This window comes from Mesocricetus auratus, unplaced genomic scaffold (genome assembly GCF_017639785.1).
Source record: "Mesocricetus auratus isolate SY011 unplaced genomic scaffold, BCM_Maur_2.0 Super-Scaffold_100019, whole genome shotgun sequence".
Taxonomy (NCBI): Eukaryota; Metazoa; Chordata; class Mammalia; order Rodentia; family Cricetidae; genus Mesocricetus; species Mesocricetus auratus.
The window spans coordinates 31,779,637-32,067,994 of NW_024429200.1; the positions used below are offsets into that span (position 1 = coordinate 31,779,637).

The following is a 288,358-nucleotide window of genomic DNA, read 5'->3' on the forward strand; positions in this document are numbered from 1 at the left end:
AGGCATAATAAACAGTGTATGTTAGCTATTGCTGTTAATTTGCCTTTAATTTACTTGGATTCAGCTTTAGTACCATTTCTAGGACATAGACAGCACCAATAATGCCCCTTCCCCCAAAATCTTTCAAAGTATGTTTAAGACTTGAAGCAAAGTTAGTGATTTTAATCCAAAAGTCTCTTTTTCAGATGAGAAAATTGAGGGCAGAGAGATAAACTGATAATCCCAGGCCAGAAGAGAAGGGCAGGGTGGGTGTCTTGATACCCATGTAAATGCACTTTCTCTGGTCTATGACCCTCTAATCTCTCTCCCAGACATCCTTAGCTCTATCCCTCTCTTTGCTTACTCCTTCTCAGCCTTAACATTCCCTTAACAGTTTTCCACAACATCATTTTACAAGTCATACATGGGGAAGGGAATCACCTGGAAGTCAAAGTGTTCTAAATATACAACAGGATTTTACGTGTCCCTAATTCTATTGAAAGTTATAATAACTAAAGAATGATATCATTTTAGCAAAGATCAGAACCCTCCCAAGGATAAGTTCTAAGTTCAGTCATAGTCATATATAGCAAAATTACAGGCAAAAAGGAATGTAAATAGACACAATATTGATCAAATGACTACTCTGTTCCTTAGTTTTTTTTTAAAAGAGCTATTGTTTTATAAAAACCATGCATGCACATCAAACAGATTCAAAACATGTAAACTAATTCAGATAAAAATGCAGATAAATTGTGAAAAATCTTATAGCCTAGAGATAGTAATGTTTAAAATTCTGTCTGATATTCTTTTTGATATTTCTTTAAAACTAAAAAGAAAAGAAAAACCCACAAAAGCACATACTAGCTCAGAAATTGCATCTGGGACACATAATTCTTTTCTCACACAATGTTATATCCGAAGTCCTTGCTGTTCTAAACAACTTTTGATGAATTTCCCTTTGTACAACCATGCAGTTATCTCCTTAGAAGTATCCCTAGAAATAACACTCACAGCAGCAGCTAATTTTTCAGTATTATTCACTAGAAAAGATGACTACTCTTGAAAATATACTTCATATCTGAATCTCAAAACTGACTGGACTCCCTCATTTAAAACATAGTTAAATCCCAGCCAGTATTGTTGTCTGTCTGGTATTTAATGTCTCACAAAAGTATATCAAAGCTCTTGTGAGCAGACTCTTGCATCAAAGCTCCTTGGAATAAGAAGACAGATATTATCTAAACAATATCCTTTTTACCTTTCTCGCAGAGGCATGATTGTTTGCAGGGTGCCAATGTATCCAGCTGAATTTGTTTACTTCCGCAGATGCTTATAAATTATGGCTGGCAATGTGTTCATCAGTGAAAGCCACTGTCTCTAGAGCATCAGAAAAGTTTCATGGAAGCAATGTCCTTTCGACAATCTGTCCTACACTTTCTCACAACAGGGATGTTGTGATGGTAATTTTGATGATTAACATGATTGGATTAAGGAACACCTAGGAGATTACTGGAGCACACTCCCGGGTGCATATTTGAAGTAATTTCCTCAGGCAATTAGATACTGATGTTTCTGATTCCTTAGTGAATTCATAATATTAGGGCATCGCAGTGTGGAAGTGAAAAGTAGGCAGTAGAATCTTTGGAGGAAATAGGGCACGGGGTGTCTTTGGATGATGTGACTCTCCCTGACCCTTCCCTCTGCTCTTTATTTTTCATAGTCCAAAAATGAAGACTGTTCACTAATGTACTCTCCTGCTGTAAAGCACATGGGCCAGGCAGGCATGGACGGAACTCTCTAAAGTCATAAAGCAAAGTGGTATTTCCTTCTTCATGTTATTCACATCATGTGTTATGTTACGGTAACAAGAAAAGTAAGTCAACCATCTTTCCACTGTAATTAATAAAAGCTACATGCACTATGATGAATGTGCGGAATGGAAGAAGGCAGGAGGTTCATGCTTGCTTTGGGGAGCCACCTTTCCAGGTCTGATCTGCGTCCTTGTGGACTGTTTTTACACAAAGAAAAACAAGTCTCTCCTATTATAGGTTTTTAAAATTGCATTTGTGTTATAAACATTGAATGCAATTCCTAATTGATCTAATAAGATAGGTTGTCATTCATTCGTCACTATACAGAAACGTTAGCACAGAATTGTGAGATAAAAATAGAGACATACAATGTAGGCAAACAACAGTAAGACTTTCTCTTCTCTACACCTTTACTTTTATTCTACCCCAATATTAAATATTCTAACCTGGCCTGATATGAGGGCACACTCAGGAGGCAAAGGCAGGTGGGTCTCTAAAAAGTCAAAACATACACACACACAAACCAAATAAATAGATTAACACATTTTTCATAGTATGTACGTTAACATTTTAAGTTACTTATAGCCACTGAAAGGGCAATTGTAAAATATAGCCTCAAATTCTATAATGCTCCTTTCACAGTCGTACTTAGTGCCTGAAGAGACTACTCTGAGGAGTTTATGCCAGATATTCCAGCTTTCTTCTTCTTCCCTTTCTTGAATCACTTGCTAGGGAAAGAAACTGTCGCATCATAGTTACAAAACTTCTGTGGCAACTTTACTCAGTAAATAATTAAGGCTTCCAGTCAACAAGCATGCAGATAATCTCAAAAGCAGATCTGCTGGCCCCAGTTAATCCTCAGATGACTGGACTCATTCCTAGCCTGCATCTTAACTGCAGCCATCAGAGGGACTTTGAGCAAAAATCACTCAACTAAATTGCTACCAAATTCCTGCCCCACTGAAAAAAGGATAATCTGTGTTTGAATCAGTGCCTATATCACTAAATCGGGATGACTTGTTACACAACAATAGGCACATAAGATCTGGGTATAGTAGAGTCTAGTACAATCCTGGCATATAAGGAAGTGTTTATTCATTTGTTGTTTGAAGGACTAAAGCATTGGATGATATGGTGTATAGCTACCAGACTGTAATGGGTCGCATACAATACTGATCCCTGACGTCTACGTTATATAACATTTTAAAAATAGACTCATAGAAATCAGTTGTGAATTCCAGTGAGATCTGATATTGACAGTCTTGACTATAGCATGACAAATAGAATATAGTTGAAACTTAAAGTCTACGCCTGATTACCTGAGTAATCTAACCCTTCTAAATCTCAATACCCCTAGCTTTTAACTGGGGACAATAATCTCAGTCATTCTCAAGAGACAGCTAATGAAATTGTATGTGACTGGAAAGTATTAGCATCCTTTTAATCCCGTTAGATAGATGAGGGACTGAAGAGATGGCTCAGCACGTAAGAGCAGGTACTCACACAGTGCTCTTCCAGAGGATCTGAGTCGCATTGCCAGCATCCACATCTGGCAGTTCACAGCTGTAAGTAGCTCATCCTTCCTGCCTCCTCAGGCACCAAGTGTCTATGCTACACATGCAGGCAGGCAAACAATTACACACAATAAATAAATAATAAGTCTTTTTAAAAAGTTAGATGGATGAAGTTTACCTTTTAAAAAGAATAAGTAATCATTAAATATTATGTGTGTGAATACCATGGAAATTTTTCCCTAAAGAGGAAACATCTTGCTTACTGATTCATATGCATTTGTAAAATATCAGCATTATTCGTAGCAAGCACATCGAATTTAATTGTGTGGCAGGATGGTAGCTTATTATGTGGCAGACCTCGTTTTATTAGCCTTTGAAAATTTTATTGGGCTTTTAAGAGAATACATAATTATGACTGGCTGCTTTTTCTTTTCAAGAATGCATTTGTAACTGGTCTGTGTGTCTGCCCCCCTTTGCAGCACAGTGCTGCTTAAATATCCCTCGTCATAAGCAAACATTTAACCAACAGTGGTCTGTGGTTGCAGCTTACAACAAGAAAATAAGTAGCAGGATTTGTGGCGCACAGAGGTAGAGTTCATGACATTATTGATAGTCATGGGTTCTGTGATGTTGTAACAACACATACCAGGGACCTGAAAACAACAGATCCCAAATAGTTCAAAGTTCCCCTGGGATCCCATGCTGGGAGAGGTAAAAACTAATGCCCTGGTGACAGAGGGAGAATGTCCCACCAGAAAGGTTTCGCTCAGCTCTGACAGCATGGGTCACATGAATCAGTAGATGCCAGTCAGCCTCCCTGACTTCTGTTTCACGTTTCTGTGCAATTGTAACTCAATCCATTTTCCTTCTCAAGGTTTTGTTTCCTATTTTCTTTGGAGATATGAAAAAGTTAAGGGGGTGGGGTGGGGTTTCAGACCTTAGTGCCTGATATCAGCATGAGCGAGAAGTAGCTGTATCGGAATACGTAAATTAGACATTAATATACAGTATGAGTACTGCTCTTTTTTTTTGTTTTGTTTTGGTTTTTGTTTTTACGAGACAGGGGTTCTCTGTATTGTTTTGAAGGCTATCGGTCCAGCCTGGCCTCGAACTCACAGAGATCCGCCTGCCTCTGCCTCCCGAGTGCTGGGATTAAAGGCGTGTACCACCACCGCCCGGCTGAGTACTGCTCTTGCAAGTCTCCAGTCCCCCTGGCTTGGTCTGAACAGTTGTCTCTCCTTATCCACAGGGAATAGGTTTCGAACCTTCAGTGCTTAACAGAAGTGGCACGCAGTACCTCTACATAGTATGTTTCTTCCCCACTCAAATAGCTATGATAAATTTTAATTTATAAAGCAGGCACTGTAAAAGATGAATAATAGCTAGTAAAAATAGAATAATTATAATAACATGCTATTAAAAGTTGGTCTCCGTTCCACCATCGTATGGTACCTTAGAAACCGCAGCATATAATTCTCTTTTCTTATAAGTAAGGGCTTTCACCTTTCATTTAAAGGGAGTACATTCTGGCGTCTCTTTGCAGCAGCCATAGTGTTAGCATCATTATACTTGCACTTTGAGGCCACTATTGAATTAAAAAAGAGGCTTCCTGCAGCATGAGCACTGTGTATGAGGATGAGCTGCCAGAAGAGTTAATGTAAAGTGTACAGAGAGTGAATGCTATGCACAGTGCTGATGTGCTAGACAAGAGGATTATCCCTTGCCCAAATGAAGAGGGATGGCATAAGAATTCAGCATGCTAATCAGAACTATGCACACGTAGGACATTTTAAAAACTTATTTCTGGGACTTTGCATTAGTAATTTTGGACCACAATTAAGAAGAGGTAAAGAGGGTCCCCCCCCCAAAAAAATGAAACCGAGTGAAAGAAGGCTATTTTGTTTTTTTCTTTCTTGCTTTCTGCCTTTTAGCCATTGCCACCAGCTCTGTTTAAATGATTGTCTTAACTAAACTTTGGATTGCTTGTGGTTGGAGGTGATCTCTGAGTAGGAAGAAGCATTTTAAGAAACAGAACCTCATATACTCCTTTGCAATATCAAATTCAGCAATGAAAGATGAACTTGGGGGAAACAAAGAGGCAGTGACACAATCCTTCCAACAGAGCATCTTTTCCCCTCTGGCAAATTCTAAATGGTCTTTATTCTTAATAGGCATGCCTTCAGAAGACCTATTAAGATATCAGGAAAGGAAGATTAGTGCACTTTCTGAATTGACTGACTAAGGAAGGGCTAACGTGGAGAACAGGGCAGGGCAGGAGATAGAGTAGGGAAGTCTAGGAAATACTTTGACCCTCAAGGGAAGAGGACTCAGCAGGACTCACATGTTAGCTTGAAAGCAAAGGCTGCCACGCATGTACCAGGAACTGGTGTTATCTCAGGAATGTCTGCTGCTCATCTGTTCAAGTTCCCTGACATTGCTCTTGTATCCTCTAACTTCCTGGTGTAGGAATCACACTATTCCTCTGATGGCTCACCTAAAACAGTGAACATTTTCTGCAAATGGAATAGTTGGAGCTTGCTTTGGTTTGAAACTCTGAAGGAGTTAGTTGTTTATAAATGTTCATACTGTTTGTTATCGAAACATAGTCTCAGAAATTGTAATGCAGAGCATTAGAAAACTTTTTTGTGTTTTTAGGTATAAAGAGGGACTGTAGTAGACAACTTTACTATCTTAATTGCATAAATTTGTGTGGATATCAGTGTGGTGGCACACATGTGTCACGTTATATATGTGGGGGTCAGAGGACAACTTGCAAGAGTTGTTTCTCTCCTTTCACCGTGTATCCTGCTTGTTAGGAAGCACCTTTACCTGGAGAGCCATTTAGCCAGCCCTGTAGTAGGCATCTTTAGGGTTTCTCCACCTCCAATGAAGAGAACCCCATGCCTCGGCTCTTTTTCTCTAAGTCTTACGTGTAAGTTGGGTCCCATGGTCGTGTCTGTGGAAAAGACGTTCTTCCTACTTGTATTTCCCGAGCAGGCATATGTTTCAAACTTTGTTTGTTCTTGTTAACTTAATTTGAGTAGATAATTTTTCCACTCTTCCACATGTATTTTTACCAGGTACAGTGATTCACACCTGTATGCACAGCAGCTTGAAGGCTAAAGCAGGGAGACTGAGAGAGTTGGAAGCCAGCCTGGATTATGAATGAAGACCCTAGCTCAAAAAAATATAAATCAGTAAAAAAGCTACACACATTTTTTATAAGGATGAAAATATATCGAATCACTTGACTTAGGAGAAGTGTAAGTAGTTGTTTTTATGAGAGACAAGAAGTGGAAAGCGTTGGTCTAAGGAACAAGCTTAGGAAGAGCCTGGAAACTTAAAGGCAGCTAAACAGCACAGGAGGGAGCTCCAGGTCCTTGTTCTACTGTAGAAATGTCAGAAAATAGGACTGTAAAGCCAACTTTGTGAGGCCCTGGAAAGCCATCCAGACTGAAAGCAGCCTCAGTTTATTCATAAACCATCTTATGTATTCAACCAACAATGAGGACAAATGGCAGAAGACTTCTTTTATCATGTATAAGGGGCAAAGAGTCATTACTTCCCTTAATCCTTCAGGTACTCTGTAGTCACAAGCACCACCCAGGCTTCAGGGTGAGAGTAAACTCACCTGTCCTCAGACTATTGTTATTTAGATAGGAGACATTCACCACCTGGGCTATCCTGCAGCTGTTAAGCTAATGTCTTAAGGACAATAGGAGTGATTTGAACTCTGAGCTCAGGGCTGGATGGAATGTACTCCCATTTATGGGTTCCCGTCAGAAGGGAAAAGTCCTCAACAAAGCACTGATAAACTGAACCCAACAATTAAAATATGAACAGCCTGAACAAGCAGTGGACAAGGACTAGAACAGACTGTTCTCCAGAGAAGAAAGACATCTGGTAAGTGTTGTTAAATATGGAATAAGGACTGGCGTAATGGATGGAGCACAAGCCATGGAGAGCATATTAACCATAGTTTATTATAGGGTGACCAAAGGGGGGTTAGACAGCCATGACAGAGAGAGAGGATGAGATAGAGAGAAAGATGAGAATCAGAGAGAGAGAGATGAGAATAAGAGAGGATGAGATGATGAAAGTAAGAGAGCATAAAAGAGGAAGAGAGAGCATAAGCAGGCAGGGGTCAGTCCTTTGCACCTGAGTGTAGACTGATTCTCACAGAACTCTGGGCTGGCCAGAGTGCTGCCTGAGTGTATCCTGCCAGGTAACAGGGCTGCCTCAAATGTGGCAACACTCCAGCTTTCTCAAGTCCCCCAAAGATGGTCGATGCTCCCAGATCAGCAGGAAGCCGTCTTAAGAACTCAACGTCCTTATTCCCTAACCTGCCACGTCTAATACCCCAACCATTTTTTAATCATAAATAAAGGTGGGAATGAAAGGTTCAGGCATTACGCTGGCCTGCCCTGTTACCTGGCAGGATGCACTCAGGCAACACTCTGGCCAGCCCAGAGTTCTGTGAGAACCAGTCTACATGCAGGTGCAAAGGACCCCTTTAAAGGACTGACCCCTGCCTGCTTACTCTCTCTCTCTCTTTTACTCTTGTCTTACTCTCATCATCTCATCCTATTTTATTCTCGTCTCTCTCTCTTACTCTAGTCTTTCCTCTATCTCATCCTCTCTCCCTGTCATGTCTATCCCCCACTTTTGGTCTCGCTATAATAAACTATGGTTAATATGCTCCCCATGGCTTGTGCTCCATCCGTCTCCTCAGTCCTTACTCCATATTTAACAACAGTAAGCACAGGAAAGATGTGTGATATCCTTAGTCATCAATCTAGTTAAGTCAAAGACAAAAAGGAGGTACTATTTCCCACTCACCAAGTAGTTATAAGGGAAAAAGTACAGAAAATATCAAGTTTGAACAAGGATGTAGAGAAGTTGGAATACTTGTATGTCACTAGTGGGTACATAAAGTGGTCTAGACAATGTGGAAATACATTCTTTAAAAGCTAAGCACAGGATGTATGGAATATGTTAGTTACTTTGCGTTTTCTGTGGCAGATTACCTGAAATAACACGTTAAAGAAGGAAACAGTTATTTTGGCTCATTGTTTCGGAGGATTCATTCCATTACAGTAGGGAGTGCCTGGTGAAGTGGTCATATCATGGTGCACAAGGCATAGAGACAAGAAGGGGACTAGTAGCTAGTACCACCTTCAATGCTGTCCCTGGTGATTTACACTTCCAGTTAGGCTCAACCTTTCAAAGAGTCAGAGGTTGGGGAGGAGTGCTACAAATGCTGTCTTCTAGACATGATGTGGCTGTGGTACCCAGGAACTTAGCAGTGTGATTACTTGATCAATCATCAGCCTACTGTAGACAGGCAAGGAATTCCTAAGACTCCAGCCCACTATAATGAGCCATAGGCAGTAAATGGTTGCTAGGGGAGGAGGAGTCATATTCCTTAGTGGTGTAGCTGCTGATAAGTTGTCCTATTCAAATGAATGACTCCACCACTCAAGCTTATGTAGGCAATACTAGTTAAATGAGGTAATAGCCACACACCACACACTGGGCACAGACATTAAAGTAGAAGAGTTTCATGAGAAAAAGGGGTTGTTGGGAATGGAAGGGAGATAAGAGATGATATGTGTGTATATGTATGTGTGCATGTGTGTGTGTGTACATATGTATGTATGTATATGTGAAATTGTGAGATCTTTTTAATTAAAAAAAACTCCCCAGTGATCTATTCCTTTAGCTAGGCCTCACCTTCTAAAGTAATGTTTCTCAACCTTCCTAATGCTGTGACCCTTTAATACAGTTCCTCATGTTGTGCAGACCTTTTAAATTAGTACCGACAGACCCCAGTCTGACAACTGGGTAACCAGCAAAGGACTGGACCTGGCCTCCTGAATGTGGGTGTCAGTTAGGAGGCCTGGGCAGTCTCTGGGGCCTCTGGTAGTAGAACAGTATTTATCCCTAGTATACAAATGGACTTTGGGAGCCCATTCTGCATGGAGGGATACTCTCTTAGCCTATATACATGGGGGAGTGCCTAGGCCCTACCCAAATGATGTGACAGATTTTGATGATCCCCCATGGAAGGCCTCACCCTTGCTGGGGAGTGAGTGGGGGATGGGATGGGGGATTGACGTGGAGCATGGAAGGATGAGGGAGAGGGAGCTGGAATTAATATGTAAAATAAGATTGTCTCTAATTTAAATAAAAATTTATATAAAAAGAGTTAAAAATAAAATAAGATAAAAAAATAAAGTAAACTAGCACTGCCAGCCAAGAACCAAGTTCTAGAGAAATGTATCCATGAAGACAAGAAATGCTAATGATGTTGATGTTTCAAAAATACTTCTTGCTTTGATCCTGTCAGTGATTCTCCTTGAAGGATGACTGCAAACCTGCATAATTCTATGAGTGACATCTTGACTGAATATGATGTGAGAGCTCATCAGCATTCTTTAAGGAATAAGCATATAAGACGCTATTAATTTTTATAATCTTAATCTTAAAATTTTATCTTTAATTTAACATTAAGTGTATGTTTAACTTGCAGTAAAATATGTTTGTCTTGCTGTTATTGATGTTGAGACAGGGTATGACTGTGTAGCTAGTAATACAATACCAAGCTGCAATATAACATTCTTAACAGCTAATTTATTGACTAAATCAAATGCTACATACATAGAGGGCAGTTAATCTAAAAAATGTCACTCTTCTTAATGTCAAAATATGGGATCGGCTATGTGGAAGTCTCTTAGAAACAGAACAGTCTCAGCTGCACCTGGCATCATTGTTCAGGTGTACCCCTCACAGAAAGTCTGTTCTGATGACTGGTCAACACAGAGCTATAAAAACCAGCTCCCGCCCAGCTTTGGAGCTCCTGTTAAGACTATATCACAGCCCAACTTCCCCTCCCACTTCCCTTATACAGCTATTGACTGACCTCAAAAGTACTATCTAATAAACAGTCAGCATGTTAGTCTCCGTTTCAGAATCTGTGAAACCCATGTATGTCAAAACCTGATGAAGACCTGCTTCTCAAACTTCTTGAAATCCGAACCTGTAAGTATCTAAAGTCATTAGTTAACAGCTTTGAGTAACTTCTACTTACCAGCATGGACTCTTGGGAAATAATAGGTCCATTAATATCAATGCCCAATACAAGGTGGAAGTTATTAAAACAGTTACCATTCTAATCAGTAATTTGGGCAACTGTGAAAACTTTTAAACTTTTCATATTGAATCTTAGAATTTCAAATTACCCCAATTATGTTAGCCTTCTTTGTGACCTGTTTATATCTATTTTTAACAATATAATCTGCACGTGGATCCACCTTTTCAGATTGAAATAGGACATACCATATAGTATGGGAAGTCCTCATGTTTTCTGAAGTGGTTTTTAAAATTCCACCATGGCTCACTCAACCTGATGTATAATGGTGTGAGAGAAGATGTGTTTCATTGCTGGCTCTGCTACTCCACTTTCTGAGTCTCACCGTCTTAACTACTGAAGGGCTAAGCAGAAGTATATTTGCAAAGAGTGTAACACGTTCCTGTAAACAGTAGTTTTATCAACAACTATAATGATGACGAAGGGACTGGCTGATGATTCTGAGGCAATACTTTTTCATTAGACATGTCGATTTTCTGCTGCATTTTGGTCCCTTTGCATAAAGTACTGAGTAGCAAATATAGAGATGCTCTCTATAAAGATACATATATGGAAATAGTGTGATTTTTAATCCAAGGGACAATTGGCAAATGAGCTAGACAAAGTGATTTCTAACCTCATTTTTAGCTGTTACAACCTCCACAGTCTACAGAATAGAGTGGCTCTCCGAAAATAGTAGAAGTGAAAGATTTATATCATCTGAAGAGAAGCCAGAGTGTAGCTCTTCCCCTAAATTGAAGCAATTGTTTCTGAGAATTTGCTTTGAATTTGAGTCTGAACAGTTATTGATATGAGTGTATGCATGTATACGTATATGAGTCCTACATGATGCATCTGTAATGTGTACAAAATGCACTCGTGAGTGTGTGATGTGTGTTTGCCTGACTGTGTGTGTACGTGAGTGCGTGTGCATGCTTAAGTATGCTTGTGTATGTGTGTGTGTGTGTGTGTGTGCATGCCCCAGTATACATAAGAATTGGTTACAAGACCCACATATATCAAAATCTGTGTACACTTGAACTTCTGACCTGTGCACATCATTTAATGTATTTTAAATCTCTAGCTTACTTCTAATACCAGATACAATCTAAAAGTATGTAAAGAGTTGTTATTATTTAGTGGATAATGATAAGCAAAAATCTGCAAATATTCAGCACCCATTTGAATTTTAAAAATATTTTGAAGGTTGAAAAGATATATCACTAGATAAGGGCACTACTTGTGTAAACCTTCCAACTTGAGTTCAATTCCTAGGATCGACGATGGAATGAGATAACTAACTACCCAAAGTTGTCCTCCAACCTCCACACATCTGCTGAGCTGTCCACTCACACACATATTATACATACATACATACATACATACATACAAAATAGTAAATAAAATCTTAGAAAAACTATTTTTGACCCATGGTCAGTTGAACCCATGAATATAGAACCCACAGTTAAAGAAGAATCACTATATACAAATATATACATATGCATATACACTTATATGTGTGTATGACATGAGATATATATACTATATATACCACAGCTATGTAATACAGGAATTATTGCACTCAAATATGGACATTGAGAAACAGACAGATTGAATAGCTGACTTGGTCCACCTGATCCTGATATAACAATAGAGTTAAAAGGCTAGAGAGATACCTCAGTAGTAACGGTCTACCTTTGCTCTTCTAGAAGACCTGACTTTGGTTCCCAACATCCTCATCAGGCTTCTCACAATTGATTGTAACTGTTGTTCCAGGGAACCTGACACCCTCTCTAGTCTCCATAGACACATGCACACATGTGACAAATATTGGCTCAGGCATACCAACACACACACACACACACACACACACACACTTTTCAAATTACAAAGATTTTTTAAGCTCAGAGCTATGTCCAATGCACCTTAGAGGACGATTTCTTATTTACCGTCAGGCAACACAAAATGTAGCACACACTCATGGAGTTTGGGATTCTGACAGTTAAACTAATCGGAGTCAAGTACAGTCTGCAGTGAATCACTTCAGGTCAGAGACTCCTCTCCTAACCCCACCCCAACTTCCCATTTAAATTTTTTGTCATTAGAGAAAAGATCTCATTCTAGCATTCTAAGGAGTAGGTAAAACTTTACCAATTTTCAGAGAAATATAGTAATTTCACTTTATTCTTCAGCTCTAGCAGGGAGAGAGTAAATGGTTTGAATATTCCAATTTTCATCTAAAAGGAATGTGCGATAAAATTAATTCAGTAGTAACACATGGAAACCATTTTCAATTTAGCAAGTCCTCTGAACATTAAAGGAGGCATTGTGCCTGGGGGTCCTAAAGAACAGTATGAATCATGTCTATGAGGCGCACTTTGAGAGCTAAGGCAATCCTCAAATGAAGCCTTTTAAAGGACGAAGAATATCATTGATTGAAGAAATTGCTCGAAATGTACGTATCCATATTTTAACTAAGAGTAGCTAATGAAGGGAGACAAAATTTGAAGAAGGTTGCCGAAGAAAATGAGAGCAATATTAGAGTATGGGCAACTCCAAGAAAGAGACTTATTATACTTAAAAAAAAAACCGTTTAGATTATTGAAGCCAATAAACACCTAGCTAACAGAACTGGAAACTGTATTACAAGTGAGCACAACCTCAGGAGCCCGTCAGAGTTACAAAGTGGTGCAGAATCAACACCATTGCTAGGCTCATGACTTAAAAATAAGCCTGTCTTTAGGTCAGGACAAAACTAGGAATTGCCCCAAATATGCTCCTAAAAATATACTGAATAATGAGAAAGCAAAAACCATAATCACCACATTCTCCAGAAAACGAACTGAAAAAGCATCCCAGTGAGTGTGAGAAGGCAAGAGGATTGTGCCCCACCCAAACCACAGGCAACAGTGGAGTCTCTCCAGGGTGTGCAGTGGGGTTAGCAGCTGGACAGAGGCAGTAGAGGGAAAGAGCAGTCTGATGGTTCTATGGACACTGCACTCCAGAAATCGCCAAGGACAATAGACAGGACCTCACTCGGAGCTTCTCAGCAATTATTGTGAGAATATTCCCTGGAAAGAAGATGGCACCAAGCCTCGATTTGCAGGCAAATGAAATAGTCAGTTTCTCAACCAAATGCCAAGGAACTGAAGAGTGACCAGTAAGTAGTGAAATGGTTTAAATACTCAAAAAAAAAAAACCCAAAAAAACAAAACAAAACAAAAAACAGAAATACCTAACTAAACCTCGTTATTGTGGAAAAGACTACTTTCATTCTCTGTTGTGGAAAATGCCCCACGAAGAAAACTCAAAGTGAGGGTAGAAGTGTAAGGGAAGGAAAAGGGTTGTTTAAAACAGGGGCGGGTGTAGGGCAGAGGTAGGTAGAGTCCAGAGGAGGCAGATCTCTGAGAGTGGCTATCACTACACAAAAGCCTGTCTACATCTGTTGATCATTCTACCTACCTACTTTGTGTTAGTAATAGGTGGGAAATTTCAAGTAATGAAAAACCTCCCCATACCTCCGAGTCCCAAAAAAGGAAACCACATCCTAAATGTGCAACACACCTGATTTTGTTTATGCACAGTAGAAAAGATTTTTATGATTGCTAACCTTAATTGCTAATGACAGTTAAAATCACCATGGACACACACTGAATGTATCTGTAATGGTGTTTCTATAAATGTTTCAGTGGGAAGGGAAGACCTACTCTGAATGTGGGCGGTGTCATCCTATAGGCTGGGGGTCTCAGGCTGAATAAACAGGAGAAAGCAAGCTGAATGCTAGCGTTTATGTTTTTCTGCTTCCTTAATGTGGACGTAATATGACCATCAGCATCACGCTCCAGCGGCCACATCTTTATGTGTCACTGGGGATGGCACCTTCAAACTATAAAGCCAAATAAACCATTCCTAAGCTGATTTTGTCTGGTATGTGATCCCAGCAACAAGAAACAAAACATAACTAATATAAATTTAGAATAGGAAAGACATAATAAGCTCACACAAACAATGAAACTACAGATAATAAAAGTATGCCACACTCTGGGATATCCTGGCCTCGGGACTGCAGGCAGGTCGATTAGCCCCTGGTGGACCAAGAAACCTCGAGTCTGCTGATAGCAATGTGCTAGTCCCGCTCCCACCCACCAGGAGAGGGAGTACCTCAGACCCTCCTGCACCCACTGTGAAACCCATCAGAGTATTGGACCTGCTTGCACCAACCAGAAGAGAACCTTGGACCCATACCAACCAGGAGAGAAAGAGATCCCACCTGTACCCACTGGAAGAAGGGATGGGAAGACAACTATATAAGAGCACATTCAACAAGAGAAAAACCAATGTGATGCCACCAGAGTCTGGGGACTGTACACCAGCAAGACCTGAACATCCCAACACAGATGAAGCAGAAGAGAATCATCTTTTTTTTTTTTTTGGTTTTTTTTGAGACAGGGCTTCTCTGTGGCTTTGGAGGCTGTCCTGGAACTCGCTTGGTAGTCCAGGCCGGTCTCGAACTTACAGAGATCCACCTGCCTCTGCCTCCCGAGTGCTGGGATTAAAGGTGTGCGCCACCAACGCCTGGCTGAGAATCATCTTAAAAACAACTTCATGAAGATGATAGAGATCCTAAGAGAGGAAATGAGAAAATCCTTTTAAGAAATGGAAGAAAAGACAAATCAAAAATTGCAAGAAACAATTAAAACAGTGCAAGGTTTGAAAGCTGAAATAGAGACAAAAAAACAAAAAACAAAACAAAACAAACAAAAAAACAACACAGACTTTGAGGGAATGCTGGAATTAGAAAAGATGAGCAAACAATCAGAAACCACAGAGAGAATCTCAGGCATTGAAGATACACTATGAGAAATGGATTCATCGACCAAAGAAAATCCTAAGTCCAGCAAATCGCTAACACAAAATATCCAGGAAATATTAGACACTGTGAAAAGGCCAAACCTAAGAATAATAGGTATAGAAGAAGGTGAAGAAACCCATTTCAAAGGTGCAGAAAACATATTCAACAAAATCATAGAAGAAAACTTTCCCACCCTAAAGGAAGGCATACCAATGAAGGTACAAGAAGCTTACAGAACACCAAATAGAGTGGATCACAACAAAAGTCCCTCTGGCACATAATAATCAAAGCACCAAACATACAGAATAAAGAAAGAATATTAAGAGCAGCTAAGGAAAAAGATCAAGTAACATATAAAGGCAAACCTATCAGAATTATGCCTGACTTCTCCATGGAAACTCTGAAAGCCAGAAGGTCCTAGATAGATATTCTGCAAACACTAAGAGACCATGGATGCCAGCGCAAACTAATATACCCAGCAAAGCTTTCAATCAGTATAGATGGAGAAAACAGGATATTCCACAACAAAACAAGATTTGCACAATACATATCTACTAGTCCAGTCCTATAGAAAGTACTGGAAAGAAAACTCCAACCTAAGGAAGTTAACTACACTCACAAAAACATAGGCAATAGATAATCCCACTTTACCAAAAGCCAAAAGAAAAAGTGGGGTAAATCCACACACAATACCAACAACAAATCTATAACAAACAAGAATTAACAATTAATTGTCATTAATATCCCTGAATATTAATGGTCTTAACTTACCTATAAAAAGACACAGGCTAACAGAATGGATGCAAAGACAGAATCCATCCTTCTGCTGCATACAATAAACACACCTCAACTTCAAAGATAGATAGAGTAAAGGGTTGGGATAAGACTTACCAATCAAATGGACCCAAGAAACAAGCTGGTGTAGCTTCCCTAATATCTAACAAATTAGACTTCAAACTAAAATCAATCAAAAGAGATGAAGAAGGTCATTTCATATTCATCACAGGAAAAATTCATCAGGAAAAAGTCTCAGTTCTGAATATCTATGCCCCAAAGGCACCCATGTTCTTAAAAGAAATATTACTAAAGCTCAAATCACACATAAGACCTCACACAGTTACAGTGGAAGACTTCAATACCCCACTCTCACCATTAGACAGGACCTCCAGACAGAAACTGAACAAAGAAACAAAGGGACTAACAGAAGTCATGACCCAAGTGGGTTTAGCAAACATCTATAGAACATTCAATCCAAACACAAAAGAATATACCTTCTTCTCGGCACCACATGGAACCTTCTCTAAAATCGACCACATACTTGGCAACATAGCAAACCTAAATAGGTACAAAAAAATTGGAATAATTACCTGTATCTTATCAGACCACCATGCTTTAAAGTTAGAATTCAACAACAACACAAATTGCAGAAACTCTACAAACTCATGGAAATTGAACAATGCTCAATTGTATCATTCCTGGGTCAAGGAAGAAATAAAGAAAGAAATTAAAGATTTCCTAGAATTCAAAGAAAATGAATATGGGTGTCAGTGAGGAGGCCTCAGCAATCTATGGTGCCTCTGGTAGTAGATCAGTATTTACCTTTAGAATATGAATGGACTTTGGGAGCCCACTCCACACAGAAGGATACTCTCTCAGCCAAGACACATGGAGGAGGGCGTAGGCCCTGCTCTAAATGATATGACAGACTTTGAAGATCCCCCATGGCAGGCCTCACCCTCCCTGGGGAGCAGAATGGGCTATGGCATTAGTGGGGGCCAGGGGAGGGGAGAGGGAGAGGGAACTGGGATTGATGTGTAAAACACGCTTATTTTTTTATTTAAATTTTAAAAAATAGAAAAAAATAAGAGTATGTCAGAAAATAATTAACTAAAAATTTGGGTGAAAACTAATATAACAATGTAATCTTAAAAATGAAGAAAGAGGGCTGGAGAGATGGCTCAAACATTAAAGGCTAGGCTCACAACCAAAAATGAAGAAAGCAGTAGAGACTATCAAAGAACAATATATATGGTGGGTAAACATCAATTGTGGATTGTCATAATCAGAGCTGAACTGAGTTGCTGTGCTCTGTGGATTTACAGTTTACCCAATGCAAACACTATTTCCCTTTTGTTCCCAATTGGAACTCCAGAGTGTTTTAAGGGTCCCCTCCCATGCTGGGTAGAGTTGAACTTGAATTTCTAATTGGCTTCTTGAATCCATCAAAAGTGCTTTTCAATTTCACATCCTTTCATTTATTGTTTTCAAATGGGCAAATGCTGCCATAGTAAAAGCGATGAACTCTGGGTTCCTTTTTCTTCTGAATCCTGGCCCCATAAATCCACACCATGTGGTTTTTCAACACTTTCAATTTGTTCTTAAGCAACCTACTCCACAATCACCAGAGGTAAAGCTCGGAATACATTTTAAAGAGAAGAATAAATGAATAAATCTCAAGAGGAACTGTGACATAGGAGACAGGAAAAGAAAGCTTCGCCTGTGTGTAAGTTACAGTGGGTGGATCAAAATGAAAGGCATGAACAAAATAAATACAAACTTCACAATGCCTGGAAAGCCTCATGAAATAAAAAAGAATACCTGTATTGAAAGATCACTATTTATCTTGGAACAATGAATAGAGAACACTCAGTGCTGAACCATATGTAAACAAAACGGAACAATTAAAAGGAAACCCTCTATGTATTTAGGCATTAAAGACTGTCACTATAAAAATAAATAAATCATACTTACTTCTGACTTCATTTTCTCATAAAAGGGCCGAACAGCATACTTACAATGCTAAAGAAAATATGAAGCCATGATTCTTATACATAAACAACTTTGAAGTATAAGTTACTCAAAAATCAAAGTAGTTATGAACATACACGTATACATAGCCTATAATTCCCTGAGAAAACTACGAAGGAATGAAGCTTCCTTGAGCAAACTACAGGAGAGGCTCCAACCAAACTGCAGACACATAAGAACCTACTAATAAACTACATCTGAACAAATGATAGATGAATTAATTTATAAATGGGAGAGGGTTAATTCATTTCAAGATTCAGATAGAAAGGAAAAGGAATGGGGTATATTGCCACTGGCCCGAAAGTTACTTTTAGAGAAAAATAAACTTAGAACCAATAATTTAACACCCTTATTTCTTAAATAAGTAAAAACACTGTGTTGAGTGTTATGGCTAAGATACACAGATGGTCTACGACTAAGCCAGGAAATTGATCCAGATTTTTGTGGTGCTTTTGTGAAGTTAGATTTAAGAGCTTATTCAATGATATTAAATACCATTACTCATCCCCCCAAATAAACAAAAAATCCTGTTCCTTGTAACTAATACAAAGATAAAAGCAGTCATTTGCTTAAAGTTTGCTGCAGCTTATCTCTATTATAGAAACAATAGAAATAAAACCTATTAAATATTTCATTGATCTAGAAGAAAATTATTAGTTATAAGCACGTTGTTTTGGAACTTTTCAATCTTTGAACATCAGTATACTCATGTTTAGAAGAAAATTAGGAGTATAGGACATATAGGTTGACAGACAACATATATCATGATCATTTTTTCATTATCAGTAAATACTGTACTAAATCACAGACTTCAAAAACAGATTTTGTATCAAAAGAAATGGAAATCATATGTCGCCTTGTGTTTTATTTTTCTGAGGCTTCCGTGACTTCAGTTCAACCAATGTATTTTTAACTAACCCTTTCTTGCCTGTCTCTAATTGATCTTTGGATTTGTGACATATTGGCGTAAGTTTTAGGCTTGCCAAGATGATCACTTGCAGTCTTTCCAAGCTTCATAGACCAGAGGTAGGTTTTTTTCCTTGAGTGGAAAAGGAGAGGAGAGCAAGAGTGATAATGAGAAAGGTCAGATGCTAAGAAGAAAGTAGCAATGAGCAGATGAGCTAGACGTGAGTTTATTTGTATACACAGTGTTCTCTTGCAGGCCAGGCCTCTTACAGAGATGCTATAATGGGTCTGCCTCTGGAGCTGACTAGGGTTGGAGAGGACTAGGGCAGCCCCGAGGAGCTATGGAACTGAATTGGTAGAGCCTTCCTTTCCCTGATTCACATCATATCAAGTATATTAAAGGGTGATGGGGGAAGTCCTGTGTATATGTCAATAAAGCACTGTTGGCCAATAGGGAAGCAAGATAGGTGGGACTAGGAGTCCAGGAGGACTCTGGGTAGGAGAAACACAGGGAGTCATCATGTAGCTGCCACAGGGGAAGAAGACCCTTTTCTCTGGTAAGAGAAATACTAATATTAACAATTAAGAGAAATACTTAGATTAACAATTATGGAGTAACTACTTAAGTCAGAGTTAGCCAGTAAGAAACAAGCAAGGCCAACAGCTTCATAATTAATATAGCCTCCTTCCTGTGTGTTCATTTGGGACTGATACAGCTCTGGAACCAGGCTGGCGGGAAGACTTCTCTCTACAAATGGTGTCGTCAGACCGTATGGTCTTCATTCTCCCTATGTCAGAGAGCTCATTACCTCATGGGCCACTGCAAGTAGAGTAACCCCAAGAGACTGGGCCCAATTGGCCTCGGCAGTGCTCGAAAATTCATGCCAAATTCAATGGAGAGCTCTATGGAGGCAAGAGGCGAAAGCCCTAGAAATTCAGGGATTAAAGAATGGTTATGAAGCTCCCCAAGACAAGATTCTTGGTGAGGGTACTTACGCTGACCTGCAGGTTCAGTCTGCATATGACGAACACATGTTGTCTTTATGCCATACAGCCACTTTGAATGCTTTGGATAAGGTTTGTGAAACAGGAGAGATAATGCAACCCTATACCAAAGTGGTACAGGGTCCAAGGGAAAGGTTCACTGAATTTTTAGAAAGATTGTCTAGAGCAATAGAAGTACAAGTAACAAATCCAGAATCTAGGTCATTCCTTATAGAATCTTCGGCATATGAGAATGCAAATCCACAATGTAAGCAGGTACTTTGACCATTAAAATAAGATCAGAGCCATTGGAGGAATGGGTGCTATATACAGATAACCTTGAATGTAAAAGTCAGGATACAGAAGCTTTAGTAGGTGAAGTGATTTCTACAGGATTGAGGAGGCACCAGCATGCCAAATACCCTACCCGTGATGATATAGAAGCCTGGGTAGGGGAGGCGATCTCCAAAAATTTCAACAGATATAAAGATGCCATGCACTTTAACTGTGGTAAAATAGGACATCTGAGTAGGAACTGTAGATGAAGCATTCCTAGAAATAATACTTCTACCAGGAATGCCTCAGCCTTCTGGTCTCTGCTGGAGATGTGGAAAGGGCAAACATAGGACCAAGGAATGCTGGTCGACTAGAGACAGACAAGGTAGACCATTACAGCCAGGAAGCTGGTTCAGGGGCCTCACAAAGGCCCCAAAACCCAAGGTAGTCTGGTCATTCCCAGTGACAGTGGAGGACAGCCTCTCCCAGGATAATTAGAAGATCCACTGCGCATTGTAAATAATACGGCACTGGATAATACATAAAACAACAGGTTTTAGCAAGGGTTAGCTGTCATGCCATCACTGCTGTTGAGATCGTTTTGCTATTACTGTGATTCTATGAGGAAGATGTAGAGGTCACAGTTACTCACAACTCTGCCTTCTTATGGGTGATTGTAAATGGGTCTCACCAGTGTCACTCAGACATGTGATGGTGTTCTTTTCCTTTTCTTCTACTTTATTCCCTGGGTGGAAAAGATCTCATTATTTTTCCAGGAATCTTTTTGAATAGGAGAGTGCCCAGCTAGTACTCTCTCTCCTCTTGGGACACTGGTCAGCATCATTTTGATAGATTCTTGGACTGCCTCTTGGCACTTGGATCTGGCTTGGTGTCTGGTATGTGATAATCTTCATTGTTGCTGTTATTACTTGATACTATTGTTGTAATGTTAACTAAGACCTCACTGCTATTCACATCCAGGACCTCAGAACCATGCTCAATTAAATTTTGGTTATAGAAAAAGATCACCAAGTAGAATAAACAAAGTTTAGGATTTAGGCCAATTTGAGTTCAAATCTTAGTATTAGTGGCTTGTTTTAAGGCTAAGATCTCTTGCATGAACTCTCTGTGAGGAACTCTTATTAGTAGTTAAATGGACAAGACAATGCCATCTCAGGAGAGTCTGAGAAAGGTGAAAGAGGGCAGTTGATATACTTGGATTAAAGTGAATTTCTCAAATTGCTCGTTTTCACTTATACTTTATATATTTAAATATGCATCAGTCTTAATTTATACCTTTACTTCTCTTTCTTTTACTATTCTAGCTTCAAGTTTGCATTAAGATGTACAGAACAGCAGAGAGGTGGTGGCGCATGCCTTTAATCCCAGCACTCAGGAGTCAGAGGCAGGTGGATCTCTGTGAGTTTGAGGCCAGCCTGGTATACAGAATGAGTTCCAGAACAGTCTTGAAACTACACAGAGAAACTCTGCTTCAAAAACAAACAAACAACCAAACAAAACTTTTTTCTGAGAGCAACAATGAATAAATGGGACCTCCTGAAACTGAGAAGCTTCTGTAAATCAAAGGTCAACAAGAAAAAATGACAGCCTACAGAATGGGAAAAGATCCTCACCAACCTCACATCTGAAAGAGGATTCATCTCCAAAATTTACAAAGAACTCAAGAAACTAAACATCAAAAGACCAAATAATCCAATAAAAGAAATGGGATACAGATCTAAAAAGAGAACTCTCAACAAAGTAATCTCAAATGGCCGAAAGACACTTAAGAAAATGCTCAACATTCTTAGTCATCAGGGAAATGCAAATCAAAACCATTCTGAGATTCCATCTTACACCTGTCAGAAGGGCCAAGATCAGAACACTGATAGCAGCTTATGTTGGAGAGGATGTGGAGGCAGGGGAACACTCCTCCATTGCTGGTGGAGTGCAAACTTGTACAGGTACCTTGGAAATCAGTGGGGCAGTTTCCCAGAAAATTGGGAATCAGTCTACCTCAATACCCATCAATACCACTTTTAGGCATATATCCAAAGCATGCACATTCATACAACAAGGACATCTGTTCAACTATATTCATAGCAGCATTATTCATGATAGCCAGAACCTGGAATCAACCTAGATGCCCCTCAACTGAAGAATGGATAAGGAAAATGTGGTACATTTACACAATGGAGTACTAAGCAGTAAAAAACAAAGACGTCTTGAAATTTGCAGGCAAATGAATGAAACTAGAAAAAGGCATCCTGAGTGAGGTAATCGAGACCCAGAAAACCAAACATAATGTGTACTCACTCGTAAGTGAATATTAGATATAAAGCAAAGGACAGCCAGCCTACAGGCCACAACCCCAGAGAACGTAGGTTACAAAGAAGACCCTAAGAAGGGGAAAAAAAGACAAGATCTCCTGAGTAAATTGGGAGTGTGGGGGGGGGCAAGGTGGAGGGAGGAAGGGGAGGGGAGAGGAAGAAAAGGGAGTGGAGAAAAATGTATAACTCAATAAAAATGGCAAAGAAAAGAAAAGAAAAGAAATTTCAAATTTATTTTCCAGGCACCTTTGAATGAAGAGGCATCTTTCTGGTTTATGTAGGTAACACTCTTATACCTCATTTTTTTTTTTTTTTACTATTCCTTAGGCAATTTCTTTCCTTGGAATAATTTGTTTCTATGTATTTGACCTTGTCTTATGTTCTGACTTTATTACTTAACATAATCATTAGCTTGTTTGATTGCCTTTAATTAAGTTGAATTGGCACCTGAACATGGAAATACCCTTGTTTCCTGGTAGGCCAAGTTTTTCCTTTGCTGCTTGTGACAATTGAGTGTGCTAATTTTGCCTTTTACAAATAAATGTGGTATTTCTGCTCCAGTAGCCATCTTAGAAGAAGTGCCAATTATAAAATTTTTCATTGCAATGACCATTACAATCATATATGTATATTATACAAATATATATATGTATATATCCACATATATACATATATCTTTAAAATGGAAAATATCTTTTTCAGTTAATAAGGAGCTCACTCACCCTGTAGTTGTCAGAAACTATCATGTTTCACTTGTCACTACAAGCCCCCATCTGCTCTATGGACTCCTAGGACAGAGCTGTATAGGTTACAATTAATTAAACCCCTTAGGCTCTTGGCCAAATGCCAAATCTCTCATTATGCTTCATATGTGCTTTATCTGGTTCACATCTCTCATATGGTTTATATTTTCAAATGTGCTCTACTATACATGTCACTTTGACTTCTAAAAATCTTTCAGTCTCCCCCCAGTATTCAAACAACAATATAAGATTAGTAAAGTCGTTGCCTATTGAAGAAAAGATGGGCAGATGACTCTAGGAGAGGAATTGTATGGAAGGCATACACTTGAGTGTGATCATTCTCTTTCTGTCTCCGCAGCTCTCGTGTACACACACACACACACACACACACACACACACACACACACATGCACGCATGCACGCACGAAGCACGCGAGCACACACTCGTACTGAGAAAGAGTAAAAGGAGGTCTTTGTCCTTTCTAAATTCTGGGCCCTTTCATCCTCCGGGGAGTACAAACTAGCTTTTCTAAATTCTGGGCCCTTTTTCAAAGGTATTGAATTCTGTTTTCAGAGAAACAGAAAGCTTCTTGTGTCTAAGGCCGAAAGGAGATAGGAATGAGGGCTTAGTGTGGGACCAGAAGTGTCGGGCACAGTGCGGAACTAAGAGAACTCCTTTGACTATTGCTTCAACTCCCATGCGGTGGTTGAGGGGGAGGTCCATCCAGGCCTGGACTCCTGGGACCATGGTGGGAGTGTCAGGGTGTCCTACGAGGCAGGCCCCTTTGCACTGCATGAGGGAACCTTGAGAAGTCTTAAACTGCCCGTGTGTTTTCCTTGGAATCCATGGTCTCCAGAATGGTGACCACCTTCGTGTGCTCAATAGAAAACACCCCCTGGAGATTCATGTTCGCCCGGAACCACGGATTACTTTGCAGTCACACAGCCCAGGTTTATTGGATAATCACCATATGCCAAGTTCTTGGTTTGTAATTAGACTTTTGAAAAAATCCTTTTCTTTCTGAAACTCCTGTCTCCATCTTGAAGTCAGAGACAGCAATGTTGGTTACTGTTTGAATGTAGTATATATAAGCAGAGGGCGTTAAAGGTGATGCCAAGGTTTTTCACCTAAGCGACTGGAAAGGTGAGGTTTTATTTATAAGCAGATTGTGGAACTAAGGAAAAAACATGCCTTGGGTAATATCACACATTGCATTTTTTAATGGTATGTTAAGTTGAGGTGTCTATTAGATATGTATATTGGTAGGTATGTTGCTGGAGTTGTAAATTAGAGGTTTCAAGTGGAAGCCTGTGTCATTAAGCGTAGAAACTTACTAAAGAGTGAGTAGATGACATTTACAGTCATTCTGGTGGACAAAGTTCTTACCCTCAGGACCCTGACATTCGACCCCTGCTCTGGCATAGAACCATGTACATGTTACAGGCCAGATCAGGACTATGAGTGTAAGACACCCATCTGATATCAGTATTGCTTCAATTTAAATACATAATGAAATCTGACCGCTTCACATAAGAAACACTCAGTGAGAATTGTACTGGCATGTAAGTGTTTGTCACAGAAAATCCAAATGCTCAAGGAGCCAAGCAAAACCAGTGGTGAATATGATTAGAAGAGAGGAGAAAAGTTTTGCAGTTTTAACTGAGCAAATGGTATGCCATCCCAGCTCAGCTGTGGTAGAGATTCTATGAGCCCCATGTGAACTAAAATGGGTATGTGAACCGCTGCCCAGAATAACAGAAGCTGGGACAAGGGACCAGGGAGAAGCAGTTCTGAGAGCACTTGCTCAAACAGCCAATCTCTAGGCCCAGAGAAATGGGGACATGGTAGTTTATGATGCTGATCTAGACTCTTGCCACTGTGCCCTTCAATGAACCTTCTGAAACCTAGAGTATGACTGATTGCTTCTTTAATGCCACTGTAAATTTAAGAAGAATGCTCACAGTTGGATAGCATCATGGAGTTGAATGTGTGGTTAACATTTTTGTTGGTCTTAGACCCCGCTTTCTCCACTTCCAATGCACTAAGATTATAGGTACATGTACATGTACTACCTTTTATGTGGGTACTGGGGATAAAGCCCTGCTTCTTATGCTTTCACAGCAAGAACTTACTGAAGGGACCATTTCCCAAGCCCCTATTCCTTTCAAAAATGCTAATAAAAATGGTAACAAACTGACTCACATCATGCTGGCATTAATCTGTCAAGAGGTGGTTTTCCTATGACCTGAGTACCTCCCATTAGGCCTTACCTCTCAACAGCACTGCACTGGTGGTCATTTGCAACACATGGACTTTGAGGGAATGTATTCAAACCATCACAACAGTGGAATTAGAAACTTAAGTAAAAGAAAAGACTTTCTGATAAAGAAAGATCAGAATGGGCATGGTTTGTAATGGGTTGGCAGGCTGGTACTATCATGCCTACCATGTTAGGCACTTAAAACATCATCAGGGGGATGTCTTCATGACTGCAAACCTCAGTAGAACACAATTAGCCTGTGCTGCATGTTAGAGACAGTTGGGAACTGGCCACCAGCACCCTAGACATCTGTGGCTCTCAGCAGACATTTTGAAATCAAAGGACAGTTTTAAAAATGGACCTTTTTGATTGGGGTGGCATGTCTTTGGTTCAGGTACATGAGTGATTATTTCCTAAAACTGAAGAATTCTGTTGGCGTAGGCTTCAAGCATTTTATTCCAAATGTGGTATTGTACTCATAACTTTATGATTCATAATGGAAGACAAGGAATTCATGGACCTGAAATAAGTGACCTGTTTATCAGGCAATTTATGAGTATCTTGCCAAGCACCAGGATAAACTCTGAAATGGTGAAATTGTAAGTTAGCAGTGTTATTGAGTGTCCACTCTTCCGTCTACCTCAAACTGAGTCTCCTGTGCACCTTACATGATCACTCATTTCCATCCACTACGTCTTCTTCATTCGCTACAACAGCCGGATAGATCTCTACCTCATGTCGGGGCTGGTGTCACCCCTCATGGGGCATAATGCGAAGCGAAAGTATGGGGCCACCAGATAGAATGACTCAGAAGTTCAGAGTGGCTGTTGAGCATGAGGTCTGAGCGGGGTGCAGGTCACATGCTATACCTCATGCCTTCAGGCTTGTCATATCTTTTCTTAGACACTCTCTCACCAGACCCCCTCATTTTCTTCAGGACTCTGTTCATCAGGAGACTGTCCTGGAATGCCTTCCCCAGAGACCTGTAAGTTCTCACCTCTGAATGATCTTTGTCATTGGACCCAATTGCTTTTTATGTCTTGTTTATTGCCTGTTTTCCTCCACTGGAATAGAAAACCCAAGAGAACAGGAACTCTGTCTTGTTTATTGTTATCACCCCAGGCTCTGGAATAGTGCCTGGCAATTATTATGCCTTTGACAAATATTTGCTGAATGGATGACTAAATGAATATCATTGCTTTACCTGATAAAACTTAAGCAATCTTGTATTTTCTGCCCTTCGTAAAATGCTTCTGACGTTAGAAAAAAGAGGTGCCTCTTCTACTTCTCTAAAGACAGTGTCTACAGTGCTGTGTCATTTGTAGTCTACAAAGTTGCATCATGAACAGGAAAAGTGAAAAAGAGCTCTGCAGACCCTGTGGAGCCTCCCAAAGCTTTGTACAACAATTCTTTTAAAATGGCTTCATTTCAAATGTATGTGTGCGTGTGTGTGCCTGTGTGTGTACGTGCATTTCTGTGTGTGCATGTACCTTTGTGTGCATGTGTGTATGTGTGTGTCTGCATTTATGTGTGTGCATATGCATATGTGTGTGTGTGTGTGTGTGTGTGTAGTTTATTTCAATTTGCATTTATCATTTGAAGCTAAAACGTGCAGTTTCCTCCTGGGAAACAGCCCTTTTGGGTGTGTTATATATAGGGCAGCAGTGGCCTTAGGAGCTTATATATTCCTCTTCTCCATGCCACTGCTGCTCTTAAGTTAGGGAAGATGGGGAAAACAGAGGAGAAGGGCAAGGCGCAATAGAGCAGGAAAGATGAAAGAAATTTAATTTAAGATGCATCTCTGTCTCCAGAAGTTATTTGCTAATTTTCTAATAAAGGCTCCTCTGTGTGCCCCAAATGTAATTATTTAAACAACCCCGGTGACCATGTCTGGGAGTCTTCTTTCATCAGATATCAACTATAGCTCATTCAGCCTACCCTGCACCATCTCCTTTTAATAAACCGTGGCAATAGGTGTCTCACCTTTCAGCACCAGTCCTTGCCTATTGATTTCTAAACAATGTTCTTGACCCTGTGAAAATTAGCAAAAGTTTTTGAATGACCTGGAGGCTTCTTTCTTTCCTTCTTCCTTCCTTCCTTCCTTCCTTCCTTCCTTCCTTCCTTCCTTTCTTACCTTCTTTCTTTTTTCTTCTTCCTTCCTTCCTTCTTTCTTCTTTTCTTCATTTTTCTTAAATATTTAAGTCATTCCCTGCTTTCCTCATTTGGAAGTTCTGTTAACTATTGAGATTTTCCAATCTTACTTAGCCTTTTCCCATTGCCTGATGCAATCCTTTAACCCCTTTTGAACATACTTGACCCCTCTCTTCACAATGGTTAACACAGCACCCTTTATGCAAGAGGAAGTAGCAAAACTAAAACGTTTCCTGTTCAAACTTCCTTTGACTCTGAAACTTGGATTGTTTTTTTCTTTATAAATTTAGTTTTCTTTGTATTTGATTTTTTTAAAGGCAGACTTTCTTTTGTAGTCTCAGTGTAGACCATCTACTTCTGACCGCAGTGCGGTCTTTTCAGCATTACTTTGTTACGTTTCCCCGGGTTTCTGTGTGACTCCTGGTGAAGGTGTGCTGCGTGTTCATTGTTCAGGCAGGGCTAAGCTTATCACTTACTGCACTTGCTGTGTCCTCTTGGAGCCTCAGCCATATGTGAGAGTCACTATTCTGAAACTTCTCTTTTGGATAAGAAATCAGATTCAGAGAACATCCACCCGAGGTAACACAATAATACTTGGCAGAGCTGAAATTCAAGGGGGTGCTTCTGTCTCCAGGGTTGGTGTTCTTAACCTGTATAATACAATGGCTCTTTTTAAGTCCTCCTTGGACAATGCTCCTGTCTTCGCTGCTCAACCCTGTCTTTGCTACAGTTGGGTATAGTCTTGCGAAGGCAGCAAAGCCTGACAGCACAGGCTCTGAACCAAATGGGGTAGATCCAAAGCCATAGCCACTATATATGAGATAAAACAACTTGACTAATGATGAGCGCTTTGTGTCTCCAGGTCTTAACGTGAAAGTGAGGCTAATGGTACCTACTCATAGGGTTGGAATACTTACATTAGGTCAGTATATACAAGGCATGTCAAACAGTCTCTGGCATAAGAGAAGCATTTAACAAACAGCAAATCCTCCTATGCATTTATTGATTTGGTACACACAGCTAATTAATGTAGTTCTCAGTTACTAAGTGTCAGGCATTGTTCTGAATTCTGAACATAAAATAGCCTTAAGACCGTCTTTTCCTTAGAGTGCCCAAGCCTAGTTAGAGTCATAAGATAGTGCTCACAAGGGGCGATGGCCACGCTTAGGTGGTGAACAGCAAACCTAAGTCCAGTGAAAGACAACACCCTTCATGAGTGGTGAAGCAAAATTCCAAGGCCAGCATGCAGATCTTTCAAACCCATGCTATCCCACGATGCCAGGTCATTGCTAAGATTACCTCCATAAGTCCCTTTCCTTTGTCCTTTTGGAACATTGCTTTCCAGCCCTCTCACCAAGGCTGGGTATCTACTTCCTGTCCTTTGAATTCTAGTTAACACCTGACTTGTTTTAATCAGCAGAAGGTGCTAAACGCTACACAGCATGACTTGCAGGCTTAGACCTTAAAAGGCCTCACAGATTCCTTTTTGACTTGTAGCATCAGCCTTCATGAACAAAGCAATACTTGCATTGTTGCCTGATGAGAAATGGGGGTAGGGAGGGATACTTGGATAATCCCCAGCCATGTCAGCCACACTGGCTGAAGTTTTGGGCATGTGAATGAGACCTCGCACCTGAATCTGGCAGCTTTAGCCAAATGCTCCCATCAGCACTGAGTGGGCAGAGGCAACTTACTAATTCCCACTCAAACTGTAAAACCATGACCAATGGGTCACATATGATCACACACTTCATAGTAACATTTATGCTGATGATGAACGCATGTATGATGCTGTTATCATGAGGTAATGAAGTAAAAAATGTCCCAAGTCCTGGGTGACATTTGTAATGTCACAGTGTGGTGCATTGCCCAAGTGTTTGTGATGATGCTGATACAAACAGATCTACTAGCTTCCCCTAATCTAAAAGTATAGCACATGCAATTGACTACCATACACAGTACTTGGTATTGATAATACAAGATTGTTACTTGTATAGTGTATGCATTTACTACACTGTATTGTTTTAGTTTGCTTCATAATTTAAAAAAAAGAGAATCTAGGTGTGCAAGCCACCTTTCCTAGGTAAGTATAGCTACTACCCCTCATCAAAGAAGTCTCTCTTTGCTGCAAATGATAGTTTAAATTTTAGACTATCATGGAAAACCAAAACTGGTCGCAATGCAGAGAGTGACAGATCCTGCAAAGCCCAAAACCCAATTCGTGCATCTGTATCACAGCTGCTGCATCTATGGCTCAGAGAACAGTGCAGAAGAGAGGGCAGAAAGATCGTAAGAGCCAGAGTCCCAAGAAGTCTGCTGCAAATCAGTCTCCCCTGGAAATGGCTGCATAGACAAGACTAGAATCAAAGGACACGTTAATGTATAAGGGGGAAATTTTCGCAGGGCCTTCCTTAGACAAAGAGCTTATAACTACCTGGGAAGGAGAATTAGAATTTCCTAGAGATGAGCCCGTTGTTGAGTGAAGAATGTGCAGCCCTAAAGCCATATACACATAAACAACAAAAAGAGATTGTATCTCTATAGATTTGTGAACACACACACACACACACACACACACGCACGCACACACACACACACACACGTACATAACAATAATAAAGAAAAAGAGGTATTCAATTTGAGGGGCCTTGGGAGAAGTGGTTCAAGAGAGTGTAACTGGGAGGAACTGGAGGACAGGAAGGGGAAGTGATGTAGCTCTGTTTCAATCACAGACATTAAAAAAAGAAAATTTCTATAGAATAGTATGCTGTACCCCCTGTCAGCCGCCTCCTGTGTGTCATGCTCACCTCATCTTTTGATGGCATTGTGAATGCAAGCGGCCACACCTTCCTTTTGATGTGCAAGGCTGATGTTTTTAAAAAGTGCCTTGGTTTACGATTTTCTTTGTTCCGTTACTATTAAAGCTGCATGAAGCTGTTACCATGTGATAACATAAAATTTGGGGTAACCTGAATCCTAGGCCACGGTCACTCATATTTTACTCCAGCATAAACTGTCTGTTACCCCTTTTGAGATGAGTTGTATTCTTTACGCCCATGGTACTAAGGAGCCACAATGAATGATCGCCCTGTGCCTGTTAGAGACCTGCTTTGGCAGGGGTGGAGGGGATGGAGGGGATGGGGATTCGGGGGTTGGGGATGAGGGTGAGGTGTTTAAGTCCAAAGAGGATGTATGGAGTGGGGGGGGAGGATGGACATGATCTGAGAGTGAATTGGGATGGCTTCCAGCAGTATGTAATTGAAAAGGACTTTGCCTTTTTGTTTGGGGGCAGGGTTGTTTTGTTTTGTTTTGTTTCCAGACAGGGTTTCTCTGTGAAACAATCCCAGCTGTTCTGGAGCTCACTTTGCAGACCAGGCTGTCCTTGAACTCAGAGAGATCTGCCTGCCTCCTCTGCCTTGAAAGTGCTGGGATTAAAGTCATGCACCACCACTGCCCATAGAGACTACTCCTTTTATACTCTGTAGTTGCATATAAGATTGAAAAGGGGGCATGTGAATTGGGGTGTGGCTTGAGACCAGGGACTTTGGAGAAAGGACTTCTGGGTAGCAGACACTATGCTACAGTTTCTTAGTCTTATTGTATGGGCCTGTTCCCCTCATACACTCCCAAAAGAGAAGGTCCTGATATCTTACTCTCTTTACATTGTACCGTACCTTTCTGATTTCTCTGTGTTTATTAACTGAACTCTTGGCCTTAATGGCCTCAGGCTCTGTATCTAAATTCTAGGTGTTCATCCTTGGGATCAGGTGTGTCTAGTAAATCTCTAACTTTCCAATTCTCGGTGTAACTAGGAGGGTGCATTGAAATTCATTGTTCCACAGTGGTGGGGATTTTTTTTCCCCAAAGAATTGTTTTGTTTAGAGAAACTACCATTGTACACAGTTTTGTTCTTTACCAAAACCCATACCAAATTTCCCAAAAGGAAAGACATTAATACTGAGAATCATTAAAAATGAAAGTAGTGGAGACGTGTGGTCTGCTATGTCGAAATGCTGGGACTTGGTCAAGCAGCAGTGGTTGTCATGTGGTCCTCACCATGTGTTCTTGGGCTTGTGTACATACTCCATGATGTTCACATGGTGGTAATATTGTTAAACATGGGACATAGTCCTAGATAGGTAAATTATAACAGTCAGACTAATAAACACACACACACACACACACACACACACACACACACACACGCACGCACGCACGCACGCACGCACACAGGAGAATTACTCCTTTACTCCACACTCCACGTGTCCACATTGGGATGAGGACAAAGAGATCCAATAATTACTTTTTAGTCCATCCTTGGAGTCCTGAAGTTTAAGTTTTAACTAGAAGGTCATGGATATTCACATCTCAGCAGTCCCAGTCAAAGTGTGTGGTCTCAGCCAATATAGATTCACTGTTGTCTCTGTAAAGTTGTAAATCTCTTCCCCAAGGAGAAGAGTTCCTGGGTACTGTCTGCCCTGGCTGGCCCAGGCTTTTCTTCTCCTACAATGAAATTCCTGGGTTTAGAAAGCCTCCCCCTTAATAGTCTGAGAGCTAGTATGTCTCTTTAGAATGTACTTATTTTTACCAAGTGGGTTACAATGAAATCTCCTAGAGAAGCTGTTCTCAGAACCTTCCCCTCTCAATAAATGATGTGTGGTTGTAAATGGCTAAATTGTCTAAGGGTAGCTTATTTCACAGCAGGCAATACCAAGAACAGCCTTGCATCCTCCCCATCGCTCTCTTCAAAGTCAGCCACCATGTACAAAGCTTGAGCTAGATTGTGGAATGATGACAACTCCTGGTGGGAGAGAGAAGCTCTACCTTCCAGCCATCTTTAATCAAAGCTCCGGATGTATGTGTTAAAGCACTGTTTAGAATCCCTAGCATGGTCCAGCTGAATGCAGCTCCATGAAGAAGCCTCAACAAGAACAACCAAGAAGTTACCCAGACAGCCTGCAGAATCAAGATTGGCTTTTAAAAACACATTCCCCCTGTGTGTGTGTGTGTGTGTGTGTGTGTGTGTGTGTGTGTGTGCAGGTGCAGGTTGCAGAGCAATTTGTGCAGTTGGTTCTCTCTTTTCACCACATGAGTTCTGGGGGATCGGACTCAGACTTGGCAGCAAGTGTCTTTATCTACTGAGTCATCGCCCTGACCCTCATGATTGTTTTTAAGCCATTTTGAGGCATTTTGCTATATGGAAATAGATAGCAGATACCCTCAGCACAGCAGCCCTTCTCAGAAGGGCAGATAGCAAGGCTGTTTCACAGTGTGTTTGAAGCATAGAATTGTTTAATCCCTAATGGTGCACTTTCGATGTGCCTGGTATTCTACCCATGTTGTTTTTTAGTTCTTGTGCTGACACTGTGATGCAGATAATTGGGCAGCTCAGAGAGCTACATTTGAGGGGTGTGTGTAATTTACCTAAGACTTCTCAGGTAGCGCAAGCACATGTCATGAAAAGCCAAGTGCTGTACAGGAGTCCTCTAATTGTTGTCTCTATGGCTGCTGGGTAACTAACTAGTTTCTCACTTCTGCTAGTCTTGTGTTGTTCCAGCAGATCCAAATCCATCCTCACTAAAGCTAGAGGTATCAAATTGCATCTGGTCTGGAATGCTCTGACTCCCCCCTCTACTGCTAACCTTTATTTATAGTGTGGGTAAAGCACTGGAAAGAACGTGTCTATGGGATAAAGCCTATAACATACAAGGCCCCTCTTACTTCTGCAATTCCCTCCCCTTCCTGTCCCTTCCATCCTACATTATTTTGATTCCCCAGATGCAGCTGACCGACACACACTCGAAAACCCCTCAAAGCTCTACTTTCTGAGTATAGCCTTGGCAACACATAGTATTTGAAGTTGCTCTCTATCACCCGGTATGAGAGCACCTTAACTTATGTCCTCTCAACACCTAGTCTACCTGGTCTCTATAAAAAGAAGTGGTGCAGACAGGACAGAAAAGCAACCCCGAAAGGGTCAGCCATGTTTCCAAGAGCCTGAACTATACCTAGATGAGACTCTGGTATAGTTCACGTATCTGCCACCTGATATCCCCAAGTCCTCCATCAATCTGGAACCACCCTTTCAGCTAATATTCCAACTTTTAATGTCTCTAGCTCCAGCCCAGTATCATTACCTTCCTTTCCTAGCCTTCCTACTCCCATATGTATCTTCAGGGCTTTAATATAGAAGGATGTACGGGGTCTGGGTACCCAGTTGCCCAGATTGCCTCTTGTTCTCGCATCCCACACATCCTAGCATGGTCATTCCACTTATGCCTGTCTTTTTTTCTCTATTCATTCTGTGTGTATTCTGGCCTGTTTTTCAGTCTCCTAAAACAGCTCAGAAACAACCTATGATCACTGAGAGGTTTTCCTTTTTCACAGGATTTCAAAGTGTTGAGTAGATAGCACATTCCTATAGTTCATGGTTTATAACAAATGCAAGAGACCATGGTAGAAAATTCTCTATCCTAGCTCATCTGCCCCATTATTTTTTCCTTTCCTGGCTCTAAGTAGTTACTTAATTAGCTTCTTTGATGCCCCTCCAGGTTTACTTGCACAAATATAACACAATTTCAATATATAGAAACGTGTCTTCTCTGTTGAATGTTGTTGGCAAAAGGTAGGAAAATATGCTGCCTGGACCTACTTTCAAATCTGTGCTGTCATCTGCTTCGATGGGCTCCCCCTGATGCACAGAGAAGTCCTTTTCATTTTCCCACAGAGATGATTTCCATGGTGACAATTTTTTAAAAAATGGGACACAAGGTCTGAGGGGCAAATCATTTTAGAATACAGTATCAAATAGTGGCCTTTCCCTGGGAAGTGTGGGCCAAGTATCTTTGGGACTATTCCAGCTTTCCCTAGACTGGACTAGATTTTTTTTTCTCTGTGATATCAGGCTTTTTGGCATTGTTTAAACTCAAGGGCAGTATTACAGGTAATAAAGGAAAGGCTGACATGACTCAGCCTGGACTATTAGCTATTCCCTGCGCCACTGGCCACTGCTCTCCCTCTGGGCTTGTTGCCACCTGACTGACTGAGCCTCCCTTTGGATTCCTGGTAACTTTTCTTTCAAGCCCTCTTACTGTTACTTCTCCCTTCCCAGGATGCCTTAACACCTCCAAGTCCTTTGTTTATTCTTGATGCAATTCAGTTTTGAAGGGTAACAATGTGAGGCACTCCTTTGGGAATGCCTGGGATAAATGAGAGAAGGGTCTTGAAAAACCATCTAATGTATGCTATCAAGCTATGCTGTGAGAACCTGCCTATAGCTGGGAAAGCAGCAGGCTGACACACCCCACGTAAAGCTGGAGTTTCCACTCGGAGTAATCATCTAACAAACGCCTCAGCAAGGGTTAATGTGTTTTATACTCTGATTCCCTTTATTGGCCATAGCAAAGGCAATTAGAATTCCTCAGATATCCCAGGTGTTCTCCTATGTTACCCAGATTCACTTGCAGAATGAGTAGAATATACACCATGTCACTCCAGATGGAGGTAATTAGAAATCAATGTGTTTTTCTCTATGTCCCCCCCATCACTACAGTGGATACCAATCTTTCCAAGTGGCATAGTTAGAAGTGTCACATATTCGACTATGATGCGAGTGAAAAAAATACATTTATTGTAATCAGCCATCGGTATTTTAGGTATTTACATTAATATTTAATTGTGTCTGTACTACTTAAACCAGCATTCTTAAAAACAGACTAAAGGCTCAGATATCAAGAGTAATATGTATTTTAGGCTATGCAAATGTGTCCCTATAAGCTGTATGAATTATACTTTGAAAATCTTTGTGACTGTTTACCCACTTTAAGATCCCATGGGTGTATGCGAGAATTCCATGAAGTGTATCCTACTTCTTATCACTCTATTCTCAAAGTGAGTGAGAACATTAAATATTAAATGCAGCTCTTCACTCTGTGTTCAGTTGGAACATCCAGCTCATTCCTGCATAATTTGGAAAGCCTCATTCCTCTCCCCTCCACTCCCTCTCCCTCTCCCTCTCTCCCCTTTCAAACCTTCCATACTCAGAGAGTCTCCAAAGGAAAGGCAGCGAAAAGCCCAGTTTTGCATTCGTAGTGACTACTGCAACTTCTTCCCCTGAAGGTGCCTCCACCCAAGTCCCCGCCGAAAGTGCTCAGTTTTGACTATACTTGGGCACAACCCTAAATTGTAGTGGACACATCGTCACCCCATCACTCCTCACCTACCAACCTATAAAGACTCCCTGAGATTTAGTTAGGGGGCGATGCTGGCTTCTCCAACCTCCACCTCTGGGACTGCAGAAGTTGCCTGGGAGTTGTTTGTTCAAAGAAACAAAAAACTTTTTCAGTTCAGCTTGATCTGGCTTACTGCGTTAGTGGAAAAACCTATTATGGGGTGGGATGGAGGTGCAGAAAACCCATTACTCTGTAGTCATTTCTTTTACTTCTAAATTCTCAACATTCAGATACAGGTATACTGTAGTGTTTGGCTCCAGAGAAAGAAATCATTTCAGCAATTAAAGTAGGAAAAGATTTTCAAATAGATAGATTCATGGAAAATCTAGAAGGCCAGTCCTTAAACCAAGCCTTCAGCAATGTTCTCAGGAGACAATCTTCAAACTCATTTGTCCCAGATTGACTCTAGAGACATAGTTTCAGTCAAATACATGCAATAAGAAGTCTACAATAAAAATGTTTGAGCACACAGTTGCAGTTTGAGAATGGGAAAGCCACTGTCATCTTCGGAGACACTTACACCGTAATCTCTTATGACGCTGGACAGAATATGCTGAAATGCTCTTGCAGGGGAACCCAACACCTACCTGGTCCTACCTGTCAGCAGTGACAAGTGTCGCACCTGCTGAGCAGCCTGCATCCGAGAATGTAGCGAGGTGGTGGGGACAGATGACACAGAGACCGGTCGGTTGCTTTAAGAAAACTTTATGCTCCCCAAATCGGCTTAGGAGAACTCCCCAAGAAAAAATGCTTCCCTTTTTAAGGACTTCTGCCATCCATCTACATACAATTCTCCAACAACTCTCCCAGACTTCTCACCCTCCTGGCTGGTGGTTTAATCTCCGGCCCCAGAATGGGGGGGGAACAGCAGGGAACAGCAGGGAGCAGGAAGAAGCATCTAGCCTTAGGGGGGATCAAAGTCATGGTGTTTCAGTGAGCGAGCCCTTATCTGAGCCCTATCAAGAGCTTTATAGCACTGAATTGTTTTTAGTAAACAATTCAGTGCTATAAAGTGGGTCTCTATTCAAGGTCTGGTGTCCCCACAGACAAGCATCCCAGCAGGCCCTGATTACTTCTGCCTTTCCAGTCAGTATCAGAATATTAGCTGGGGAAGAGCCTGAGAAATCTAAGGGCCATAGTTAGCATTCCTATTGTTATGATGAAACACCATGACCATAAACAGCTCAAGGAGCAAAGGATATATTCCAGCTAACAAATGTCAGGTCATCCACCACCAGTAAGATAAACCAGAGCAAGAACTAAAGACAGGAAGTTGGAGGCAGGACTGGAGCTGAAGCCATGGAGGGGTGCCGCTTATTGACTTGCTCTTCCTGGCTTGTTCAGTTTGTTTCCTCATACAATTTGGGACAAAAACCAAAAACAAATAACCAAGATTGGCAATGCCCACAGCAAGCTGGATCTTCCCAAGTAAACTATTAGTCAAGAAAAATGCTCCACAGCCTTTTCCATGGATCAACCTGATAGGGACATTTTCATGATTGAATTTTATTCTTCTCAGATGACTCTAGCTTGTGTCAAGTTGGAACAAAATTAGGCAGAACAATAACTTTGAGCTTTTCAATTTCTTTAGTAAGGAAAGACACCACAAAATGTGATTGGATAGATGCTAAGATCCAGCATTTCCCACCTCCCATGCGGATTCTATGTGCATTCAAGCTTGTAGCTGCCTTTACACTGAATACTGGGTTCATTTTGGCTTTTAAAAACATCATCTTAGTCAAGGCATAGTTTTCACATAATAAAATGTACCAATTTTCAGTGTATAGTCCAAGGGATTTTTGACAAATGATGTGTATATAATCACCGTCATACAAGATATAAAAAATGCTAAGGAGTCAAGAGTTCAAGGCCAGCTATGTCTCAGAAGGAAAAACAAACGAACAAATAAACAAGCTAGACAGCTAGATAGCTATTTAACTAGCTAGATAGCTAACTAACTAACTAACTAACTAACTAACTAACTAACTAGAATCTTTCTGTCATTCCAAACAGTTCCCTGGAGCCTAGTGTCCTTCCTGTTCAGGCAATCCCATTTCTCTCTGATTCACTTTCTGTCACCATCAATTCATTTCTCCTACTCTAGATTTCAAATAAACCAAGCCACGCAGTGAGATAGAGCTGTTTTTAGTACCTGCTTATCACTTCTTCCCTCCCTCCCTCCATCCCTCCTTTTCCTCCCTTTATTCATTTCTTCATTTGCTTGCCAAGAATACAACACAACACAGAACAGGTCCTTTATGTAGACGAAGTAAATCTAAGCTTTGCCTCCTACTAATTTTCACCTTGTAAAAGTTAGATATGCTGAACTGAAATTTCTTATCCATAATGACAATTTGACAAAACATCAGAGGAGAAGGCTATGATGCACCTATGAAAGCACATACTTGATACCGGACGTGCGATGACTGCATTATTCTTGTTGATGGCTCGTCCTTTTCTCCTTTAGCTGTTTCTGGCCAGGTTCGTCTACACCAGAGTGCTTTCTGAGGGAGAACTCTATGCTGCCTTTCAGATACAATTGTCATAAAAGTGGCTAGAAGGTAGTCCCTGAAGTATCAGATTGTCTTCCGGGTTCCTGCTCATACAAATTCTGTGTCTTTCTATGTCTCCAATTTTCCCTGTATAAAGTGTGAATACCGCCTAGGATGTCTGTGGGAATCAACTGAGATAATACTCTTTAGCTAGTGCTCACTAAGGAGTGGCCATTATTAAAGTCATTGTTGTTTCATACTGACGCTTCCTGAGGATCTCTTAAAGTGGATAAAAAAATCTATATTTTTAAATTCTGTCTGCACTAGAGAATGTGCTTTTCTTTTTATAGTCAACTCATTTTCCTATTTTACCCACTAGGCACTTTTCCCTCCAACAAAATGCATTTGTACCCTCTCATTTGGCATTCGCCACATGCTTTAGATTAGCACTGAATCACAGATTGTATGCAACAGAAAAAAAAACAATGGTGCATTAAATGGTTCACTTTACAGCAGGTGCGATAGGGGCTCACAAGGGATAGATTGGTTTCTAAAGAGCACATTCTTATCAGATAGACTAGGGTAGAACGTGGTCTCCTCTTGACCAGTCCTGCATCTAGGACATCACTGAAGTGCCAGCACAGGCCCACAGCAGTTTCACTGGCTTGAGAGTTTGTGAAGTACACAGTGACCTCTTGATTTTGAGGGAAACCTAAGACCTTGCTCACTGCTGTAAGACCCATACTCCTTACTCTCCAAGGTTAAGGAAATAATAGTTAATGCTGTGAAAACATAGTTCCACAGTTTATCAAGAAGGTCATCTGAAAGTACGTCACCCAGTGTGAGGAGGATATGCTCCAAAGCAGGCAACGCCGCACTCGAGGCAGGAAATCCTGCACAGTTTCATGGGATGCTGATAAATCACTGCTGACGTGGCATTGGGGTTTAGTGGTTGGCCATATATTTTAAAAGGCCTCCATGTACTCACAAAGCAAATGCTTTTCCTCACCAGATAAGTCTTCGAGTAAATAATTTATAGGGAAACTTCAGTGATCCATTTAGTTCAACAAGATACCACTAAGAGCCTCACACCTTGTGTTTACAGGGGAAACACAACTGGATTAAATGTAAAATGCAGACAAAGCAGGGCTGTATTTATAGGCAGTACAGAAGTTTTACAGCTTCTCTAGGACTGAGAAGCTGAAGGTGTCACTCCAGACAGCTTTGCCCATGTCCATACACAGGCTTGGACTTTGGCAGGGAATGAATAAGGAAAGCCGGGGTGGATAGGACCTAGGAAAGAAGAGACGGCAGTGCACAAAGCTAGGCTACTTCCTTTGTGAATGTAGAAGAGAAATCTCTCACAGTTCTTAAGATGGCAGATCTTGCCACTTCTTTAGATGGAAGAGTTTATAGAACTCAGCATGTATGCGAACGGAGGTTGACATTTGGGGCCAGAAAAAAAATGCAAAGCCAAACCAGGGAAAGAAATACGCGCATGGATAGAGGCAGAAGGAGACTGGATCTAGGGTTCCTAGTGTCCTGACACTGGAGTGCCTCAGCTCCTTCACCAACAAGACTTACTGCCCACGGGTTCTAAGCAGGGATTGGTCAGTAGAAACCCTCTGCCTGGCATATGCTGAAATTCCAGGATCCCAGAAATATAGCAGAGGTTCAGCACAAACAGGGTGAACCACAGTGCAGCCACAGTGAGCCACTGCTGTTATTAGGCCAAGTTTCCTGTCCTGAATTTCCAGAAGCAGCTCAGGTTAGCCTGATACTTCTCCTGTGCTCTTTTGTGGTAATTAGTAATATAGTTTTCATTTTGGGACAGGGTCTCACTATGCAGCCCAGGTTAGCCTGGAATTTGTTACAGCAACCAAATTGGACAGATAACTACCTGCCTCTACTTCCCAGTGTGAGGGTTAGGATTAAAGGCATGCACCACCATGTCAATCACAGTAGCCAGGAATTTTATTTACCCTTAAAAGAAAAGACTGTTTCTGAAACTGGGAATATTCAGAGTACACTGTTGATCTAGAAAGAATGACAGGAACAGAGTCACCACATAAACTTTTCCACTAGCACATTGGTGCTATGCCTGGAGTGGTAAGTTAATTTAACTTCTCATCTTCAAACAACGGCTTGAGTGTATACTTCTGTTCCAGTACTATTTTATTATTGACGGGAACTTGGTAACATGGCCATACCCTTCTTTTAGTGAGGCTGGAAATTGAAGTCTTTATTCTAGGAAGTCATGCCCCTGATATGATTGTATTATTACCAAGGAAAAGGAGATAAACAGATGCGTTATAACCTTTGGAATGGTTCCAATGCAGAGAAGGAACTCAACCTAGTTGCTCAATACTTTCACTTGTACTGCAGCAAATAAGTTCTCCTCCACCCTGAGACTGGGAAGCCTTCCAGGGATGAGAAGTAGTCTCAAGTTTTCCCAGAAATGGGTTGTGGCCAATGGGTTTAACGGTAGGTAGATACAGGAAAGCAAAAATTTCCTTCCATCAATTTTTCCATGTTTTTGGTCATGTAAGGATCTTGCCACTAATGCATGCTCATGGCCTGGCAGCTTCTGTGTAATCTGGGAGCTTGTTAAAATACCAACTGTGCATTTAAACAAGCTTGTGAGATGGAACTCATGTGCAGTGAAGTCTGAGAAGCATTGTTTTGTCCCCTCTTCCCTCAAAACACATGTACCAGAAATTCTGTAATTGAGGCCAAATGGTTTCTCCTAGCAAAGAAATCTGAGAGAAGTCATTAACAAGTGGCATATTGTAGCTGGAATAAGTTAACCAGAATTTTCTGTAGATTGGCTTTTTATCTTACATGAAAAGTAGTTATACCCTTCAGTTTCTTACTATAAGACTATGTTAAAGTGAATCTACCAAGAAATCTAATATTTGAGAAGCTAATTAAAACTAGAATAAAAAAGTTTGCATGGAACCACCTCATATGGATGGCTATATCCACCAAGCCACAAGTTATTAAAGGAAAATTCCAAGGCCAGGAGTGGACTACCTTCATTAGATTTGTTGTCAGGAAGTTCCTCAAGGCCCCCAACACAACAGGTACTTCCCACTGTGGTTGATTGCCCACAAGTAAGATCCTGTTGGAGATGGCAAACGCCTTGGACACAGGACAGAGAGAAATCACGCTGGAACCGGATTGGAAGCTTTCTTCCTGATTGCTAGCCCTCACACTGCTGGAGGACAACTGTCATCGATAGTCTTGCTCAGCTGTGGACACTGTGTCCAGCAATACCAACTGGCCAGGCAAAGTGTGCCCGCTGGTGCAGTGGCAGCAAGTTTGTTATGGGGGTGACTAACCACTTTCTGATTAGATGCAATGGCTGTTGCATAGGAGGGAATTCATGTCTGCTGCTATTAACCTGGTCAAAAGTCTATGCTCAGAGATGTCAAGGCCCTAGGGGAACGCTACTGATGTCTTGCTAAATGGAGGTGATGTACCTGTCAAATCGCTTCCTAAGTAGCTATATTTATACTCATAAAATAGTGCCACTAACCCATCCTTAGTCTAAGTATTGAGAATAAATGACTTTAATGCTCAGCCACAAGTAGGACATCTATATGACCCCTTTGAAAAGGCTCAAAGAACACCACAGAAGGAAGGGTGACAAGAATGTAAGAGCTGGAGGATGGGGGAGAAACAGTGGATTCTGGCAATGACACAGCGTTTGCATCATTAAAGTCACAGCAGCTGTGATAACATATTCACATGCTCTGTACAAGACTGGGTCATCAGTATTCTGTCATGTAATTGGGAGGGGTCTCCTGGGCCCTACTCTGCACTGAGGATTTAAACACAGTTCATATTTGATGGCAAACAAGAGCTGAACAATGACAACACCAGTGGACATGCTAACGTGGAAGAGGGAAGATGTGTGGGGCCTCCACCACAGGGAGACCTATGGCGAAGTAGGCAATGCTAAGAGAAAAATGGCCTTCCACAGAGAAGCGCTGGCCCATTGGTTATCCAATGTCAGTGGTCAACCCTGAGGTCATATACATAAAGTTAACATATACGTATACATATATATCATATTTATCAACAATTAAAGAAAAAGAGATCATAAGTTTGAGAAATGGCAAGGGGAAGTCAATATAGGTGTTAGACAGAAATAAGAGAAGGGAAGAAATGAAATATTATAATTTCAAGTTTTTAAATTGTAAGCAAAAAAATTATGGGAGAGAGATGTTTTCTTCTGTGGTGTAATCACTGGTGAGGTTTCCATTATCCTGTAAGCAGACATTCACCTCTGCTTCTATAAAAACAACAAACCAAAGTCGGGTGGTGGTGGTGCATGCCTCTCATCCCAGCACTCAGTGGGTAGAGGCAGGTGGATCTATGTGAGTTTGAAGCCAGCCTGGTCTACAAAGCTACACAGAGAAACCCTGTCTCAAAAAACAAACAAACAAACAAACACTCAATCTAATTGGTCACAAAGAAAGAAAATCATAAGGCATGAAAGTACAAGGGAGCTTCTTAGATGAGAAAGGGGGTGGGGGCTGGCAGGAAAGACTGAGCAGAGGAGCGTGAATAGGCTGGAAATACACTGTGTACATACCTGAAAGTATCACAATAAGGCCTATTATTATGTATAAGTAAGATATGCTGATGAAAATATCTTAAAAAGGGGGAAAAGTGGGCCTAGGACAAAGGGTGATGACTAGGGCTACAATACACAGGAGCAGGAGTCCTTGCACAATTGGGCTGCGGAAGCCAGCAGTTGCTGCCCATTTCAAAATGCCAGCAGAAAAGAAAGGTTCTGAGTTTTTATCACAAAGAAGTGAAAAATGTTTGGGGCTACAACCCCGTTTGACCTGATTTAAACACTGTTTGGTGTACCTGTGTCAAACATCACACAATACTCTATTAACATGTACAGCTTTCGTGTCTTTGTGTACAAGGTAAAGCCTCAATGATAAAACATAATAAGCACCAAAAATCAAACTAGTAAGATCTTGTTGATGCACAGTGGGAAGATTTCCCCCAACTTTGCCGTACTTTCCTAAGTATTCCTGTATGCATACAAGCCGTCTTATAGTGTGAAGATCTATTTGTTTTGGCTCTCTCTTTTTCTTTTCTTTTTTTAAGAATCAGTTAAATATTTGAGTAAAGTCAAATTCCTCCCCGCTCTGGGAAGGACCCTGGAAGGTTCAAAGGTCCAGCATCATTATGAAGGCACCGGAGTGAAGCTTCTGCAGTGGTCACTGTAAACGGCTCACTCCTAGGAGATGGCCATGCCTGTTTGAAAGTATTAGTTTTACTTACTTTTGTAACTCAAAACATGTAATGAAACTTACAAACTTGGTTTTAAAAGTATTTTCCTATTGAAACTTGGCATGGAATTTTAATAAAGTTTTCATAGGGCAATTGAAATCATTTCATTCTACCACACTTACTAGCCAACTGAAGGCTCTATCTCTGAATCTATTGAGTTCACTTTAGAGACAGCATACATAAGCACCAGGATATGGTGCCTAGATTTGGGGGCCTATTTGGAGGATGACTGTAAAATTATATTATGGCTCTCTGCTGGAGCACGAATATGATATTTCTGTTATAGGCTGCAGCTCAGTTCCAGGAGCTCGAATCTCCTATTGTGTTTTAGATGACAACTGGTTACCTCCAGATGGCCTGGCCACAGTGGAGAATGGGTTCTAGTTTGTGTAACATTGACCTGGGCTCTGGGTGGACCCACACCCACCCTGAGGTCTATCTAGAAAGACGTGCCTTGGGATGAGTGGGCCATGCCAGAAGGCTAGTGAGGACATGCAGTTTTAAGGGTGTCTCGAGAATTAAAGGAAATATCTGATATCAGCTCTATACATGATAATAGATGTCTTCTGCCAGTACTCCCCCGCCCCCGCTCTTGGAAAGCTATATAAGAGGATGTATGGACTGAGAGCCCTCCTGAAAAGACAAGATGTCTCTGTCTCCTTCTTAACACTGTTGGGAAACTAGGACTTCCCTGATCTACAGTTCCCACTCAGGGTCATACCAGGGGCTGTTCTGCTGGTTCCGAACACAGTCCAGAATAGATGGTCCCTGCATCATATGACTGATACAGGCTGGGCCCCAGCAGCTCTCCTTCAAATTAGGATTTGTTTACATAATTTTATTTTGGGTATATATTTTTAATAATTCTAGGCATTCTTTCCTAAACCCATGTTATATCTGATGTATTCGGTTTAGAATTGAGAAGAAATTCTAGCTTCAAAGGTCAAGGTGCACATCCAGATGTAGTTTCTATTGCAGTTTCAGAAAGGCATTCTAGACACTGTGCTTCTTCCAGCTGTTGGAAAAAGATGGAGAGGAACAAATGCTGGGAACAGGGAGGGTGTTAGGTTTCTCTGGTTGGTGGCTGACAGGACCTCTTCCAGGAACTCTTGCAACAGAAGACTCATGCCTGATCAGTGAGTGACTCTTCAAACAGATTGCTGGGAAAACATTGTTGTTTATTTTTTATATTTTCCTTTAGCAGGAAAAATGATTAATCTCACTAAAACCAGACAAGGACTGGTGAGAAATAAATAGTCCATATTCTACCTGAAGAAATGAAAATAACTTCTAAATCTCTGATATTTTAATGCATGCTTCGGTTGACACTGACATTATCTTTAATGCATAGTTTACTAAAGACTCGATAGGTGACATGCATGCCTTGTAACCATGCAGATGCCATTTCATTCTACAGAACCCATTTGGGGATGGTGGCTTGCTTGTAATCTTTCTGGAAGCACACAGATCCCTGCAGTGACACCAACCTAGACTATTTGACTAATTCCAGGTCAGTTAGAGACCTTATCTTAAAAGCGGGGGACATAGATGGCATCTGAGGAATGACAATGCTTCATGTACACATGCACACATACTCTTACCATATACATGGACAGACAGACACGCACATGTGCGCGGGTACACACACACACACACACACACAAGAGTGCTTCCTTTTGAAAAATAAAAACTGGAGCTAGAGAGATGGCTCAGCAACTCAGAGCACTCACTGTTTTTTCAGAAGACCCAAGTTTGATTCCCAGAACCCATGTGTGGTTCACAATGTTATGTAACTTCAGCAACAGAAGATCCAATACCCTTTTCTGGCACATACATCCAGGCAAAATACTCATAACCATAAAATAACTAATCTTTAAAAATAAAACAAGAACCAGGAAGCTAAAATGATAAAGTTAAGGATCCCTCCACCTTTGGATGCAAGGACTAGAAACTCACCCAGTCAAAATAGCTACATCAGAAAAAGCATTTTGTTGGACAGTGGGTGGTGCATGCTTTTAATGTAGTCAGACACATCTCTGTGAGTTTGTAGCCAGTCTGGTCTACAGTATGAGTTCCAGTGCAGTCAGCATTACATGGAAAAACCCTGTCTCAGGGAAGAAAAAAAATAAGGAAAGACACTTACTTCCGTGTTAGGAAGAAATCACATGATTGGGCAATGGGACCTTGCCTAAACTGGAAAGACATTCAGAAGGGAGACGAATCCTCACTCCATTTTGGCTTCTTTCCCTTGTGCATGCCATTTGCTTCTCTCTGAAGATTCATTTGCTTAGTCCTCCTCTTGTAAACAGCTTTCTCATCCACTAAGCTGACAACTTTACCATCCTGGGTCCATCCGTGACTACTGACAAGCTTCAGTTAATGGTGGAGGGAATCTATCAGTGGGAGAGTCTGTTTTGGTTAAGTCACAAGGGGAAAGGCTCTGATCAGCCAGTGGCTAGGATTCTCCCAACCTTCAGTCATGTGGGGACACCAGACCTTGAGCAGAAACCCACTTACCCTTCGGCCTGGGAGCAGGCATCTATGTATTGTTTACTGAAAACAATTCAGTGCTTTAAAGCTTGATAGGGCTCAGATAAGGGCTGGCTCACTGAAATACCATGCCTTCCACACCTCCTATGGCTAGATGCCTCTTCCTGCCCCCTGTGGTGTCTCCCCGATTCTGGGGCCGGAGATTAAACCACCAGCCAGGAGGGTGAGAAGTGGAAAGAATGGTATGTAAATGGATGGCAAAAGTCCTTAAAAAGGGAAGCCCTTTTTCTTGGGGAGACTTCTCCAGAGATTTCGCCAGAGACTTCTCCTGAGATTTCGCCTGAGAGCTCTCCTAAGCGGACTGGGGTCAACTCCTAAGCTGACTTGGGAAATATAAAGTTTTCTTAAAGCAACCGACCGGTCTCTGTGTCATCTATCCCGACCACCTCGCTACATTCTTGGATGCAGGCCGCACAGCAGGTGCAACACAGTCAAGCAGTGTAGACTGCCCACATGATCCAATCAGCTATGCCTGGGCTGAGAAAGAAGACAGTTCTAGAATGAATGCCTCTGAATTCTGGCATTCCAGAGTCCTCAAAGTTGTAGTTGGATCAGCCTGGACATGCTCTCCTACAGCCTGCCACTAACCAGTCTTTACATCACAATACCCTTTTAGCATGGTTGGAGGGTTATGAAAAGCTTGGAAGGAAAGTATAAAGAAGTGTGAACATTTTAGCACTTTATCCTCCACTCTCCTTTCTCTTTTTCCCCACAGACGGATACAGAATCAGCAACTTACACACAGATAGAGAGAGGAAAGCATATTCACACATATTTTACTTTTCTGGAATCTTGGAGAGCAAATTGCTGACATGATGTCCTTTGAACCTAGGTATTGACATGAATTTCTTGAAAGCATTCTCTCACGGAACTGCGGGGAAAATATCAGAACCAGGAAGCTAACACTGATATAACCCTTCTAATTATAAACTATGTTAAGATTTGGCAACTATAAAAGCAAAAGTTTCTCTTAGCCCAAGATATTTCCAGAGCTGGGTGACAATGTAGTTTAGTGATGCAGCAATTACCTTGCTTGTGTGAATCCATGTATTCAACACACACACACACACACACACACACACACACACACACACACACACACACACACACACACACAGAGACAGACACAGAGACAGAGACAGGAGAGAGAGAGAGACAGAGACAGAGAAGAAAACGGAAAGAAATTTTCAGATGATATTGCATCTGACTATCTTTAGTTTCCTTTAATGCGACTAATTCTCTACTCTGTGTTTTGTAATAGTGACATTTGTGATCTCCGATAAATTATTTTGTAAAATGTCCATCAGTTTGTGGTTTCAGTTTGTCTAATGTTTCCTCAAGATTACCTTTGCAAGAATATCACAGAGATGGGTGGTTTTGTCAGTATCTTATCAACAGGCATGCAACATCAATTAGTTCCATTATTTTTTTCATTTTTTAATACGTGACAATGAAGGATGACTAGATATCAGGTGCAAATCTCAAACACAAACAGGAGAACCCAAGATAAACAAACGAGTACAAAATGTCATCAACAGAAACACAAAAATCAGAGAGCAGTAGTATACTTCATATAGGAGAGACTTTCCAGTTGGTGACTTCTGGGACATAAAACAATAAGATTTTCTCTTAAAAAATAAAACAGCTATAGACCCTAGGGTGGCAGCACTAAACAACTCCTGTTGTTTAGTTAAATGGGCATGTCGGCAAACAGCCTTTTATCCATGCTTAGACTGATGCTGTTCTAAACCTTGGCTAGAGAAACCTCTTTCTGTGGTGGGCAGCAATTAATGTGGAGACTCATAACTGGTCAAATTGTTGAGAATAATTGACTGCCGAGGTCTCACATACAAATAAAAGTTCTATACTGACCTGAATGGGACTCGGGGAGCATTTTGGAAGAAGGAGAAAGAATAGAGGAGCTCAAGGATGGAGAAGAGTGCTGTGAAGTGTCGCCTCGAGACACAATGTGATTGCTGTACTCCGGAACCCTCGGCAGCTGTGGTTGCACAAGGCCTGCCCCAGATTGGTCACTATTCTAGCAAGGGCACTAATGGAACTCGGTGGGGTTGTGTAAAAGTATCAAAAGAAGAGGACATGAAGATGGGCCGGAGAGTCTGGAGATAGATGTGATCAAGATACATTATATACACAATAACATTGTCAAAGAAGAAAGAAAAGATAGTTCTTAATGGAAAATTGCAATTGTGATGGATGATAAAAAGAAATACAAATACAAGGATGAGCAAGAAAGTCACCTAGAAAATAGAGTGGTAAGAGGGAAGGACAAGAGGTAAAAGCAGGAAGACATTAGTGTTAGATCAGACTGTGCCCTGCAGAATATCATTAAACTAGCCAGCCCTATGATTAACACAAGCTTCTCGTTCGTGGGAAGGAAGAAGGAAGTTCAAGCGTAGTTTGCAGACTTCAGCTGAGTCACCAGGAACATCAGGCCACCTTCCTTCTTCTACTATTTACCCAATGGCTTCTCTGTATTCAAAATCCAAGACACTGCTGAAGCTGCAACCATTACTTCTAAATCAAGCCCACAGAACAAAATGGGGAGTCACCTCTTCAAAGCTATGGCCCCTAATCTGAAGCAATTTTTGAATGTCTTGCTAACGTACACCTCACTAGCCCTTCTAGAAACGCAGTCCTTTTTTTTCTGGGCAGCAATGTGACCAGATTAAAACATCAGGATATTTTTTACTAAGGAAGGCCTTATTAGTATTCAGTCAGACCTCTGGTAAATATTGCCACATGGCTTAATATGCAGCATAATTATCAAAGCAGAAAGGAAATATAAACCACTAAATTAAAAAAAGTCTAACAAATATCTAACATGTTACATTAAATATGCAATCATAACTCTGAAACTTTGACAATCCAGATCTAAGACTTGCAGTGCAATTCCAAACAAATCAACAAGTTCAACAAAGACATAAAAGATGCTAAAAAATGAAAAGGCTGCCAATGTAAACAAAAGTAAAATATGTTTTAAGATTAGGTTTTGAGTAAAAGTTTTTCTGTTAACTGTTGCTATAAAAAATAAGCTCAACGTTTGAGGGATGACATTTTGGCAACAATTATCTAAATATGAATATATTAGTGTCTGTTGCAGCTGTAATAAATTAACACAAACAGTAGGTTAAAACCTACATATGCCTTGTATGTATGTGTGTGTGTTTGCATATGTACATGTGTGCATATGCATGTGGGGAGCAGATTTATTACAGCCTCCATTCTCCTACAGTTGTGAATATTCTTTCTTGCTCTTGCAGTGATTTTTTTTGACAATGTCTATCTGTGTAGCCAAGTCTGGTTTGAACTTATGACCCTTCTGCCTCCATTTCCCAACTGCTGGGTTATAGATGTGTCACTAGGTTTAGCTATGGATAATTCTTAGATTTATCTCCACTGGGAAGGTGGAGAAAATCTCCATTACTGTGTCCCTTGTTAGACTAATGACACCTGTAGATAGTGGCAAAGAAGTCATGTTCAAAACTACAGTCTTTGGGAAAACACTGTGGCCATGTATTATTTATGATTTATTAAAGCTTTCCTGAGAATTCAGAAAGCAAAGTCAGCCACAAGCCATAGAATCCAGGCACACACCTTTAATCCCAGCAGCCAGAAGCTGGGAGGTGGTGGTTTACATCTTTAATACTAGGACTCAGAATTAAGAGATAGAGAGATCTCTGTGAGTCCAAGGCCACCCAGATCTATACAAGATTGATCCAGTCCTAAAGATAAACAGCTCACACAAAGATGATCTCAGCAACAGGGATCACACGCCTTTAATTCCAGCATTTGGGAGCAAGGTATCAGTATCAGGCATTCATTCTCCAGCCACATTGAGGATAAGAAGACATTCGGTCTCAGGATTCTCCAGCCATGCTGAGAAGAGGTTACAGTCTGAGGCTTGGTGGAGCTGGGATTGCCTTTCAGTCTGAGTTAGAGTAAGAGCTAGTGACCAGCTGCTTTGCTTTTCTGATCTTCAACTTGAAGTTTAAACCCCAATATCAGTCTCTGGGTCTTTTATTTTTCATGTTACAATACTCCTTGGCCTGCTGGACTCCAAAGTGAGTGGCTTCCTTCCCATCCCAGAAACACCCTGCTCTGGTGTCCATGGCCCCACCTGCTCCACAACTGGTTCCCATCTTTCCTGTTCCTTAGGGCTACTTCCTGGCACAGGAACCACAATACAAACATTTGTTCATATCCTTTGACACTTCCTGTGTGCCACCTTGGCTAATATTTACATTTACAGAAGACTGCATTTAACAGTGTTTAATGATGGGCTTTGTTTATAAGGTGTGAAGGGTTGTAGATTGAGTTTTCATCTTTCCCTCTGCATCCTGGAAAACATTTGAAGAATTCTGTCCTTTCATCCCTCCCCCCCAGCCCCAGAACTGAGCAACAAGAGTATTTAGAATAACTCATCAAATGATCAATACCCAATTTGTAGTTTCTGGCCAATAAATCAGTAGCTTGTTGGCAGCACTGATTTTTTTTCCCAATTAACTATATCAGATGTATAGGAAGTTAACAGACACACAATTCCTAAAAACTCATGTTATTGATTGGGAAGTGAGTTTCAGGGAAGGAACTAGCTCCTGACCCTCCAAAATCTTCTACCATGGAGTTACCACTCCAGACAATGTACAGAGATCTAGGGCAATGTGAGGAGAGGCCTCCCCTCAACCTGTCCATCTCATGCTTTCCTGTTTGTTTACTAGCTGGTCTTGTTTAATTTGGTTTATTTAACAAACTTTTTGAGAACTATAACACTTTCTCAATTCTAAGAAATAAAGGAGCACCACCAGTCTTCTTAAATGGTGGAATTCTTTTTTTCTCCCCCTCCTCATTGCCATACCAGACTGAGCACTGGCAGGCTTTGGACATAATGGGAAACTGTTCCACCGCCAAGCTCCATTCTCAAGTCCTCAATATCGATATGAGTATGTTGACATAGTTGTATATACATGAGCAACATGCAGAAACAAACAAACAAACACCAAACCAAACAAACAAAGCTGGAATCCCTGATGGCTACTGAAAACAGTCTTTTTGTTTGTTTTTGTTTTTCGAGACAGGGTTTCTCTGAGTAGCTCTGGCTGTCCTGGAACTTACTCTGTAGACCAGGCTGGCCTATAATGCTCAGAGATCTGCCTGCTTCTGCCTCCTACGTGCTGGGATTAAAGGCTTGTGCCACCACTGCCTGCTAGTAACAATCAGTTTTTAAGGGAATCTTATATGAAATCTTTCACGCAAACCTTCGGGAAGCAGGTTAATGAACTGAATACAGTCCTGTTTATGGTTTTCAGAGATGCAACAAGGAGCCTGTGGATTTCCTGATAGGGGAAAAGCCTTCTGGGGTGCAGAAGCCAATGCACGGTTCTTCCCATGGGAAGGATCTGAATGAAATGGTGACACTGATGCTTGGAAGCATAGAATTTAGGTCAGTGCGGTTAAAAATTGGTGTAGCGTAGGCCGTGTCTGTGATCTGGGCCTCCGCTGGAGGCCATGTTGGTGTTCAAGAGCCACACTGTCACCAGGGACATACTGATCTGAGTGACCCCAGTCTGCCACCTAGGACAATGGTGATATTCCAGCCCTAGTTGCTGCCAAAGGCCATGACTGGATCTGTGGTGCTACCGCAGTTGGAGTTTGTATTGATGCCCTGGCCCTTGTTACTGATGGAGGGCATAAGAGAACTGGCCCTATCCTCAATGGCCCTGACCCTTGATGGCCCTGGGAAGATTGCCCCCACACCCTTACTAGCCGATGCAACAGGACAGCTGGCCCCAGATATCACTGTCTGCATGGGAGAACTGTCCCGGATAAAGAGGGGAGGTAGGGCTTGCTCTGATCCTTCCCTGAGGGATTCTTTCCCAGGGCAGACCGGCAGAGACAAGCTCAGCTACCACCCAGGCCCACATCCAGGGATTTGAGTTGGCCTGCCTTAGCATCTACCCCGTCTATGACCTGCTGGAGTGCGTGAAGTGACTGGTCCTTTGTAACCATAGCTGTAGGATCTCCATGACCAGAAGGATATCCAACAGGAGTTTTGGTGAGGGTCCAGTATTGATGGTATGTCATAAGCCAGAGGTCCTGAACCAGACCAACAACTCATTGCAAATAAAGCTGTTTGGGCAAAATGGTATGCTGTATGACACACCACAGCTCCCAAGGCCACCATGACAAATGAATAAATAAATGTGTGGTGGAAAGGCAGGAAAGACAGAGAAGTATTTATTTATTTATTTATTTACATTTTCTTTGTGTGGAGGACAGACATGGAAAGACTGGGAAATGAGTCGGGATAGGGTACATGATGTGAAATTTCCAAATAATCAAAAAATTATGTTTAAAAAAATCACAAAATAAATGTTTAAGCGAACTAGGAAAGAAAAAACTTGGTCTAGAGTTATTTAAAATGACTCTGGCTAGGAGTGGTGGCATGTCTGTAATTCTAGCACTCAGGAGACAGAAGCAGGATTGTGAATTAGGGGCCACCATGACCTACACAGTGAGCTTCCAGCCAATTTGGACTCTATAGAAGACCCTGTCTCAAAGGTAAAGCACAGGTGTAATTGTTATTTGTCCCAAAACAATACTGCCACCTGTTGGTAGAAAAGGAGAACTTTATTTCTATTTTAGTTGTTTAGTTGGTAGAAAAGAACTTTATTTCAATTTTAGTTGTTTAGTTTTTTGTTTGTTTTTTATTTTTTGTTTTGACACATGGGTATCCTATGCTGCCCAGGCTGGATTCAAACTCTTTGTCCAGCCAGATATAGTAGTACACACTTTTCCAGCACTTGGAGTTAGGAGGACCATCCTGGACTACTGGAAACCCCCATCTCAAATCAAAACAAATGAACTCCTGGCCTCAAGTGTTGTTCCTACTAGCCTGAAATACAACACCATTACTTCCAACTTCCATTACCAGATTATCAGTGTTTTATCTATAAGTCTTAATAGTGGAGTGATTATCACAAAATCACACACACACACACACACACACACACAGAGAGAGAGAGAGAGAGAGAGAGAGAGAGAGAGAGAGAGAGAGAGAGAGAGAGACTGGTATCAGCTCACATTCAAATCCTGCATAATGCTGGCAAACTTCCCCCTAAGATACAGCTCACAAGACACTTTTCGTTCCACAAAATAAAAAGCTGTAATCAACAGACTACTTTTTCAAATTGTCCCAGTTAACTTCATTTTTAATAGAAGGTGTGTGTATCCACCATGTGTTTATTTGGTAAGTCCTTGACTTTTGTTATCCAATTTTGCTAATTTTTATTGCTGAATGTAATAAACTTTTGCTATTGCATTATAGAAAATGCTTTCTGAAAATAACTGTTGTATGAGCATAAGTTGCTTTTTCCATTGCTCTGAGAGAATTCTGGCAGAAACAGCTTTTAGGGAGGGTGATTTTGGTTCACGACTCAGGGGATGCAGGTTATCATGGTGGGGTGGAATGACAGTGGAGTCACTTGTGGCTGTGGCATAGGAGCCTGAGTCAGGTGACACATGAAGGCCATAGCCAGGAAACAGAGGGTTGGGTTAAAGAGAGGGGGGCGGGCTCAGGCGTAACACTCAAGGCCCACTTTGATGCACCTACTTCAGCTAGGCTCCACATCCTAAAGGCCCTCCAGCTTCATAAAACAGCACTCCCAGTGGAGGCGCACTGTTCACGCACAGGAGTCTATGGGAAAACTGTTCAAATGCAGACCACAATAAGCTAATTCTTGATACAATATTAAAATGCTACATTAACATAATTATGAAACAAACTTAAAATAATGTTAGCAAAGGTGTCCTGTAGGTACAACATAGAAAATGGGACAATTTGTTTTCCATGCTTTTTTTCATATTCATTTGTTGATTCACCAAGAATGTGATAGAAAAATGTTCTATGTTAGAAGCTGGATATGCAAAGGCTAGTGAGATATGGCTTCTGGCCCTGAGGTTCAGTCACTCATTAGAGAGGAAACACATACCCATTGATAATACTGTAGGAAGTATGCTCTCAGAACATTCTGAGGACACAGGGAGAGGCCTCCCTCCCAATCCTGATGAGAACACAGAGAAGAGCTCAGCTTGACTGGGACAAGCTCATTCTGGTGTGACACACAGGGGTTGGTGGTTCTTTGGGTGGTGGGAGGGCAGGAGGGCAGGCATGATCTTTATACTATCTGTGAGTTATTTGGGAACTGTAGATGGGAGTCGGAGGAGGGACACAGCATGAAGAAGGAGATATTGCTTTAGAATGTTGCCCAGAGAGACCATGTTGTAAGAAGACACCTCTGGGTGACAGACAGACACCGGAGGAGGCAGAGGGATGTTGGCTTATTAACAAACCTCCAGTAGCAAAAGCAAGAGATTCTCAAAGACCACCAGAAATATTAAGTCATGGAATACAGGGAGACTAATTCACAGTCTTTGGCTCAAATTGAACCAAAGTTTCCTGCATTCATAGTATGTGGAAGAGAGAGGGGGGATGTGGGGAAGTGTGTGTGTCTCAGAAGAGGTCAGTATTGTATCTTCCCCACTCACTCTCCACCATCTGGGTTAGCAGAGTCTCTCACCGAATCAGGAGCTCACCAAATGTTTAGAATGGAAAGGATCTTACTCACGAATAGCTTGTCAGCGAGTGATAAGCATTGAAGAGGAGAGAAAGGCTTAATAGTAGAAATTTGTAAGCATTCATAAATGGGGGCAGGAGCAGGAGCCCCCATTCTGGACCTGAAGATGTCTGTCTGAAAGCCACAGTGATTCAGCCTATGTAACCAAGGAAACCCATTCATCCCTATCTCTACAGGCCAGGCAGGCCAGGGCCTGTTGCTGGAGATAGGGAGCTGTCTGCTGTCATTGTTAACTTTCCCTTTCCCTTTTGTTCTTACAGTGTGCTTTCCCGTGACACAGTCCTGTCACCAGAGAATATCCAAACATTCTTTGCTTTCTCTATGGCTTCTTTTGGTTTACTCAAGTTGTAGTTTCAGTCAATAACAAAGTGTGCCAAACCAATTCTCTTTGGGTAGTAAGGTAATCACGATGCTTGTCCAAATGTGTCCACATAGCAAAACCAGGTATCCACACACCAAACCAGGTATCCACACACCAAACCAGGTATCCACACACCAAACCAGGTGTGCCATACCCTGCAAGAGTGTCTTCTCCCAGCTCTGTTTTAAGATGGGCCTGGGATCAAGACTATTCAAGACAAAGAGACCATGAGAGGCAGCTTAACTTAAGAAATAAAATGCACCATGTACAGTTATTTAATTCATACCTAGCATCATTTAAAGATATCCTTTATCATCTCATTCAATATAACCACCCTTCCTATTTTCCCAGACACTGAAGCTTCACATTTGGTACCAAGTATGGGTTGACATAGAGAAAGACATGTACAAACAGCACAGATGTTTAGATTTGAAGATGTCAGCATGCAGGGCTGTGATATGCCCTCATTTTCTAAGCCTTAGAGACAAGTTGAGGCAGTACTGTTTTCTCAGAATCTGGAAAGGAGGCAACCCTGTCAGCCTTAAAGGAGAATATTCAGGAAGGAAACATATTCCATGGCTTCCTTCCGAGTGGTTCAGGCATGAGTCTGACCCCAAGGCCAACATTGTTCCCTGCCAGTAGATGGTAATCCCTATAATACGTCTGATATAGTAGCATGACAATGAAATGTTATCCACCAGTTTGGGTTGTTGAGGGCCTGGTGACTAGTGTCTATAACGTTAGTCCCAGGCTCCACAGTGTGGGAGAAAGACTCACAGTGATTCAATCCAGCACATCACTTCAGCACACCACCTCCCCCAGCATCCAGCATCTCTATGGTGCTATTTTTCCCCCCAAAATTAAGTTCTAGTTTTAAGCTCTATTATTTTCCCACTCAGATTCAGTTGTGGTTCAGGAGCAGCCCACCACAGAATGAGGTTGAGTCTGCAAGACCAATATATTTACCCAGAATCAATATTTGGCCTCAACGAAGAAAGACAGAGTATTTGTCTGTCTTGACTGCAGGCTTAAGAAAATAAATAAGCATCAGGAGGTGAGCAATGAGATCTGATTCAAGGACATGTATAAGTGAGGCTGAGACTTGAGGGGAGGCTTTAGTAATTTAGCAGGTAGGATCTCAGTCAGTTCCATTAGCATATTAAAGGGACTGTGGCAAGAGCAGAGAGATGGTCCCTGGGAGAAAACCCACACATGGCCAAAAGAAAAAAGAAAAAGTCAGGGACTGGTGTATGCCAATGGAAGAACAGTTTCCCAGCAAATGTAAGGCTCTAGGTTCTGTCTCCAACACTGAAAATAAAGACAACAAAAACAAACAAACCCTAAGCATACTCCTAGAATTGTTTCTCTTCAGTAATCTGTCTACACAGTTGGACTGTATGTTGGTCTGTTTGTATATTATTTCAGCTTCACCATGGTAAAGATGTCTGTTTATACAGTACTGGACTTTAGACAAGTAAGCTTCTCTCTCTACTCTGTGAGGATCGTGAGGATCATGCCATGTGGTCACAGCCTCTGAGATGGTCCCTAGTGATCCCTGCCTCCTGGTGGTTACACTTTTGTGTCCATGCCTCACCTCCAGGGCGACTTATTTCTAATGGATAATAGTTCATAGACACACACACACATGCAGAAATACAAACACATTCACACATAGTCACACACACACACAAGCACACACCCATACATGCAGACACACACACACACAGATACATACACACTCACAGACAAACGGACAGACACACACACACACACACACACACAGAGTTCCTGGTTACTTTCAAAAGTTCAAGTTCAAAATCCAACAGCGTCTGGATGGAGGTGTTATGAGAGTTGGGGGGTGCACAGAAGTCAGGTGTGGGATATCTTAGCAGGGACTGCCCAGCAGTTGGGGTTCTGAATGGGAGATAAGAGGGTGTCTCACCCAGCATCTGTTGTGTGTCAGCACATTAGGGTTAAGTCTTTACACAAGCTAATGTGGGATGGATTGATCTTATGCAAAGGTGTTTTATTAAAATGTTTTCCAAGGTTTCAGAGATCCTGCCTGCTTCTACTAGAACTGGGCAGAAACATTAGCTCTGCCAACATTCCTTACCAATTACTTTTTAACCTTTCATCTTGTCATATTTCTTCTCTGTTAAATAACGATCTCTACCCTTTTAAATGCTGCAGCCTCTCCCTGTAGTAATTCACACGCAGGCTCCTTGTGAATTTGTCCTCTTCCGTTTGTCTTATTTGCTGGCACCTCGCTGTCTACTTCCTCATGACCTCTTTGCTGGCTTACTGCACAGCTTCTCTGCAGGACTTCCTCGGCAGCTGCCAGCAAGGGCTCTGAGCTGCACTCTACCAGTGCTTATTATAACAGCACTTCATTCAAGAAATTGTAGCTGTTATTTTTATAAGCACACAGCAAGACTGAAGGAGAGAGATAAAGCATGTCTGACACAGCAGATTAGGAGAAATAAGCTAGGTAGAAGAAACAGGCAGCTACTAAAAGATAAAGGGATATAGACGCCTGAAACGGTGGAACCAACAAAATAACCTGGTAGGTCAGTGGCATTTAGAAGAGGTGGTGGGTTTGGTGAGCAATTACACTGAGGCCGAACAGGTTCAAGGAGCCAGAAGGCTGAATTAGATTGTCAAGCACAAGACACACAGTTGGCTGAGCTGCTGGCACAAAACATTTGTGTTGGAATAAATAAGCTATGATAGTTATTTCTCCCAGCTTCCAGCCTAGGGGCAGTGTCTAGATGGAATGAATGTGACAGTTCAACTATAAACATTCTGGTTGATGTGACTTAAAGACAGAGAGAAAAGGTTGATTTATTCTGGGGGTGTACTGGCTGCTGACATCAGAGCCATTTCTTGTCTGGAGCTAAAAGGGTAGCATTGGGTCAGCCACAGGCTGCAATTAAATCTCAGCTGAAATGAAAGAGAAACAGCCATCATCTGGATCCTCCCAATCCTTTGAGAATCCCCTAGGAGTGTCCAGAAAGCAGTAGTTTCTGCTTCTTGTCCCTGTCCTTCTACCCCATACCCTGAAACCACCCCACCACAACACACAGCCATCTTCAGAAAGCTCGGGTCACAGCACAAACCCCTTCCAGAAAATTCCAGCCACAGCACAAACCCTTTCTAGAAAACTCCAGCCACAGCACAAGCCCATTCAGAAAGCTCCCACCAGGGTACGCAGCTCTGCCTTCTTTTGGCTCCTCTGAACCTAGGCTAGAATTCATAGTCCCTTTGTTACCTTCATCAGATCTGGTTCTGTAGCTAAGAATATAGTCCTGAGACCCTTTTTCCTACATTAAAGTCACTTAAGCCCAGGAGAAAACCAGAGACACTGTGTTTTCCCTAACTATTGTCACACCTCTATCCAACTACCTAGGTGTGGATGGGATCCATGAAGAAGGAAAGCCAGGGGAGACGATGCCTTCTGTCAGTTCTCCTCCACCTCATTTACTAGGGTATCTTTCTACAGGATAGGTATCATTGAGAAAGAAAAGCATCAAGCAAATTTTCATATATACATTCACATACACATAAATTAATATACATCATGTTAATAAAACAAGATGAAACCTTGCCCAAGTCACCCACCACCAATGAATCAACTGCTGTAGTGTTCCATTTTGCATTCCAACCCTGTCTAGGTTCAATTTGCAATGAGATTAGTAATCATAGAACAAATACAATCCGTCATTCCTAGGTCCCGAGTGCTTTCAATACTAATTCTCCAATCTAGATAAAGTTGATATCATCCTTAACTCTGGAAGAGATGAGACCTAAATCCCAGAAATGTCTAAAAGTTATGTTCATTGTCACCATTTTTGGTTCAATAAGGAATCCTAGGAGAACTTGGTTGTAAGTGGGCAGAGGTGAAGAAAAGTGTGTGATTCCCTCTACATCCTATCATGGGCCTTGGGAAGCTAACCTGCTTCAGAGTGTGCAGCCAGCAGGAAGGGAAAACACCATCAGTAGCCATAGTCACGGCTATTATCCAATGAACGAGGGTGGCCCTGCTTATGCGCAGGTGTTGCTTCAGTCCCTTCTTGTCTCTTAAGGAAGAAGAACAAGTCTACAGTATGTCCTTAGTCAAGAATCCTTTATTGAGAAAAACACACACCATCTTTCTAGTCCGCATCCCAAAGATTCTGAACTCTGGCTTTTGCTGCCAACACAAAGGAGCAGAAGCCACTCATGGCCACCTGATAACAGAGTTGTCTTCACTGTCACCCTCTGGGTTGTCTGCTTACGCTGTTTTAGCCTCCTTCTGAGATTAGGATGGGGTGAGTATTCCTCTCAGCTGACATGTGCTCTAACCTCCCCCTTCCTACTAGGACTCATTTGTGCCAAGGCACTGAGAAGCTGAGACCATGAAGATGTGAAGGTCAGTCTCTAGAGTCCCAGGGGACCCTGCTGAGAGCATTCCAGAGATAACCTGGTAGCACAGGGATGTTTTTTCTTCATTTTTAAATTTAAATTAGAAACAAGCTTGTTTTACATGTCAATACCAGTTCCCTCTCCCTCTCTTCCTCCCCTGCCTCCCACCAACCCCTTATCTCATCCCCTTTCTGCCCCCAGGGAGGGTGAGGCCTTCCATGGGGGATCATCAAAGTCTGTCATATCATTTGGAGGAGGACATAGACCCTCCCTCATGTGGCTAGGCTGAAAGAGTGGAGTGGACTCCCAAAGTCCATTTGTACACTAGGGATAAATACTGATCCACTACTAGAGACCCTTAGATTAACCAGACCTCCAAACTGACATCCATATTCAGGGGGTCTGGGACAGTCCTATGCTGGTTTCCCAGCTATGAGTCTAGGGTCCATGAGCTTCCCCTTGTTCAGGTCAGCTGTTTCTGTAGGTTTCTCCAGCCTGGTTTTGACCCTTTGCTCATCAATCCTCCCTATCTGCAACTGGATTCCAGATTTCAGCTCAGTGTTTAGCTGTGGGTGTCTGCTTCTGCTTCCATCAGCCACTAGATGAAGACTCTAGGATGGCATATAAGGTAGTCATCAATCTCATTACCGGGGAAGGGCATTTAAGGTAGCCTCTACACTATTGCTTAGATTGTAGATCTCTGAACATTTCTCTACTACCAGATTTCTCTTTAAACTTGTAGTGGCTCCCTCTATTATGGTATTTCTTTTCTTGCTCTCCTCTACTCTTCTCCTGATCTGATCTTCTTGTTCTCTCATGTCCTCCTATCGCCTCTTTTTCTCCTCTTTCTCCTAACTCCCTCTCCCTTCCCCCCGTGATCCTAATTAGCTCAGGAGATCTTGTCCCTTTCCCCTTCTCCAGGGGCCATGTATGTCTCTATTAGGGTCCTCCTTGTTTCCTAGCATTTTTGGCTGGTAATCCTTTACTCTATGTCTAGAGTTTTCATATGTTGAACCATCCCAGCCTCCCTGAGATGAAGCCTACTTGATCATGGTGGATGAGTTTTCTGATGTGTTCTTAGATTCTATTTGCCAATATTTTATTGAGTATTTTTGCATCAATGTTCACAAAGGATATTCGTCTGTAGTTCTCTTTCTTTGCTGTGTCTTCGTGTGGCTTGGGTACCAAGATTATTAATGCATCATAAAAAGAGTTTGGCAATGACCCTACTGCTTCTATTGTGTGAAATACTTTGAAGATAATTGGTGTTAGCTCTTTGAATTTCTGGTAAAATTCTGCACTGAAGCCATCTGGCCATGGGCTGTTTTTGGTTGGGAGTCTTTTGATGACTGCTTCTATTTCATTACTGTTATAGGTTTATTTAAATTGCTTATCTGTTCTTGATTTAATTTTGGTAAGTGATATCTATCCAGGAAATTGTCCATTCCCTTTAGATTTTCAAATTTTGTGGAGTACAGATTTTCAAAGTATGACCTGATGATTCTCTGGATTTCCATAGTGTCCGTTGTTATATCCCCCTTTTCATTTCTGATTCTGTTAATTTGCATGTTGACTCACTGCCATTTGGTAAGTTTCAGTAAACGTTTGTCTATCTTGATTTTCTCAAAGAACCAACTTTTTGTTACATTGATTCTTTGTATTATTTTGCTAGTTCCTGCTTTATTGTTTTCAGCCCTCAACTTGATTATTTCCTGGTGTCTACTACTCTGAGGTGAGTTTGCTTCTTTTTGTTCTAGAGTTTTCAGTTGTGCTGTTAATTCTCTAGTGTGACTATTCTCCAGTTTTTTCATGCAAGCACAGAGTGCTATGAACTTTCCTCTTAGCACTGCTTTCAAGGTGTCCCATAAGTTTGGGTATGATGTGTCTTCATTCTCATTGAATTCTAGGAAGTCTTTAATTGCTTTTTTATTTCTTCCTTGACCCAGGAATGGTAAATTGTGCATTGTTCAATTTCCATGAGTTTTTAGGTTTTCTGTAATTTGTGTTGTTGTTGAATTCTAACTTTAAAGCATGATGGTCTGATAAGATTCCATTTTTTTGTACCTGTTGAGGTTTGCTATGTTGCCAAGCATGTGGTTGATTTTAGAGAAGGTTCCATGCAGTGCTGAAAAGAACATATATTCTTTTCTGTTTGGATCCAATGTTCTATAGATGTCTGTTAAACCCATTGGGTCATAACTTCTATTAGTTCTTTTGTTTCTTTGTTAAGTCTCTGTCTGGTAGTCCTGTCTAGTGGTAACAGTGGAGTGTTGAAGTCTCCCACTACAAGTGTGTGAGGTTTTATGTGTGATTTGATTTTCAGTAATGTTTCTTTTATGAATGTGGATGCTTTTATATTTGGGGCATAGATCTTCAGAATTGAGACTTCATCTTGATGTGTTTCTCCTGTGATGAATATGAAATGACCTCCTTTATCTCTTTTGATTGATTTTAGTTTAAGGTCTAATTTGTTAGATATTAGGATTGCTACCCCTGCTTGTTTCTTGGGTCCATTTGATTAGAAAAATCTTTTCCCAACCCTTAACTATGCAATAATGTCTGTCTTTGAAGCTGAGGATTTTCCTCCTGAAATCTCCATCACTTGTTTTTGTATGTGTTCTGAGGCCTGTTGCTTCTGTGCAGAAGATTTAATGGATGAACATTTACACACGTCATTAATCTCTCTTTGTTTTGTTTTGTTTTGTTTTTAATGCCTAGGTTGCAGCATTAGAAATCAGGTCACAAGCAAAGGTTTACTACACTTTTCTGTAATGTGCATCTCTCTCGAAAGCAGGGAGGGAGGATGGCTAAGAGATGTGGCCCTGGGTTCAAACCCCAGTTCCTTCATTTATTAGCCTTTCAGTTTGGCTGCCTGCTACCTTTGTACCATCTCAGGGATTATACAGATTAGAGGTGACTAGCATATCTGGAGCTTCTCTCTTTTTTTTTTTTTTTTTTTTTTTTTTATTAATATTTTTTTATTTTCCATTTTAAATTTAGATAAGAAACAAGGTTGCTTCACAAGTCAGTACGAGGTCCCTCTCCCTTTCCCTCCCCTCCTCCCGTGCCCTCCCCCCATCCCCCCCCCCGTTATCCCCTCATTCCCCCAGGGAGGGTGAGGCCCTCCATGGGGGTGTCCATAGTCTGTCATTTCATATAGGGCAGGGCCTAGACCCTTCCCCAAGAGTTCAGGGTGAGAGTGCACCTCACATTGTTCTATGGGAGTCCAGAGACCGTGTGTATACTTGGGATGGGTACTGATCTGCTGTCCAAGGCTCAATAGATTACCTAGGCCTCCTCACTGACACCCAGATTCAGGGTGGAGCTTCTCTCTTACTGGACAGAAATCGCATCGCAGACTATGCTACAAACCTCGCATGTCTTCTGGGTTCTGAGTGGTGCTCAGTGATCCCTTTAGCTGCACATGATTAAATCCCTTTCAGTAGTTCCTCTCCTGGTTTTCCCAGACTCTCAAATCACTTTGCACTCAGCAGGCACACATTCAGCAGGCAATCTGTCCTCTTTATTTTATAACGGAAACAGAAATGTTCAGGTAAAATCTCTCTGCATCCTTTCTCCATCGAAGAAGAATGCCTTCCATGCCCCACATTCCCAGAGTAGTGCTTTGAGTTGCCTAGTAGACAATGCACAGCTTTAAAAATGGGCACACAGACTATAAGTCCTAGGCTTATTTCTGTAAACTGCCCCCTTCCCTGTGTAAACACATGCAAACTGAAATAACTGTATTCCTGAGAGGCCACTGGCAGACAGTAGGATCTAACAGTAAAGAGTTAAAAGTCAGCGAGAAGTATTAATAATTTCCCAGTCATAGTTCTGAACAGCCTGATGTAATTTGGTCCTCTCCTGTACCCTGCAGTTTTATACAGAGCTGGAAAGCTTTCTCCCTGTGGAACCATCTGTTCCCCAGACACCATCACCAGGCAACCAGTTCTCTGGGTTAGTCTCTCACCAGGGAGGTTCTGCAGGAGCCAGGTACCCTGAAACCGTCTAATTACCTAATTGTTCTAACCCTTATAATGGGCCCAGGAGATAGTTCTTTTGCTGCCATTTTAAGGGTAAGGGTAAGTTAAGAGAGGAAGGTCACCCGTAGGGAGAGCACAACTTTAAGATGTTTCTAACAATTTCAGCAGAGGAATAGACAACAAAGAGCTAACTTAGAGGGTTTATGTGCTGGGCACCAGATTTAGCCAAGTGAGTCCAAGAAGAGTGAAGATCTGGGTGTTGGTGGGAGGGGAAATTGGTACCATGAAGGGGCTGCTTTGATTGAGAGGCATCTATTGGGGTTTTTGAGTGTGAAACTTGGGCAATTGATTCTATCTGGTCATAGTTGGGCACTAGACAGAAGAGTTGCACGTTCTAATTTGCTTCTTTGTTACTTGTTAACACACTGACCAAAAGCAACTTGTGTGCATGTGTGTAGAGGGGGGCTGTTATTCAGTTTACAGATTACGGTCTATCGCAGAATGATGCCAAGGCAGGAACTCAAGGCAGGAACCTGAAGTCAAAAACTCAAGTGGAGACTATGGAGAAATACTGCTTACAGATTTGTTCTGTATGGCTTGCTCAGGCTGCTTTCCTACACAACCCGGGATCGTTTGCCCAGAAGTGGCAGTCCCCACTGCCCACCTCCCACATTAGTAATCAAGAAAATTCTCCACAGGCATGCCCATAGCCCAATCTGATGGAGGCAATTCCCCAACTGAAGTTCCCCATTCCAAGGTACTTCGGCTTTGTGTTAAGTTGACAAAACCAAACAGCACAACTGACTCCTTGTCACCTGGGCACACAAACACATCACAGTTAAAACAGTGTTAAGAATAACTGTTTAAAGTTGTTAAAATAAATTTCCATTGATTGTTTATTTCTAAGCTCTCATGTCACTATCATAGTATAAAGGATACTGCACGTTTAAGAGTTCCACAGTCTTCAAATTTTTCAACACTTTAAAAGCCAAAATTCTTTTTAAAAATCTAGTATCTTAATTGTGTTCTCCTGTAAAGTCCAAAACAATTTACATACGTTCTTATTCCAAGAGGACAGAACCAGGGCACAATTATAATGAACTCAAGGCAGGCCACAGTATAACAATGTGAAAAGTTCAACTTCCAAAGTCCGGGCTCATTTCTAGTCTTCTTGACACCCAAGGGGGTTTGGCAGTCCCGATTCTCCAGCTTTGCCATCCATAGCACAAGCAGCTTTTTCAGTAAACTCAAGTTGACTCCACTGTGTACCTGTGGCTGTCCTTGGTGGTCAGCTCATGATCTTGGCATCTCCAATATGCTGGAATCGCTATAGCAACCCATTGGTTGCACCTTCACCAATAGCATTTCCTAGACTCTCACAATGCCAAGCCTCAGGTGATCTCCATGACCTTCAAATAGTACTACCTGGGATTCTTACACAGTATTTGCCAAGTTCTGCTGCCAGCTTAGTGTGTAGCCTTGTCCTGCAATGCTGTACAGCTTCTGTGTATTGACCCAGAAGAAATACTGTTCTGGAGATTTTGCCTTAATGATACTGCTCGCTTATTAACCACAGATGATTCTCCAGCCCCAGAGGAGCAGTACCTATTATCGTAGTAAAGCACAAGTTTATCTTCCAAAGATTTTTAATTCAAATATGACAGGAATGATGCGGATGGAGTCTTTGCTTCCCTCTGAGAGTTCACAACCCAGGACGTAGTTGCTAACATTTCTCTCAATATTCTTATCTTCCAAGCTCCTACAACAAAGGCTCATTTAGTTCTGAACATTTCCATCCCAAGTTTCCAAATTCTTCCAAAATCCTCCCCAAAACAATATGGTCAGATCTATCACAGAAATACCACATATTCCGAATACCAATTTCTTTCCTTTGCTTCTCTGCTGCCGTGATAAAACACTAACCAAAAGTAATTTGGGGACTTGAAGGTGAAAAGGTTGATTTGGCTTCCATGTCCCAGGCCATCACTGGCAGAAGTTGGGGCAGGAACGCAAACAGGAACCTGGAGACAGAAACTGAAGCAGAGACCACTGAAGAACACTGCTTAGTGGTTTGTTCCCTGTGGCTTTGCTCAGGTTGCTTTCTAATAGAACCAGGATCACTTGCCCAGAAGTGGAACCACCCATGCAGGGCTGGGCCCTCCGGCATCAATCATTAATTAAGAAAATACCCCACAGACACACATACAGGCTAATATGATAGAAAAATTCTTCAGTTGAGGTTCCCTTTTCTTAAGTTTGTGTTGTTGACAAATACTAATTAGCACAAGTCATCTTATATAGCCTCCATACAAGTTTCCAGTGTAACTATTAATTCCAACTGGAGGTGCCTTGCTTGGTTGGATCCCCAGCACCAACAGAGACAAAGGGTGGTTTGGGGGCCAGGAATAGGGAAAGGCAGAGGGAGAGAGAATAAATCATTTAATTTCTTTTTTACAGTTGAAATTTACAGCAAGAGCAATAAAGGTACTTAATGTCTAGTGATTTATAAATGATTGAAAACTGATTGGTTTGATTCTGAAGACAGCTTGTTTTGGGCACATGGAAAATGTGTTCAAGCATGTGATCCAGGCCAGGAATCCAAGCAGTTTGGATGAGCAAATGGATATTGATCCTGCATTCCTGGAGAAAGTGATATTGCCCACACAGGACTTGCTAGCAATTCGTAGAGTTACAGTGGTTTGTTGGCCTAACAGGGGCAGGATGATATAAATATATACATTATTTATGTGGTATTAACATTTCATGGTTAGTATGGTTAGGGTTATAAAATCCTTAGGGGGTTGATAATGAAAAGTCTGGCATGGTTGTTCTAGAGGGACATCAGAGAGAGGAGTGTGCTGGGTCATTAGCACAGGCTTTAGCGTGTCATGTTGAAGACCAAGTCTCCAAAAGGGAATAGCAGGAGTGAATCTTACTGCATTTTACTTGAAAGAAAGCCTACTCTCTGTTAGGATAAATGGTGTTTCTCTTTAGGATAACCCAGACTTGTTCACAGTAGGAGCCACACTAATGCCGTTCTTTTTTTTTTTTTTAAGTTTAAATTTAGATTAGAAGCAAGGTTGCTTCACAAGTCAGTTCCAGGTCCCTCTCCCTTTCCCTCCCCTCCTTCCGTGCCCTCCCCCCAACCCCCCCATTATCCCCTCATTTGCCCAGGGAGGGTGAGGCCCTCCATGGGGGTGTCCATAGTCTGTCATTTCATCCAGGGCAGGGCCTAGACCTTCCCCCAAGAGTTCAGGGTGAGAGTGCATCTGACATTGTTGGATGGGAGTCTAAAGTCTGTTTAGAATTTCACCCCTTTGTTATTTTGGCTGTTGGTAGAGAGGGATTCTCTAATATCTATGTTTTTCTGGTTGTAGTTAACTTCCTTGGGTTGGAGTTTTCCTTCCAAAACTTTCTGTAGGGCTGGGTTACTGGATACGTATTGCTTGAATCTAGTTTTGTCATGGAATATCTTGTTTTCTCCATCTATAGTGATTGAGAGCTTTGCTGGGTATAGTAGTCTGGGCTGGCATCCATGGTCTCTTAGTGTTGGTAGAATATCTATCCAGGACCTTTTGGCTTTCAGAGTTTCCATGGAGAAGTCAGGTGTAATTCTGATAGGTTTGCCTTTATATGTAACTTGGCCTTTTTCCTTAGCTGCTCTTAATATTCTTTCTTTATTCTGTATATTTGGGGTCTTGATTATTATGTGGCGAGGGGACTTTTTATTTTTTTGGTCCACTCTATTTGGTGTTCTGTAAGCTTCTTGTACCTTCATTGGCATGTCTTTCTTTAGGTTGGGAAAGTTTTCTTCTATGATTTTGTTGAATATGTTTTCTGCCCCTTTGAGGTGGTTTTCTTCTCCTTCTTCTATACCTATTTTTCTTAGGTTTGGTCTTTTCATGGTGTCCCATATTTCCTGGATGTTTTGTGTTAAGGATTTGTTGGATTTAAGGTTTTCTTTTGTTGATGAGTCTATTTCTCCTAGTGTATCTTCAACACTTGAGATTCTCTCTTCCATCTCTTCTATTCTGTTGGTAATGCTTATATCGGTAGTACCTGACCATTTGCCCAGCTTTTCCATTTCCTGCCTTTCTTTAGATTATGTTTTTTTATTGTCTCTATTTCAGTTTTCAGCTCTTGCAGTGTTTGCATTGTTTCTTGCAATTTTCGGTTTATATTTGTTGCCTCTTATGAATTTTTTGGTTTGTTCTTTCTTCCATTTCTTGCATTTATTGGTTTGCTTTTTCTTCCATTTCTTGCATTTTTTGCTTTGTTTCTTCTTCCATTTCCTGCCTTTTTTGGTTTGTTTCTTCTTCCATTTCTTTCATTTTTTGCTTTGTTTTTTTCTTCCATTTCTTGCATTTTTTGCTTCCTTTCTTCTTCCATTTTCTGTCTTTTTTGGTTTGTTTTTTTTCCATTTCTTGCATTTTTTTGGTTTGTTTTTTCTTCCATTTCTTGCATTTTTTGGTTTGTTTTTTCTTCCATTTCTTTGAGGGATTTTCCTATATCCTCTTTTAGGGCCTCTATCATTTTCATGAAAGTGGTTTTAAGGTCATTCTCTTCTGCTTCGTTTGCATTGGAATGTTGGAGTCTTGCTGGTATGGAGTCTCTAGAATCTGGTGGTGTCATATTTGTTTTTCTGTTGCTGAGTGTGTGGTTTTTTTTTTCTTGGTTTTTCGAGACAGGGTTTCTCTGTAGCTTTGGAGGCTGTCCTGGAACTCACTCTGTAGGCCAGGCTGGCCTCGAACTCACAGAGATCTGCCTGCCTCTGCCTCCCGAGTGCTGGGATTAAAGGCATGCGCCACCAACGCCTGGCTTGCTGAGTGTGTTTTTGTATTGTCTCTTTCCCATCTCTTCTTCTAGTGTGTGCAGAAAGAGCCCCTTACTGGTCTGGTGGTTAGGGGACCAGAGTTCCCTTTTTGGTGGGTGCTAGCAAGTCCAATAATCTGGAGGTTCTTCTATTCCTTGTCCTCGTTCTGGTCCCGTGGGTGGAGAAGAAGAACAGGAATCTGGGGGTGCTTAGCCTGCCACCTGGTCCCCTGGACCCTTTTCTGGATCCTGTTGTACCTGATCCCGAGGCAGGAACAGCTGCTCCCCTGGTCTTCCTGCCTCCTCTGGTTTCCTGGTCTCGTTGGTGGAGAGAAGTCCTGGAGTCTGGGGTGTTTGGCTCCTGCCGGGATTGGAAGCTCTGTGCAGTTCCCAGGCGATCCCCAGGCACTGGAGCACAGGCCCAGAAGCAGGGCTTGTTGTACCTCTATTGCCGTTCTTTTAGCCACAAGTCTGTCCTCGTGGTTTTGTTGGGCAGTCCTGAACTGGGTGGCCACAGTTACTGAATTCCAACCATGTATTACACAGGGTGAAATACACTTGCAAGAAATTACAAGTCTGTTTCTCAAGGTAAGGGGGAGTTAGCCGGCAGAGAGTAAACAGGATAGAAAAGCAAACCACAGCTCCAAGTGCAGTAAGAAATTTTAATCCATTTTAATCCCCCTTAACCATATGGTGACCTTAATGGACAGCACCAGCAGCACCTTGGAGGACATGCAACTTTTCTGGAGCTCACCTACAGGGTGAGAAAGTAGATTATGAGAGTATTGTGTGTGTGTGTGTGTGCGTGTGTGTGCGTGCATGTGTGATGTTTTAAACATGAGACTCATAGCTCTAGATCTAGCATGTTCAGTCTTGGATGTCTTAGTATCAGTCAGGGAAATTTGAAACTAAGAATCCTAAGTTCTATTCGAGGAGCAGGGACCCAGCACTTGCTTGCAAAAGCCTTGTGAATGTGGATGTAGATGTGTGGCGAGATTTCCTGCAGGGATAGCTCACCCTGCTGTTTATGGAGTCTGCTCTCAGAGCAGAAAGGGAGGAAACCTCCAATAAGTGTCCCACCAAATAGAGCAGAATAGACCTTGTACTCCTGAGCTTTCCTTCCAGTTAGGGAAGAAATTACAACGGCCTCACAAACTTCCCTTTGCTCATCAGCACTCTGGAATGCTCAAGGCTGTCATGAGCAGCAGCATTTTAAGAAAAACCACTTTGCAGGAGAAGAATAGTAAAGGTAGCTATCTTATAGCTAGGCAGTGATTCATGCTTGCAGTGTCAGCAGCTGGTAGACAGAGGTGGGAGAAGGGACACAAGTTTAGGCCAGCCTGATCTATGTGGCCAGTCCCATACTAATAGAATGAGACTCTCAAAAATGAAGGAAGGAAAATAGAGGCTATTATATTGTCTCTCAGGGTACCACAATTCTTTGTCTTTTGTGATCAATCACAGCAGTTGGTTTCTGCCATCTGAGATAGTGGTGGTTTCAATTAGAGGAATCAGCCAAAGAGAATTAGGAACCCAGAGAAGGGATTTGGGTTGGGACTGGTTTTAGACAACAAATGCTGATGAAGTAAATGTGGTAAATAAAGTTCCTTGATGGTATAGTAGCTGTGGTTTGTTAAATGATGAATTACTTGACAGTTCTAGCTTAAATAAAATTTGGTTTCTTATATGGTCAATGGTACTATTTGATTTAAAGCTCAGATTATTTTTCTTTCTTACTATTATATAATGTTTTGGTGGGATTTTTTGTCTTTTGTTTGTTTGTTTGTTTGTTTAGTTGGTTGGTTAGTTGGCTTTTGGTTTATCAAGACAAGGTTTCTCTGTGTAGCCCTGGTTGTCCTGTCCTGGAACTCCATCTGTAGATCAAGCTGGCCTGGAACTCAGAGATCTACCTGCTTCTGCCTCTCAAGTGCTGGGATTAAAAGCGAGCGCCACCACTGCCTGGTCTGAAGTTATATAATGTTTATTTTTGTAACTAAGTTTTTCAAAATTCTGTGACTGTGGGTTAATTGTCATGTCACTACGGTGACTATCTCATTGAGGAATCTGAATTTAATGTATCATCTTGGTCCCGAATCACCAAAGACAGGATGCTTATTTCCTAGTGGCTGAAAATCAGGGGTCACAGATGTCTTGGAAAAGCATGGATTCTTAGTCATCCATAGTGCTTTTGACTTCTGTGTTGCAGTGGGGGCTGTTCACCACGGAATGTTTAGTTGCATCCCACCCCTGTGCTCAAGATGCCAGCATCACAATCACAGTTCTGAGAAGCAAAAGTGTCTTCAGACATTGGCAGCTATTCCCTGAGAGGCAGCAGAGTGGTCCTGGGCTGAGAAATGCCCAACTAAGGCTTTAAGGAATTGAATTTTTTTTGGTCTAGTAAGAGAACCCTTAGAGGAGTCCCTGCCTTTCTTTCAAGTGGCTTTGGTATTAAGAATGGGAGTCAGTTGACAGTCAACTGCTCTTCATTGTGTGACATATGACTCGTGTTCATTAGACTGTTTGCATGAATTAAGTAATGTGTTAAAGAGTGCAAAGCACAGGAGGTCTACATCCCACCACCTCCATTCATAAGCTGAAATCATAACTCCCAAGGTGATGCTTGTAGGAGGCAGTGAAGTCAGAAACCCGTTATATAGCACTATTTTCTTTTTTTCACTTTTAGCCCTTAGAAGATATCTTAAGGCTCTTGTGGGTACTGAATTTCATTTTCCAATGTTTCTCAGTGCCACAGTAGAATATGTTCCCTTCTCTGGACTTTCTGGAGGACTTAGAGGTTACCTAAACAGATATTACATAATAGACCTACTGTAACATTCCAGTCTTTATAAGCTTTTGGTAACTGTATGAGCATGTCAAGGTTATTAAAGACTGATCAGATTTAATGTGAAGTTACTTTAACTCAGTAACAAGCAGCTTCTTTTGGAGTCTTTCTCAATTCCCTTGAGCTTATACACTGACTCCATATCTCTGCTTGGTATACCTGAATCAATTCCAATGGGCTCAACACTGTGTTTCTTCTTCATTGTTTCAACATCTTAGGATCCATTCTCCTACATGTCACTGAGGTTCTGTCCATGTAGACTGAAAACAAGTATGATTCTTTTTGTGTATATTAGCCTTCTTATGAGTTACACTTAATAGTTTACTTCCTGTGGCATGATAGGGATTGAAATTAGGTCTAAAAGTGTCACATAACTGTTGAAGATGGTCAGATACCCCTACTAAAATAACTATTGAGGGGGATGATTTCTGTGTCTCCAGACTTGAGAAGACCCAGCTCCTTAAGCAGGAATAAAGGGCTTCTTCTGTTGGTATGTTCAATGGAACAAGGCTCCACCTTCAATTGGAAACTGCGTCCATATTTCCTTTTCAGTTTTTAGGCCCTAATATTCCCCAGTCTATGTCTTATTCTTAACATAAATGATTCTGTGGAGTTGGATGCTCAATTCACATTGTCATTCAGCCACCCACAGGATTAAATTTTACATCTGATTTTCAAATATCTTAGCCTTATAATATAGTTATAAAATATCCTTAACTTGTAGGGTAGCCACTAATTCTTAAACTCAACATATTTTTCCCTTACATTCTTAAGTGTGCTTGGAGACAAACTTTTAACTTTATACTACTTTATTATGACTGAAATCTTCATTGGTAGAAATTAGTTTATTCAAGTGTTCACCTTCCATAGATACTTGGTTGCAAAATATGTATAGATAATCAATTCAATCTGTGAACTACCAGTGTCTCTTGCTCTTGATTCTCTGATTATATAAGGAAATATAAGCCAAATCTGGAGAACTACTTTTTAAAGTCCTGTTCCCTTGGAGCTACTTTGGTATCAATTTCTGTATTGTTTAGCATTCTACTGAGTAAACAATCACTATTAGTTATATGAAACATGGGATTTGTGATAGGATTTAGACCTTACTCATGAGCAGAAAATGAGGAAGTCTGTGGAAAACTGTTGACAGTATATCTAATGCTAGACCTAAGATTACTGAACTCAATAGGTCCAGGAACTAGGGTAGAGAATTAAATGTGAAGCATTGGTAAGTGCAGATTAGTTGGATCAAGACCTTTCTTCCAAGCCTGAATGGTACAGGTTATACAACACTGCTCTAAGACATAGAGATACTGAAGAGAAGGTCTGAGGAGGGGTGATGGAGGAGTCTCAGCCTAGCAGCTGCTCCACTCCAACAAGTGACCCAACGGGGAGCTACAGCAGGCACGTTGCACTGCCTTGTAGAGCTGAATTGATAAAGCTTCACTTCTAAGACTAGAATCTCCTATAAATGTCACTGAAGTCCAACCTAACCCACAGTTGCCCAGAGAATAGAATCATGAGAAAGCAATGCCCCTTCAACTCAGTTAATTCACTAGGAAGCTACCACAGATGAGGCTGGGTGATGGGCTGTGTATATGTCAATAAAGCACTGTTGGCCAATAGGGAAGCAAGATAGGTGGGACTAGGAGTCAAGGAGAACTCTGGGAAGGAGAAACACAGGGGTCACGATGTAGCCTGCCAGAGAAGTAAGATGTCTGGACCCCTTTCTTCGGTAAGAGAAATACTTAGATGGGTTAAATACTTAAGTCAAAGATAGCCAGTAAGAAACAAGCAAACGGCCAACAGCTTCATAATTAATACAGCGTCTTGTGTGTTATTTGGGGACTACAACATGGAAGAGCCCAGGCAACTGGTGGGGAAAAACCAAAGCAGCTGGCCAGGAAAAGGCTTCACTCAACAGCTGGGTTTGCAGTTGACATTAGAAATGAAGATGACAGCATCTGTGGAAAAACTGGATCCAGTAAAAAGGGAAAGGTTGCTTATACACTCTCTTTGAAGTATTTTTTAATAAATTTAAGCTTTGAATTAATTTTTTGGAGTAAAGAAGATTACTGTTAACAATATTATTTGTGAGTTACAAAAATTACTCCCTCTTTCTAGTTTTGCAGCTCTTCTCTTTCTCCCACTCAGTCTTGACTACCACAATCAGACATGAGGACGCCTTGTTTTTGCATCAGTATTGAATATCATGAATCGTTGGCAGCAGACTTTAACTGCCTCAGGCTTGTCAAATAGATGCATCACTACTTTCTTCTTAGCTGTGTCAATACCATTAATCATATTCTAAGTTGCTTCTTCTCTCTTGCTATTCTAAAGTAATTTAGGTCATTAACTGTCTTTTCTCTGGAAGGCTTGCGCACTAGACCAGTATTTTTCCAGTGTCCTCAAATCACTTTATGGAGCACTTAACTCCCTCATTAACTCAAGATTAATACTTAGTCTCTACCATAGGAAATGAATTTGTCTCCTGTCTACTGAAAAATTTCTTTCAATAACTTCCAGGTTCCTATCTTTCCCTGATCCCCATCCATCCACCCATCCATCCATCCATCCATCCATCCATCCATCCATCCATCCATCCATCCACCAACCCATCCATCCCTCCCTCCTCCCTCCGTCTCTCTGTCCCTCCCTCCCTCCTTCCTCCCTCCCTTCCTTCCTTCTTTCCTTCCTTCCTTTTTTCTTCCTTCCTTCCTTCCTTCCTTCCTTTTTCCCTTCCTTCCTTCCCTTTCTTCCTTCCTTCTCAGCCTCTTTTGCCTTTTTTGAGCATGACATTCCATGACTATTCTTTTTGTCTCTTGATTCATGTTGGTCATAACTTAAATTATTTCAATGAAAGAAGATATCAACACTCTAGTGACTTGTGATTCACAGAGTAACACTCCCCATAACTTACTGATCCACTACCACATGTTATGTATATTATTAACAAGTAGTCTTTAAAATTTTTAAATGCTTTGAAATAAACTACTTATTCAGTATTAATTAACAATCCAAATTTTCAGACAAGGAAACTAAGTTTCTGCCTGCAAAGCTCAAATTTTTTTCTTTCACAAGTTATTAAGTGGATTTGAGCTGGGGAATGCCTGAATTAGAAGCTATTGTCATAATAATTACAGTGTACTTCTGACTAACAACTAGCTTATCTCCCCCTTATCAGACTTGCATACACACTGGCACATTCAAGGACATCCCTGCATGTTCCACTATCATTTCCAACTTAACTCATATAAACCCACATGGGCCACATCAGTCTTACCAACAATTTACCTCCAAATCCCACCTGCTATTTACTTTATTCTTATATTTTATTCTTCAGAAGTTTCCAAGTCTAGAAATACCTGTGGACGCCATGTCCTGTGCTGCCCGTGTCTATCTTCTCATCCTCTGGTCCACAAGTGTGACTAGAGGTGACTCGCATCACTGAGGTTCCTGGCATCATTTCCCACCTTCTTCTGACCTCCTGCTACTTTTCTTTCCAAAGTACATTTGGCTTTCCACACTGCTGTTATTTATCATATTTATGTGTCACATATATATTCCTGTGTGCTTGCTTTAGAATCTTCCTTAGCTCCACTTTTGAAACACAGAATAAATTTAATTTCTGTGATATGCCAATCAAGGCTTCCAACAATTGACCCAGCCTGTTTTGCAGTCAGCTCTGATGCCTAATCCTCTGGAAGGTAGGGTAGAGTGGGGAAGGGCTGGTCCAGTCAGGTCTCTTCCCGAGGCTGAGCAGGAAGGTAAGTGTGGACAACTCAGACCCTCCCCCTTACTAGTTACCAGGTGGTGAGGGGTGGGGGGATACACACTGAGCTGGGAGACTGTGGAAGCAGAATCTCAATTTATTTTAACAGGTATGAACTTATATAGGGCTGGGGTAGGGGATGGGAATCATAGCATGGGGTAAGGTGACGTGAGAAGAGGAGTAAGGGCCAATAATATTCCACAAGCTGGCAGGTTGCTAGGGGGGGAGGTAATCTTACACCAGGTCTGGCTGAGTCACCACCACATGGAGGTTACAGGTCAGAGACAAGTTGCCAAGCTCTAGCCAGGCTCAGGAGGTTACACTGGGCCTTACATCCGAGCCTTTTTTAGGCCCAACAGCAGTCAGCTATTTTTCATACATATGCTTGTTGATTATATATTTCAGATGGATATAGATGCTGTTGAGATTCAGGAAACAGAAACTTATTTCCAACGTTGGTAGCAATCACTTTGACTTCTTTGTCACATACATTTTCAGTTTGTCTTAGTTTGGTTTTCTATTGCTGTAACAAGACACCATGATCATGGCAACACATAAAGAAAGACATTTACTTGGGGCTGGCTTACAGTTTCAGAGGTTTAGTGCATCATCAGCATGGCAGTGGGAGCTGAAAGTTCTACATCTTGATCCATAGGTAGCAAGAAAATAATTGGCTTGAGCTTCTAAGATCTAAGCCTGCTTCCCCAGAAAGGTACCACTCCCTGTGGGGCAAGCATTCAAACACATGAGTCTATGGGGACCACTTCTATTCAAACCACCATATTCCATTCCCTGGCCCCCATAGGTTTGTAGTCATAATGAATGAAAAAAATGTATTTAGACCAACTTCATAAGTCCTCATGGCCTAGTCTCAAACTTATTTAAAATCTAAAGTTAAAAGTCTCCTATGAGATGCATGGCAATCTCTCAACTGTAATCCCCTGTAAAGGCAAAATAACAATTCAGATCACATACTTCCAACATATAATGGCACAGGGCATGCATTACCATTCCAAAAGGGAGCATAATGAGAAAATGCTGGACCAAAGCAAGACCAAAATCCAGCTATACAAATTCCAGACTCTGCATCTCCATTTCTGATATCAAAGTACTCTTCAGATTGCCAACTCCTTTCAGCTTTGTTGAGTGTAACACACGTCTCTCTGGTGGGCTGGTTCTACTAACTGTTAGCAGCTCTCCTCAACGGTACCCCATGGCCCTGGCATCTCCAACATCTTGGCGTCTCTAAGGAAATTCAGGCTTCAACTCCACAGATTCACGGAATGGACTGTTCAGGAACACCTTTGCCACTCAAGTTTGGCCTCAATAGCTTTCCTTAGTTGTGGAGGGAGATTCCATAACCTCTTTCTTCTAATCTTGACTCTAAAGTCAGAATCAAGTGGCTGAAACTGCCAAGGTCTGCTGCTTGCTGGGGCTGGAATATGGTCTCTTTGTTCAATTACATTTTCACCAGCTTTCTGTTTTTGATCGTTTCCTTTATTGCTTAAGCTTGGCTGTACTAGAACTCATTCTGTAGACCAGGGTGGCCTTGAACTTAGAGATCCATTTGCCTCTGTCTTCTGAAAGCTGGTATTAAATGTATGTGCCACCATGCCTGGACCTAAGCTGTTCTTTAATTCCTTTTCACAAGCTGAAAGCTTAGCTGGGGGGTGGGGGTCTTGCCCTGAAGTCACAACCCCTTTATTCCATTAATAACAGGCTTTTCTTTAATTTGTTTTTCTTCCTGAACACAGGACTTAGCTCTGTTCCACTTCTTTGTGCCCCCTTTCTCCTTAAACTGTACATTCTGCATTTTTCTTTGATTAGCTTGCTCCTTTTCATTATAGAACTGCATACCAATAACCACTAATAGCCACACAACAGGGTCAATACTAGGCTGTTTTGAGATGCTTCTGCTAAGGCAATTAATTCAAAACTCTTCACTTTAGCCTTAGGCAGACTTTTCAGATAACACAAAAAGCAGCCACATTCTTCATCAAAATATTTTAAGAATGACCTCTAGGCTCCATATTAATATTCTTCTGCTCTGAAACCTCTTGAGCCTGCCCCCACAGTTCAAATCACCCTCATCAGCACTGTCTTCTATTCTCCTACTAGTATGGCCTATTCAGGCCCACTTAAAATGTCCAACTGCTTTTCTAATCCAAGTCCCAAAGTCCACATACCTGAAAACAAAAACATGGTTAGGCCTATCACAGAAACAACCCAGTCCCTGGTACCAACTTTGTCTTAGATTAGATTTCTATTGCTGTGAAGAGACACCACAGCTGTGGCAACTCTGATGAGAAAAACATTTAATTGGGGTAGTTTACAATTTCAGAGGTTTAGCCTGTTATTGTCGTGGCAGCAGGCAGGCAGATGTGACACTGGAGAAAGACTTTAGAGTCCTACAGTTTGATTCACAGGCTGCAGGAAGTGAACTGCTTGAATTTCTGAAACCTCAAAGCCTGACCACACAATGACACATTTCCTCCAAAAAGGCCACACCTTCTGCTAGTGCTACTCCCTATGGACCACAAATTCAAACACATGACTCTGTGAGGGTCATTCCTGTTCAAACCACCACACAGTCCATGGTGATTTTGCCAGCCAAACTTTTCCTCACTGTGACAAATACATAAGAAAATAACTTCAAGGGAAGAATTTGTTTTCCTTCTCTTTTTCAGAGGTCCTAGCTCATGGTTGAGTCAAAGCATCATTTTTGAGATGTTGGGAGACAAAGCATCATGGTAGGACAGTGTGGTGGACCAGAGTTATCCTGGGGAAAGAGCCAGGGACAGATACATCATTCTAGGGCATGTCGTCAGTCATCTACTTCTTCCATTTAGGCCCACCTTCTACACTAACCCACCACGATGCCATTTGCATTACAAATCTACCAAAGGAATAATAAGCACATTGTTGAGGTCAGAGCCCTGAGAATCTGGATACATTCCCAAAGTCCATCATTAGTCAGAAACTAAAACCTCAATCTATCACCCTGTAGGGAGACATTTCAGATTCAAATCATGACAGTTACTTTAAAAGTATACAATATTAATTCAGGGTTACAATATTTGGAAGGAAAGATATTCTAATGATATGAATATGACCAAGTAAATTAGATTTTCATTAAGTATTTCTCCTAGGTTTCCATATTTAATGATTTACAGTCACTATTTTAGCCAAAGCTGTTAGAAGCTATTGATTCTAGCCATGTACAATGGTTGATAAACTTGATTAAATTTGGTATTCAGGAGAGGAAGGATGGAGGATTGCATGAGAGGAAGTTACTAGTTCCAAAGTCTGTATAGAGTAAGGAAATCTTTTATTCATTATTCTCAATAATTCAAATGAATTATTTTTTGACACTCTGGCTTTTATAACAGACTATAATAAGAGGATTATGAAAAGGAAATGCTGTAAAAACTGGATTTTTTGTCACCTGGAAGAGAAAAGAGATGAAACTATTTTTCTATTTAGTGAAGCACCAACCTAACTCTCCAGGCAATACCATAAGGACAGCTTCCTCTGGTCCAAGGGGTATAGTGAGAAGAAACTAGGGAAGGTAGGCTGTGGATTCAGGCAGATGTGGGCTCCAGTCTCAGGCATATTCTTGGTAATCATCTGAGATTAAATCAATCAAAACTTAATGCTTATTCATTTATTTACTTCCAAAGTTGTAGTGAAATATGTAAGAAGTCAGGGAATTTCCAAGGAACTTGTACAGTCAACTTGCTTTACTCAAGGTCATGTTTCTAAATTCCTTCTCTCTGTGTAGTACTTCAATATCTAGGATACATATGTACAGTTGATTTAGGGTGCTCAGTTGATAAATATGGAAACTCAGAGGCATCATAGTTTATTTGCAGTTACATCATTAATCCCAAAGGTGCAAGGAGAAAGGCCATCAATCCAAATCAAATGCAAGCAATTAATTAAAGCAAGTTTTTTTAATTGGTGTACATGGACTGTGTCCCCCTTTAGGAAGGATTTAAGAGATCACCAATGGACATGGGGAGATAAGGGAATTCACTGCTCATGGGGCAAGGGTTTCCAAATGGGGGATTTGGCAGGTAAAATAGGCCAGGTTACAGAAGCAGAATATAACGGGTGGTCATAAAAAAGCTGGTCATAACAACTCTTTGAAGCAAGGGAGGAGCTACAAGAAGGTCATTACAACTTTTTAAAACAAAGACATAGTTGCTCTTTCTTGTAACAGGCGGTAATAGACCCACTTGCAGTTAAGGTTACAGATGGGACAAAGCACAGTCCTTGAGAAAAAGATTTAATCATAAACAGGAATAGACCTAGCTTGTCTTTACCATGAGATGGCTTTTAAGCCTAAGATCGGGGCAGATTGGTTCATCATTCTCTGCTTGTCTTATGTGTTCCTGTAGGGTATCATCAGCATTCTACTCTTTATCTGGGGAAAACAAAATTTGTAATGCATCAAAAGATGCTTGGCCAGTTTATAAAGTATACCTGTTTGGTTAGCATAGAAAGAACAAAATTTTAAGACCATATAATCTTGGTATGCCATTAGATATTATAGGAAGCCATTTTGTCTAGTTTCCTTTTGATCTAATATTCCAACCTTCTGTTGAGGATAAGGGGTGATGCATTCTCTCAACTACTTCCTGCTGAAATTATGGGGCCATTGTTAGGGCCCAGAAAGATTGGGATGCTTGTTAAAGACAAGAAGGAGTTTAGGGCAATGGGGCATTTATCAGAAGCATCTGGCTTCTGACCTACCGGAGGTGACAGGGAGCAATCCCATAGGCTGCACTGGTTTACATAATCTTTCAGCAAGTCCAGGGCTGTATGTTTTTGTAGGACTACCAAGGTTGGTATGCTGTGAATCACCTTTAGAGCAGTTAGTACCCTTCAGCTGATTTCTGGGTGATGAAACACTTCCAAAACAGATATAGACTAGGACAGAAGTTAAAGAACTTTAAGGAAGCTTCCCCCTCAGGATAGGCAGTAGGCAGGGAAGCTTGAGCTATTGATTGACCAAGTCCATTTGAGAGATGAGTTTAAGTTTTATGACTTCCTTGACTCCCTGGAATTTATATTGCCATTGTCGGAATAGGTATTGAAATCTGTATTGTAGAATAAGCAGCCAACAGGTGTCTGTAAAGCAACTGGAGTAAACTCATGCCTTTCAGTCATTGCAGAAGCTATGGCATGGACATTTATTTTGTCCAGAAGGCTAGCTACATATTGGACAGAGATTATTTTAGCATGAAAAGAAGCATCTTTAAGTCTATACTTAGAAGACAATTGGGGAAAATTCAAAATCTTGAGTTTGTGACTGATAGTAGTCAGTGCTTTACTGACTTATCAAAACTTCATTGATTAATGATAAAACTTTGAACTTGTGAAATCTTAGTATAACAATAGCATAGAGTATGATACATATGTATATATGTGAATATATCTTAAATCACTTTCTTAGACCTTCATAATTTATATAAACCTTAGGTATTTCCTATCCAATTATTCAGCACTAGACATACGTAAGTGGTTTATTACTAAGAGCAGTCTTTGCAAAGTAAGTTCCTTTTGTTTTTCTCCTTTTTAAAATTAAAGTTAGAAACAAGTTTGTTTCACATGTCAATCCCAGTTCCCTCTCCCACTCCTCCTCCCCAGCCCTTCCCACCAGGCTCCCAAGGCCCCCACCCAATCTCCACTCTGACCCTCAGGTAGAGTGAGGCCCTCCATGGTGGATCTCCAGAGTCTGTCATGTCATCCAGGGTAGCGTCTAGGCCCTCCCCCAAGAGTCCAGGCTGAGAAAGCATCCCTCATTGTGGGATGGGCACTCAAAGTCTATTTGTACGCCAGGGATAAATAATACCCACATCCCCATAGATTACCTAGGCCTCCTCACTGGCACCCACATTCTGGATCAGTGCCATGTTTTCCACACTGCCATCAATCTGGGGTCCAAGAGCTGCCCCTTGTTCAGGTCAGCTGTTTCTGTGGGTTAAACCAGCCCAGTCTTAACTCCTTTGCCCATCAGTTCTCCCTTTCTAACACTGGATTCCAGGAGTTCAGTAAGTTTCTTTAAGTAGTAAAAGTTACATCTGAAACCTGTTGATCTTTTAATATGAAGCCTGGTAGTGAGTTTGTGTCTGTGAGTTTGTCTTTTTTTTATCAGATAACATAATAGCTCTAGGAAAGTAAGCCCTGGTTTTTATATATGAAATGCATTGACAAGGTAGCTAATGCTAAATTGATAAAGCTACAGTTAGCTGTCATCACCATCAGAGATCTGAGAGGAATAAATTATAACAGAAAGTATAATCCAAATGACCTATGTACCTATTAAAATGACAGAGACTCATCTCTACCTGGGTGGTTGGTTATCCTAGGTTCTTATAGTCTCAGTGGCTTTGTATGGGGCAGAAATCTTTGACTGTCATATAGGACAGCAATACGTCTTCAGCTATTGCACAGGACAGCATAGGCCTTTGGCTGTCAGAACCAGGAGGTCCAAGAGAGGATGGAATTGGAAAAATTGACCCACTGTGATGAGACAGAGCAGAGCAGTCAACCCAACAGTGTCCACAGTTTGTGAAGAGCCCAAGGCAGGGGCTTTTCCTGGAGGTTAACATTACCATAACTCAGACGGAGTTGTCCTGGGATTCAAGGTGTGCACAACCACTGCCCAGCAAGAGATATATTCTTAAGTCAGTCTCTGTTAGCCTGAACAGACCTTAGGTCAGGTCACTGTCTTGCTGACTTATAAGATAGGTTATTCCAGTTGATGGTGTTTAGTAGTTGCGGCCCCAACTTTAAATGGCCAGTCACTACACTGGGTGTTTGGTTGTCTTTTTCAGGGTGAACCCTTAAACATTTAAACCATGTTAACAAGAGCAGTTAGCCAGAAGTGGAACGGCAGAAGTCATATAAAGCAAAGTTAGTATATTTGGGGGGTCTTTGTTTTATGATTACATATGCAGCTTTCTAATTATTAACCCCATATTATAAGTTTTAAGTCACCTTTTGTTATAGATTCTACTCATTTTAACCGTATCCAATGAATGCACAGAAGTACAGAAAATTCATAAAATAGTCTTGCAAATCTTGAGATAAAGTTTATATCTTAGTAAAAATTTTAGACAGTTAGATGAAATCAGTATTCTAATTTTTTTAGCCTCTCCGCCTTGCTCTTTTTATTTTTCTCCCACAAAGTCAAGTGGATTGCCTGACATAAGACAGCAACTTTGCAACTCCAGTCAGCCTCTCAATGCAGCAGAATGGCATAAAGCACCACTCTAACATCACACATATACAAAAGACATTGGAATCCCTGCTAAATTGAATCCAGTCACCAGAAAGCCCAGAGACAGGAATTCTGAGCCTTTTCTGTCAAAGTAGCCATAGCAAGTGACAGCAGCAGATTTGAACCTCGATGGCGGTAGGAAGACATAAAGCTGCCCAGGTGGCATGCTGGGAAGGGGGTACCCTCACTGTCGCAGCCCAGCTGCATGGGAGTGGCAGCAGCCAGAGCTTTGTCTAATCTAATTCCCAAGTTCACCTGCAACTGGAGATTAATGGGGGCAGAGAAATACAAACAAGAGATGGAGACAGCAAAAATGAAATGGAACCACAGAACACTGAATGTACAAGAGATGGAGATAGCAAAAACAAAACCAGTGCAATAACGGGGACAATGACAATGTTGGGGTCATTCAGAGATTCACCAGATGAACCAAAGATTTTGTTTGTTTGTTTTTGCTTTGTTTTATTTTTCACACAAACTGTCTCCCTGTACAACCCAGGTGCCAGGAACACATCAGAGGTTTCCTAAGTGTCAGGTTTTCCTGGTTCAGCAGGACAGACTTCTCCAATTTCCATCTAGGCTTACAGTGATGCATGATGTCCCATGGTGGGCCTGTCAAACCTTGCCGAATGTCCTCAGGCTTCCTTGGCTCTTTCCTTCAGCCTAGTCATTGAAACCATGTCAGTGGGTACTCAGATATTATACCTCTCTGATTTCTCAGATCCCAGTCTCACCACCGTGTCTCCAGGGTTCCAAGGTGAGTCAGAAAAAGAACTGGCCAAACTCCCAAGTAACAGGATAGCACGTGATGTCTTGCTTATTGCCATGGATGGAGGAATGTTGGGTCTCATTAGCATGTCCCACATCCTCAAATGAGGATCCCACAGAACCAGAATGGAACCAGATATCACAGAAAAAAAAGTTTCTATGACTTGCTAGAGGAGGTGTTTCCTGTTTTCTTTTTTGACACAGCCATTTGCTCATGTAGTCTGCTGAACCGAAGGTGTGCCTCAGGGCCTTGGAATGTCTCCAATGTGGGCAGTCCCCAGGGAGCAGATCTTTAGTGGGGGCGGGGGGGGGGGTAAAAGGGAAGGATCCAGCTTCTGAATTTCTGAATTTGGGTTAAGGCCTTGATCTCGTTGGGGCCTCCCAAAGATGCAAGGAGAAAGACCACCAATCATGGGCAAATTAATTAAAGTAAACAATTAATTAAAGCAAGATTTTTCTAATTTATGTTCATGGGCTGACTCTCCCACAGCATTGTTCAAGAGATTATCACTGGAAATGGGGAAGATAACTGCTTTTATAGCTCAGAGATAGACAGTTTCCAAATGGGGGGATTTGGAGGGCAAAATAGGCAGGGTTACAGAAGCAGAACATAACAAGCTAGTCATAACAACATTTTTGAAAGAAAGGTAGGGTTGCAAGATGGTCATTACAACCTTTTGGAACAACAACATGATTGCAAGACGGTTGTAGAGTGGCCAGAATAACATGTGATGAGATAATTTTTTGAAACAACAGCATAGTTGTCATTTCCTGTAGCGGGCAGTACAGAGTTATTTGTGGTTAAGGTCACAGGTGGGGCATAGCTCAATCCCTGAGGAACAAGTTTAATCATAAACAGGAATGAATCTAGTTTGTCTTTACTATAAGAGGGCTTTTAAGCCCAAGATGGAGGCAGACTAGCTCATCAATATTAAAAAGGCTCTAAGGCTAGTACCCCACTTAATACTTTTTTCCCTTCTAGAATGGATTTCATTTTTCTATCACTGAAGAAATCAGACACCAACCAGTAATATGGGGATAAAATGTTCATTTAGATGTAATAAATATTTAGAAGCCTACTTAATGCCAGTGGTGTTCCGGGAGTTTCAGATAAAATAAGTTCTTTACTTGAAGTGCTTCTGCCTGATGGGAGACATAGATTTAGCCCAAGGTCTATGGGCAGGTTAGTCAAAAAGAGTGGAAAAAGAGTTCTAAGTACTTCAGACCGGAGGATAATTGGAGAGATACATCCTATCCAGGAATGGAATAGAAGGACTTCAAAAGTCTGTACTGCGGTCTGTCAAGGGTTGTCTGTCTCAACTGGAGAATTCAATACTAATCCATTAAAACAGCAGGTCTGGATCCGGTGCCGCATCCTCCTGTCCCTGAGAGCAGGAGAAAGAATAGCAAGGAAATGTGCAGACATAGACAGAGGATCACACACAGGAAATTAAAGCAATTCTAGGCAGTCATTTTCTCTATAGGCTATACAAACAGAAGCAGAAACAGTATCATTTGTGCTGCTGTGAACAGGAGGCCTCTACACAGCTGGCAGGGTCTCATTGTTCTCTCTAAATCCCCTGATAGTTGTTCACACTGCTTTCTGGCAGCTACACACACACACACACACACACACACACACACACACACACACACACACATGCAGATGGCTTGGTTCACACCCTCTCTCTACTTCTCTGTCCTTAATCTCCTTCTCCCTCTCCTCATTATCTTCCCCACTCCCTGTATGGCCTAGAAGGGTCTCAGGGCCTTTGAAGTGGTGCCAAGTTCCCTTAGAATGAGGAAGCTGCCCTGGGCTACAACTACCCAGACAAGCAGACCACGGGAGGTTGTGGGAGACTGAGAACAGATTCAGAACACCTGAGAGAGGCGGCTGGTCCCCTAGTGCAAGTTGTGACTATTTCTTATCACCTCCCCTCTACAACCTGGAGGTGTCTGTCTCAGGCATCGGGTCAGAGAGCTCAGCTGCTGTTGACCATCAGAATCTTCAAGGGAGCTTATAAATGTGCCATCCGCTAGATATGGAACCCTTGATTAGAGGCCAAGTCTGGCAGGGTTTTATAATGCCGCAAGTTTGTTTCTCTGGCATGCAGACAGAGCTGACAACCACAGGAGTGAATTCAAGTTTGCTGAGCTTTTGTTACAGAATTAATTTTGTGAGCCACTGTCACAGAACCTGGCAAGCTCACTTCTTTTACATTACCAAAGAGTTAAGCTTCAAGGGAATTGGCCACACATACAACATCAAGAAACAAATATTTTCAAATACTTTTTTTTACTTCTCTCCATCATGTTTGTTGGAAATTTATAAAAAAAATATTAAGTATTGTACAGGTTTCCAGGTCCAGAGGGACAGGACAGGTTATCCTATGGGATATCTGTATGTAAGATATGGTGGGGTCTGGAAGTTAACATTGTAGTTAAAGTTCAGTAGTAGGAGTGCCTATTCAATGTGGAAGTGGCATATTAAAACTCTTGCTACATGCCAGAGGCTTCTAGCAACCAGTTTTAGGACCATTCAATGAGGGTACTTTAGCAGATCTGGCCAGGGTGTGTTGCTAAGATATCACACCATGAAACAGATCTAATGCAAGAGGTTTATTGGGGGCGGGGGTGGAAGTCCATCTTGGAGTGGGGACATGAGAGAGCAATGGAGACAGAGAGACTGGAGACACTGAGAATGAATGAGAGTCTGAGAGAGTCATGAGGGACAGAAAAAGAGAGGAGGGGTGTAGGAGAGCAATCTGGAATGAGAAGGCCTTTTAAAGGGTAAGCTTGTCGCGGCGTAGGGAAAATACACAACTCCTAGAGACAGCAGGAATGTGCTGCAGCTTGCCTTGGTTGGTGATGACATAAGCTGCTGATGCTGAATTACTGAAGACAGCTGCAGGAGCACCTGATTTATAGCACCCGCTAGTCTTGTGATTGGCTTAGAACCCTACAACAGTCCTAGAAGGTTGCCACATGGCTTCCATTTGGCAAGTAGAAGGACTAACAATGTCACCTAGCTTTTAAGTGATGAACCCAGGATTTGAAAATGTTTTTCTTTGGTGCCAAAGTCCAAATTCTCATCCAGAGAGTTTATTACCTTTCAATTTTAAACTTAAAGCATAAAAATATTGTGAATAAAAGCATCACACATTGAAATTAACTAGATCCAAAGATTATGCAACTCAGTGAACTTCCATATGATTAGAACACCCATACAAATCAGAAGTTGTGAAGCTTCTTCACATTGAATTTTATACTTTTACTAAGAAATACATCTTTAACTTATCTACTACAAAAATGAAAATTATGACAGTTAGAACTAGAAAGGAATTAGCATTATATCTTTTTTATATAACTCATGCTCCTTCAGTTACCTGCATTCAGTCCTTCCTCATCCCCAAATATTTAACTTTTCTTATTGTCTTTTCTACAAGTTCTACTGTATTCACATGCATTTTTTCTCTGAGATTGTGACCATGCTAAGTTCTAAGTTCATCAATTTTCCTGAAAATTATGTGATTGAATTTTTCTTTAGAGTTGAATAGTTTTAATACACACACACACACACACACACACACACACACACACACACACACACACACACACACATATATATATATGCAGGTATATACATATATACCAAATTTTTATTATCCATTTGTCTGTTGATGAACAGGTAGGCTGATTTCAGTTCTATAGTGAATAAAGAAAGCGACAAAAAACATGGTAAGTATGGGCAACCTGAGAATTTGTGACATCATGAAACAGGACAGAGACAGATATCCCAATGAACTTAAAGCTAGGATGTTTGGGCATATGGATCAAAGAAGTGGGTAACACTGACTAGGCTAGACCAGGGGAAAGGAGATTACGTGGTAGTTACTGAGACAGGGTGCAGCTATGTGTGACCATTCAACTGCTCACATTGGAGACCCCTCTGTCATGGCAGACAATGTTTATAGATGAACCTGGTCTATGTTCCAAGGAAGTGTTCTTATCTGAAGACAGGTGGGAGCTGACTCCAAGTTAATCCTTAGCAGAAAGCCTATTCCACCAAGGTGCATCTGGTCTACCATTTGTGGAAGAAAGTAGGTTTTCCTCTTTCCCTTGGTTCACCAGAAGACTTACCACAATTATTTTTGGCTCTCTTGACCTTGATAAAGGACTAACTTTTCTTCATTGTATTTTTTTCCTGAGAGACTCCATCTGCTAAGAAGTTTCCTGAGCCTTGGGCTATAGCAGTAGGTCCAATAAGAATAAGGTCTAGAGACATCATAAAGAGAGAAAGTATAGTTTGGGAAGAAGAGAGGAAGCTGTCAATTGGCTCCAGGAATCTTCTGCTGGGAGTGGACAAGCAGTCAAGGCTTACAGTCACTACCTTTCTAGAAAATATGGAAGGATACCTGGTTGTATCTGGGAACTGGGCAGATGGATAACTCCAGTTTTTCATGGCAACTTGGAGTGGGTGGTTAAGAAATAGGTCTGGGTGAATTCAAGTAGGTGAAATGTGGCATATGACTTGGCTACAACAAAGGCTTGGTTATATTTTCCAGGATGCTTTTTCCTTCTTTAGCCCCTTTTTACTCTTTAGGGACTTAGATGGCTGGGTGAGATTTATGCACATCAAAGACAATCTGCTTTACTTAAAGCCAATTGGTTGTCATTGCCAACTACATCTAAAAACTACCTCACAGTAAGATCTAGTGGCACCGTATCCCAGCCCCACTAAAGTAAAATGTGAATATAGCAAAGCTCTTATTACCTGGAAACACAGGTCAAAGGGTGCTGCAGACATGGAACGCGTCACAGACAGGGCATCTCTGCACAACTCTGTAGGCTGCATTTGGTCGCATGCATGAACACCAGTGGGGTATCACAGTAGTGAATAGGCATCTAGTGGCTGATGTTTGCTTGCCAGCTCTGTACAGTTTTCCCTAGAGAACACCTCTAGGCTCTCTTCATGGCTAGGACTATCCACAGATACCCAAGGTCTCCAACAGGATTGCAAAGGCAGGTGTTCTTTGCTGTCTGAGTTGGCTCTTTTTCCTGTCAAATCTTTCAAGTGAAAGATTTTTCTGGTCTAAGCAATTTCCTAGTAGGATTTCTACTAAAGCCTGTTTGGATGCTGTGAAGAGAGCTAATGGTAGCACCAAATGGCTTAAATCAGTACTGAGGATTAAACTGATCCGAGGAGCTTTAGCCATGTGTATTCTTCTAGCCACTGGTGAGTTTCTCTTTTAATTGCCTGAGGGGAGGGCACTGCCTTAAGTTTTTATAAGTTTTTCAATTTGACCTGGGTCAAGCAGTTGCCTATTGCTGATAAAGTATAGGATCAAAAGGAAAGAAACTGTAGCAGAGATAACAGTGTGGAGGACTGTCGGCCTTGGCTGGACTCACAGGACATTCTGAGGCATAATTAAACCCATATTTGTCCAGCCTTTAAGGAACAACGTAGAGATCATGGAGTAGAACACTCCTACTTCAACATCAATTGGTTATTAGGAGAAATGGAAGCTTCCTTCCACCTCCAGGACTCCCCAGTGCCCAAGGCTAATGAACTGAGGAAGCTCACAGGTTGAAGAGTGATCTGCGAGCTCTCAGAACCTGGAGGATTAATGCCACAGCTGCTGGAAGTTATCCCAGGGGGATTTTAATGGAGCACTAAGTGTTTCCATATAACACATAGGTGGTTATTATTGCTATTTCTAGGTCCGTCTTAGTTGGTACAGCTCTGAGTGAAGTCATTAGGGAAACCCATTATACAAAGTATGGGCTTTGAGGTTATAAAAAGCAATCTTTATTGCTAATCACACTTTCCAAATGTCAGATCAGGAACTCTGAAGGGTCTGAGATCCTCCTCCTACTTGTTAACTAACAAGTTAGCTTGACAGTTTTATGGATGTTGGCAGAAGCCATGAGATCCTCAGTTAGAGACAGAGAGTTTAATTACAGTAATAGCAGTAGCCACGGTATGTTTCTGCGATGATTTTGAGACCTTAATTTCAGATGGCAATTGAAAAGTTCTAGACAACGTGCACTCATGCCAAAAACAGATAAGGCTAGAGAGGAGAACCTTGGGCCTAAAGAACCTGCACGTACTGTAATGATCAGTGAGTGAAGCCTTACTTTGGTATAGGGAAAAACTCTCGTCTAAGACTATTCCCATAAAACCACTGTTGAAAGATAGTTTGGTATAGTCAATGCTTCTGCCCATAAGACATGCAGAATAAACAGAATAATTGGATTGTTGTCTCCTAAAAGCAGGGAGGGAAAAGAAAAAGGACTTCTTCGGTAGCTAACATTTCTTTGGTAAACAGATATGCAACGGTACTGGTAGCCTTTGGTGTAAGGGTGGGCTGAATCAAGGTTCGTGGGACTTGGGAAAGAGACTAGGGATGGTAGATATTGTGAGACTACCAGATGACACCCTCTTCAGTTGTCATTTGGTATTAGAAACACTGAGTTGAAAAAAAAAAGAAATGGGTGAATTTATCATCTTCAGAAAGCCTGAGGGGCCATCTGTGTCTACGCATTCTAGGGCTTTTCAGTTTGAGGCAGTGAGTTTTGGCTAACATCTATGAACTTCTTAACTCCTGACTTCTCAGAGAGGTAGACACAAAGGGTCAGGGCAAGAACTCAAGGCAGGATCCTAGAAGCAGGAACTGGTGCAGAGGCCATGGAAGTACACTGTTTATTGGCTCATTCTTTTCTCATACAGCCCAGTACCACCTCCCCAGGGGTGGCAACACCCACAGTGGGCTGACCCTCCACATCAATCATTAGTCAAGAAAATGAATGCCCTATATACCTGCATACAAGCCAATCTGATGGAGGCATTTTCTCAATTGATGTTCCCTCTTCCCAGTTGACCTTGGCTTGTGTCAAGTTGACAAAAAATAATACTTATCAGCACAGGCTCAATTTCAATAACCCCCCCCCCTTCAAAAATCTTTTCTTTTTCTTGCTCTCTCATTTCTACATATATGGGCAATAATTTCTAGCTTTAGATTCATTCTTCTTTCTTCATTTCTGATTCTGTTGAGTGTTTTTATAGAAAACTTTTTTCCTTAAGGTACATGCATTGGTATGGCTTTGCTAATTTTCTGTCTTCTTTGCTGATTTTGATCATTCTCAATAATCAACTCTTTTTCCATTTGCAATTATTTCATGGATTAGCATTTCATCGTGTGACAGGGGACCTGAATGATTGTTATGGTTCTCATAAATAGGTAAAGTTTCATACAAAGGTAATAGGTTCTCCATGAATAGTTAAAGTTGTCTAGGAGACTTAAAGGTCCCTTCTGGACAGAGTTTTAGGCCTTAAGTGTGTAAGAAATATCTGCTACTTCCAACAATAGTGATAACAGTAACAAAGCGGTGATACTCAAAGAACAACTTATTTTTAGTTAAAGGTACCATGTTGCAAATTAGTCTATTATTCAGGTTATAAAGAAACCAAGCCTCAGAGAAATGACTTGGTCAGTGTCACAGTTACCCAGAGTATTCTAAGAATTGAGCTCAATCTAGCCCACTCTCTCCAGTCATCACATTCTGATCCTTAGAGTGTGAAACTGTCCAGTTCAAGATGAAATCCTCTGATGTTTCCAGAAAGAACAGCAGCTACACAAGTGTTGACAGTGTTCTCTGTCCTTGATCAATGTTGTAAGATGTAGTGAAGGTCTAAACTATACACTGTGAATTTTATTGTATTACAGCTGGTATGACTTCAGTTCCCTACTAAAGCCCATCAAAGAAACAAGAGTCGTGCTTCTTGAATTATTGAGGAACAAATACTGCACAGTTACACTCACCTGGTATCTCTAGGATACAGAAACTCAGACAAGCAAAGGACAAATGATGCAGATGATGGTTGCTAGGGGTTTGACGACAAGGGACAATGAAAGACAGTAAGTCAGTGGATACAAAATTCCAGTTACACAACATGCATAAATTCTAGAGCCTTGCTAGCCAGTGCTGGTCCTGTTGATAACAATACTGTATTGTAAATTTAAAGCCTGCTATGAAGGTAAATCTCATTAGGTATTTTTATCACAATAAAAATATAATGTCACATTTTAAAACATGAGAATATTTTTTGACACCAAGAAGTTTCAGTCCACATGATACTAGCTATGCTTTTATGTGTATTGCAATGATTGGAAAATATTTCAATCAAGTCAGTATGAATGTAGTAAAGCTTTGAAATGAGCTTATGTTTTCTTTATCACAACAGATGGATATGTGTCTGAAAAATGTTCTCTCATGTGTGAGAAATAGCTAACTACAAAGGAGGCAAGCACAATAGTTACAAACATAAGAGTTCAATACCAAGAAGACTGAGATTTGTTCTACAGGCAAGTGAAGAGGTTTCACAGCAAAGAAACAAAATTCAATTGAATTTCCTGGAAGATGACTTTGGCACCAGGGTGGAGAGCCGAGTGGTGCAGGGAAAGTTCAGTAGCAGAGGGTTGGATAGGAGGCAAATGATGCTGTCCGGAGCCACACCCCTGCTAGATGGGGAAGAATGCCAGAGACAGCATAGCCATGGGCTTTCCCATACTTGGAAGATGTGTTAGACATTGAGACAAAATAAGGAATATCAGAGGATACAGCTGCTTTGTGACTAATTGTTTTGTGGGGGAGGGACTAGGAATAGGGAAGGACACAGATAACAGTGATTGGGATTGTATACATACATACATGCTTAATATGTAGAAATCTGCCCAATGATATGTTCAGAGTGTATATAAACATTAAGACTAAGACGTGACATGCATGTAAACAAAACCCAATAAGTTTCTGTATTAGTGGCTCTAAATCTGATACAATAGAGTGAGAACTTCAGTTAGAAGGAAATTATTACCCTAAGGAAACAGATTATAAGACATTTAGTTTGAATCCTATTATAGGCATTTCTCCCTGACCTCTCTTTGGCAGTCTAGAAAAATCTAGAAGTGTTCATCTAGATGCTTGCTGAGAAAGTTGACATTTCTGGAGATTCTGTACGTTATTATAAATGCATTTCATACTAGATGATTAAACTCTCTTTGGCAGTCTAGAAAAATCTAGAAGTGTTCATCTAGATGCTTGCTGAGAAAGTTGACATTTCTGGAGATTCTGTACGTTATTATAAATGCATTTCATACTAGATGATTAAACTCAAATGTCTACAGGGACTGTGATTTTTGCTTCTGTGTTTTAGTTTAGATTCTCTCACAAACAGACCAAGACATAGATTCTTTTTTTTTTTTTTTTTTTTGGTTTTTACGAGACAGGGTTTCTCTGTATTGTTTTAGAGGCTATCGGTCCAGCCTGGCCTCGAACTCACAGAGATCCACCTGCCTCTGCCTCCCAAGTGCTGGGATTAAAGGCATGCGCCACCACCGCCCGGCTCCGAGACATAGATTCTGCAAAAACCTATCTGAGGATGTTAAGAAAGCCTGGCTTGCAGCAGAGAATCACAGCAGAGAAGAAATGACAAACAATGGGTTGTGGTAAGCAGACAGCCTTATTGAGAGGTTAGGCTTTAAGGTCAATTCTAGTTGACAACTCACGTTCCAAGAGTGACGGCTCTGGGTCAGGCCTAGATATACCCAAAGGTCTAAAGGACATGAAAGGGATGAATGAATTATGTCTGCTACCTCCGTATTAAGAAAAAAGTTATAGCTGGATGTAGTGGCACGTACCTTTGATCACAGCACTTGGGAGGCAGAGGCAGGAGGATCTCTGTGAGTCAGAGTTTCATAGTGAGACCCTATCCTGAAAACAACAACAGAAAGAGGACAAGGAAAAGGAAGAAGAGGAAAAAGAGAAGGAGGAGGAGAAGAAGAGAAAAAGATAGGATGAGCAGCAGGACGGGCACCCACCCAGGCCTATGTGCTTATTGAAATCAGTAAGAAACCCAAAAACAATATGATCTTAATTGAGCAGGGAGAGAAATGTTGCCATGTGCAAATGATTAGACTTATGCCTTCAACGGAAATAAGAAGATTCAAATACACTGGGCTGCACTCGTCTTTATCCTAAGTATTTTTTAAAATAGTCTTTTAGAAAATTGTTGCACAGGGTAACATAAGCCATATTTATACACAAGCATATAATACACTTTGAACATGTCCCTCCCACACCTGTGACTCTGTTTCATGCCCCCCACCAAAAGTCTCCTTTGATCCCCTATCCCCTAGAATCTAGTGCCTAGTTGCTCATTTGTGTTCATGTCATCTGTACATTAATTATTTTATGTATCTATCAGTTCCAGAGTCCACAAGTCTGAGTGTTCTTATTATACTTATGTGTGTTAACCAGCTCTGTACAACTGTAACGTATGCTAGAGACAACTTTAAAGGATGAAAGGGTTTTCTGTTTGTTTGCTTGCTTGCTTGCTTGCTTGATTTTTGACTCTTGATCTTAGGATTTCAGTCCATATTGGGTTGTCATGTTTGCTTTGAGTCTCTGGTAAATCACATCATACCAAAGCCTGTCCTTTACATTATGCCATAGAAACGAGAGTGGGGAGAAGAAGGGATGGGTGGCACAGGGTGCCATGACCACATTTGATGGAATGACTTCATTTACTTAAAACTTCCTATGAAGTATACGGCATAAAGTTTCCATCACCTTCCAATAGTGCCCTGCTGGGATCTTTAACTTGTGGCCACTAGCAGGACACAGAGGATACAAACACTTGGGAGGACACAGAAGATACAAACTGTGACATTCTACCTTTAGCTCCCAAAGGCTCCTGCCCATCTCACACTGCAACATGCTTTCAATCCATCCCAAGAGTCCCCACATCTTCTCAACTGTTCAGCATCACTCAGCAGCTGAACTCCAAACTCTCCTCTGCTTCAGGAAAACTCAGCTTTGAGCCCTCATGAAAAAAGTGTAAGTTACATGCTCCCGAGATACAGTGGCTCAGGTTATACATTCTTATTCTAGAAGGAAGGAATAAGGAAGTACCAAGGGAAGGTGGCCGCAAAGCGGAACCAAAACCCAGCAGGGCAAGCATTAAATCCTGTCTCTGTGTGTTTGTCATCAGGAGCAGGCTTAGGCAGTCCTGTTCCTGTAACTTTGCTAGCTGCAGGGCACAACACCGCTCTTGGACAGGGTTTGCACGCCGCCTGCTTCCCTGCCTGGCAGGTTTTACTCATTCTTGGCATCTCTCCCTTCCTTTGGCTTCCTCCCCCCAGCTCCTCCCCCCAAGCATTGTCTTGTCAGAGGTTATTTGCGGAGATGCCACAATGCCTAGCCTCTTAGACTTTCCTTTGAAGTCTTTCTGGAAGCCTCCGTAACTTCATAAGTCTTACAGCTTAGATACTCGGAGAGCACCATTTATTGCAATAACTGTATGATGTGGACCACGCAATCATGACTGAAACCATTCACCTGTGGTGACTAATCTTAGTTGTTAACTTGACACGCTGGAAAGAGGGAACCTCAGTTGAGGAACTGGCCCCATCAGACTGGCTTGTGAGCAAGTCCGTGGGACATTTTCTCGATTCTAATTGATGTGTGAGGGCTCAGTCCACAGTGGGCAATGCTACTCCTATGCCTGGGATGTATAAGGGAGGAAACTGAGCAAAACATGGCAAACACGGCGGTAAGTAGCCTTCTTCCATGGTGTCTGCCTTAAGTTCCCGCCCCAGCTTCCCTCACCATGGGAGAATGATACTATCTTGGCATTTCACCACGGCAACAGAAAAACTGCCTTTGTCACATAAGACGGGAATTTCTATGTTCCAACAAAACTTTATTTGTAAATGACAAGCATCAACTTTCGTACATTCTCTTGCCACTCTCGACCCTTCAAATACAAAAGCAATTCTTAATTTCTAGGTAGTTGTGTGATTGGACTCATGCATCACCTGTTACTGAGCCCTGCTTGGAAGCCTACCTCCTTTTGTAATATTTGCAGCCTTTGATCATTATGTGTCTGCGTCATGTGGTGGCCTTACCAGTGTTTAATACAGTATTCCTCACACATTGACTGCTACTGATTCACAGGCACACTGACCGAAATTTTCTTAGTCTTAACGATTTTACCAGTGGCATTATGGCTATTTTGTTAACTTCCATGTTTATTATGACATACTTTAATTAATAGTCATATTTGGTGCTTAAATCATACCGTGTAGTAATGTTTAGTATCTTCTCAAAGCTGTGCCATCACTGACAACTAACTTTGGTACATTTTTCATCACCCCAAGAAAAAAGCCCCTTCCTAGCTTTAGTCCACTTTTCTGTCTCCTGTGTTAGTTTTCCTACGGAGTCCATATAAATAGAGTAACACAACCCGAGTGTCCTGCATCTGGCTTCTCCTACTTAGTACAATGCTTTCATTGTTTGTGTATGCTGCAGCATGAATCTTTGCTTTGCTCATTTTGCGGCTAAGTCATCCCCCTTCGTATGAACGAACCATGTTTGTTCAGTGCCTTGTCAATGTCTGACATGAGGCTCTTTTCACTTTTTCGACTACCATTAATAGTATAGCCACAAGCATTCACGTACAAGTTTTTGTATAGACGTGTGTTTTTGGTTCTACTGGATATAAACTAAAGATAGAATTGCTGGGTCAGAAGGCAACAAACTGTGAGCAGGCTCCAGTCTTTGCCATACAATGTACCATGACTGCCACCTGGTGGACAGAGATTTTATCGCACAGTCGCTTGTAGGGCATTCTGACTTGAGGGAGGTAAAATTTGATGGGAAACTTAAGGGCTTATATAAATCAATATAAGGACTCAGCTTTTGCCGATTTTATAATTTCTAGTTTGGTGGAAATATAATCTCAACCAAAGGCAGTTCCAGAGGTCTGGAAAGAGATCACCAACAATCTGCCTGAGGGAGTGACTCCGAATGGCCTGGACTCCGTGGGTCCATGCAGATAGCTGGCTTCCATTTGGGTAATTCCTCAAGTGAAAAGTGGATCATTCTCAGGACCTAAGACCACAATTTTCCTTTTAAAGGATACAAAGAGAGTTTACTCTAGAGCCATTTTTAGTGTCCATGGACTAGGAACACAGATTTAGGTCACCCCAAATCCCTTGTTTCCATGTAGAAGTAGTTTCATGAAAACTTATAATTTTACAGAACAAAGTAAGTCATAAATCAGGGAGAGTTTGAAATACACGAGGGGGGGGGATGAGAGAGGCGGTTACAACAAGACTGGGGTCATCATTTTTTGTTATCAGATGCCATCTGGTGACTTCCTTAGCCTTGAGTTGGTGAAAGCTAGGAGCCTTCTAAGTTAATAGATTTCAAAGGTGGCTAAGATTAGCCTAAGACAAAGCAAGCAGCCATTGAGCCAGTGACATTGTGGTCTTCCCACGGGACTGCAGTTCTAATGAGTCAGTCTCTGCAGACACGGCTTCTGATTTCTCATTCACGGTAGAAAAACAGGATGACGGAGAGTATGCTGGGCTTCTGAAGAAGACAGTGTGTGGAAAGGTTACATAATGAGGAAACCTCAAGTCAAGGGCTTAGGTTATGTCAGCAGGAATATAGAGTCACATGGCCTGAAGAGTTCCCCTAGCCTTTAAGGGGCCTTTACCCAAGGCAAACAAGAGTTCATGGCTTCAACAGTGGACATAATTTTAGGAGTAGCTGGTACAGAGAAGCAGAGGTGGACATTTTAATAAAGATATTTTAATATAGGACTAAGAACGTTTGGGAGAAAGAAAGACAGTAAGAAGCAAGACACATCACCAAGTGTGAGTATCAGTTTCTCAGAGTCACAAAAAGGAAGACATAGCCCTGTGTGTGTGTGTGCTCCTCAAGGAAGACTAAGAGTTCACTGTCTTAGCGTTGGCCATATGCATCAATTTGGAGGCTCCCCAGTTACATCTCAAAAAGCTGCTATGAAACCTGCCCTCTCTCCTGTCTTTGTGTGAGGGAGAAGCCTGAGGTGGCTGACGGCTCTGGAGATGATTCAGAAGGAATTGCAATCTGATAAAGAAAGCCAGAAGCACACAGTTGCTTGAGGGGTGTGGCCCTTTGTGTGAATGGGGATCGGAATGAGCTTCCTCCCAACTGTAGGTTGACAGCTGTGAAAGGAGAAAGGCCTTAGGCCATTCTCTGCTGTCCTGGAATTCTCCTTCTGTGGGGGAAAGGCCTCAGTCAGATCCCAGGTGCAGGGCTCATTTTCTTTCTCAATTTCCCCAGATTTCCCCTTCCTTTTCTTCTGCCTCAGTTTATCCTCCATGGCTCCTGTTCTATCTTTGATGGTAGCATCACATCCCTTTCCTGGTATAAGAAGTGTGTGTGTGCACATGGGACACCTTGAAAAGAGAAATTTAAAATCCATGGGCAGGCAGAGAAGGGGAGGGCAGAGAGCTCTCCTGTCCCCTTTAGTCTGGCCTTCAGCTCAAACTAAACCTCATGCAAAAGTGTCATGTTTGAGTGTCATGTTTGAGCACATAACACTGTACTCCTCCACATGGTGGGCACAGTGGCTTTTATGGCTGAAGGAACCTTGTTAGATGTCATTAAGTTAAGGACCTCGAAATGGAGAGACTAGCTGGGATTCTGTGTGGGGGGCCCCAGGCAATCCTTAGGATAGACGCAAGGGAGAGCAGGAGCCCTTGAGGAGTTGGGAAGAGATAGGAATTCTAGGAAGTGGCTGCAAACCTGGGGTACAGACCATCTCTAGAAGCTCAGCAAAGCCAAGAAATGGCATTTCCCCCAGGGCTGTCAAAGCAATGGAATTCTACTGATTCGTTGCGATTAGGAACTGTGATCTAATACGTTTTGTTGTTTTGTTTTCTTTTTGCATTTAAGTCATGGTTTGTCGTGTGCTGTCACATCAATAGAAAAGCAGCACAGGTTCATCAACTCTGGGGGGGGCATCAAAAGAAGGCTTGCATCTTAAGATCTTCACTGTGGTGTTTCCACCAGTCCTGGACCTACCTCTGGATCCTTGGCCATAATTAACCCCTTCCTTTCTGCTTTAAGGAACCTGCCTTAAACCACACTTGGACATCTTGGCAAACCCTGACCTCACCATCCAATCCTCTTTTGTTCCCTCCAGAAATTACCTAAGCTCTAACTGTGTGCAGAGGTTACCTAAGCTCTAACTGTGTGACCATTTACTTAACCACAGCAAGCAATAAGCTTAGTTTTGGCTAACCAACAGGCTGTCTTTGCTTTGGTTTGAGTACTGGTTCTGTAACGATCCACTGTAATCAAAGACTTTGTCCTCAGGTGATGCTTTGGGTGAAATATTTGGTCCTCAGGTCCTGTCTTAGTTTGGGTTACCATTGCTATAGTGAGACGCCATAGCCAAGCATAAGTTGGGGAGGGAAGGGTTTGTTTGGCTTATACATCAGCATTGTTATTCATCACCGGAGGAAGTCAGAGCAGAAGCTCAAACAGGGTAGGATCCCAGAGTCAGAAGTTCATGCTGAGGCCATGGAAGGGTGCTGCTTACTGGTGAGTTCCTCATAGCTTGCTCAGCCTGCTTTCTTATAAAACCACTAGCCCAAGGCTGGCACCACCCACAACAGGCTGAGCCCTCCTCTGTCCGACAAACCTCAAGTAAGAAAATGTTGGACAATGGTGACTTGTGCCTTTAATCCCAGCACTCCGGAGGCAGAGGCAGATGAATCTTTGTGAGTTTGAGGCACAGTCTGGTCTACAGAGTAAGTTCCAGGGCAGCCAAGAATGGCACATGGAGAAATCATGTCTTGAAAAACCAAAAACAGCAAGAAAAAAAAAAAAGAAAATGCGCTGAAGGCTCATCTGTTTTAGAGCCTGATTTTATAGAGATGTTTTCTCAATTGAGATCCTCTTCTCCCAGGTGCTATTAGAGATAGTGCAATATTTAATAGGCAAAGTCTAGGGATGTCTGTAGGTCCCTGGGACATACCTAGGGAAAGACTTCGTCATCAGTTTCTCTTTCTCTGACCTTTGTTTAACAATTTAACCTCTCTCTCTCTCTCTCTCTCCCACTCACTCATTTTGTCTCTCTCTGACTTCTTGTTTAACAATTTAAGCTCTTACACACACACACACACACACACACGCACACACACACGCACACACACACGCACACACACACGCACACACACACGCACACACACGCGCACACACACACACGCACACACACGTGCACACACACACGCGCACACAAGCACACACACACGCACACGCACACACACACGCGCGCACACACACACACACACACACGCACACACACGTGCACACACACGCACACACGCACACACACGCGCGCGCACACACACACGCGCGCACACACACACACGCACACACGCACACACGCGCGCACACACACACGCACACACACACACGCACACACACACACACACACACGCACACGCACACACACCTACACTATAATGAATTACAGTCAGGAAGGCTTTGGCCACCACCAAGCAATGACGGGTAACAGTTCCCTGAACCTCCAAAACTGTGAGCTAAATAAACCTTTCTTTCTTTCATATGAAATTGATGCTTCAGGCATTTTGCTGCAGTAAGCAAAGCTGACATTTGAACTAGTGTCTGATATCTGCCTCAGTAAAGCCAACAATACTTGCTAGATTTCTGATATGGCTTCTAGAGCTCAATAGCAACTTTAGCTAACAATGATTCTAGCTTCCTGGATAGTAGGTGAAGTGTCAGAGATCAGATAAGATGCTTCTTACTGAAAGATCCAAACCCTGCTGGGTGTGTTGTAAGTGTATGAGCCTCTCTTTATTTGGAGGGCAGATGTGGACACATGCATGGGCTCCAGTGGGGCTGAGTTTAGGATGAAGATTATTATAAAAAACAAAGTTTAGATGGGCAACATTCAGCAAGCCTCAAGAATGTCTGCATGCCAGGGACATTTGATATAGGACAACTGAGACCTGTGAACTTCCTGGTCTAGAACTGTCTGGACAGAGTGGCTTGAAGTACCATCCCATTACACAGGAGTCCAATATGGCAAAAAAAAAAAAAAAAACTGAGTCACAGAGATTCAACTCTAGTATGTGCTTTGTGAATACCCTCAATATTATCAGTGACATTTCTACCATTGTCTTTTGCTCCAATATTTTCTATTAAAAACATATCTCCCTTACTAATCCATATTTTCTTATTCTGTCAAAACATTGGTTCACATGCCTCCCCAGTACTGAGCCTGAGTTGCAGTGTGTAAACAATTCTTCCATAGAATCTATTTTCTCACCTTTTGTACTTTCCCATTGTCCCAGTCTATAACAAATACATCTGCACTAATAAGCTGTGCGTGGTCTTAGCTCTGGTCATGGCTGCCAAGATTTTGTCTCTTTGTTGATTATACTATTAGAAGTGAAACATTTCCAGTCTCTGTGAGACCTCAGGAATTGTTTGTCCTCCTTTCTGTTTGTCCCAAGTCAGCTCCTTTCCCACATGTCCACTCACACCTTCCTTCCCTGTCTCTTCCATTTGACACTCTCAGGGGAATCAAAGTCTTCCAACTTTTTTCATTTTCTCTAGACTCTCCTGAATGCACCCCATTCTACTCCAAAATCAGCTCCTTCTAGTTCAAATGTCAGCTTCTTAAGGGGTAATATGGGAAGACATAATGAAAGACCCCTACCCAGGGCCCCCTAGGAAAAGAAAAACAAGGCCAGGATGTTGCCTAATAAAAAACCCAGACCAGGTGCCTCGCCCAGCTGGCAGGATGTCAAACAGGATCTGTAGTCACCAGAGCAGTCATGGGACCCGGATAATAATTGCTAAAGCGTGCCAGGGTCTTTTATGTGACAATACCAGGACACCTAGTCCTTGGCAACTACCCCTGCTCCCAGTTGTGTCTATGATCACCATAGTAGTCATGGGACCCGGATAATAATTGCTGAAGTGGGCCGGGGTCTTTCATGAGGTAATACCAGGAAACTTAGTCCGTGGAAACTACCCCTGCCCCCAAGATGAGCCAATGAAATGCCTGTTGCTATGCTGATACTCATGTAACCATTAAAACTCTATAAATATTGTGCTCCCTGCAAGCCCCGGATGCTCTGCACCCGTGTTGCAGTAGCATCCGCAGACACCTGTGTACTCAATAAATCACCTCTTACATTTGCATCCAGTGGTCTGGCCCCGGTTCTTGGGCAGAGGGTTCGGTTCAGTGCCCGGCGCTTTGATGCGGAGGTCTTTCAATAAGAAGTAGGAGAGTTGCCCGGCATTGGTGGTGCACGCCTTTAATCCCAGCACTCAGGAGGCAGAGAAAGGCAGATCTCTGTGAGTTCAAGGCCAGCCTGGTCTACAGAGTGAGTTCCAGGACAACCTCCAAAATAATACAGAGAAACCCTGTCTCGAAAGACAACAACAACAAAAAAAAAAAAAAAAAAGAAAGAAAAGAAAAGAAAAAAACAACAACAAAAAAGAAGTAGTAGGAGGGCTAACTAGACAGTTTCTGTTTATAACTCTTCTTTCTCTGGACAGAGACCACCTGGGGGAATCAAGCATATTTATAGTAGTTGTAAAATGTTATGTTCCCTGAGGAGCAAAGATGAGTTTGAAGATGATCCTAAATCTAGCTTCTAGAGTCCTCCAGAGTCCACATCGTCCCTGTCCAGTAATTCACACAGTTATTCTCAAGGTCTTGTTCCACAACCAAACCACTGTGTAAAGCAATATTCAGAGTCAGAATTTTTAAAGGGACTTTGTTGCTTATAAAACTGTGCCATAGATAAGGATGGGGAATAATCACCATTCAAGGGTTGAGGATCTCCTTGAATATGTGTCCTTGGCTAGTTCTTTTAAATTTACTTATCTTTTATGTGTAGAAGTATTTTTGTCTGTGTACTATGTGTGAGCAGGGCCCACAGAGGCCAGAAGAGAGTGTTAGATCCCTTGGAACTGCAAGCATAGACAGTTGTGAGCTGACATGTTGGTGATAAAATCAAACCTGGATCCTGTGGATTTGCTCTTAAACACTGAGACATCTCTCTACCCCCTCTTGGTTAATTCTTAATAGAAAATCATGTTTGAAGAAAAGTCCTGAGTCAGATATTCTACTGAAAACTGTCCTTAGACCACATTCTGCCATGTGCCAATGAAGTCCCAAAAAAGTGTTTTCAACCATGTATTTTTATTCACCTGATAGAGCCCAAGCTCCCCGTTCCTTTAGTCATTCTGACAACATGTGAAAGGTTCACTGGAGACATATACAAACAAAAGACAAGGATATGGTAGCCCTTATACAACATATCAATCAGAGACTAAAATCAATGGCAGGTCACAGCATGACTCATGATCAAGCTTAGATGTTATCCATGGAGCTCTAAGCTAGACATGGAATAGTTCTCTACAAATTGTTCTGTCCGCAATGAGTTCCCCACTTTCCAGTCCAATAATAACAGTTCCATATTCTCTACTGATGGTATTGACCCACTCTGTGCTATTAAACCACTTGGTTCATTGTTTCCAGCTCACTAGTTCCCGACAGCTTTCCCTTTCATGGTCTACTTGGTTGATGACCATTTTATTCTTTACTCTGAGTATTAGCATTCTGAACCTGCCTTAATTCCTTCCTAACTCTCAACTTTCATGATTGTTTGCACTCTCTAAACATGTTGAGGAGCATCAAAATATACCACTTTTTGATCGACTGTTTTTTTTTCTTTGTTGCTTTTTTTGTTTGTTTGTTTGTTTTCCGAGACAGGGTTTCTCTGTATTGCTTTAGAGGCTGTCCTGGAACTAGCTTTGTAGACCAGGCTGGCCTTGAACTCACAGAGATCCACCTACCTCTGCTTCCCGAGTGCTGGGATTAAAGGCATGCACCACCAATGCCCGGCTGATCCACTGTTTTATGTCAGGGACGATGTATCTTAACTTAATTCTTCCAGCAATCTTGGAAGGTCATTATTACCATCCACTTCACACAAGGCTCAAAGTCTCATGCTTTCCTCAAGTCACAGCTCGGAAGAACGAGGATCCCATCTTTAGCTTACCCTGTTCTATGGAACATATCTCTGCCTCAGGTTAAACATAAGTCAGGGTCCTCAGGGGACAGTTTAGACAGATCAATAGAAACCCTTTAAGCATTTACATTCTCCTTAGATCATTGATGTATAGTTTTCTTCCTCTTACTGAGAGAGGAACGTATTTCAAGGTATATGTAGATGCTGAAGGGGTTTCAAGTCTTTAAATTTTAAGCACATTTATCAAATTAAAAAATGAATGTCTTATTTTTCTCAAATCACAAGCAATAAACAACAATTATTGTCATGTGAGTCTGTTCAGTTTGTCATAGCTATATATCAACTAGACTATGTTTACGTAAAAGTTCTCTTTTTGACTAATATTTTCAGACAGACCCTTCTTTGGCTGTGGACCTTAGGCTAGAGTGTGTTGATTTTATAGAATAAACTATGTAATGTGTAGGAGTGAACCCCACAAAGCTATCCGCCCATGAGGGCGGGGACATGTAAACTGACACAGGTAGATATAAAAGGAAGTGAAAGGAAAAAGAACTTCCCTTTTTTCTCTTGGAAGCCAGCCAGGCTTCTAACTCCTGGTTTGTGCGACTCTCTCTCTCTCTCTCTCTCTCTCTCTCTCTCTCTCTCTCTCTCTCTCTGGTAAATAAATATATTGTTTTCCATATAGCATCGAATATCATTGATATCTGGTTGCAGCGGTGGGACAAAGTACAAGAATGTAAAAGAAGTACAAAGTAAAAGAATGACAAAGTACAGGGAGAAAAAAGTCACAATGCAGACACCAAGACCTCAACACAAGAACACAACCAATTCTTTCTTAATAGCTCAATTGAAATAAGAAAAGATTGCTTGTGATCTTTTGTTAGCTTCCAAGAGGAATTTAAATGAAGCCTGGGAAAGGATTCCTCTTAAGAAGGTATTAAACCTCACTAATCTAGTCTCCCAACCTCTGATATTGCTAACATGCCACTTGTACCACTATTATAAGGTTGGGGCATCGAATGCATGAAAGTATTTATTTTTTCTGGGAACTATGAAAAACTTCATCAGATGACTTACTCTGTTCACTTATTCCATAATTCAACACAAAGTAATTCAGCAAAGATTCATATGAAATAAGTCTGCTTAGTAGGGTTTGGACTGCTCTAAAAAGTTGGGTTTACTGATAAAGGTGAGGGAGAAATGAAACGGAGGGGAAGGCAATAGCCTAAAGGAATTGCTGGCCTCATTTCTTGCTGATTGCCGGCTGATTGATTGCCTGCGGTGCTGGGGATGAACCGAGGGCCTTGTGCACGCCAAGAAAGTGTTCTGCCACTGAGTTATAGCCACAGCTCATATTTTAATAGCAAGCCAGGCAACCTCCTAATATCCAGATATGAAATCATCTCTGCTCTCTTTTGTCTCTCAGCACCAACCCATTCAAAATGGACGTTTCCACCCCAGACAAGTAGATGAGGAGGAGAACAGTGGGCTTTGCAGAAGGATGTCAGCAGGAAAGCTGAGGACAGCCTTGGACAGCTGCAAGCCTCTGTACTTCCCGTCCCTTCTCTGCTCACCTCACAGCACTCTAGCAAACGGAAGAACTTGTGGCCCTGAACGCTTACATCTCCACTCTCCATCAGGACATGACAGGATGCTGCACCAGGCTTGGTGCTCTTGAAGCAACCAGATGAAGTGAATCTGTAGGGTGTTTGGGGGATCATGTTGGGATGTTTCCTTACTTGTGACCTCCAAGCTCTCCTCCTTCTGCTCATTTTCAGACTTAGCTCAACAGTTGAGCAAACACTTTGTATTCACAAGGCTCTGAACTATTCAACTTTCCCCACATTTGCTTACATACATATTTATACGTATTTGCATATGTGTTATACATAGTTACATACTTATTTGTATCCATGTTCACGTGTGGGCATGGATTTATAAGTATGTGTTTATATGAACATTTTATAGTTCACAGTTGGGTGTTTACTACCTCACGGTGATACACAACTGATGTGCTTTTGTAAAGCATTTATAATTGTGTCTCCTAATAACGTGTAAAACTAAAAACTTCTCTTGCCAGAGATCAAACCGGACGCTGAGAAAGTCACGTTTTCAAACTAGCGAGTATTGTCTTATGATTTCTATCATGTCTATTCTTCGTGCATTGAGACAGAAATGCAGACGCCTGGGAATCATTGAGGATGTACTTTCTGTACACCTCCCCAGGTCTGGAAGGGTGAATGAGGCTGCCTCAGGTTCCAGAAGACCTCCCTCCTACAGTATGACACTCCCACCTCAAGGCAAATGTCAAGGCAGTCGTCAGAGCAGGGAGCACATCTTAAACCTTTTTGTGTGTTCCAGCTTCTCCTCTATGTTGTTAACATTCTCTTTCCTTCTGAACCTTTCAGGGAATCTGCTTATTTTCAGTGTTGCTTGTCAGTGCTGGGACTGAGTTTTATGATAAAGTGCGAGGGGACCTTTGGCAGAGTCCATATTGGGTGAGGATGACTAAGTGGGGACAAACATACCAGGCAGACAGAGAGCTTAGTGAGAAGTTTTATTAGAAAGGGAGGGAGGGCTTTCTTAAGTGTCTCTTGGCCATTTTAGCCTCCTCTGTTGAGAATGCTCTATTTAGATCTGTACCCCACCTTTTAATTGGATCCTTTGGTGTTTTGGAGACTTGTTTCTTGAGTTCTTTGTAAATTTTGGAGATTAGCCCTCTGTCAGATGTGGGACTTAAGAAAGTGCTCAACATCCTTAGCCATCAGGGAAATGCAAATCAAAACAACTCTGAGATACCATCTTACTCCTGTCAGAATGGCTAAAATCAAAAACACTGAAGACAATTTATGCTGGAGAGGATGTGGAGAGAGGGGAACTCTACTCCACTGCTGGTGGGAGTGCCAACTCGTACAGCCTCTTTGGAAATCAGTGTGGAGATTCCTCAGGAAAATGGGAATTAATCTACCACAAGACCCAGCAATTGCACTCTTGGGCATTTATCCAAATGAGGCAAGTTCATACAACAAGGGCATCTGCTCCACTATGTTTATAGCAGCATTATTTGTAATAGCCAGAACCTGGAAGCAACCTAGATGCCCCTCAACTGAAGAGTGGGTGGCGAAAATGTGGTACATTTACACAATGGAGTATTACTCAGCAGGAAAAAACAATGGAATCTTGAAATTCTCAGGTAAATGGATGGCACTGGAGGAAGCCATCCTGAGTGAGGTAACCCAGTCACAAAAAGACAAACATGGTATGTACTCACTCATACATGGTTTCTAGTCATGGATCAGAATAGTGCCAGTCTGCACTTCCACTGATAGAGAGTCTGGGAAACAGGAAAGAACCTAAAAGATATGCATATATGCATAGTACCCAAGAGAAGAGGATTGAGACAAAATCCTTTGAATGGATGGGGAACACGGTGAGGGGTGAGGGGGAGTGGGAGCTGGGAAGAAGAGAGGGGGAGAAGAGAAAGAGAGAGTAGGTCATGGGGGAACAGAAAGTTGAGTGGGTGGGGGTAGAATAGGGGGAAGAGGGAATCATAGGTTAGAAGACAGATCAGGCGCCAGAGTTACCTCTAGTGATCTAAAGGGATAACACCAATTGGCAAGCTAAGTAATAGTTGAGAGACCACCTCGAATGTCCATTCCTGATAATGAACTTGATGTCTATAACCATCTGGGAGCCTTCATCCAGTGACTGATGGAAGCAGAGGCAAACACACAATTAAACACTCAACTGAACCCAAGGAACCCAGTGGCAGAGAGAGAGGAGTGATGAGCAAATTGGCAAAGAATGGGCTGGCAAAACCAGCAGAGACAGCTGATCTGAACAGGGGAGAGCTCTTGGACCCCAGACTGACAGAGGGGAGGCTAACATGGGACTGATCTGGGCCCCCCAAATGTGAGTGTCAGTGAGAAGGCCTGGGCAACCTATGGGGCCTTGAGCAGTGGATCAGTGTCTATCCCTGGAATACAAACAGTCATCGTGTGCCCATAGCACAAAGAGGGATGCTCTCTCAGCCTGGACTCTTAGGGGAATGCCTGGACCCTACCCAGAGTGAAATGACAGACTCTAGATATCCCCTATGTGGAAGGAATTGGCAATAGGGTGGGAGGCTGGGGGGGAAGGGGAGTGCGGGAGGAGGGGAGGGAGAGGGAACTGGGATTGACATGTAAAACAAGCTATTTAAAATTAAAATAAAAATGATATAAAAAAAGGAGGGAGGGGAAAGAGAAAAGAGGTAAAGAGACACAGCAGAGAGGACAGAAGAGGAGGAGACAGGAAAACATCTGTCTGTCCCAGGGGAACTGCGGGATTGGGAGGGGAATGGAAAGTCTTTCTTTTAAAGTGGTCCTTTACACCCACAGGAAAACTATGCAACCACGGAACCCTAGGCTGACCAGGGTACTGCCTGAGGGCATTCTGCCAGGCGACAGGGGCAGGCCAGGATAATGCCTGAATCCTTAAGCGGAGAGTCTGAGGGGACTTGCTTAAGATCACACAGCTTCAAGGTCACTTAGTCTGGATTATCTGATCCAACTGGGGCCATGCCAAGAGTTTTTCTCTCAGAAATGCTTATAGTCATAACACTTCTGAAGTTAAACATGATTTTTATTTTTTGTTTTGTTTTTTCCACAAACCAATTCTCCGACTATTTGGTCATGACTGGCATCCTATAATTTAATTCAATTTAATACTGTTTTTGTTTGTTTTTTAAAACCTGGAGCTGGCATCAGACCCCACAGGTTAAAGGTTCACTCCCAGAATACTACATTCTCAATTCGGATTCTAAGTTCAAGTTTACTTCTCTTTATAGAGAGAAGAGTCTCTCCTCTCTTGAGTAACCTTCTAGAATAGCCCCCAGATCTCAGGAAGATACTTTAGTTAGGATCGCCTCTTTATTATAAAGAATCCAACTCAGGAAGTACCAAATGGAAAAACTGCTTAGGTCTGTGTGGGGAAGCGTGGCAATTTCTTGTCCTCTGGGTGTGTCATCCACCAGGTCCTTGGTGTGATCAGGAGTACACACCTTTGGAAACCATTTGTCGATTTTATGGCAGTTTCATTGCATAGGCATGATACATTAAATTGCTGTCATTGTTGATTAATTAAATCAATAGTGCTTGTTCCTCTCAGGAAGTTGGGCATCCACTATCCTGTGGCAGCCAGCACCAACAATCCCAGTCACTTCATAAACATAAACTCAGATACAAAGGCAAAGGACTTGAAGGACAAAGACACTCCCCTCAGTCAGCCAGGAAGTTCCCAGTGTTTTAGAAACTAGGCCAGTGCAGAAGACAAAGACGCAGTTTGTGTTTCTTAGCTTCCTTCCAAAAGACTGTGTGAGACCTTGTGGGGTTAACACTCCATAATAGCTGAAAGTTCTGTCTGGACCCGAGATACAGAACCAGGCAGGATGGGCAATCAGAGGCAGAGGGCAGAATGCTAGCCAGAAGACAGGTTCTATGCTCAACACTTAATTCATGCCTTGAATTTGACCTCTCTTTCCTGGGCAGCAAAGATTTATTGAAAGCTGTAGCATTCCTATGTATCCATGGTGGAGGTCAGTAATGGCCTGCTGTAATACACTCTACATTGTGTGAAATAGTAGCCTTAGGGTGTCTTGCTCTAAGCGACTCCATTTTACAAGAGAGCAATGGTCTTCATTTTTGAGTGCAAATTTTGAGGTAGAATAAATCTGTCTCTTAAATTTATTTTTTCATATAAGATACTTCGATCTTATTCTTTTCCCTCCCCCAATGCCTCCTAGATCCTCCCTACCTCCCTACCAATTCAAACTCCTTTCTCTCAAAAAAGGAAAACCAAAACAGGAATGAAAATTAATGAGACAAAAACATACCAAGACAGAAACGTTTGCACACGAACACAAAATAGGAGTATGTTGGATGTTGGATTATCACTTCTGGATGTAGAACCTGCCCTGGAGTGTGGTTGATATGCCTAGTGCCAGTCTTTTGAGAAAAATTGATGTTCCCTTTCCCAGCAGGCATCAATTGCAATTAACTTCTTGGTGCCGGGTGGGTGGGACTTGGTGTCCACTTCTCCTTCTCAGAACTGGGCTTTTGTCGGCTTTGAACCTGGGCAGGTCTTGCGTACGCTGTCAGTCTCTCCCAGTTCACATGTGTATCAGCTCGGTTGTGTCTGCAAGACACTGTTTTCTTGGAGCCATCCAAGACCTCTGCCTCTTACAGTGATCCTACCTTCTCCTCCACGCAGATCTCTGAGCCTTGAGGGAAAGGGTTTGAAAAAGGCATCCCTTATTTAGGGCTGACTGCTCCAAAGTCACTTTCTGCACATTGTCCAGTTGAGGTGAGTCTCTTTGTTAATTACCATCTGCTACAATGTCTCTCAACCATCCTCATGCTTTGATCCTTTAATATAATTCCTCTGTTGTGGTGACCCTCAGCCATAAAGTTATTTCATCGCTACTTCATAACTGCAATTTTGCTACTGATATGAATTGTAATGTAAATATCTTAAATGCAGGATATATGATATGCAACTCCTATGAGAGGGTTGTTTGAGCCTTCCAAGGGGTCATGGTCCAAAGGTTCAAACCACTGACCTACAGCAATAGGAAGCTTCTCTAACGAGGTTTAAGGATGGTCTGATCTGTGTCTAGCCTAGTGTGGCAGCTGTGGTACCCAGTAGAGAGAGGCTCTGTGGTTGGTGGGGTCACAAAAGACTGGAGATAGGCTGACTCCCGGTCTAGTGTGACAGTTGTTGGTCCCTGGTAGAGAGTAAATCTATGTCCTATTTGTGTAAGTAAACACCATCTGTCCAGCATGAATGATGATGTAGACTGAAGTATGTTTATTATATTATATATAATCTTACCACTTACAAACTTAAAATTCAGTGAGGAACACATGAACCTGTGGGCATGTCAAACCTCATCAGAGAAGGTAAGTCCACACACTGCATCAATGACAGACAGACTCAACTGCCTGAATCACAGAGAGGAGGGCATCTGTCACCAGGGTGTATGGAACCCACCAGACCTGTCATGAAACTATGTGGTGCATGCACTTTGGGTTCCACAGATGACAAACAGGGAACTGTGTCTAGCATTTCAGCGTAGCATCTGTTGCCTCTGCTGACATACGTAGTTCACCAAGCAGCTCTGGGCCTTGCTGTCTCTGGTCTCATGTTCACACAGAGGAGTTTAGAAACTGCCTCCCCCAGTGCTTCATGGTAGAATTCATTCCTGTATTATCTAACCACCCACATTGACTCTTTTCATTTATCAAGGCCTCCTTTAATTTCGAAAGTTGTCTTATCTCACCTGTGCCCAGGACCCCATGAGGAGCACCTGTTCAGTGTGATGGGTTTTTTTTTTTGGAGGGCAAGGCTCTTCTTGTCTTTCCTGTAAGTTCAGCTCCCAAGCAGGTTTTAGATATTTAGCAGTAGGTAGGAATAATGTGCTTGGTAAAGTGACCGAAATGCTCTGGGTAGTCTGAGTGTGACCTTCACAAGTTGCCAGTCTCTTGAGGGCCCTCCTAGGCTGAACAGGCAGTCTCCGTAAGTAATGCTGCTTACTCTTGGATTTCTGGGGTAAGGAACTGCAGCGAGTGTCATCTGTACTAGTTTCTACCCAGAATACCTGTCTCCACATGGTGTTAAAAATCTTACTTTGACTGGCACACACCTTTAATCCTTGTCTTGGAAGGCAGAGCTAGGTAGATCTCTGTGAATTCAAGGCCAATCTGGTCTACAGAGTGAGTTCCAGAACAGCCAGGATTGCTACACAGATAAATCATGTCTCAAAAAACAAAACAAACCAAAATCTTACTTTGAAGTACTAGCTGGCTCCTGCTATGGTGGCCAAAATGGGGTAAGGGTGAAATGATTCTTTAACTGGTGTGAGGTTGTACTGAGGTCTGGAATCCAACAAACCATTATTCAGAGTAGTGCTGGCTGAGATGCCACAGTTTGGGTGTCCATAACTGCCAACCTTAGGGACTACTGGTAGGGTGTTTTCTGAGCCTGTGATATTCCAACAATACAGACACTGGCTTACTATCCTAGAGTGATACTCTTAGCATTTTGCCAAATGTTGAAATCCAACTAGCTTTTTCATGGGATGATATTTTTATGACAGAATGTCATTATTGTGTTCTTTCTTTTGCACCATTTTCTCTATAGCAGTTATTTACTCTTATCTGTATGTTATACTCTGGTTCCTGTTTCCTTGCATCATGAAATCTGACATCCTAGCACACTGGATGCACACAAGGATTGGATAGGTCAATGAAGAAACTGATCCCTCATTTTCAGTTCTGACAACAGGAATTATACTTCTACAAGACAAAGGGGGAGTTGGTGGTCTGCTCTCTAGCCACAAATGAACTTCCAGCATATGAAACTCCTGTTCACCCTTCTTGTGTCTGAGAATAGCGACAGGTCTGGTGTGTCTGCGGTGAGGAGACCAGGGAGAGATGAAGGTGGACACGGTCAGGCTGCAGGGTTTACCATATGACCTTGACTTTCTGGGACATTTTATTTCAGGCTGCCAACTCCTGGTGCAGTATCTATAAACATCTTGACCATACAGGGTACAGTTTGGGAATGTTCAGGGGGCTTTGCTTTGAGAAGATCTGTTTTACTATTGTGTCCAAGGACCTGGGCTAAGGAATCATCCATAACTTGTTTATGTGATGCTGTAAAATTGCATCGTCATCTATCACGGAAACACCCATGCCTATTTGCTCCTATTTCCATGCTTCCATAGCTTAGCTTCCAGACTTGTTTCCCCAGTCTCTATTATGTTCTCTCTCCTGGCTTTCCTTCTTCCCTTCCTAATAGTTGTATTAAGCCTCTAGTATTTAGCTTAGGCTAATTTACAGGGCAGTCATAAAAACTCCCAAATCTCAGGTGCTTAGAGTGGGAAAGGCTTCATGCTTGGTGAGAGGCAAACTGTGACCTCTTTCCACATTATTGTCATCCTGGGCCCTGGCTTAATGGAGTTTCTCCTGCTTGAAACACTGGCAGAAGAAAAAGGAGAAGACAATGAGCCATGGGGCTGTTCATAATGACACCTGTCACTTCTGTGCATATGGCCTTGGCAATAGCAAATGGTATGCCAACAGACTAGAAATAGTATAACCCCTCCTTTGGGAGGGACCTTGAAATTTTTGAGCAAACACAGATTCCAACGAATGTTCTCCTGTTGCTGAAGCACACTTGCATGCTTCCTGTATCAACTGTCTTTCTTCCAACATACCTGACCAAACCCGGATATATTCATCTCTGTGGCCTGACTCCCGGTCAGCCTACTGCCTAAGATAGGACTGTGCATATCTTTCCTAATTGTTCCAGAACACACGTCCTACCTTTCTTCACTGGGCCACCATCGTTTTTCTCTCATTCAATTCTCTTTGGCATTTGTCTGTTTTTGTTTGGTTTGGTCCCTCCCCTTCAGAGTCCCTCCCTCTTTTCTTTCTTGCCCCTCCCCTTTCTTCCTGGGTCTCATGCTCCCCTCAGACTGAGTGTGTAGATGCATATATATAGTTGGAGATGACCTTGAACTGAGCCTCCTGACTCTGCCTTCCAAGTGCTGGTATTGTGACCACATCTGGCTTGTCTATTATTTCAAAGGCTTTTATTTTATTGTCTTGTTGTCCTCTTTGTTGGCATCTTACATTTTCTATAAGCACAAAGTCTCTTCAAAATTCTAGTAAGCCTATCCTTCTTTCCTTTTGCCCACTGTTCCTCTCTATCATTTAGCATCACTGTTGAAACAGTAACCACGTGTAGATCTTTCTGCTTCTCTTGCTCCTACCTCCAGGTTTACCTGCACCACCATTTCAGAGAAATGGTTTTCTCTTTCCCTTCTCAAATGCTTTTGCATGTTTCCCCTTTCCAGCAGCTCCCCTCTGAGCTCTGCTCCATTTGTTTCTTTGTTTTCTCTTCTAAGAGGGCATCTCCTCCATTTCAGTAGCTTTCCCCACCTGGTCTACGGACTGGCTCCAGTTGCCCTCAGGGACACCCTTTCAGTTCCCGTGCGTGCCAGTTTCTCGGAAGCGTCTTTATACTAGGAGCACTCTCGTCAACACACTGGAACCGGAACACTTGGCCAGCTGCTCAGTGTGGTGTGGTAATCTTTCTTCTTTAGCCATCCACTGTGTCTTTAACTGTCAAAAAGGGAAGAATAACTCATTGATATAACCTAGACAGGATGTACAACAGATAGGAGGTTCTCACTCAAAGGCAGGAAATATCACGCAAATTTCTGTCCACAGGTCACCGGCTCTCTGAGCTCTACTCCGGGCCACGCCCTGGGGTTCTCTGTCCACAGCACTGTCTTTAACTCCTTAAATCACCAACTATTCTGATTCTAATTATTGGCTTCCCTATAGTTGGCAGCCTTTACATCAGCACTCCACTCCAGACCCCACCCCCCAGTGTCCTTGTTCCTCAGTCCTCTCCAACAGACTAAGGCACTTGGCTTCTTTTATTTTGGACTAAAATTAAAAAAAAAGTTTGTGATAATATACAGTTCCTACTTCCATGAAATCAGAGTCCCACAAAATGATTATCGTCACGGTCTAGGTTAATATTTCCACTTTTGTTTTATAAAGGCCAAACAACAAATTCTAGAGCGAGAAAGCAAGTAGTATCGGAGTAGAGTTGTCTTGCTTGAATATGGAACTTTATGAATTATCCACCGGGAGATATGAAATTGGAAGAGAAGCAGGAAAGACACACGGGAAGGCCAGAAGTCCCATTTCAAGCTACATGTCAGTGTCAAGTAAAAGGGCCGCAAATATCTGACCAAATCACAGAGGAGACGGAAGCAATGCTCCATTTAATCTTGGACTAAAACATCTTGTTCTGTGGGATGCCTGTGCTATTCTTCAACACATGCTAACCTTAAAAATGTAACTGGATAAAAGCAAAACAATGCACCTTTGTTTCAAGACGTTATTAATCTCAAAGAAGCCCTTTGTTAAGAGTAGAGTTAACCTTAACAATGGATAGCTATCGCTGAGATTGTATTGTATTCTTGGTTACTATGCACTGGAGTCAGAAAAAGGGCCACCTTCAACAGATTCAATTTGTATTTAAAGGGATGTAAAAGAGGTTCTTTAAAAACTGATACTCTCAATGCTGAACAAGTGTAATATTCCTTGTTGGAAAAACAAACCCAGAGGCTTTTCTGGCTAAAATCGGAGCTTAGTAAGTTTCACAGCACAATTTTATTATTACTCCATTTAGTGCTGATGTGTTTAGTAAACTGCAAATTCATTTAAGGGTGTTGTAATGTCGAGGTATTGATTTTAAATTGTGGTGTATTTTCTCTATCAAGGGGAATAATAATAGCATATTACCATGTTTGTACTCTCTCATATATGGATTTTAGACATAGATCTGGGGAGTGCCAGCCTACAATCCCATTGCCAGAGAGTCTGGGAGACAGAACCTTCATCCAGCGACTGATGAAAGCAGAGGCAGACACCCACAGTTAAACACTGAACTGAACTCCTGGAATCCAGTGTCAGAAAGGGAGAACTGATGGGCAAAGGAGTTCATACTGGGCTGGTTTAACCCACAGAAACAGCTGACCTGAACAAGGCGGAGCTCTTGGACTCCAGATTGATGGCTGTGTGGAAAGCATCCAGATCCCCTGAATGTGGGTATCAGTGAGGAGGCCTAGGTAATCTATGAGGCCTTGGGTAGTATTTATCCCTGGGGTACAAATAGACTTTGAGTGCCACAATATGGGAGGCTCTCTCAGCTGGGACTCTTGGGGGAGGGCCTAGGCCCGGCCCTGGATAAAATGACAGTCACTGGAGATCGATCATGGGGGGGCCTCACCCTCCCTGGGGTCAGAGTGGAGATTGGGTCAGGGACTGGGGGACCTGGTTGGGAGGGCGGGGGAGGAAGGGAAGGAGAGAGATCTGGGATTGACATGTGAAACAAGCTTGTTTCTAACCTAAATAAAAGAATAATGATAATGATAATAATAATAATAAAAAGTGTGTGTGTGTGTGTGGTGTGTGTGGTGAGTGGTGTGTGTGTGGTGTGTGTGTGCGGTGTGTGAGTGTGTGTGAGTGTGTGTGTGAGTGTGTGTGTGAGTGTGTGTGTGGTGTGTGTGTGGTGTGTGTGTGGTGTGTGTGTGGTGTGTGTGTGAGTGTGTGTGTGGTGTGTGTGTGGTGTGTGTGTGTGGTGTGTGTGTGGTGTGTGTGTGGTGTGTGTGTGGTGTGTGTGTGTGGTGTGTGTGTGGTGTGTATGTGTGGTGTGTGTGTGGTGTGTGTGTGTGGTGTGTGTGTGTGGTGTGTGTGTGTGGTGTGTGTGTGGTATGTGTGGTGTGTGTGTGTGTGTGTGGTGTGCCACAGCTCTTGTGTAGAAGTTAGAAGAATCCCCTCTTCCACCATCTGAGTGCCATGGGACTCAAGTTATCAGACACTCATGGCTTGGCAGCAGACACCTTTGTATCCTGAGCCATCTTCTCAGCCCTCAAATGCTTTTAAATGATAAATTAAATCCTAAATTCCCTGTGAGGATTATAAATAAGAGAAATATTTAATTGTAGGGCAACATTGAAATCTTTAAACAAAGTCTGGAAAGGAAAACTTTCAACTCTAAGAGGAAACTTCGTGTCTTGTGGAAAATCACAGGGGTTATGCAGCCTCTTGCCCTTTTATTAGTGTCCCTAAGATGCTCCAGCTATTTGGGGTCATGTACATCTCTAGGTCCTGGCGTAATGAGCATGTGGGGATGGGGATGCTTCCTTCCAATGGTCCCCAATCAAACATCCCCACAGTGCAGCTATTTTGACCCTAAGGATGAAAACACGAATTTCTCTCCCTGGATACCAAAGCTCTCTCAATACTTTAGGATGTAGACTTTCAGGTCAGGAAAGACACATTCAGTTTCTATATTCTTTATTTTAAAGAGGAGAACCTAGGGATGGGAGTGTAGCAGTGGCAAACGGCTTCTGTAACAATGCAAGACCCCAGGTTTCATACCTAGAACATACATACATACATACATAGGCACACACGCAAACATACATACATAATGGTCCAATAAACTCCACAAGACAAAGAAAAACTACAACCAGCCCCCCCCCGTGAATAACAGTCAGTTGTAAGGTGCATCAATACTATCCTAAGTCATAGTAAAATTCAAATACAAATTCAAGTGCTTTCCTAAAAGTGATAAATCAAAAATTAAATACAGCAATGACTCAATTGAATTATATATGTTTAGAACCCCGTCAGTGGTATTCACTCAGCTGGGGAATCAAAGAGGGAAGTCATAAATAAATACAAGCAAGGTCAAAACCTGGCTACACCCGAACACAACCACATTTCATGTTTGTCAGCCCTGTATATCCAGAGGAAGATTTCTACCCTGCCTGTAAGTAGAGCATAAGGAATCAGCGTGTGTGTGTGTGTGTGTGTGTGTGTGTGTGTGTGTGTGTCCTTCCAGCTATTCCTATCTGCATTACAGTCTCATTATTTCATCAAGTATTTATGCCTCCACATCTATATAATAGACACTATGTCAGGGAGTATTGAAGACTACGATTAAGGAGGGGGAGATGTACTGTTGATAAGTTGATAGGAGGATGGGACACTGTACTCAACTGATGATGAATTCCCTAAAGCATCCCAAGTACGGAGACTTCTCATTGGCCAGCTAGGTAACCTGGGGTAACCAGTGAGGCCCTGGGCCCGACCTCTGAGCACCTAAAAGAACAGAAGCGCACACCTAGCTCTGGGCTCCGGGGTGCCTCTTTGCGATCGCCTCAGCCCCGCCTGGCGTCGTACGTCAGCACTGCGGGCCACACCCCTGCGCAGGGGTTGGGTCCCAGCGACATGATGAAACTTCCCGCACGCGTTACAGTAGCCCGGCTGCTATAAGGTAAGAAGCAGTCCTCCGCCCCTTCTGTAATCGCTGTGCCGCCTCAGCTTCCCCCTCCTCTGGCCCTAACCACTCGCTGCGCAGGTAAGCGGGACCCTGATGATCGGTGCAGTGCGCTGTGCAAGCCCGGGAAGCCGGAGGATGCTCGGTCCGCGCGGGCACACAGGTCCGGGGCACGCGGGGACCAAACACACCGGCCGGCGCGGGACAGATGCTGCGGTGCATCGGGTGCCAGGGCGGGGCGGGCGCGGGGCGATTGTTGCGCACCTGGGACGGAGAAGGCCAAGAAAGCTCTCACAAGAGCGAAGTGCTTCGTGGAGGCTGGGCCGCTCCAGACCGGAGACAACGGTGGCTTTAATAAGGACACCATAAATGCTATTATTATTATTATTTTTAACTGTCTGACGTCCAAGCCTGGGAAAGTTCGGCAATCCCAGGGCCTTGCATGGGACCAGCTGGGAGCCTGCACAGGACCCGCCGCAGTTGGACGCCCCAGGCTAGTTCTCGGGCCTGGTTGTCTCGAAGGACCGAGGCTCTCCCTAGCTCTAGAGCGAGGCTCTCTGGGGGTGAACTGTCTGGATCTCGCTTTTCGAGCCCCCACTCACCTTGCTGCCCGGCCCCCTCCCCCACTCCAGCTCCGTACTTTCAAGACGCAGCCTCGCTGAGGAACGATCTGTTTAAGGAGACAGGCGGCCAAGTACAGAAAAAGGCAAAGGCATGCTTTTTCTTAATAATGGGCAGCTGTTCACAGGCCTGGTTTCAGATTAATGTAACTTTTAAATACAAGGACAGGCTTTATTTTTCTTGACCCGTCGCCCACAGCCCTTAACAGTTAACTCTTTCCGTTGATTAGCCCAGTTTTGGTGTGATATTAATTAGAAGTAAGACTTGCACAAGTCCACAGGTTAATTATTGAGATTTTAAAATAAGGAGATCCGGTGAAGTTTAGGTAGATCGCCAGTAGAATAGAATTTCTGTTCAGTGCGCTGAAGTGGCGCTGTCCAGCCCGGGAGCCACAAGACCCATGCACTTGCATGCACTGACCTCTAGAAACACTGGCTAGTCTGAACTGAGCTGCGTTACTAAGTGTAATTTGGATGGTTTTGAAAACCGAAATTCTATCGATTTGGTTGTGACCCTTAGACTTTAACGTCTGAACTATTCCTCCAGTCCGGTTTTAATGATTTAGGTGTAAAATAAAATTAATTTTGATTATATTGTATTATTTTGTTTTGAGTGTGCCGCGTTAAGGCACATTTAAAATTTATTTCAGTACTTTCTTTTGCCTTTTTAACGGAGTTTATTAGTATATTAAAACCACACATATGGTTCACATTCCCTCTGGACAACACTGCTATAGAAGTTAACCATGAAATGTGGAAAACCACAGCGACAGATAACAGTGAGGAAAATGAGGTACAAGGAGGGCCTCTCCCTGCAGAGAAGACTGATTCCAATTACAAAAAGAGTTTAAATTTCCTTATTCCCAGTAAAGGAAAGTATTTGAACTTTTATTTCCACGTATAAGTGGCCAGCATATGTTTTGTATAACAGACAGTTCATTGAAGAGCCATAAGACCTAGGTAAATGGTTTTCTGATGATCACAACTGATTTTCGAAGTGCGCGTTACCAACCCACTTTTCTTTCTTTCCCCCTTTATTAAACATAGATTCTTTCCTCATACAATGTAACTGGAGTGCAGTCTCCCTTCCTTCTCCTCCTTCTGGTTCCTCCACACCTCCTCTCCCATCCGGATCCACTCCCTTCCTATCTCTCATTAGAAAAGAGCTGGCTTCTAAGAGATAACGAAACATAATAAAATATATTAAGGTAAAATGAAAACCATCATACTGAGGTTGGACAACACGAGCCAACAGAAAATTAAAGCAGCCCCAAGGAAAAGGCGTAATAATCGAGGTCCACTCGTGTACACATTCAAGAGTTCTGTAAAAGTACTAAACCGAAAGCTACAGAACACATGCAGAGGACATGGTGTAGACCTGCGTAAGCACTGTGCATGCTGCTTCAGTCTCTGTTGAGTTTATGTGAGCATTGCTCAATTGTTTTAGAGGACCTTTTCTCCATCCCCATCCCCTTTGTCTCCCATATTCCTTCTGCCTCCTCTCTCGGGGTTCCCTGAGCTCCAATGGGAGGGATTTGATGGAGACATCGTGGTTAACGCTATGTGGCTGAGTCACTTTCCATTGGCATTGGGTCAAACACTGCTTATTAACAGCCACCCTTCCAAACTCTCTGCATTCTCCCACTGAATGTTCAAACCAGACCCACGGTAGACCATTTGGATAGCACTGCGGAAGGAACTGCATGCCACTTACACTGTTTCAAGTTGCTTTGCTTGATACCAGTTTTTTTAAATCATTGGATGTGGTTTTGCTCAGTGTGCATCAAACCTTCCATACAGATGGAATAATTCGAAGGACTGTTCAGAGTGGCTGATGTGAGCCTGTGTGTTTTTAGGGTGTTTGTTCTAGACTATATTGCCATTTCTTTCAGATGTGCATTTTAAGCAGATACAGTATTATTTGCTAGTTGGAGATTCTTTATTAAACAATTTTGAGCTAGGGATATTCAAATGACATTTGTAGGAATTACTTGCTTACTGGCCTATAAGGATCTATTTTACTCACTAGCCATTGCGGCTTTCAGGTCAGTGTCTGAGGATATTTTTGACATCAAGGACATTTTGATACTGAACTTTTCTGTTGTTGAGACAAGATCTCATGTAGCACAGGATGGCCTTGAATCCTGATCCACACTGCTTCTACTCCCACCCCCCCCATGATGATGCACCAGAGTACCTAGCCATAGCAAATATTTTATATCCTCAGTCAGCTCAAAATGCTTGTTAGGGTATCTGTTATCAGATTATTGTTTTCTTATTCTTCATCACATTTAGATAAATCCTTTAGATGTTAAGCTAAAAGTCATGACATGCTTAATGAGATATATCCATACTACATAATAGTGCTTATAAGCGGCTATTTATTCCCTTTATATTTGACCTGCACAAAGTACAGGTAAGGCAAGGGTATTTAATTGTAGAGGCTCAGGAAGAGGCTGTACTAACACAGAGAGCCTCCCACATCTTTGTTTTTTTTTTTTTTTTTGAGATTCTCAACTGGAGAATGCTGATATTGGGATCCCTTCCTAGCTTGGAGCCAGCCAAGCCAGTCATCGACCTTGGGAGCAATCCTGAGCTGCAGGACACAATGTGATCTGGCTGTTGTTGAGTCTAGCTCCCACAAAATCCTAAGGTGGGAGAGATGTGGGCTTCGGCTGGATACTAAGCTTATGTCTGGTTGAAGATATAGCTCACCTGTATTTTTAATATTTGTAAGCAAATTAAGTCATTCTCATTTGCCTGCCAACCCAGTGGAGAACTGCTGTAGATAGAGGCGTTTGTGTCCAACTTTTGGGGAGGCTTGTGTACGTTTCCGGGATAAAGGGCTGGTTACTGAATGCGCTGTGCTTTTCTCCACAGAGTGCCTGAAGCTCTCCTGCAGCATGTGTGGCATTTGGGCCCTCTTCGGCAGCGATGACTGCCTTTCCGTGCAGTGCCTGAGTGCTATGAAGATTGCACACAGAGGGCCAGATGCATTTCGCTTTGAGAATGTCAATGGATACACCAACTGCTGCTTTGGATTTCACCGCTTGGCCGTGGTTGACCCCCTCTTTGGAATGCAGCCAATAAGAGTGAAGAAATACCCTTATCTGTGGCTCTGTTACAACGGGGAAATCTACAACCACAAGGCGGTAAGCAGAATGAGGCTGGAGATGGCTGTCCATAACTACCTCAGAGGTAGTGGTTATGATGTTCACATTCTGCGTCATGCTCCTTGCTTTGCTAACCTTTTTCTGTGTTTTTACCTCGTTTGCTCTGGTCATGTAGCTATATAGAACATTGACACGGAAAGGTAAAATGACCTAGATTTTAAAAACATGATTAAAAGGAGATGCTGATTCATTTTTTTCCCATTACAAATTTTAATGTTTATTAGGGCTGTGTCACGATCTGTGTCAGGTGACCAGGTATCACAGTGAAAACGATGGTTAGCTCTATGCTGCAATGAATCTTGTTCTGTTAGGAGACAGAGTCACTGTATAATGATCCCAAAGAGCAAATGCAGTGGTGATGCATAAGGGAGATCTGTGTGCAGGAAACTTAAATAGGACAGCCACCTGAGGAAGTGAGACTTGCACTGAGACCTAATGACAGAGAGCACTAGGCACGGCTGGGGAGAGCGTTTCTCATGGAGAGGGGTAGCTTGTGTACACCCCTGGAATGGGAAGCACTCAGGGATAATAGAATGAGTGGGGAGGGGGAAGGTGGAGCCGGGAAGACACAGCAGTCAGTTTTGCTAGAATCTGGTGTCTCATTCCCAGGGCAGCAGCCGCTGAGGATTTAAAGGACGGATAGAACTGAAAACTTGGAAGGTGATGATCTTTGTAGCATTATATAATGTGGCCACTGAGAAGTTTATTGCAGTTCCACACTTAGTAGGAGCCAAATGGTGGAAAGGTGGCTGGAGGCAGTAGTGTGTTAAGTAAGACTTGGCAGTGTTAAAGTTGGAACAACTTTCTTCTCTGGTGCCTTAGAACAGGAGTGAGTGAGGGGATAGAATTGTTGATCCCGGAAGCCAGACACCATCAGAACCTCCCAATCTGGGATTATTTGACTAGTTTTTCATAAGGAAAAAATTAAATCCGCAATTTACGAGCGTTCACAAATATAACTCCTTACTATATTTGCAAGCTTGTTAACCCCTTCAACCTTTAATTGCTCCAGAGAAATGTGCATGAAAATTGATAATTATTAATATCTGCCTGTATTTATTTTATCTCTCTTAAGGTCTGCACATTCTGATACCTTTCCTCTAAACTATGAAACCATTTTTCTCTCAAGAATTAAGACATTCTCTTAGCTAACATTAATAGTAAACATAAGACAACATAACATCTAATATCCAATTCATGTTTAATTTTCCACAAGTGTCCCCTAGCAATATTTATTTTTGTTTTGCTTTCTTTTTTTTTTTTTTTTTTTTTTTTTTTGATGTGTGTGTGCTTACCGGCACACATTTTTTTTTTTTAAGGGAAGATTTCCGTCAAGTTTTAGTCATTTGGTTATAATGCTTCTTGGTAAAGTTGGAAATTTCTGTGCTTCTCCTTCACTGGAAGGCTTTCTATCCTGGCTATCTGTTGGCTAATCTCATTCCTGAACAAAAGTTTTTATTTGCCGTTTTGCTTTGCTTGTAGGAACACTTTCAAAGCAGGGGTTGACCAGTTAGCAAATACACCTTTATTAAAGGCCTGCTGTATACCCAGCTAAGTACTTGGAGATGAAATGGTGAAGAAGGAAGTTAGGAGTGGAGGAAGGGAGTGAGGTGGGATGGATTTGGTCACATTAAGTCAGGTCACCAAGTTGTACTCTGCCAGAATTGCCGTGTGTCTCCCGGAAGTGGGGCAGGAACTATCTTGATTTGTTTGAAGTTAGGAAATACCTGGTTTATTTTGACAGCATTGCTGCTCATTAATTTTGTTACGATGTTAAAAGTTAGTACCTTAAAAGGTATATGCTATATTTCCAAAAACTTTCTGCTGTTTCTATCAAACATCTAAACCTGTGCCAACGAGACAGCTAGAAACTTGTCTAAGAGTAGAATGAGCAAGTTTAATCTTGCCTATTTTCAGAAATATAGCATCAAAGTTCTGACTCCACCCCAAGTTTTGATAATAATACAAAGTAGCATTTGCTGGTCCAGGAGACTACAAAGATAGACCAGGGGCCCTACAACAAGTCACATGTCAATGTGACTCTAGGAAGGTGGCAGGATATTGGTGTAAGGAGCACCATTCCAGGAGTTAGAGTTAGTACTTGGGAATTGCTAGTTAATGAACATCTCCTTTCTGAATAAATTACCTTTGGAAACGAGAATGGAGGAGATGCTAATTATTTGTGAACGCTGTAGGGCGTTTCCAGCCAGGGGATAGGATTTCAAACCCCTCCTCATTGAGTTAGGATTACCCTGGTAGTCCCTTCGTTAAGAAGAGTGGCCAGATGGTAGTATTGTAAAGGCACCCAAAGCCCATGTCTTGATAATTCTGTGCATGCTTTACCCAATGGACCACATGTTTGGGATGGAGAGACCTGAGGCATATTTACAGGTCATACATATGAATTGAAAACACAGTACAAGTCTGAAGTGGGGACATGGGGCTTTGTTGTAGTGTTGGTGGGGTGCTAGCATAGTAGAAAGTCTTAGAATCTGGGTACAACTCAAACCTCTTCACTTTGCTGGAGGTGACAGTGAAAGGCTCATTGCTCTTCTCGTAGGACATATGAACTGATGATAAAGTGCATAGTCATTTTGTCTGTCCCTCAGAAGTCACTTTAATGTCACCACTGCTCAGGAAGGTCTGGATGTTGCCCATCCCTGGGGACTAGCAGTGTGGGTTTGGACTGTGTTGCTGGTAATGGACTCATTTACTTGGCAGAAGGAGTGGTGACTAGTTTTTTTTTTTTCCTTTTCCGCTACATTTTCAAGGGAGGTCTTTGAGGATGAGCTAGAAAAACCTCAGCTAATTCTGTGTCCCAAACCAAAAGTTAACAGTTGCTGAAGACACATTTTTAATGACATGATAACTGTTCTCTTAGTTTGTTAGACTGTCCTTATCCATATTCTTGTATTCTACCTTCAAAGATTGGAACACAGATTCGTAGAAAATGTTTGGGAGAAAATTGTGTCTATACTAAACATGTCCACATTTTTACATCTTGCATAATATTGCATAACAATTATATTCTAAAGCATGTTGTATTAAGTATTCTACATCTAGAAATGATGTAAGTATATAGGAGGATGTGTGTAGATTATATGTAAATAGCATTCCATTTTATAAAAGGCACTGAAACACCTGTAGATTATTATTTTGGGACTGGATCCTGGAAGCAAAGGATGACTACGTAGGTAAATGTACATTGTGGTACACCAAGTAACCACATAGTGTGAACCATGGTGTGTAATACACTTGGATCCTTTCATGTATCACTCCTCTGATGTATCCTGTTTATCAAAATGTAATCTTTACTGTTATGTGTTCAGCCTTTTGGTGGAGAATTTATAGAAGTATGAATTGAGACAAGGTAGATTTTGATAATGCCACATTTTAAAAAAAAATCAAAGCACATGGACTGATTATAGCATGTAAAAATACTGAGTCAGGATTACTGGTGGATGCATAGGATACTAACATTTCGTTTGCTATGCTTCCTTAAGCTACAACAACGCTTTGAGTTCGAGTATCAGACCAATGTGGATGGTGAGATTATACTGCATCTCTATGACAAAGGAGGTATCGAGCAAACCATTTGTATGTTGGATGGGGTGTTTGCATTCATCTTGCTGGACACTGCCAACAAGAAAGTGTTTCTGGGCAGAGATACCTATGGAGTCAGGCCCTTGTTTAAAGCCATGACAGAAGATGGATTTCTGGCTGTATGTTCAGAAGCTAAAGGTAATAATGGTGTTTTACTATTCTGTGTTTCTGTTTCTTCCTGGATCATACCGAAAATCCTATAGGTGTCAATCAAAAAGTTTACAAATGGCTAGTAGATGGAATACTCAGTGTGAAGAGGATTTGAAATCTTGGTCACCCCTCCTACTTTTCCGTGTGTGTGTGTGTGTGTGTGTGTGTGTGTGTGTGTGTGTGTGTGTTTGTACGTGCATGCTCACGCACACTCCTGAATGCATGTGCACATGTAGAAGCCAGAGACTGACATTATATGTCTTCTTCTATTACTCTTCACCTTTTTTTTTTTTTTGGTATCACTATTTAACCCTGACTGTGCTGGAACTCACTGTGTAGATCAGGATGGCCTTGAACTCACAGAGATCCACCTGCCTTTGTCCCCTGAGTACTGGGAGTAAAGGTGTGCACCACTATGCCTGGTCCCATCTTAATTTTTGAGGCAACTAGTGGCAAGTTTTCTATAATGTATCTTTGCCATTTCTTGTATCCTTTGCCACTCAATTTTCAGATTTAATGTTGCTTGAAACAAGGATCCTGATCTGTTAAAGAATTCTTAGCACACTAACTATACTTTGGGTATTAAAGATGCTTTGCTTGGTCTATCAACAAGCATTATGCATCACTTACCTGAAGTCCTGTTAGGGAAACTGTCCTGCTTCTGATGGCTGTCCTTTGGACCCTTAGACCTAATGGTTCCTTGATAGGGAACTGTAATCTCACCAGTAGTTTGTTCTCTGGAGTTGGATTGTTTCCTGCATCCTTAATTCTCTGTCCTTTTCCTGACTGTCTTAATTGCCTTTCTGTTACTGTGATAAGGTGCCATGACCAGTGCAAGAGTTCATTTGGGGCTCACAGATTCAGAGGGCTCGAGTCTATGACATCATCATGGGGACCATGGTGGCAGGCAGGCAGGCTGTGGGTGAGGGCTCACATCTTTATCCATAAACATGAGGTAGAGAGAGCTAACTGGGAATGATGTGGGCTTTTGAAACCTAAAAGGGCACCTCTAGTGATGTACCTTAGCAAGGCTACACCTCCTAATCCTTTTCAAACAGTTCTATCCACTGGGGACCAAGTATTGAAACATGAGCCTATAGGGGCCATTCTCTTTTGAACCACCACACAGACCGAATGATGTCACTTGTAGGGCTGCATTCCTTCATCGGTCTTTTAAAACACCTCAGCACAGTTCTCTGCTTAACCTATCAGTGGCCCACATCTTCTACTGGAGAGGGCAGCATTTGAGTTCTGTCAGCTAATGAGAACGCTGGCTTCCTTTGGCCTCTATGTTCTGTGTATACAGACTGGGTTAAGAAACCCATAGTAAATTATAGCAAGTATCTGTGTGGATAGGGTGTTGACTACTTACAGTGAAACATTGGCTTTTGAGTCTGATCATGGTGTCAAGGTAGCTAATGCCTATATGTAAGAACTGCTTGAAGAAACTTAAGTTATAGTTTTCTCACACATATTATATGGCAGCTACTAAGGGAGAGGTACCGGCTTCTGAGTGCCTGGCAGTGGGTCATTTTGCTTGGTAATGGTGTGGGAACCATGGGTCTTTTCTTAAAAAATGCCTCAACGATGATAGAAATGCTTGGCAAAATATCATGATGCTAATGAAGGCGAGGATGTAATTATATCACTAGACCCAAGATAAAGGATGAATGGGTGTTTATTGTGCAACAATTACACAGAAAAATACAAAGAACCACTGGAGCGTTTCCCTGCTCTCCCTACTGGATCTGGTGACCTGCCAGAAGGAGTGCCCAAAGGAAAGCCAAGCCTCAGGTTCCTCTCTTTCAGCTTCCTAGGCCTGAAACCACACCCAAAGGGGTGTGGCCACTGTTACATGACCACAGACCAGATGCCCACTTGTTAACATTTTGATTTCTCTATTTTCTCAGACTTAAATATCTTGTTTGTTTTCTACCTAGAAAATCGACTTTCCCTTTACAAAGTTTTATTCTTCAGAAATGTTATAGGCATCTAAAAAAATAAGTTTTCTTGATTTGAAATTTCCACTAGGGGAAGGAGGTAGATGCTGGAGATTTAAATAGAGGTAGCAGGGCCATTCAGTGTGGGAGAGCATCTTCTGAGAAAATGTAACAATTGGACAAACACGGGTTAAAAGGTGAAGTCTGGAATCTTTATCTCACGCTATATTCAGAAATGATCTTGAAGCGGAATCAAGAGTCATTTTCCTATTGCATCAAATAACTCAAGTCCATGCAGTTTGTGCTCTGTCTCCGTGCTACTCTGACCTCTTCAGGAAACAGATGTAGGGTTTTGGGTAATTACTTCCTCTCCCACTGTTTGTTTGTGTAGTGGACATATACTTGTATTTAAAGGGAGAAGCAGCACTTAGAGGATTTAGCCAACTGGAAAGTCTGTAGAGAAGCACTCAGTTGTATGCATTATTGTTTTCCATCTGCAGGGCTCGTTTCCTTGAAGCACTCCACAACTCCCTTCTTAAAAGTGGAGCCCTTCCTTCCTGGACACTATGAAGTTTTGGATTTAAAACCAAACGGCAAAGTTGCATCTGTGGAAATGGTGAAGTACCATCATTGTCGGGATGAACCCCTGCATGCCCTCTACGACAGCGTGGAGAAACTCTTCCCAGGTGACTGCTGCCCACGCCTATCCCCGGAAGCACAAGAGCCATTCACACTTCTGAATTGTTGATTCTAAGATCTGTTTGCTGTTTGATTTGGAGGTGGTGGGATCTCCTCAGGTGACGGCCGGCCATCACGGTGGTACTGGGGACTGCATGCCTTACCTCAGCTAGCTCAGTTTCTCTGGGGCTGCTTCATTTTCCTTCTGTGTTGATAGGCTTCGAGTTAGAAACGGTGAAGAGCAACCTTCGTATCCTGTTTGACAATGCTGTCAGGAAACGCTTGATGACGGACAGGAGGATCGGCTGCCTTTTATCAGGTGATGTCAATTTAAAGAAACATGCCATCTGGCTGGGATTTAATCAAATACCAGCTGGCCCTGGCCTTTATTATAGATGTGCTTATAGGCTATATTTGTTAGTGTAATAGCTGGCTGGTACACATTCCCTATAATCCTGTGTACTGATTTTTTTAAACCACTTTAGATATAGTTACCATTGTAGGGGCCAGTAAAATTTATGCATTGTATTCTTTATTTACTAAACTTGATTTCAGTTTATAAAACTTGGAGATCTTAAAAGTCAAACTTCAATCCAGATGTTTAGAGGGTGTGCAATCGCCTTTGCCCTGTCTAGTGAAGGCATATAACCATCGGGCTTGTTCTCGCGCTGCAGGGGGCCTGGACTCGAGCTTGGTTGCCTCCTCCTTGCTGAAGCAACTCAAGGAGGCTCAAGTACAGTATCCACTCCAGACATTTGCGATTGGCATGGAAGACAGCCCCGATCTACTGGCTGCTAGAAAGGTACATTGCAACCTGTCCACTGCATATTTAGAACTTAGTCTCCTTATTCGACTCAAAATCAAGTTTGGCCATGAGGAAAGGGCTTATTTGGTTTACAGACTCCTTGTCACAGTCCACTGAGGGAATCCAAGGTGGGGGTGTGAGGCCGAAACCAGCAGTAGAAACTGAAACAGAGACCGTGGAAGAGCACTGCTTACTCCTCTTGGCTCCAGATTCTTAGCTTTAGTTCCCGAACCTTGAGTTCTTGCCTTGCTAATGGACTGATTCAGAATATGTAAACCAAATAAACTCTTCCCTCCCCAAGTTGATTTTGGTCACGGTCTTCATCACAGCCACAGAGAACAATCCGGGGTAGAAATTGGTACCGGGATTGTGGTCTATTGCTGTGACTGATGGAGCCAAGTGTTTTCTGGGAAGATGGTGGAAAGACTTTAGAGCTTTGGGTTGGAGTGTTCAGAGTTCACTGAGTTAATGTGGAAACTTGGGAGAAAACGCTGAGAGCTGTGCATGTGGTGGGGCCTGGCATGTGAAGTTTTAGAGGGAGTTTTTATGCTGCTTTGAAATGAGGGTCTGTGGTTCTGGTGAAGCTGAGGCTGAAGTGTCAGTTGTGGTAAGACCAACAGCACTTAAACAAAACAGTAGTGTTGAAGACAGTGTTGCTTCTGTTTCTGCTGCTGACCCTGGTAATTATCTACAATAGAACAGAAGTGCTAGACTTTTATCTACTGGGTACTTGATTTTTTTAAGACTGGGTTTCTCTGGCTATACTGGAACTTGTTTTGTAGACCAGGCTAGCTTTAAGTCAAAGATCCACCTACCTCTGCCTTCTGAATGCTAGGATTAAAGGTGTGAGTCACCACCGCCCAACTCACTGGGTACTCTTATCCACAGTGTCCCAAACAGTCTTGACAAAGACTCAGTGATTATAGTTTTCTTCTGAGAGTGGTGTGGTCAGTTTTAACACTGCAGGCTTTGAAGTCTGCTTAACGCTTTCAAGTCCTAATTCTACTGTGCAAGGCTTCACTGTTATACAACAGTATTTACAGTAGTTTGATGAGATTGTGTGTGTGTGTGTGTGTGTGTGTGTGTGTGTGTGTGTATTTGAGTTTGAGGCAGGGTCTTATATTGAGTTTAGTCTGGGCTGGAACTCACTGTATGATCCAGGCTGGCCATAAGCTCATAGCAACCACTGGGCTTCAACCTCCCAAGTGGGATTTCCCCATCTTGTGGGATCACAGGCATGAGCCTCCACATACAGCTTACAGTGGATTAGTTTTTAAGTTAAAATATGTATTCATATGGAGTGTGTGATGTAGAACCTGGTGTGTAGTAATCACTTTAGTGAAAGTGAGCTGTAATTTTACTTTTTATGAAGCATCATGGTATTAAGAATCGCAGGCAGAACAGACCTTGTACACACACCTCTCTGTTCTAAAAAGACCTAGAGTGGCTGAGAAAGGTCCAGGGAAGAATCCCAACACATAGGCATGTTCTGGAAGACAGACAAGGGAAGCAGAAGGCTGTTTGTGTAGGACCAACATGCTGGATATAAAATCAGGCATTTCATCCCAGCAAACACTGCTTAAAAGAGAACCATGTTGGGCCACAGAGAAATGGGGTAGGCTAGGTAAAGTAGGAGAGAGTGGTGCACTGATTGGAACTTGCACCGTCAGGCTCTAGCTTTGATTTGGAAAGAGCTGGTAGATTTACTCCCTGTGGCTGAATGGGGATGAGGGCCAGGCAGAGGCACCCAGCAAGCTTTAGCTAGCTTGTGGTTGCCTGCCCTGCCTCCTGCCATAGTGTTGTGGAGAGACCCTGAGTCTTTAGCTTTGCTAATTCAGGATGCCTTGAGGGGAGCTGGCCTGATTCGCTTTCAAAAGTAGCTCTTTAACTAACATTATGGAGTTTTCTTCACAATCAGGTGGCAAATTATATTGGAAGCGAGCATCATGAAGTCCTTTTTAATTCTGAAGAAGGCATTCAGGCCCTGGATGAAGTCATATTTTCCTTGGAAACTTATGACATTACGACAGTTCGAGCATCTGTAGGTAAGGGATTTTGTTGTTGTGAAGAGTTTTAATATTGAACAGTGAGAAGGTTTAAGGTGATTTCAGTTTAAGAATGATTGTCTAAATATGAATACAAGCAAAATTTCTATATAGATATTAATATGATATTTTTAAGACTGTTTAAGAGTGTCCTGAATTTCTTTTCAACTGGAGGAAGTGCTTTTAATGAGTATCACCATATCTTCTGAACATGGAATTTACAAGGTCAGCTCGTCCTACAGTCTTAAAGATTGCTTCATAAAAATAAGTAACAACTCTCGTTTACTAAGCACATAGTACATGCTGGGTTCTGTTTGCTCCACTTGACATGAACTACTTATGGTTACCTCAAAGCCCCCCCATTCTAGCCAGTGTTGTGACTCACACCTGGTGGGTGGTTCAGCTCCCAAGAGACTGAGCAGGTGGACTGCTGCACATCTGGCATTTATGGCGTCACTATAGAATGGATATATATTTTGGCTCCCTTTCCATTTTCTCTGTGTAAAGCATCTTGGATGATATAGTTGAGCCACAATACTAAGTACCTTGATTTAGGAACATCTTACTGCCATTGATGTTCTAAGCTGTGGGAAAATGATACAGTCTATTTTTTTGCAAGATTGACAGTCTTTTAATTTATAAGAAATGAACTTCCTCTGAGCACTTGGGGTAGCTTACATTTTCAGGGGTTCAGTCCATTATCATCATGGTGGGACATGGTAGATTGCAGGCAGACATGGTCGGAGTCACACTGAGTAAAGAAGCTTAAGCAAGAGACCTCAGAGCCCACCTCCACAGTGACACACTTCCTCCAATAAGCCTACACTTATTTCAACAAGGCCACACCTCCTAATAGTGCCACTACCTATGTGCTTATGGGAACCAATTACAATCAAAAGCCAAACAGAGTAAAATAGGATATGCCCGTATATGTGTATAGGTTATGTGCAAATGCTATCATATATTAAGAAGTTGAGGTATCTGAAGATTTGGGTAGCTGAAGGGAGGTCTCAGAATCCATCCCAAATGAATATTGAAGGAGAACTGTTCTTTTTTTGTTTGTTTTGATTTTTTTCAAGAAAGTTTCTCTGTGTAGCCTTGACTGTCCTAGAACTCACTCTGTAGGCCAAGCTAACCACAAACTCACCAAAACTCACCTGCCTCTGCCTCCCAAGTACTGGGATTAAAAGTGTGTACCACCACTGTCCATCTGGGAACAGTGTTCTTTATAAAATGGGGAAATAGATCTAATACTATAATACATTTTCCTTAAGGAGTTCTTATGTAGATATATTGTAATACTCCATCACACAGCTTACCCATTCCTAGTTATTATTTACATTATTACTTAGAGCAAGTCATGCAGTCAATACTAGTTATAGCTGGTGAACACATTCTGAGATTAGAAGTGAACCACAAGTCAGATAGACCCAAGGTTGTTGAGCCCTTAAAATGCTAATAGCTGAGTAGCTTTCTTTTAAAACTCACTTTGGAGTACAATCAAAAACCTTGAGTATTAACAATGATTTGGCCTTCTGAACCATAGTTAAGTAAGCACATTTATAACATGGCTGTGACTGAATTTTCATGCGGCAGAAGCAGAGTTAGGAAGAAAAAAGTCTCTCTAAAGAAGGATAAGAATGGGATTGGGGGAGATGGAAGTGTAGAGAGATGTAGAACGGGTGTCAAGACAGCATGCTGTTTCAATACCATGCAGAACCTCAAAATCAGTTGTGGAGTTTGGAAGTGAGGAGTCATAATGGAAAAGATTAAAACTAAGTTGTTCTGTTAGTTCATTTTCCTGTTACTGTAATGGACATCCCCAGGTGACTAACTTTTTAACAATGAGTTTTTTGTTGTTGTTTTTTTTTTAACTCAGAATTTTGTGGGCTGAAAGTCCAACAGCATGGCACTTGGGGGTGACATCAAAGATCTACACATGAGAGAGAGATTTTGTAGTGAGACCAGAGGCCAAGAATAGAGAAGGGCTCTGTTTTAAACAAGTGACTCAGGAGAACTAATTTGGTTTCCTCTGAGAATTGCTTTAATGCCTTCTAAGGAAAGATTCTTGAGCACCCAAGTAACCCCAAGCAGACCTTACCCATCACTTCTCCCCCGACTGTGGACCACACTTCCCACACTTCCAACATGAGTTCTTGGGAGAACAAATTGCATCCAAAATCTTGCACTATCCAAGCTGTTACTCTTCTGTAGTAATTAGTATGAAACCATGGTATTTAGGTAGTAGAGTGGTTCAGTTTGGCACAATTTTGAGGTAGAAAGTCTTGCTTCAGGAACATAAGTTTGGAATGTATTTATAAGACACTACAGTGGTTTCTATGCTATTTTCTTGCCTACGTAGGGTTGCCTACATGTAGATAGCTTCTAAGTATATCTGTGATCTTTTTGCAAGCTGCTTATATTAACTCAAAGTAGACATTCCAGCCTGTAGTTGTTTCTGAAAGCCCAGTTAAAGGCTTTTTAGAAGACACACTGACATCAATGTTAATTTCTCTTTCATTAAGGTATGTATCTAATTTCCAAGTATATTCGGAAGAACACAGACAGCGTGGTGATCTTCTCAGGAGAAGGGTCAGATGAACTTACACAGGGCTACATATATTTCCACAAGGTGAGCACTCTGGAGTGAAACGATTTCCAGCTCAGTTAAGAAAAGTTGGAATCACTTGACTGTTTTCTCTGTCTTTGTGTGTGTGTCTGTGTCTGTCTGTCTGTCTGAACTGATGGTGTCTAATTTTCAATAGTATCAGATACTTTTCATTCTTAAAATTAAACACAAGAATTGCTTTTATTTTTATTTATTGTATTTTTGCAGGATTGACAGTCTTTTAATTTTTAAGAAATGAACTTTCTTTGGACACTTGGGGTGGCTTACGTTTTCAGGGGGTTCAGTCCATTATCATCATGATGCAGGTGCTGACTGCATAGCTCTGGCTATCCTAAAACTCAGTATGATGGTAGTTCTAGGACTGTGTAGCTAGGGCTACTCAGAGAAACCCTGTCTCGAAAAACAAAACAAAACAAGAAACTCAATATGTAGACCACGCTAGCCTCAAACTCACTGAGATCCACTTGCCTGTGCTTCTCAAGCTCTGGGATTAAAGGCATGCACCACCAGGCCCAGCTGTTTTTGTTTTTTTAATGCCCCTGGCATCCATCTTACTTATTTCCACACTAAGCACTTTGGAGGGTGGATGGGTCTGTCTTCTAAAACGTTGCTGGCTTCTGAAGTCATTTACTCCTACCCTTTACTTTGACATTTTCTGTCTTCCTCATCTCTCGTTTTAAATGTAAAAGGGAAAGAAAGGCTGCCTGTGTGCCAAAGCAAAGCCACTCACCTCTTGGTCTACTAAATAGGCCCCTTCTCCCGAGAAGGCAGAGGAGGAGAGTGAGAGGCTGCTGAAGGAACTCTACCTGTTTGATGTTCTCCGCGCCGACCGCACTACTGCTGCCCACGGGTAACTTTACACTCAGTTGGAAAAGAAAGAGGGGAGAGGGGAAAAACTCAATGGGATCAGCTGCTTACTGTTTTGTTTCTTTGCAGTTGACTGTAAAGATTGACTTCTAGCTAAACCTATCCCCAAAGAGCCGGGCTATGGGCCTGGATACTATCACTGGGGTGGGGAGAGATGATCTTATCACTGAGAGGGGAGAGAGCATCTTCTGAGCTATGTCAGGCAGGTTTTGTGTCATTAAATCATAACAGTATTGTGCCATATGTGATCTAGAGGGAAGGCAGCAGCTGCTATTTCTAAACATTTTAGAATGTTCTGAGGCGACAGGGAATGAAGATGCATGAGATTGTTTACTAAAAATGTTTCTTTGGTGCCATTTCTTCTTGGCTAGAGTTTTCTCATTTAACCGGGCTTGCTGAAGAATAGGAGACCCTTATTGTGCACGATACACACCTGAATTGTATTTAGTTGAATGGGTTGCAACCATAGGTTTTACCTGTCTGCACAGCCTGACCAGAGTCACTAGGACTCTCTACACAAGATGTGGCATTCGCCCCTCACGATTCCTGACTCTTCTGCTCTTAGAGAAGCAGTTAATTTTTCATAGGCACAGAAGGAAAGAGATAGTTTCAGACAGGAAGCTTCCCTCCCTAGATGCTGGTTTTATTTTGAGTACAAACTTTAGTATGTATCCAGGCGTGCAGATGGGCTATTAGGAGGCTGAAACATGGCTCTACAATCTGCATGGCCCAGTCTGGTGCAGCTGCCAGGACACATGGCAGCTGCTGGCCAGCCTTCTGGTTGAGATTGTCTTCTGTTTTCTCCAAGTCTTGAGCTGAGAGTCCCGTTTCTGGATCATCGGTTTTCCTCCTATTATTTGTCCCTGCCACCAGAAATGAGAGTTCCAAAAGTAGGTAAATTGACCCTGGATAAGAACCCCAAATGCCATTGACTCTGCTGATGACTTCACTGACGCTCCTTTCGTGTTCATGTCAGAATGGGATAGAAAAACATCTCCTGCGAGAGACGTTTGAGGACTCCAACCTGCTCCCCAAAGAGATCCTCTGGAGACCAAAAGAAGCCTTCAGTGATGGGATCACCTCAGTTAAGAACTCCTGGTTCAAGATTCTACAGGATTATGTTGAACACCAGGTGTGTCTTTAAAGAGATTTTCTAGAACAATGTAGTGTAGCAGAGACCTGGGATCTCTGTTTTGTATTTAGTTTAAATAGTGTCTAATTTATTTATTTATTTATAAGTTTAAATTTAGATTAGAAACAAGGTTGCTTCACAGTCAGTTCCAGGTTCCTCTCCCTTCCCCTCCCCCCCACCCCACCCCTCCCATTATCCCCTCATTTCCCCAGGGAGGGTGAGGCCCTCCATGGGGGTGTCCATAGTCTGTCATTTCATCCAAGGCAGGGCCTAGACCCTCCCCCAGGAGTTCAGGGTGAGAGTGCATCTCACATTGTTGGATGGGAGTCCAAATTCCATGCGTATACTTGGGATGAATACTGATCTACTGCCCAAGGCTCAATAGATTACCTAGGCCTCCTCACTGACACCCACATTCAGGGGGTCTTGATCAGTCCCATGCTGGATTCCCAGGCATCAGCCTGGGATTCAAGAGTTAACCCTTGTCAGGTCAGCTGTTTCTGGGGTTAAACCAGCCCAGTCTTAATCCCTTTGGTCCCTCTCTGTTTCTGGCTTTCTTGAGTTCAGCTCAGTGCTTAGCCGTGGGAGTCTGCCTCTGCTTCCATCAGCCACTGAATGAAGGTTCTGTTTCCCAGACTCTCTGGCCATAGGATTGTAGGCTGGCACTCCCCAGATCTATGTCTAAAATCCATATATGAGAGAGTACATGCCATGTTTCTCTTTTTGTGACTGTGTTACCTCGCTCAGGATGGTTTTTTCTAGTGTCATCCATTTGCCTGCAAATCTCAGGATTCCATTGTTTTTTTCTGCTGAATAGTACTCCATTGTGTAAATGTACCACATTTTCTCTATCCACTCTTTGGTTGAGGAGCATCTTGCTTCCAAGTTCTGGCTATTATAAATAATGCTGCTATGAACATAGTGGAACAGACATCCTTGTTGTATGAATGGGCATCTTTTGGATATATGCCTGAGAGTGGAGTTGCTGGGTTTTATTCCCATTTTTCTGAGGAATCTCCATACTGATTTCCAAAATGGTTGAACCAGTTGGCACTCCCACCAGCAATGGAGGAGTGTTCCCCTTTCACCACATCCTCTCCAGCATAAATTGTCGTTCGTGTTTTTTATTTTAGCCATTCTGACAGGAGTGAGATGGTATCTCAGAGTTGTTTTGATTTGCATTTCCCAGATGGCTAAGGATGTTGAGCACTTTCTCAAGTGCCTCTCAACCATTTTAGACTCCTCTATTGAAAATTCTCTATTTAGTTCTGCAGCCCACTTTTTAATTGGATCCTTTGGTGTTTTGGAGACTTGCTTCTTGAGTTCTTTGTAAATTTTGGAGATCAGCCCTCTGTCAGATGTGGGGTTAGTGAATATTTTTTCCCATTCTGTGGGCTGCCTTTTTGTCTTGCTGACTGTGTCCTTTGCCTTACAGAAGCTTCTCAGTTTCAGGAGCTCCCATTTATTAATTGTTGATCTGACTGTCTGTGCTAGTGGTGTTATGTTCAGGAAGCTGTCTCCTGTACCAATTCCTTCAAGGGTACCACCCACTTTCTCTTCTAAGAGGTTCAGTGTGGCTGGATTTATGTTGAGGTCTTTGATCCATTTGGACTTAAGTTTTGTGCCTGGCGATAAACGTGGTTCTATCCGCATTCTTCTACATGCCAGCCTCCAGTTATGACAGCACCATTTGTTGAAGATGCTTTCTTTATTCCATTGTATATTTTTAGCTTCTTTGTCAAAGATCAGGGTTAATATCAGGGTTTTCAATTCTATTCCATTGGTCTACCTGTCTATTTTTGTGCCAATACCATAAATAGTGTCTATAGGAGATTTACAGCTCCTACAAAGAGCACTTCTTTTATAAGTATTATATAACAATTACAGAAAATGAAGCAGTATTGGTGCTCAAAAGTAAAGGGGACATTAGTAATCATCACTGACCCTTTTCCATATGTCTGAGTACCCTGGGTACAAATAAATCATACGTTGAACACCCAAATATGGAATAAGCATGAGGATTTATAAGATACTACTACATCTGTTTACTATAGCTTATTTCAGAATTTTTGTAAATAATTAGAAACTTAAAGTGTCTTGTTAATTTATAGTATGTCTTAACTTTAGTTTGGTCTGTATTAGAGCAAATCCAAATAAAAATGTGATGTTCTGAATCTATCTTATAGGTTGACGACGCAATGATGGCAACGGCAGCCCAGAAGTTTCCCTTCAATACTCCCAAAACTAAAGAAGGCTATTTCTACCGCCAGATCTTTGAACACCATTACCCAGGCCGGGCTGATTGGCTGACCCATTATTGGATGCCCAAGTGGATCAACGCCACCGACCCTTCTGCCCGTACTCTCACCCATTATAAGTCAGCTGCCAAAGCTTAGATGCTCTCTAAACTCTAGTGTAAAAGTTAAGTGTTTCTTCTCACTCTGAAGGAGTAGACATCGAGACAAACACAGAAGTAATGCAAATCAACCATCAACCACTCAGGCTAACATAGGCATGGAAAGAAATAAAAATATTACATCTAAAATGACTTCTGGTGGTGGATGCAGCCTTGTTAGAGGCAACCAGAGACAGAGCGGCATTTGCTGTTACCACCATGTGGATGACAATGAGCTAAGCTGCAAGGGAGAGCATGTGATCTTCACATCTCAGTTCTGACTATGTTCCTAACAGCTGGCTAGGCAGCCAGGGATGGGTGTCCTTTGTGGGAATCCATGATAGTTCTGCGTTGTAGGACAGGAATTCAGGTTTTGCTTTCTTATATTGTGTTAATATCCCCTGTGAAGACTTATGGAATTGGGAATAAACTTTTCAAATATAGAGTCAGATGCAAAGTTAGACTTTCGTGGGTCTCTATGGAACTGTTAACTCTTGACACATAACACTGGGTGTTTTGAAACAACTTCACACAGCTTTTTCCTCTTAAAGCTTCATTTATAAGAACAGATGGTGGGCCAGGTATGGACCCTGGGCCATTGTTTATTGATGCTTATTCAAGAGGAATTGTCCAAGCTACACATTTCTCACAAGTGTGATTGGTGACATACGAAATACCACTTAGAAACAGAAGCTACTCATTTGCACACTCCTTGAGTGCCTCAGGATAGCCTGGTGAGATACATAAGGCAGATGAATTTAGCTGTTCAAAACGTTTGAAAAGGGATGTTTGTGAAAGAATTCCTGATAGTATCAGATATTTTGGTACATGATTCTCTGAGCACTGGGGAGACTGCAGCAGGATTAGGAGTTCAAGGCCAGCCTGTGCTACATGGTGAGGAAGTCTCAAACAAAGGACTGCTTGATGGGAAAAGTTAGTGAGGCCAGCTGTAGGCCCTGACTTACCATGTATAAATGTGTTTATGAAACTGAAGATGAAGCCTTACTGTAGGGTAACCTATTAAGCATTAGGTTATCTTGTATTTATAGATATTTATGTATTTAAACTTAGCTTGATTTGGCACTGTACCTGTTTCCTGCTAAAGTTTGCCCATCCCAGCTACATGGCATTGCAAATACTTTGGATTGGGATCTGTGACCTGGGTTGTCACAGTTGACATGGCAATATTAAAGAGTGTCATAAAGCTCGTTGCCAGTTTTGAGGGTGTGGGATAAGCTTCAGATTTTAACTTTAGTGACTAGGATATGTTGCACTCGGATCCCAGGAAGAACTCTGACACTCATGGAGAGAGTTAAGCCAACCTCATAGCATCAAACTTGTGCTAGAGAGAGTGAGCCTTTTGGCCCTCTGCCAAATGCCCAAGAAAGGTGTACTTTGGTTCATAGTTTGAGAGCTTATTTATGGCTCATGGTTGATTTGCTATGGTTGTTTGCTACAGCATTTCTCTGCCAGCATTGAGGCAGAAGATCAGGGCAGAAGAACCCACAGGAACTCAGCTGTTCACCTCATGGCAGTGGGAAAGCGAGAGGAAGGGGTTTAAAGACAGCCCCTGAGGACATCTCCAGTGACCCACCAGGCCTTACCTTCAAAAGTTCTTATCATCACAGTAATTGCCATTCCAGTCAATGAATCCATGAATGGATGTATTCGTTGATTAGTCACAACCTTCCTGATCTAGTCACTTGACAGTGATTGCATGCACTAACTGGAGACTAAGCCTTTGACCCATGAGCCCATGGGGCAGACTTCATACCCAAACCATAACAAGCAAGGTTGCCCATAATGGCTACAGATAATTTTCAAATTATACATGTTCATGTAGTTAACAACTTCAAAGGAAGTTGAAGAAAGTTCCACTAGGTTTGGTAGCATGTATGTGACCCACCAGCTTACACACTAAGCACAGTTTTCTAGACCATCCCGATGGATCCTGTTCACACAGGTCTGCTAACAGGCAGTCAGTCCTTTCAGGCACCTTTATAACTAAGCATTGCCAATTGACACCTTCCTCTTTGGTCTCATGGACACCTCTCTACAACTTGCTCGGCAGAGCTTTGCTTTACTTTGACTTAGCCTTTCTCTCTTAGCCTTTAAACAATGGCCTGCATGTTCTTGCATATCTTTCACTGGAAAGGTACCATTGTACGCGTGGAGGTAGAGTTCCCAAGCTCCTAGTACATGGGTAATATAAAGAGCTAACCCTGAACTTGATAGGCTAGCCAACCCACTTTTTAAAGAAGTTTGTGTGACATTCTGGCTGTGACCACAGTGTCAGCTTGCTATTTAATACCTTTTTGTTTGTTTTAGCTTGGTCTGGAGCCTTGGAGGGGGCCTATATGGTTCAGAATCTGTCTGGGAGGTGACATCGATGCCAACCTTGGGGAGTTTGTCCACACACAGGTGGAAAGCAATGCTACCCAGTGACACTCTGCCCCTGTCCTAAGTACCTTGTTGCAACTGCGAGCTTGGCAGGTTTTACATTCTAAAAGTGGCTGTAGCAGTGTTCCTGGTCTACCTCCGCCCTGCCATACCCAAATCTTGCTACTCTGTGAAATGTCCTCACCCTTGAGCCAGGTAGGAGTTTATACTCATGCTGGCTAACGGAACGTAGTGGAAGTAAAGTGATGCTGGGAGACTTTAGTGATTTGGTGTCACCCGTTTTTAATGTGGAAGGAAGCCCCATACATAGAGACAGGTCATTTGTGAGAGTTGACCTCTCCAGTACCACTCATTCAACAATGAACAACTATGACCATGCTTGTGAGTGATTGAGTGAGTGAGTGGGTGGGTGAGTGGGTGGGTGAGTGGGTTAGTGGGTGGGTGAGTGGGTGAGTGGGTTAGTGGGTGGGTGAGTGGGTGAGTGAGTGGGTTAGTGGGTGGGTGAGTGGGTGAGTGGGTGGGTGGGTGGGTGGGTGAGTGGGTGAGTGGGTGGGTGGGTGGGTGGGTGAGTGGGTGAGTGAGTGGGTGAGTGGGTGGGTGAGTGGGTGAGTGAGTGGGTTAGTGGGTGGGTGAGTGGGTGGGTGGGTGGGTGGGTGAGTGGATGGGTGTGAGCCACTGGGAGATTCCAGCTACTAGTCTGATATTTCCGTCTGTGTCCTTGGTGTGATGCCAGAGATGAGCCAGTCTTGGACTCTGGCCATGTTCCTCATTCATAAACCCCAGAGCACAATGGGTTATCAGAAGTGTTAAGGTGGGGAGCCAGTAGTTCTGACATAGCACAGTAACTGGAGACGCTAAATACTGCCTTTGCCTCCTAACTAGTAAGGGGTTTACCTTGGGTTAGCCAGGCTGTTGCTCCTAGTTCTTGGTGGCAGTCCTCCCTCTCTATTGTATTGTCACCATTGGGGAGCTAAAGGAAAAGGTTCCTCTGGGCTACTGTAGGGGCAAGAACGGGGAAACAGGGTATGTCCCCAGGTTCCAATGACAGCTGGGAAAATTGCAGTGTATCGCACTAGAGTTAGTTTTCATTAAAATTGGGTGCCCATCATGGCTAGTGTAGGGTCTTGTTCACTGTTGAGGGTTTTATAACCACTCGGGACCAGGAAAACATTCTACCTTCAATTAGGGTGAATCATGGACTGAAACACAATGCTTACACACATCAATCACTTTTGTTCACTTTCCAAACCAGCCATGTGGCAGCACTTAAGTCCTCTGTGTGTGTGTGTGTGTGTGTGTTTAATACCATGTTGTTGGTATTAAAAAGAAAATAAAGTATTTTGGAACCCCCCCCCCCCAAATCCATTAACCTACCCTCTGGTCACCAAATAGTTCTCTCCTTTGTATAACCTACACTCACCTTCAGGAGTGAGATAGCGAGGATTCTATACTGCTGTGGCTTGAAACCTTGGGGTTTCTGGGTGAGGCCAGGCTGAGAAGCAGGTGGACTAATACCCTTTTCCTCACCTGTCTGCTTTATAATAAAAAATAGTGCAATTGCAGCAGCAACAACAAAACATAAACCACAATGTTGTGGGATGTTTGTACACTGTGAGATACACTGCTGTGACTGGTTTAATAAAGAGCTGAATGACCAATAGCTAGGCAGGAGGTATGGGTGGGACTTCTGGGCAGAGAGAGGAAGTAGGAGGAGCTAATTGAGATGCCATGGAGATATGGAATGAGTCGGGTACACAAAATGGGAGAGGTTGGAGGCACATGATAGGACATAGATTAATAAAAATATTGGTTAAATTAAGTTGTAAGAGATTGTGGGTCAAGCCTAAGCTAAGGCCGAGCTTCATAAATAATAAGTCTCTGTCTCATTATTTGTGAGCTGGTGGTCCAATGTAAAGTCTGATTACACCACAATGAATGAGCAACCAGTAAGCTTACGGTGAACTGCAACAACATTGGTGGCCTCCCTGCTGCTCTCCTGTTTGAAGAACCCCATCTCTAGCAAAGAATGGCCCTTCGTGGCTGCTAGGAGCAAGGCATGCTGGTAGAAGGAAGTAGCATGGAAGCTGGGGTAGCAGCAGGGCTCACAGGTGAGATCCATGACAGTTTCAGACAGAAAAGCCTATTGGGCTCACGAGTTATAATGTTGGTTCCCTAGAATAAGATTTCGGAGTTACAGATCCGCCTGTGTGTTGAGTACTGTCCTGGAAACTGTAGTCTTATCATCAATGTACCTGTGTTCTGTCAAGTTCATTGACATCTTATGGATTAGGAAAGTGATGTACAATGGGGATTATGCGGCGTGGCCAGTGTCACAGAGCTGATAGCAAATGAGGGGAATGGGTGATTGCAGGCTGCAGGAGTTTAGAAACTTCCTGCACCATGTGACATCAGATTAGAAATGTAAACACAGAAAAATACTATTCCAATTGGGAATATGTATTTTTATATTATGAATAGTAAGTTACTTAGCAAGTGTGCTGATTTAAACCTAAGGTTATTTTAGTTTTCCAATGGATAATGAACACACACACATTTTCATGTATATATTGTGGGAGATAGGTACTCTGTGTTCTGGCTTGATTGCAAGCTGTGCCTCGCTGATAAAAGCACTAGGGAATAACAAATGCCCTAGGGAATTTGAAATAATTCAAAGAAAAGCTGTGGGAAGAAAAGCCATATCTGCACATTGTCAGAATATTTAAAAAGTAACATAAAAAAGCGTTTGGTTTCTGAGGACGAATGACATAACACACAGAGCCACAAGGTGGCAGCTCCAATGCATTTCTCTTTTCAGGCAAATGTTTTGAACTTCTCAAAGGCACTGGGGATACCAGCCGGCATAAGGAAACTTGTAAGTTGCTTTGAAGACACAGCATGTTCATTTCATAGAATAAATCACAACACAGAAGGTGTATGGTGTGCTGTAAGAAATTATGGAGCAATTCTAATTTGAAAAAAGCATGTAACTGTTGTACAGGCTGGAGTGAGCTTATATATGAATTTCTCATGATCACTCTTAATCCACCATCCTAACACAACCTGTACAAAGTGAGTCCACATAAAAGTCTGAATCCCTCACTGGGGAAAGGGGAACTAAACTCGGTGGTGGTGTGGTCACTGTTAAGTTATCCTTGCTCAAGTAAATAACTATCCCATTCATGCTCATGCAAGTCACACTAACTAAATACATCTCCATGCTCATAAGTGCATGTATGTGGACACACACACCCAAGACTTGGCAGTCAGAAGTAGCCGGGTAGGGAAGAAGGTGTTTGGTGGATGTGGCAGATAGAGATGATAATGAGGGTATAATTCTATTACCTTACATAAAGTTTTTAAAAGGGTGGCACCTCCAGTCTCTGGAGAGCAAAGGATGTGGACAATCCACCCTGCCTTTTATTTGGTTTTCTTTTGTTTTGTGGACATAGTCTTGCTGTGCAACTGACATTGGCCCTAAATTTGTGATCCTCCTGCCTCAGCCTCATTTCTAGCTTATTTGTCTGTGAAATGAAATAAAAGATCTACATGAATTCCATTTCCATAATCTCACACTCTTAACTTCAACTCTTCTTAGTTTATGCAAATGCATCTAGAAAGCAAAACCTACATAATTCCCTTTACATATAGTGGCAACTAACATGTACTATAGTCTAATGATGATCAAAGACATTGGTCTGTGCAACATCCTGAAAGAAAGTTGAAGAAATAACTGAAACACAGACACAGAAGATGGTCAACTGTGACCCATGGAGTCTTCTGCCTGATGTAATGGATACCACAGAAACTATTTCTATATTAGCAAGGCAATTTTCACATGTGGTTAGATGGTCCATAGAAACATGGTGAGTTCTTATCAAAGTGACCATTGTCTTCTGCTGTTTTTAGTTCTTTATGAAAAAGAAAGAAAAAGCCCAACATCAACCCTCTACTTATGAGTTTGAGCTCATAGGCTTCAGTATTAATGGAAACAGAGATATGGAGCAGGAGATTAGAAGTACAGAGTGTGGGAGAACCCTGAGTACACAGACATGCTGGTCTGCATCAGAAGTGAGAAGAAAACACAGCTGCAAAGAGCAGCTGGCTAGTGAATATGATGGCAGAGCATGTAGGGCTATGCATCCATTGACCAGATCAAGCCGTAGCTCAGAAAAGCAGGCTGAATTCAGCATTATCTTGATTATGTTGTATTAGCATTTGGTCCTTCACATTATGCTGTCATTAGCACTCAGATTATCTAGGCTGCGTGGCTCTCAAATAACCCTAGTGGGATACGACGATACTCAACCAAGTATGCTTCACTATCTCTTGGATTGAAAGTTTCCTGTCGTTCTTAATATGTGAACTGGGTATGTATGTGTGCATCTGTAGTGAAGCACTTTTCTTGGTTATAGATTGAAAGTTCCAACCTCAGGCAATGACCATGTAAACACCTTTGTCACACTGTCTTGTGTTATGCCAGGGACTTGGGTAGTGCTTCAGGCCATTTGTTTTCAATCAGTGTGACACAGGACTGTGCCCCTTTCCAATTTTGTTATTAAGTTGGATTTAATGGTGTGAGAAAATGAACAACTCGGGCATTGAAGAGAAAGTGAGGTGGGGAGCCACGAGTTCTGAACTGGGCAACAACATTTCTGATGACAGTGGGGGATTTATGAAGCATATCACCTGTCAGTGCCACAATGTCATCATCGCCTGGCCAGAAATTATGTGCTCAGTTGCCAAGACGAACCATGCATACATACATGACTACACCTGCCTAGAGTGGAGAGCTGCAGCCAATGATGGAGGCCACTCAGCCTGTCCTCCGATCCAGTTCTTCCGGGCCATGTGGCAATACCTGTGTTATGCATTGCAAGAAAATACAGAAATACAGATTTATGTAAAAGTTTTTTTTCAATTCTAAAGAACTGATTACAATGTTAAAGAATGCTCAGGCCAAACAAAACATCCTGTGTGTTAACAATAATTTACATAATCTAATCAGTGTTTGATTCTGGAGGCCTGTTAAATAACGCAAAACCTGGGAACCGATGGAGGAAGGCCATTGGAGAAGCATACAGCTGTGAGTGATGTCGACCCTGTTCACTCTTGGGGCATCTGCACTACTGGGAAATCTGATATACTAAACTAGGAAAAAGATAGAGTGGACAAAGCATCAATGACATCCCTGAATTTTTCAACATTAATGTCTATAAATCTATAATGACCTTGATATAAATAGCTGTGAAAACAGTTTTTCTCCAGTACTCTAATAGACCTGGTGTTGTGTGTGTGTTTCCCCTTTAACACTGGTGTAATTTTCACTAACTAGTCCTAAAATATTTCTTTAGTGTCCCAAATATTTTGTTTACTCTCTAAGTTATCCTTGGCACTCAGACCATTCATTCATCCATTCATTTATTCATTTATTCATTTTTATATTTAAATACTCCCTCATGTGAATCCTCCCTCAGTCTTTCAAAATGTGAGCTATGACACTTCCTTAATATACATCCACTGTCATTATCCTACAGCAATGCTGAGAATGACCTTGCTATGTGTTTGATGTCTTTAGGACAGCAGAAGCCATTCCACATTTTCTGGGATGGTGGGCTTGCTGTAAGTCATTAGCAGTTTGTTGACTGTTGGAAGTTCTGAAGGAACAATGAAGTTTAGGATATCCAGGGGTAGAAAGCTGACACAAAGACCTCAACCTGAAGCAACAGAGTGACTCTCTGAAAGACACTTCCTAGAGGTACAGCTTCTTTCTCCTCCTGCCTCTTCTACATTGTGATGACCTCAATGGGCAACTCCACACTTCAGGAAGGGGATCTTGGACGGGGCACCTAGAGGAGGTGGTGGCTTGGCCTCATTACAACAATCTTACACAGTATCTCATGCTATGTCAAAATGACAAAATTTGAAAAAAGTCAGTGAACTGACATAATATTATTGGCCATTCCAGAATCAGCTTTTATCTAAAAAAAAAATGTTGGGTTTTTATAACATAGTTTGAGTGGAACAAGGAGGCAGTGCTGTGGTGATATATTATTTATGATTTATTAAAGTTTACCTGAAGATCAGAGAAGCAAAGCAGCAAGCCACTAGCTCTTACATGTACCTCAGACTGAAAGTTGATCCTGGCTCCACCAAACCTCAGACTGCAATCCCAAACTGTGATGCCCTCTTCGACATGGCTGGAGAATCCTGTGACTGACAACTGAAGACCCTGGTCCTATCTTTTGTAGCTCTCTAGTGCTGGAATTAAAGGCGTGAGCTCTATTACTGTTTTAGACTCATGCAGCCCTGGGTGGCATTGAATTCAGGGATCCATCTGCCTTTGTCTCCCGAGTCCTGGGATTAAAGGTGTGTGCCACCGCTGCCTGAATTCTATAGCTTGAAGTTGACAAGCTTTAATAAATCGTAAATAATATATCAACACACAGTGCAACTCAGAACACAGGTCTGTCAACACCTAGTTATTTCCAGTTACTTCCCCTTGAGAGTTAGGTGCAGTGTACTGCTGTGATTAAACACCGTGACCAGAAGGAACTTATGGAATAAGAATTTATTTTATTTTAGCCTATGGTTCCGGAAGGGGAGTTCCTAATTGGGAGGGAGGCATGGCAATGGTGGGGGGTGGCCAGTAAGCTGAGAGATCGTATCTTTAACTGCAAACAGGAAGCAGAAACAAGAAACGAAGTGGGGAGAGGCTATGAACTCTCAAAGCCCATTCCTGGTGACGTACTTCCTCCAGCAAGGCTGGTGACGTACTTCCTCCAGCAAGGCTGAACCTACTCAAGGGTCCACAGTCTCCCAGACAGAGCTTCCAACTGGGGACCAAGTGTTCAAATACAAGAACCTACCGGGGCTGTTTCTCATTTAAACCACCGTAGTGCTTATCAAGTAGTCTACTACTAGTGCTTTCTGGACTGGGAGTATCATCGGACCCTCTCCTAATTTCCCAGAAGTTCAGATAAACACTTTAGTCATGTGCAACTTTAGCACGAGTGACTTCAGTTATTCTTTTGGCGTCTACTTCAGAACCTCGGTCCAATTGGCCTCCTTTAAATTTTATTAAGTGTAGTTCACCAGGTCTCAACAACAAATCTTATTAATAGGATTTTTATGTTCTCGGTGTCCAAGTTCATGGAAAAAACAAATGTCCACGAAATGACCAAGTCAATGAGGAGGGTACCAGATGAATCTGACCGCACTATAGACAACACTTGGAGAGACCATTTGCCAGTCTGCCGAACAGCAGTCTAGCAAACAGTTTATGTTTGATAATTTATGCCAGAGGTAATGGCAACTCACAGTGACATATTTTCCAAGACGACAAGAGATATCATATTTCTGAAATTTTAAATCCTAGGTTGGGCACACGATGACTGTTTGTATTCCAGGGATAGACACTGATCCACTGCTCAGGACCCCATAGGTTGCCCAGGCCTTCTCACTGACACTCACATTTGGGGGGGTCCAGATTAGTCCCATGATGGCCTCCCCATTGTCGGTCTGGGGTCCAAGAGCTCTCCCCTGTTCAGATCAGCTGTCTCTGCTGGTTTTGCCAGCCCATTCTTTGCCAATTTGCTCATCGCTCCTCTCTCTCTGTCACTGGATTCCTTGGGTTCAGTTCAGTGCTTAATTGTGGGTGTTTGCCTCTGCTTCCATCAGTCACTGGATGAAGGCTCCCGGATGGTTATAGACATCAAGTTCGTTATCAGGAATGGGCATTCGAGGTGGTCTCTCCACTATTGCTTAGCTTGCCAATTGGTGTCATCCTTTTAGATCACTAGAGATCACACTGGTGCCTGATCTGTCTTCTAACCTATGATTTCCTCTTCCCCCTATTCTACCCCCCCTCACTCAACATTCCTGTTCCCCCATGACCTACTCTCCTCTTCTCCCCCTCTCTTCTTCCCAGCTCCAGAGGGATGCTCTCAGCCTGGACTCTTAGGGGAGTGCCTGGACCCTATCCTGAGTGAAATGACAGACTCTAGATATCCTCTATGTGGAAGGAATTGGCAATAGGGTGGGAGGCTGGGGGGAATGGGGGAGTGCGGGAGGAGGGGAGGGAGAGGGAACTGGGATTGACATGTAAAACAAGCTATTTAAAATAAAAAAATTAAAAAAAAATCCTAGGTTGGAGGGAAGCTTTGAAAACCAGGGCACTGTGGCCTCTGAGGCTCCTTCAGGTGGAGAACCAATTCCTATACCTAGTTCCTAAGCGATACAGTGCTCAGTATCCTGGTGCATATCAGGATATGGCCACTAGGTGGTGCTCATGCTTCCTGTCTTTTCTAGACAAGGCGACTGAGGCTAATGAAGCCAGAAATGCTCCAATTAGAAGACAACTGAACCCTCCTTCAAATAGTAGCCACAGTATTGACATCCGTTAACAGTCAGTTCAAACAATACCCCGGGTAAGAAAAAATAAAAGAAAAATTGCCTAACACCCTTGCTATGGTGCTTTCGCGATCTGAATTTTAGAACAGCTGGCACTCATCACTGTGTGTTGGTGCGGTGTGTGTGTGTGTGGGGGGGGTGTTACCCCCACTTACTGATTCACGCATAGTATGTGGTTCCTAAGCTCTTGTCTTACTTTTTTTGTTTGCTGGTTGTTTTTCTTCGTTTGTTTTTCTCTCTCTCTCTCTCTTTCTTTCTTTCTTTCTTTCTTTCTTTCTTTCTTTCTTTTGTTTTTTTTTCAAGACAGGATGTCTCTGTGTAGTCTGGCTGTCCTGGAACTCGCTCTGTAGACCAGGCTATCCTAACTCAGAGATCTGGCTCTCCCGACTCCCAGTGCTGAGATTAATGGTGTGCACCACCACTGCCTGGCTTACTTTTGAAGAGTCCCTTCCTTACTCCAGCAGATTATGACTAACAGCTGAGCATGACAAACAGGAAAAACAGCTAAGCATGACTAAAATTTTTCCCTTTAAGATCCATAAATTTCTTTTTAACCGAGTTAAAGCTTTGCCTGTGACGTCTTATATTTTTTATATCACAAAAGTCATACATTCTCATTGTATAAAACCCAGAAACAATAAAGAAGAAAAGAAGCCACAATTAATCTTGGCCCCAATAAGTTTCATAGTCCCTTGTTAGTCATTTATATATTCATGTTATGATAGTTAGCTTTAATTGTCAACTTGACACAACCTAGAATCACTTGGGAAGAGAATGCCAATGACGAACTACACAAGGTTGGCCTGTGGGCATGTCTCTGAGGGGCGGGCTTAAGAGTCAGGTCATTGATGTGGGCAGGACCCAGCTTGCTGTGGGCAGCATCATCCCGTAGGCAGGGGTCTTGAACAATTCGAGGATGGAGAAATAGAACTAGGTTCACGTAAGCAAACAAGTGACCATGCAACGTAGTTGTTTCTCTCTGCTCTCGACCGTGAATGTGTCTTCATCAGCGGCCTACCTTGACTGTCCCACGATGGTGGCTTGTGACCTAGCATTGCAAACCAACCCTTTCTCCCTAACTTGTTTCTTGACAGGCTATTTTATCACAGGAGCAGAAACAAAAATAAGAACACATGATTATCCTGGTAGACTTTTAATGCACTTGCGGTATGGCAGGTAGCATGTTAGGTTTTTCAGTTCACAAACACTGATGCCTCCTATCTGGACAACATTGTTTGTTGGTTATACACTGTTTCACACACACACACACACACACACACACACACACACACACACACACACACACGTATAGAGGTCAGAAGAGAGCATTGGATGCCCTGGAAATGGATGACTGTTAACCACCATCTGGGTACTAGATCCGAACCTGGGTTCTCTGCAAGAGCAGCAAGTACTCTTAACTACTGAGCCATTTCTCCAGCTCAGCTCCTTGGTCTATATATTTTAAAAACATTATCATATTTTCCACACAATGTTTTGTGTCTTTCTTTGTATTTTGTGTTTTCCTAAATTATATAGTCTTTTTTTGTTTGTTTTTTATTTTTTGAGACAGGGTTTCTCTGTGGCTTTGGAGGCTGTCCTGGACCTAGCTCTTGTAGACCAGGCTGGTCTGGAACTCATAGAGATCTACCTGCCTCTGCCTCCCACATACTGGGATTAAAGGTGTGTGCCACCTGAATGATATAGTCAATGTTTTTTACATTTTTCACTTCTCCAAAAGCATATTTTAAAGTTTATATTTTATTGTCTGGATATATAGAAATTCATCTAATTTTTTCAATTCTTAAACTGTAGAATATATATTATACCTTTTGTAATAAAAATAATAATCTAACTCATAACGTTTCAGTTTCATCTTTGCTCATATCTACAGTGGCAAAGCTAAATTCTCTAAGGTGGGTTTTGTGGGCTAAGTGATTTATAGCCTGCTAAGGGTTTGACATTTCTTCTTACACTTTCAGCGCAAGACCTGTATGGATTTGTCTCTATTATCACACTTCGAATCCTCACCATCAATGAGCATTTTCATCTAAATATAGTTTCTAGTCATAAAGGTAAAATAGTATTTGAAAATGTATTTATTGTTACTGTGTGTATAGTTTATATGGGATATTCGGTGTGTGTGTGTGTGTGTGTGTGTGTATGTGTGTGTGTGTGTGTGTCACAGCACATGTTTGGAGGTCAGAGGAAAACTTTCAGGAGTTGGTTCTCTCACCAAGTTTTAGGACTTGAACTTTGTCATCAGGTTTGTGCAGCAGGCATTTTTACCAGCTGGGCCCCATTTATATTCCTTTGACTACTAACAAGATTGAACATGTTTTCTTGTTAATTGTTCTTAGTAGTTTTTTGCACTGCTTTGCTGACTTTCTTGGTTGTATTTTTTATTAGCATAAGCTTTATTCTTATTGTTATGAAGTGACTAAAATATATGAGTTATTAACACGGTGGTCATATTTCTTATGTTTCTGTTGTGTTTCTGTCATGCAGAATTTAATATCTTATGGATTAAATAGTTTTTGCTAAGGCTTCTAAGGTTGGATTCACCATTATGCATCACTTAGAAATCAGGGGAAGCAAGAGAGAACATTTTATGATCCACAGAGTTAGCTTCTATTTGTGTTCTTAGACTATCATTTCTCTAATGAATCTTTGGCTAAACACTAAAGAAATAACTGGAAATTGTTCAACTCCTACTGGGAAAACTTATAAATTTGAAAAGAGGATAATACTATTTCCCTAGCGGACATTTGGAAATATATGTTTTTTTTTGCTTTTTATTGTTGTTAGATTGAATCTACTAGTACTTCCATCAAGGTTCCAGTAATACTAAGCAATTTAGAGAATTTAGAACAAGGAATTGCACATCAGCAGTGCTTACAGCAGTGCCTACCAAGAAGCACTGAGTTAGACCATCATCTAAGACATCTTGAAAACATACATTTGTTTGTTACTGTGATTGTTTGAGATAGAATCTTACTGTGCAGACTAGCTCGAACTTAACCTTGTGATCCTCCTACCTCAGCCCCCAGAGTGCTGGGAGCACAGGTTGTAGTACCTAGCTTGGTTTAAAAACGAATTCCTTTCCTTAAGACATTTGAAAGCCACAGTCCAGCTTCTATATCAGTGGTTTTCAACCTATGGGTCTTGACCCTTTGGGGAATTGACTACTTTTTTACAGGGGTCGCCTAAAATCATTGGAAAAAATAGATATTTACATTATATTCATAACAGTAGCAGAATTACAGTTATGAATTAGCAATGAAAATAATTTTCTGCTTGGGGGTCACCTCAACATGAAGAACTGTATCAAGCAAAAGGTTGCAACATCAGAAAGGTTGAGAACCACTTTTCTATGTGGTCATGGGAGAAAAGACACCTGTGTTTTAAAAGTGAAGCAGCTTGAGTTAAGTGTTAGAGCTGAACTGACCTTCAGAATGCAAGTGGTCATCAATTTGACTTAGCAAGGTAGTTTAATTATCATTTGCTCAGAAAGTATTGAAGAGGGAATTGAAAATAAATTGCTAACTTGGTAGTTACAGTCTTAATGATGCCCCGCACTCCAGCAAAATTACCTTTTGGGGATATATCTGCTTTCCATTCTTCTAATGTTTTCAGTCCATATTATCTACGAAAAATGGCAGCTTCAGTCTTACCAAGGCAACTGTCTTGACTCATGTTGTCCTGTTTCCTCTAGGTACTGTTTGTTTCAGTGAAATGTGGAGGGCAGGATACAACCAGGGTTATTTTTATCTATGAGCACATTGCTCTTGGAAATATAATTATTTTGTACACTTGAAATTGCCTTTGATCAAACAACAAAGAAGTATAAGCCAGAGAGTTTTTTTTGTTGCCTGCAGATGGCAGCAGTTATTAACTTGTCATTTTAAATACAAGGTGTTGGTTTTCTCTAGTTCAAAAGTGCTATATTAATGCAGTGTTGATTGTGTTCTAATAAAAAAATGAAAGATGCACACATCACACTTGGAGAAGAAAATTGAATGTACACACTTGATATAATGTCATTTAAAATATTAATAATCAGAACTTGAAAACAAAAGGTTTATTAAATTAATCAACATGGGGGAACCACTTGGCAACATATTGAAAAGTGACACAAAACTTTAAGGATGGAATTAGCCAGTGGTTAAACTCGATTAATGTATGTTGGAAAATTGTATTTCAGAATATGATTAAAATATGATAAACTTTATAATCTTTAATTTCAGTTGATATTGATTGTTCTTTGAGAGATACCAATGAGATGTGTTCTGGAATGCAGACACTAAATAATACTTTCAACTAATCATGCCATCCAAATAATAGACTACAGTAAGGTAATGAAAATCAAGTTGCTGCACCAATGCCATGCTCCTTTTATGTTATGCAATCACATAGATATAACGTGCAATTCTGATGCTGTGAGGAATATAGAGAGGAACTGCAGAGGTCTGGGACCAGTCCACTGAAATGGACGAAGGAAACTGAAAGGAATTGCACGAAGATGCACTGAAGAGGTAAATCTTCCCAAAGTGATAAAGGGCATGGCAATGCAGTTGGAACCACTCCCACCCCACCTGTTTGTGGCAAAGTAGTTTCCTCTGAGAATGGAGCATTACATCCTACCGGATTCTCATTAAGACTGAGAGTATAAACAATTCCAAATAGCTTCAGGAAGTTCCTGAAACTGAACAGATTCACTAAGCCCCTCCTCTCCTAAGCTTATGTAAATAGTAAAGAGTATTGTTGTCACTCTCTAAAGCCCAACAGCCTTAAAGAGAGACCAGCTGAACTGCCCAGAGGAAACTAAGACCAGGCAGATTGCCAGGAAGGGGCTCAGGCCAACTGAGTCACCAGGAAAGGATATTCTGGAACCTGTTTAGCTGCCTGTGGGCTCTATAGCGTGTTCCAGGTTTTCCAGTTTCATGAGCTGCCATCCACGCTAGGATACACTTTGGTTATCCAGTGGTCTTAGAGTCATTTCCATTCCCATAAGTAACCCTTTAACTGTATTCTATTAAGTAACCACAATAAACTCATTGGGGTGATATCTGTACTTTGGTCTTGTGTATTTGGGGTGATATGTGTTGTGTCTGCCTAGAATAAGTCTGTCATACAACATCATTAGGTACTTCTTTACCTCTGACAGTGGTTAACATAGAATTCTGTGCTTTCACAGTATTTCATATCAAGAGTATGGAGAACATAAAAGCAAAAACATGTTGAAGATCATGTGCCCAGATACAAGGTTTTCTAAGAGTCTCAAACTAGAGAAAATAGAAACTTTTAGACTATACTTGGTTCCAGGCAGAAGTGATGGACTGGCTATGGAGCTAGACTACTTGAACTGGAGGCATATGTCAAACTCCATGATGATACTTATGTTCCTATCATCATAATAACAAATTATTATGTAAAGCTCAGTCTAAATCATTTTATTGGCATGAGTCTAGACATCTCTCAGATGTGCTGGGTACTCTTACTAGAAGTATTCAGAGGAGGCTAGATAAAACCTCAATGGACGTGCAAGAGGAAATGTATGCATTAGAATAGACAGATTAGATGTGTATTCTATAACTACTTGTTTAAAAGGACTGTTAAGAGAGGAAAATGAGGGCCAAGTATGTGAGGGGGATGAACATGAATACACAATGCTGGCAGCTCTCTTCACTTCTCTCCCTCCAAGTTGAAATTTCATTTATTTAGTCAGTGGATGTTTACCAAGCTCTTTCCCCAAGCTGTATTAGAAGACAACAGTCAAACCTTTATCTGATTGGTAAATTATGATAATTAGAAGTATAACAAAGAAAAATAAAAATTAAACCATAGTTTCTCTCCTATGTGGGTTAAGGAAAATCTTGAGAAAGGGAGAAACAGAGCAGAAGAACTTGGATATAGATGCTAAAGAAATAAGCACGTACATGGTGCTGTCAAGCGTTTTGCCCCAGTGGGCTATAGAACCCTCCTGTACGTATTGAAATGTGGTGTTTTCATTTTTGCTTCTTCCAAAGACTTTCTAATTTTCACTAATTGACTCGTGGGTTTTTTATAAGTGTTTTATTTGTTTTTCCACTATTCAGGCAAAATTTTCCAGATCATTTTCTGTAGATTTATTAATTTACTTCCACTGTTCTTATATGCCACACTATAAATTCTTTAGAATTTACTGAACTTTTAAAAATAATATGATTATTGTGTAATGTATGCTTATATGAAAATATTTGCAAAGAAAATTTAAAAAGAAGAAATAGTAATTATTCAGAATGCAACTTCTTGGACTTGAGTAATCACTAAGCATATTATCTGGTTAAGTAAAACTAATTACATAGCTTAATATATGAAATGATTTCATTATAGCCAAGAGTGTTTGATGGCAAACTTTCCTGTGATAATACAGACAGTTAGACTCCATCACTCTTCAGGATCCCTTGGACCTTCTGTACTGTAACCTTTGTATTCAGCTTCCCGAAGGAACATAGGTGGGCCACACAGAACACTCGGGATGCTGAATTTGGAAGTGCTTTACATCTGATCTACTTTTTTTAATTATCTGGGCCAAATTACACCGTATAACCTAATAATAAGGACAGAAAATGTTGTTTAGGGTTGATCAAAGGAAAAGGAGACAGAAAGACCAATGGAGAATCTGGAACCATCGCCATCAATAGAGAAGAAGGATCTGGGACCGTTGACAAAGGTAGGTATTTCTTAAACTTTCTGAAGTTACTGGTTTCTTTCATCTTTAAACCAAACCTCAAGTTTTCTTCCTGTGAGATGGCAGAATAATGCACAGATTCTGTAGGGAAATTCTGTAGGATTGCTGCTTGTCGCCTGTCACCTACCTATTAGGATGGTCTTAGCTTTTGATATTTCCTGTCTGCTGCTCCAGCCTGTCCAGGTCACTATAAGCACAAACATGGAACCATTTCCCTGTCCTCTTGGACAACACTGAAGCACAACAGTTAGTGGTAGTATAACTAGCAAACTTCATTGCAAACTAAATGATCAATCAAGTAGGAATTCCAATTTAGAGAGCAAAGATGACTGACTTTGCTATTTCAAAGTTTCAGCAGTGAACCCCTGATGTAGAACCCTGCAACTGGACATTTCCTTTCAAGTCTTAGGGAATGGCATATTGACAAGAACTTAGAAGTCTTCAGTTTCTTCCTTTCTGCAGAAGACACTCCCTAAGCAAGCAAACCAAACAAAAAACAAAACAAAACAACCCAAAATTATCTGGCAGCTGAAGAAATGGAATTTTGTTTTTAACCTGAGTGCAATGGATAATTTTAACCCCTTAAGAGTCAATGTTTCTCATAGATTTTTTCCTATTATATTTTTGCCTTTGCTTTGTGCCTCTATAAAAAGCCTTAATAATTTCCCCCAAATAGCAATTTTCTCTTTAAAATGCATATCTGTTTCCCAGAATGGCAATAATTGTTTTGTCCTTGTTCATTTATTTGCCTGATTCCCTTTGCCATTTCCCCACACCTCCCTATGCCAGCACTATTTTCTAATAGCGCTCCCAAAACTTTGGGAGATTGTTCAAAAAGTAGATGGGAATCTGAGCTATTAATTAACCCTTGGGAGAGTGCAGCAGACACTCCACCTTGTCTGCACATCAGCAGCCCCAGAGGCTCCCAACCTTCTTGCTTCTCAGACCACACCCTAGGTCAATTATATTGGAATGGTGCAGAGGCAGCTAGACCTCAGTTTGCTTTTGAAAGTGCTTTCCATGACTCCAGTGTGCATCCGGGATTGAAAGCTACTAGTTTAAAGAGAGATCCATCTTCAACTTCAAAGAGTTAACTTTTTAGATGATGGCCAAATTGAGGCAAGACATGTGTGTTTTCAAAAGGGAAGGACTAAGTGTACCTTTAGAGCCGCTTCTCCTGGGAAAGAGCCTACAATTTCTTTGGGCTGTCACTGTTTGAAGATTTGACACTAGAGTATGATGTATTGACTTCCAGATGGAATTATATTGCCTTCCCCCTGCACATAATCATCAGCCATAGCAATATCTTGGCTGTCAAACTTGTATATTTCAAAGCTAAGAATAATTCCCATTATCAGTAGAATTTTATCTAGGGGTAATTAAAACATTTCATCATAAATATCATTTAAAATAGAATAAATTTTATTAAGCTTTATTATGTTTCTCATGATTAAGATTATTAGACAGCTGGAAAAGCTTTTAGAACCAGTCACGTGAGGAAAATGCAAGAATGATTAAATGGTTTTGCAGAGCTCCTACAGGCTCATCCCACCCAGTGTATTAATACATTATTAACTTTGCTGATAGCTTTCTGAATAACAACTTCTCTGTCCCTTAATGGTGGAAACCATCTGAATCCCATAATTCCATCTATGTTAGGCTGGAGAACACACACACACACACACACACACACACACACAATTTCATTCAAAGTGTCTTTCTAAATAGACCTCCACTGCCTACTAATTAAAGAAAGATTGATGGCCACCTTCTGTTTGCTGGGGTTCCCGTTCTCTTTCCTCAAAAGTGCTAATTCCTCTTAGTCTTCTCCATCAGCAAACCTTGTTATCTTTCACTCTTTATCCTTCACCATCTCTGCACTCAAGGGCTACTGAACAAAGATCTTTCTCACTTTGGAACATCTTCTAGATGCTTAACATCCTCTAAATTTCAGCCACTTTTTTTTTTGGAGGGTCAGCCAGTTGCTTATTGTTGAACTTCTTAGCTGTGTCTCACTTTTAACGTTCCCCGCCTTTTAAAATTAAACCTATTTTTCTGTGGATTTTATCTTCTTGACTTTTATTTTCACCAAAGCCATGAGCTATAAAAATCTTTAGTCTAGTTGTTTAGGACTATTCTCTGACTGTCCCCTGCACTTCTTATAGCCCAATACCTGTTGGTGCCACGAGTGTACAGTTCCTACTGGAAAGGGTTAAAGGAAATGAAGAAAAGGGGAAGTGGATCCGGTAGGGAGTTATTAGGTATTTTGAAAATTGCTTTCAATGCAACATATTTCCCCAAGGATGTAATTTAGTTGATTTACACAAATGCAATTCATTTATTCCCCTAGAACCAATTGCTGTGTGCCTTGGGGAAATCACTTTGGCACTTGTCTGGTTGCAAAGGGATCATAGCAACTTCTGACCCTCTTCCAGTCCTTGTGAGAGTGGACTGTCAGAGAAGATAATTGACAAATTAGCATCTAGGAGGAGTTCATAAGCACAAAAGATGTTGTTTTTGGAATTGTGCAAAATTCATCCATTAACAGTCCATCTCTCCTGCATTAGCAGATGGCTCTAAGGATGCTCATGTGTAGACATAGCTACCTTCAACCCTTCTCCTTCAGGACAGTGGCCAGCCTTCATCCTTGCAGAGGGGGTGGACTTATGTCAGGTACCCGGACTTTTCTCTTTATAACTGCCTGTTTCTGCCATTTTGACTCGGTGGCTTAGTCTGTTACTGCTCTAACACAACACCAAAGATGAGCTAGCTTCTGGTCAACAGAAGGCTCTGTTCCAGAGACCAGAAGGCCAAACCCATGCTCCTGCTGACTCTGTGTTTGGTAAGGACCTGTTGTTCATAGATCTTCAGCTATGTCACATGGTAGTGGGAGAAGGAATTCTCGCCTTTGTAATGACATTAATCTACCTCTTGGGGTCTCTACTGTGCATGAAAACTGAGAAGAAGCTGTTTCGGCAAAAACTAATAGACAGATTGGAATTACAGTACTGTGGGGAGCTTGCAATGCTGGAGGTCCAGAGGCTATAGCCTTGTCTTAGGGTAGTTCTGGCTATTAGGAACAGCCATTCCTTGCCCACCTGTGCCTGAACTAACATCTGTGACTAATGGAAACCTTTTGGAATTCATTAACTAAACAGACCACTAGTTTCCAGCAACTCTGAAAGTAAGAATGCTATCAAATAGCATCTTGGGCCTATAGAAAAGCTTCCCCCACCCACCCAATCTATGGTATACCCACAAATGTATTTAAAATTGCACTGATTTATGAACTTCTTTTTTTCTGTAAAACTATAAAACCTCATGGAACTGCTTCCACGTTGGGAAATGGAATTTGGAGTGACCCAAATCTGAGCTCCCAGGCCACAATCACTCAGAATGTCTCCACAATAAACCTTCTCTTGTTCTCTTTAAGACAGGAAGTTTGGTTTTCATGCCAGCACTGCCTTTGGTGATGAGTCATGATGGCAGTCTATTGATCTGTACTGAGGCCAAGCAGTGTATAGACAGAGAAGGAGGAGATAAGAGAGGGCAGAAAAATTAAATTCCCCTTGGAGGGGATTTCTATAAGCCGCAAGAGGGGAGCTGAGAGAAAGAGAGAGAGAGAGAGAGAGAGAGAGAGAGAGAGAGAGAGAGAGAGAGAGAGAGAGAGAGAGAGAGAGAGAGAGAGAGGCTTAGAGAAGCTGCAGGACTTCTAGGAGGGAACTGAGAAACAGAAACCATGGTTGCAGGTGGTTGCTGCTGGGACCCTAGGTGGGACTTTGGCTCCCAACGGGAGGTGAGAGAAAGAGCTGGGCTGAAATGGATAGAGCAGCGTGATAACAAGAATTTCCATCTGGGGCTGTCCCCAAGTGGAATGGGAAACTTGTCCAAGAGAAATGTTCCAAATCTCAGAGGGAAGGTGTCCCTTGTCTTTGTGACTGGGGTCCAGTGGGAGGCAAAAGAAGCTTCGTGGTACATAGTGTGGCTTTTGTAGTAAAAGCAGCTCTTGGATGACACTTTCTCCGTAGATAAGGAGAGATGGGTGGCTATAGCAGGTAGAGGAGAAAACAGCTGGAGAGGTAAACTGGGAGAAGCTTTTGGAAAAAGGGAGGATTTCAGTAGAGGGAGAGCAAAGTGTCTTAGTATGGAGAGATGCCCAGATGGGCTCGGTAGGTTCCAGGAGCCAGAGAGACACTTACATCGTAGTGGAAGAGAGTTGGATGGCTAGAGTGGGTGTGGGTGTGTGGGGTGTGGGGTTTAGGGGACTGGGGGAGAGCAGGGGAAGAATTGGACTCTAGAATTTGGAATAAGATTTGGAGGGTGGCAGAAACAAATGATCCATACATATCTTAGGAAAGCCAAATCGGCAACTTGGTTCGGAGCAGCTGAGTCCATTGTAAGAGAACTTGTTTATGCCACTCTCAGAATTCCACAGCTGATGGATGAAGAAAGGGAGTAATAGGAGGACATGCCCGCTTCTAGGGCATTGAGGTTTTTATTACAGATACAAGGAAGAGCACAGGCAGAGGCAGAGACATATGGGAGACTGCACAATGAACAAGACTGAGGACTGAACTGAGTCATGTGAGGAGATGGGGAAGGAAGAGGGCGAGAGAGAAAGGGGGTGGAGCCAAGAGGCCAAGAGGTCAGTAAAGGGCTGGTAGCCAACATGGCTGAGGTTATATAGGAAAGAGCAGCTGGGGAAGGGCAGCCCAGGCTCTGGGCTGGAGCGTTCATGGTGTGGGGCTGGGTATGCCAGCCAGGAGGGCCTCTAACAGGTGGGGACTGAGGGATGACCCCAGATTCTGAAGGGCCAGCATCCACTTAGATATGTTAATAAGCACCTCAGCTGTTTGTCCCTGGTTTGAGACCTAATACAACCAAGTTTTACTCTTTAATGTAAAAGTAAACCAGCATATTCATGTCAGTAGTGTGCAAAGTTTTTAGTTTTTAAAATTTTATTTCATTTTGTTTAATTTATTGAGAGGGGGGAGAGGAGAGATTGGGAGGGTGTGAGAGAGAGATAGAGAAGACAACTAATACATTATTATGAAAAACTTTCGGCAGAAAACATGAAATAAATGGCTGTGGAACTTTAGGGGGTGGAGTCTCATCAGATGGAACTAGTCCCTGCCTGGAGGATTAAACTGGAGCCACAGTAAACCTTTCCCCTCTTATGCTGCTTTTACTAGGCATTTTGCCATAGCAACTAGAAAATAAATGAGTATTCTATTCTATGGTTGTGTTTTGTAGATCCAGTGCCTACACAAAAGCACCTTTGATTATTATTTCTATTTCTCTTGCCAAAAGTGACATGGTAAATGTATTTAAAAATTTTCTGATATTAGTTTTCATAGAAAATTACTTGTTTTATTTTTCTAAGTTTGGTTAATTTTTTTTGCCAATATCGAGTAATCACTTAGGATTTTGATTGTTCCGGTTTGATTATGGGATCCATCATAAACTTGGAATCTTGAGCTGAAAGGTTTTTGCAACCTTCCCAAGCTCCACTGTCTGGGGACCATGTCTTTAACAGTTGTCAGATTATGACAAATGGATGATCCAAATAAATTTCAAAATGCATAAATAAAACAACTAAAAGTTCGAGACGAGCACTGCAGTGTTATTAAAACCTTATATCATCATACTTTGTGTATATATACCACACAAGCACATACCCACATACACACACATCATGTAATACAGTAATACATAAAGTTTTAAGTTAAAAATAAGATAAAAATGAGTTTGATTTACAATGGCTAAGGATGTTGAACTACTTTGAGATTTCATCTTAGACCTGTCAGATTGGCTAAGATCAATAAAACAAGTGACATCTTATGCTGGTGAGGATATGGAGCAAGGGGAACACTTATCCAATTGTTGTTGTTGCTTTTTTTTATCTAAGTTGTTCTATTTACCAATAGAGACTCAGGAGACAGATATTGGGGTGAAAGCCTGCTGGATTAGAGAAGTCAAGAAGCAACCAGTTGGCCTTCTTCTTGGGCAGGGACCCAGCAAAAGAACAGTTTTCTACATGGTCCCAAACTGAAAAGGCCTGTGAATCTCTAAGTACCCCCTTCTCCTTCCTGTGCATCTCTCTATTGGTCCTCCATATTCTCTATGCTTAATTCTTGTCAACTAGTCACTGGTTCCAACTCCTGATCCACCCTAGAAAATGGAAATAAAATAGATAGTTACAGATGGATACAGGATTGTGGGGGGTGCTTGGATGGGAAGATCAAGTGGGGAGGGAAGAGGGAGATGAGGTAGAGAATATGGAGAGAGACAGCTAAAATTAATGGCCACTTGATGCATAGTACAGAAACATAATACACTAGAATCTTCCTAAAATATATACATAATTGAAGGTTATATAAATAAAATTGCCAAATAATTGTGTGTGGGGGGGACAAAATTCCAACTGACTATCTCTTGTCACCAAATGAAGCTTCCAGTATTGGGATTGGGTTACATCCAATTGAATTGTTGGTCAAATGGCTCCCAACCCAGACTGTTGCCAGGACAATACAAAACAGACACCAAGTCTTCCCCACACAACTCATTGAACATGGAAAGCAGAGCTGATGTGTAACTAGAGCCTTCTTCCTACATTCTAGCATCTTTGGTATCAGAAGATACCATGTTTACTACCAAAAGAGAAATGTAAATACCAAGCAGCCACAAACCCTTTGACCTATAGTGTTGTACCACCTACAAGATATGCTAGAGCCATGGTGGCACAAAGCTTATGGAAGTAACCAATCAATATCTAACTTGACTTAAGGCCCACTCCATGACATGGAACCCATACTTGACATTGCTTGGGTGACCAAGAACCAACGACTAGATGTAACGTGTAGTATTCCAGACCATCCGCCTGGGTCCTGCCACAGTTGCAGTCCCCAAATAACACACAAGACACTATATTAATTATGAAGCTGTTGGCCATTTGCTTAGTTTCTTACTGGCTAGCTCTGACTTAAGTATTTAACCCACAATTGTTTTTGTTGTTGTTGTTTTTCCAGATAGGGTTTCTATGTATTGTTTGGAGGCTGTCCTGGAACTTACTCTGTAGACCAGGCTGGCCTCGAATTTACAGAGATCTGCCTGCCTCTGCCTCCTGAGTGCTGGGATTAAAGGCGTGTATCACTAACAGCCCAGCTTTAACCCATAATTGTTAATCTAAGTATTTCTCTTACTGGAGAAAAGGGTCAGGACCTCTTACTCTGGCGGCCTACATCGTGTCTGTCTCTGCTTCTCTTTCCCAGAATCCTCCTTGGCTCCTAGTCCCACCTATCTTGCTTCCCTATTGGCCAACAGTGCTTTATTCAACAAAAAGTAAAGAAATAGAGTAATATAAGTCACATAAAGATGGAAAATACACAGAGAGTCTGGATACTGTATGCTATTGTGATTTTCAGTTTTTTGATTGCTAAGGAAGGAACAACTGCTAAAGTACACTTGATTATAAATGCTGCCGAATTAATTCAACTTATATCTTTTGAAAATACCTTGAGTTCAAAATTTAAGTATAAGGATATGTTACTTTGGAAAAGATATTTTATTTGTGTTTCCACAGAAAATGGAAAGCTATGGATTCCTTCCAGGCTTCTGTGGTTTGATGAACCAAGACCCCTGAAAGCAGTGGCCCAAGTGATTCAACATCTTAAGGAGCTGAGATGATGCAGCCTTGTTGACCACAAAAACAAGGACTTAATACATACAGGTTTCTGTGTTTTGTCATGATCCCCATGGTACAGACAGCACCCCCTATCGGCAGAGGGCAGTTTGGAATGAGCAATGTCCAAATTCCCAAATATTGTTTATAAATCTTTGTTTTTATGTAAATGGGGTTGCTTATATTTGGTTAATGATCACAATTAATCATCTCTTTTTAAAGGTAAAAGGGGATTATGGCATGGAAATGAATACTTTGTATTGGTATGGTTTTTCATTTATTGATCCAAATTCAAGGTCAACTTTTGATACGTATATTTCTCCTTTTGTTTAAGTATTGATCTTTTAAAACATAATGCGTAATTAAATACAGACTATAGATAGTTACTTATAATAGTCAGAACTTATAGTTAGGTAAGTTAGGTTTTCTAGATATACAGAGATATATTTGAGGTAGATAGATAGTCTTCAAAGCTTTCAAAGGCCTTCAGAAAATGGTATTTAAAATGGTTTAGGGTTTTTCTTAACAATGAAAAATGTCTGCTCCTGGCAGCACCAATTACCTCTGAGAGGAAGATGGGCATAGAAGAAACTTGTTATGGAGTTTGCTTTCAACATGACAAGATTAGCCATTTGGGCAAGAAACTGCTCTTGCCTGGACTGCTTGACTGTAGCTGTGTAAACTGGACATGTAGGACCCATAGGAAAGTGACTGCTAAACTCAAGCAGTCCTTCAGGGTTCTTGCTTCATGGAAGAGTCTACCAGACTTTCTACAGGACACAGAAAAATGACTGACAGACTGCCAATGCAAGTGGAGAGCTGAAGATGGATGCCCCAGCGTTATAGAGGAACTTCAGGTGACTGTCCAGGTAGTAAGATGTCTCTGTACATTCTAGTGTTTATATATTATCCTTCTATGGTCTTTGATGGAGTTGAAGACAGGTAGTTATAATCAGAATTTTCCTTAGCTATGATAAAAGATAAGCTACATATAAGACTTGAGACTCACACAGATAAGATAGAAGATAAAATACTTTCTTTAAATCTTACTAAATGTTAATGGACAAAATAGTGTAACTATAGTTCTTACTTGATAACTGTTGGTGTTACATATAATTTGACTATGTTAAAGTTAAAACCTTTCTTTTTATTTAGACAGAAAAGAGGAGATGATGGGAGATGCCATTCTGTAAATCTGTCTCTTACTGGTTGTTGAATAACGCACTGTTGGCCAATAGGGAAGCAAGATAGGAAGGACTAGGAGTCAAGGAGGATTCTGCAAAAGAGAGGTGGAGACAGACACTATGTAGGCCGCCAGAGTAAGAAGTCCTAACCCTTTTCTCTGGTAAGAGAAATACTTAGATTAATAATTATGGGTTAAATACTTATGTCAGAGCTAACCAGTAAAAAAACAAGCAAACGGCCAACAGCTTCATAATTAATATAGTGTCTTGTGTGTTATTTGGGGACGGCAACTGTGGCAGGGACCAGGCAGATGGTGGGGGGGGGAACACCATGCTACAACTAGATATCCTAGAAACATAGGGTAACAACAACAACAACAACAAACCCAGTGATAAAATGTCTCCTAATGGCATTCTACTATGCTCATAGATATGTGCCTTGTTCAACTATCATCAGATAACCTTTATCCTGCCACAGATGGAAACAAATATGAGATGCCCCACAAGCCTGACATTACACAGGGAGTGAGAACACTCAACTCTAAATGGGGTGTCTCCATCAAATCCCTCCCCCCAGAGCTCAGGGAATCCTGCAGAAGAGGAGACAGAAAGAATGTAAGAGCCAGAGGGGTTGGAGGACACCAAGGAAACAAGGCCCTCTAAATTATCATGAGCAAAGCATATATGCATTCATACAGACTGAAGCAGAATGTACAGGTCTTATGCAGGTCTCTACCAGGTCCTCTGTGTATATATTATAGCTTCAAGTTTAGTGTTTTTGTTACATTCATGAGTGTGCAAACAAGTGGGTTTCTGATTCATGTGCCTTCCTTGGTCTCTTTTCCTTCTTTGATTTGTTTTGCCCACCTTTGATGTGATAGCTTTGATTTTATATTATATTTTATTTCATCATATTTAATTATTATTTCTTAGATGCCTATTTGTTTTATAATAAGAAACAGAAAGAGAACGGACCTGGAAGGGAAAGGATGTGGGGAGATACTTGGAGGAGTAGAGGAAGGGGAAACAATAATCAGGATATATTATGTGAGAAAATATTTATCTCCAATAAAAAGAAAAAATATGTAAAGAAAAGATAAAAATGGGATTAACACAGATAAATCACCTGCTCTGTATAAATAGCAAAAAACTATTAGTTTTTTCCTATTAAAAGTTTAAATTATGAATAAAACTACTTTCTTGAGATGGATCTGTGATGTCTATATACATGTATACTAGCTCGTTTTTCTATATTTATGTTTCCGGTTTTGAACAAAAACTAGCTATGAATTCTATACATGATAGGGCAATTTGAATATGGGTAAGATAGTGTTTAATGTTAGGAAATTACTGCTAATTTTCTTGGTACTGAAGATAGTGTTTGGGTTTTAATCATCTTGTTAGGAGATTCATATTGACCGGGCTAGAGTCCAGAATATATCTAAAATATGTCATATCTGAAACTTAATCCCAAACTACTCATAAAAACTATATGTGAAAATTCCTATATAGGTTGTGCATGTACAATTATATTATTTTCATCTTTATGTCTAGATATTTTCATAATAAGATGTTAGATATTGGATAACATTTATAAAGTAATAATAATGGAAACTTGGCAATACAGTTTTGCTCAGTAACTATTATAATAGATGGTTTCTCTCTCTTTCTTTTGATTGGCTTAAGTAACTGGATTTTCACACTTAAAATTTTTATCATTGGTAAGTTATTCTTTTTGTATCTTTATATTTCTTTTTCTTGATGGTACAGTAATGTATTTACTAAGTAGGGTTCTGTGCAGAAATTACACACTATCCATCTGGACAGATTTTAGTTACACTTTGTCCATTGATGGAGGAATTCCATTTATAAAGTTCTACACATCAAAAAGCTTTGACTTCGACCAGGCTGTCCATTAGTCATCTCTGAAAAAGCGACATTTAAGTTTAGCTCTATTTTGCAGTATTAAAAAGCCTATGCAACAGTATTGTCTGCACAATGGCATTGAGCAGACAGAGCTCTTCATCCACCCAGGTTCACAGTCACATCTGAGGACTTCGGCTACCTACCTGGGACATAGCACTCCCATCCACCCCATGGACTCTGTACTATGACGGCCCACTTTCTTGGCCACTTCCAATGAAGACACAACTGCAGCTGTTCCTCATACAGATGACACTAGAGCAACAGGTCTGTGACACAGGGAGAGTAGTTGCTGTCATAATATCCAGGTAACTAAAGGGACAATTTAAAAAATGCCCAGTGGAGATATGATCCAAGTCCTTTTAACTCAATCTACAAAGCCCTGAGGTCACTCCGCAAAGTATGTATCAAAAAATACGAAGTCAGGGAGACAAGGTTTGGCATGATGTCTTTAGGCAGGTCAGACTGGAAGGCCAATTGAGCATCTACCCTGACATAAAAGCACCTGGTCCTTTTGTGTACACATTGGTTTCAATGTAACAAAGCAACTTGTACACTTCACCATTTAAAATGAGCATCTCTTCCTTCCAGCAAAAGTAAAAAAAAATTAAAATAAAGTTACAACAAAGAATGTCAACACGTTCTGCTGATTCTCCCATTGAGTGGCAAGACTCAAGTCATCATTAGCAGGGACTTTTATTTTAAAACTATCATCTTAAACGCTAGGATGCTCGTTAAGCATCACAATCAAACATGCCAAAGGAGAAGCCATGTTGTCACCATGCCAGCTTACCCCCCAGACGCCTCAACACCTCAAACCCACACTTGTTGACCTTCTATATCCACCATTTTCTTTTTTAAACAAGAAAGTAGACAGACACATGTTGGTAAATTCTAATTCTATCCATATAGAGACACAGTACAATCTCTTAGTCTAACAAACAGAGGAAGGAAAAGAGCTAGAACTCGATGCAATGCCACTGGGGCCTAGCACCCCTCCCTTCAGCAGAGCCCAGGGAGCTGGAGGGCTTTTCTTCTTTTTTTCTCACAGAGCATGGTGATGGTGTTGAACCCACAGTTTTTGGGACAAAAAAAAAGGATAAAAGTTAATTTACACCAGAAAAGTGGAGATTCTTTTCCCATTGTGTTTTGTACAAGTATGTCCCCAGAGCAAGCTGAGAACCATGGTGTTGAGAAGAGAAATAGACCTCAAAAACTGAGGGAAGGGGTGGGAATGACTGTAACTTGCTCTCATGGACTGAAGAAAATTAAAAAATAAAATAAAATAGGAGGCTGGAATGCATCAGTCTTTTGTGCTAATCATCCTTGCCTTCATCCTCCTCTCCTTCCTCCCCTTCATCATCATCTTCATGGTCTTCATTCACATCCCCTTCTTCATCAGTTTCTTCCAGTCCTCTCTCTTCTTGATCATCATCCTCCACCTCTCCCTCTTCATCATCCATATGAGGACCAAATAGTGCTGCTAGGGATGGGACCAAATACCATCTCTGATGACCTCTCCTAGCTCATCCGCACCTGCATCAGAGTGGTCAGTAGACCGGTAAAGCAGCTCTCTGGCTTTTGCTGCTCCCGCTGGCCTGATTCTGCATCTGACTCGAACATTTTGTCAAATCCTTTCCAGATTCCCTCTTAATTTCAATGAACTTGGAAGATGGGTCACCACTCTGATTCAGATGAAATTCTTTGGAGAGAACTTTGCTTTCAAAGTAGGGGTTTTCATCAACACAAAAGCCTATTCTGTCATTACCCCCAAATCTGGGATTTTTGACGATTAATTTTGACCTCCTTTGAAAAAAATGGCTGGCGGACTTTGTTATATTTTTGTTCTACTTTCAAAATGTCCTCACCAGCTTGTTCATTAAATCTGTCTGTTTTATGCTGTGCTTCATCAATATGTTCAGTTGCTTCTTGCTGCTCTTTTTCTCCCTTCATCAGGCCAGGAGAGGCCGGCATGTCCTCCAGCTTTGGGACAGAAGCTGTCTGGATTTCTCAGGCTGCACCAGGAGCACAGATTGCTGTTTTAGGGAATGGCCCGAGGGAATGGCCAGAAGCCAGAGGCCAGAGCCTGATGTTCTCAGCAGGAAGAAACTCACAGGAACTAGTAAATTATTCTTAGTGACTTGTTCCTGATGCTCTTTCAGGTGGTTACTTTTTGTTTTCTAGTTTTTTAAGAAGGCTACTTAAGCTAGATGATCTTTTATTAATTAATTTTATTTAAGTTTAACGTCATCAAGTTTACTGTGATCAGTGCCTTAACTGTACCTGACAGATTCCAACACATAGACTGTCTACCAATATTGTTTAGAAACTCTGAAATTTCAAGTGTGTATTTCTTTCTTTTTTAATTTAAATTGGAAACAAGCTTGCTTCACATGTCAATTCCAGCTCCCTCTCCCTCCCCTGTCTCTATTCAACCTCCCCAAACCCCTATCCAATCCTCACTCCACTCTTCAGGGAGGGTGAGTCCCTTCATGGGGGATTCCCCAAAGTCTGTCATATCATCTGCTGCAGGGCCTAGGCCCTCCCCTATGTGTCCAGGCAGAGACAGCATCTCTCCATGTGGAATGGGCTCCCAAAGTCCATCTGGATGCCAGTTCCAAGCTGGCCTCTTAGCCATCAGTCTGGGGTCCATGAGCGCCCTCTTGTTCAGGTCAGCTGTTTCTGTGGATTTCACCCAACAAGTCTTAACCCTTTTGCTCATCTCTTTTCCTTCTCTGCAACTGGTTTCCAGGAGTTCAGTTTAGTACTTAGCTGTGGGTGTCTGCCTCTGCTTCCTTTAGCCACTGGATAAAGACTCTAGGATGGCATACAAGGAAGTTGCCAATCACTTTATCCGGGAAGGGCTTTTAAGGTAGCCTCTCCACTATAGGTTAGGTTGCCAGTTGGTGTCATCCTTGTAGGTCTCTGGACATCTCACTAGTGCCAGATCTCTCTTCAAACCTACAATGGCGCTTTCTATTATGGTATCTCTCATCCTGCTCTTCTCTATTTGTTTCCCTGACTCAACCTTCCTACTCTCAGTGGCTGAAGGTGCAATTGTGCGTTGTTCAATTCCCATGAATTTGTAGGGTTTCTGCAATTTGTGTTGTTGTTGAATTATAACTTTAATGCATGGTTTTCTGATAAGATACAGGGGGTTATTCCAATTTTTTTGTACCTGTTGAGGTTTGCTATGTTGTCAAGTATGTGGTTGATTTTAGAGAAGGTCCCATGTGGGGACGAGAAGAAGGTATATTCTTTTGTGTTTAGATGGAATGTTCTATAGAGGTTTGTTAAACCTAATCGGGTCATAATTCTGTTAGTTCCTTTGGTTTTTTTGTTAAGTTTCTGTCTTGTGGTCCTGTCTAGTGGTGAGAGTGGGATGTTGAAGTCTCCGACTATAACTGTGTGAGCTCTTATGTATGATTTGAGTTTTAGTAATGTTTCTTTTACGAATGTGGCTGCCTTTGTATTTGGGGCATAGATGTTCAGAATTGAGACTTCATCCTGATGGATTTTTCCTGTGATGAGTATGAAATAACCTTCTTCACATGTTTTTATTTATTTTAGTTTGAAGTCTAATTTGTTTGATACTAGGATAGCTACAGCTTGTTTCTTAGATCCATTTGATTGGAAAAATCTTATCCCAATTCCTAACTCTTGAGGTAATGTCTGTCTTTGAATTTGAGTTGTGTTTCTTGTATGCGGCAGAAGGATCTATTCTGTCTTTGAATCCATTGTCTTAGCCTGTGTCTTTTTACAGGCAAATTAAGATCATTAATATTGAGGGAGATTAAGGACTATTGAGTGTTAATTCTTGTTTGTTTTTGATTTGTTGTTGCTGGTGTTATTGTTTGTGGAATTACACTGCTTTTTCTTTTGGCTTTTGGTAAAGTTGGATTATCTGTTGCTAATGTTTTTGTGAGCATAGTTACCTTCCCTAGGTTGAAGTTTTCCTTCCAGTACTTTCTGTAGGGCTGGATTAGTGGATATGTATTGTTTAAATCTGATATTGTTGTGGAATATTTTGTTTTTTCCATCTAGTGATGGAAAGCTTTGCTGGGTATAGTAGTCTTGGCTGGTATCTGTGGTCTCTTAGTGTTGGTAGAATATCTATCCAGGACCCTCTGGCTTTCAGTGTTTCCATGGAGAAGTCAGGTGTGATTCTGGTAGGTTTGCCTTTATATGTTACTTGACCTTTTTCTTTAGATGCTCTTAATATTCTTTCTTTATTCTATATGTTTGGGGTTTTTTATTATTTTGTGGCAAGGGGACTTCTTTTTGTGATCCACTCTATTTGGTGTTCTGTAGGTTTCTTGTACTTTCATTGGCATGTCTTTCTTTATGTTTGGAAAGTTTTCTTCTATATTTTGTTGAATATGTATTCTGCACCTTTGAACTGTGTTTCTTCACTTTCTTCTCTCCCTATTATTCTTAGATTTGGCATTTTCACGTTATCCCATATTTCCTGGATATTTTGTGTTAGGGGTTTGTTTGACTTAAGATTTTCTTTGGTCGATGAATCAATTTCTCCTAGTGTATCTTCAACACCTGAGATTCTCTCTTCTAACTCCTGTATTCTGTTGTTTATGCTTGTATCTGGGGGCCCAGAATTCACCTCTGCCCTCTCCCCTCTGCCCTCTGCCCTGAGTGAGTGTGGGAGTAGGCTGGCTCTCTCAGCAGGCTCCTGGTTGCTTGGTCCTCCAGGGTTGAGTCCATGTATTTATTTCTACTTTAATCTAAGAACATGGCAAGGTCATACGTCCAGATAGAGGGTCTTTGCATTTCTAGTGTGAGCACAGGGCTTGCTATCCTGTGATTTGGGACAGATTTGGTTATCTCTACTTCATTGAGACTTAGGTTTTCTTTGTGGGTTGCATATGCTCAGTTTTTATTAACATGCTGTGTGCACTTGGGAAACAGTGTGGTGTTACATAAGTGTTTACCATTCTTGCTTCTCTTAGAGCTGCTGAGTTTTGAAGGCTGTTCTGTTATTTAGGAAACTAGGATGTCTTATGGTTCTTTATAACTTTTATCCTTCAGCATTAGAACTCACACATCTTTGTTCTGTCTTTGTGCATGTGACTGCCCCTGTGCTGATGAGGCCCAGGTCTTCAGTGTTTGCGTTTTTCAGTATAACTGCTTCTCCTTGTACCTCCAGCTTTTATGAATCTCCTTAAGCATGTCTTCTGTTTAACAGTAGGTTTTGCTTCCTTGTGCATCAACTGGAGCATTTTCAAACACTTTTAAAAATTATGATTAAAGAAATGTGTGCTTCTTTAAGTAATGCAAATGGTAACTGCACAGCACACAAAGAAACCCCCAAGCTCCTCTAACTCTTCAAGGACAACTGCTATTAGCATTATGCTGCATTTCCTTTCATTATTTTCTGTCCCTTAAAAAGTTTGTTATGAAGCAGTTCTACTTTATTTGTCACCTATTTTAAAAAGAGTGTTATTTTTTCAGGGCATAAATTTCACACTCTACATGTTTTCAGAAGCATCAAGCTCAACATATTCACCTTTTGTGTGTTCCCACACAGTGCCCACTCATGTATTTGAACTAAAGTTCAGACTAAAGAAAAAGAATCCAACTAGAGCTTTTCCTCTGAAATTTTCAGTATTTCAGTCCTACAAAGTTTGTTGTTAAGCAGAATATGTTCTCTGATGTGCTTTTACTAATATGACCTATAGCAGGTCAAGATGAGCTGGGTGACTATGTAATTTAGGTTTTAAACCTGGAATATTAAAATCAAAGGAGACCTATTAATATTTATCTCAGGATGAGAGACTTTAACTAAGGATTCTTTGAACAAACTGCATCTTTAAGTATCATATACATGTGGGCCTCCATCCTTAGGACATCTGTAGGGTATTCTCTCTCTCTCTCTCTCTCTCTTTCTCTCTCTCTCTCTCTCTTTCTCTCTCTCTCTCTTTCTCTCTCTCTCTCTCTCTCTCTCTCTCTCTCTCTCTCTCTCTCTCTCCCCCTCTTCCTCTCTTCCCCTCTCTCCCAGGAAGTTTGATTCTTATCTAGCTAGCTGGCCAGTTCATTGAGTTAGAAAAGAGTCATCTGCTTGCTTTCAGCATTGATCTTGTCTTGATGTTCTTCAACTTCCATTTTGCTCTTCATGATGAATGTGAACAATTTGGGTGAATCTAAAGAACTAACCCACGGAGCTGGGAGGCCTGTGGTTAAAAGTGTTTGCTGCTCTTGTATACAACCCAGGTTTGGTCCCCAACACCTACACCAGGCAGCTCACTGCAACGCCAGTCTCAGAAGATCCATCCATTTTATGGTGAACATAAACTAATGCCAACACACACACACACAGGCACACAAATGAGGTTTACAGTATACACACACATACACACACACTCTTGAGATTTACAGCACACACACACACACACACACACACACACACACACACACACACACACTTGAGGTTTATAGTGCCAGAGAGACAGGAGCCCATCAAAGCCAGGAGCAGGACAGCAGTTAAGCACGGTAAGGTACAGTTGAGCGCTCACACCCGGATCTGAAAACAGGAAGCAGAGAGAATGCTGCCCTGGGGATGACAAGAGACCCTTGAAACCTTAAGCTCACCCAGTGACACACCTCCTTCAACGAGACCACAGCTTCTAATCATTTTCAAACAGCTACCAACTGGGACCAAGTTTTCAAATATATGTGCCTGTGGGGGCCATTCTTATTCTAACCACCACAAGCCAGCTGCTGGCTGAATTGCTTTTGTACTGGTTCAGACAAGTTCCTCTGCTGGAGCAGCAGATACTCCTAACTAAAGACTGGACTGTGGGGAGTGGAAGAAGCACTGAATATTCAAAGGACCTAGCCTCAGACCTACGGGAAAGATCAGAAGGATGGTCCACGTGTGGATGTTGAGAGTATAAGCAGAAAATGTCTACCTAGCTTCCCCCACCCTGGATATTTATAGCCTGAAGACTGCTCCCATATGGTGGGTACTCCTACTGAGATTAGCTAAGCCTCCTCCTTGATCCTGCTGTGTGCCATAACTCCACCCCCTTGTTTATCTGTATGTGATAACCTTGTCTCCTTGTTCATCTGTGACAATGCATTGACTCCACATTGCTCTTCAACTGTCTGTACAAAATGCTCTGAGCTTCTCCACCAGAGAATCAGCCTACATGATCCCAGCTTTTCTGTGTCTGTGTGTCTGTATGTGTCTGTCTTTTCTTTATCCCGTCCCCACTCAGTTAGACATATCTCTGGGCTGTGCAAGGATGCAGCATTGAACATTGAGGATCTCATCTTCAAGACTCAGGATGAATACCATAAAAATGCAGCCTAGCTCCAGGGTACAAGATGAACATGCTGTTTCTGATAATGGCCATCTTGTCCAAAGTACGTTTAATGGCAGTGGGACTGGGTTTCTTGTTATTACAGAGACCAGGGATGCTTCGAGCATGGTTTTTGCCTTAACAGTAAGGATTATGAAAGCAGCTGGGCTGTGGTGGCACATGTCTTTAATCTCAGTATTTCAGAGGCAGAGTCAGGCAAATCTCTATGAGTTCAAGGCCAGCCTGATCTACAAAATGAATTCCAGGACAGTCAGGGCTACACAGAGACCCTGTCTCTACAACCAAGAAAAAAAAAAGAATTATGAAAGCTCTGGTATGCTGCTGATATTGTAGCACTCCAGAATTAACCTCTGTAATTTTATGCATCTCTTTTCACCAAACTGTAGACAGAACGTTTTCATTTCCTTCTTATGAAACATCCAGGTCTTTGGCTTCTTAGAGAAGCAAATAATCAAAACTTTGTCTAATCCCACATTTGACAACAAAAGTTACATTTTGATATTAACTATAACTGGCTATTTGCAGTGTCAGTGATCATTTGTAACACAGCATCATTGATGGCAGTGAGCTCAAGTCTTCTCATGGGAGATAACCTCCTAGGAATTCCTTCTATCAATACCAACGCCAAGTTTCTACCACATGACTCAGAGCAGACTAATGGCTCATTAGAGACAGATGTAGAAACCAGAACTACTGTTGTATTCAACAAGCATTATTATTAACACACAGAATATGGAAATGGACTTCCTGTTCCCTACTGCTGCTATCCTTTAAGTTTGCTATAATGAGGCTCTCCATGACCTCAGTCTAGCTCTTCCTTCTTCTCCTATTTTGGGATTCAACTTTACTTGAACCAGCAGTGCCTGGGATGCATTCTGATGACTGGCCAATAGTGAGGCTGAGAAGATGAGCCTTTGATGATAAAACTAAAGTTAGAACTGGTGACACGTACCTGGGAAATAACCATCCTGTAGGCAGGAGGTTGACTTTCAACCATAATTTCTTCTCCTGTATTTCATGTGGGATCAAATTTTTATGTTCCAAGGATATGGCGTTTTCTTATTGCCTAGGATCAATTGCAGACCAATGTTTGGTAGCTTTTATAAACTCCAGGTGGTTGGCTTTGTGCAGAGTCTCATCTCTGACGCCTCCTGGAATGAATAGGTATGATGTGAGTACCCTGAATGACAGCTCTCAAGGAACAAAAGAAGAGCAGCATCAGCTTCCTCAGGAAGTGAAACCGTAAACTTGCTTTTAACACTGATGCCTGTAGTAAGACTTTCTCTCTTTCCCAAGATCCAGGAGCAAGAAGTGCATGCTTTTGGGAGGCTCAAGTTCATTAATAATTGTTCTGTCTCTCCTGAATGAGTAATGACACATACTGCCTGTTTAAATGCTCTCTGGAATTTTGGATAACATACAATTATAACATGATTCTCTTAACATCATTAACTCTTAATGAGTTAATTTCAGCTGAAACTGCCACTAGAATTTTGTATGTGAAGTTATGATATGTTAATTTGTGAAAAGTAAGAAAACAATATAGAGACAAGGGCCCTCTGAATGGTACTTCAGTCACTCAGGGAATAAAGCCAACAATTCACAAATGAGACCTCATAAAATTAAATAACTTCGGTACAGTAAAGGAAGTAGTTACTCAAGTGAAGCACCTGCTTACAAATGTAGTTAAAAGGTAGAGAATGATGAATGAATGCCTCTCAGTTAGTCTATCTTAAGTAATTCGGGTCTCCTGACCAGGGAATGATGCCACCTGTGGTGGGTCAGTCTTCTCAGTCACCTCGGTTGGCACAGTCAAGATAATCCCCTACAACCATCCTCTAGAACCATCTCCTGTTGACAATTCTCACTGCCCATCACAACTCCAGCATCTGTTGAGCTGAGTTTCGAAACTACCACTTTAAGCTAAAGACTCCCACCTCTTGCTTCCAAGGGCTCATGATCACTTTATAAAGTGAGTTCAGTTCAACTTTAAACATCCCCATAGTCTTTAAACATTCCAACACTTTAAAAGTTAAAAGTCTATCAACCATGAGCTCCCATAAAAGTAAAAACTAAGTTGCATACTTTTAAAATACAAAGGCACAGAGTAAACATCGTATTTCAAAATGGAAGATGCCAGGCATAAAAGGAAACATTCATACTAAACCCTACAGCTCCATGGCCCAGTCCTCCAGCTCTGCTGCCCTCAGCACAAATCTTTCCTGGGCTGACTCTATTCCCTGGCTGACTTTCCTCAATGCATGCCTGATGGTCCTGGGATTGCCATAATAACTTCTCTCTTATTTTCACAATTTCACACAATTGGCTTCTCGGGGCTGCCTTGCAAGGATGCAAAAGCATTTCCGGCCTCAGCTATTCTCTGATATCATGGACCCAAGACTCCTTGACCCCGTCAACCCTTCATCTTCCATGCTTGCAAAACCACAGGGATCATGCTGCCAATCTCTGCTAGCTCAAGATGCAGTCTGACCCTGCTGCCTGCAGGTGTTTTGAGCTTCTGTATGCTGACTCTGATGAAACACATTCTTAGGCGGCTGCTCTGGAGGAACTTGGAATCCCTTCAGTTCAGGCTTTCTTCCTCAATGAGTTTGGGCCATCTTTAGGTAGAGCCTCTGGATGGAAAGGGTTTTGCCCCGGGAAGACCATTTCTGTATTTTCTGTGTAGCACAAAAGGTTTCCCTTGAGTGAATGCTGATCTTTTCACATAATTGCAGCAGCTTTCTCAGCACCAATCTGAATGCTCCCCTTGAATGCTTGAAATTTCATCTGGCAAACCCACTAGTCTATTATTTTTAAATTTATATTGAAGATTTAAAAATTATTTATTATGTATACAGTGTTCCGCCTTCATAAATGCCTGCAGGCCAGAAAAGGGCACCAGATCTCATTATAGATGTTTGTGAGTCACCATGTAGATGCCAGGAATTGAACTCGGGACCTCTGGAAGAGTAGCCAGTGCTCTTAACCACTGAGCCATCTCTCTAGCCCCCTGGTCTATTATTTTTAAGTTCAATTTTATTTGGGTTCTCAGGACACAGGAAGAGTAGAGCCACATTTTGGGTTCTCAGGACACAGGAAGAGTAGAGCCATATTTTGGGTCCTCAGGACACAGGAAGAGTAGAACCACATTTTTAGCCATGATATGGCGGGCCTGGCCTCCCGTCCAGTTCCATCTAGAGTGCTGGTTTCCTTTGATATCACGTGTAGGGCCACCACTGCTGTGCTTTTCTCAGTATCACTGTCTCCTGTCACAGTGGGGGAATAGTCTCAATGCAGTGTGTGTGTGTGTGTGTGTGTGTGTGTGTGTGTGTGTGTGTGTGCATGTGTGTGTCTGTGTAAAATGCCCATATGTAACATGGTGCTGTATAATTTGAACATACACAATGAAATAAAAAATAAAGAACTTCATGGCAAACCTGACTTTGAGATTTAGTCTTTTCCCCTAAATCTTTAAATATTTTATGATAAAGCATTTCAAGTGTTTCTAAGGGATATATATTTGTTTATATTGCTTGATATCTTCTACTTGTGTTTTCCACTCAGATTTCTGTTGATCTGATTTACCTGCAGTGATATGTGTGGCCTAACACATTCGCTGTGGCATAGCCTTCTATTATTTCACTTTCTCATTTTTCTAATGACGTGTTACTAGGATGCTTCCTTTTTTTATTATTATGAACAATGCTGCTGTGATCATGAAAGCAAAGATGAATGCATTTAATTATATTAAAAAATAAACTGCATTTAAAAAATCTTAAGAAAGCAGAAAAGGCAATTGGGTGAAATATATTTTCAGTGCATATAACAGCCAGAGGGCTGGTATCCAGGAATCATAAGATATCTATATAAATCACTAGGAAGAATATAAAGGCAATAACAATCAAAAATAGTTATGGGATGATTTACTGTGGAGCAGAAGAGTAAACCTGAGCAGCCAGTAGAACAGTAACAGATGTCTCACAGAGCAGAATTCAGATTAAACTTACAGTAGCTACACCTATTGCACCATAGGAAGAAGAGAAAGAAACCATGCTGAGAAGATGTGGGTTTATGAAAACACATTTTCCATGGCTTGGGGAAGTTTTGATTGATACAATTATTTTAGAGAACAAATTGACACAATCTCTCTGGAGTCTGTAGAGGTGTGTGAAGGACCTCCAGTCCTCTAACTAACTTGGATCGTGCAAGGCATACTGAGTCAGAGTGATTTAGTTACCCCTGTCTCTGTATCGTGAGCATGTGTTGATTTTTGTGGGGCTTTTGTTTGCTTTTTAATTTTGTGCTGGGATTAAACCCCAGGTCCTTGCACGTTCCTAGCAAGTCTTCACATGAGGTTATGTTCTGGGTTGAGGGGTGAGAGAGGGATGCCGGTAACACCTGAAATCTGAGTTAAATTCTAGTTTTCCTGCTTAGTTTCATCTGTACATTTAAAAATAAATGTTGAATGTAAAAAGTCCCCTGAGAAATTCAATTATTCTTTATCTCTGTCGATCTCTCTGTCTCTGTCTCTCTGTCTCTGTCTGTCTGTCTCTCTCTCCTCCTTCTCTTACATCTGTTGTAGTCTGTGTAATGTGTGGAAGTAAAGGAGGTATAGTAGCTACTCATTATTTCTCTCAACTTTTATTTTTAAATTTTTTTAAGAGCACAGAAACCTGTGCTCTTATGAATATCTCTACCCGGAAGGCAAGTCAGAGCTTCTCAGGGAGCATCCGTCATCTGGATTAACCTACCCTGTTTCCTGTCATCTCTGTGTGGTCCTGCCTTGGATGCTCTGTGATCGGGGGCTGAGAGCAACCATGATGCACTCCTAACCTGCTCAGCTCCTGGGCTTTTATCTGGGAAGAAACATTAAAGACATCCACTTAGTCACTAGAAGGAAATGAATACACATATACAGAATGGCTTGTGAAATTACTGAGCACAGCCAAGAATAAGTCCCCAAGGTTCCCTCTCTCCACTTCTAAGAGCCAGAGGAAGTGAGAATAAGGGAATATGATGGCAGATAGTTGAGGAGGCGTTTGTGCTTCTCTATGTGCTCTAATACATTGCTCCTAAAACATTTCAGAGGGAAAATAAAATGCATTTTCTAAAGATCTTCCCCTCCAACCCCAAACCCGTATGGTAACACACAACTGTAACCTTGGTACCAGTGAGTTGAAGGGAAGAAGACTACTCTAGACCGCACAGTGAGCTGGAGATCAGCCGGGCTGAGCAAGATACTGTCTTTAAAAATAAAATCCAAACACAAAACAAAAATAAAATGCCCCCCCCCCCCCTTATGTCAGACAGGAGTGTTTTAAATTTTTTTGAATGTATTTTCTGGAATTTTATACATGAGTACAATGTATTCAGATCATATCCAAGCCCACTTCCTACCTCTAACCCTCCCAGATCCCTTTCCCAATCTGTTTCTCTATGTCATGTCTTCTTTTTAAAAACTAGCATAGAAATGGATAGTGATATCATTTGGCTTTTACATATCACATACAGTATCACATATGCTGAAAAAAAAATCTGACTTTTATGTTCCGCATATTGACCAAATTTGTGAACACTTCTTCCTCAGTTAGAAAATTGAATTTTAATTTGACAACGAGATTGCAGAAGGTGCTGTGTATAGATGATCAAAGTGGCCCATAGTCAAAACCCTGCGGGCAAGCAAGGTCTTCTATAATTTATGTCATTCCATTATTTATGAATAACTTTTCAACAGTTTCAGAAATAATATCTCAGACTGAACACATCATGAATTTCTGCCATGATAAAATGATGCCCCTGTGTAGCATACTTAGTTCTACATGCTTTGCTGCCTGAATTTCCCCTGCTTGGGGGAGGGGAGCCGGCAATGAGACACACACATTCTCTCTGCTTCAGACTCTAGTGATGGTTGTCAAGTCTGGAACAACAAAAAAGGTTAAGTGTGCACAGCAGAGAAGATGGGAAAACTGGACAGGCCACCCTTCTTAAGCCTTTCTAGAATGTCTTGGGTATCCATCACCCACTGAGACCTCTATTGCCTTCTCTGCCAAAGGAACCTACTCCACTGGGCCTAGGGAGCATGTACCTCTTCTGCTCCAATACATTACAGGTTGCTACTGCTCAGGAGCTGGGCCTCCACCAGCATTTAATTTGGGTGCCAAGATTAATGATGCAGCTCACTTTCAGGAAGCACAAAACACTTATTAGTCATACAATGTGGCCCTCTGGGGCAAGCAAGTTAGCTGCAGAGAAGGGTAAGAAATGAGATTCAGTATGGTCTAAGGAAAGGACTCAGGCTCCAGGGCACTGGAGTGCTTACAAAAGCTACCAACCTTTCTTGGAAGCACAGGGAACTCCATTCTGATTGAGAGAAAGGCAGAAGACTGGGCTAGCTCTGTCTGCTTATTCCAGTTTGTTCCATGGGAACACAGCACACTCCAGGTCTTCTTGGGTGACAGCCACAAAACGTGGACAGAGAGGCAGAGGTCTGTCCACACTTGCAAGGCTTAAGCCACTGTGCAGCTAAAGGGAAAGGTAGGCTCTTCATTCAGGGGTCTGAACTGAGGAAACCAAAACCTCAAACACTGGCACCAAGCAGCCCCCAACGCTTTTCTTAGCCACCTTTTACACCATTGAAAATTTCTTTTTTTTTTTTTTTGAGTTGTGCCTGAAATATTTTTTATATTATTATTTATTTTTAAATTTAAATTAGAAACAAGGTTGCTTCACAAGTCAGTTCCAGGTCCCTCTGCATTTCCCTCTCCTCCTCCCATGCCCTCCCCCCCAACTGATGCCTTTGGTCATCAGTCCTCCCTCTCTGTTACTGGCTTTGTTGAGTTCAGCTCAGTGCTTAGCCATGGGAGTCTGCCTCTGCTTCCATCAGCCACTGAATGAAGGTTCTGTTTCCCAGACTCTCTGGCCATGGGATTGTAGGCTGGCACTCCCCAGATCTATGTCTAAAATCCATATATGAGAGAGTACATGCCATGTTTCTCTTTTTGTGATTGGGTTACCTCGCTCAGGATGGTTTCTTCTAGTGCCATCCATTTGCCTGCAAATCTCAGGATTCCATTGTTTTTTTCTGCTGAATAGTACTCCATTGTGTAAATGTACCACATTTTCTCTATCCACTCTTCGGTTGAGGGACATCTAGGTTGCTTCCAAGTTCTGGCTATTACAAATAAAGCTGCTATGAACATAGTGGAACAGACATCTTTGTTGTATGAATGGGCATCTTTTGTATATATGCCTAAGAGTGGAGTTGCTGGGTCTTGTGGTAGGTTTATTCCCATTTTTCTGAGGAATCTCCATACTGCTTTCCAAAGTGGCTGAACCAGTTGGCACTCCCACCAGCAATGGAGGAGTGTCCCCCTTTCACCACATCCTCTCCAGCATAAATTGTCATTGGTGTTTTTGATTTTAGCCATTCTGACAGGAGTGAGATGGTATCTCAGAGTTGTTTTGATTTGCATTTCCTGGATGGCTAAGGATGTTGAGCACTTTCTCAAGTGCCTCTCAGCCATTTTAGACTCCTCTATTGAAAATTCTCTATTTAGTTCTGCAGCCCACTTTTTATTTGGATCCTTTGGTGTTTTGGAGACTTGCTTCTTGAGTTCTTTGTAAATTTTGGAGATCAGCCCTCTGTCAGATGTGGGGTTAGTGAATTTTTTTTCCCATTCTGTCTTGCTGACTGTGTCCTTTGCCTTACAGAAGCTTCTCAGTTTCAGGAGGTCCCATTTATTAATTGTTGATCTCACTGTCTGTGCTAGTGGTGTTATGTTTAGGAAGCTGTCTCCTGTACCAATTTGTTCAAGGGTACCACCCACTTTCTCTTCTAAGAGGTTGTTCAGTGTGGCTGGATTTATGTTGAGGTCTTTCATTTAAAATTTCAAAATCAAAAGTTCATTTATAACCTAGAGAGGTGGCTTAGTAGTTAAGACCACCACGTGCCCTTCGAGAGGACCCTGTTTCTACTCCCACCCCTATTCAGTGGCCTTCAACCATCTGTACTCTAGTCCCAGGGATCCAATTCTCTATTCTGGCTTCTGTGGGCACTAGGCACTCAACAGATGCAGAATATATATATATATATATATATATATATATACACACATATATGTATATATATGTGTGTGTGTGTGTAGGCAAAACACCTATAGACACACAATAAAAAATAAAGTTCATTTATTTTGATTCAAGCTGATGCAGATGCCCATGGCAGTGTGATGGAGAAAGCTCAGCTTCCGTCAGTCACTGAAGGGGAGAATGCACTTTCATTGTGAAAATGCCATAGACCCTTACAGACGGGACCCTGAAAAAAGCCGTTTTGAGGGCAGCCTAGAAGGCAAGAACAGGCTAATGCTCAGTGAGCTCATGGTCAGGTGGGACCACCGTGGAAATTCATCCTAGCTGGAGTCAGAATGGGATCGGAGACACCGGAGGTGCAGGTGCTGGGAGTGAGACTAGGAACAGAAAAGGGGGGGGGGTGAGTCTGTGGTCAGAGTGAAAGCGCTGAGCACATCAGAATGCGACTACTTAATTACCCCAGCAATCAAGTCTTTGATTAGGTTCTTTTCTGTTCTCAATTTATATTTTAAAATATTTATTTATTATTATTTAATGTGAATGAGGATTTTGCCTGCACATATCTAAGTGAGCCATGTGCCTGGCAGAGGCCAGAAGAGGGAGCCAAATCAATTAAAACTGGAGTTACAGACAGTTGTGAACCACCATGTAGGTACTGGGAGCCACACGTGGGTCCTCTGTAAGGTCACTAAGTGCTCCTTGCTGTCTCTCCAGCACCTAGATGTACATTTTTAAATTAGCTTTCTCCACTAAAAATATATGTTGGAGAATTTTATTTTATGTTATCTTTGTTCTTTTAGGGTGATTTCTCTTTTGGTCTGCATATTGAGTATGACAGCATCACTCTGAGTGACTAGAACTAAAAATTTCCCTATAAAACATCTTTGCCACTTTTCAGATAATTCAACTTTCTCAAAAAATGAAGACATCGTTTATCAGTAATGGAGGAGTGTTAGGCAGCAGAAACTTCCCGAAGATGACGCATTATAGCATCGTTTCACCAAGTGCTTGTTCAGCTCTGGGTATTGTGCATAGAAAACACAAGGAAATAGCTCCAAGGGTGGCCATAAAAACTTGGAACATTTTGTACTTCACTATTAAATATGTAGATATTTAGGCAGAATATCAAATAGGAAAGCTAGAGTTACACAGGAATAAGTGCTATTCATGGAAACTCACTCAGCAGACATCATGCAAGCCTCAGTCAGTAAGGGCTCATGCTGGGAGAGATGTTTTATTAATACGATGCCATTGGTTGTTTCAGAAATGCCTGAAAAATGGCTCTCAAAACATTTCGTGAAGCCCAGGTGTACACGTGGAAAGTGTAAGTAGCGGGTGCAGGCTGTCCACAGTCTCCTTTAGCTGGTACCCTGCTGGACAAGCATCCACTGTGGGGTGGGTACGTCTGGGGAAGGTTCAGAGGACATGACACACAGGGACCGGTGCTACATGCGGACCAAGATGACGGAGGAGAAGCACGGCTCTAGGCCAATGACAGGAGACTGCAGTGGGAAGCAGGGACGTGGCACATCTGAAGGGTCTGTCCTGGGTGTGGTGGTAGAGCCTTGCCCTAGGTTTCAATAACATCTTCAACAACCTCAACAACGCAGTGTTCTCAGCACTCTATTTAACCATAAATAAGAAACATTGGAGGCGTGCGAATGCAAATAAGATTTAAGAGCTTGGTAAAGATCCATAGTCACACAGACAAGCTTAAGGAATAATATGTGTGTGTCTCCAGAGCTAGGTGTCACACTGGGAATGTTTACCATTGTTTCTTATGTTGTCACATTTCTGTGATATATGTGATATATGTTTATGCACAGCATCGAATATTGGTCCATATTTTTCAGAAATTTCATTAAGAGCATGTGCTTTCTGCAAGGCTCTTTCCCCCTTCACCTGCCTATTCTTGTGGTTTAGTCATTTTAATGATCCTGAAGCATTTCATTGGCAAAATATCCCACGGTTCTTTCCTCATCTTCCTATAGGTGGCAGCACATGGACTTTTCTATGGTAAAGGCTGAAGAGAAGCCACCCTACATCATTGGATTTGTGTGTCTAGAACTTTTCCAAGCTAATTATGTGAAAGGAGTTACTAACTTATAGGACTTATTTATCTAGACATTAACCCTCATCAGTTATATGCATGACGATTAGTTGTTTCCCTTTTATTTTTATGATTTCATTCTATTAACAGATAGTGTTCAATGGCGCTGAATTTATCGCCACATCCTTCTAGGTTTTTAAGCTTCAAAGATATTATTCCAACTTCTTAAGTTTGGAATCTTGGTTTTCCAATCATACATGAAGCACTCAATACATTTAGAATTTGTTGTTGAGTAGAATGCCAAATCTTAAGCAAACATTTCTTTTGTTTGGTTGACCAGCTGTCTCAACAAGATAGTTAGATCCATTCTCCCTCCACATATCTGTGATGTGGCCTATTTCTATGTGGTAGTGGGTTTGCTGCCGCTGTCTGGACTAAGAACTGTATACTTGTCTATGCCAATGTCAATAAGATAAGCTGTGTTTATTATAGCTATGTAACAAATCTTGACATTGGGGTATATTTTATCAGAGATTAAATAAACTAAGCTGGAGGATAGTACACTTAAGTAAAGAAAGCAAGAGCCTTTATATAAATATTTACCTCTACAAGTCAATTCCCTTTTCGAAAAATTAGCTTGACTGTTATTTGCCCATTGTTTCTCATTTAAGTTTGTGACATTAGAAAATTCCTTAAAAACCTTCTGATAAAGAGTTTGGTTGCCTGCAGCTCCACACATTCGGCAGTAATATGCATAGATAAGTATGGAACATTTCGTTGTAAACTACTGCACCACAGGGAAAAGGAATCAACTTCAGAACACCCATCAGTATACGATGGTCTCCAAGGCATAAGACTGAACAAAAGAAGCTTGTTACAAAAGAAGATGGAGAAATCAATTGTAAATGTTCAAGCAGAGAGACTCATGGGTAATAAAGACAAAAGGAAAGCAAAGCCAGATGAGATCACAAATGAGTGGAGGGTTACAAACACTTCTAAAGGGAATAAGAAGGGGATTTCTGTCACTGACCAGAGTGGCATCTGGGAATAGTGATGTTCTATTTCTTGGCCTGAATGGAAAATACACAATGCTTATTTTATCATGGATCTTTATGGACTCTCAAGTTGCATTTTACAATACCATCAAAGCCCTTGTAGGTGGACAAGTCGACTCCCTCAGAGCTAAGGTGGCTTAACTTGCTCTTCACGCTATTAATTTTGCTCTTTCATTTCAAGCCTTTCCTTCCACCTCTGAAGGCTCCTGCCTCTTTGCCAGTCTTCAATAATCCTTGTCTCCTGACTCCTTTGTAGTCTACTCATAAGGCATATGTGAACACTGCTCACGTGCCTTACTCTCAGAGTCCACTTTGTCATGTATAGCAAGAAAATACAGTACACCCTAGAGTCAGAACAGAATTTAGTGGCTTTGTAAGTAACTAACTGCATAAACTCGTTTCTGGCAGAGACTTTTTGTATCACACTGTCTGCTAAATATTGCAATCCAGGCCTTGTCCTCAAGCCGGAGCCCACACACCCCATGATACCTTGTCTACCAGTGCTGATCAACCATGGTGGATGCCACTGGCAAGGGCAGTTTCAGGTAGGTTTTTCTGTGGGTCATAGAGAAAGAGGTGGCCAAAATCTAAGCATGGAATCCAAACAGCAGGAGTAGAAAGGTTAGGGACAATTCTAGACATGCTGTCGGAATGCGCTGACACAAGTCTATGTGTCAAAATAAAACAGACATTTTAATGACACTAGAGGAGGGGCTGGAGAGATGACTCAGTGTTTAAGAACACTGACTGCTCTTCCAGAGGTCCTGAGTTCAATTCCCAACAACCAAATGCTAGCTCACAACCGTCTGTAATGATATCTGCATTCTGGCCTGGAGGCATACGCGCAGGCAGAACACTGTATACCTAATAAATATATCCAAAAACAAAATGGGCAAAACAGGAGAGGGAGTCAGAGTTTGTTCAGTAAACTCACCCTTTGAATTGATTCTCTACTGAACTTCTGTGGTTAAGTCTGTGCTTCCCATTTTTTCAGCATTAAAGATGAACCTGTTCATCTTTATTTGTCTATTCGACTCCATTCTACCCCAGAATTAGCTTCAAGTTGCATTTATGTGTCCTCTGGAAATTAAAACAGAAACTTGTGTACTTTAAATATTTGTGTGGCTGATTTCTCAGACATGTTTCAGCTTCAAGATTGAATCTGAGGCAGAGTAACACTTAAAACAAGGGCTCAGAGTGAACCAGTTCACTGCTGTCTCAGCTTAAATGGATAGCACTTATTTCTTGGAAGCAAAATCCTGAGTTACTGAGAGTAACTTGTAAACTTTACAGTGATAAACTTAGCAACATGCATGGGGAAGCTGCAAATATTCATTATTTAGGTTATTCTTCCCTGAGCCTCTTTAAATTCTGAATAGCATGGCAGTATATTTCTTTTTATAGCATTCCACCTACATGGTATAATTTAAGGTGAGTGCTGTATTACATATTTCAAATATAGGTTGTCATCTTTAAACACCCTTTATGTTATTGCTAGAAGTAGTCAGATACCTGTGTATACTGCTGAGCAGCACCATGTGTCATCCTCTTCTGTTTCAGGAACGAGCTTCTACGCAGACAAGCATGTAAACAGAAGGCGAAAGAACACAGAGAAAGCATGTGAGCATAGAATGTTTGTAATACGCCTCTGAGTTTTGATAGAAGATCGAGATCTGGGAAAGAAATATATTCTATAATGAAAATAGAATTAAAGTGAAAACATTGCATTTGGAAACGTTAGAGAAAAGCATCCATTATTTCTCCATGAGTTGAGGGCATTTTTTTTTAGTTTAATAGGCCAAGCTTATGAAGGACCAGCCACTCTTCAGTGACTGCAGGTGTATCTAGGCCCATCTGAGGTTTCCCAGGACAATTCTCCTTCCCCACTGTCTACAACAGACAACAAGCCATTCATTCTGCTTTTGGATTTACGAGAAGTTCCCCTAGGAGACTATGATGGGGATCTGAACTCGAACAGAGGCCTCTGTTACAGCAGAAGGTACAGGAAGCAGGCAGATGAAGTATAGTAGAAAACGTTTGTCTGTTATGATGTCTTACTCACGCTCACTGGGCAGTTACCAGGGTTCCACTATCTTCACATCATGAGTGAGAACCCTGAAGGGAGAACCCCCATTACTGGTGACTTGCACACTGCATTCCAGGCTGTGACTCTTGCTAACTCTGTGGTGTGTGTCATGGCATCAAGGAAGAATGCCAGTTCCTCCTGCTTGTTGTGACAGTGACAACTGTAAATCAGGATAAATCCTGTTTTTCTTTGGGAGCTCTGTTGGAGAGTACCTGAGTGGCACCGGTGTAAACACAGGAATTAGTGTTACAACAGTATACTACATACCCTGTGTACTTAGCAAATGAGTAGATTAGCATAGCGTGTGATAAGAGGCAGTTTGGTATCACTTGTATAATAGACACTGTGGGTTTAAGGCTGCCCCTTTACCTTGTTGAAATGTTGGGAAAGTTGAAAACAAAATTGGACTTTCTACAGCACAAAGAAAAACAATGTAAGCCATGTCCAACTTTCAGAAGGACAGTCTTAAGATACATATTTCTGAAAAAAATGTCTACAGCCCACTGGTTAGGTCTAGTGTTGTTTAACTGTATGTAATGAGCACACAGTTTTCTTGGTTCTTTAAATTCTGAGACACGCTTCTCAGTGTTTGCTAGAGAGGGAGAAGAAATGGTATTGGATTTTTCTGCAGAGAAGAATTAAGATCAGATACCAATTAAGGTTGGTAATGACACCCCTGGGTGAATGGATTTGGAGAGGAGCAAGAACTACAGCCATCCCGACTATTCACATTTACTAAAAGCAAACCCCGGTGCTGGGATAGTGTCCTTAGAGCACAAGCTTCCGTGACCCCTGGGACACAGTTGAAACCAGGGCAGCAGCAAGAACACAAATTACTCAGGAGAACTGATTTTTCCTTTCACTTTGGTGAAGAGAAGGCACAGTCGTAGAGGTAGCCAAGATAATATTCTTATTAAAATGGGCAATGCACCACCGGCTTAGAAAGTGTACATTATTAGCATTTTAGGAGAAATGTATGGTCACAAGGACACAAAAAAAGAATGAAACAGAGTTACATACTTTGAAAAATGAGAAAAAGTAAAAAGCAAACATCAAGGAAATTATCACAGTAAACAAACAAACAAACAAAAAGGAGCAGAATTCAACACACCCAACCAACCACAACCATTACTAACAGCTGGCACCTTGGGGCTAGGAGAAGGCTCAGTCTGCTTGCTGTGTAAACATGAGGCATGTGTTTGGTTCCCCAGTACACGTGTTAAAAAGCAAGGTGTGGTTGTGGGTATCACAAAGGGGGTGGGGACCAAAGAGAGGTAGATCATTGGAGCCATTCAATGAGCACTGGATTCCAGGAGCAATCCAATCCTGTCTCAAAAGAGATCAGTTGAGGAAGACACCCAACATTGCTCTCTTGCCACCGTGCGCATGCAAACACACACACACACACACACACACACACACACACACACACGCACGTGCACACACACACACACACACCAGGGTGCAGGGAGAGAGAGGCACAGCTTATGCGTTTAGGAGCAATTCTGTCTAAGTGCTTTAGCCTGGGTTGTAGCAAGAATGATGGTAAATGCAAAGCACCATGACTAGCATCAAGCTATTCCCTAAAAGGAAGGGTGGTGGGGGTGGGGGTCAGGTGAGAGAAATGAATTGATGGAGTCAGGTGAGCTTTGCAGCTTCCCAGGAGGTTAAACCTGGCTGAGGCTGTGACAGCAGAAAGATGCAGCCATTGTAAGAATGAGAAGGAAGGAAGGAAGGAAGAGGGAGAGAGTTATCTTACCTCCTCCATGAATGTTTGTTTACTTAACATCATGGAAATACTTAGTAAAAGATTGAGTCAGATAAATAGAGTTTGAAAATAACATCCTGAGAGAACAGAATGAGATGCAAAGAAATTTGCAAACCCAGAGGAACAGCAGAAACTAAAGATAAAAGTTACTCGGTGAAAAAAATACCCTTGCAATGAAAGCAGAAACATTCAGACTGAAAAATACATGGCACATCAGGTTTGGTGGCACACACCTTTAAAATATCGTCACTTATTATTTATGTCACTGAAGTTTGGTGCTGGAGAGGAGGCTCAGCAGTCTTGTACACATGTTGCTCTTCCAAAGGACGTGAGTGACACCATCACTTGTGTGCACAGACACACAAATGCACAACTTAAAATAAACCTTTAAAACATACAATGCTCCTGCTTCCATGAGTGCCCGGTATGCTGCACTGCAGTGTGTCTTCACTATTCTATGTATATTTTACTTACTGCTGAGCCTTATCTCCTGTGTTAATTTATTTCAAAGAGATGAGTAAGCAGCCAGCTATATAGATAGATGTCTGCTCAGCGGGCCAGTTTATCATAAAGCCTTTGCTGTGATGCAGTTTCAGAACTGATATTCTTTTAATCCAAACAGAAGATAAGTCAATATTCTATTTGTTTTTATATCAAAAGATAAGACCAAAATGTCCATCTTGCACATAACAAATCTGAGAGAACCCGTTGTTCCTAGAGCACAGTGAATGAAATACAAACTCCCAAGGAAGACAACATCCCTGATTCAATAAATTTAGTAGGTAGTATGTACACAGAACTAAGCAAAACAAACAAACCATATAGTGCAGTAAAAGTAGGAGCATGGAGGAGCTACTGGCTAGTGTAGACAGAGAGGAAGTTAACCCCTTCTCAGAGGCACCTGAAAGAAGAAAAGGGGTGGTGGCAATGTGGGTTTTTAAGCTTGTGTTGCCCCTAGCAGCAGAGAAACAGGCATTGAACTTGCTGTGTATATTAGGTGAGTTGAAGAGGGAAAACAGAGGCTCAGACATGGTCAGTAACTGATATGGGGCCCAGCAGGAAGATACAGAGTATGAAACTGAGCTGTAACCATAGAAATGAGCAGATAGGGCAACTGGCAGCATCCTTGACATAGTTTGGCCTATGTAGTGAATGCAGAGTGCATTAGTTTAAAAAAGGAACATCACTGTAGACAGAGCATTGTCTTTACACTTGGCAAGGCCATCATTTGCAGCTCCTTTCATCTTGATGATGACAGGAGAATCAAAATATAACTCTTTCATAAGAAGAAAGAACTCTGAGTACTTGTTTTATATATACATGAAATCTCAAACCGGAAATTATGACGTATTTCTGTTTCCCTCAATAACCCCATGTCGTTCAGACTTGGTAGCTCTCCCTTACATAAAGCTTTGTGAGTCTCTACATTTTTTTGTTTGTTTGTTCAAAGTTTGGTGAGCTAGTGAGCACTTTTGTGGGCATTAGTCTGCATACCCATAGTCTTCACATGCAGTGTCTTCAGAGATATGTTGAGTGGTGATGTGCCCTTCTATTTCAGCTCAGTTGAATGCACAGCTGAGCCAGTAGCATGGCAGCTGCTGGATCGCTTAGGTTACATGGAAGTCAAAATTCTAAGGTGATATAGTCTTTGAATGTAGAGAAGGCCCTGAATATAATGCCTGTTATGTTATGTTAGATAGCACAGCTGGATTAAAAAAGGGTGGTTATTCTGGGCTGGCCTGAGCTAATTACCAGAGCTTTACTAATGAGTGCCTTTTTCTTGGAAGGCAACAATCTGGGAGATTTGAAGGAAGAGAAGTTTGGTGCTATAGAACATTCGTTGTCCTCTTCCCCCCCCCCCCTCTCTCCTCCTCCTTCAGTCCTGGGAGTTGAGCCTGGTCTAGACAGATACTCTGAGCACAAATTCTTCCTTCTCAACTTTGAAAATTAGAGGACGACATGGAGAGGAAGAAGGGTTACCTAGATGTTGGGTACATCTCTCTCCCAGTTGAAAGTCAGCAAGAAATGGAGATCATGAACCTCTGCCTACAAGAAATGCAATCTTGCCACAACGATCTGAGCTTGGGAAGGGTCTGGAGATCCAGAGGAGAATTTCCTGGCTTGGTATAGTCCTTGATTTTAGTCTAAGGAGAGTTTGAGTTGACTCCCTATTTGTTATGACTAGGGATAATGACCTAGAAAATTATGACTTAATAACTGAGAGTTGTTTTACACTCAAATGAGTACTAATTGGTTATGTGGCAATAAACACTGATTCAGATTCTGCACTTGAAATTTGTCTGGTTTAAGAAAAGCTAGTAACTGATGTTTCCCTGGCTAAAGACAAATAATTATATTAAGGACTAAGAAGAATCAGGCTTTGTCTCATCTGTTCCTGCATCACTGAGGGACAGTGTGACTTCTTTAGCTGTCAGCTTTCTCAGTTGAGAGTGAAGTATTCAGGTAAGATGCTATCTGGTTCCTCTTGCCCCTACATTCTATGGCTTTCTGTGGTGACCTGTGTCTGTGACTGGCAAAGTGAAAGCTGCTGTGACAGGAGTGATTTTACTCTGCTTGCATAGACTGATTCCACCCTCTCTTCCACAGGAGAGTGTGGAAGACAGGTCGTAACTGGAGAAATTGCCCCAGTGCAGACTGGAGCCACGATGATGTTATCTCTCTATCTCTATATAACTTCAGATCCTCTCACCTCTGTGGCATTCCTCAGACACACATGGAAAGCCATGGGCTTAGCATTCTGTTCAAACACTAAAATCCCTGTAGTTGGGATGACACTTCTTGGGAGATTTATGAATATAAATCTCTCACAAGTGTCATGTTACAGGTCAGGTTTGTCATCTCAGGTGGAGTACTTAACAGTGTCTTATTTAGAACAAAACAAAGCAAGTCAAGCTACACAAAACAAAGAAAGAGAAACATGTCAGTTTACCAAAACTGGATAACCTGTCTCTGCTTCCTGCAGACACTCCGTTCATATTCAGGGTAATTCTCTTCCCATCACTGTAAGTGTTAAAATGTGTGGGATGCTCTTAACAGTGACCATGCCGAGGGAGAGAAAAGATGCCATGTTTCTTGTTCTGCTTTGAATGTTTGGCTTTCTGCTTGTCAGCACACTGGTGTTGCTGCAACTCAAAGGATATTAATGATTAATGGCCATTAATAGTAGCAGTTTTCCAACAAAGCTTGAATGCAGCTCCAAGCTGGAATGCATCTAACCCTATTTCACCGTAATTTAGGGTGCTGTAGCACAGCAATTATAAGATTAATCCCGGACTTTGTTTTTCTTACCATTCTGGTTATTGCGAAGGTGAAGAACTGTTTCTCCTCTATTAATTGCAGAATTAATTCAAGCTCATTACAGAAACAAAATGCAGATAATTATTATTTTGTAGTCCCAAATAGGTAAAAATTGTTGCTAAATTGTTGATGTGTCTCCCTCCACACTTTTGAGATACATATATTTATGTACGCCAACCCTTCCACCATCCTTAGTCTGACTAGACTCAGCCTTTCTCCCACAGTTCAGTAAACACGGGCAGAATTTTCCCAAAGTGTTTTTATTCAGTTAGTCCTCACTTTCCCTTAAAATATATTAATGAGTGACTTTCTATTGTAACTGCTAGGAATGGAATCCAGGGAATCGTGTAGATGGCCAAGCACTCTAACCCTGAGCTGTACCTCCTAGGCCTCCAGTCTGCCTTCTGAGTCACTCCATACTAAGGTACCTATCCATGCCTGTAGTCTGCATCACTGTTTTAAGTGGTTGTACGTTATCTTGGGATGCTATGGCATCATTTGTTTAATTAACTCTCTGATATCAAACAGCTTTTAGTTTTTCACTGTATACAAAGCCACTCTGATAAACATCTTATCTGCAAATATTTGGACCTTTGTCCAAGTCATTTTGGAGTAAGGTATTGATTGGGTGTGGCTCGATGCTGTGCACATCACTGTAATGTTTGTTCATTTTGGTTGTTCATCATCTATTCATCCTAGTTTAGAAACAAAACTGTACTTCTCCTTCATGGGTTCTGCATCTGCTTTTGTGTACTGTCTTGGGACTGTCACAAAAGGTATCCTTCTCCCCAGCCCAGTGAGTGAGGTCAATTACCTCACCATTTCTTCTGATTGCAGTTCTTGTGTGTGTGTGTGTGTGTGTGTGTGTGTGTGTGTGTGTGTGCGTGTGCGTGTGTGTGTGTGTGTGTGTGTGTGTGTGTGTGTGTGTGTGTGTATGCAAGGACCTGAAATATGGAGGATTCTTACTTATTTGTTTATTCTAGTGAAGGTAGTCTAAAGGCATGACTGTTTCAAGTTTGGTTTTGCTGTTTGGCTTGTTTTTTTTCCCCTTCCCTTTTAACTCTGTTTCTCCATCCAACATCATTTTAACACAGTCAGTTTCTGCTTCAGTTAGCAAGAGATAGTGCCTGCCATGTTACAACCCTAATGAGAACAAAGCGAAATAATATTTTAAAGTTCTTTTAGAATTATAAATAGTCAAAATGACTTTGAAAACCTTATCAGTTTATGTAACTGCAAATGGGATGTTGAACTGTCCCTTTTAAATTCTCTGCCCCCAATCCCTCTTTTTGTCCTCTTCCTTGTAATTTGATGGCAGGGTCTTGCTGTGTCATTCCATAGCCCAGGTTGCCTCTTGGTTTCTAGCTCCTCTTGTGTTGGGATTTCCAGTGTGTGCCACCACACTTGGCATTCTGCCTTTCTCCAAACAGTTTGTCACGGAAACATGTTAATCCTTACCCACATGGCCCTTTCGCTTTTGTCAGTCTTACTTTCTGTACTTATCTCTAATAAGCCATCAACAGGCTTTTGGTAACCTCAGGGTTACAAAAAACGATCCTTCTAACTTCTTCCTTACAGTACTACTTAAATCCTGAATTTGTTTGATAATTACATACTATGGTATTAGATATGTGGCATGGCTGTGTTTCTTTTTTAATGGGGCCATGTCTTAATTATCCCAAGCTAACCTCAAATTTTCTACGTAGTCAAAACTGATCTTGAACTGCTGATCCTCATGCTTCCACCTCTGGAGTTCTGGGATTGCATATATGTGCCACCAAGCTGAGCTCAAGGGTTCTAGTATCCTTGCCTATGATCAACCAATGTGTAATGAAGATGCCTTTGCTACCAGCATTCCAATAGCTAGTCTTTTTTTTTCTTTTCCCACAAAATCGAGTTTAAAAGCCTGTTACTTTCCTTTCTATAACCCAGGCTCTGTCACATTCCCCCTTCCCTATAAATTTACCAGAGAAAGGTATGTTACACTTTTAAAGTATTATTATTTTCCTATTGCTTTTCTCTTTATTTCCTATGTGAATTTCAATGTCATGTGGTAATGTTTTGAAATAAATATTCATGAAAGTTATTTCTATTGTAGATTGTCCACTCTTCACCCTATTCAAATGTTTGCTATATTTGTAGAATATTGGCATTCATTTTATAACACTAGGTCTCTCCATTTTTATCTTTACTTTTATGAATCAGGTTTTATACATTATTTTGTTCTTGTTTTGGTTTTATTTTAAGCTAAATCTTTGTATATAACATATAAGTTTAATTTTACTTTTCATGATGTATTGACCTTATGTTTATTTTTGTGTACATTTGGCTTTCTTTCTGAAATTTTTTCTAATGTTTCCTATTTTTCCTATTTATCGATATTGAAATCCTTTAGTCTGTTTTGGCACATGGTCTCTGCTTTCTTCCCTTTGTTTTCTCTTCTCCTCTCTGCCTTAAAAAGTAATTACTGGTTTTTAAATCCTCTTACCAATCTCCCCTGTATCTTTCAAATAATTTACAATTATTTCTTCCTTTCTATTATTTCAAATAATTTGCTATTAACTTCTCCAATCCATCAATACTGGGAGTCAAGCCATGTTTTTTGCCTATTCCCCAAGGAAGTAATGATCAGTGATTTATGTGTTTTCACTCCTGCCTTCCACACACAATGCTTTTTTCTGCGACGTTTAACCTAGTCTATTATGCTTAAATTGTTCCTATTTTATATTAGTGTTGTTTCTTTAAAGACTACGCAATTGCACTGTGTGAATACACTATTTAGACTTGAGTGGTCAAGAGTCTATTCAGAGCATACCTTCTCCAACTACAAAGTCTATATGGCCAATCTTTTTGTCTTATCTTTCAGTTGGTTGGGAAATATTTAAAAATAGATTTTTTCCCAAAATTTATGTGTAGTGGCATCTTGTTCCACCAGTGAACTTGGGGTGGTGGTCATACCTTAGGGCGTGGCTTCAGGTGTGCAGATATAACCCCTTATAAAGAAGAGGAGGGGCTGGCTCGAACCCTCTTGGGTTGTCGTAAGAGCATCCTAAGGGCAGAGACTGCATCTCCAGAAGCAGGAAGACCATAGCGGTTATTTGCCATACTTGTGTGGGTACTCCCCAAATAAATACCTGTTAGTTCTTTATCTGGGCATTTTGTGAACTTTCTTAAGCCTGCCTTCATTTATGAGCATTAAAATCTTTAATTCCTTACTTAGTGAGACTGTCTTTCTTTACTTATCCAAATGGATGACCTTCTGGGAATAGCACGTTCTGGATGGAAGTCTTTTCTTGCTAATACTTAGTGCTCATTGCTGTGGGTGAACAATTTACAGTTGACTCTCCTTCCCAGTTACTGTTGCTTTGCGTAGATGGTGTCTTTCTTAGTCAGAAAGCTCTGAGGTTTTTAAAATTTTATTTCTTGTTTTTGAGGCTTTATATGAATCTTTTCAATGAAGAGCTCTGTCTTCGTGTTTTTTATCAGTCTCATTATGAACAATATTTTATAAACATTCTTGTACATGCTTTCTCACATATTTACATAGAATTTCCTGTAGGACATATAACTTTGGAGTGGGATTCCAAGTTAGTACAGTGTGTACATGTTTCATTTTATAACATAATGTTAATGCTTTTAAATCAATGTTTCTATAGTTATATAACATCAGATATGCAATGTTGATTAGTCTCCAAAGTACTTACTACTTTCCATATGAGACTAATTACATATAATCTTGATACAGACAGATATCATACCAGTGGAAATTCAGTAGAGCCACTGGTTCTTACAAAATTACTGTTATTCCTACAGAAACAAATATCAAGTCTGCTGCTGGAATATTAAGCTCAAATGCACAGTATTGTAGCCTGTAACACACACTGCAGTTCTTTGAAAGTCACACTCATATCTAATCACTCATATCTTTACAGACTGATTTGTTAGGGGTCATAGAATGACGATGGCCTTTGCCTCTCTTTAACTCCCAAAGCTTCGATGCACTTACATACTAACTCCATTTTTCTTTCTTGTAAGTTTTCTTCTGTGGAAAATTGCTTTATTTCAGTTTTTCTTAAAATATGGCATTACAAATTTCATATATTTAAATATGCACAAACATAACAATTTTATCTTGCTGTGATGGCACATTACTATACATATTGTGACTAAAACAACATCCATTTGTTGTTGCACAATTGTAGATCAGACTTTACAATTTCCATAAATGCCATAGCTGGAACGATTGCCTGCTGGTGGCTCAGGTGAGGTCCCCAGATTCCAGAGGCTTCTTCCTCTCCTCCTCAGTCAGTTTCCTCTCTTCCTTCAAATCCAGCTCTCATGTAACAGGTTTCCTACCCTCCCCCCTCTGCCCAAGATTTTGCCATTTTTTGTTTTTCCTAATGAATCCGACAACACAATGAGGAAAACCATTTTCAGTATGATTTTACGTCATGGAAGGATGCTCTAAGAAATTGACAGAAGGCAAGCAAAGCCGGCGCAGAACAGGATTCCAGCGTGTGAAGGCATTAGCAAGCCTTCTAAAGTACCCGGATGCATTCTCTAATGTCAGAACTGCTACTGTTCTCTCCAAACCCTGGTTGCGGGTTCTAATCCTGGAGTTACTAACATAGGTGATGTAGGAGGGGCTTAGGAATTTGCCACTTTAACAAGTAAAGGTGATGCTGTTCCTCGTGGTCCGGGGGAACCTTGCTTTGAGAACCTTGGAGTAGTAAACTAACCTCCCACACTGGAGTTCTGTTCTTGGGCCATCTGCTCTTGGCATTTCTTAGTCTTTATTGTGTCTTTCCATGATTTCAAAGCACCCAAAGTCAAAGTCTGTCTTTCCTTAAACTATTTAGATTTTTTTTTTTTGGTTTTTCGAGACAGGGTTTCTCTATTGTTTTGGAGGCTGTCCTGGAACTCGCTCTGTAGACCAGGATGGCCTCGAACTCACAGAGATCCACCTGCCTCTGCCTCCCGAGTGCAGGGATTAAAGGTGTGCGCCACCAACGCCTGGCTTTATTTAGATGGTTTTAAGCTATATGATTTTGGACCCTTTTGTACCTCAAGTTGCTTGAAAATGAATAAGACAAAAATACTTTGTTGTTTTTGCTGGGTTTTGTTTGGTTTGTTTTTTACCTGATATAGCCCGATGCCATCTTGTTTCAACTTCACAAATGGAGTTGTGGCGTTCAGCCTTCAGAGGAGGAAGGTAGCAAGTATGCTTGCAAACAGCCATTCCCACGTGGTTCGATTGTTTAAAACCTAGAATTTTCTGTTCAGTGTCTCCATGAACTGGGTAGTGCTAAAGTAAATGCCCATTAAGCGAAGGTATTCTGTGATTCTAAAAATTTATGGTGTTAAGATAAAGAACATCTTATGGTTTATCAATCATAGACAAGTGAACTCCTCCCATGTCTCTGGAATGTCTGTTCCTGTCACAGTCTGATACCCACAAGCAATGAAGGTATGGCAAATGATCAATGCACTATTGGAGGAACTAGGTAATGACAGGGCAGAGCAGTGTCGGAAACTAGAATACTGGTGTGTTTGAACCAGACCTGACACAGAACCAAACAGTTTAATCACAGCATAATTAAAAGTCCAAGACTCTGAAGTTTAAACAGACAAACGAATATATTACTTTTACTTTTATAACATATCATCTTGGGCTTTCTTTTCGATAATCTCTTTCTGTGTATGTATGTCTTTCTCGTCTCTGTCTCTCTTTGTATTTATGTATATAGGCCACAGTTTGGAGGTCAGAGAACAAACTTCAGGAGTTGGTAATCAAAATTTATTTTGATTATTATTTCTTCCATCTTTCCTACAGTCCCCCATCTAGGAAACAACCTGACCTTCTGTCACACATGTCATGAGTCACATGTGTCAATATGATCCCTTAGTGAAGTCAATATTGGGAACCACTGAAATATGTCATTCATATACTATAAAGGCATTTTAGTGTTCTTTTTACTATAATTTCTGAAAGTTTACTTTTTGTTTCAAAGTTTCAAGGACTTGAGGTCAAAAGTTGATTCATTTTCTGTCTCAACTGGAAATAGAACAGAATAAATTTTACTGTTTCTGAATAGTGGAAGAAACATAGAGTTAATGTAAAAGGTACTATGCATGAAATTCAGCCTCTCCTAGACATTGAAAGATCCTGGTCTGATTTTACACATGACACTGGCACCATAAATGACATATCATGATGAAGCTGTGAGCGAATATTTTAATCATCTAGGAGCAAAGGAAAGACCACTTTCTGAGTCATCTCATGTTTTTGTAGTTGGAACTCCTTTAATTTAGGTATGACCTATAATACTTAAGTTAGAGGTGTGTAGTTATTTTCCATAGTTCAGGATACTTGAATGCTTTTCATTAATTTAAAAAATTCGAGTAATCTACCCATCTCTGTTTTCTATAAAATAGCTATGACAAAGAATGCCTACAGTCCCTGTTACTCTGAGAATTGAGTCATGAGGATTGCTTGAGCCCAGAAGTGAACACAACCTATGACATACAATAAGAACATCAACCTCCAAATAGATAGAAAATAAGCCTGTGTTTTCGAGTTGTTAGTCCCACCTTTTTCTGGACTTTTATGGAATCTTTGGCAATTCAGAAGTTCTGGTGGTTAATTAGGACTTCTGTTCCACTGAGATTTAAAAAATAATCTATTGCATTATAGAGAGTAGCTGAATATGTATTTTGACAAGATGGTAGTTCAGATTGTAGACAGAAGTTTCTATACTTCCTGGTCTCATAGCTATTCAGTCCCAAATAAACACACAGAAGCTTATATTAATTATAAACTGTTTGGCCTATTGCTCAGGCTTATTACTAACTGGCTCTTACAACTTAAATTCACTCATAATTCTTACAAAAGTTTAGTCATGTGACTTCGTACCTTTTCTCAGTAAGGCATTCTAATCTTGCTTCCTCTGTGTCTGGCTTGGTTACTGTGTCTCTGCCTTTTCTCTTCCCAGAATTCTCCTAGTCTTGTCACTTCCTGCCTGGATCCTGGCCAATCAGCATTTTATTAAACCAATACAAGTGACAAATCTTTACAGTGAACAAGCGCATTGTTCCACAGAATCAGACTCTCTAAATGACCCTTCTTTCCACTTCAAATTCTTTGCTGTCTTTAAGATAGAAATGTCCACATGATCTATTTGTACACTGAAGGAAAGGAAGAAGCTCAAATATCAAAGCAACTTTAAGAAGAGAAACATGTAACCATCACATTTTAAAGCAGTTGTCACAGATTTTGAGGGCAACACACAAAGACTGAAGTACATTCTGAATTGTTTATGTCATAGAACTATGTGCTGAACACCCCAGGGTGACTCCTCTGGGAAGAACAGTACCCACTTGATATATCACAGTTCAGCCAATTCCTCCAAGTCCTGGACTGTGCTTGCCCATATCCTCATGGATGACTTTTCAAGGAGGTATGTAATGAGAGTGTGGAAAGGGGAGCTGTGGACCATGCTAAGGTATCCATTGCTGAAAAGTACTGAGTTAGAATAATCAAAATGACTTACAAGTGTGACCTTGTTACTTAAAATTGTACAATGCATCTTCAAAGTACTATTTCTCCACCATTCAAGCTCAGACAATATAACACCTTCTTTTTCATCAATTCTTCTCATCCAATTCAGTAAGCAGGACCAGCTGCAATGAAACAGCACTGTCTTAGTGGCAAGGGATGACCAGAGAGGGAGAGGCAGGTTTCTTTCTCCTCAGAGATAATCAGACTTTTTTGTGGGTTTGTGTTTTATCAGTTAATACAGTTTAGTCTTTGGGGCATTTTTCACCTTGCTATTATACACTAAATGTTTTATTACATATACACCAGATTGAATTGTAGATGGTTGTGAGCCACCATGAGGTTGCTGGGAATTGAACTCAAGACCTCTGGAAGAGCAGTCAGTGCTCTTAACCTCTGAGCCATCTCTCCAGCTCCCTCACTAAATGTTTTGATATCACTGCTACTGTATAACTCATGGCTATCTTCCTCTGTTAGACTCATCACAATATTGTGCATCTATAAGACAGTTGATGAGTGATGAGTGAATGGACGAGAGAGTGAATGAATCAGGATTTCTGGTCTATTATGCCTGAGTAATATAAAATAAATTTTGGTCTTGGAACAAAACAAGCTCAACCTTGATCATTGTGGATTAAAATGATGTAAAATACTTGAGCACCAAGGAAGCCATTAGAGTGGAATTGTAGAGCTACCTAAAGTATTTCTGTGGAATTACAAGATACATTGTTATGGCCTAACAGAATTGAATCAAGATAGAAAAATGGTTTTAAATGGAGAATGATATATTTACCTAATAGGCTAAGTCTATTTAGAAGATGCCATTAATACATATTAGGAAAGAGTAGCATTTTCTGAAATTGCAGCAGGAATTTTTTTCATTTCCCTGAATATTTCTTATTGTTTAATAATAGGTTACTAAGCAAAGATTAAAAAATATCACTTGATTTATTTTAGTAAGCAAGTTTCTTTTGTCTGTGTAAAATATTATGCAAGATAAAACAGAATGCTCAGAAAACAAAACATTGTTTTAGGCAGAGATTCATATATACCATGTTTAAAGAAGGGAAAGAAATGTCTGTCCTCTTTTTTTTCTAAGGGGAGCCAGTTTGGTTTTACTCTTTTTTTCTTTAGCTTTTAATTTTTCTCATATCTCTCACCCCAATATTACCATTTTGTCTTTTATTTCATGAACCTAAATTATTTTGTCATAAATGTTTTATTACGTGAAAAAAATTCTTAGAAGGTTTGTTGTTGTTTGTTTTACTAATTATATTCTTTTGGCCTTTTTGGGGGGCGTGCCTCCCAGCTCTGAAGTAAATCACACACAGATGGTGGCTTATTGTTACTTAAGAAAGCCTGGCCTTAGCTTGGCTTTTTTCCAGCAAGCTTTCCTTAACTTAAATTATTCCGTCTTCCTTTTGCCTATGGGCTTTTTGCTTTTCTTTCTTCTACATATCTTACTTTCATTCTTTTATTTTTATTTATTTTTGGTTTTTCGAGACAAGGTTTCTCTGTGGCTTTGGAGGCTGTTTTGGAACTCACTCTGTAGACCAGGCTGGCCTCGAACTCACAGAGATCTGCCTGCCTCTGCCTCCCGAGTGCTGGGATTAAAGGTGTGAGCCACCAACGCCCGTCCTTACTTTCATTCTTACTCCATGGCTGACTGTGTGGCTGGGTGGCTGGCCCCTGGCATCCTCCTCTCTGCGTTCTCTCGTTCCGTCTTCCTCTGCTCTCAGATTTCTCCTTCTATTTATTCTCTCTGCCTGCAGCCCCACCCATCATTTCTCCTACCTCTCTATTGAACATTCACCTCTTTTTTTTTAGACCATCAGGTATATTAGACAGGCACAGAATCACAACTTCACAAAATTAAACAAATGCAACATTAAAGAATGCAATACATCTTCACATCATTAAACAAATGTTCCACGGCATAAACAAATGTAACATATCTTAAAATAATACTTCACAACAAAGATTTTCTCCCATTTTTTCATGTATGATGTGCATATGTTTATATATGCATGTTAGCATGTGTGTGGACATGCTAAATCAGATCTAGAGCTCCATAGCATGGCTAGTCTTGCCAGCCCTATTACTCTGGAGACTCTATCTCCATCTTCTGAGGTTGGAATTACAGATGGGCTCCCATGACACCTGGTATTTGAGTACTTTTCTGGGATACAACTTCTGGTACTCATGCTTGCATTGGAAGCATTTCATCTCCCAAGCCACCACCTCATCCTTACTTACAAGATTTCTTCTACAAAATATTTAACTCTCAGCTCTGTAAAATATTTCTAGTTCTGAGGGACATCAAGACAGGAACTTGAAGCAGGTCACACCACATCTATAGTCAAGGGCAGAAGGATTCCCTCACAGGGAAGGTGAAGAGGTCAATTTTTCATTACTGAGAGCTCAGAAGCTTAAGACTTCCAACTTATTTTCTACCAAGCTTAGTGTTTCTCTTCTTCTGGCTACCAAGCAGAATATAAAGCCATGCCATACTATACTGGATCCATAGTGAAGTAGTAGTCACTTTATTTGCTTCCTCAATTGTGAAAATGTGTGGTGGCTTGCTGTTTTCAGTACTGATGTAAATGATTGAAGGATAGATTGGCCAAGCTTTTGTTCTTTCTTTCTTTCTTTCTTTCTTTCTTTCTTTCTTTCTTTCTTTCTTTCTTTCTTTCTTTTTATTTGTTATTTGTGTCTTTCACATCATGCCTCCAGATTCTGCCCATCTCCTTCTTGACACTAAAATAAAATTTAAGAGAAAAAAGGGAGGGGAGAGAAAATCTCACCATGGAAACTGCAGTGTGGCGTAGTGAGTCATACAGTAAACTCCTTTATCCATACATCTTTACACGCGAGTGTTTATCAAAAAGAATCATTGGTTTGGTTCAAGGTTTCTGGTCTCTGTTACACCATTGATGCTGGGCCCTCACTGGGACTCTTCCCGAACATCCCATTGCTGCCCTGTGTCATGGAGACCCTGTAGCCCTGGGTCCACAGAAAGGACCGCCACCCCCTCCTTTGCTCCAGCAGATCACAGATGGGGTGGACATTATGGTGGACCAACACATGATCCTGGTTCTGGGCCTGGGTAGTTGCAGGGCAGGTCAGCCTGCCAGATCTCTCCTGTCTTCACCACCAGGGTAGGCTCTCCAGCATTGTCCAGGCTAGTTCACCCCTTCCAGCGATGAGCAAGCTGGGGGCCAGTTCTCCCACTTTTACGTCCTCAGGGTCTGCTCTCTCACATCTACACCACCAGACCTGCTCTCCTGGGTTGCTCAGTCGAGGTGTGCATTCTCTCAAGCAATCCTCCTACTTCTCTAGCCTCATCTCTTGTCACCGGCCCATCTTGTAGCCGTGCTCAGATGTCACACTCCTCAGAAAACACCCTGTTATTTCACCTTTCATCTCTGTTCATGGTGCCTGCTTACATTGGAGTGCTGCCGTCCTTCCTGATTCCTCTGGCACACTCCTCATCCTTCAAAGAGCATCTGTCTCTTAACAGGCATCAATAAGCTTCCTTATTGATGCTCTTCCTGCATTCCCACAACACTTATGTCTTATCACAAATCTCTATCAAGTTACATCTTAATCTCTCTTCTAAATCCACGTATATCTCCCACTCACTGAAAGATTGATGAGGTCAAGGACTATGGCTCATGTATTATTTAACTGTAACCAAATCATAACTTCTTTTTTGTCATCAAATACCCAGAATCCAAACTTTTCTGACTGATTAACAATTTTTAAAATGAGATTTATGTAGAATTCAAAGAACGACTGTAAGTTGCCATTGGCTGATGTTTCTCAATATTCTCTTCTTCCATCAGTTGTTTTTGTTTTGTTTTAAGGAGGGTCTGGGTGCTCTTTTCTAGAATGCCCCATAGCCAGACGTTCAGAATTATGTTCTCCTATAGCCTCTTATCACATCATTGTGACCTTCATACTTTTTCTAAATTATTAGTTAGATAATGGTAATAAACTTGTTTGACTTCGTTTTTGGCAAGATTTCTTACATAATGTTATGGAAGTTTATCAAGAAACAACTATTTCTGGCTTATTTCTCTCCGTAGCTTGAGTAGCCACTGATGACTGTCACCTAGATTCATTGCTTCACTCGGGGTGGTGGAACAATGATGATTTAATTTTAACATTTCATTTGTTATCTGGAAAACTTGAACATGGAAAAACTTCTTAACAGCTTTCTTTTATAGTAAAGTAGGATGAGTGACTGAATCCTCATTTTACTCTCACATCTTTTGAAAATGATCAGTTGGTTCCCTAACCAAAAAAAAAACCCAAGAATATATTATATTTTACCTTTGAATAGCTGATGTTTGGCACAATGTCTATTGACAGTGGCTGTGCCAGAGGAGCTGCATGTAGCAATTGAAGTTCAAGGTGTCAGCCCACCAGGAGGAAACTCTCTCAATCTTGGTTAGGCAAGAGCCTGAGATCATCAACACTGGAATGTCTTCCGCGTCTGCTGTGCCTTCATGTTTGCTGATGTTTTCTTTCTCTGGTATCTGGCATGGTGTGCATGGGTGCCGGTTATGTAGTGTGTAATGAGTGTAGTGGAGAGTGTAATGCCATTCTATTGGACATTTTTAACTTGTGGAGTATCATGAAGATGATTCCTCCCTAAGCTGTACTGTCCAATTAGTAATAATGTTAGCTTATACAAGGTTTTCATGGATAAAAATAAATACAAGGGAATGAAGTGAAGGCCTAGGAGTTTCATAGACCTTAGCTCAAGTTAATGATTAAGGAAACCAATTAAGTTCCCAGGAGGCAGGCTGGCTCTAATTCACTTATTGTTGAAGGATATAGTCATAGGTTTCGGTGGGCATCATTAGCTGAAACAAAGCTTTAAAATAACTGCAGGGTATATCAAACGCTTTGATAATAGCTTTGGGGTGAAAAACGCCAGGAAACAATCTAAAGTTCATAAGTTCACATAGCTGAGATAAAAAATACAAAACAGCCCCATTGTTACTAGCTGATGTACTTTCCTTGCTAGGGTTGGTTGATTATCAAATGTGATGATTAATTCCTTATATCCATTTCTGCCCTCAGTCTGCTGATATAAAAAGCTATTGATGAGTACCCTACAGATTTAAAGTGGAGCTGACTGATTCTTTTTTATATATAAAAGTTTAGGTTTGTGATTCCTTTAAGAGTCCTTATAAGACTGCCTTTCAAGATAAGTGATAAAGTAATTGGCCTTTTCTTTGAAACTCCATAACTCAGTCTGCCAGTAAAAGACATGACTAAGAATAATGCATTGCTTGACCACATGGCTAATCTATAACAAGTTTCTTGGGTATGAATGTACATGGATTATTGGGATAATTTGTTTTTCACCTGTTATGTGTAAAATGTTTAATCATATAAGGGATACAGAAAACATGCTTTTTTTTTTACTGTTTTTTTCTGTATTCATTGTAATCATTAGTTTGAAAAACGGAATATAACCACATTGTAATTCCTATGTTGCCTGAAAAAAATTGTGGGGATATATAAACTGTAGAAAAAAATGTATATAAAGCAGCATTACTTGTAATAGCCAGAACTTGGAAGCAACCTAGACGCCCCTCACCTGAAGAGTGGATAAAGAAAATGTGGTAAATTTACACAATGGAGTACTATTCCGCAGAAAAAAACAATGGAATCCTGAAATTTGCAGGCAAATGGATGGCACTAGAAGAAACCATCCTGAGTGAGGTAATGCAGTCACAAAAAGAGAAACATGGCATGTACCCTCTCATATATGGATTTTAGACATAGATCTGGGGAGTGTCAGCCTACAATCCCATGGCCAGAGAGTCTGGGAAACAGAACCTTCATTCAGTGGCTGATGGAAGCAGAGGCAGACTCCCATGGCTAAGCACTGAGCTGAACTCAAGAAAGCCAGTAACAGAGAGGGAGGACTGATGATCAAAGGGGTTAAGACTGGGCTGGTTTAATCCCCAGAAACAGCTGACCTGAACAAGGGTTAGCTCTTGAATCCCAGACTGATGGCTGGGAATCCAGCATGGGACTGATCAAGACCCCCTGAATGTGGGTGTCAGTGAGGAGGCCTAGGCAATCTGTGGGGCCTTGGGTAGTAGATCAGTATTTATCCCTGGCATACAAATGGACTTTGGGTGCCCATCCCACAATGAGAGATGCACTCTCACCCTGGACTCTTGGGGGAGGGTCTAGGCCCTGCCCTGGATGAAATGACAGACTATGGACACCCCCATGGAGGGCCTCACCCTCCCTGCGGAAATGAGGGGATATTGCGGGGGTGGTAGGAGGGCGTGGGAGGAGGGGAGAGAAATGGAGAGAGGGACCTGGAATTGACATGTGAAGCAACCTTGTTTCTAATTTAAATTTAAATTTAAAAATAAAAGTTAAAAATGTATATATATAAAGAACACAGAAGAAGATGAAGGAGGAGGAGGAGAAGAAGAAGAAGGAGGAGGAGGAGGAGGAGAACAACAAGAAGAAAAAAAAGAAGAGAGAAACCATCAAGAGATAGTGTGAGTGTCTTTTCCCTTAACCCCCTCAGATAGAAAAGTCTAGAATACACAGATGCCATGAATTCTTTTTGAGCCCTGTGTTGTCTGGTGGCTGGTTCCTCCAGGCAGCAATAGTTTCTCTGTCTCTCTCTCTCTCTCACACACACACATGCAAATCAAACCAACAACTTCATAACATCATGTTTTATGAGTGATCAGAGTCAATACTGTAAGAAATGAAGTAATAAGCCAGGTGCTGGTGGCTTTTAATCCCAGCTTTCAGGATGCAGAGGCAGGTTGACCTCTGTGAACTGGAAGCCAGCCTGATCTACAGAGTGAGTTCTAGGACAGTCAAGGCTACACAGAAAAATCCTGTCTGGAAAAAACAAAATGAAATTAAACAATATACCTGAGATGGAACTGACATCAACTGTATACAGTCCTGTATATATATAATATACTGTAGCCAAACAGATGGCTCCCATAACCAATGACATTGAGCAGCTTTTCACGTGCTTCTTGACCATTCATGTGTATCTCTCATACATGAGAGAAATGTATATATATATGAAATATATAAATATGAAATATTTTATATACACAATACATATTTTATATAACATAAAATACTCAAAAGTATTTATCTATCATATTCAGATCTTTGCTCATTTTGCAATCCTCAGTTTATTAATAATAAGAACCTGGCTATTATCAGAAATAAGCTTCTCAAACATTTTCTCTCACTATGTGGGTTGTATTTTCACTTTCCTGATCCTTTCCTTTGATGCAAATAGAGTGCTCAAATTTGATAAGCTTTCAAAAATTTATCATTTTTCCTTTGCCAACATTCTTCCTTACTGAAGAAAACAAAATTTAATTCTCTGTTTTCCTCTAAGATTTGTTGTATCATCTTATCTTTTAGATTTATGTTTGTAGTCTATTAGGAATCTCCCACCCCTGTGTGTGTGTGTGTGTGTGTGTGTGTGTGTGTGTGTGTGTGTGTGTGTGCGCGCGCGCACGCGTATCCTTGCATTGTCCAGATGAAAAGACATTTCCCCACTTTGAATTCCTAAACACACTAGCTGCAAGCCTGAGGTTTTATTTCTGACTTCTTGGTTCTATTCTGTATGTCTATACATCTGGTCTTATGTCAGTGCAGCAGTTTTGATTATTGTAGCTTTGTAGTAACTGTTGATATTGGAGTGTGTAAGACTTCTAGCACTTGAATTTTATCAGAATTATTTTGACTCCTTGGTCAATGGGAATTTTCATACAAATGATAGAATTAGCTTATCTGTATCTCCAGAAACACAGCTGAGGGAGGGAGTATAGATGAAAGCCATGAGAGCATCATTTCCTTTTGAAAGGCTAGCATGGCCAGCCTCATTGCTTATCTTTCTAATGGTGAGTCAGTTATTTCATGTACCCTATGTATTTTCCTGCATATAAATATATTTATATTATATGTGTCAGATAAATATATACATGCAAACCTATCATGTTCACATACAGACAGCTATACATAGAAAATACATTCATATATGCCTGTTATATAACCACATGCCATATACATATAACATAAAATGTTCTTTTATATTTGGGTTTGCTATCAGAATCATTTACTTATGTGGTCATAGTTTTTTTCCTAAATATATGTTTTTATTTAAATTAGAAGCATGAATTCTTTAGATGTCAATCCCAGCTCCCTCTCTCACCCCTCCTCCCTTGTCCCTTCAACAGCCTCCCCAGCCCTCCACCCCATCCCCACATCATTCTCCAGGGAGGGTGAGGTCCTCCTTGGAGGGATCTCCAGAGTCATTTCATCCAGGGCAAGACCTAGGCCCTTCCCCATATGTCCAGGCTGAGAGAGCATCCCTCTATTTGGAATGGGCTCCCGAAGATCAGTCATATAACATGGCAAACACTGATCTACTACCCAACGCCCCAATGATTTCTGAGGCCTCCTCACTGGCTCTACATTCATGGAGTCTGGATCAGTCCACTATTGGCCTCTCAGCCACAAGTCTGGGATTCAAGAGCTCCTCCTTATGTGGTCAACTGTCTTTGTGGGTTTCACCATTATGGTCTTGACCCCTCTGCTCATTACTTCTCCATCTCTGTCACTAGGTTCCAGGAGTTCAGTTCAGTGTTTAGCTGCAGGTATCTGTCTCTGCTTCCATCTGTAACTGGATGAAGGTTCTAGGATGACATATAGGGTAGTTATCAGCCCTATCATCAGGGGCTATTAGTGTAGTCTCTCCACTATTGTTTAGTTGGCCAGTTGGTGTTATCCTTGTAGATCTTTGGAGATCTCACTAGTGTCAGCTCTCTCCTCAAGCCTATAATGACTCAATCTATTATGGTATCTCTCATCCTGCTCTCCTCTATTCTTACCTCGACTCAACCATCCAGCTCCCCCATGCCTTCTTCTCCCCTGCTCTTATCCCCCTCTCTTTTTCCTGGTTCCCTCTCCCCTCCCCCAATGTTCCCAACCTGCTCAGGAGATCTTGCCTCATTCCACTTCTCTGTGGTATCATACATCTCTCTTGGGAACATCCCTGTTTCCCAGACTCACTGGCACCGAGATTGTAGTCTGACACTTCCCTGATCCATATCTAAAATCCATATATGAGTGAGTACATACCATGTTTGCCTTTTTGTGTCTGGGTTACCTTACTCAGGATGGTTTCCTGTAGTGCTTTCTATTTGCTTGCAAATTTCAAGATTCCATTGTTTTTTTCCACTGAGTAGTACTCCACTGTGTAAATGTACCACATTTTCTCTATCCACACATCTGTTGTGGGGCATCTAGGTTGCTTCCAGGATCTAGCTATTACATACAATGCTGCTATGAACATAGTGGAACAGACATCCTTGTTGTGTGAATGGGCATCTTTTGGGTATATGCCTAAGAGTGGAATTGCTGGGTCTTGTGGTTGACTGAGTCCCATTTTCCTGAGGAATCTCCATACTGATTTCCATAGTGGCTGTAAAAGTTGGCACTCCCACCAGCAGTGTAGGAGTATTCCCCTTTCTCCACATTCTATCCAGCACAAACTGTCATTAGTGTTTTTGATTTTAGACATTCTGACAGGAATAAGATGATATCTCAGAGTTGCTTTAATTTGCATTTCCATAATGGCTAATGATGTTGAACACTTTCTCAAGTGTCTCTCAGCCATTTTATACTCTTCTATTGAGAATTCTCTATTTAGTTCAGTCCCCCACGTTTTAATTGGATCCTTTGGTGTTTTGGTTTGTTGACTGTACCCTTTGCCTTACAGAAGCTTCTTAGTTTCAGGAGGTCCCATTTATTAATTATTGATCTCAGTGTTTGTGCTACTGGTGTTATGTTCAGGAAGCAGTTTCCTGTACCAATTCATTCAAGGGTACCTCCCATTTTCTCTTCTAAGAGGTTTAGTGTGGCTGGATTTATGTTGAGGTCTTTGATCCATTTAGACTTAAGTTTTGTACATGGTAGACATGAATCTATCTGCAGCCTTCTACATGCTAATATCCAGTTATGCCAGCATCATTTGTTAAAGATGCTATCTTTTTTCCATTGTATAATTTTAGCTTCTTTGTCAAAGATCAGATGTTCATACGTGTGTGGGTTAATATCAGGGTTTTCAGTTCGATTCCATTGGTCTACGTGTCTATTTTTGTGCCAATACCAAGCTGTTTTCAGGACTATAGCTCTATAATAGAGCTTGAAGTCAGGGATGGTAATGCCTCCAGATGTTGCTTTGTTGAGCAGGGTTGTCTTTGTTAACCTGGGTTTTTTTCTATATAAAGTTGAGAATTGTTCTTTCAAGGTCTGTGAAGAATTGTGCTGGGATTTTGATGGGGATTGCATTGAGTCTGTAGATTGCTTTTGGCAGGACTGCCATTTTTACTACATTGATCCTACCTATCCAAGAGCATGAGAGATCTTTCCATTTCCTGGTGTCTTCTTTAATTTCTTTCTTTAAAGACTCAAAGTTCTTTTGATACAGGTCTTTCACTTGTTTGATTACCATTACTCCCAGGTATTTTATGTTTTTTGTGGCCAATGTAAAGAGTGATGTTTCTCTGATTTCTTTCTCGGCCCTTTTATCACCTGTATATAGTAGGGCTACTGATTTTCTTGAGTTGATCTTGTATCCTGCCACATTGCTGAAGGTTTTTATCAGTGTTCAGAGTTCCCTGGTAGAGTTTTTTGGGTCACTTAAACTATCATATCATCTGAAAATAGTGAAAGTTTGACCTCTTCCTTTCCAATATGTATCCCCTTGATCTCCTTTTGTTGTCTGATTGCTCTAGCTAGAACTTCCAGTACAATATTGAAGAGATAGGGGGAGAGAGGACAGCCTTGACTTGTTCCTGATCTTAGAGGAATTGCCTTGAGTTTCTCTCCATTCAGTTTGATGTTGGCTGTTGGTTTGCTGTATATAGCTTTTATGATTTTTAGGTATGTTCCTGTTATCCTGGATCTCTCCAAGACCTTTATCATGAAGGGGTGTTGGGTTTTATCAAAGGCTTTTTCAGTATCTAGTGAGATGAGATGATCATGTGATATTTGTTTCTCAGTTTGTTTATATGGTGTTACATTGATGGATTTTCGTATGTTGAACCATCCCTGCATCCCTGGAATGAAGCCTACTTGATTATGGTGGATGAGTTTTCTGATGTGTTCTTGGATCCTATTTGCCAGTATTTTATTGAGTATTTTTGCATCAATGTTCATGAGGGATATTGGTCTGAAGTTCTCTTTCTTAGTTGTGTCTTTATGTGGCTTGGGTATTAATATTATTGAAGCCTCATAAAATTGTCTGGCAAAGACCCTTCTATTTCTATTGCATGGAATACTTTGAGGAGAATTGGTATAACTTGTTCTTTGAATTTCTGGTAAAATTCTGCACTGAAGCCATCTGGTCCTGGGCTTTGTTTGGTTGGGAGACTTTTGGTACCTGCTTCTATTTCCTTAGGTGTTACAGGACTATTTAAATTGCTTATCTTTTCTTGATTTAATTTTGGTAAGTGATACTTATCCAGAAAATTGGCTATTTCCTTTAAATTTTCAAATTTTGTGGAGTACAGATTTTCAAAATATGACCTGTTGATTCTCTGGATTTCCTCACTGTCCGTTGTTATGTCTCCGTTTTCAATTCTGATTTTGTTAATTTACATGTTCATATTCTCCTGTTTGGTAAGTTTGGATAAAGGTTTGTCTATCTTGTTGATTATCTCAAAGAACCAACTCTTTGTTACATTGATTCTTTGTATCTTTTTCCTAGTTTCCACTTAATTGATTTCAACCCTCAGTTTAATTACTTCTTGGCATCTGCTCCTCTGGGGTGAGTTTGCTTCCTTTTGTTCTAGAGCTTTCAGTTATGCTGTTAATTCTCTAGTGTGACATTTCTCCAGTTTCTTCATGTGGGCACTTAGTGCTATGCACTTTCCTTTTAACAGTGCTTTCAAAGTGGCCCATAAGTTTGGGTATGCTGTGTTTTCATTTTCATTGAATTCTGGGAAGTCTTTAATATCTTTTTTTATTTATTCTATGATCCAGGAGTGGTTCAATTGTGTATCATTCAATTTCCATGAGTTTGCAGGGTTTCTGCGATTTGTGTTATTGTTGAATTCTAACTTTAAGGTATGATGGTCCTATAAGATACATGGAGTTATTCCAATTTTTTTTGTACCTGTTGAGGTTTGCTATGTTGTCAAGTATGTGGTCGATTTTTGAGAAGGTTCCATGTGGAGCTGTGAAGAATGCATATTCTTTTGTGTTTGGATGGAGAGTTCTATACATGTCTGTTAAACCCAATTGGGTTATAACTTCTGTTAGGTCCTTTGTATCCTTGTTAAGTTTCTATCTTGTGGTCCTGTCTAGTGGTGAGAGTGGGGTGTTGAAGTCTCCCACTAAAGTGTGTGAGGTTTTATATGTGCTTTGAGTTTTAGTAATGTTTCTTTTACGAATGTGGATGGCTTTGTATTTGGGGCATAGATGTTCAGAATTGAGACTTCATCTTAGTTGATTTCTCCTGTGATGAGTATGAAGTGACCTCCTTCATCTCTTTTGATTGATTTTAGTTTAAAGTCTAATTTGTTAGATATTAGGTTTGCTATCTCCTCCTGTTTCTTGGGTCCATTTGATTGGAAAATCTTTTCCCAACCCTTAACTCTGAAATAACGTCTGTCTTTGAAGCTGAGGTATGCTTCTTGTATGCAGCAGAGGATGGATTCTGCCTTCGAATCCCTTCTTTTAACCTGTGTCTTTTTATGGGCGAGTTAAGACAATTACTACTGAGGACAATTGATGACTATTGATAGCTCATTCTTGTTTGTTTTGGAATGGTTGTTGTTGGTGGAATTGTATGTGGATTTCCACCACTTTTTCTTTTGCCTGTTGGTAAAGTGGGATTATCTATTACCTTTGTTTTTCTGGTTTTGGTTAACTTCCTTGGGTTAGTTTTCCTTCCAGAATTTTCTGTAGGGCTGGGTTAGTGGATATGTATTGTTTATATGTGGTTTTGTCATGAAATATCTTGTTTTCTCCATCTTTATTGATGAAAGCTTTGCTGGGTATAGCAGTCTTGGTTGGCATCCATGGTCTCTTAATGTTTGTAGAATATCTATCCAGGACCTTCTTGCTTTGATAGTTTCCATGGAGAATTCAGGTGTGATTCTGATAGGTTTGCCTTTATATGTAACTTGGCCTTTTCCCCTAGCTACTCTTAATATTTTTTCTTTATTCTGTATGTTTGGGGTCTTGATTATTATGTGTCAAAGGGATTTTTTTTTGGGTCCACTCTATTTGGTGTTCTGTAAGCTTCTTGTACCTTCATTGGCATGCCTTTCTTTAGGTTCAGAAAGTTTTCTTCTATTATTTTGTTGAATATGTTTTTTGGCTCTTTGAGGTGGGTTTCTTCACCTTCTTCTATTCCTATTATGCTTAAGTTTGGTCTTTTCATGGTCTCCCATATTTCCTGGATATTTTGTGTGAGGGATTTGTTGGACTTAAATTTTTCTTTGGTTGATGAATCTAATTCTCCTAGTGTATCTTCAATACCTGAGATTCTGTCTTCTATCTCTTGCATTCTGTTGGTTATGTTTTCATCTGTAGTACCTGACCATTTTCCCAGCTTTTCTATCTCTAGTATTCCTTCAGACTGTGGGTTTTTTTTGGTGTTTCTATTTCAAATTTTAGCCCTTGCACTGTTTGAATTGTTTCTTGCAATTTTTGTTTTGTCTTTTGCTTCATTTCTTGCATTTTTGGATTTTTTTCTTCAATCTCTTTAAGGGATTTTCTCATATCCTCTTTGAGGGCCTCTATCATTTCCATGAAGTTGTCTTTTATGTCATTCTCTTCTAGTTCATTCATGTTGGGGTGTTCCAGTCTTGTTGGAGTAGGACCTCTGGACTCTGGTGGTGTCATATTGGTTTTTCTGTTGCTCCTTGTGTTTTTATATTGTCTCCTTCCTATCCAGTCTTGCAGTGGGTTCCAGAGGGTGCCTCTTTCTCTCCTGATGGGTGTGGGACCAGGGTTCCCTTCTGGTGGGTGTAGGCAAGTCCACTGTTCTGGTAGCTCTCCACTTCCTGGTCTCATGGGTGGAGAAATGGACTAGGATGCTGGGGTGCCTTGGATCCCACTTGGATGGATGGGAATCCTAGTGGTATACCCCAGGCACAGGAGTGTGGCCTGGAGACAGGCCCCGATAGTCTTAGTCATGTGGGTGGAGCAGGGGACTAGGATGCAGGGGTGAGTTTGCTCCTGCCTCTGGGATAGAAGCCACCGTGGCAGTTCCCAAGTACCGGCATCGGGTCTAGTCCTAGTTCTTTGGGTTGATCAGGAAACTAGGGTACCTTGGCTCATGCTGCCTCTGCCAGGATGGAATGTGGTCATAGTTTATCCAACCTACAATTCTCTTTAATTCTTTTCGTTTTAGTATTTAGTAGGGTGATCTGAATGATTCAGGTTTGTTTTTTGTTTTTTCACGGTAAGGCTAGCCCTGTATATTGTGATGGGTAACTAACTGGACCTGTTCTCTTATGTATCAAATAGTTACTATAAGATGGGAATGTTCATTCCTGAAGTTGTAGTTTTAATACCCTTTTCAGAGGGTGGGGCTACTACTTTTGCAGAGGAGTGTACCTAATGACCTATAAATTCTGTCTTAACTATCAGTCTATCTTGGCTATATTATTTTAAATGTACTTAAAATCCAATAGTTAAAAATTGTACTTTCACTGTATATCAAAACATTCATCTGGTACAAAAATTTTTATTATCTTTATTTTTTCTAATTCTTGTGTGTCTATACCATATTTCCAGTAAATACCAAAAATTTCCTCTTTTTAAATTATAACTTTTCAAAGTGTATCTTTTGAAATTATTTCTTTCAAACAATGATGTCTATAATTTTGTATTTGTTCTCACATTTTTGTTTTATCAATATCTGGCTTTTCTCTTAATTCTTGAATTAGGCTTTCATTGAACTTACATTGTTCTTCCTAGTGCTGTCTGTTGAAAGCAAATTAATTAAATATCAATTATTTTGATTTGAAAAGAATTTCATAGCTAGGCAAGATTATTCATTCCTGCATCGCAGCATGAGGAGATAGAGAAGGAAGTTAGTAAGTTCTAGTAAGATGCTGTCTCAAAAGAAAAAAAAAAAGAAGAGAAATATCCTCTTGCTATAAATTCTCTCTGAGCATTGTGCTGGTCTGTATCCAGGCTTTTAAAACAGGTCTGATGGAGACACACACACACACACACACACACACACACACACACACACACAGAGAGAGAGAGAGAGAGAGAGAGAGAGAGAGAGAGAGAGAGAGAGAGAGAGAGAGAGAGAGAGAGAGAGAGAGAGTGACTTCTTTACTTCTAAGAGTCTGGGATTTGGGGACGTGTTACCTGGAGAGTGACTATGGACAATACCCCCAATAAAAATCTGGGTGACACATCTCTGGTAGGCCACCCTGGGCAGAAATACTGAAATGCTGCATTTATACTGCCTTGAGAAGAGTGTGTCCCTTGCCTCCAGGGAAGGAAGAAGCACATGAACGCTGCTGTATGTCATCTTTGTTATGTCTATCTTTAAAAGGTCCAATAAAACTTATACATGTAGACAGGATTCACCTGGTTTTTTTCATGTTTTTTATTTGCAACCTTTTCATTCTTTCTTGCATTCTGTGGCTTTAATTGTGTTTAACATTTCCTCTATCTACTTTGTCAGATATATATTCATGTATTTGTTTAATTTTAGCCTTTGTACACTCATATGAGAAAATTATGATTTCTTATGTCTTTGTGTTTTTAGGGGGATGAGTATTGAGCCAGAATCTCTCTATATGGCCCAGGCTGACCTCACACTCATGGTGATCCTCCTGAGTTCTAGAATTGGAGATATGCACCAGCAACCTGATTTAAAGTCTAGAATGCATTATAAAGAGGGCAAGAAGTTTGCTGTCCTTTTACTCACTTTGCACAGGTTTATACTTCTCCCCCAACTCCATGAGATATCACAATGGATATTTGTTTCTTTAACACACATGACTAACTTCAACTTAGAAATACTTACGTGATGACTTTGTTCACCAAACTCCTTGCTAATTCTTCTCCCTAGATTTAGTTTCCTTCTTGTTGAATCCATCCTATAGCAATTCCTTCAAAGTATGTAGTTGTAAGATTTCCTACTGGGGCTTCACTGTGATGATGATGTTTGAAAAATGCCCCTAATTTTTTTAAAGGAGAAATTAGATGGGTGAATTCATTCCAAAGACCGAAGTAATATCTAGCATTGGTTTCTGCCCCAAGTTGACTGACAGCTGCTAAACCTCAGTTCTTGTCCTGCAGCACCTACAAAACTTGTCCCAGTGACCAACAGCAGCTGCCATTCCTATGCCTTCTGTGACTCAGAAATGGAGTAATTCTCAGAAGAGAGAGGAATGTGGACTGACCCTCGTGATTGTAGTGTATGAAGTCCTTGGGCAGGAAGCTCTACCAAGCTGCCGTCATATTACAATGACTTTTAAAAAGATTTAAGCTAGTCATTATCTATTTTTTTCTTCCACAAATTTGTCTCCAGTTTTAAATAATTGTTGGGGAGATATTGCTTTACTTAGTGGTTTTGAGCACTTTCTCCTCATCCCATGATATGTGGCATTACCACGATAAATCGGTTTTCTTTAAGGATCCCTGTCTGTGGCCAGAGCCTCTCCTAGTTCTGGATTTCCTACTGTGGCCTCGGTGTGATGATGCTGCTGTTCGTGTGTTTTTATTATTAGGTACTGGTTTCATTTCTCTTCTACCAGAATTCTTTCTACTGTTTTGAACAAATTCCTTTGTATTTACTAATTTCCTTTAAGAACATTCTTGGAAAATTACGTATCTTTTGGCTTTAAGGACAGAATTTAAATGGTAAAAATGATGGAAATATCTGATTTTTGTTGGTTGCCTGGGATCGTGTGAGCCTATTTCCTTAGGGTGTAGCTTTGGGCAGCTAGAGGAGGACTTTCCCTTTTTGTCTGCTTCCTTTGATTGAACATAACAGAAAACGTACAGGTGGGTGTCTGCCGTTCTCCCCTCCTGGTGCTCTTTCCCGTCTTCTCACTTCTGCACTAGTAAGTATTGGAGCATACCTGTGGACAGCATTCCCAAACCTTCACCCAGTGGGAGAGCAGGGCGCTGTGGTCTCTCACTGTGCTCCGCCCTCCTATATCCGATCACCTTATTGGACCTCGCCTCCCTCAGAAGACTGTGCACTCTGTGCTTCCTGGTGAGCCTTCCAGCCTAGAATAGCAGTGGCTCTCAAAACAGTGCTAGTGCGGAGAACTGGCCGGTTAGGAGCGCATGGCAACCGATGCTGCTTGACGAAGTCCCAGCATTCCGACGCTGAGGACCACACTTCTCCAGAACCTTTTGACTTTTATTTTTAATAATTCTCACTGTATGTTATGGGAGTTTTCTTATGCCTTTTCCTTTGGGAGATTTGTGCAGGCTTTGAAGGATGAAAAATTTCTTCTGGAAAAAAAATCCTCAAGCCACTGTGGAACCAGGACTCCCATTGTTCCCTCCTAATTACACCAAGGACAGGAAAGTTAGAGATTTAGTGTGACACTTCTGATCCCAAGGATGAATGCCTACAACTCAGATCGGGAGCCTAGGGCCTTTAAGGGCAAGAGTTCAGTTAGTAAGCACAGAGAAATCAGAATAATACAGTACACTGGAAAGAAGAGTAAGCCATCACAACCTTCTCTTTTGGGAGTGTAGGAGGGGCACAGGCCTATACATTAAGATTAAGTCACAAAGGGAGACAATTAGGGAATAGCTTGGTGATTTTGCCCTGAAATTTGCTCTTAAATTGTCCTGGAGTAGAATCTGCTTCCCATCAATCCTTTTCCCATTAGCAGGCATTTGAATAAGGGTCTCCATTCCCTCGGGGGCTTGAGGAAAGTTCCTGCTTGATAAAGCAGTCATTCTCCCTATCTCTGACAGGGGGAACTTGTGGCCCTTTATTTGATGCAAGAGGTCTCCCGACAGAGTTACAGAACTGTTGAGAACAACTGGCATTTAGATACTTACTGTCTTTGTTTCAGCAAAGCTGCTATAGTGAAGTTAGTGGTCCCTTTCCATCCCTGAATCATTGAGTCTGCTATCAATCCTACCTGTGTCTAAGCTACTGAGAACAAAAGCTGGGTTCCTTTTTCAATAAACAGCATAGGCAGCCATCTCAATTCACTGTCAGATTGTGTCTGTCTCCTTCTCCCTGCCAACTCCACACTTCCTCTGTGGGACCTGAAACACCCCACCACCATCACCACCACCACCACCATGCTGGTCTTGTGAGAGCCAATGTTACATTTTAGGTTTTAAATATGGTGCCTAAGAGATCCTTGAAGCAAAAAATGCCTCTGATCTGCAAGCCTCTAGCTCAAGGACAGACAGTTCCTGAAATGCTGGAGGCTGTTGTTTATGAGAGATAACAAGTCACATATTTTCACTCCCCTAAACAAGATTGTCTGACCTACCTGCATGGGATGTGCTTGATCACATGTGGACGGGATGTTCACAGGCAGGAAATAGATGTACACTTGCCCCTGATTGGACCTGATGGGAAAAGCTGCTGCAAACTGATTGGGGGCCACTTTTCTGGGAAACCAGAGATGGACCTGGCCAGAGAGTTCATCATCCTGACAAGTATTTAATTAAAGCTTGCTTCAAGTTTGACTTGGAATTGTGGTAGTGGGGTAACAGTCTCTGGCAGAGAATCATATGGCCTGCTTACCCTCAGTAATCCTACTCAGACTACCCAACTTTAGTATCACATAATTTTACCCTCAACAGTGGCCAAGGTAAAAACAAACAATATAAATGAAGTAATAAAATATACAGGTAACTTAATTATATGGCTTCATCTTTTTGGTGTTTTAAAACAGAATAAGATAAGCAAGAACGGTAGTGAAGAAGACTTAGTTTAGCTAAAGGAAATGTACCATTGAGGGACAATAAGAGCGAATGTTTTGAGTACAAATGTGAGGCTGAAGTCTCTCTCAGTTGCCCTAGTCGCATTGCAGCTGGGGCTCTGGGCCCGGAAGAAGGCGGGCATGAGTGTGGTCATGCTGAATGCTGGTCTCTCTCCAGCACCGGGACTGTGCCCCATAGACTTATAGGATCTTTCAGTCAGCAGAGGCCATTGGGGACTAGTTAGTGCAGCCACAAACAAAACAGAGCGCTGTCTAATTTGTGGTCTAGCCCCAGATTTAATTTGTGAGGAAAATATATAAAAGCCATCCACCCCCACACTGCTGCTGGTTCAATGTGCCTATGAAAATTCGCCATGGCTGAAATGTAATAATATAATAATAATTTTCCCACAGGCATTTGGGAGAGTAGCTGTGAATGGTAGCAGGTGGTATCCACTAAACATACACTATCTGTGAGAGATTATATTCAGAGTCTCACATGTTTCAAGGCTTTATAGCATTGTTTCACTAGGTTCTCACCGGAGCTCGACATTCTGAGAGCATGGAGTGATGGACCTAGAACTCAGCCTAAGCACTTAGACTTTGAAACACATGCTCATAATCACTACTTTGTTCCCCTTATTGCACACATCTGTAGAATATGCATTACGATGCAGAAAGGCTGCACTGCGCTCGATGGCAAACCATACTTGAGCTTCTGTGTTACCAGTTAAACGACAACGTCACTCTGAATTACTGCTTCACATTCTGACGGGTCAGCATGTTTGGTCAACTCCATTGTTATCTCTTTTTGTCTCACCATTTCCTCAATAGCTCCTTGCAATCCATACTTCCCTCATATTACAAGCCCCCATCTTGACAGTTCCTTAAGCTTTCTATTCCCTTCTGTAAAACAATTAGATTATACTAACAGTAATTAAAATACCTCCATCATTGAGTGATTATATATATGTATATATATATATATGCTACTTTTGTGACATTACCTGTTATAATATTACAATAGACTATTAGCTGTCGTTAGACAGTAGGGATTTAGAGGATTTCATAATTAAATGTTATAAATGATGACAGAGAGATTATAATGAAATATGACTTGTAAACAAACTATTCAGTTCAGTTACTGACACTGAAGTTAGACTACATTTTGACTTTCCTCTCCTGGAGATGAGTCTATTGATCAGCAGTCACCAGGACAGCCACATGGTTTTACAACCCTGGGTGCTGCCGGTCCTGTATTTTTTATCCCTCTTAGGATTGTACTCTCTGTGCATTAGGAAACCTGATCCAAATACCCTATCCATCTTTCCCCTTGAGTAAGTGCACATGGCCATCCCTTTCAGCACTCTGCATTGACTCGTGATTAAGTTCCCCAGGCTTCTACTAGGATAGTGTACAAAAGCAGTCCACAGCAATGCTAGAGAGGGCTGCCTGTCTTCATTATGACTGGGCATCTCTCAGCTGTCTCCACAGTCTTCTAAGTGTTTGCTATCTCAGTTCCTGTACCACCCATGCGTGAGTGTATTTATATGTGGAGTTTAAACAGGCATTAAACTGTAGTGTGCTGATGTGATATTTTACTCAACAAGGAACTGAAACAGCCAGTGAAATTAATCTTGAAAACAGGACAGATTATTATCTGTAATAAGGAGCCATAAGCAAATTTGGCTTTTACTCCTTATATTCCAAAAGGGAACTGCTTTATTTCCTGTCAAATGACTTAGCAAAAAAAAAATGAAGCGTGTGTTTGGGAGAGGAGCACGTATGTGAGTGTGTGTGAATTTGTGTACTGGGAGGGGAGCGGGGAAGAGAATGTATTTTAGCCAAAGCAGCTTTGAGGATACTTCATTACTAGAGGAATGGTTGGTGATTGGTCATAAATATTAATGAAAGAATGTGACAAATTCCTGAAGATAGATTCTTTTATTTAAAATGGTAGCTATCACAACACATCATACAATGAATGAAGACCAGGGAGTCACATTGAAACTTTTAAAAACATCTCTATATAGTCACAAAACATGAAACATGCTGCTAGGATACCAATAGAGTCAGATGCCAAAGTTTCTACATTGTCAGCCTAAAAGCACAAGAGCACACAGGAGTTCCTGCGCTCATGGCAGCAGCTGTCTGAACTGGCTCTGAGTGGCCATGTCTTTCTTTGGCGACTGCATCCTTGGCAAGCTTGTGCAATACCATCGACACCGTGCTTTGCTGGAATTACTACTAACTTCTACTTCTGAGGAGGTCACCACATTAGAATTACAACACTTATTGGCACAATATGAAAAAATAAACACTTTTTTGAGTTTCGCCACTCATAACAACATTTGTTATTAAATAAATAATCATTCCTCATAGTGCATTTTATTTTACCTTTCACCACTCATTGACACAAATGAAGCTGAATAATAGTGTGCTATGGAGTTTATTTACGTCTTCTTTCATAGTTCTGCATTGCACTTCTTTCGAAAGCGACTGCAAACAGAGAGGAAGGAAAGAGTGTTTTAGGATACCCCCAGAGGGCGTGAATTAAGTTCAATCCATACACTAAATCACTGCAAGTCATAGCAACTTTTCCCCCCTTGAAGTATTCATAAGGTTTTTTTTTGTACATCATCCAAGGGTGACTGACACCATAACCTGCTTAGCAGTGTTCTAGCCATAGCATTCATGGTTTGTTTGGATATCTGCTGTATATTTGGAATCCTAAAAGTACAACAGCTTATTTCTATGATCCAGTATGACGTTCATTTTCAGCAACTGACTAAAGCACCAGAGTCACCCATGGTGATCAGAGAAAGGACCATTCCTACCTTAGCCAGGCATTAGGGGGATAATAAAGAAATGCTGAACTTTCATTCTAGAATGGTCAATAAACTATAGGCCATAGGTCAAAGGTGCCCCACTTATAAATACAGTTTTATTTGGACACATGCATACTCAATTCATGTAAATACTATCTATGTCTGCTTTGGTTTTAAAATGACAAATTTGGGGAGTCACTACAGACCAACATAGCTTAGGAAGCCTAAAATATTTAGGACCTTGTTCTTTTCAGACAAGTTCTGTTCTAGGTTCCCCTAAGGATATGATGGCCTCTTTTCTCGTGGATACCTTCTGATGGTTGATTGGTTGGCCTTGAGACTAAACTTAGTCTTACTCTCTATAGGCAATTTCACTGAACTCACAAATACACAGCACAATTTGACTTACCTCTTAAAATCTGGGGGGCTGGCTGTGAAATATCAATTGCTACTTCTAAAAGTACTTAGCATGTGTCCACTAAGTAATTTAAGTACCATGACTCACTTAGACTAAAAAAAATGCTAAAATGTATTATTTTACTATGCCTTACTAGACATAATTTCAAAGGATCTGTAACCACAAAATGTTAAGGATCAGAATAACTGTCTATGTATGGGTATTTAGGTATTTCATCATCTCAGCCAGTATTATTATTACTTAGATTTGCATTATAATGAAGTGAATATGTGGAAAATTCCTCACATGAAATTCTGAATTGAGAGGGAACAACAGATATGCAGAAGTCATGGTGACTGTGAACAGTTTCGTAGGTGAGAAAGGGTTAGGAAAAAGTGGAAGCACCAGGGCTCTCAGTTCTGCTTTCCCAGGACTGCCTCCCTCTAGGAACATGAGCAGTACCCTAATGTTTAGCTTTAGTTCTATGTATAATCTGAGTTAGAGGAGACTGCACCCCAACCTGGATGCTTCCGATGGAGTCAAAAATTCACTTCTCATTCTCTTTAATCAGGAGAGGGATGAGTAGCCTGAGTTTGTCTCAGACAGGCTTTTTGGATACCAAGACCCTGTGGCTCAAGGAAGTGACATGAACGCTAATTAAAGCAATGAAAGTCAGCTTGGCAGCATAGCCAGAACACAGTGGTCTCCCGCAGAGAAGCAGACTCTTACCTTGTGCTTGAACTCTCTGAAAATGTCTACCAGCTTCTGTGCATCACTGCTGGTGAGAGTTTCTCAGTTTACCAGATTGTCAAAGTTGTGTATGTGTGTGACCAAAAGATAGTAAGGATCAGGTGTAGCTGGGGAATACAACTATCAGAACCACGTCCCAGCGAATGCATAAAATGGGCCCTGCTTATTCCCCCTATTTTTTCCCCTTTGTATTTTCTTGAATAAAAATACAAGAATAAAAAGTTATCTAACAATTCTAATTCATTGCAGCAACTCTAATTTATTAACTATAGTTATTACTTTAAGTATATTTAATCTGCTCCAATTTGCACAGCAGCTGTATTGTTCATAGGTAAGCATGTTTCTGAAAGGTGAGGAAATTGTAGAAATGGAGAGTTGGTGATTAATTCAACTGTGAGGGAAACCCCAGCTCTGGAGAACTGGTGCATTTGGAGACAAACACTTCAGGGGTCCGCATTCATATTCAATTTCTCAAAGGTAGGAGACTATAAATACACATATAAATGAAACAATTTCAGGTTTCAAACAGGTACACAACTTCCTTAAGAATTAAACTTTGGCAGCCCCAAGTTTACTGGTGAGGAAACACAAAAGTTGTGTCTAAATTTGCAAAGTGAATTAATAATAAAAATCCTAGAATAAAAAAAATACCACTGTTGTGTGACTTCAGATAATTAAGAATTAAGCCAAAACATGTCGTAAAATTTCTGGACACTATATGTTTTATAAATAGATAGGGCAGCTGCTGATTAATTTCTAATCAGATGATTATCACTTTAATCTAGTCTCACTGACAGTAAAATATATAGAATTTCAGTATTTTTTCAGGGTGCCTAAATAAGAGCTTGCATGTGCTTAACAAAAAGCCAATTTCCATGAATTGATTGCATAACATTAAATATAGTTGGATTAAATGAGGTAAGCAACGAAGCGTTTTAGCAATATGTCTGTGGCATTTACATACAAGGTTCAAGCTAGAGAAATGAGGAGATATGCAGCCTTATGTCAAGGAAAATCCTCCTTTAGAGTCAGCATAGATTTTGGGAGTCCTAGATTTTTTTTCTTAGTTATGTAGCTATAGCTGAAGAATGGTTCGACGTGCTCCTGTTTGAAGGCATTAGAATGGACCCCACTATATTCATCCTCTTCAATGTCTATTAAGAGACTGAGATTCTGAGCTTCCATAACTTCAGGAAAAGAGAGTGACTTTTAGAAACATTTTGCTTGTTTTATATTGGGAGATTGCTGGATGTAACAGCATATGAAAATTTCCTATTATTTCAGTCATAAGTGAAAGTTCTCATCTCTCCCTAAGGGCCCAGTACATTTTATTGAGAATATCTATGGGAAAGAGTGCTAGACCAGCTCAAAGACCCCGAGGCGTGTGATGACTAAAGGAGGCAGATGCTGGAAGAGAAACATACTAGTACTGTGGTGATATTTGCTTAAGCATCCATCAATCCATTCTTAGCTACAAACACTACTATGAAAATTTCAGAAATTTCATATTATGTTACACCTTTATTAGTTCTTCAAACACTAGTCTTTATAAAAATGGTATAGAAGTGGATTTGCATATTTTTTAAACATGATTTTATACATACCAGAATTTAAAGCTCTTTTTCCCATTAGTCCAACAAAGGAATCTGTTTTATGCCCTGGAAAATACATTTAGGGGTATTTTAGTATATATGTCTTTTAAGAAATAAAATCACAACTAGTACAAAGTGTAGCAAGCTTCTGAATATTTGCCTGTGTAATAAATATGCTCCTCCCTCACTTATTGGTGAGCCCACAGAAGAGTTTATATAACCCTTAAAAATCACACCAAAACAATGCATCATCGCAAGGACTTTTCTCAATTCTATATCCAGACATTAGCAGAATCTTTGATCTCTATTGTATTTCATCTGCTGTGAGGTTCTAAAACTGGTTGCCACTGCAGCTAGCTTTGAAGTTTTGAGAGTCAATTGCACATTTGTGTGAGAGAGAAATATCAAGCTAATTTTTTCATTAACAAATACATTGTATTTCTCAACGAGTGAGCCTTTCTCTCTTTCCTTGGTGTCTGTAATCTAGTTCACATGTAGTGTTTCTAGACTTAAAAATACTCCTTTTATGAAAGCATGTAGGTTTTGACACTACCAGGATACTTTTATTTTTATTACATACTTTTAGCTTTATAAAATTCCCATAACATTTAAATCCCTAGAGGGTAAATACAAATAAAGTTGTCCTCCCCACGCCCCAAGATGAAGGGCAAGTTTATTATCTTACTGCTACTGGGGGAATTTTTTGTAGTTTATATTGTATTATTTGAGACCAGGGTGTTAAGAGTTTGGGGTCTACCCTGACACTGGGTTAAGACAATTCATGGAACTCACAGAAGGAGGCCAGGGGCCTGTGGGACTTCCTGTCCTTCTCAATCCAATTAACTGGGGAGCATCACTAAATACCCTCTAGTACCACAGTTCTGCAATCTTCACCATCCTCTGTCAGGTTTCCCATTCAATTACGGGATCAAGGGGGAAATAGCCCCACGTCTCTATCTGTTTTCACATTTTAAGTGGATTATCTGCTCAAATGATCACCCACTGCATTTAATTAGCAGCTGAATAAGCACCTTCCTAGCCACTATAAGATCCAGTTCATGAATGTGAGTTGGAAGACGTATATGAGTGCTCTCTTCTGTTCACGGGTGGGAGGTTGAGATGAAAGCTCATGATGGATGTTTAACCCTACAGTTGAAATCCTACAAATAAAAAATTACAGGTCTTTATTCTTTTTCCTTCTTAAAAGTAATATATGCTTTGGGACTGCAGTATGCCTACACAACAGTTTAGTCACAGTGATTATTCATCAAGTCACATTCTGGATATGCCTTTTCCTTTCCTGTTTCATCTTAATTAAAATTATTGGGCCCCATGTTATGCCTCAAAAGGTAGCACAAAACAGAATTTGATAAATTTCAAAATAACTGTGAACTTACTTTTGTGAGAGATCTGGCCATGTCCTAGAAGAAAAGAGAAGCAGTTAGTAGACACACGAATTTCTTTTGAGAAGCTACTTTAAATCTTTTACAGAGAACTTAAAGACTTATTTTCAAAATATTTAACACTTCTTATTTATGTACCATCTTGAGGAATTAAGTATATGAACACTAACTAATTTATTAATGAAAGCCAAATATTTTAACAATCAAAGGAATATGTATTGAATAGCCTCTGTGGGCCATGGGTTAAAAGGTGAAACTGGGACTTGAGCTCTGTTAATAACAGCAAGGATATATAATGTACTGACTTCAAGATTGATCACCCACTCACTCCACATGTATAGGAGCTCAACACACACATGCACACACACAAACACACACACACCTCTTAATTAGGCATAATTGCAAGACCTTGTATCCTTGAAATACTTTCTTACATGACCACTCATAATAGTAAAATAGAGATTTATAGGGATGTTTACCATAAAGAGCCTTTAACAGGGCCACTTGTTTTTCAATTGAGGAATCTGACAAGAGATGAATTGGCATTAACTCTTCACAGGATCCACTCACTGTGTCATCAACTCAAGGCAATGGGATATTTCTCTCACGGTAGCAAGGGGTAGCCAAATCTATCCCATTCCCAGAAACACTATAGCATCTTTCTCCCTAAGCCTGGACCATCCAGCATACCTGGAGGCACTTGCAATTTGGACCCCTAGTCAGGGAAGTGTTTAGCTAATGTTAGTTCCCAGTTTGGGTCAGTAGGGTGCTGTGAAGGATGAGAAAGGGATCTTACCACCTCCTGTCCACCCACCCACCCCTGTGGGTTAGTGCATGTTAATGAAGTGCCGATCAGTCTTCCGGGAATCACGAGTCTTTTGGTGTGTAAATATATGCTCTCAGGGCAAGAGACACTTGGGTGCTCCAGGAAGGAGCAAGCATGTGGATCAGACCTAAGGACTATTGCTCATCTCACCAGCATCCCGTTTGCCCATTAATCCAAAGAACTGCTGAGGCTTGGGTCTCCGGGCGATTCTCTGCAGAATATGCTCAAAGGGCTCTGGCAGCGCCTCCTGGGGGACAAACCCGCATCAAACAACGTGAGTGAACCCTGGCCAGTTCCACCATGCGCTCCAGCTTCTCCTAGAGCCCACAGATCCCCTGAGATCCTGTGCTCACACGAGTCCAGGTCACACAAGATTTATGCAGCACTCTCTCCGACTTGACCCCGCCTGAGATTTCCTTCTCCCTAAAGTATACTCTGGGTACCCCTGCCCAACATCACAACACCTGGTCCTGTGCATTTTCTGCTCTTTATCCTATCAGGAGACTCACTCAAGGTCTCACTACCACCTTTGTCTGTTCTCAGCGAGGCTTCAGAGACCTCCCTGCCCCGTGTCCTACGTGTGCAGAAGTGTGTCGGGTACTTTACAAGCGATCCTGCACCACCGCACAACTTTCTATTTCCCAAGGCGCGCTCCTTTGCACGAATAGCTGAGAACCATGTAAAGGGAGACTCAGAACATCAAACACACGAGTGTGGAGTTCGCTTCAGCCCCCAAGATCCCACAGCTGGTTACGATCCGGCTTTTGCCCCCACCGACTGGTTCAGCATCTCCGAACTCTCTGGCAGCACCGCCTGACCAAAGCCCCTTAAATCCCATAACTAGGAACTAAAGCCTTGCCACCTTTCCTGTCTGTTGAGGACCCAGCTCTTTAGAGAGCATCGATTCCACTAGGGAGACATTGAACCATAACGCAGCCCTCTCGCAGGGAGGAAACTTAGTTCTGGGCGCAAAGCCTTGTGCGGGATCCGAGGAGGGTGCGGGGTACTAACGCCCTTTACTTTGCACTGAGCCTCTTAGGCGGGGCTAATCAGAGTGTTACAACAAGGGGAGGGGAACAGTTCCCACGCCCGGTTGGGTCTCACCTTGATCTGGTCACTGTCAGACCAGTCGGACCAATAGTTTAGATCATCGTTGGCACCGATTTCCTCTGCAAACAGTTGAGTGGAAACGAGAAAAAAGACCGCAACGGCCACGAGGATTTTCATTTTGAATTTCTGGGGAGAGCAGGAGAGAGGAGAGGAGACATTACACACACACACACGTAGGCGGTGACCACCCAAGAGTTAGAGCAGCAGAATTTCAGTGCCACAAGAAAGGGAAAACAGGTTCCGCTAAACCAAGATAAGAAAAAATCAGGGCTAACATTTCTCCATACCCCTTAGGAAGGAGAATAAGGCTCCAAGGACCCTCAATCCTCCTCTCCCCGAGTCTCAGCATCCCAGACCCTCAACCCACTCACTGACCAAAGTCCTGAAGCCTGGAAACTCTGCAGGTGGAAGACAAAGAGGGGCGATGGCATTTGCACAATCCCCCGGGTCTGTGGCTGCAGCGGGAGCAAAGGCAGGCGGGACGCCACCTCCGAGCCAGCGAGGCAGTACCCGCAGCAGGCAGCCACAGCTGGAAGGCGGGAGTGGTACTCACTGCGGTCAGCCCCGCTGGGATGCTGGGCAGGTGCGCACTCTCTGGGCGCTCCTCACTCTCCTAGGTAGCGGTGCTGGAGTGGAGCAGGTCCGACGGTGTGCGCTCTAGTCCCTGCTCCTGCTTCGCGGTATTTATCACAGGCGTGACGAGCCTGGATAGCCACGTGACACTCTCCCCACGCGACTTTCTGCTCAATATTTGATTAGCCGCCCCCTCGCCTTTTGCTTGCGTGATGGAGAGTTTCCGAGACGGTAACCCGTCGGTGTCCATAACATCTGGACCCAATTGGGTTCGAAATGACGCAATTTTAGGGAAGTCGAGGTCTCGCCATCCAATCCAGAGAGGGCTGTTTTCTTCCGTCTGCAAATCTGACGCCCCCTCCCCTCTTCTTCAGAACAAGGTTTAGTGACACCTGAGATTACTCATCAAGATTGAGCAGAGTGACTCATGCCTCGGACTTCGAGAACTTTTCTCTCAAAAGACTTCAGGAAAAGTTGTGCTTTTGAGAACGGTCAAATCACTTCAACATTAAAACCTTTTCTTGAGGAATCACACTAACACAGGAGCAAGGACTTTAGTGGGCTGGAGCAAGGGCTTTTTTTCCTCACATTTCTACCTCCATGTGTCTTAAAGGTTGGTGAGGCGGTACATAAAAGACAGGAACTGTGCTCTCTCCCTAATCAGCCAAATTCCCTCCCATTTCTCTGGCATTTCAGAGGATAAAAGCACATTTGCTTTGTGTTTGGGGGACAGAAAAATTTAAAGCTGGTGTCGCATGCTGAATGTACTCATCAGCCATTAGAGGACATATTTTCTTCCCCAAAGCTTCTCCCTTGTCACATTCAGACAGGATCGGAAGAGGATAATTGCTCCTCCCCCCTCGCATTCTCGTTGCAGGGCTACGATGCTGGATGCTCATCATTTGTTACCACAGGGCCCTGCAGGTCGGTCAGAGTTAGACGTCATTAGCAAACATGGTTATACAGATAACTTCCGTCCTAGCAACACAGCACTTCTTCATCTTTCAATGAAGTCAGTGATACAGTTATTTGTTTTTGTTTTTTAGACTAGGTCTCATTATGTGACTTCAAACTGGTTGTTCTCCTGCCTCAGCCTACCCAGTGCTGGGATTATAGGTGTGTGCCTCCACAACTGGATTGATGTTGACTTTGGGTAGAGTTGTTTTCTCTCAGAAATTATATTTTTCTATTATGTTTTTAGTATAGCAAAGGAAATTAGTGTTTGCAAGTCAAACTGATGTTTCACCTCCAGTGTTTATTGTTTTATTTTTAACCCTGAATGTAGATTTTCAGGAGGATTTTCATAAGGTGGGCATTCTTTTTTTATTTTTAAAACTTTTAAAAGGAGAAATTGTGAACACAAATGTAGAATCATTCACCGGAGAAAAATTCTAAATTTCATGTACAGTGCCCAGTTCCCCCTTCACCCAGAATATTGTAAGCAAATTCTCACAAGCGAAAGAAACTAGTATTTCAGCCCAAGGTAAGGATTTCCAAAATGAGAACATCATCGATACTATTCTGTCTAAAATAATGTAGAATAACTTCTGGCATAGTTGAGTAAGTGTTCTCTGAAAGTCCTCACTACCTCATACATTGACTGGTTAAAATCAGAATTGCAATGGATGTCATACACATACTCTGTCTGATCCAGTCTGGGCAGATACAAATAAATACCATGAACTGGATGACTTGCCAACAGCACATTTGTTCTTGTTGTTGCTGTTTCGTTTTTTCCCTCACAGTTGTGAAGACTGGCAATCTAAAGTCAGGGTGGCCTGATTCTCATGAGGGTCCTCCTTGGGGCTGTGAAATACCATTCTGTGTCCTTGTTGAGTCCTGTATGGCGAGGAGAGGTCAAGGTTCATTGGATCCATTTTGAAAGGGCTCTACTCATATTTACGAGGGTTACATTATATTTCAGCTATGAAGGGTTGGGGTGACAGGAGCTCACTATATGCGTCTTAAAGCTGCTTCTTTCAGTCTTCTGAAAGTTGACTGATAAAGCAAGTCAGTAGAGTATACTACCTTCTGTATTTTCTTGGCCATTCTCCACTCTTTCCTTTGCTCTAGATATTTCCTGTTAATTGCTCTTGTAACATCTAGAAGCTTGACTCAGTTTTAAATGCTTCTTTCTGACTGGACTATTGCTTCCACAGACACAGAAAGTATTTTCTTGTGTATTGTGTAGTTATTCTAAGGCATACTATATGAGATAAATGCCTGATTTTTTTCTCTCTACCAACTTGCACATTTGCTAATTTACCACCTTTCAAGTATGACCTGTTTTTAAGACTAAGATCTCACAGATTTAAAAATACTTGGAACATTTCAATGTAACGCAGATACTCTTTCAGCTGATTCTCAAATTATGACATTCTTGGCCAGCAGATGACTCTGACAAGGCTCTTGATATGCCTTTAATAGGATGTAATAATTTTCTTGGTTTTGGTATGAAAATATTTTGGATTGAAGTTTTGTATTTTCTATCTCAGACTCCTAGTCTCCTTCTAATAATCTTTATTTCCATTGACTTATAAATGATAATTAGAGAGCTTAACCTGGGTATTTGGGCATACATTGTTGTCAAGTTCCTTCAAGACTATTCTGAAGATGATTAGTGGTTAAATGCACTTGTTGCTTTTGAAAAAGATAAGGGTTCAATTCCCAGCACCAGCAGGGTAGTCAACAATCACTTGTAACTCTAGTTCCAAATGATCTGCTGCCCTCTTCTGTCCTCTTTGGACACTGCACACACATGATCCACACATACCAAACACCTAAACTAAAAATAAATACATCTTTAAAAAGAAAACCAAAGAGATACTGTTGTCCATTTTCATGTGACTGAACATAAATCACTTTTAATCTTTTTATACTATTAACAATTTAAGGGAAAATATTATCAGATCATTTTCTTAAAATACTCTACAAAAGTGAAAAATCAAGAGGCTGGAGAGGTGGCTGAAGGGAATGGGAGGACAGGAGGGACGGGAAACTTCGGACAGGATGTAAAATAAATAAATTAATTAAATTTAAAAAATGAGGATGTTAGCATTCCTAAGCTCCTTCCCAGCCCTGCCCCCATTCACTTTTGTATGTGATATCTTTTTCTGTTATTTGACATCGTTATGGCTTTTAGTACTCACTGTCAGTTTTCATGGCAAATTTTCATTAGTTGTCTGCTATTCACTCTTTGTTTAAATGGAGTCACAGTTCCCAGCCAAACCTTTTAACCTAACTTTGCCATTCTCCAGTTGATTTTTAATCATCTCTCACTGCTCAATGTCATTGTTAAGCAAATTTTCCTTCTGTAAGAAGTGAATGTCTGCCAGTCACTTCTATGTCAAATGACATCTCAATCAGTTTTAATGGTTTATAGATTAAATTTCATTTTCCACAGAACTGTGTGGACATTCCTCCTCTGTCTTGCCTATTGATCATTATAAGTCATTCTGGACTGGCAGGGTACTTCCTCCTACATCTTACATGGCTTGCTTTTCTGTGTGAATGGCCGAAGAGCCCTTAGTCTCTGGCATTCAGTAGAGCGAATCGGATCTGTCCTTTGTTCACTGCAATGTAGTTCCCATTTTCCTCAAGTATTCCAGCTATTGTTTTTCTTGTGTGTGGGTTGACTATTTGTCTATTTTTTCTTTTCTCATTTCAGAGAAATTTCATTGTGCAATGACCTTGAGTCTGTCTTGAAGCAGAATGTCTACTTTAAGAATATCGCAGCACTTTTGATCAAAATAAAAATACTCCTTTATTATAGGTAACACCAGTGTGTAGACTATCTTTTCCGAAGGATCGATTTAAACCTTTGCATCTGTATTCCCTTCATTTAGCTCAGCCTTTTTCTTGTGTGTGTCAGTAATTCACTTTTGTTTACTCTGGATTTAGATGCTTCTAATTTACTTATTTCCAAAACCATGTTTCATCACCCCGACTCCTTATAGACAGCAATTTCCCTTTTCATCTCATTTAGCTGTTCTATTATTTTATTGAAGTTCCCTTGTTCTATTTAATTCATATTAAGATATTTTTAACCCCAAGTGACTGGAGGAACAATTTTCTTGTATCTTCTGATTTATGTTTTCTTCCAGTTCAGTGGCAAAATAAGCAGACATGAGTTCTAAGCAAACCCCATTTTAATACCGTCTTGGTGACTTGTTAACATTTGATCTTGGATGGGTGCCTTTTATACATCAAGTTTTCAGTTTGTTCAGAAGAAACACAAATACAAATACAATTTACCCAGAAAGATATGCCATGGGTACCAGACATGTTGCATAAGCATAAAGAAGCCCACATTGATAATGTGTGTGCTTACATGTGCACAATGGTTGATTTTTAAGCATCAACTTGTCTAGGCTGGCTTGCCCACTGTTTGTTCAAATGTCAGTCTGCATATTTCTTTGAAGATATTTGCTTAGAGGTGATCAATATTTGAATCAGTTGACTTTAATATTCATTATTTTTCATGCTATGAGTGGGTTTGTCTGGTTAATTGAAGATATTAAGGGAAAAAGACCAAATCCCCCACTCCTGGGGGTGGAAGTTAAAGGATTCAGCCTTCAGGTAGCCACTAGACTCAAGACACCTCAAATATTAAATTTTGCTAGAGTTCCCAGGCTGCCTTTCAGGATTTATGTTTATCACCTGTTACACTCAATTTCCTTCCTTTTTCTTTTTTAGTATTTATTTTACAATGATTACACACATGTACAGTGTGAACTTCTGATATATGCATGCCTGTGTAGTGCTCAAACCAGGATAGCTGTCATAACCATTATTTCAGACATTGGTCTTTTGTTGAGAAACACTTGCAATCTTCTCAGCTCTTTTGAAATGATCAGTGTGTAGAGATGTACCATAATTACACTTCTGTGCAATGGAACACTAGGATTTATTCCTTCTGCGCGCGCGCGTGTGTGTGTGTGTGTGTGTGTCTATCTGTCTATATACACACCTGTGTGTACAGGTGTCTGTGCCCGTGGATGCGCTTATGTTATGGAGGCCAGAGAGGTCATTGGTTATCTTTCCATATTGTTCTCCACCTTATTTCTTTTGAGACAGGATCTCTCACTGAACTCAACATTTCAGCCAGGGGTCCCAAATCTTCCTATCTCTGCTCCCTGACACTGGGTTTACAGGCACCTGTGGTTATGCCTGGCTTATAAGTGGGTACTGGAGATTAAAACTCATGTCGTCTTATGCACTGATCCCTCTCCCTGTTCCAATTCCTTTTTAAAGCCAATAGCTCTGTACCATTGACTGACACCCACTTGTCTCCTGGATCTTCCTGCCTCTGGACTCTAAGCCATTATTCTGCTTTCCGTTAGATGATATCAACATTTTTAGATTCAGTATTTGAGTGAAACTATGCAGTGCTTGTATTTCTGCATTTGCATTATTTTACTTATCATTATGTTCCCCTGGTGTATCAATACTGTTACAGACTATAGAAATTAACCCTGTAGAACAGTCTTATATTGTGTACATACAGCACACTTAGCTTATCCTGTCATATGTCACAGAACACTTAGGTTGGCGCTGTTGTGTTTATCATAAATTTCTCTGCAATAAGTATGGGAGTGAAGATGTCTCTCTGATATACTGATTTCATTTCCTTTGCCTATGTACTGAGTGGTGGGATTGCTGCTCTCATTTTGAAGAACCTCCATGCATTTCCCACAGTGGGTATGCTGTTGTTTCCGGTACCAGCATATACTCGTTCTTAGCCCTGCAGATTCTGGTCAGCACTTGTTACTTTTTGCCTGTTTGATGGCAGCCATTCTTATTGGAGAGAGGTGATAACTCATTGCACTTTTGATTTGCATTTCCTTCAAGCTCAGTGATGCTGAGCATTTTCCCGTGTTTCTATCAGCTCTGTGAATGGTTTCTTTTGAGAAATGTGAGCGCCCTTAGTGCTGGGATAAAGCACTTGAATAACACAGCGTTGTGATACAATCAAGTGGTCTCTGCTCCATCTGTTCCATCTCTGTGTTGTTAGGATCGCGCTGGGCAGACAGAGTGGGAGTGACTATTTAATTCAATTCCTACAGTAGCTGAGGCTTTTGCTCTTCTCAGGGTAGATATCTTATGTTGCATGCACTTTTTTTTTTACCCTGAGGGGACGGCCGTGGGAGGGGAGAAGTAGAATGAAGCACAGTGCAGTCTGAACAAACAGACTCTGTTCTGTCCTCTGAGAGTCCAGGCTATCTCCTATTCCACTTTAATCCTCTGGCTGCAGAGGAAGTCTGTACCTTCCTGCAGAAACAGCTTGGATGTCTGTGCTGCCAGGGAGTCTGCCTCTGTTCTCAAGGAGTCAGATAAAAAGAATGTTCTGGTATTCTTTTGGTGTCATCTGTCTCTCAGCCACATGTATCCATTACACCTAGAATGACAGTTAAAGTATCTTTCCATTTTCTCTTCTTCACATACATCGTCAGTCATGATTTTCACAGCTTTGTCAGCTTAGGAAGGCAAGAACTCTGGAGAGGCAGCCAGAGATGGGCACCCCTCCTTTATTCCGGTCTTTTTGGTTTCACTCATTGTATATCAGCTTGTTTTGTTTGTTTTTCGAGACAGTGTTTCTCTGTGTGAAACCTCAACTATCTTGGAGCTCTTTCTGTAGACCAGGCTGACCTCAAACTCATAGAGATTCGTCTGCCTCTGCCTTCTGAGCGGCAGGATTAAAGGCGTGCAGCACTACTGCCTGGCTCTGATAGTTCTAAAGACTGCTATATTAATTGATTATGACCTTTGCTTGGCTTATGGTTATAGATTTCACTTTACACCATGGAATTGACAACTCCTGCTTTATTTTGTAACGATCAGGGGGTCTAGGATAATATCATGTCCATATTATCTAACAAGTAAGTGCTTGTAAACTAGCTGCTTATCTTCACCAAGTTGATGCCTCAGTTACTGGCTGTCTTGTTTTCTTAGGCTTCAGATGAGGAAAACTTCCTGGAGCATAGCGATACAATGAATACTACTGTTAGATGCAAGGAATGGTCTCTCTTCCTGGTTACATTTGCTTACCATTTACTTACTGTTTTCGTTCTCTCTTTTTTCTTGATCCCCGTGGACTATAACTTGCTTTATTAGCTTAGTCATGTTTTTTTTCCTTTTCATCTGTAAGATAACGTACATCTAACATGAAACTTGCTGTGGTAATCAATAGTTCAGTAGTGTTAAATGTCTGTTTGTTTTGTCTGACTATTGTCACCTTCCCTTTCCTTCCTGAACTGCACACAGAGGTCAGGAGAGAGCATTGGATCCCTAGGAACTGGAGTTGTAGATGGTTGTAAGCCCACTCATGGGTACTGGAGATTAAACCCAGGTCCTCTGGAAGAGCAGTTATTTAATGATAGTCATTGTCATGGGTACCCTAGTACTATTAATTTGCTTTTCCTTAATGATTAGAGATGATGACCATCTTTCCATGTGTCACCTAGCCATTTGTTTGATGTCATCTATTTTTTATTGAGATTATAATTATAGCATTTCCCACTCTACTTCCTCTGTCCAAAGTCTCCCATATGTCCATCATTGCTCTCTTTTAAATTTATGACCTCTTGTTTTGAATAATTATTTTTACATGCATATATGTATTAAATGTATACTCCTAAATTTATAATTATAACCTGTTCAGTCAGTATAATATTACTTGTGTGTATGTTTTTGGGGCTGGCCATTTGTATTTTTTTTGTTGTTGAATTTTAACAGTAGTCTCAATATATCTTTGCTATTCATTCTGCACCCACATGCAATTTGCAAACAATTGCTCCCGTTTTGTTGTCTTCTACTCTGTTGATAGTGCCATTTGATGCACAATTTAAATGTTTTTGTACTAGGTTCATTAAATTTGCATATTTTTCTCTTGTTTACTGTGCTTTGGTGTCACATATAAGAAGTCATTGAAAAATGCTCAGGCATTATGCTTTTGTACTTTGCTTTAGGACTTACATGTAGGATTTTGATGTACGTTGAGTGACTAATTATGTGAGGTATTAGGTAAAGTTTCAGGCTCCACTTTTTTGAATGTAAATGCACAGCTTTCTCAGTGCCATTTGTTGTAAACCCTACTGTGGTGATATCTTGCATATACAAATAAAGCGTGTCTGAAGATCAGAGTATGGAGCTTTACCACTAGCTAACCATAGAGGTCTGGAGGTCTGTATAGACAGGCAGGAAGTGAGATGGCTGGGCACAGACAGGAAGTGAGATGGCTGGACAGAGAAAGGATATAAGCTGGAAGAAACAAGAACTTGCTCTCTTGTCCAAGAGATGCTAAGGAGGTAGAGACGTCTTTGGCTTGTTCCTTCTTCTCCATGATCTCTCAGCATTTTCCTCTATATTTGACTCTGGGTTTTTATTATTTAGACCAATTAAGAACTCCATCTATACCCTACCTTTCTCCACTAAATGATCTTGACATTGGCACTTGATCACACACACAAGGGAATGGATGTTTATCTCTTCCAAGTTTATGTGTTGAAATCCTAATCCCCAAAATGGTTTGATGATAAGATGAGGCCTTTGTGGTGTGATTATATCCTGAGAACAGACTATGGTTGATGGGAATTAGCATTCTTATGAAAGAAATCTTAGAAAGAAACCTTTGTCTTCCATGTTGTGAGATCAAAGAGGAAGTATGGCCATTTACAAACTGAGAGGTGACAACTCTTATGCAGCAGGCACCCCGATACCCTGAGTTGTACTTCCCACCCATCCAGGACTGTGAGAAACAAATTTCTCTGAGTCATAAACTACCACTTCTGACACGTTGTTACAGGAACCATACTGGCTAAATCAGCATGTGTTCAGATTTCCTATTTTGTTTCATTGACCTGCATCTGTGAGTATTATTTTGATGGCTTCTATCAGTATCTCTAGCAAGACACGAGAGCTGTCTGCTGCCAGAGTTCTTACTGCTAACTCTTACTCTGTGTTGCTGTACAGTTGGTAGAGTTGCTGTAGCCACTAATGTGCTGAATGTTTCAGGGAAGCTTTTGATTATGACTTAGCAAGTTTGACAATCAGTAAGTATGTGCCATCGACTGTTTCTGTTCACTGTGCTAAGGTGCTGTATTGCATTAGTCAGCTTTCGTATATGGAACCATCCTTGCATTCCAGGAATAATCTCCTCTGGGTCATGGTTTAAAACCCTTTCAGTGGGTTCCTAAATACGGATTGGTAGCATTTTAAAAGAATCTTTGCTTTAATGTTTATAAATAAATTATATTTTTAGTTTCACTTTTTGGAAATGTCTTTGACTTGCTTTGGTTTCAGGGCAGTGATGGCCTCACTGGGTGAATGAGGAGGAGTTCCCTAGTCTACTTATCTATTTAGTATGTACAACTGCCAAGGATTCTCTTTTAAAGTAATTAATAGAGTCAGTTTCTCTTTTGTTGGGGAAATTTATTATTATTGATTTAACTCACTGTTATAGATCTGTTCAGATTTTTCTATCCCTTTGTGACTTAGACTTAGTGTATTCTGTGTTCCTTAGAGTTTGTCCATCTCATTCATTCTGTCTAATATTTGTCCTACAATTATTCATAGTATTTACCTATAATCATTTCCATTACTACAAATTTGGGAGTAATGACTCTATTTTTATTTCTGATATTAGTAATTTGAGTCCTCACTTGACTTTTCCTAGACAGTCTAGTTAAGATTTTTCAATTTTGATAAACATTTTGAAGAACCACATTTTGGTTTCATTGCTCTTGTTAGTTATTTTTGTATTCTCTACTTAATTTGTCTGTGTTCATGTTTTTATTATTCTTTATTGCTTTGTATTTAACCTGTTGTTCTTTTCTTAATTACATCAATGAGTTGTGTTGTTGATTTAAACTCTCTGTTTATTTTTAATGCCAAACATTGCATCTGCTGTTCCATAAAATCTGGTATAATGTGGTTTGGTTTTTTTCAATTTCTCTATGTACTTCCTTTTTCCTTTGTGATTATTTTCTTTGATCCACTGATTGTTTTATGGTGTGCTATTTCATCTGTGCTTTTCAGTTTCCTTATGCTTTGATTTCTAGCTTCCTTCCACTGTGATTGGAAGAGACATTATATGGCATTGTGCTATTCTGGCCTCTATTCCCTTTCTTATGTCCATTTCCCCACATATTACTACATTATTGTATGTTAGATATTCAAGTTTCTATTATGTTAAAATAATACCTTAATTTCTGTCACTTAAGAGAAAAAAATCCTGAGCCGGATGGTGATGGTACATACCTTTAATCCCAACACTCGGGAGGCAGAAGCAGAGACAGACAGATCTCTGAGTTCAAGGTCAGTCTAGTTTACAGAATTCCAGGACAACCAGGGCTACACAGAGAAACTGTCTTGAAATACTCTTCCCCAAATATAGATAGTGAATATCTATATTTATAATTGTTTTATTGTCCTATATTAAACATTTTATTGATAAATAATAATTGCTGTTCATAATTTTATATCATCTATATCATCTGATATTGAAGCTATCTGTACTCTCTTTTGGTTCCATTGGGATAGTGTCAAGATCTTGCCTTTTCATATCCACAAATGATTCTTTAAAACCCTTCCTGCCCATATGACTACTGGGTTCAGATTTACTTTTGTATTTCCTGTATTATATTAGACATCATCCAAAAGGCAAAACCAGTTAGCAGGATTTTATGCTATTAGTGCTAGACTAGGTATTAAGCAAATTTACTGAAAACCAGGCAATAAGGTGATCATTTTAAAGGGAATGCTGAGCCTCTGAGCATGAATGAATTACCAAAGTAGCATTATTTAATGACCCAGCTTATTCAAGAGTTTACATTTTATGTTGCTTTGTTCACAGAGCCAGCCCCTCATGGGACATTGTTTACAATTCTTGGTGTGATCAATTCAGAAATAACTATGCAAATGCAAAAAGGACACAATATTCTGACCCTCCTGCTTTCTGAATGTGATTTCAGAAGAATTTATTCAATAACCATTCGTTTGGTGCTTGCTATTTGCCAGGCATAGAGGGTGAAAAGAATATAGAGATGAACAAATTATATATTTTCTCCAACAGGGCTCAAGAAAGTCAGGGACACAGGAGATTCAGCAGAGGGTGTTAACAGGATGGGCACTGTATCATAACAACAGAAAATAAATTTCCCCTCGTTGCAAGGAGTGGGGTGGGTGTGGGGTCATTCCATGGTGGTAGAGAGGTCAGGATATCCACTGGATATCCACCGGAGGAGCATGAATCAAGGTAGTAGGGACTCAGAGGAGTGAAACAAGGCAAAGACACTTACCTGATAACAATTCTTTGTTTAGAGTAATCATCAATAAATCATATTATCAAGACAGTTTTTTTCTCAGAGAAGGGCAAAGCTCAAAGCTTTTTTTCCTCAGTAAAGCACTTTATTAACTTGCAGTCACCGGCTATTAAATCAAAGAGTAAGTAAGAGTTTGAGGGGATGTCTTTGAACTATGCCTGTATAGTTGAGAAGAGAATTGTTTAAAATATTTAGCAAATATGATCTCTTTCCATTGCTTTTGTGTACAATTAAGATGGACACGTTGTATATACTTCCCAGGCGACTGAAGATAATCTCTTTATTCAACATGACTCTGCAACCATAAAATAACACATCAGACTAATAAGTCTACTGAAAATACTCCTAATCAGATATTGGTTTGGCTAAACTAGATCCTTGAAGGTCAAAAATCCAATTAAAATTACGTGCAGCAGAACCAATTGTCTTTGCAAAATGGCAAGCTTATAATGCGTCCTAGAGAGAAGTTAAAAATTAGGAAGTTCACCATTTTGAATTGGATTAACAATAGGAAACATCATATTTAGACTCATTGGCTACCTTAAAACATGGAAGAACCTGTTTCCAATGCAAGTGAAAAGCTCCATTGTCTTAGGATAATCTTTGTTATGATGAAACGCCAGGACCAAACCAACTGGGGAGGAAAGGATTTATTTGGCCTACATTTCCATGTTGCTGTTTATCATCTAAGGGAGTCAAGAAAGGCACACAAACAGGGCAGGAACCTGCAGGCAGGAACTGATTCAGAGGCCATGGAGCGATGCTGCTTACTGGCTTGCACATCACAGCTTGTTTAGCCTGCTCTCTTATAGAGCCCAAGACCACCAGCTCAGGAATGGCACCACCTGCAATGGGCTGTGCCTTCTCCACTTGGTCTTACAGCTGCCCAGATTTTATGGAGGCATTTTCTTAATCTAGGCACCCTCCTTTCAGATAACTCTGGCTTATGTCGGTTTACATAAAACTAGCCAGCACATCCACTGTAGGTATGGTGATGACTAAGCCATATTTGTTGTTCTAGCTTAATAACTGATTTGGAAAGTTGCAGAGATGACTCAATAGGTTAAGAATATGGACAGCTCCTGCAGAGGATATGGGTTTAATTTTCAGAACCTTTGTCAAGTAGCTCACAACTGTCTGTAGTTCCAGCTCCAAGGAGATCTGATACCTTTGGCCTCTGAGGACTCCCCGCTCCCTGCCCGCAACACAATTAAAATATTTAATACAATTGGCAAATGGTTAACCTTTCTGATTATTCCAGGCCTTCAGTAGCTCCTCCCATTGAGGACCCACAACCACTATGCTCCTATCAACATCAGGATTCTGAGCCGTGCTTATCTGGTTTTAGGGACAATGGCATTTACCGCCCTGTTGTCTGATCCTCTGTAGAGCTGATGTTACTAATTGCTGGGACCTTGGAGTGGGTACACATGTAATAAAACAACTAACCAATTTTATTTTCTAAACCCACTTGGGGATCAAAAAGAGTCCTTGTAAAACTCATTGTGTGAGCTTTATTGCTTTTACTACATATAAAGATGATCTTGGTGGTCTGTATAAAATATTTTCAAATTTAATTGAGTTTGGAAAATAAGGCAGGGGAGTCATTGATTTAACAATGTGATATATATATATATATACATATATATATATGTAATAGTTATGGCATAGTTTGCCATGGTCATTAATGTTTGTTTTACAGAATACTGAGATTCTCTCCTTTTAGAATACAATGTCTCTGCATTGGAAAATTGTCTGCCTTCAACTATTATAAGTGCTATTAATCCAACATTTCTACCTCTACTACCCTTTTAACATGTTATTATTTGATTTAGGCTTTCTTGTCTTTCAGAGAACTAACACAGACATTTGCAGGGCTTCAGTTGTACTAACTTCCTAGTTAACTTACCTATATTTAAAACTTTTTCCCTGTTGTGTTTTCATTTAAAAATATTTTATATTCCTTATTTATGGCAAATAGTCTCAGCTAAAAGTTCTATTAAACTCGTGTTTCATAAAATACCTAGTACTAATTCCATGCTGCAAGTATTCACTATGTCTGGGTGATGTTAGTGTTTCCTTAAACTTCATGGCTCTTCCCATTTCCATCTCTAACTACCCAGCCTAACTATAGCATAATCGTGGTTATATCTCTTCAAAATTTCCCCAAATGTTTCTTTTCATTTTTTATTAAAATAAATGAAATTTATTTGATTTGTGGCTTCTGAAATTCCCTCACATGGAAACCTGTCTCAAACTAAGGCTTCCACATGGTATTATAAAAATACACTCTTGTGTGCTACCAACGCCCAGCAGGATTCCATTGTTTTTTTTCTGTTGAATAGTACTCCATTGTGTAAATGTACCACATTTTCTCTATCCACTCTTCAGTTAAGGGGCATATAGTTTGCTTCCAGGTTCTGGCTATTACAAATAATGCTGCTATGAAGATAGTAGAACAGATGTCCTTGTTGTATGAATGGTCATCATTTGGATATATGCCTAAGAATGGAGTTGCTGGGTCTTGTGGTAGGCTGATTCCCATTTTTCTAAGGAATCTCCATACTGATTTCCAAAGTGGCTGTAGATTTTAATCAATTTTTATTCACCTCCATTTCATTCAGTCCATAATTTCGGACCCACTTTTTAAATGTTTCCATAATATACTTATCACTCCCCATTTTCATTGTGAATACTGTCATGATTATATATCCAGAATTATGTCAGTGATTTCTTTTTTTGTGTTTTTTTATTCTTTTTTTTAAAATTTAGATAAGAAACAAGGTTGCTTCACAAGTCAGTTCCAGGTCCCTCTCCTTTTCCCTCCCCTCCTCCCGTGCCCTCCCCCCCACCCCCCCCGTTATCCCCTCATTCCCCCAGGGAGGGTGAGGCCCTCCATGGGGGTGTCCATAGTCTGTCATTTCATATGGGGCAGGGCCTAGACCCTTCCCCAAGAGTTCAGGGTGAGAGTGCACCTCACATTGTTCTATGGGAGTCCAAAGTCCGTGTGTATACTTGGGATGGGTACTGATCTGCTGCCCAAGGCTCAATAGATTACCTAGGCCTCCTCACTGACACCCACATTCAGGGGGTCTTGATCAGTCCCATGCTGGATTCCCAGGCTGATGCCTGGGATTCAAGAGTTAACCTTTGTCTGGTCAGCTGTTTCTGGGGGTTAAACCAGCCCAGTCTTAATCCCTTTGATCATCAGTCCTCCCTCTCTGATACTGGCTTTCTTGAGTTCAGCTCAGTACTTAACCAGCCACTAAATGTAGTTTCTGTTTCCCAGACTCTCTGGCCATAGGATTGTAGGCTGGCACTCCCCAGATCTATGTCTAAAATCCATATATGAGAGAGTACATGCCATGTTTCTCTTTTTGTGACTGGGTTACCTCACTCAGGATGGTTTCTTCTAGTGTCATCCATTTGCCTGCGAATCTCATGATTCCATTATTTTTTTCTGCTGAATAGTACTCCATTGTGTAGATGTACCACATTTTCTCTATCCACTCTTCGGGTGAGGGACATCTAGGTTGCTTCCATGTTCTGGCTATTACAAATAAAGCTGCTATGAACATAGTGGAACAGACATCTTTGTTGTATGAATGGGCATCTTTTGTATATATGCCTAAGAGTGGAGTTGCTGGGTCTTGTGGTAGCTTTATTCCCATTTTTCTGAGGAATCTCCATACTGCTTTCCAAAGTGGCTGAACCAGTTGGCACTCCCACCAGCAATGGAGGAGTGTCCCCCTTTCACCACATCCTCTCCAGCATAAATTGTCATTGGTGTTTTTGATTTTAGCCATTCTATGTCAGTGATTTCTAATTCATTCTCCACATTGGAATAAAAATGGCCTTTTAAACCATGAAGCATTGTGCTGCTATCCTTAAAACTTTAAGTGGCTTGCATGAAATCCAATGAATTCCACTGTTCTTTCATGGCCAGCAAAACCACAGACGATTCTCTGCCTTCTAATCTCTTCAAACACATTTGATGTACCCTTCCCCATTTGCTCCACTTTAGGCACCCAAGACTTGCACTGGTTTCTTAGGCTGAGCAACTACTGTCTGGATTTTGATCTTTTGCCCAGGTTATATGTTTGCATAAAGGCAGGTGTTGCCAAGAAATAGCTCATAAACCAAATCTGGCCCACTGCCTGTCATTTTCAATAAAAATTTACTGGAACACAGCCATGCCCATGAATTTAGGTATTGTCAGTAGCTGCTTTCATACCCCAATGCCAGACTCAGTTTGTGGTAACAGAGAACAAATGGCCTACAGAACCTGAAACTACTCTTTGCTGTGTTCAGAATGCTTGCTGATCAATCCTGCTTTCCCTTTGAAAGTCTGGTCTTTTCTCATTCTACAATTCTCAAGTAGGTCTAACTCACAAAGCCTGAAAGACCACCTTGATTGAGCATACAACTAGCTGAAGTTTCTGTCATCTTATCTAGTTTATGATTCCTTTAAATTTACCAGCAGATTTATCTAAATGTCCTTTGTTTACTTGTGACTATGTTGTTTACTGGACTCTGTATACCTATTTTTACTTAGTCAATTTGTATTTTACAATTTCACAAATGTATATAGTGTATTCCAGTTGCTCTCACCCACCCTCTCTTTTCTCTTTCCACCTTCTGTCAGTTCCTCTTCCACCCTATAATTCCATTTCCCACGCTGGTGTCTGTTTGCATTCTTTCGTGATTCACTGATTTTAAACAGGCCTATCTGTGTATCATGAGTTTGGAAGGGTCCAAAGTTTGGAATACAGTGTGCTTAGCACGTGCTACACAACTGAAATGAATGGCTGTTTCTCCTCCAGAACCCATCAGTAGGCGATAGTTCATCCGGTAGTGGTAGGGCTCATTGATCCCTTCTCAACCCATGGCTTGCTGTTGACAGGCCCAGTCTCGTGCAAGCAACCTGAGCAGCTGTGGGATGGTGTTTGCAATGGCTGTGTTGTGTTCCAAAGAGAACATTTGTCGCCCCTTCTCCTCATCTTCCATCTGTGCTTTCTCTTCTCTGATGGTCCCTGTGCTTTAGAGTGGATAGCATAAATATCCTGCTTAGAGTTACTGCTGAGTGCCCGGCTACCACTTCTTTTCAGCACCTTGAACAGATATGAGGCCATACACTTCCCCACCATTGCCTGTCCATACTGGATGATGGCTGGGAGGTGGACGTTTGCTTGACTCTCTGTTAAGGCAGGGAAGGTGCATTTTGTTCACAACCTTATACACAGTTATTAAAACAATACCTGCTCATATTATGTTAAAGTATGGAATGAATTTACCTACTTTTCTAATTCACTGCAGAAAAGCTCAATTTCTATTTGATTTTGAAAATATTTTGAGAGCTTTTAAGAGAACCGTTACCAATTTACCCTACTCTGGAGAAAGATTTTTTTCCTTCACTACATCCTTGTGAGGTTCTCATTCTGTTTCACTCAATTCACAGCTGGGATGAGGTCTTTAAGTCTTTACTGCATCTTGGGCTGTGCAGCTCTGCATTTCCCCAAGAAAGGAAATGGCTTCTACAAATGGCTCCCTTATTGAAGAGTTCCATTAGAACAAATCTAAAGTGGCTCTACCAGATTAAAAAAAAAGCATGAAAATCCTCCCTGACAAAGCACACTAGAAGATCAAGCCATGCACACACACACACACACACATGTATACACACACACACACACATGTTCTTGCATGTGTGTGTTTGTACATATGTACAAATATGCCAATCTTAAGTATATCTATATCTATTTTAATAATGCCTGTCCTTAATAATTAATCAGTATTAAGGAGCATCTTCTAGGATCATAATATCAATAATATCAAAGAAACACAAATTTGTTTCAGTTATTACAGCTTCTATTAGAGCAATTCATTCCATAGGTAGAAGCCAAAGACGTTTATTGTTTTTCAGATGTGTGCTCTGAACTACAAATTGAGAATTCCGATGTGTGAAGAGTCAGGTACTAAGTTACATAATTAGGCAGGTTGTGAAATGTCATTTAGAGCTGCACTCTATGCTATTTTGAATAGATTTGTCTGAAAGGAGTGATGAACAGGGGATAAGGAAAGGGCACTGTTCTAAAAAGTTCTGTTGATGTAACCAATGAAAATTCAGGAAAAGGAGATTCAGGAAACATGGAGAAAGCTGATTAAGTTCATTGTGGGATGGGGCTTTCAAGACCTTGGACATGAGAGTTTAACTTATTGTCAAAGAAAGAAAGTCTGGTTCCTGGGACTTCATTAACATTTGACAATGAAAAATGGTGGTCTGGTAACATGCAATTTAGGAGAAGTCCTAAGCTTTTGTTTTATCTCATATCTACTACGCTGAAGTGTGGAGCAATCTGATGCTTTGTTAGAGTATCATTCTATACACAGCAGGGAAAAGGCCTACTGCTTCCTCCCACTCATTTGTCCAATATAGACCATAAATCACTGTGAGGGGTATATAAAAATCAGTCATAAGACTGTCCCACTAATAGTGTTATCCTGGAGACAATTACCTGAATAAACAATTTTCTATAAAATAGTACTTTATTATTCTACATTTATGTTAGCCACAGGAAGAATCAATAGCATTAGAAGTAAATGGATTTTTAATTATGAGGAAGTAATTTAAATAGAGGTTCAGTGACTTTTCCTCTCTACTAGCAAACTAGAATCAAGAGATTCAGGATTGATTCTTCCCAAATTAGCAAATAGCATTTTGAGAAATGTAGAGGGTATTTTAGGCGATCATTACTGTCTCTTTTCTGTTGACTTCAACTTGGGTTCTCTCATCATATTTCTCAGGCAAGTTAAGAAATAAGAGTACACAAAGGATAGAGATGTTTAGTCACATGTAATTTTTAAAGTGTATTCCAGGAGCAGATTCATCTCGATGTTTGCTCCACCAATATGTAAGTATGTGTCAGGCATATGAAAATTGTTATTCCAGTTCTTCTAGCTATTCCAGCTGAATTTCAGCACTCTAAGCCGTGTGATGTACATCCTTTGGAACTCTGAGGTTAATAGGTGACAGGTGCACACACATCTAAAATTAGCTGTCCATAGAAAATGGAATGGAAAATAGATGTTATGGGAAGATGGACTTGCATTCCAGTCTGACTTCTGTCATTTATTAGTCATTGACTTTTGGCATATGATTTTCAGTGTGTGTGTTTGCATGTAGGATGGCTTCACTTAATGTGAAGTCATATTTCCAAACACAGCATAGTGCATGGAGAACAACAAGCTTTTAGTAAATCAGTCATGATTCACATCATCATTATTCATTTTAATAGTAATATTTTTGTGTTAGAGAAACATTGCATCTCACTGGGGGGACACTTTGGTGTGGAGACTATTTCTAGATAGGAATCAGGTCTGTATATGTAAATGAATTACTTGACACTGAATTTCTGTAAATAAAACCATACACAATGTATTTTTGCCTTTCCTTATTACTGGACCACAGTACCATCCTATACTTTGTGAATTCAATCTTCTGGATCTTGGATCACATAATTAAGGCACAGCTTACTTTAAACAAATGGATTTGAAAGAAGGCACCTTGAAAATGAGATGAAAGAAAGATTTGCTTTAATATTAGCTTCTTGTTCTTGCAGAACAGCCCGTGATAAGTATTAGAACTGGAAAGTGTCTTAGGAGCAATTTTGCCACTGTTTATCCAGGTGGTTAAACTGATAGCCAAGTCATATTTCTAAGGGTGCGCAGCCAGCTGTCAGCAGAACTAGGATTTTTGTTTTTAACCTAGCTCTTCCTCTTGTGCTGGGTTCTACATAGTCATTTGTAGTTCAAATGGTTCTTTAGCATTTGAAATAATGAGTTTTCATGATGTTAGTTTCAAAAATTTATTATTACTGACATGGTGGGCAGGAACGTTGATGGTGTGGAAATAGGGTAGGGCAATGTCATTGGGTTTCTATTGCTACAATGAAACATCATAACCAGCCAGGCGGTTGTGCTGCACACTTTTAATCCCAACACTTTGGAGGCAGAGGCAGACAGAATTCTGTGAGTTTGAGGCCAGCCTGGTCTTCAGAGCTAGGTCCAAAACAGGCTTCAAAAGCTGCACAGAAGAACCATATCTCATAAAAGGAGATCAAGGGGATATGAATTGGAAAGGAAGAAGTCAAACTTTTGCTATTTGCAGATGATATGATGGTATATATAAATGACCCCCAAAATTCTACCAGGGAATGCCTACATCTGATAAACATCTGCAGTAATGTGGCAGGATACAAGAGTAACTAAAAAGAAAAAGTATCCCTCCTATATACAGATGACAAAGAGGTTGAGAAAGAAATAAGGGAAACATACCCTTTACAATAACACAAATAGCATAAAATATCTTAGGGTAATGCTAACTAAAGAAGTGAAAGACCTGTATGCCAAGAACTTTAAGACTTTGAAGAAAGAAATTGAAGAAGACATCAGAAAATGGAACGATCTCCCATGCTCTTGGATAGGTAGGCTCAACATAATAAAAATGGCAATCTTACCAAAAGCAATCTACAGATTCAGTGTAATCCTTACCAAAATCCCAACACAATTCTTCAAAGACCTTGAAAGAAGAGTACTCAGCTATATATGAAAAAAAAACCCAGGATAGCCAAAACAATCCGTACAATAAAGGATCATCCGGTGGCATCACCATCCCTGACTTCAAACTCTATTGTAGAGCTATAGTAATGAAAACAGCTTTTTATTGGCATAAAAACAGACAGGTGGACCAATGGAATTGAATCAAAGACTCTGATATCAACACACACACCTGATTTTTGACAACAAATCTAAAATTATACAAAGGAAGAAAAGAAAGCATCTTCAACAAATGGCGCTGGCATAACTGGATGCTGGCATATAGAAGACTGCAGATAGTTCCATATCTATCACTATGCACAAAAGTTAAGTTCAAACATAAATATAGCCACACTGAACCTCTTAGAAGAGAAAGTAGGAGGTACTCTCGAACTTAACATCCTGAGGGAGGTAACCCAATCGCAGAAAGACAAGCAGGATATGTACTCACTCATATATGGATATTAGACATGGAGCAAAGGACTACCAGCCTACAATCCATACCACCAGAGAAACTAGGAAACAAGGAGGACCCCAGAGAAGAATGCATGGTCCCCCAAAGAAGGGGTGGGGGAAAGAATCCCTGAGTAAATTGGAAGCACGGGGGAGACAGGAGGGAGATGGGGAAGGGAGAGGGGAAGAAGAGGAGGGGAAGGAGAGCAGGAGGACTGGGACAGGAGAGGAATAGAGGAGGGCAAGAAAGGAGACACCTTGACAGAGGGAGCCAGTACAGATTTGGAGAGAGGTCTGGCACAGGGGAAATGTTAGGGGATCCACATGGATAACCCCAACAAAGAATCTAGGCAGTGGTGGAGTGGCTGCCTTTGATGCCCTTCCCCTATAATGAGATTGATGACTACCTTGGTTGCCATTCCTAGAGCCTTCATCTAGTAGCTGATCAAAGCAGAAACAGGCACCTACAGCTGAGCACTGAGCCATACTCCAGGAATCTAGTTGCAGAGAGGGAGGAGGAATGAATAAAGGAGCCAAGATGGTGCTGAAGAAACCTGCAGAAACAGTTGACCTGACCTAGTGAGAGCACGGAGACCCTAGTTGTAAAGCTGGGGAACCAGTGTTGAACCGAACCAAGCTCTCTGAATGAGGGTGCCAGCTAGGAGGCCTGGGGAGTCTATGGGGCCTCTAATAGTGGAGCTAGTGTTTATCCCTAGAGTACAAATGGACTTTGGGAGCCCATTTCTTATGAAAGGATACTATTGCAGCCCAGATAAAGGAAGGAGGGCCTGGGCCCTCCCCCAAATGATGTGATGGACTTTGATGGTCCTCCGAAGAGAGCCTCACTATCCCTGGGGAGTGGGCAGGGGTTGGTGGGAAGCACAGAAGGATAGGAGGGCAGGGGAGGAAATGGGGCCATTGATATGTAAATAAGAGTGCTTCTGAAATTAAAAAAAGAAAAATGGGGTACAGATCTAAACAAAGAATTCTCAAAGAAGAATCTTAAATGGCTGAAAAACATTTAAGGAATTGTTCAACATCCTTAGTCATCGGGGAAATGCAAATCAAAACACCTCTGAGATACACCAGTCAGAATGGATAAGATGAAAAGCACAGATGACAGGGGATGTATACTGAAGGGGAACACTCCTCCACTCCTGCTGGGAGTGCAAACTTGTATAGCCACTTTGGAAAACAGTATGGTCATTTCTCAGAAAATTAGGAATCAATCTACCTCAAGACCTGCAATACAACTATTGGGCATATACTCAAAGGATACACATTCATGCCACAGGGACATTTGCTCAACTATGTTCATAGCAGCATTATCCATAATAGACAGAACCTGGGAACAACCCACCTCAACCGAAGAATGGATAAGGAAAATGTGGTACATTTGCACAATGGAGTACTACTCAGCAGAAAAAAAGCAATCACATCTTAAAATTTGGAGGCAAGTGGATGGAACTAGAAAAAACCATCCTGAGTGAGGTAATCCAGACTCAGAAAGAAAAACATGGTATGTACTCACTCATAAGTGGATATCAGACATAAAGCAAAGGATAACTAGCCTACAATTCATGACCCCAGAGAAGCTAGGTAACAAGGTGAGCCTTAAGAGAGACATACATGGATCCCCCAGGAAGGGGAAGTAGACAAGATCTCCTGAGAAAATTGGGAGTGTGGTGGGGGAAGAAGGGAGGGCATAAGAGGAGAAGAGGGGAGAAGGGGAGAGGGGAGAAGAACATGAGGAAATGGGATGGTCAAGATGAGGGATGGACAGAGAGGAAGAGCAAGGAAAGAGATACCTTCACTGAAGGAGTCATTATGGGGCTAATAAGAAATGTGTCACAGTCGGGCGTTGGTGGCGCATGCCTTTAATCCCAGCACTAGGGAGGCAGAGGCAGGCGGATCTCTGTGAGTTCGAGGCCAGGCTGGACCGACAGCCTCCAAAACAATACAGAGAAACCCTGTCTCGTAAAAACAAAAACAAAAACAAAACAAAAAAAAAGAAATGTGTCATTAGGGAAATTCCCAGGAATCCACAAGGAAAACCCCCAACTAAGACCCTAAGCATCAGTGGAGAGGGTGCCTGAACTGTCCTTCTCCTATAATCAGATTGATAACTACTTGTATCAACATCATAGAATCTCCATCCAGTAACTGATGGAAGCAGGTGCAGAGATCCATAGCTAAGCACTGGGCTAAGCTCCCAGAGTCCAGTTGAAGAGAAGGAGGAGCATTAACCTGAGCAAAAGTGTCAAGACCAGTTTTGGGACACCCACAGAAACAGATGACCTGAGCTAATGAGAGCTCACAGATTCTGGATTGACAGCAGGGAAACCTGCATAGAATCAAACTAGGTGCTCTGAATTTGCTAAACTGAACCAAGCTCCTGGAAACTCAAGAACTCAAGACTGACAACTGTGGAGTCTCCACGGGACTGAACTAGGCCCTCTGTATGTAGGAGACAGTTGTGAGGGTTGGACTAACTGAGGGGCCCCTGACAGTAGGACCAGGATCTATCCCTGGAGCATGAACTAGCTTGTTGGAGCCCATTCCCTGTGGTGGGATGCTGTTATCAGCCTTAATGCAGGGGGAGGGGCTTGATTCTTCCCCAACTTAATGTCCCAGATTTTCTTGACTCCTCATGGGAGCTCTTACCCATTGGGAGGAGTGGATGGGGTGTGGGCTGGGAGGTGGGGGAGCAGGAGGAGAGGTGGAAGGGAGAACTGTGGTTAGAATGTAAAAATAAATTAATTAAAATTAAAAGTAGAAATAAAAATGCAGAAAAATAAAAATTAAATAGCAAACAAGCAAACAAAAACCATCATAACCAAAAGCAGCTTGGGGAGGGAGGGGTTTATTTCAGCTTACAGCTTGTAGTTCATCATCCAGGAGGAGATACAGGACAGAAATCGATACCAAGGCTATGGAGGAGAGCTGCTTACTAGCCTGGTACTCATGGCATACTCAGCCTGCTTTCTTATAGAACCCAGGACCACAAGCCCAGGGATGGAAACACCCACAGTGAGGTAGGCCCTCTCACATCAGTCATCAATCAAGAAAATGTACAAAACACCAATGACAGTTTATGCTGGAAAGGATGTGGAGACAGGGGAACACTCTTCCACTGCTGGTGGGAGTACCAACTCGTACAGCTACTTTAGAAATCAGTATGGAGATTCCTCAGAAAAATGGGAATCAGCCTACCACAAGACCCAGCAATTCCATTCTTAGCCATATATCCAAAAGATGCATTCATACAACAAGGACATTTGTTCCACTATGTTCATAGCAGCATTATTTGTAATAGCCAGAACTTGGAAGCAACCTAGATGCTCCTCAACTGAAGAGTAGATAGAGAAAATGTGGTACATTTACACAATGGAGTACTACTCAGGAGAAAAAAACAATGGAATCCTGAAATTTGCAGGCAAATGGATGGCACTAGAAGAAACTGTCTTGAGTGAGGTAACCCAGTCACAAAAAGTCAAATATGGTATGTAATCTCTCATATATGGATTTTTAGACATAGATCTGGGGAGTGCCAGCCTAAAATCTCATGGCCAGAGAGTCTGGGAAACAGAACCTTTATCCAGTGGCTGATGGAAGCAGAGGCAGACACCCACAGCTAAACACTGAGCTGAACTCAAGGAACCCAGTTACAGAGAGGGAGGACTGATGAGTAAAGGGGTTAAGACTGGGCTGGTTTAACCCCCAGAAACAGCTAACCTGAAAAGGTTTAGCTCTTGAATCCCAGACTGATATCTGGGAATTCAGAATGGGACAATCAAGACCATCTGAATGTGGGTGTCAGTGAGGAAGCCTAGGCAAACTAGTAGATCAGTATTTATCCCCGGGTATACAAATGGACTTTGGGCTCCCATCCAACAATGAGAGATGCACTCTCACCCTGGACTCTTGGGGGAGGGTCTAGGTCCTGCCCTGGATGAAATGACAGACTATGGACACCCCCATGGAGGGCCTCACACTCCCTGGGGAAAGGAGGGTGTATTGCAGGGGTGATAGGAGGGCGTGGGAGGAGAGGAGGGAAAGGGAGAGGGACCTGGGATTGACATGTGAAGCAACCTTATTTCTAATTTAAATTTAAATGAACCCCCCCCCCAAAGAAAATGTACTTGTCTTGCCCTCAAGACAATCCACTGGGGACATTTTCTCATTTGAGATTTGCTCTTCGGAAACGATTCTAGGTTGTGTCAAGTTGACATAAAACTACCCAGTACAGACAGGATGCATCTACTCCCCTACCCACAGGTGTATTGATGAGCAAGTTTACCTGGACTTCAGGTAATTTGCAAGATGCGGTGCTGTTACAAGAGGTGGAGCGGGGTGTACCAGTTGTACTCAAGAGATGCACATCATTGGAAAATAAAGAAGTTTTCCCCCCAATAATGTGAGGGATAAATCATTTCCTTCAAGACTTTAGAATATTGTTAGTAACATGTTCATTCTGCTTTTGGATTTACGGGAAGTTCCCCTAGGAGACTATGATGGGGATCTGAACTCGAACAGAGGCCTCTGTTACAGCAGAAGGTACAGGAAGCAGGCAGATGAAGTATAGGTCTCAAGTGGAAAACGTTTGTCTGTTATGATGTCTTACTCACGCTCACTGGAAAGTTACCAGGGTTCCACTATCTTCACGTCATGAGTGAGAACCCTGAAGGGAGAACCCCCATTACTGGTGACTTGGGCACCGCATTCCAGGCTGTGACTCTTGCTAACTCTGTGGTGTGTGTCATGGTGAAAGACCCCCGGAGGGAATCTTCCTGGCAGGAGACCCTTGCCCAAAAATCGAGACAGAGCCACTGGATGCAACAGCAAGAGGGTTCTGTATTGCTCACACAGGCGCCTGTGGATGCTGCAGCACTTCGGGAGGCTAAGCATCGTTAGTAACATGTTTACTTCCCTTAATCACACCTATTATTTAGTAGCATGCTAGGCAGAATGTAAGGGGGTTACTTTGTGCCTGTAAAGACAAAACACAATTACCATGTCAAAAGGAATAAAAGCCATCTTATTCTGGTGCTAATTATAAGTATCTATGGCCTGAGAATGCAGATTTAGGTTTCCTTAGATGCCATAGTCCAATGTGGAAACTGTTTTAGGAAGATTATATATATATATCAGAGGACAGTTATAAATCAAGGCAGTTTTCAGATACGCTAGTGGGAGCATCGGGTGAGAGCAGGATGGAGCAAAGCAGGGAAATCCCTGCTTAGGTTTCAGATGATAACTGATGAAGGTATTAGCCTTGGGGGTGGTGGAAGAGAGAAGTCTATTAATAAACCCCTCCAAGATATTTCTCATGATTATCAGAAGGACATTAGGTCAGCCACATATGTAAGCAATGTGTGGTTCTGAAGAAGGCTAAAGATAGCCCAAGATAATTTGACTCTGGATCTGAATATTCTAATTCCCCACATCATGAAATTCTATTAGGTCAACTAGCCTTGAAGCCTTTAACATAGATGTGCCCTGCTCCTTGACTTCAGTTTACACTTGAAGTCTTAATTCTTCCTCAAGGCAAGTATAAGGCATTGGTAGCAATTACCCAAAGAGGCCACATCAATTATAAGAACAGTAAGAATTGTGGCATTTTGATTTGCATTCTTCCCAGGCTTGTACCCTCTGCTTAGCTTCTTTTGTTGATTGTCATAGTGACTCTGTGATGAAACAAACAAACAAACAAACAAACAATTATTATTTCTCACTAACATGGCACCTAAAGATTTGAAAAATCAATGTAACCCAAGTTCCTAAAGATAGAGTAGAGACAGCATCCGTTTCAGAACAATTTCTGCTTTCTAATGGGTCATCTTCCTAGGGCCTGGCTCTACAGTAGAGCCTACATCATTGGATGTGTGTCTTTTCGTCAGTGCTCTCTTGTCTCTGAGGGGTGCTCAAGTGTACAACAAATCTACTCAGGTGAACCAGGCTATTTGACCTTTCCCCATATTTAAAATTTTCATTTTTATATTAGAACACTGTGTATTTTAACAATTAAAATGGCTTAACAACAACAAATGACACCTTGTTAGACTATTTCATAGCATTCCAGGTATCTTAGAACAGCTGTTCTTGACCTGTGGGTCGTGACCCACCTGGGTGTCCAGTGACCCTTTCACATGGGTTGCCTAAGACTATCATTAAAAAAACACAGGTATTTACATCACAATTCATAGCAATAGCCAAATCATAGTTACAAAGTAGCAATGAAAAATAATTTAATAGTTGGGGTCACCACAACACAAGGAACAGGTACTCAAGCATCATAGCATCATGAAGTTTGAGAACCACTACCTTAGAGCAATGCAGTTTTACTCTACCTCACTGTTGCGTCTTCATTCATCAAAGCGTGAGTGTGAATTCTTTTCCTCATCCATCAGCCAGATAATTGGATGGGACAGACAGTGCAGACAAACCAAGCCACTATTGAGGCTACCATGCCAACTGTCCTCAGTTCTTTTGAGCAAAAGGTGCAGGTCATTTCAATCTGCTCTGTCCTTTGCTTCTAACAGCATGAAATAGCTAAGAGTTAAAACAAGAATGGAGTGTTTGTGCAGTGTGCAATGTCTGTATCAGTGTTCAGTCTTCATCGTGACTTGCCTGTTCATGTTTCCAGTCTAGCCACATATGAAGGCAGCACAATCTTAATTTGCATTTTTACCTCCTTTGGTTTCCATTTACTGACTTTTTCAACCTCAGCCGTGAGAGAGGTGCGTCACACAGCTGCAGAGAAAGTGCAGGGAGGTGGTAAGTCAGTGGGGTCAGGTCTTCGCAGTGGCCAATGCTGAGTCTCCTTTGACTTTTAATCACCCAGTAATCAGTTGAGCAACTCAAAAGAACAGCTGTAAATGACTGTCTGTGACTTAAGAGGATGCACTGTATTACAGTTTTCTTGATCACATGCTTTGTGGGTGGTGAAGCAGGTGTGACCATGTGAACGTGGAGTTTAATTTTTCCTTTTCTCTCATCAAGTCCATGCCTTTACCTTAAACTTGATATTTGTGGTTTTAACTCAAGTGACACTCCTCAGCCACAAACCAAAGTCGCTTGCTCTTGTTTTCAACATGGAACGTGATCCTTGGTCTAACAGGTTTTATGAGCCACCCTCTACAGACCACTTGGTTTCTTCCCGGTTGGGTAAGCAGAAACAAAAGATAATATAATGGTTGTATTAAATTCGGATTTTCCAGGCTCTGACAGCTATTTAAAAACCACCATCTCTTATAGAGCTTTCCATGGACTTTTGTAACATAGTTTTTCAAATATTATGTAATTTTGGTATCACTGGCTCCTAAGGAATATGAGTTTGGAAAAAGTTGCACCAAACTTTCATATCTAGTGGTGCTGTTGTTGTCACTCGGAGAAGGAATGAATATTTTCCTAACCCTACGGTAGGCTTTCCTTCATTGTTTGTTCTCTCCCAGGCGTCCACCCAGATGAATGTTCATCCAAGTTCTATTCATTCTTCTCTGATTCCAATGAAAACAAAAGAAAAGAAACCCACTTGTAATGGGGAGACAGAGACATGTTGGCATTAAATCTGAATAATTGCCTTCTTGTCTGGTCTTCCTTCTGAACACCTAGACTGCCTACATTCCTATGTCTTCCATCTCTATTGACAGGATGGCTCCATTGTGTTCTCCTGGAAGAGTCACACAATATTATGTACATTTTCAGCCATGCAGGCATTGACTTTCCTTGACTATCCCAAAGTTTCTTAGTTTGTTCTCCAAAACAATTGGTGGGCTCTGGTTTCTTTTCAGGGGTGTGATGACTTAAAGTGCTTTACACGCATCTTCCCTCCTTCCATTGATGGTTCATGCCCATGAATTGTCAAGTCAGGGTGATGGGTGAAAGTGTTGCAAACTAGAACATATTGAGGATGTGTTTTATTGAACAGTGCCTTAGTAAGAAGTTTGACACATGACTAATTCCAATCACTGAGCCAAGTTGGACACTAGCTTTTAGAAGTTGAAATAAACAGGGAACATCATAAACTGAAGAAATGCTGATGACAAGGCAAACAACATAAACAAAGGAAAACAAAATCATTGTTGAAAATGTCCATACAGAAACTGCATTCATACCAACAAGATCATGTAGGAAAATTTACAATTTGGCAAAAAGCTTACTAGGAAAGACTAAGACAAAATAACATTTGTTAAAAATAAAAGTGTGGAAAATATCTTGTAGAAGGTACATACAATTGCAACTAATGGAAAATAAAAGGAAAAAATATAAAACACATAACTGGTAACTGGATTCTAACATCTGACATCCAGGAAGAGTAAAATAGAACCAAGAGGGAAGACCTTGCCAAATAATGAACAAAACAACAAAAAACAAAAACAATTAAAAAATCTCAAATTGAAAGGCACACACTTTTGCATTCAAAGAGTCCTCAGTCTTCAGAACAGGAGACCACTTTATAAATATAACACCAGTAACACAGACACTGAGATCAATAATTAATAAGTGGAACCTCCTGAAACTGAGAAGTTTCTGTAAGGCAAAGGGCATGGTATGTAAGAGAAAATGGCAGCCCACAGAATGGGAAAAGATCTTCACCAACTTCACATCTGACAAAAGACTTATTTCCAAAAAAGAACTCAAGAAACTAGATATCAAAATACCTGATAATCCAATTTAAAAATGGGGTATAGATCTTAACAGAGAATTCTCAATAGAAGAATTTCAAATGGCCAAAAGACATTTAAGGAAATGCTCAACATCCTTGGTTGTCAGGCAAATGCAAATCAAAACACCTTTGAGATACCATTTTACATCTGCCATAATGGCAAAGATAAAAAAACACCAATGAAAACTTTTGCTGGAGAGTATTTTGGGTAAGGGGAACACTCCTCCATTGCTGGTGGGAATGCAAACTTGTACAGCCATTTTGGAAATCAGTGTGGCAGTTTCTCAAAAATTGGGAATCTATCTACTTCAAGACCCAGCAATACCACTTTTGGACATACACCCAAACTATGTTCAATCATACCACAAGCACACTTGCTCAACTATGTTCATAGCAGCATTACTCTTAATAGCCAGAACCTGGAAACAACCTAGAGGCCCCTCAACCGAAGAATGGATAAAGAAAATGTGGCATGTTTACACAATGAAGTATTACTCAGCTGTAAAAAATCAGTGACATCATGAAATTTGCAGGCAAATAAATGGAACTAGAGAAAAAACCATCCTGAGTGAGGCAGCCCAGACCCAGATCCAGAAAGACAAATATGAACCTTCATCCAGTAACCGCTGAGATCCACAGCCACACCCTGGAGCCCAGTTGAAGATAGGCAGGAGGGAATATATGAGTAAGAGAGGTTAAGATCGTGATGGTAAAACCCACAGAAATAGCTGACCCAAACTAATAGGAGCCCATGGACTCTGGACTGGTAGCTGGGGAGCCTGCATAGGCCCTATAGAATATGGGTGATAGTTATGTGTCTTGGTCTGTTTTTGAGACCCCTGGAAGTGGGACCAGAATTTATCCCTGGTGCATGAACTGGCTCTTTGGAGACATTCCCTGTGATGAGATACCTTGTTCAGCCTGGACGCAGCAGGGTGGGACTGGGGCCTGCCTCTACTCAATATGCCAGGCTTAGTTGACTCCCAGTGGGAGGTCTACCTTCTCTGAGAAGTGAAGGGTATGGAGCTGGAGGAGCAGGGGAAGAACTGTGGTTGGTATGTAAAATAAATACAACATTTTAAAAGGTCATTCTGTAGCTATGATGTGAATAGATTGGGGCTAGGAGGACGGGCAGACGCTGGGGGGGGGAGTAGCAATTAAAAGTAGGACCCATGTTGAAAGGTCAAAAGGACAAAACGGGTGCAACAAGCTAGTCTCTGCATAATCTTAGCTATTATTCCTTCTGAATGTCATCTTCAACAGAAAATAGTGATTTTTCTCGAAAACTCCTCTGCATAATGTCAATCTGATAGAGATCCTAGCATTCATTCACATTTCCAGAAGACAGCTACTAATTAAATTGGGACTCAACAAAGACAAGAGGATCAGCTCTGCTCCTAGGCTCTAGAGTGCATCAGCACTATCCGGCAGGTCATCAAATAAAGCCAGCAGGAGTATGTCTGCTCCACCATGGGGTCGCTGGGAAGAAAAAGTGACTTAGAATCCAGGTGAAAACAAAACTGAGGTGCATTTGTGTTCTGCCTTTTTAGGTCATCATTTCCTATATCATATGTTGTTTAAACAGTCCAAGTCTTAACTATGTTTCCACTTCAGCAAAAGTGAATTACTGGAGCCTAGGGAAAATGACCCTTTGCTCCTTAGATTTAGTACTTCCTTTTGGATGTTTGTTTTTGAGACAGGGTTTCTTTGTGTAACAGCCCTAGCTCTCCTGGAACTAGCTCTACAGGCTAGGCTAGCCTCAAACTTCCAGAGATCCTCCTGCCTCTGCCTCCTAAGTGCTGGGATCAGAGGCGTGCACCACCACCAGCTGGCTCATTTTAGATTCTAAAGGCAAGTTTGAAGGAAAGGGAGGAGGAGAGAGGACAGGTGTAGGCACAAAAGGGCATTTTCATTCTGTGGATGGAGATATAAATGTTAGGACCAGTGTTTCTATGCTCAACCTCACTCACTCACTAGAAGAGTCTTCAAAGACCAGGAACAGTGATGTTTGGCCAAGCATCTAAACCATGTAGATGGTATCAAAAGAGGGACAAAAATGACCCAGGTTTCCAGAGATGCCAAGAGAATTCCTGTTGACCTTATGAGGACTAGACCTTGGCTATAGGATTGATGGTATTCAAAGTAGACCTGAAGGAAAAAATGGATTGTGACATTGGATGTGAAGAGGTTAGGAGGACAAATCACAGGAAAAGAAGACAAGGCAACAGGAACATCTGTGTGAAGGGACACAAGGCATGTGAGAAGTATGGCTAGATAAATAACCAGGAACCAAGTAAAACTAGATGCTGCGAGTGTTTATGGAGATACCACACTTGTTTTCACTGCTGGGATTTCAGCTCTGACGAACATTTTCTGGCCTTAGGTTTTAAGCTTTACTTAGTGGATAATGCCATTGAGTGTCATAGCAACCTGAATGTTTGTGAAAAATATTCATGTCTTTGGTTATTTATGATTTTAAAATGCTCCTCAGGTTTACATTTATTTTGGAAATCAACATTTAAAATATAAATTTCCAAGAGCTGGCAAACAAAGGCTGTCGGTTCTTCATCAACAAGATTTATATGAATGGTCTGCCTGAGACTGAATAAGAAATGTGCTCTCTTTATAAATTTTCTAGTGTAAGAGTTATTGTTTTCTAAAATTGCTTCTGCTTTTCATTTTGTCTTTTCAGTTAATGAATGGCTTCAGAAACATGGATAAGGGAGGCCAGTTAGAATTAATGACAGTATATGCTGCTATAGTGTCAATTTGTTATAGTCCTGGTGACACAAGTCCAATTAGTATCCCTGAGGGTTTGTCAACCGTCTGACACCCACCCTCTGTCATTTAGTTATAAAACCAAATGTATGACTTATCTGTAATCTCTCTTGGAACAAAAGCAAAATTCTACTGTTTAGTGAAAAATAGTTGCTCCATAGTCGCATTTTTCCCATTCATTATTGTACTTCCAAGACCTGGTAGGTTGAGACCTTTATGCACACGCTTCTTGGACCAGTGAGCAGGTGGCCACATAGAGTAGGGATATGTGAAGAGCATGTGTGAATGTGCCCCACTGCCAGGCTCTCCTCCTGTTTTCTCTGACCGAATAACTTAGCAGCATATCAAGCTGTATTTGTTGCCCTTTTGCTTCAGAACTTTCCTTACACCATTTCTCCGGTTGTGTCTCCTATTTTCAAAGTTTCTGCACTGCTTGACTTTCCCATGTCCTCCTCTCTGACGACAGCAGCCGGGAGCCATGTGGGAAAGCTGGCAGGCCCTTCCGAAGTTTCAAAGTGCGAGGTTTGCCTGCCCCACAGCTGGAGAGTTTACATAAGAGTCTATACTTATTACTAGAAAGAATCAGCTGAAAATTGTTGTCAAATGTGTCTTGCTTAAAACAGAATTCCTGCTATTGCAAATATTTTAATGAGGGTGGAGAGATGCCGTAGTGGCTACACATAAACGCTTGCTACTCTTACAGAGGACCTGTGTTTAGTTCTCAGCATCCACATGGGGACTCACAGTCATCTTTAATTCCAGCTCCGAGGGATCAGAGGACCCTTCTCTCTTTACTGACCTCCGTGCATGTGGTATACTTACATTCATGCAAGCGAAACACCAATATACATCAAATAAGTAAATCTGTTTTAAAAAGAGAGAATTTTTTAGGATATCCCAGGGTTTCTGTTTCATTTTCTTCTTTCCTTTTATTACTTTTTCTCCTCAACTTCCTCTTTAAAAAAATTAAATAAAATCCAGCTAACTACCAACAGACAATCTTATCTTTCTGTTTGTGTGGATGGCTTTACTGTATTGTCCTTCAAAACATTTATCTAAATGAAAAGAAAGCAGCTTAATAGTGCTGCGTTCTCACGTGTAATAAGCATACTATGCCACTTTATCAGTCTATTCTACATATTAAGGTCGTGCCATCAGACCCTTGTGTACCCTGCTTTCCTGAGTGACTAACTTACCCTCACATCACTTCCCAGGACTCAGTATCCTCTTGTACATGGTGTTGACAAACAATGTAACAGGGTAAGGAGCAATTTCATAATTTTATAGCATTTGTTTTTCCACATTGAATTCTGCCATTTCAGGAGTGTTCTGACAGTAAAAAGTTGTAGAATATATTCTGCCTTCTCAATTCTTTTCCCAGACATTTTTTTACTCCTCATGGAACCCTTCAAGGACTCACACTTTACTCCTACACAGCTTCTTCTTCCCATTGGCTTCTGACACTTAATGTCACATCTTCTGGGTGGGACACAAAAGCTTTGCATCTGCAGCTATCAACCCGGCCTGTGTGTGGAGGGAAGAGTGTAAGGGAGTCCAACTGTCAATCTAACCCCCTGCCTAGAGTCAAGTTTAAGAAAAGCACAAATAGGAAGTGCTGTGGTTGAGTTCTCCCTAAAAAAAGACAAAAAAGCCCTGCCTCTTCTCAAACTTATCATCAGCAGTCTGCATATGTAGGAGTTGCACAATTCAGTAAAATCATGGATAGATGTCTCCAGCGTAGAAGACCAGCTGAGGCTGGCCTCTTGTATGGTATATCATGAGTCCAAGTTTTATAATGTAAGATGGAAAATTCTATATTGAAGTGATACATTGAATATAATAGATAAAAAGACATAACCCAGAATAAGCAAAGGGGACCACATGGAGCTGCAGACATTCCCCTCTGAGTTGCCATTATCCCAGAGGTGTAACTAACAGGAGCATTATCACCCCTGAGAAACAATCTGTTACAAATAATCAGATGCTTCACTTCATAAAACAGCAGACAGCAGTCCTCTGGGGGAGTTTTTCCAATGACAGAACAGTGCTGGGAGGGAGAGGGGAAGATGTTGAAAGGATAGGGAGAGCAGAGGATCTGAATGAGGAGGTGGTATGCTGGGAGGATCTGAGAGGCTAAGGGTATCGTGTGGCACTGGGCTTCAGAGGAAGGGGCAGGAGGCAGAAGAATGATCAGAAGTGGAGGTTTCGCCCATGAGCTGTTTGACTGAGTATCATGATACTGCAGATGGAGCTCCTGTTCTTGGACAAGAGACAGTGATCATACTTCTTGACTTTGTATATAGTCTCCTGGGAGGATTAGAACCACTGCTTTATTACCATTCCATAGAAACACCACCATATGCAGTCGAGGTACATAAAAAAGTAAGTATTACATTGTCAGTCATGTAGTGTTCTCAGTGAGTTTTCAAATTAGTTCTAAACATCTCAGCTTTTGAATTAGCAATTAATTAATGACAATTGAGGAGCTATGAAAACATTTAAAATAGATAATATTCTACCTGATTTTAGAATCCATGATATGGGGGTTAGCAAGATAGCTTAGGATCAGATAAGGGGGAGCTGTTGAATTCCAGACTTATGGCTGAGAGGCCAAAATGGGACTGATCTAGACTCCATGAATATAGTGCCAGTGAGGAGGCCACAGAAATCACTGAGGCCTTGGGTAGTAGATCAGTGTTTACCATGGTGTATGAATGATCTTCGGGAGGCCATTCCAAATAGAGAGATGCTCTCTCAGCCTGGACACATGGGGAAGGGCCTAGATCCTGCCCTGAATGAAATGCCAGACTTTGGAGATCCCGCATGGAGGGCCTCACCCTCCCTGGGGAATGATGTGGGGATTGGGTGTGGGGTTGGGGGGGCTGGTGGAGGGACAAGGGAGGAGGAGTGGGAGAGGGAGCTGGGATTGACATGTGAAGCATTCATTTTTCTAATATAAATAAAACATATATTGAGGGAAAAAAAGAAAGATAGCTTCGTGGTTAAGAGCACTGACTGATCTCAGAGAGGACCTTGGTTTGATTCCCAGCACCCACACGATGGCTCCCAACTGTTTGTAACTCCAGTTCCAGCATATCTGACCCTCTTCTGGACTCTAAGGACACCAGGCATGCCTGTGATACACAGACAAACATACATGCAGGCAAAACACCAGGATTATAAAAACAAATAAAAATAAAATGTGAGATATGGAGAACTCTAATGGATCTGGTAAGTTGATGCCATCATTGGGAATCACAGCTCTCCCTGCTGAGACAGAGTGCCAAGTGTGTTAAACTTCTGATCTGATTTCTACCATGGAGGAGTGTTTTCTAAAACCTTACAATAAAAGGCATCTTTTCCTATTCCCATAGTTTTTATGGTTATTCAACATAAATTTAGATGCAAACCTACCTAGACATTTTAGTGTTACTACTCTTTCTCAAGGCTGTGATTTTTCCTTAGCACGAAGCTCTCAGTTGCAAAGGTATATAAAATCCTAGAACCATTTCCTTTGTCTGAGAGCTTAACTGGGGCCAATTTCCCTTAGTGTGGATTTGAGGAGAACACGAACATGTGTCAACAACTTCAGATATGAGAAGTGATGCCCTAAGAAGTTATTTAAACCTCTATTTAGACTAACATTTTAAAAAGTGTGGAGGAGAGGAAATCACCATGTGGGGGAGAGAGAACCATCTTTTTTCTTGTTCAAAAGACTGTGGGTTGATATATTTTTATCTTTTGTGACTCTTTGACAGTACAGACTTGGTAAGTGTTACTGAAAGAATCAATGCATCACATATTCCCCTGTGTTAATTAAAGTTACAGACAGAAGATTGATTTTGTACAGGTAAGAGCATGAGTCAGTATGGATGATGTGCGTTCACTAAAATAAGATGAAGAATTATGTCTGAATAAATGTAATGTATTACTGTTAAGTTTTCATTTAACAATATGCTATAACTTATACCAATATATGTTATATGTAACTATTAATACATTTAACACCTTTCCTGTAATTTAATATTGGTAATAATTGAAGAGTTCATGTCAGTTACATTTATGAAGACAGTATTGTGTGTTATTGAATTAATTTATCAGTTTTTCACAATATTCAATGTTTTGGGTATTCTTCTTATAATCAGTGAATTCTAGTCCCAGTGAACCTCTATGTTCACTTATAGAGATATAAATCTTTCCCATCAAGTACCCTTGAGCGAATTGGTACAGGAGACTGCTTCCTGAACGTAATGCCAGTAGCACAAACACTGAAATTGACAATTAATAAATGGGACCTCCTGAAACTGAGGAGCTTCTGTAAGGTAAAGGACACAGTCAACAAGACAAAACGGCATCCCACAAAATGTAAAAAGATCTTCACAAACCCCACATCTGACAGAGGGCTGATATCTAAAACTTACCAAGAACTGAAGAAGCTAGTCTCCAAAACACCAAATAGCCCAATTAAAAAATAGGGTGCTGAACTAATTAGAGAATTCTCAATAGAGGAATCCAAAATGTCTGACACTTAAGAAAGTGCTCAACATCCTTAGCCATCAGGGAAATGCAAATCAAAACAACTCTGAGATACCATCTTACTCCTATCAGAATGACTAAAATCAAAAACACCAAATACACTTTATGTTGGAGAGGATGTGGAAAAAGGGGACACTCCTCCACTGCTGGTGGGAGTGCCAACTTGTACAGTCACTTTGGAAATCAGTATGGAGATTCCTCAGGAAAAATGGGAATCAGTCTACCACAAGATGCAGCAATTCCACTCTTAGGTGTATACCCAAAAGATGCACATTTATACAATAAGGACATATGTTCAATTATGTTCATAGCAGCATTATTTGTAATAGCCAGAACCTGGAAGTAACCTCAATACCCCTCAACTGACAGCAGAAAAAAAAACCAAAACCAAACAAACAAAAAACCAATGGAATCTTGAAATTTGCAGGCAAATGGATGGCACTAGAAGAAATCATCCTGAATGAGGTAACCTAGTCACACAAACATGGTATATACTCACTCATATATGGATTTTACACATGGAGCAGGGGATTGCTAGTCTACAATCCCAATGCCAGAGAGTCTGTGAAACAGGGAGGACCCTAGGAGATATATCCATGGTACCCTGGAGAAGGGGAACTGGACGGGATCTCCTGAGCAGATTGGGAGCATGGGGGAGGGGAGAGGGAGCAGGGAGAAAGAGGGAAAGAAGAGGAGAGGAGAGAAGGACATGGGGGAGCAGGAAAGTTGAGTCAGGGGAATAATAGAGGCAAGCAGGATAAGAGATACCATAATAGAGGGAGTCATTATAGGAGAGATCTGACACTAGTGTGATTTCCAGAGATCTACAAGGTTGATACCTAACTGGCAATCTAAGCAGTAGTGGAGAGGCTACCTTAAATGCCCCTCCCCGATGATGATTACCTTATATGCCATCCTAGAGCCTTCATCCAGTGCCTGATGGAAGCAGAGGCAGACACCCACAGCTCAACACTGAACTGAACTCCTGGATCCCAGTTGCAGAGAAGAGGAGTGATGAGCAAAGAGGTTAAGACCTGGCTGGTGAAACCCACAGAGACAGCTGACTTGATCAAGGGGGGGCTCATGGACCCCAGACTGATGGCTGAGAGGTCAGCATAGGACTGATCCAGACCCCCTGAATGTGGGTGTCAGTGAGGAGGCCTCAGCAATCTATGGGGGTAATAGGTCAGTATTTATCCCTGGTGCACGAATGGACTTGGGGAGCACATTCCACATGGAGAGATGCTCTCTCAGCTGGACACATGGGGGAGGGCCTAGGCCCTGCCCTGGATGATATGACAGAACCTTCCCTGGGGGTTGGTGGGTGCAGGGGAGGAGAGGAGGAAGAGGGAGCTTGGATTTCCATGTGAAGAAAGCTTATATCTAATTTAAATACATAAAAATAAATAAATCTCCATTTCATTACAGGTCAGAGATTCGGCTTAGGTCTTCTCATTGGATGCTTGAAGGAAGTAATGCACAGGATCTGTTCTGGCTTTCCAGGTGGGAGATACTACAGCCTCTCCATCTCTGGGGCAGTGATAGGATGGGCTTTAGGGTAACAGTGTTGTTGGCTTTCTGTTTGGCAGGTAAGGAGTAGTACCTTTCTAACAAAGAAGCACTGTGATGATGTGATTAATATGTCTGAGTTTTAGAGCCAGAAATCAACCTGGGATTGAGTCTCAACTTTATTGCTTGATAATTGTTTTGATCTTGGATCAGAAACACATCCTGAATTGTACCCCAAGACCTTTTACTATCAATTAAGAATTATTATGTACCTTCTCTGTTGGGTAACGAACGCTGAACGAGTTAAGGTTTGCAAATATACTGAGGACAGTCTCTGAGCCAGAATAAGTACTCTAGGGAACAGAAAATTTCTCCAATTAAGTTGCTTTTGGGGAACCACGGTGGTAGCACTGTATCAGACTTCCAGTGCTGAGCTGGAGCGTCTATTCTCTGTTTGGCATGGCGACAACCAATCCTTTCTAAATTCTGAGTTAAAGCTTACAAACGAGAACAGCTCAGAAAAGCGTCGAGTGAGATGAAATGTAATGCATGCGCTGGAAGCTGTGAGATGAGGTGTTGCTCCTTACTCAGCTAGCTGCTACCTTGACTCCCAGGAAACATCAGCGTCCACCCAATTCTGCACGGATCACGGTCACAGTGGATGTCACAGTCATCTCCTGACCCTGGCGTGCAGTGGTGGGAAGCCGCACCGGTGGCCCCAGGAGTTCCCGTCTTGAAGTTGCTTTCTGGTGACTATGAGTGAGGCTATTGGGCTTCCACATCACCTCTGGCTTTTCTTCCATCACCATCACGTCAGGCCGAAGGGATAATTAACCGCTTCCTTCATCATTTCTCTTCTACCACTTTATACATTCTGTAAGACATTATTCTTTTTAAACTTTCTTTTCTTATTTATTCTGTGTCTTTCACAACACGCATCCTGATCCCACCCATCTCCTGTCCCCTCGCATCTGCCCTCTGCCCCTGCAATACCCGTCCCCCCAAATACAATTTTTTTAAAAGGAAGAAAGGGAACATTTTCATCATGGAAGCTGCAGTGTGAGACAGTGACTCACACAGTAAACCCCTTTATTCTTTCATCCTCACATACAGGCGTTCATCACAAAGGATCATTTGTTTGGTTCAAGGCCTCTGGTCCCTGCTACGCTATCAACACTGGACCCCCACTGGAATCTTCCTGGACGTCCTGTTGCTGCCCTGTGTCATGGAGAACCTACAGCTCGGGGGTCCCAGGATCCCCCCTCCCCACCTGTGCTCCAGCAGATCACAGATGGGTGGGGTGGAGGTTGGGGTGGGCCAACACTTAAACCGGGTTCTCAGTCTGGGTAGTTGCATGGTTGGGCAACCTACCAGCCCTCCTGTCTTCACCACCAAGGTGAGCTCTCTAGCATTGCCCTGGCTAGTTCACCCCTTGCAGCAATGAGCAAGGCGCGGGGCCAGTTATCCTGCTTTCACATCCTTAGAGTCAGTTTCCCCACATCTACACCTTCAGGGCCAGCTTTACTGTGTCGCCCAGTCGAGGGGTAGGGGCCATTCTCTGGAGTGCTGTAGCTGATGAGGGGCAGGGACAACTCTCCTGCTCTTATGACTTCAGGTCATCTCTCCCACCAGAGGGGGGCATCTCTCACCCACCCATGCTGCCACTTGCCTTAGACGTTGACTGGAGTCTGGGGTGGGGGGACACCACATAATTTCTATATAAAATTGTTATTTCATTAATGCTGCGTCTCCTTTATTGGCACACAGAATTTCATAGAAATCTGGAATTGGGCCTTCAATTTGAGTAGACATAAAAGCAACAGTGACACAATTGTCCTTGGCAAATAGAAGTCAAGTAGACCATGACGTGTAGTGGTCAAATAATCACTCCTGGTCTCCTAGAGTGAAATACTGATAGACTTGACTGGCAAGGTAGTTGCTGCAATAGAGATTAGTGGGAATAGAGAACATAAAATTTATGGATGCGCTGGTTACTTCTAAGTATGCTAGAGAACTCAGGAAAGGAAATTAGAAAAACAGTTTTTGGCAGAGCTCAAGGAAAGGCCAGAAAGATTTCTGCGTTCCCTTGGAGGAAATACTTGTCTCTGGTACTCCAGGGTTTGGATCATAAAGATGGCCAAATTACACACAAAGCAGACGAAACCCACATTCTCACAAGGTTTTTGTTTTTAAGTTGGGGCATTAATTGGCAAATCCAGAAAGCAAAATGGGCCATCTGGGTGTGTTCCAAATCCCTCCGAGCTTCTTCTTTCCAGCAGTTAACAGCCTTTTCTCTCTTGTCTGAGAAAGTGAGCATTCACTTTTGCAGAGAACTTCTGATGTGTTCTCCTGGGGTCTCACAGGGAAATGATAGCCGTTGCTGCTCTCCTCCCTCCCTCCCTCTCTCTCTCTCTCTCTCTCTCTCTCTCTCTCTGTCTCTGTCTTTGTCTCTCTCTCTCTCTCTCTCTCTCTCTCTCTCTCTCTCTCTCTCTCTCTCTCTCTCTCTCTTAGTTCCTGCACCCATGACAGGACTGAAACATAAACAGAACTCAAAAAAGGGCATCCAAATAGTGATTTTGGAGGAGCTCTCTAAGGACTGACATTTGTAAGATTCTGCTGATTTATTTTCACAAAAATGTGGCTAGTCTGTAAGGGATGATTCCTGTGTTACAACACAGGAAGCATGTTGTGTTGGATCAGTCTGATTAGAGATGAGAGTATGCTAGCTAGATATACTCATTACAGTATGTTGACTCAAGTAGCTAAGAGTGGCTCTAGTGATTTGCTAGACCAAATTTATTCATTAAATAAGGATGGAATTTCAGAACGCTCTTGTGCTCTGTAAGAAAAGTGTGTCAAAGTTCACAGAGGTGGGCATCTGAATTGGATCTATAGAAATATATTAATTTCTCAGTTACTCCCTATGTCTCCCAGATGGGCCCAGGGCAATACTTAAAAATCCTTGAAAAACATGCATATAGAGAAAATCAGGACCCTAGAAACAAATAGTAATGGTGGTTCCTTGCTCTATGGCTCAGCAGTTAGAGTAGAGGCTGATAGAAGTCAAAGACTAAAAAGAGGATTGCTAGTAGTCGATCTCATCAATTGGTCCAGCATGCTCCTAAATCTACCTCTTGGTTATTTTTCCAGATACTGAATTCAGAGCTGAGATAGACCTACTCTGTAATTAGCAACTCCCCACCAACCTGAGTAATGAGGGCTTGGCAGTCACAAAGATGAACTAGAACCTCCTAGAATTGCCTCTCTACAGGATAAGCATTTGATCATTTCTGGAAGGACGATAAAGATGCATATTCATATCAACAACTTGCCACTTTTAAAAGACGCTGTACCATGTCTCATTTGCTCAGCTCTCTGTGCTCGCCAGGAAGCCCAGAGACCATAGCAGTATGAATGTGATCACAGGCCTAACCGTGCCTCTTAACTTTTGTCAACTAGACACAAACTACACCACATGAGAAGAGGAAACCTTGAATGGGGAATTGCCTCCATCAGACTGCCCTGTAGGCATATCTGTGGGACAATTTCTTGAGGAATGATTGATGGCAGAAGGCCCAGCTCACAGCCAGCAATGCCATCCTTGTCCATGTGGACCTGGGCTGTGTAGAAAAGGCCTCCGGGCAAGCCAGAGTGAGCAAGACATTCCTCTGTGGTCTTTGCTTCAGTTCCTGTCTCGGAGCTTCTGCCTTGGTTTCCCTGGATGATAGACTATAACTGAAAGGCTTAAATAAAGCCTTTCCTCCCCAAGTTGCCTTTAGTCAGCGTTTGATCACAGCTAAGCAAACGGATACACAAATTGAGTAATCCTGTTGCAGCTGCAGCTCCAAATGTGCTTTTTTCACGTGGAGAAAGCCAGCACACTCATAGCTCTTATTAGATTCCTAACAGGCAAACTGTGTGTTCCATCTTATTAGGGCAATTGATTTGGATTACCCAGAGAACAAGCATTGCTGTTACTCAGTGAAGACAGAGAGGAATGGACAGGAGAGGAACGCCCTAAAGCTTGCTGCAGTAATGCAGGAATGTGGTAAACTGTACTAGAGAACTGGAGTGTCTTTGTCCAGGCAGCATGCAACATACTCAGACCCCTTAGGGTAAAATTTAGTGTCACCTCATCTGAAGAAGACAGCAGTCAGTGGTGTTGTTGCCTTAAGGGAAAAAATGTGCAATGAAAATTATAAAAGAAAAATCAGGGCTGTCAAAGTTTAGCTCTGTGATTTGAAGAAAAATAAATGGATATGACAAATATGTGTGCATTAAATTTGATGCATTCTTATCCCTATAATTTTATATAGAACATTTTGATGGTGATTTTATATATGTATATATACACAATGACACACACATATGTTATTCAAGATGAGATTATTAAGAAAAGGAGACATAAACTTAGAGATTCTGGACTTGGAGCTGAATACAATAGTCAACGTAGTTGTTTGGAAGTTTATAAGTAGAAGAATGGAAAAACAGTAGAATGTGATTATTTCCTATTCCTTGTAGCCTGTTTTTTTTATCTATACCTTTTTAAGTTTGTCAGGATTCTACCCAATAAATAGGCTTATCATCATGAAATCTACAAGCTTAATTCTCTAGTTTCATTGGGTATAAACTTGTAATCCAGGTTCTTCCACTGAGACAATACCTATGTCAGTCTGTGAGCTGAGTCTATGTATCAAGTGTCATTACAAGATCTGCTTAGCCTGGCTAATAGAAGAACTGTCCAGGTTATAGCAGTAGCACTGGCTGAGGTTCTGATGACAGACAGCATTCTGTGCCCAGTGATACTGATGTCAGTGAAAACCATTGTGTCCTTGTTGTCCCTGCTATGTAGGGACAGCAACGATGTCTTGACTGTGACCCTAGTCCTGTCTACAAGCCTCTGTGCTTATTGCTCTGCCTTCCTGTAGCTCAGGAAACAGTTACTCTGCTTTCTCCTTATTGATAGTATTTGACTAAAAATCTTCTGTTTAGGTGCACCCTCTAATGTTTCTCACTACTGTGAATGTAAGCTTTGTTATACCAGTTTCTGAGATTACATAGGGAGGAAATAATTTGCCCTAGATCACTTTCTTGTTAATAGTTCTAAGGATTTATTTGATGTATAGTTTAAAAATCAGTTATATTTATAATGTATAATTCATTACAGAAATACTTTCTAATGTAGATTTGTTCAATTATAAGTATTTAATGTTTAATTATAAGTATTATAAGTAATAGAATGCCAATATTTTGGTGGCATTTGTGTCTTGGTTTAGTTTTCTAGTTGTTTTTACTTATTGAACTGAAGTACAGTTGTGAGTCATAAAAGATTATTTTTGTTTCCTTGTATTCAATATATTTTGTCATACATAGCTTGAGGTAATATAAATTCTCAATAGTATCCTCAGGAAAACATTTATTTGAGAATCAACCGTCTACTGTTCAATTCTTTAAACCAAGAATCCTTTTATCTGTGTTTTATCTACTTCAATTTTTCATCAAATAGCAATTTTTCTCCATCAGGGGATAAAACTTTGAAAATGAACCCATTGGGGAACCCAGCTGCATAGCATAGCAGGAGGTGAAGAAGAGATGTTTAAGGAAATATGCTGAAACCAAGTGGGGCACTAAGACAAACCCACAGATGTGCTTCTACTGAACCAGAAGCTGGAATGCCATTCACAGCCAGTGAGTAAAACACAGACACATTTTTCAAAACTTCTAATTTCTGTTTTGCACTTTCAGAAGTAACGGTAGCCATTTGTTTGGGCATAAAGAAGGTAATGAATGAACTCCTTGGAAGGGAAGATAACATGTAATCAGGGACATTATTTCTTTCTCTATTACTTCATTAATATTTATGTTTGCATACCCAATATTGAGATGAATATTTCTAATGCATAAATAAATAATGTACATAGAGAAATATTTATGATGAGAACTTAAGGGAATAAGAATATTTTCTTAAAAACCCAACACAGCAAAACTATTCATAATTATTCCAACAACCTTTCTTATGATCATATCAAGCTACTGAACATTCAAATGGTAAGAAAACAAAGTTTGGTATAAATGTAGTCCTTTTAACTTATTCCGTTATTGTTGTTCAATTTATTTTGGTAAAATTGAGTTTGAGTCCGAGAATAATTTGAAAGAGTTTTCCTCACCATTCAAATGCATGTTTAATGTTTATCAGGTGATGGTAAGGACTCATCACTCTCAGCATCTGAGCGGACGGTCTAATGAGTCAATCCGCCAGAATGACTCACTGCAGCACCAGTGGCAAGATTTAGACCCACACGTGAGTGTTTAGGATGGGGAGGGTACCAACGTTCTCAGTAAACTCAGATCAGCAGCCTAAAGACCCAGGGACCACGGAAGTGCTGCTGCCTCTCAGCCAGAGCTCAGTGCCACAGTCACTTCAATTTGGCCTTTGTTTCTGACATGTATGAGGCTGAAGAAATTAACAATGTGCCGTGGTCCCTTCAAAGGGGGGCCACTTACTAAGCTCAGAATCACTGGCTAGTTCACACGCAGCTCTGTGAACCATGACAAGTCCTGATATCCACCTTTTACGGAAGCATGAGGACACGTGTGCTTCTTTCCCGCTGCCTCGGTGACAGGTTTCAGGTAGTTACTCCAGGTGGTTATACGTACTTTATTTTTAAAAAGCTCTTTTTATGAACATAACCAACCACTTTAGCTGCCTTCCAGGCTCTCTTCATGAGATGGAACCTATGGCTGGCATTGCTAATTTGGCCAAGACCCTGAGACTAGGTAGGTAATGAACCTAGGGTAAATCACCACATTATTCTGCTAAAGAAACAGCAGTAAAAATGACTCTTAATAACATATAGATATACCTGTAGATCAGAGCATCTCTAAACTGTCATCAGAGAAGCTTCTTCTTGCAACAAATGGTAACTAACAGAGGTCCACAACCTGACAATGTGCGGTGTGTGGGAGACATTGCAACACTCTGCCCTAAATGGGATATCTTTATCAAACTCATCTCCCAAGGTTCATGGAATTCTGGAGAAGAGGAAACTGAAAGGTAGAAAGAGGCAGAAGCGATGGATGACTTCAAGGAAACACAGCAGGATTGATGCATACATGAACTCAGAGACGGTGGCTGCACACTTTGGATCTGCACAGCTTCAAGCCACATGAGAGGAGGAAGTGGACATGGAGTCCCATGCCCAAGCAAGAAATTACTTCCAATCAATATTTTCTGGCCAAGGGAAAAACAATTTTCTCCAATGAAATATCAGTGGATATGTTAACCGCACTCCAGGGAAGGTCCCATGCCAGGGAGTAGTTGGCTAATACCAAATCTTTTCTTTCTGGACTTTTTGTTTCACTTCGTTCTGTATGGGCATTTTTTTGTCTTATTGGTTTTCTTGTGTGTGTTTGTTTTGATTTTCATTTTTTATGTTTGCCTGTTTGGTTTTTTTAGAGAAAGAAAGAACATGAGTGAAGAAGTGGGGGAGATCTGGGGGAAGGGGAAAACATGATCCAAATAATGCATAAAAATTTTTTAAGCATACAAACTAAAATTAGCATTTTTAAATGTTAAAATATGTTAATATGTTAGATGTTTATCTTCACTGTGATTTGTTCATCAGAACATTTTATTTTCCTATCATGTCAGCTATACTTTACAAATAAAAACACACATGGATTTATGGAAAAAGTGAGATGACTTTGTAAGCATATACATTTAGAAGTAATTATCATGAATTAAAATGTGATTGCTCACATATGGCTATCATGTGAAAATGTGTTTATGTATACAATTAAGATCTGTCAGCAAAATGAATTTGACAAACAGCTTACCAGTATATGAACATTTTAAGTAAACTTTTCCAAATAGATCATTATTTAATCATTCAGTAATTTAATCACAGCAAAAGCTATTCAAAATTAGGAGGCAAAGTCTCTGCAAAATGATCATATATACAGACAGACAAATCAACATATTCACTGTAGTTTCAGAGATATATATATATATGATTTGGATGTATATGTTTCATATATGTACAAGAAATGGATTATGCACTTACTTTGCACTCTGTAATTTCACTAAAGGATATGACACTGAAACCAGATGGGTATTTTTACCTTTGGTTCTAGCCCTCATAGTCTTTGTTGATCTGAGTCTTACCTTTTTTGATACAGTGTAATAACAACTGGAGAAGGGCCAGTTCAAAACCAGGGACAGGGGTGGATGGCACCAATAGCAAGGATAAATCCTGTGGTGTTTTACAGGGTCCAAACTCATCTCTTCCACACTCAGTGAGTAGATTTGTACTAAAAGATGACACAGTGTTTTGTGACAAATATGAAACAAATACATTCTTTTTTCAGAAGAATACTTGTATCTTAGAGGTGTTATCTCCTTGATTGTGTCTTGAAGGGCTACAACCTCCCTCTTGCTGAGGGATGTAATAAAGGATGAGAATTTTGAAATATCTTTTTATGTCCCTACTGTGTGTGTGTGTGTGTGTGTGTGTGTGTGTGAGAGAGAGAGAGAGAGAGAGAGAGAGAGAGAGAGAGAGAGAGAGAGAGAGAGAGGGAAAGAGAGAAAGAGGGAGAAGTTTGTGTAGGCTTGTGAGTGCAGGTGCCTGCATGGCTTGTTATATGTGTCACCTAGAGGACAAGCTTAGATGTCAGCTTTACCTTCTGTCTTTCTGAGACAGAATCTCTTGTTTGTCGAAGACTAGCTGGCCAGAGAGCTTCCGGGAGTCTCCTGTCTCTATCTTCCATTTTGCTATAGAAGTGCTGAGATTACAGACATGTACTACCATCTTCAGCTTTATGTGGGTTCTGGGGATTCAAACTCAGATCCTCATGCATTTTCTAATATGCAACTAGTCACAGGGCAGCAGGGTGGTTGGAGTCTTCCCTGCTTTTCCTCGCCATTGGAGTGTTTATTTGGGTGATAGATATTATCTGCGAGATTCCAACGAAAGGAAGAGATATGATCAACTTTAGAGGGCAATTATGAAGTGCTCAGATAGGTAAGCATTTAAAATTGCTCATAAGCAACCAGAACAAATGGCAATAGCAACCACAAAGTAGGATCTTAGGGCTGGGATACAGTTAGGGCTTAAGAAGGTTAGGGAAGTTATTCAAGATTAACCCTAGAGCCTCTGATGATGGGAAGAGTTGAGGCCTAGTGCTAAGCACACTTTTACACATTATGCCTTAAGTGCTTTGCTTTGAGCATATTAGATGCTGGAGAAGTAACTACAAATGACTGCAGCAACACTAGGGAGATGCTTCAGTGGTTAAGAATACTAGCTGCCATTCCTGAAAACCTGGGTTTGAGCCTCAGCACTCACATGGTAGCTTACAACTATCTGTATCCCCAGTTACAAGAATCTTATTGACCTCTTTGGCCTCTGTGGGCAACAGGCACATACGTGGTGACATATGTACATGCAGGCAAACCACCATACACATAAAAAATAAAATAAAAAGTTTTAATGGCTACCCACAGCTGGAGGAAATTGGGCTTGTTGTCTATTTTCTTTCCCATTTGTATTGTCAGATACTTTTTGATAATGATATGTATCTCCAACGAGTCAGTGTTGAGGAGAGTAACATTGAACCACTTCGGATGGGAGACCAGGCAGTCCTCACTATAGAGGTTGTGATAGCCAAATTCCCATGGACAACTTGACTGGGTTTAAAAACCACCTAGAAGGCTTTTCTCTGCAAGCGTCTGTGAGGGTATTTCCCAGCGTTTAACTAATGGAAGACCTACCCTGAATGTGGGAAGCATCATTCTATAGAATGGGCTTCCAGACTTTATAAAAAGGCAAAAAAGAGAAAGCAAACTGATCACCAGCCTCCATCTCTGTCTGCTGGCTGACAAAGGACAGTGTGAGCAGCTGCCTCTCGTTCATGCTGTCATGCCTTCCCCACCAGGATAGACGGTAATCCTTCACACTTTTAAGTCCATAAATTGCTTGTCAGATAATCTGTTACACTGACAAGAAAAGTAACTCTGGCATGAGCATAGGAGATAAGATAGATCTGTGGATGCAGAATGACCTAGATATGCCTAGGGAGGGGTTTCCTCCAGATTTTCAGCCAGTATGACCAAGATTAGGATCAAGTGTACCCTTTTTGGATAATATTCTAATGCTGGCTCCCTTAAAAACATATTGAACAAACATGGAAATATACTACAGCATAGCACTGCCTGTATAGTGATTTCATATGCTCCTGGGCATAACTATTTTCAAGAGATTGTCTCTAAAAGCCACTAAAGATGAATTCCACAGTGACACAGTTTCCCTAGTACCATAGACTCGTTTGTAGGAAACTGGAACATAAAGTACATTTCAGAATGGGAACCCTGTGTGTCAGAAGGTCTGAAAACCCAGAAAGAGAAGTGTCCACTGCGTTGTTTTCCTCAAGATATGCATGGACGTGCTTCACACAGTATCCTCTATAGCCACATAACTCTGCTTCTTCCCAGTAATTTGAAGCGCAAGAATTGAAAACATAAACTAACCCTTGAGGGGGTAGGGAAGGCGTGCTTCTTTTCTACTGTTGGTGAGAGAAACTCATTTTAATCTTGCGCTTTAGTCTGCCTCCTTTCTCGAGGCGGAGGCATTTCTTTGTGTCTACAATAGAAAAATGAGACCAATTTAGTCCTGCACTTTGCAAACCCACGCTTGTGCTTGTCATATTTCTTGGATTATCACAGTTGTCCATCAATTGTGTCAGACGGAGCTGGAAATTGGGCTGTGGGTTGGATCCTGTGAAGATACAGATATACAGGTTTCTATAAAACATTCTATAAAACATTCTTATACGATGGTGGTGGTGGTGGTGTGCGTGCGTGTGTGTGTGTGTGTGTGTGTGTGTGTGTGTGTGTGTGTGTAACTTTGGGATATAAGTGCTTTTAGTCACAAGGACCCTTTTGTACATCCTTACTTCAGGGCTTTCATGATCTTGGAATTTATTTTGTGGTCCTTGAGCTGAGCTAATTGTCTGAGGTCATAGGATGCCACTGATGGTTTTGCATATTCAAGCAGATATTCTGAATTTTGCCCGGGGTAATGGATCACAATAAAGCTGTTAAGTCAAGATTTTAAAAATTAATATAATCTGCAATTTTAATGGTGCCAGGCAGTTTAAAGGTCTCTGAGTTCAACACATTTATTTTGCAGATGAGAAAACAAATATCCAGAGAGCTGTTAGATTTTTACCAAGGGTCATACGGCCAGTTAACAGCAGGCCTGGTATCAGAGTTTCAAAGCAGAAAGCTTTTTCATGTTCAAGGTAGAAAATGTTGAGACATAGGGAGAAGTCCAGGGAACCACTTGGATAACAACTGTATGTTCATTCTCTACACAGCTGCCAAATCTTATAGTTTCATTATGTATACTTCCTTCGTAATTGAATAAAACAGTATCAAGATGTAATTTCTGTTATTAATAACTTGCCTTCCAAATAAAATCAAACTGGATGTGTTCTCCTGAAACTTGCTGCTCATCTGGTTGTTCTGTGTCTCTCCCCTTTCTTTGGGCCTGATGCACATTAGGCAGTTACCCCACCACTGAGCTACTTCATTGGCCTTGAAACTCACTCTAATTGATTGCCATTGTTTTCAAGGTCTTAAAAATCAATGGAAAGGCTATGGTTCAAACATTTCTACTATTTTCCATGGTGAGAATGTACCACAGAGTATTTACCTATTTACCTCAGAGCTTCAACTGAGACTTGTTATCACACCGTGATAAATATTTTCTCGCACATCTCCTGTGCTCAAATGCAAGAATTTCTTAGTTACATTCTTAGAAGTTGTCGTATTGAGCACTACCTGTATCACTAAATTACTCTGCAATGTATTCCATAGAATTGGTAAGCAACATCAATCCAATGGGTAGGAAATGCTTATCACTGTGATTTCAACAATGTTTTCCTCATTAAAAAAATAAAATCCTTGAGATGATGAACAGAAGGAAGGGAGAAGAGAGGAAGAAAAGAAAAGAGAAGAGAGGATGGAGGAAGGAGGGGAAAAAGCCTCCTCGTGGCAAGGAACTAATCAGAAGTTAGCTAACAGGGCTGCGCTTTACTGCTCTGAGTGTGCTTTATGGACAGTGCACAACCGTGATGCTCAGAGCATAGCAACTGCCCTGGGAAGGCCTATGGGCCATAACGACCAGTTGACCAATCAACACAGAGCAGGAAGCACACCAATCCTGAGACTGTTGCATACCCCTAGACACTCCCCTTATGCTGCCCTTTAAGATCCCTGCCTCGAGGTTTCTGGGGGGTCTTTCTCCAGCCACCTGCGGGGGTGAATGGATGAAGGGCCCGAGCTAATGGGGTTACCTCATTAAACAACTACGATGAAAGACTCTTTGCTTTTGCATCAAAATGGACCTCTTGGTGATTTGGGAGTTCAGAATTTGGGCACAACACATGAATTAGCTTTTTGGAGTCTGTTCCCTATGGAGGGATATCTTGCTCACCCTAGACAAAGTGGGAAGGGTCTTGGTCCTGCCTCAATGTGATGTGACAGACTTTGCTGATCCCCCATGGGAGGCCCCACCCTCTCTGAGGAATGGATGGGATGGGGATGTTGAAAGATGAAGGGAGTAGGAGGGGAAGAGGGAGAGGGAGAGGGAACTGGGATTGGTATGCAAAATAGAAAAAAGATTGTTTAAAAAATTTTTAAAGGAAAAAAGAAAATTATCCATCTCTTATTTGTCTATATTCATAATTAATCATACCAATATGCTGACTCTTCCATAATTTCTTACCTTTGTCTACTGTATCACTTACAGGTAGGTGATAAATAGGCAGGTAGATAATTTATATCACACTTCACGTTTCTGTTCCTTTGGGCAAAGCACTAATATCACTTGTCTTATTCATCCTAGTAGTACAATAACAACTGATATTTTATGCAATATGTTATTTAGAATTGTAGCAGATATGTTTGACTTTTGATTTCCCATATATTTAAATTTTACAAATTTCCCAAAATTACTCTCTAATTCCATTACATTTTTATTTATATACCCCTTTACCAACTGGGAATTTTATATCTTCATATTATTTTTCTTTCTTATTACTAAAAATATAATTATCTCCAAAGCTCTATGAGAGTATTTCATCCATTTGTTATACTTATTCCTGGGTAATTATAGTACTTTCATTGTTGTATAATGACTATCACAAACTTAGCCACTTAAAATGATGCAGTTTACTTGTCTCATGCTTTCCCAGGGTGCTCTGCTCAGGAACCTACAGGACTCAAAGTGTAGCAATCTGTTCTCATCCAGGAAGAGTGAAGGCTGAGGAAGAACTGGTGTCTACGGTTGCTGTGGCATCCACATAGTGCATTTTGCTGAGGTGTTCCAACTGAGGATCCTAGCTTCTCAGTGATTGTACCCTGAGAATTGCCCATACAGTCTACAGGCTGTCTCCTGTCCCTTGCATGGACTCTCCCAATACTATTGCTTCCTTCTTCAAGCTGACAAGGAGAGTCTTTCTAGGACTAAAACAGTCCTAGAAAATGAATAATATGTTTGCCAAGTTATGTTCATTAGACACAATCCATGTGGCCTGCCCATATTTAAGAGAGAAAAGCTCAGATAAAGCCATGAAGAGCAACTTCCACAGGTGCCATCTTAGGCTCTGTCCTCTCCTCTGATCCTTTGCTAACATTATCAAATGACTTTTGTTTTTAAACAACCAAACCATGGTCCAATATATCATAAAACACTAGTGTCAAATCCCTCCCCTCTATGTGTAATCTAATATTCATCAAGTTGAATGAATGAACAGTGTTCCATGGTAGTCTGGAATCTCATGAGAGTAAGTTTCAGTGCATTGCCAGCGCTATAGAACACCTCTAATTTAGTTCAATACCATTGGGATGTCTGATTGGGAAGGGTTAGGCGATTCTGCTACCTCATATAATACCTTAAATTTTAGTTGTAACAGGGTTGGCATAAAACAATGCAAGTGAGAACTGATAGATTGGATTGCACTAGGAATTCTAAGCATGTGTGGTGTGCTGTGCTGTGAAATCTTCGGGATCTGGAATCACCCAGGTGGCACACATCTGTGTGGGATTTTATAGGAAGGCTAGCATTGAAGGGAAGATTTATCCTGAATGTGGACAAAATCATTTCACTGGCAAGGGCTCCAGACTGACTAAAAATGGAGTACTATTTAGTGGAAAAAAAAACCAATGGAATCTTGAAATTTGTAGGCAAATGGATGGCACTAGAAAAAAACATCCTGAGTGAGGTAATCCAGTCACAAAAAGAGAAACATGGTATGTACTCACTCATATATGGATTTTAGACATGAATCAGGGGAGTGCCAGCATACAATCCCACTGCCAGAGAGTCTAGGAAACAGAACCTTCATCCAGCAATTGATGAAAGCAGAGGAAGATATCCACAGACAAACACTGAACTGAATTCTTAGAATCCAGTGTCAGAAAGAGAGAACTGATGGGCAAAGGAGTTAAGACTGGGCTGGTTTAACCCATAGAAACAGCTGACTTGAACAGGGGGAGCTCTTGGACCCTAGACTGATGGCTGTGTGGAAAGCATGGGACTGACCCAGACCCCCTGAATGTGGGTGTCAGTGAGGAGGCCTAGGTAATCTATGGGGCCTTGGGTAGTATTTATCCCTGGCATACAAATAGAGTCTGGGTACCCATGCCACAATATGGGATGCTCTCTCAGCCGGGACTCTTGGGGGAGGGCCTAAGCTCTGCCCTGGATGAAATGACAGTCACTGAAGATCCACTATGGAGGGCCTCACCCTCCCTGGGGATCAGAGTGGAGATTGGGTGGGGGACTGGAGGACCTGGCGGGGAGGGCGGGGGAGGAGGGGAGGGAGAGGGAGCTGGGATTGACATGTGAGACAAGATTGTTTCTAACCTAAATACAAATTATTATTATTAAAAAAAGATTAGTACTTATTTCCCAGGCCAGCAACCTGCTTCCTTCCCAGTTAACTTTTAATTTCTTTTCTTGTTTCTATCTACCCAATTCTAATCCTCTCTGGTGTGTCCTACAATCACCTCAGGCTTTTCAAATGTTCTGGTGAAATTCAACCAGATTGTACATTTTTTTCCACAATTATCCTGAGGAGGGATTATATAACCAACTAAGTTGGGGAAATTTAGTATTTACTTTCTTTCTTCATGTAGGTTTATGGACTGAAGTACAGTGGGGGAAAACTCCAATCCTTTCTTTATAACCCAGAATTACACAACTGATGCTATTACTTCCGTTTTCTTCTTTTCATGTATTTGTGTATGTGCTATATATACATGCAAGTGTGTTTATATGTGTGTGGGGGTGTGCATGTACATGTACACATGCTTGTGGAAGACTAAAGCTGATGTCAGGAACCTTCCTCATTGTTCTTCCCCTTAAGTCTTTTTGAGACAGGGTCTCTCAGTTAAACCCAGAGCTAGTCTTCCAAACCAACTTTCCTGGAGATCTCCTTCAAAGGCTGGAATTACAGATGAGCTATCATCTCCACATCACCTGCACATGGTTCAAACACTCAGCCTCTTGCTTGGGTAAGCACTGTAACCATCTCCCTAGCACACTAACGCTGTTTTCATTCAGTACTTAATATCTCATTAAACCATTATTCTGTGTTACTACTTTGCAAAATTAAAAATGAGAGAGAATTGACATACAAAACTGGTTAAAGGTTAATTTGTTAATTCCTGCATGCCCATCATAGGCTAGAAAGTAGTATTCCCCCCCTGTTACTCCTTGGCATGTAAACATCAAATTATTTAAAGCATTTAATTATTTTATTATTATCTGTGTGTGTACGCCCACATATGCATGCCTTACTGTGGTTGTGAGCTCTGAGGACACTTGGGGACTGGCTGTCTTCCTCTACTGTGAGTTCTAGGAATTAAACTCGGGTCATCAGGTTTCAGCGGGAGTGCTTTTGTCTGCTGAATTGTCTTGACAAATTACTATGGACTGTAATAGAACGTATGGTTTTTGTTTGTTTGCTTTTCGAGACAGGCTTTTCTGTGTAGCCTTGGCTGTACTGAAACTCACTCTGTAGATCAGGCTGGCCTCAAACTCAAAGAGCCACCTGCCTCTGACTCCCAAATGCTGGCATTAAAGGTGTGTGCTATAATCAACTGGCAGGATGTTTGTTTTTCAAATTTCTGTTTGTATTGTAGACTTGAGTTTTATTTTAAAGAGTATTTAATGACTTCTGGCTTGGCATTATAACAGAATTTCCAAAAAATTTCTCAAATGACCCTAGAGATATTTTTGCAGTTATTACTGTGCATTTACATGAATCAGTGTTCTCAGCATTCATCATTATTAAGATGAAAATAACAGTCACCCCTGAAAGGTGTTGAAAGGGCTCCATGTCCCGCAGCATTCAATATTCAACCAAGATCCAATGCTTTGTGTAAAACTAAACAAATATACCGTACCATTAGTATCCATATTTACTTTCATCTATAATAAACATTAAAATTATATGATTAGCAAAGTACTGTTTTAAAATAAATTTCTTTAAGAGTTATTGTCAGGGTGTCAGTAAGGCGGCGGGCTAGTAAGACCCTCGGTGACGACGGCAGGGTTAGTCATGTTGGGTGTCGAGGCCACCATCTCAGTGGAGAAGCTAGTTTTTGGGGTGTGGCGGCAGCCGGCTTACTTCGCTGAGCAGTTCCACTCCTACCCTAGAGCTAGGATCAATGGAAAGCACTCATGGAGTTCATCCTGTGCCCCCTGCCTGACTACAGAGGCAGCAGCAGCCTGGACCAGTGGCTATTCCTACCCATGGTCTGGGCCATCCATCTCCTCCTGGGTTGCTGTTCCAATAAAGACCTTCTGGACAAGGTGACGGAAATGGCTGATGGGATTGAAGAGGAAGACGTGCCACGGTTTACAACTAGAAGTGAATTAATGAAAAAGCATCAAAGCTATGGCAGGTCTACCACATTTCCACCCCTGGGGACAGGTGTAGAAAAGATGCCAGGGGTGTAGGTAACTGAACCGTGACAGCTCTTGAAATTCCTGGTGTGTGTAGCATAGAAGCAGCTGGAATGGAAAGGGACGTATCTACAATGGTTTCAGAGAAGTCTTGGTTCTTACAGAAACTGTTGCTGTAAAAGTACAAAGCATATTTGTGTATTGATAGATGTTGAAGTCCCCGAAATTTCATCAACGTCATCCAAGCCAAACTTGGTTTGAAATGTCTTTTTAGCAGAGTACCTTTCAATGCAATTCTGGTTTTTGCCTCACCCGCGCCCATTTTTGTCCTTCTGAGGCAAGCCAGATTCTCCTTCTTTCTGTCTGAAATTACTCTGTGGTTGTACCTCACTGCCGATGGCCACCGAAGGACTGTGCGTTAACCGAGGCCTCACTAGAAAGACCCCACCCCTGGACTCTCAGAGCTTTGTGTAGGAAATGGGAATCCATGTTGCAGGCAGGAAGTAGCCGACTAGCGCATAGGAAGGAGGGCGATTACACAAAAGCATCTGGCCTCATTTTAAAATTCACTGAGGGTCAGAGATGTGTCTCAGTGGGAGAGAGCTTGCTTAGCATGCTCGAGGTCCTGAGCTTGGTCCCCAGTATTGCAGAGAGAGATAAAAATAGCTAATCAGATTAAAAATTCCTGGAAGTATGTACAGTTTGTCTAGCCAGCTAGCTGATTTCCACTCTCTAGGTCCCACAGGCTGCTCATGTGCCTACACTCTCTTTTTTTCTAGAAGGCTTTCAGACTTGAAGAACTGCCTGGCACATGGCCTCTAGGTTGTAGAGCAATCGTGCTTTGCTCTGAGGTGGTGGTATTGGTATTGCTCCTGACAGCTGATATGTCTGTTCTGAACCCCCTTCTGGTTCCTTCCATTTAGTCTCACCATTAGGTAAATGCCTGAACTGTGGGCATCAGTGGAACAGTGTACCACAGCAGGACTCATCAATGGTAGGCCCATTACAGTCAGTAAGACAGTGGGGTCTGCTTGGCTTTGTATACTGAATACAGGAAATTGGACACCAAGAAGCTGAAGCCAGTGGTGTCTGGAGTCAGAGCAGTGGGACAACATTCTTGGTGGTTTGAGATGAAGGCCACATCTTTGTGTGCTTCCTAGCTGAAGTCCCCAATGACTAGGATAGAGCACGAGTCAAGACAACACCCCTCCAGGCAATGGAGGTCAGGTTGCAGGTCGCAGAGGGCTTGTCAACATAGTGACTGTGAGCTGAGCTCTCTGCTCACTGAAGCTTAGCTTTGTCTCCAAATGCAGCCTGTCCTTCTTCCATTCTAATCTTTTGTCAAATTTGTGAGGCTTAAAAACAAAAGGAAAAACTGTGATGATTCACTTCAAAATGTACTTTCCATAGATTGTTAATTTTGTTTTCTATATACAACTCCCAATAAAACAGCTTTTCCATTGGAAAAGAAAGTGTTATTGTCAATAAATGTTTGATTTGTATACTAATTTTATATGGTTGTATATTCAGTTTTATGTCAAATTTCTACTGTGAAAAAGATTCATGAGTTCGAGCACCCTATGTATATGATCTCTAACTAGATGGTCACCTCCTGGAGGGGAAAAATATCAATTTTATCTTTTCCCAAATACCTGAAAAGAAGTTGAGTGATCACCAAGTGTCTTAAAAATTTACCTATAAATTCCAAGATGTTTTTAATGATGTGCTTTAGTATTTGTGTAAGAATAAAAAGGGAAGATGAGGAAAATTTAAGTGTGGGACAAAAAGAAACAGCAAAAATGAATACCAGAGAAGTCAAGGCAGACACAGTATGCAGAGGTAGAGGCCACATCATCCTAGCAGGGAAATTTTTTAAGAGAAAGGGAAATTAGGAGGTGAATTTTGTAGAATGATCAGTTTATTATTAATGTGTATATTTTTGTGCTGTAATCAGTCCTGTTCAAAATTTAAATGTGTTACTGCAAGCCATTTGGACTATAACTGAGTGATTACAAGTTAAAGAAAATCAGGAAGCTGATTAATATTTTTAATACCTAAAATTATATCCTATTTATTATCAGCTGTTTGGAAAAGTAAGTTTAAATAATTCATTTTATTCAAAGACAAATTATTATTAAGATATGTCATATATAATTAAAACAGTATTTTATATCATTATTTATCTTATCTTTCTCACTTTATCCTGGATCGGAAGTATGTTCCTAAATCATCAAATTATTTCCCCATATTGCATCAAGTGTTCCTGCTATTAATGGCAGTTTACCTACATTTTATAAACAAATCATTCAGCAATACATAACATTAAGTACTATTAATTTTTCTATGAGAACATGCAAGGTGAAATTTGTATTCCACTTATTTCAAAGAAAGACTACGTTCTTTTCGGAATTTTCCTGCAGAGGAAGCTTTGCTGATCTTTGAAGTTTCCATGAGAAACGGCTCTACTTCTGATGGGTTCTCCTCTGTGTGTGAACTACAACCCTTTCTCTTACAGCTCTCAATGTCCTTCTGCATGTGTGGTGTTTTAACTAGGACATACTATGGGGGACTCTGCTCCTGTAGAATTGGTATTCTGTGTTCCTCTTGAACCTGTGTGGGCATGTCTTTCCCTAGCAAAATATAATTATAGAAGAAGAAAACATGGATTTGAGGGGGATGTAATGTGAGAGACAATGAAAGAGTAGGCCTGGATAGAGGAAGGAGTAGAAATTGTGTAAATTATGTGTGAAATTCTCCCCCAAAAAAGCTGTGTTGTTTTTACTAAGAGTTGACTCCTAAAAAAACCACATGAAATGGGCCGACAAGTTTGGTCAGCCAACAGCAGCAAAGGGCAAAAGTCGAAGGTAGAAGGAAATGTATGGGACACCAGGCTTTGCTCTTTAGCTTGGGAAAACAAATGGCCCATGCTAAGGACAGTTAGATGCATAATGTGAAAGATCTAAAGAGTAAATAAAAAGAAATTTGAAAAAATAGATCAGGTGTTATTAGATAGCCTAAACTAGCATTGCCTTGTGATTTTACTAGAACTTTACTTCTTAACTCTATATTCTTACATTTATCTGAATTTACTATCAGAATGCAGTAAAGTGTTGTATTTATGGTTTACTTCTTAAATTCAAAGGGGAAGAAAATAGTATAATGTAGTAAAAAATAAAGCCCAAGATCTAAAAAGTACAGGATTGATAAATTTAGAAATAACCTGATGGAAAGTGTACTTATGGTTTCCTCACCTATAAATAAATAAAGATCTATATGTCTATGGTGGTTTGACTGAGAATGGTCCCCATAGGCTCGTGTTTGATTGGTCCCCAGTCCTAAGAACTGTTTGATAAGGATTAGGAGGTGTGGCCTTGTTGGAGGAAGTGCATCACTGAGGGTGGGGTTTGATGTTTCAAAAGTCCATGACATTATAGTTAGTTTTCTCTTTGGCTCCAACTTTGGGATAAGATATTAACTCTTAGATACTGTTCCAGTGCCTGTCTGCCTGTCTGCCTGCCTGCCTGCCTGCCTGCCTGCCTGCTACCATACTCTCCCAATGAACTGTGAGCTCCAACAAATGTTTTTTTTAAATATAAAAAAAGAGTCGGGCACCCCAAAGGGAGATGCAGTACTTTCCACTCAATTAGAGTAGAAGCCTGAGCTAGTTTTAATTAAATAGGGAGAGAAAATGTGACTACATTAGAATCTTAAGTATTTCTAGGTAAACTTGTTCTTACTTAAAATGCAAAGATTAGCTTTTCCCCTTCTTATCCTTTCTGTTCCAATTACCTACTGCTGCATAGCTAACTTGGGGGCATATAGGAGCTATTTTGTGGGTCCCTGGCTTCCATGCATCAGGAGCAGGACAAGACTCAGCAGGGGTTGTCTGTCCCAGTTCTTCCTGCTCTCAGTAGGAATACTCAAAGGCAAATGAGCCCCTAAGGTAGAATTAAACTAATCTGAAGTGTCTCCACTCCTGCCTCCACACCTGGAGACTGATGCTGACCTGGGTTGGGAATTTCGCCACCATACTGATGTCTTTGTAGCCTGGGATTCCAGACAACAAGGTGGCTGGTTTCCCAGGGTCAGAATCTCAAGGGAGAACTATTCAGAACCTTCCCTTAATAGTCAGTCATGTCATTTCTGCAAGAGTATGTTTTCAGAGGAAATTACAGAAGAAGCCCTGTCAGTTTAAAGGTGTGAGAAATGGGCTGTAGTCCATGACAGCAAAGGTGTATGGTTGGAAAACAGATGTGAATCACAAATACCACTGGAGTCAGTTTTAGACAATACAGCTTGTCACATCCTTCTCTGGCATCACCCCAAATTAGGCATGTTAAAGAAAGGAGAACTTAAAAGAACTATACAGTAAATAAAAAAGATCTACAGGTGCTGGCATATACTAATAACACACAAAGGAATTCAACATGCGCTACTGGTCTGTCAACAGTTGAAATTCTGAACTTTGGAAATCAGTATTTCTGGATACAATTGCTTGGTGGTGCACAATTAAACCTAACAGAAGAATCAACCCAGCATTTACTGGTGGCATAAATAAATATTTAAGATAAAGGATCACCAAGCCAGTGATTTCCACAGTAGGCAAAAATTTAGAATGCAACAGAAGGAAAAGAAAAAAACACAACCCAGCTGCTCCTACAGAGTAGGCTTTTGTTTCCTTTTTGTCATTTCACAATGAAAAGTTGATTTTCTCCCTTCAGTTTCATATTCATGGAACTGCAATTCTAGTCTCTTTTGTTTAATATGATGAGAGAAAGCCTGGGGATTTGACTCAGTCATACAGTGCTTGCCTAGTATGTGTGAGGACCCAAGTTTGAGTCCCAGCACCGCAAAAAAAGGAACACCTATGTTGCTGCATCAATTAAATTAATTAATTAATTAAATTTAGGTTTTTCAAGACAGGGTTTCTCTTTGTTGTTTTGGAGACTGTCCTGGAACTCACTCTGTAGACAGGCTGGCCTCGAACTCACAGAGATCTGCCTGCCTCTGGCTCCCGAGTGCTGGGATTAAAGAGTGCTGGGATTAAAGGCATGTGCCTCCAATGCCTGGCATGTTGCATCAATTTTAAAATTAGTGTTTTCCCCCAGGAATAATGACCATTTATTTGTTACAGTTAAGTCAGACAAGGATGCTAGAGATTTCCAAAGGATGACAATATAACCAGGCCCATGATCTGACAGAGGGAGAGGGAAGAAGGAGAGGGAGAGAGAGAGCCCACTGCCAGCAAGAGAAGTTAGTCTGAGCACAAGCACTGGGGAGGGTCAAGCAGAGACACCTTTGCAGTACCAAGCCTTCCTTGCTAGATCTGCACTAATTTGTGTCTAGAATGAATACATACATACACATACATACATACATACATACATACATACATACATACATACATTGGTTTTTCGAGACAGGGTTTCTCTGTATTGTTTTGGAGGCATCCTGGAACTCACTCTCTAGACAGGCTTGTCCTTAAACTCACAGAAATCTGCCTGCCTCTGTCTCCTGAGTGCTGGGATTAAAGGCGTGTTTAGAATATTTTAAAGCTTGGATTATGGAGTGGAGCCGATGAGATATGGGCCCCACTGATATCATAAGTTTCTGTCTTCAAAACCACAGAGTATGTTGGTAGTGTAATTAACTTCCCCTCCTTCCTCAGACACTCGTTCTTTCTAAAATTAGCATATAAAAGTAAATTTTGTGTGTATCTAGCGACAGGATTCACTCTGTCTTCTTTGCATTGAGAGAATATACAGGCTTGCTTCCTGTTACAGTAAAACCTGTATTTGCCTGCAGCAAAATAGTAGGAAGGAAACAGAATAAACAATTGCATCTAATGAGGAAAATGTGATCAGTAAATCAACTGTTAGGAGGGATTATTTTAACTTGTCCTCATAAGCATCAGGAGATGTGAGCCATTACACGGCAGCATCAGCTCCTAATTCTTTTTATCTATGGCAACTTCCCTGCGTCATCAAAGCAGATGCTCCCTAGCCAACATATTTGCTTGTCAAAGGTAATTAAGACACGGCCTGCTCTATTTATTATAGACAGAAAATGACTATTATATTATGTAAATTAAATTAATGTTAGTATCATATTTAACAGCTTCCTTTATGCATATTGGAATAAGCATTCAGAAATGTGAATGACTAAACCTGAACACACACCCACACACACACAAACACATACACCAACCCACCCACCCATACACACACACCCACACACCCACACACAATTACACACTTAAGTTCCTGCTATTTGTTTGCACATGAATCCCTCAATTTCAACCACTCTAATTTATACAAACTTCTAGCCAATTTGACTCTGAGGGCTTTTCACCAAGCATAGATTACTGTGGGAAGATTGTTCTAAAAACAGCATCTGTGATGGACACAGAC

The 288,358-nt window shown here is 41.2% G+C and overlaps 2 protein-coding genes and 2 pseudogenes across 6 annotated transcripts; 2 read left to right on the top strand and 2 right to left on the bottom strand.

The window, feature by feature from the left end:
* Nucleotides 1–116,901: 116,901 nt before the first annotated feature.
* Asns (asparagine synthetase (glutamine-hydrolyzing)) lies at nucleotides 116,902–137,542 on the top strand. Of its 4 annotated transcripts, none has more exons than XM_040728447.1 (13): nucleotides 117,026–117,041; nucleotides 120,174–120,317; nucleotides 120,545–120,816; nucleotides 124,341–124,578; nucleotides 127,031–127,216; nucleotides 127,426–127,527; nucleotides 127,883–128,010; nucleotides 129,932–130,058; nucleotides 132,584–132,690; nucleotides 133,437–133,537; nucleotides 134,363–134,444; nucleotides 134,531–134,686; nucleotides 136,873–137,542. In XM_040728447.1, the coding sequence occupies exons 3-13, from the start codon at nucleotides 120,568–120,570 to the stop codon at nucleotides 137,080–137,082; spliced, it is 1,686 nt and encodes a 561-aa protein (XP_040584381.1). In that variant the 5' UTR covers nucleotides 117,026–117,041; nucleotides 120,174–120,317; nucleotides 120,545–120,567; the 3' UTR covers nucleotides 137,083–137,542.
* A 29,182-nt stretch (nucleotides 137,543–166,724) lies between these two features.
* On the bottom strand, nucleotides 166,725–219,856 carry LOC101836650 (annotated as a pseudogene).
* On the bottom strand, nucleotides 219,566–227,357 carry Tac1 (tachykinin precursor 1). 2 transcript variants are annotated; one of them, XM_005082929.4, is made up of 7 exons: nucleotides 227,096–227,357; nucleotides 226,537–226,668; nucleotides 225,583–225,679; nucleotides 225,086–225,130; nucleotides 224,601–224,624; nucleotides 223,216–223,269; nucleotides 219,566–220,135 (listed from the first exon to the last, which is right to left on the bottom strand). In XM_005082929.4, the coding sequence occupies exons 2-7, from the start codon at nucleotides 226,657–226,659 to the stop codon at nucleotides 220,086–220,088; spliced, it is 393 nt and encodes a 130-aa protein (XP_005082986.1). In that variant the 5' UTR covers nucleotides 226,660–226,668; nucleotides 227,096–227,357; the 3' UTR covers nucleotides 219,566–220,085. The 2 variants fall into 2 exon arrangements, with proteins under 2 accessions (XP_005082986.1, XP_005082987.1); XM_005082930.4 differs by lacking the exon at nucleotides 225,086–225,130 and having other exon boundaries at nucleotides 227,096–227,351.
* Nucleotides 227,358–281,601: 54,244 nt separating this feature from the next.
* On the top strand, nucleotides 281,602–282,002 carry LOC101836397 (annotated as a pseudogene).
* The last annotated feature ends 6,356 nt before the right edge of the window (nucleotides 282,003–288,358 follow it).

Excerpts from the sequence above, each read along its gene's own strand:
- Asns (XM_040728446.1), top strand. The coding sequence starts at position 120,568 with ATGTGTGGCATTTGGGCCCTCTTCGGCAGCGATGACTGCCTTTCCGTG. Across the intron at positions 127,217-127,425 it reads CGTGGAGAAACTCTTCCCAG|GCTTCGAGTTAGAAACGGTG; the intron begins GTGACTGCTGCC and ends CTGTGTTGATAG. Across the intron at positions 132,691-133,436 it reads GCTACATATATTTCCACAAG|GCCCCTTCTCCCGAGAAGGC; the intron begins GTGAGCACTCTG and ends TCTACTAAATAG.
- Tac1 (XM_005082929.4), bottom strand. The coding sequence starts at position 226,659 with ATGAAAATCCTCGTGGCCGTTGCGGTCTTTTTTCTCGTTTCCACTCAA. Across the intron at positions 225,680-226,536 it reads CTGACAGTGACCAGATCAAG|GAGGCGCTGCCAGAGCCCTT; the intron begins GTGAGACCCAAC and ends TTTGTCCCCCAG. Across the intron at positions 224,625-225,085 it reads CCTGTTAAAGGCTCTTTATG|GACATGGCCAGATCTCTCAC; the intron begins GTAAACATCCCT and ends CTTTTCTTCTAG.